General features: G+C 34.5%; 1 pseudogene; it reads right to left on the bottom strand.

Moving 5' to 3' along the window:
* Positions 1-35,056: 35,056 nt before the first annotated feature.
* Positions 35,057-35,761, bottom strand: LOC109457262 (lipopolysaccharide-induced tumor necrosis factor-alpha factor homolog pseudogene; annotated as a pseudogene).
* Between the last annotated feature and the right edge of the window lie 252,597 nt (positions 35,762-288,358).

The raw sequence follows: 288,358 nt of genomic DNA, 5'->3' as shown, positions 1-288,358 counted from the left end.
TTTTCCAGGGTGGCTGTATCATTTTACGTTTTCAGTAGCAACGTATTTGTAATGCATTTCCCCACATCCTTGCCAGCATTTGGTTTTGTCATTACTTTTTACTTTAGCCTTTATGATAAGTGTATAGCGATATTTTATGAAAACATTTTGGCCATCTGTATATCCTCTTTGGTGAAATATTTCTTCATGTTGTTTTGCCTGTTTACTAATTGGATTATTGTGTTTTTATTGTTGAATTTTGAGAGTTCTTTATATAATCTAGATGTTAATTGTGATCTGCAAATGTTTCTCACTCTGTAGCTTGTGTTTTCATCTTTTGAACATGGTCTTTCAGAGTAAAAACTATTTATTTTGGAGAAGTGTAGTTTATCATTATCTTCTTTTATGGATCATACTTTTGATGCCATGTTTATGAACTTAGCCTAGTTCTTGAAGATTTTTAAATATGTTTTTCTATAGGTTTATTTTTTTCCCCCCTGAATGTCCAATTGCCCAATTGCTCTAGCACCATTGTTTAAAGGGCTCCATTGAATTGCTCAAACTCAGTTGGGCCTATTTATGTGAGTTGATTTATGGTTACTGCCTCTGCATTCCATTGGTCTTCGTGTCTATCTTTCAGCAATTTTTTTCTTGTATTTCGATAGAAGTTTGTCAATTTTACTTGTATTTTCAAAGAACCAGTTCTTTGTCCCATTGATTTTTTTCTCTATTATTCTGTTTTCAATTGCCTTAATGTCTACTGCATTATTTCCTTCCTTCTACTTGCTTTGGGTTTATTTTGCTCTTCTTTTTCTAGATTCTTGAGGTGGGATGTGAGATTACTGAGTCAAGAGTTTTTTTGTTTTTTTTTTCCTTTTGATGTGTACATATAATGTTATAAATTTCCTCCGTGTACTGCTTTAACTCTATCACACATTATGATATGTTGTATTTTTATTTTCATTCAGTTTAACAGATTTTTGAATTTCCCTTAAGACTTCCTCTTCTACCCATTGATTTTTAAAAGTGTTATTTAATTGTCAAGTGTTAAGAAATAGTCCTGCTTTCTGTTTTTGTTTCTAGTTTGATTCCACTGTGGTCAGGGAAGGTACTGTATATGATCTCAGATCTTGTACAATTTTGAGATTTGCTTTATGGCCCGGGATATGTTCTATATTTGTATATGTTCTGTGGCTACTTGAAAAGAATGTGTATTCTGTTGTTGTTTGGGTGGAGTATTCTACAAATGTTGAATGGTTCCTAATATTTTAAGGGATTATTGGGTTCTTCTATATTCTGCTGCTTATGTGTGTAGTTGTTCTATCAATTCTTGAGAGCAGGGTGTGTGTTGAGCTCTCCAAACTATAATTGTGGATTTGTCTATTTCTTTTTTCAGTTCTATCAGTTATTGCTTCACACATTTTGCAGCTGTGGATTTGGTACATACACATTTAGGATTGCTTTGTCTTCTGTGTGAATTAAAACATTTATGTTTTTCTATTATGGAATGAAAATCTGGATCTTATTTAAACCTTTTATTATTTTTAGATTAATACTTTATTTTTAGATTTACATAAAACTTGAACAGAAAACACAGAGTTCCCATATAACCTCTTTACCCCCTACTCAGTTTCTATTGTTAAAATCTTACATAAAATTTGTTACCAATTAATGAGTCAATATTAATGTATTATTATTAACTAAAGTTCATAGTGTACATTAAGATTCACTCTTTTTGTTATACATTCTATGGATCTGACAAATATATAATAAATTTATCCACCATGACAGTATCAGTAGAATATTTTCACTGCCCTAAGAGTTCCCTATGCTGCATATTCTGCTCTCTTCCTCCCAGTCTTGAAACCCTGATAGCCACTGATCTTTTTACTATCTCCATAGTTTTGCTTTTTCCGAACGTCATATAGTTGAAATCACACAGTATGTAAACTTTTAAGATTAGCTATTTTTTTTTCACTTAGCAATATGCGTTTAAGTTTCTCCATGTCTTTTTGTGGCTTGATAATTAATTTCTTTCTTTATTTTATTTTATTTTTTAAATATTAAATTTATTGGGGTGACATTGATTAGTAAAATTATATAGGTTTCAAGTGTACATTTCTATAAAACATTATCTACATATTATATTGTGTGCTCACCACCCAGAGAGTTAGTTCTTCCATCACCATATATTTGACCCCCTTTGCCTTCTTTTACCACCTCCCCTCCCCTCTTACCCTCTGGTGACCACTAAACTGTTTTCTGTATCTATGAGTTTTTGTTTATTTGTTTGTCTTGTTCCTTTGTTGCCTTCAGTTTTATATCCCACATTTGAGTGAAGTCATGGTTCTTGACTTTCTCTGTCTGACCAACTTCACTTAGCATAATGATCTCACGATCTATTCATGTTGTCTTAAATGGCATTATTTCATCCTTTCTTATGGCTGAATAGTGTTCCACTGTGTTTATGTACCACATCTTCTTTATCCAATCACATATTGAAGGACACTTCAGTTGCTTTCATGACTTGGCCACCGTGAATAATGGTGCAGTGAACATAGAGGTACATGTATCTGTAGATAAATGTTTTCAGATTTTTTTGAGTATGTACCCAGCAGAGGGATTGCTGGGTCATATGGTAACTCTATTCTTAATTTTTTGAGGAAACTCCGTACTGTTTTCCATAGCGGCTGCACCAGTTGCATTCCCACCAGCAGTGTATGAGGGTTCCTTTTTCTCTGCCTCCTCTCCAAAGTGTTATTACTTGTCTCGTTGATAACAACCATTCTAACAGGTGTGAGGTGATATCTCATTGTGGTTTTGATTTACATTTCCCTAATAGCTAGTGAAGTTGAGCATTTTTTCATGTGTCTTTTGCCTGTTTGTGTGTTTTCTTGGGAGAAGTCTGTGTGTCTGTTCAGGTCCTCGGTCCATTTTTTAATTGGCTTTTTTTGTTGTTGAATTATATGAGTTCTTTGTATATTTTTGATATTGTTTTCAAATATCTCCTCTAGTTCAAAAGTTCATTTCTTTTTGTTGCTGAATAATATTCCATTCAGATCAATTATCTGGGTCCACAGTCTGTTTATCCATTCTCCTATTGAAGGACATCTTGGTTGCTTTCAAGTTTTGGCAATTACGAATAAAGTTGCTATAAACATTTATGTACAGAATGTTGTGTAGACATAAGTTTTCAGTTCATGCAGGCAAATACCATGGAGTGCAATTTCTGGATTACATGTTAAGAGTATGTTTAGTTTTGTAAACTATCTTCCAACATGGCTGTGCCATTTTTCATTCACATCAATAATGAATGAGCATTCCTGTTCCTTCCCATCCTCACCAGCATTTGTTGTTGTCAGTGTTTTTGATGTAGGCGTTCTAATAGCTGTATAGTAGTAGCTCAGTTTTTTAATTTGCAATTCCCTAATGACATATGATGTTGGGCATCTTTTCATATGATGATTTGCCATTTGGATCTCATCTTTGGTGAGATCTATTCAGATTTTTTGACCATTTTTAGTTGCATCTTTTTCTTTATTGGTGAGTTTTAAGAGTTCTTTTATATTTTGGATATTATTTTTTTTTATAAGATATGGGTTTTGCAAAGATTTTCTCACAATATGTGGCTTGTCTTTTCATTTTCTTGACTATATCTTTTGTATAATAGGGTTTTTCATCTCAATGAAGTCAATCTTATCAATTGCTTCTTTCATGGTTTATGCCTTTGGTTTTGGTATCTACAAAAGTCAGCACCAAACCCAAGGTCATCCAGGTTTTCTCCTATTTTATCTCCAAGGAGATTTATGTTGTTGTTGTTTTAGCATTTTACATTTAGGTCTGTAATCCATTTTGAGTTAATTTTTGCAGAGTTAAGGGCTGTGTCTAGATTCTCTTTTTTTTTTTTTTTTTGCGTGTGGATATCCAGTTGTCCTGCATCATTTGTTAAAAAACTGTCTTTGCTCCATTGTATTGCCGTTCCTTATTTGTCAAAGAACAATTCACTATTTGGGTGGGTCTATTTCTGAGCTCTTTATTCTGTTCCATTGATCCTTGTCTATTCTTTCACCAGTACCACACTGTCTCAATTACTGAAGCTTTGTAGTAAATCTTGAAGTTATATAGTGTCAGTCTGATTTTTTTCTTCTTCAATATTGTTTTGGCTCTTCTAGGTGTTGTGCCTTCCATGTATACATTAGAATTAGTTTGTCAATATCCATAAAATTACTAAACCTTCTGTTTTAGCTCATTTTCTCTGATACCATCTGCCACCTTTTTACTAGCTTGTGAACGTAGAAGTCCAAGCTTGTCCCTAGGGCTTTGTTGGCACCTGCACATTGGTCTCTTTGTTACTGCTATTTGTAGGTGAGACTTTTGCTCCCTGTTTGGTCTCCACTGGTACTACAGTGGTGTGTGGCCTTGTTATTGCTGAGTGATGGTGAAAACCTTGACTTTCAGCTTAGCCTCCTCTGACGTCATCTTGCAGACATGTAGATGAATCTTATTACAGTCTCATGAATTTGAAAGGCTAAGCTTCCTACTCACCATGTTGCTGATATGGGAGAGGGTGGAGCCACAATTTTGTTTTCTGTGGTGTTTTGTTGGGATACTGCAGTTATTTTCTAAGTATTTTCTTCCTTGGTAGGTTGACCATTTCAAATAGGGTTTTCTTGGGGATTTCCCCCTCCCCCCTTATGACTGTAGGTGTTTTCACATTTCTGGTTTCTACAGCTCTAAATCTGGTCTATATGAGACAATAAGAAATCCAGGAATCTCACCACTATGCGTATGTTTTTCCTTGAATTTCATCTATCAAATTAGATTCTAATATGAGGCATTTGCTATTATTATATAATTTATATAGCAATGTATTAAAATACTTGACACATAGAAATAACTTATAAGTATTGATTCTCTATTGACCTTAAGTTTGTACTAAAAACAATGTCACATTCAAAATTTGTGCTGTGCTTTTATGTTTTCTTTGATGCAGTTCCTTTTTTCTTTTTTTTTTCTGGCCATTGATTATATTTGCAAACATAAAGGCAAGGATGAAAAATTTATTGACTGTTCTTGGCCCATGAATGCTCATTATGTGACAATCCCAAACTATGTAGTTTAACAGTATCCATATTAAATACTTTATTTAAAAATTAGTTGAAACTAATCTACACAGTGTGCAAATATTTTTGCCAATTTTGTTCAAATGTTATGTCATTAGCATATGACACAGCAAAATTTTGCTTAAGGCTGATATTGGTTAGTAACTCGAAAGAATTTTGTACAAAGGAGAGCAGAGAAATGGGGTTGCTGGAGGAGGTGGGATCAAGGAAAGCTTTTATGAGACGGAGAGTATTTGCATCGTCTTTATTAACTCTAACTTGTCACCTCTCGTTCTCCCTTCAGTCCAGTAAATCAGGTTTTTGTCCTGTGGTAGATACTGTTTGTGCTCACCAATGTTCATGTTCTCTCCTACATGTCCCAACGTCCCTTGCCATGAAATTGGACTTTGGCTAATATGCATGGAAGTTATATAAGCAATTTCCAAGCCAGATCCTTAAAAATATACCATGCCATCTCTCACTCTCCTCCTCTACTGGGACACACTTGCAAGCCATTTGTTTAAAATGACATTATGTAAGATGAATGAGAGCTGCCAAACTGGAAAAAAGTTCAATTGATGATTGATCTCTAGACATTGCATGTTTAACAAATCAGCCTTTGTTGGGAAAAGCCTCTGATATTTAAGGGTTTATTTGTTACCATACCAAGCCCTAACCATCCTTCGCTAATATATAGCCTCATGGACCCACTGATATAGCTCTTGTTAATATCACCAATATCTGCCATCTTGCTTGTGTCCTCATCTTTCTTGACCTCTCAGTATTCAACAGTTATCTACTTCCTCCTCCTCGAACCGTTTTTCTCGACTTTCATGATACCAGTGTCCTTAGTGTTTCTCCTCTCTCACTGATATTCCTTCTCGGCTGTCTTTGCTCTCTCCTTCTTTTGTGGTAGACCTGTAAGTTGTGGAGTATCCCTGGGCGTGGTCCTGTTATCTCTCCTTATATCATTATCCAGTCCCGTGGCTTTAAATAGCAGCTATATATGTCTATGATTTTCACATTTATAGCTCTAATTTATATCTTTCTTTGAGCTCCAGACTGATCTAGCCAACTTCTTGTTTGAGATTTCTAATAGACATCTTGGGTATCTAATAGACATCTCAAAGTTAATATTGAAGAGGAAATCTCTGATTCCTGTTTCCAACACAATCTATTTCTTCTTAGTTTTTCCATCTCTGGCAGTGGCTTCACCACCCGCCCATGTACTCAAACCAAAATCTTAGGAGTCATTTATTGATTGAGTTTTTTTCTTCTCCACATCATCTCCCAGACCGTATTCAGGTTTCCATGAATTCCCACACTTCGGACCAGGTCTACTGCTATCATTCTGTTATAACCACCATCATTTCTCAAGCTGGGTTGGTATGGTTCCTCCCAACTGCTCTCATTGTTTCTTTTAATTGTCTATAGCCCATTTTTCATTCTCTAGCTATTTCTTGAGAATCTACTACTACTTTTTAAAGTATAAATCAAATCATACCATTCTCCTACTGATGATTCTAAGGGTTCTGTTTTCTTATCCATTCAGTGATTCTGTCTTTTGATTGGAGCATTTAATCCATTGACATTGAAAGTAATTGTTGATAGATATGTAGTTCTTGCCATTATTTGTTCATATTACTGATCATTTTTTTCTTTTTCCTCAAGAAGTTGCTTTAACATTTCTTATAATACGGGTTTGGTGGTGATGAACCCCTTTTTCTTGTCTAGGATTTCTATCTCTTTTCTTATTTTTTCATAGTCTTCATAAGACTTATAACTGTGTGACATTATCTTGTTCACTTAGTTATCAATACATTTATATTATGTATTTCATTTTTCTTCTCCAAGAATATGTAAGCTGTACTGAGGGCAAGAAGCTTGCCAGCACTAGATAGAGCTGGACACATATTTAGTACTCAGTAAACTGATAAATAAATTAATGAAAGAGCGAAGGAATGAATAAAGGAAATTATCCTTTGCAGAGAGGGGTTAGCACATTATCCTGTATAGTTCTGTGGCCTATATTTAGAGGCTTCAATTTTTTGAAACATCCATCATTGCTCACTCATACATGTAGTATTCATTGTTGTGGCAAGACCACTTCTCAAGTTCTCAATAGCCTGCTCTCCTACGGACAAAAATAAGTACTTTCCTTCTTTACACTATCTTCTTTAGTTTTAGGGCTGTGACACCACAGGTTTTCTGACATTAGAAATCTCAGGGAATCTTATTTCTTCGTTTCTTCCTGGCAGGGGCCATTTGTCAATACACCCCAAAGGGAGCTGCTCTCTAATGGCCCTAAGAGCCTGGCATTCTCCTTTGGAGACTAATTCTCCAATTGTGCATGGAAGTGTTAAATCCCCGCAAACAAAGGAACACTGTACCTAAGAATCTGTTTGATCACCATTAAAACTTCTCTTTCTAAGGCTTATCCTTCTATCTGATTTTTATTTAATATTTACTGAAAAATAAAAACAGTTCTTGGAAAATGAAAACAAGAAATCTGAATGGTTTTCCCTTTTTCATAAAAAATAGATCTTAATCATTCTGCCATTTCTTTGCAGGAGCTTTTTTTACTTTGAAAATGAAATGCTCAAAGATGAAAAAGCTTAATCGAAATTGGGAAAAGGAAGTAAAACATTTTCTGCGATGAGTGACTTTATTGCTTTAATACATAATAATTTTTAGAAGAATTTGTATATTCTTTTCCTCTGGACAGGGAAAGTGCAATGCTGTGACTCATGCATATTTTTTCTAATCTCTGTCTCTAACAAATGGCTTTGTTTGTTTGTTTGATGACCTTTGCTGAGAGCCTTTGATAATAAAGTTGAGAATTAAGATTTCACCAGACAGTGGTGCACAGATGGGCTTCAGCTGATATTTTTAAAAATAACATCTTTATCCTCCAGTTATTTCCCTATAAATCCAGCCATGTTACTGTTTCACAAAATAACTACTTTTTAATGCTACTGCTACTTTTTGCCATGATTAAAAATTGTCCTACTATTTCTGTCCTCTAAGTAATTGTGTACATAAAAAGCAGAAAGTAGAAGCAACTGAAATCTCATAAGAAGGCAACACTTTGTCCAGATCAGGCATGCTGACTTTTTTGAGCGTCACTTTATGTTTCTGGAATGCTTCTTTATGTTATACCGCCACAGGTCTGAAAATGAATTAGTAGCTCCATTGAGTCACCTCAAAAAATTAAGTTTCTGTGCTTGTGCTATCTCTGGGATTTGAGAAATTGGTTTCATTTTAGTTAGAAGGAAACTATACTACTAGAAATAAGGTTCTCCTTGTCATTTTTTTTTTCCAGAGCTGTTTCAGGTAATCAAAAATAGCTAATAAACCAGGAAAGAAAATAAAACTACCTCCATTGCTTAAGGCTGTAAATAAATTAGGGAAAATTTTGAAAAATTGGTCAGTGGGACTGAAAACAAATGTTTGAACTCCATCCACTCTCAATTTTGTATATGTGCGGATGTGGATGTGTGTATGCGAGTGTGTTTGTATGTATGTGTGTACTATTAAAGAAGCAATATGAATACTTCTATCCTACACGTAAATCTGGTCTACCAAATGGCAGAATAAACAATGATCACTGTGATTTAAGGTTAGAATTTGGAGGGAAGACCCTCCGGTCCTTTTCCCAATCTCTTCTACCTACCTATTGCCTGAGTCCTGACACCTTTTTCACATGTGGCAAGGCTTTTAATTCTGCTCTTAGATGTTTGAATTAAAATGAAAAACCATATTAACATAAGTCCAGGTATGGGCATAAAATAGTGTATATTAATATTAAAAGAGATGCAAAGGGTAATGGATTTCACATGTTTAGTGACAACTATATGATAGACTCATTAATATTCATTATCTCCCTTAAGATATAGAATAACCCTGTAATTCTAATAAAATAATGCTAGTAAATAAATAAAATAATACTAATAAATAAATAAAATAATACGAATCTAATTAAATTAGGATTAGTTTATTTTTCTCTGAGAATATTAAGATGAAAGGTTAACTAACTTTTCTAAGATTATAGAGAGTCAGAATTGGTGGAACAGGATATCAAAATTGGGTCCATCTGACTATAACAGCTCTGGGCCTATTACTCCATTAAGCATGGTTAGAAAATCTGGAATAGCTATTGGAGGGGAAAGAGAATTTAATTAAAGGTAAGCTTGGTATACTTCATAATTTTAAATGTTTATATTTACTGAAGCTATATTTTTATACTGTAGGCAAATGTGGGAGTATTTTAGAGCCTCAGAAGCAATGGGTATGTGTTCCATTGAGAGATAAAGTTTATAAATGATCATTCATCCCTCAGATTTTAGTGCAACTAGTTACACAAAAGTTGGTTTCAAACATATTAACTTTGTATTTTCAGAAGGGTCAAGTTCATGGTCTTGTAAATGCTCAATAATTCACTTTTTTTTTTTTTTTGACACCAACTGCAACCCTCACACACACATACATTTGTATATATTATTTTAATAATTTAATGATGTTTATATACATATAGTTATATATTTGCATCCTATAAGATATCAAAGTAGACCATTATAACATGTTTTCCACTGGGATGTGTATTTCTGATCTCACAGACAGGTTATACCCTTTTGCTCATGTTTCCATACTTACTTGAGTGACCCTCATCACAGTTGTCATTAGTGGTTTAACATCTGTCCTCTCTGCAAAAATGTCATTTCCATGAAAGGAAAGCCATGACTATCTTGTTCACTCTCATAGTCATATCATCAGCTCCTAAAAAAATGAATAGTATATAATAAGAACTCAATAAGTATTTAAGTATTTAGTGAATTGAATTTAAATTTAAATTTAGTTTTCCTGTTTTAAAAGGCAACTGTCCCTGAGATGGATGACACATGAAGCCATGTTAAATTAACAGTATATATTTTCAAGCAATATCCTAGAAGCCAATGTGGAAGAAGAAAATTATGTCTAAATGGTATAAAGATGCTTCAAAAAAACAATTTGCTGAAACCAACTTTTGCTTAGGACTATCTCATATTTGTAATACTATCTATTCTCTTGGAAAATATTTTTGGTAGGATTCTAAGAGAGTGAAAGCTTGAAAGATAAATAAGATAGACTAGTTAAGGAAATGGACCCTTCGGTGACAGACTCTTAGTTAAGGGAAAATGCATGGTACTTAGACCAAAGGTATTCAAATCTTTGCTATATATTCCCAAGGAATATTTGAAAACAGTATGGGTCCCTTTACATTTTAAAATTAGTATCAAATATTTCATTATATGTTTAAAAAGAAGTAAAGTGTGTAATTTCTGACATTTTAAATATTGTAATAAAAATATAAAAAATACATAAGTCTTTTACATTTTAGATTTCGGTAGAATCTAAATACCATTGCACTTTAATATCCACAACCAGTTATTTAATAATTACATTAGCAAACTTTTCTTTAATCCTTAGAAATTATATATCATGTATTTTATTCTCTAACCTCATTTGTGTTTCATTTGTACTAGAGAATTTTATTCTAAAGTAATATATCTGTAGACTCATATCTCTTCTACTTAAGACTCATATCTCTTTATACTTCTCTATAAGAAAACAATTGTTATAAATTAAAAATTTATTTATATTGTTTTTTTTTTGACTCTAAGATTCTAAATATTAAATTTCTTCTCCTGGACAGAATTATATTTGTAATTACCATAATGCACAATTGACTAAAGCAACAGAATTATATAAAACATTTGACAAATAATTGCTAAATATATAAAGAAAAGTCTTGTAAATGCTTCTATTAGGACTATATTTTTCACACAATTCATAGGTCCAAAAATGATTCTTTGATATTGATATAATAACAGCATTTAAAATCAATTCTATTCCCATTTTTCATTGACATTAACATTGAGAAATATTTTCTGCATTTTAAGAATATTATTACGAATATATCACACATTTTCTTGGACTTCTAAATTTTAAGCTAAAGATCATCGTGCTTTGTCATCATTAAATATCATGCTTTATCAGCTGATGATTGTATCATGTCTTCCATATCTGGTGAAAACAAAGACTATTATACTATCTGACTTTCAGATGACACCCTGTAATTAGAATCATTCACTTCCTCAGTTTCTGGAAAGTTTATCAAAAGACTTCACCAAAGGGCCAGCCCAGTGGCTCAGGCAGTTAGAGCTCCATGCTCCTAACTCTGAAGGCTGCCAGTTTCATTCCCACATGGGCCAGTGGGCTCTCATCCACAAGGTTGCTGGTTCAACTCCTCGAGTCCCGCAAGGGATGGTGGGCTCCGCCCCCTGCAACTAAGATTGAACACGGCACCTTGAGATGAGCTGCCGCTGAGCTCCTGGATGGCTTGGTTGGTTGGAGCACGTCCTCTCAACCACAAGGTTGCCGGTTGGACTCCTGCAAGGGATGGTGGGCTGTACCTCCTGCAACTAGAAAACGGCAACTGGACCTGGAGCTGAGCTGTGCCCTCCACAGCTAAGGCTGAAAGGACAACAACTTTACTTGGAAAAAAAGGCCTGGAAGTACACACTGTTCCCCCATAAAGTCCTGTTCCCCTTCCCCAATAAAATCTTAAAAAAAAAAAAAAAAAAAAAAAGTAATTGCTAAAGAATAACAAAAAAAAAAAAAAAAAAAAAGGACTTCACCTAAAATTGTTAGGACCTCAATTTACATTTTACCCCGTAACCTAGAGGCACATTGTTTAACCTAATTGACTCAGAAAAGATTGGAAAAAATCCAAAATTGTTAATTTCAATAACAATAAATATTGTTAATCATAACTTTGTTAATATAATATTTTTAGTATATGTGCTGCCGAAGTGAGCACACTAATATAATATTTTTGATGAAACTATATTATCTTATAACTTTTTGAATAAATTATTTCCAAAACCTTGAAACTGCTGATTTAATTAATTCAATTTATGGAAAATATCCATCATAAATCCTAATGGAAAAAGCTAGTCCTCATTGTCAAACTAATCAGTCAAATTAGAATTATTTCTTATAAGAAAGAGTCTGACTTTATTTTTCAATTCAGATGAACATATTAATATGCTTTCTTGTGACCTTTCTTGTGACAGCTATCTTGCTTCTGAATTCTAATTCTAAGATGAATGGATGGATATGGCCCAAACTCGATCTTGCATAGGTTATATCCCCAATGATATAAGGCCCCTTGGACTTAACACTTTTTACCAGAGCTCCTTTTGTTTTTCATATACAAGAAGCTCTCTCAGGAGAAAATGCATATAAAAGGTTAGAAAGGAGAAATTGAATGGCATCCTGATTTTAGTGTTTTCTCAGGCAGATCAATTTGAGAAAACAGAACATGAACTGGAGACCTGAAGATTAATTATCCTTTCATTGCTGTAACCTTTTTACTCCTTGGAGAGTTTTTATGTAATCTTGTATGCACACTTCTAGGTTAAGTGACTTGCATAAAGTCACACAATTTAAGTGAATGAGTTGAAATTAGAACCCAAGTCTAACCCAAAAGTTCTAGAACTTAACTATTCTGCTCTATTGATATTCTGTGACATCATAGAAGGAAATGAAGGTGTATCTGTAGAAAAATTTTGGATATAAGATTAAGAGGTAATCCATTCTCTCATTCTGTCTCTCCCTCCCTGACCCCTCTTTCTACCTTTTTTTTTTTGTGAAGTGGAGGAAGGACCATTATATAGAAGAGTTAAAAAGTAAAAATGGCGTGAAGCTGAGCTTGGAAGTCTTTTTCAGACGTAGTAGTTTCAGCATCTGAATTGGAATTACTTAAAATGATCCGTGCCTACGTACAGGTATTCATGGATTCCAGGGCTGGGCATAACCTAGGTTGAACATCATTGACCTCAGAGAAGAAATACTGCCTGAGACAAGCAAGATGTCAGCCACAGTCTTTTCTCTTTAGTCTGTTAAGACAAAATTGGTTCTAAGAGTAGCCTGTCATCACGTTGCAGAGACTGATTTTGAAGGATGGTGGGTAAATTTTGATAGAAGGAGAAGTGGTAGTTGGGAGACTCATGGTTATTACGCCACCAGGTCATGGTGATTGGGCATATGGGGGTGGGGGGATGGCACAGTCTGAGAGAGGAAGGATGAAGTGTATTCCACAGTGGGACCTTGGACACCAATACAGACATACTGAACCAGAAAAATTTATGCCATAACCTACTCTACAATATATGTATAACTACAGACCCCAAGTTTTCCAGCCTACACAATGCCCAGTGAAGTATCTCTTACATTTTAATTGTAATCTAACAGTATTCATGAAAAAAAAAAAGATGAAAGAAAATGCAACTAAGAAAAAGTAAAAACACAAAACTTTGTCTTTATTAATTTTAAAATTTTATTTTGATCATCTTTCTGCTCTTAAAATTGGCTGATTTGCCTCCTGCCTGCCCCATGCACATGGTATTCCTTCCAGGGCTGATTATCTGCTGTGCTTATAAAGTATCTACACTGTGCTATGTGCAGGCTACTATGCGTAATGCTGTTCAGTCTCTAACTTCAATCATTGCAAAACAGAAAATAATACCTTCGTATTTTTCAGTATGTGACTGGACCAACATGGTCATTCTGACTTTTTATTACATAAAACCTTCGCTTTTCCAGAAGCAACAAGTAGAGATGCCGACCATATGTCACTGATCAGTCATATCACAGAAACTTTTCTCCCACATCTTTTTCCAGAGCTGACCCTTTTCTGAATCCCATGCACATGAAAAAAACAACAAGTAAAAGAGAAATTTTGTTATCTTCATTTATGTGCTTTAACATTGATGTGATTATGATAAATGGATAAATGAAAAGACAGGAGTGGTGGTCTCATGAAAAGCTCCTGCTTATGCCCAGAGAATATGTGACTTTGTCGGGGACTCATTTTACTTACAGATTTCTGAGCAGGAATGTCTTCTATTTCAGGGCTTGCAACTGGGATAGCTAGAGAGGCAGCTAACAAAAGACTCGGTCAGAACATGATTCTCAGTTTCACTTATTCAGAATTAAAGGTAACTTGGGCAGTAGATTAGGAAAACAGCCCATAATGGGATCAGTGACCCCCAGGAGACCCTGTCATTAAAACTTTAGTGTTGAGCCTGCAAGCCTCTATTCCTCTGATTAGGCAATTTACTTTATTTCCACTCTCTGTCTGCCAAAACATTCCAGTTGCAAAATGCTTTCTAATTCTCTAGACTCATAAAATGTTCTGAGGAAAAGAAAAGGAGAATGGATTATCTTATTTAGCTGTCCATCATGATGCAATCAGAAAACGAGGGATTTATAGATAATATTATAAACTGGCGAAGGCAGCAGATTGGGCCGAAGGGTGCAGACCCCTGTCCGAAGCCTGAGGTACATGTCTTTGCTCCTTAATGTGTGTGGATCAGTGATTACTGACATCAGTTAGCAACATGGCAGAGGGGACAAACTGGGGCTGCATTTTCACTAAGTTGATTATTGCGGCACTTCACAAAGTATTGTGCAGTGCCTCAGTTTCAACATCTTTGTGGTATGGAGAATAATTCTTTCCATTGCAAGTTTGGTTTGATGTAGTAATTGATGGGGAAGTGTTTTGAAAAGTTTTATATAAATAAAAGGATGTTATCTAACTTTTATAAATTCTGACTTTGCTTTTTAATTCAGATATAGCTATGCTGAGGGATTATTATTAAATATGGTCATTGTGCATTTATTATACTTACATCTTGTTTAAGGATAATACTAATTAAAGAATGTCAGGGCAATATTTTGTGGACTCATTAAAGTATTTTTGTTCATATCTTTCAAAAAAATTCCAAGAGACTACATCCCACTCCCATTAGGGATGATTGGAGACACCAGAAAAGACTTTGCTTTTCTTCTCATCTTATTTTCTAAACTAATATGGGAAGTCCCAAATGGAAACACCAAAATTTGATGGGCTATAGAATCTCTCAGAAGTGTTTCCTTCTCATCTGATTCAGATGACCTATAGCCAGGGTACTAACCAGAAATTTGCTCATAACTAGATCCCTAAGAGTAATAGATTTTTCAATTATTTGTCTTAATAATGTGAGGAAAACCCAGTGATGTCACCCTTGTTCATCTGATTAGCTACTAAACATCAGCTCCTCAGAGATGTCCCACTGCTTGTGACAAGTGAGTAGTAGTGAAGGAGACAAGGCCAGCTTGTAGAACATACAAAACATAAATAATGGTCAAGGGAGAAACACAGTTCAGAGAGATGACAAAGATATTACTGTGTGAAACATGTTTTCCTTTCCCCAGACTAATGGCCTTCTGAACTGTTTTATACAGACCGTAACCTTTTCTGTAAAGGTATGTATAAAAGTGCTTCTGTGACCCTCATTCGTGACGATTCTATAAATCAAGACAATATCTTCAACAAGGGAAATGTCACATCTGCTTATGAACAATGTTTAATGGAGTTAGTTCTTCATGCTTTTTAAATCAAAGAATTTGCTCCTCTCTGACCTGGCGTTGGATACTGTGAATACAACATTGCATTGTGAAATGTTTGGGAGGTTATCAACAAATGTGTTATTTTTAAAAGTACAATGAAATATTTAATGTTTTGTGACTGGCTCCTTCTGGTGAAATTTTAACACAAAATAAATGCAAACATATACTGCATTTTAAAACTAAAGGGCATTTTAAGAGTGTAATTTGTTTGGTTTTAGCAAAGTTATAAATTGGCCTGCCTGCCAGTTGCTTAAAAGCAACAAGGAACAACGGGGATCTGAAGACATAGGTGTATACTTAATAGTTTACCTGATGTGCTCTTGGATTCTAAGTAAAAGTAGTATTTCCTTCTTGAGCCATATTTTCTGTCTCCAAGGGGGAAAGTACACCTATAAACTTTCTCTTTTGTTACATTATATATCCTGTGGAAGAAATGGTTAAGACGTGAATGTACACACTGTAATGCTGACTTCCCTAATTGAGCCTACTTACACCTTCACATACACCTTCACATACACCTTAACATACACCGGTTGTTGGCGAGAAGACAATTTTGAAGGAAATCGAAGAAGAGTATAAAATACGATGGGCATGTTGGTGTGGCAGCATTAGAATATGTGCAGATACACAGACAAAAGAAACAACAGAGCATTTTGGATAATATACATCAGCCATGGTATAGATTTGGCACTCCTTCCCACCAAAAACAAAAAAAACAAAACAAAGCAAGCAAACAAACAAACAAACAAACAAACAGGACTAGGCTAACAAAACTTAACAAAATATATTCAATATCTACAAAAAAATATAATTTCAAGAACCCAAAATATATCACCCAACTCACCAGGAGCAATCAGTCCCATTCAGTATTAACAGCTGTATAGGAGTTAGCAGGGAAAACACAAGTGACTTCTTATGATCTTTATAGCAGGAAAACCTATGTATTTAATCAACAATGTGGAATGCAGCCCAGAATCCCAGTTAACATGGGAAGTTAGTTCAGCGGGCCAAATTCAGGAAAGTAGCCTAAACTTTTGAGAGGGTGGTTCCAAGGTTTCACTTCAAGAATGAGTATAGGAGGAACTCCAGAAAGGTTAGTTGTTAAGTGTCAGACTGGCCAAGTAAATGCTCATAGTAATCAGCTGATGCTTTTTCCCAGTGCCAAGCCCCACAATATGAAATACTACTGAGACTGGAATTTGACCTGTGAAGGATAGGAACAAAGGAAAGAAAACATCCAAAAGGATGGGACGAGGGAGCAAAGGAGGCAGATCTCAAAAATGCTGAAGATCATTTTTATGAACCTTTTACTATATTAATAGGAGAGTTCAAAATCATAAATGCTGGGAAACTGTTTTGGCTCACGTTCCTCTATAATTAGTGCAGGAAACCTATCTTGCTAAAAACAACATAAAAGGATTATAGTAATATCCCATTGAGAATTAAAAGAAAAAGATAATGATCAGAATAAGAGTTTTACAAATAATGCAATAGTCTTTCAGTATGAAATAAAATAATATAAGACAATGGAAACTGTAAAAGAATGAATCAGTCAGTCAGATTTAGATAAACAGACAAAGATAAAAGATGTTTAAGGAAAGGAAAATTTCTGAAGTTATTTGACATAACTCATGAAATATTAAAAAATACAACATAAAATCATTTAGGAAAGTAGATCTACACTAGAATTCATAAAAGAGCAAAAAAGTACATTGGATGATGCCCTAAGATAAATACAAACTGGAATAAGCAAAAATTTTAAAAGAATTGGAGAAAGCGTATTGATGAGTAAGTGATAAATATAGAAGATTGGAAAGAATGTACAATATATATAAAATTACTCCTTCTATAAGAACTCCAGCAGTGGGGCAAATGAATCCTAAAACTTGTAATTCAAGAAGAAATTCCTGCAATAAAAAATAGTGAACCTACATATTGAAAGGATACACAATGCATGTGGGGAAAGCAGTAACAACCAAATTTGAGATATAACCTAGTAATTAAAAAAAATACATTGGCAATGAAGTAAAAAGTCCCAAGTCATTTATACGAGAAAGAGAAGCATTTGTCAGACTTTTTAATATCATGTTGTGATCGAAGAAAATTGCAAACCATTTTTTAATAATAGGAAGAAAAATGGAAGCTAGTGATTTTAAATCTTAACATTTTTTTTTGTGGTTTTGTACATAAATCTGGCCATTATGTACAAAACAAGCAAGCTGCTAAAATCATTCACTAAAGAAGGTTGATTTTATAAGACCTACCTTTAAAATCTACTAGACAATGAACTTCAGACAACCAAAAGTGAGTGGAAAGCATCTGTGTAAATTCTGATAGTGACTATTGCGTATACATTAATCTGTGGAACTTAGATTAACTTATGGAAATGAGGGAGACAATATAGGAAAAAATGTACATGCAAATATAAAATAAATTTATAAATGTTTAAAAATAAAACCATAGTACAACGATTAAAAATTGAGAGGAGATACAGGCAGTATTTGGAAAGTAGAATAGGCTCCCTTATCACCTTACAGGAATTAACAGAGGCTAAAAGGATATCAATACAGATTAGATGACTGAAAGAGAGAAGATCACTAGTTAATATTTGTATTGTGTAGAGTTGGGAACTAATAGAGAATATCTAAAATAGAAGGGAGTAACAGTATTGTATTAAGTCATGGATATAAACATAAAACTAGAAGAAAATACATACCTTTTTAATAAGAAAAAATATATATCCTCATAAAAAAACAGCAAATAAAACAAGTTACATAAAGAAATCTAATAGGACAGAATGTGGTCAAATATATCAACAAACATGATAAAGTCAAATAGATATACCATACAAACAGTAAGCACAAAGAAACTGTTATGTATATTAACTATACTATTATCAGATGAAGTGTGCTTCAAAACAAGGCATATGGCCAAACATAAGGAGGAACATTACCCGATGATAAAGGAGTCAGTTTATCAGAGATACCAATCCTAAATGTTTGTGCACAAATAACAGATGCAAATACATGGGGGAAATAAAAAACAACTCAAAAGAGAAGTAGACAAATCCATGATTTCCATAATTATTAGACATTTTAAGACTCATCTTCCAGTAATTGATAAAAACAAGCAGACAGAAGTTTAGAAAGACTAGAAGACTTGAACACATTATTGACCAAATTGACTCAGTTCTCCACTAGAACTGATAAAACAGTCAATCAAAAAGAGGACAGGAAAAGAGAGAAAAAAAGGAATAAAGGACAGATGTGATAAATAAAACAAACAACAATCTGGCTGAGTCAAAACCAACCATATCAATAATATATCAAATGAAGACAGTCTAAACACAACATTTAAATGTTCAAGATTTAAAGACTAGTTATAAAGCAAGCTTCAACCGTATGATGTCTACATGAAAAACATATATAGAAAATATATAATTTGAAACAAAAGTGTGAGAAATATATATAATGCAAACACTAACCATAGGGAAGCTTGCGTGGCTATATATTAATTCCAGACAATATAGAATTTAAGACAAACAGTATTACAGGAGATATAGATAGCTATTACAAATTGATAAAAACGAATGTCAGGTCAACTTGTTGATTTGTTGATGGTGGTTTTGTTTTTAATGTCTTCAAGTATTCTGAAAAATATGTATATTTTTCTTTTGAATATGTATGCAAATTATACTCACACACACCCATAGAGAATATATAAATAACTTACAATTCAATAGAGACAAACACCCAAATAAAAATGTGCAAGATTAGAATAGACACTGCACATAAGAAGATAAAGAAATGGCCAGTAATTATATGAAAAGATGCTCAGTATCATTAGTCATCAGAGAAATGCAAATTGAAATCATTTGTTTGCATTTCACACTCTCTAGAATAACTAAAATTTAAAGACTGATAGTGCCATGTGCATGTGAGAAAGCAGTGACTGGAAATCTCATACATGGCTGTTGGTGGTGTAAAACGGTGAAATCACTGTGGAAAAAAAGTTTGTTTGCTCTTGGCAAGTTACAAATATGCTTATTTTATGATTCAGTGATTCCTAGTTATTTTCTCAAGGGAACTGAACACAAATATCCATAAAAAGGCATGCACTTGATTGTTCATAGCAAAGCAGTAAAATTATACAGAACAGTCTCCAACTGGAATTATCAAAGTGTCCATCAGCCAGTGATTGAATGTATAAATTGCTTTACATTCATACAATAGAATATATCTCTATAACAAAACGAAATGAACTATGATATGCTCAACAAATTGTATACATCTCATAGACATTCAGACACAAAAGATTACACACTTTGTGATTTCATTTAAATGAAATTCTTAAACTGGCAAAACAAACTATGGTGTATTTTGTCATAAGAACTCAAGTGCCAATATGTAGACGCTCTCTGTTAGCTGAAAATGGGCATCAAGGGTAATAACTGCCATTGGTCGGAAACACATCAAGTATATTTACATACAAGCACTTACGATGATTCCAAAAAAATTAACTTGTTCATAGTATGGGGAATGCTAAGGAACAAACTTGTGAATGCTTGTGAGCAAAAGGGAATCGAGCATTTATTCTGCCTTTTCTATACCATCTGCCCTGAATAGTTGATAAGTTCCTTCTTACAGAAATATTCCAGGTAAAGCATTTTTTAAAAAAGTGATCGAATTAACCAATCACCATTTTGCACCCTTGCAGAAATAATGGAGCATTGAGCATCAATGACTGCTAATATCACACACATGCAAACAGAAGATGTTACTTGCATCGTGGTGGATGTGTACATAGCTATATGTGAAGTATCCTTAACAAAAAGTAATACATCTGGATCTGTGCTACCTCTATATCTGAGTATCAATTTTCAGAAAACACAGGCAACAGAGGAGCATGTTAGATAACACCATAAGAATGCTATCAGCGGAATTCAGACTGTGGGCTACTACAGCAAAACAGACTCAGTTTCTTCCACACATAATTGTAAGGATCAAGCAAAAGTAGGGAGAATCTATAAAGAAAAAGAGACTTAAGAGACTTTTCTATTAATTACAATATATGAATTTTATTTTGATTCTGATTTGAACAAATACTTTATTATAATTTTATGACACTATCAGAAACAGGAAATCAGGAAATATGAATACTGGATATTTACTCATATTAAGAGATCTTGTCAATTTTTTAATTATCCTAATGGTATTGTGGTTATATTTTTAAAAAAATTCTTATTTTTATAGGAAAAAATACATACTTAAATCTATTATGTTTGGGATTTGCCTCACATTAATCTGGTTGGTGTGATATTGGACCTAGCTGAAATAAGATTGGCCATCGTCTGCTGATTATTGAAGTTTTGTTAATGGACACTTTGGGGTACTTCATACAACTTTCTCTCCTTTTGGATGTGATTGAGATGTTCCACAGTAAATATATCCATAAAGAAAAACAAAGTGTCTAGTATGGTTTCTGCATCCCAATTAAAACTGGTAATTTTATAGAAATTAGATGACATTTAACTCAGATGCCTATGTATGGTCTTCAGTGGGAAATAGTTGTGCGTGTATTTTTAATAAAAGATTACAGAGAAAAAATAAAAATGAAAAACAAAGTGTCTTTCTAGCCTCCAAATCAGGCATGAATTTTAGTCAGTGAGTCACTGAGTGCCATCAAAGCAAAATGGTGGCTGGCAATAGATTACACTATTACATGTGGCATCTAAGTGAACTGTTCAACAGATACTTGAGTTTATTCACTGCATTCCCTTGACTTTTGGGCACTAGCACGTTTTCTGTCCCTCAGTTTCTGTCTTCAATTTATCATCCACAGAGATCTGATCTTAATATTTTAAAAATTTGTCTTCTGCCCTTGCTTTTATTTTAGAGATCACAAAGGGCATCACAGAAGCCAAACTTACTTCTTTGCAGTAATCAGTCTAGTCAATTCTGAACATCCCTTTCTTCTAAAAGAATCTCCTGTCCCTTGTAGTAAGAAACTCTGTTCATTCTAACAGAATAGCTCTTCTTCTTTATCAAACCTTGAAATATAAGCGTTAGCTAAGAGTTTACATAGGCAATCCCATTGACTAAGCACTGCAAAACAATGGAGGCCAAATGAAGAAATAGTTTCAAAAAGGGTTGTTGTAAAAATTCAAGATGGCAGACATGCTGTATTTGGTTATTTATCTTTAGACAGGGAGGAGGGTGGTTTTGGGGAGTCTAGTGAGTTGTCATTACTGAGACTCAACAATTTTCAGACGTTCAATAAATAATTGTAGAATGATAGAATGAAAATACAGAATAATTAATAGTACTATATGTTGAAGAAAGAGTGACTATAAGTAGAAATAGCTATTGGACTGTTTTGTTTGGATGATTTTCAAGCGTTTCAATAGACACATATTGGAATGAACTGAACTGCTGAGATCACCGTGAGTAGGACAGTGAGAGTAGAGAGCTCAGCACATTAGATGGAGGAATGATCAGGAGTTAAGAAGAGGCATTCAAAATAGACAACATCATCTAATGGGTCAATTTCTCAACCAAGAAGTATAGTCTCTATAGATAGTTATTAAACTTATGTATAAATACCTAGCCCCAAGTGCATTTTCATTGTGTAACTTATTTTAATTCCCTCAGTCAGAACAGATTTTTTCCTTTGCTCCATCAAAAATAATTGCTTGTTGTAATCGAGCCTCATTCCACTCTGCCTTATAATATGCTATTTGCTATCTCCCTAGTGGAGATTCATTCTTTTGTATGTTTGATTTATTCATTTAACGTGTACTAAATGTCTGAGGAAATAAATTTAATTGAAGAAATTTCATATCTACTAAAAGTTCTCTTGATTTTAAGGCTTCCAGAAAGGAAATGCTATAGATCCCCTTAAAGTAAATGAAATATCTAATGCTTTTCTTTATCTACTTTTCTTGTGGACAACAACGCTCAATAACAATTGGTGACTTTAGTTTAAGAGCCAGTGAAACAGGCATCTAGTTGCCTACTAACTACTCATTCTATCTTCCTTCAGTCACAGAACCTCGAGTGTTTTGGTTGTTGTTTTGAGGGGGATGGCAATGTACCCAGTGAATAACAACTCTTGATTTCTCGTCCATAAAGAGTTTGCACCAGATATATTAAAAGTGATGGCTTCCAGTTATACACTAAATACATTTTGGGGGTATAATGCACAGCATGGTGACTACAGTTAGCAGTACTGCACTGTTTATTAGAAAGTTGCTAAGAGTAGATCTTAAATGGTCTTGTCACAAGAAAAATATAATTGTAACTGAGGGTATGGGTTTGTTAACTAAACATTGTGGTGATCATTTCACAATATATACATATATCAAATCATTATGTTGTATACCTAAACTACTGTATTATCATGTATCAATTATGTCTCAATAGAGCTAGAAAACAAATGTGTGATGGACCGTCTAAGAAAACTCATTTTGTTTTTCCTCTTCAGTTGAATGTAAGTCATGGCGAATACACCCACCATATATTTAAAGACATTCTAAATCAATTATATTTTTCTTAGAATGATAAGATTTAGTTTTTAAACCTTACCTTTATGATTAATTTACTGACTGTCACCATTTCTAAGGCTGTTCTCAGAAACTATCCAAATTTCCCATTTTGAGGATTTCTAAATAGAGACAAAAAAATATCAGGAGTTTCTAAAATAGGAAAAGACCCTTAAAGATGAGAGAAAAATTAATAAAACATTTTAAAGGTAATGGCATCAAAAGTAACTGCAATACTACTACACATATATTGAATCTTGGAGACTGAATGAAAGCAACACGATTTTGGCCCATGGTTTCATATCTCCTGTTATTTCCTTTTAGTTGAGGAGACCACAATTGAGCCAGACGTTCCTAAATATCTCTCTTCACTGTGCATACAGAAAGATTTTTGCATGTGTAGATTTTGTTGTTGAGTTTAAAGTTAGATTTTTTCCTGCACTGAAAAATAATGAAACTGCGTTCTGAAAATACATAACTCAGGTTTTTTTTCATGAATTCAGGCTAGCCCGCTCGTGGATTAATTGGCACATCAGATGTTTTCTGGAAAACAACAACAACAAAACAACAACAGAAAAACAACAAGCAAACAAACAAAAAAACAAATCTATTGTAAAGTATGACAGAAAATGAAATGTAGAGTTGGGACATAGGGAAAGAAAAAAATTTCCATGCACTTGAGGTAATAAAAATACATTCAGAAAAGAGTCAGTTTTATCAGTGGTAATGCCTCTTCAAAATTAGATTTGCTTCTTTAGATTCAATCTACTTTTAGAGGGTTATTGAGGAGTCTGCTAATGATTTTCGTGTTTTTAACAAGAGTGACATGGTTTTATTTCTATTAGTAGTCATGCTTTTGGATTTATATATTAAACATATTTTAATATCCCATTTGATGGAGGTCAGTTAGGCTTCATTCTTTCAATTTGCAAGACAGTTCTTAGACTAAACCTTTGGTAACTGCCTCAGCAAGTAATTTTCTGAGAACTTTCTTTGTTCTCTGGTGGGCAGCATTGGTGATTTCAGCATTCTAGTGGAATGCTGAATGTTTTAATTTTCCTGAAATTGTAGGTTTAACTTCTTTGGAAGGGCGTTGAAGAGTACATAAAATGAGAGTTGAGTTTGACAGCTGGGGAAATTGGGGGAATAAAGCTGCATACAAACCATAAGGACGGTTCTTCCTAGAGAACTCATATGGATAGATTCACGTATGTGGTCTTGCAACTTTTTGGTTTTATTTTCAGTATTCAAAGTGGGAAAAGTTTTGTGGTTTTTTCATTTGTAAAGAACTGGCCTACAAAACTGAAGAATTATAGGTTAAAGTACATCGTTGTAGTGTTTAGTTTTACTTTTAATTGTTTGTGTTTTACAACACTGATTACTCCAAACTCGTGTCCTCAAGTTTCCTCAAGTATTGTATCATGACTTGAACATTTACCAGGAGGATGGGCATGTAGCTGAAATTGTCTCAGCCCAGCTTTCATGCCACAATTTTCAAACAGCTGTTATCAGCAGTGTGACTTGTCAAAGGCGCATTTGAGTTTACAATTTGGAGACGACTCAGAAAGAATTTTGAAATGTTTATCCTGAAGATAATGTGTTAGTTATATATAAATAGAGTAGCTAAGGTTGAAAATAATTACTAAACATAAAATAATCTCAAGAATCTGACATACATATTCCATCCAATAAACACACATCATTTTTGTCTATCTCTTTTATCAACCAGTGGGAGAGCAATGAGGAACTCTATAGATTTGGAGCTCGGGGACCTGGATTTAAGTTCCAACTCTGCAGTTTACCATCTTCATAACCTTTGGAAAGCTATTTAAATCCTTTGTTCAAAGTTTTCATCTGTTAAGAATCATGGATATAATAACTACATCATTGAGTTGTTGGGAGACTAACTATGTAATTATTATAATTTATTACATTTATTGAGTGCTTTTTATGTGTCAGGCATAGTGATAACTGCTTCACATGGAGTATCTCAATTAATCTCCCAACAGCCCTTCGAAGTAGACACTGTAATGTAATAATTTCCACTGAAAGTGAAAACTGTAACTATTAAAATTTAGGTGACTTTCCCAGAGTTACAAAGATTTCAAGTGCTGTAGTGGAATGTGTCCCTGGGAATTTGTCTAATCTGTCTCCAGAACTCATGTTTTTAACTTTTATGTCTCAAAATAATTTGTAAAAATATAAAGTCTATAGAAATGTAAAAGGGTAGCATATGCATCATAAAATCTTGAACTGTGTAATTTAGTCAGTCATCAGGACTGCTTGTTATAGGCAGGAAGGAGTTCTATTGGGAGAGCTTTTGGCTGTCAACCACTGTTTCTATTCCTCACTTAGGAAGCTTGAGGCAAAAAAGATTGGACTAGCTTCTCTTTGATCTATTGATGATTCCACCCTGAAACTTGCTCTTATTCTTGAAAGTATCAAGTGGAATGTAAATATATATATATATATATATATATATATATATATATATATATATGTTAGTTTCAGGTTTACAAAACAATGCATTGACATTTACACCCCTCACAAAGTGATAACCCCCATCATGCACCGTTGGTGGGATTACAGATTGGTACAGCCATTGTGGAAATCAGTAAAAATATATTTTTTTTTTCTTTTTTTTTTTTTTTTTAGTAAAAAAATATTTTTGACGAAGGTGTTTGATCAAAGCGTGTGGGATATAACTTTTTCTCAGCATAATTCCTAATTGCAAGGGAAAGATAACACACTTTCTATATTCTCATTGCTCAAGTATTTTATTTGAGTATTTTGTTTGCATATTGCTATTAAGGATATTAAGTTTTGTGTAATATTAACCTTAAAACTTCAAATTGTTCTGAGTTAAACCTTAAGCCTTGGCTGCAGACGCATTACAGTGATCTAATGTCTATGTGCTAATTCTCTCATTAATTAGTAAGCCCTTGGCATCTGGCACCATATGCTACAATGTTCCAAAAAAATCACCATAACGTTATTACTACAAATCATAACATTGTTGATGCATGATTTAGTAAGCACAGTGATATTTGACAGAACCTTCGAACAATTATTACGGCATACTTAGTATGCGCTTCATCAAAGCCTTGTGCATAGCATCAGTGATGGCAATAAATGTAATGCAAAAAGAACATGAAAGCAACAACAATTGTGATCAATAATTTTAGTGAATAACTACTCTCCATGCAATTTTTAAAATATCTTTATCAATTATTTCATATTGCCTTGTTAAAATGAGTCCCTCTGAAATATAAAATCACTTAATAACAGAAATTGTATATATTTCTAAACCCATTTAATTCCAGCTTCAATTTAATTCTATATCCTTCAATTCTTTAATATGTATTTAAACACATTACTTAAAAACACGTTTGGATATTAATTTATTTTCCTCTAGTACTTGTTAGATTTTTACCCCCTACACATATGTACTTCCATATGCCTTTAACAGATTACCACCTTTTTTATTAAATTTATTGGGGTAACATTTGTTAGTAAAATTATATGGATTTTAAGTGTACAAGTCTGTATTGCATCATTTATATATCACATTGTGTGTTCAACACCCAGAGTCAGTTCTCCTTCCATCCCATATATTTGACTCTCTTTACCCTCATCTACAATCCTTCCCCCCCTTAGCCTCTGGTAACCAGTAAACTGTTGTCTGTGTCTATGAGTTTTTGTTTCTTTGTCATGTTCCCTTGTTGCTTTCAGTTTTATATCCCACATATGAATGAAGTAATATGGTTCTTGACTTTTATCCTTGCTTTTCAGATATGGATGTCTTCAGTTGAGATTAATAGGATGTAATGGTTATTTATTGAGGTATAATAATTGACATATATATTATATTATTATCGTTGCAGATGAATGACATAATGATTCAGTATTTGTGTATATTTTGTAATAAGCACAATAAGTGTAGTTAATATCTGTCCCCATACACAGTTACAAATACTTTTTTTTCTTGTGATGAGAACTTTTAAGATCTACTCTTTTGGCAACTTTCAAATATTTAATATACTATTACTAACTATAGTCACTATGCTGTACATTACATCCTTATTTATGTTATGACTTATTTATTTTATAACTGTAAGTTTGTACTTTTTGACTCCCTTCATCCATTTCTGCCACCCCAAGTCTCTTGCCTCTGGCAACAACCCGTCTGTTTCCATATCTAAGAGCTCATTTTTTTTGTTTTTGTTTTTAGATTATACACATAAGTGAGGTCCTATGGTACTTGTCTTTATCTGTCTGACTTATTTCACTTAGCATAATGCCCTTAAGGTATATCTATGCTGTCGCAAATGACAAGGTTTCATTCTTTTATATGGCTGAATAATAGTCCATCCATTCATCCATTGATGGACACTTGTTTCCATATCTTGGCTATTGTAAATAATGCTTCAATGAACATGGGGGTACATACATATATCTTTCCAAGTTAGTGTTTTTGTTTAGTTAGTTTCTTTGTTTTCTTCAGACAAATACACAGAATTGCAATTTCTGAATAATATGGTAGTTCTATTTTTAATTATTTGAGAAAACTCTGTACTGTTTTCCATAATGGCTGCACCAATTTACATTCCCATAACAGTGCACAAGGGTTCCCTTTTCTCCACACCCTTACCAACCAACACTTGTTATTTCTTGTCTTTTTGATAATAGTTATTCTAACAGGTGTGCAGTAATATATTATTGTGGTTTTAATTTGCATTTCCCTGATGATTAGTGATGCTGAGCACATTTTTATGTACCTGTTGTCTATCTGTATGTCTTCTTTGTATAAATGCCTATTCAGATCTTCTGCACATTTTTAATTGGATTGTTGTTTTTTATTTTTTGCTATTGAGTTGTATGAGTTCTTTGTACGTTTTATATGTTAATCCTTCATGAGATACGATTTGAGAATATTTTCTCCTATTCAGTAGGTTGTCTTCATTTTGTTGATGGTTTCCTTTGCTGTGCAGCACTTTTTAGTTTGATGTAGTTCCACCTATTTATTTTTGCTAATTGGATGTAGTTTCTAATTAGCAAGATAAGAAGTTGTGAAGAGGCAAGAGTAAATGACGGCATTAGATCACTACCACCAGCCACTGTGTTTTGAAATGGTAAATTGTTTTGGTGTTTCTGTGACCTGAGCCTGCTCCTCAAATGAAGTCACTTACCTCCTGAATGTCTATATGTTGTAGTTTACTCTCCTTTTTATTTTTTGATAGAATTGGAACATCGTTCTTTTGTGTGTTTCTGTTTCCTAAGGAGAAGTGGAACTCCTTATTCAGCAACTTTGAAATACAAAGTCTTCAAAAGAAAGCCAACAATTCATTTAAAAGAATAGAATTTTACAGAAACAAATGCTTTTAGGAAATAGGGAATTGACCTTGTTAGTTTTACAGTTAAGAGAAATGAAAGCCAGTGAGATTCAATAAACTGTCAAGTTATACACCTTAGATGACAAATTTGGGACCAGGATTTGGTTCTGGTGCATTTGATAGTGCTCTTTGGACTATGTTTAAGTTTTATTGTTCATTAAAGATGGGTGGGGAACAGATCAAGGTGAAGGGCATAAATATTTATTTTTCACCAGAGTAAAGGAATCAAAGGGCCTGAGGTGATATCTCTTTTTTTGATGCTTATTGTCTGTCATTGGAACTCATCCTTTAAATAAGTTGTAGGAATGGCAATGTATACTCTTTAAAATTTTCTGGCTCTTTTAAAATAAATTCCGGTATAATCACCTGCCTTTCCTGATACACACGTGTTTGGTGGGAAAACATAAAGGTTCAGCGTGATATCAACTAAAATTCTATCAGGTAAAACTTTACCCATTGGCTAAATTTTTATTAAAATTTGAAAAGAATAGCTAGGACCATCCTAAAATAGAAGAAATTTGAATATCAATATTTATTTTCAAGCTAAATGCAAAATTGGTACAACAATAAACAGTTTAATAGAGTCCAGGAACAGATATAGACCCACACAGTGACTCTTGATTTATGATAAAGATGTAACTGAAAAATATTGAGGAAAGGATGGTTTACCTCAATGAATCATGCTAGGCCAAGTGTGTATACCCAAAGTGGACAAATTCTCAATCACTGCTTGACACAACAGAGAAAATTCAATTCCAGGTAGATTATATGTCTAAATATGAATGGTAAACAGTAAAGCTTCTTGAAGGTAATAATAAATAATTTTTAATGAAAGGATATAAACATCATCACTAAAATAAATTATTAGTAATATTTTGTTAAAATTAAGAAATTATATTGATCAAGTGACACTAAGACAGTGAAAAGTCAAGCCACTGAGTAGATGATTATATTTACAACATATATAATAGTCAAATGTTTTATGTCCATATATAAACATCTCCTACAAATAAGTAAAAATGAGATGGTCCAACAGAAAATTACATGCGAGGATTGAGCAAGCTCTTCACACAAAGTGATACCCAAATGGCCGATAAATATATTAGAAGATGCTCACCCTCATTATCCATCAGGGAAGTGTAACCTCAAAGTATCCCACACATCAGTCATAATGGCTTAATTATAAAATACTGATAATATCAGGATCTTACAATGATGTGTACCCACCCCATTTCTGATGGAACTATACATTGTTAAATCATTTTGGAAAACTACTTAGTAGTGTGCTCTAAAGTTTAACACATGTATACCTTATAACCTAAGAATTCCATCCTGAAATATTCCCAACAGACATGTGTGCATCTGTTCATCAAAGGACATGTATAAAAGTGTTCAGAGCAGCATTGTTTTTAATAGCTCCAAAGTGAAAAGCTACCAAATGCCCATCAGTAGTAGAATGGATAAAGTGTGATGTATTCATATCTTGAAGTACTATATAACAATAAATGTGAAATAATTACCGTTGACAATAGTATAGATTAGTTCTACAAACATATGTGGAGTAAAAGAAACCAGCCCAAAAATATATATTGTATGCTTCCATTTATTTGAAGTTAAATTACAGGAAAATTAATCAAGACGATTAGAATTCAGGGTGATGGTTATATTTGGGGAGGAAGGAAGGGTAGTGATTGTAAAGTGGCATGAAGGGAGCATTAATGGTATTTTTCTTGACTTTGGTGGCAATCACAACTGTATGTTTATTTTGTGATAGCCCTTTGAACTCTGCACATGTGATTTGAATATAATTCTGTGATATGCTACTTTTTATTGAAAAATTTATTAAAAATCAGTCTTATCAAGAAAATAAGACTTGGATACGATTTTCATTGGTTGTTCATAAAGTCTTAGGCTTAAGATATTTTCTTGTTTTATACAATTTTCAACTTAGTTAAACTGATTTCTCTTTACATTTTGTATAATCACACCTTATATAAAATCAACCCTGTTGCTAATAGTTACTACTATCAATCAATTCATGGCATCTCGGATATTTGTAGTACACAGAAAAAAGTAGGTTTTCAAGCATTCCTAGGAAAATTTTTGTTCAGCTTCATTTATGTTGCTTGGAGAGGAATATCATTTCTTTACTAAATCATATGCATGAGAGAATTGAGCACCTAGAATGCAATTAAACCAGCTTGCTAGATATTTTAGTCACAGGAATCAAATATATTTGGAGAATTGAGAGTGAGTGAGAGCCTTATTTTAGCCTTATTTCTAAAATGTTTATTAATTGTGAGGTTCATTCTTGTGGAGTTGGCTGACTAGTTGGTATTGGGAAATGGGCTGAAGTATAGGGCTTTTTTCACTTCTGATCCATCTATCTCTAAAATTGAATTAATGTCTTTTAGTATATTGTATGTCTCCAGGCATCTGGAAATGATTTCTCTGAAACAGCACCCAGGCAAAAATCAAATAAATTGTTTTTCTTTAATTTTTCCTTCTCAAATAAACAATCCAAATGCATACAACTTTATTGAGGGAGCCTAAAGATAATATTTAAGTCATCAATTAATATATGGATGCATTTTGAACACGAAGCAACTATTTCTAGGCAAAATAAGATATCTTGGTAAACATTTCTAATACTATGGATGGAGATTTCTAATTTTACTTTGATGAGTTCAGGGCAAGTGATACTTCACATCTGCTTCTGAGGCTGAGTACGATTTTATATTTGCTATATGTGTGGCAAGTATCAGACATAATTATTATTATTTTTTAATTTTATTTTATTAAATTTATTGGGGTGACAATTGTTAGTAAAATTACATAGCTTTCAGGTGTACAATTCTGTATTACATCATCTATAAATCCCATTGTGTGTTCATCACCCAGAGTCAGTTCTCCTTCCATCACCATATATTTGATCCCCCTTACCCTCATCTCCCACCCCCCACCCCCCACCCCCCTCACCCTCTGGTAACCACTAAACTATTGTCTGTGTCTATGAGTTATCAGACATAATTATTAATTTACTTTGTGTAGCTTACTTCTTATTTTATATTTCGCCCTTTAGCTTATGCCACTTGCTAATGCCTACTTTGTACTTTTCTTCTCTTTTTATGTTCCTTATTACAGAAAATAGTATTTTTGAACAGATAAATATAATGGCACCCAATTAAGCTAGTATATGACAATCTATTTTGTTGCTGTATTAGAAACACATCTTTTTGTAGAAGTGGGGAACAATGTAATAGTCTTAATAAAAAAATAAAACCTGTCTTGATATGTGTACCTGTAAATGTCCATCTGAGGAGATAGATTAAGAAATTTTTGAATATTGCATATGGAGGTTTATTAAATGATTCCTTAGAATTGGTATGTGATACACATTGAAATTAAATATACATAAATTATTGTGGAAATGATTTTTGATGAGGTCTTAGGAATGTGAATGCACTTAATGATGTTACATTTCATCACTTTCCTGGAATAATGGACTTTTCTTGTTTAGTCATTTATCTGACATATTGTCAAGTGTAGACTACATATGGGGCAATGAGTAAGGAAGAGTAAGATGTTTGTTATTGACAAATTCAATCAGACTCTTGCTGCTGCAATACTAATAATATAGCCTTAGTCTAGTGTTTGAATTTCTCATCAAGAATCTGGGTAGGTTCTGTGTCTTTAAGTTATTACTTATATTATTTAGAGGGATCTTATTTATTGCAAAGTTTAAAGCATAACTTTAAAAATGTGAAGTCATGACTCTCAGGCAAAAAGTAAACATATGTCAAAGATTATATTTAACTCATTAATTAGTGAAAGGATCAGTATGATATTATGGCTGGTTCAAAGAGCACTTAAGAACATAGGGTATTTGTAGGCAATTTATCAATCAATCAATCAATCAATCAATCAAAAAATTAAGATAAGATTGGATATGACATTAGGATGAGTTGAATATAATTCTCTTTAATGCCCAAAGATCATAAATCTTTGGAGTTACCTACTCTAGGAGACAGAAATTATTTACATCTTTACTAGAGAGAACCTATAAATTAACAAGAAAGTTTATTAAATCTGGGGACTAAAATTAATAATAAAAATGAAATGAACTAAGCATGTTATGCTAGACAATCCTTGGGTAGCATTTTTCAGTTCATAATATTGAAAGGATGTGTGTTCCAAATTATTTGCCTTATTTCTAAGTTTTGGACAATTGTTCTGATACAAAATAGATATGCAAATTATCTTCATATAATATGGAATTTGACAAATCAAATTTTTCCCACTTAAAATCATATTGTAGAAGGGGTAAAATTATCCCCTAATTCAAGTGCCAGGCTATAGGTTATTAAATACCAAGAAGGAAGAAATGTGCTTTCAAGAGGTGCATAGAACTGTGGGTGTTTATACGTCCAATAATGCGATGAAAATGACTGTAACTAATAGAGTGTGAAATAGCCTCCCAAGGAACATAATGAAGTCCTAAAGAAAATAGTTTAAAACAGGAGTGGATGGAGGTCTTGAAAATACAAGCAAGAAAAATCACTACTGTGTTCCAAGGTGATTGTTAAGTTGTTACAAAGTGTTGCCTCTAATTTTGTTATTTTCATGCCTGGCTGGCCATGTATCATCTCAGTGTTGATTTACCTAATTTATATATATGTGTAATATATATATATATATATATATATATATATATATATATATATATATATATATATATGTCAGAAAACAAAATAGAATAAGAGAATCCAGTGCTTATTACTGTAAATATCAATAAGGTACAGCAAATATTTACTATTTAGATAGTGCTGTCTGGAGGCATGCATTATGGGTGAGTTGCTAAGCTGGTTTCCCTAACAGATCACAACACCCATTTTTGCACCATTGATATTCTAGTCATGTGCCTTGTTAAACATACTGAATGGCATAATGGTTTTCTGGTGTGGGCTTACTCCTGAGGCTCTTCTCTAAGAGTCTGAACAACTTCAGGAACCAAGAGAGTTAACTACAAAGGCGTTTCTGTTATAAAGCAAATATGCTACATTAATGAAAATAGATAAACTCAGTGCATTTTAATAAATATAGTTATAATACATAGGAAGACATACCTAGTGATTTAAATGAAATGGAAAATTTTGTATTTGGAGGTAGACTTTATATTTATTATCAACACTTCACTAATATACTTTTTTTTTTGATAAATAGTTCACTGAGTGAACCAAAGACTCTTTTTTAAAAGCAGATAAACACCGAAGTATGATGAAATATCCATATTTGCTGCAAAAATAATTAGTGGAATTTTCAAAAACATCAAATGAATAAGCAGAATCAATGGTTATGACTATAATTTTCAGTCAATATACAGATTTTTTTCAAGGTCTAGGCATGCTTTTTACATAATATTATTCACATGTATTCCCTGTGCTTATTTATTACCAAAATGGGGCCTGTTGGTCCGCCTTTGCATTCTTTCAAAGATGTCACAGCTGCCAACCGAGAACTCGCTTGCGTCTTAAGTCCTAGAAATCATGTCTTCTGATGTTATACAACAAATTATATTTCTGAAAAATAAAATCAGACTTTAGATTCCTTTGAAGTAGTTCAGGTCCCCAAGCTTCTCAGCACGGTGGTATGTGATGTGTTCACATAAACTTTTGTCTTTCCAAACACACTACCAGGAACTCGAAAGGGGCCCCACTTTCAGAGTTCCATTATAGAAGTTTTTAAGAACAACACTAAACCCAAGTAAAGGCAATGGATGCAATTATCCATTACTTTTTCTGTTAAGGAAAAAATGAATATGTGAGTCCCTTGGCAAATGGGAAAATGACAACAATTGTATAGTTACAGAAAATGGTTCTATAAATCCCTCCTTTCAAAATTACGTTCAAAGGTGTTTAAGACCAAATGGAGGTCATAAAAACTGTTAGTACAAGCAATGCCTCTACAAGAAGAAAGCTCCTCATGGAAAATGGCCGAGGATTTGGTACATCTGGTACATACTACCGAGGGAAGGCAGATCAATGATAAGATCCAGCTCTCTATTTCTAGCATGCATTCATGATCTCATGGATACGTGTCTGGTGGGTGTGAATAGCCCCTCGCTTACTTAAACAAAAGTTGAGAAGTTAAAGTGAATTTGTATGCTAATAAAAAGCCTGCAGTAACAGAATCTGAGAGCCAAGGCCTTAGTTTGTAAGGCAAGATTTTTGTCACCAGAAGTGGAAACAGATGGACACCATAATGGTAGGCACTAAAGGCTGGTTCAGCCATATTTGGGCCAGAAGCGTCTCAAAAAGAAGGCAACCTGTGGCTTTTGAGTTGGAGCTACCACCGAAAAGGCCCACTGAGGCAAGGAAAGAAGCTGGCAAGGCAAATCACCAGAAGTTATTCAGACACCGCAACAATCAGTTAGATGGGATGACTTGGGGTCACAAGCAGGCGGGAAACCCTTGACCCAGCACTCAAGGTCACTGTCTTTGCATGTCCTGTGCACGACTCCAGGCAGCAATTGCTGGGGTTTGGAAGTGTTACTTTTGCGATACCTGCCCCCCACACACACACCCAAAGAAGATAGGAAGGAGAGCCCCTGGAGAGATGAGACCCCCCCAAGCTGAAACCTCCACCAGGGGTGGGGCTGGGTGAGAGAAAGGACTTTGCTGCCACACATGGCTCCCTCCAGGTCTGGCTGAGTCCTCCAAACACTTGTGGAAGCCGAGGAGAGCTCTGCAGTTGGGACAGTAAGGATCCACATCCCGCAGAGCATCCACACAGCAAGGGATGAAGCAGCAGCCTGCTATGCGCCGGAGCAGGCACAGGCTCCCACAGGAGAGCTAGGAGAGGGCACCGGCGTTAGAGGACAGCAGCGTCCCAATCATTTTGCTGCAGGAAGGACAACACATCTGGACTGGGCGGTCAAAAAAGGAGACTGGCTGCTGCACATAGACCGTCTGCACGGCAGTTGCACTGGTGTTGGGGACGTGCGTTGGCTGGGTGTAGCACGCAGGAGGGTTCATGCTCTTTCCATCCTGGCCAGTCGCAAGCCCCGTGGCTGGCCCAGGCATGGGTGCCACTGTCTCTTCGTAGGATGGGGGTGTGGTGGGCACCGTCAAAGGCCCAGCGGCCGCCTGGTTGGATCCTGGAGCATTTTTCTGCCACCTTGCCACCACCAGTTGAACCGGGAGGTCTCCACAGTTTACTAATATACTTTTAAAAGAATGATTTCTGTCATACATCAATGTCTTTTAAAAAAATAAGTACTACCATCAAACTATTTCTTCATCCTAAAATCTAAGGACTCCTTGTCAGAATATTGGTTTATCTCCCAAACATGAGTTTGATGGATATTAGCTACGATTTTTCTTATTTAGCACTATTTTAAACACGAAAAGTTGAATGCAAACAAACACACATCAGTATTTATAAGTCAATAAATTTCCTGCATTTAATTCTATTTGACCACTTAGATTGCAAGTTTGTAGTAATTTTAAGAAAGTTGATTTTTATTATTTAATTGTTTTGTTTTCCAGGTTTGATTTATGTAATTAAAACTATATTAGGCTGATAGTAACATAAATGTGTAGTCATTCATATTTAAATGACATTTAAAACCTCATTTTAAAGGAATCTTTAATCTTATACACGGAACACTTTTGCTAGCACCCCTATACATATTTTATTAATATTAACTAACCAAGGCATTAGAGAAACATTCTTTAGAAATGTTTTACTGTGTGTAGGAAAAAGTAGCCATCATAAAAATATTTTTTTGTTCCTAAAAATAATTGTCATGTCAAGATAATTACTAAAAACTTACCTTATTGTAACTTAAAAATTTTGTGTTCCACAATTATAAGTTGATGCAGATACATTTTATTTGTCTATACAAACATAGACATTCTGTTTAATTTTATTTTTATTTTGTTTTATTTGTTAAAGTATGAAACCCAGTGTTTTAAGATCATCAAATACATAGGTGTTTTATTAATATTTAAAAGTTTTTTCTATTTTCAACATACTTATAACTTATTATAGTTAATTAATCACAGAAATTTAGCTAAGCAATTTCTAAAATTTGTAATTATCGCTAGATGAAACATGACTAATTTGAGATGACTCACCAAAGAGATGAATAAATTGAGTCTGTCATGATGTTATGTATCTATTAAAAATGTTTTGGAAAAATGGCTGCATACACATTTTAACCAGTTTTCAATTATAATAATAAGCATGAAAACTTTAATACTTAAATCCTCACAGAACCTCATGCCATTATAAACAAATTCTCTGTGAAAGTTTATCTTAAAAAAAGAATGGAATGTAAGAGCTTTCTGAATTGTAATACTTTAAATAAGCCATTGGAATAACCAATTGTTTCCATATCTATTTGGAATTAAGACTGATAGTATAAAACATTTATAGAATAGTTTTCAGACAGATTTTGAAGGTTGGGGAGAATCTTAAAACTAGAGAAATACATAAAGCAAACATACAACATAAGGTGGAAATTACATTTTCTTGATTATTTTTTCCCTTGAAAATAGCATATGCTGTGTTTCACTGCAGTGAAATAGTCCAGGGTGATTAGGGTCTATTGTTTATGAATAATTTTGTAGGTAGAGTTTGGGATGGGGATTTACACAACACAATCATTCCATAAGCATTTACCCAGCACCTAGTGTGTGTACTGTAACACATAAACTTCAAAGAGAATAGAAAATTCTACCTTTCTATTAAATGTATTTGGCATGTAGGTAAATGAAACAGTTAAAAGTTCTGTAACAACAAATGAAAGAATAAGTAGATTCAAAATGTTACTACAGTTTGAGAATAAACAAAGCTATATTTAAGCATATTTACTTATATATGTTTTAAAGATGTAATAATCTTTAAAATATCTTGCTATTATCTACAGTACACAGATATTTATATTAAAAAGGGGTAAAGGAGCTATTATTAGTGTAGAAGTCATATTGATGCATTAAATCTCAGGATCCTAAAGAATTAATTCTGAGGAGTATTACCCCCAGAGGATGTGCCTGAAAGTGTTTGTTTTTCCTTGACCCAAGAGAAGCACAGTTCCTTTTAACTACGAAAAAATTGCTGATGCTTCACCAGTAGGTTTCATGATATAAAGGGGAGAAGCAAAGATCTGTAATAAAGAGAGAGCAACTTAAAATTGCCCCAGACCTTTTTACTTCCTTTATTAGGTTTTATTGGTTACCTTTATGTGCATAATACCCAGCTAGATTAGTTCTGCACCAAGTACTGTAGCAACATCTCTGACCTTTGGAAGCTTTGAACTACTTGCCGAACTAAGAAAGAGGTCCAGAGTCTAATTTCTTTTCTATCCACTTGGGTGGTTTAATCACAGGGAGCACTGTTTAACTTCAGGAATTTGGGGATATGTACCAATAAGAGATATAGAAATTGTGCCAATTAGTTCAGCGAGTAGTTCTCTTACCATTGAACTTGGGAAAACTGTCTCTTGATTCCTGGCGTTCTTCTCTTGGGGATGGATGTGATTCTGATGGCTTTCTGTGAACTACGGCTTGCCTGCACAGGCACTTTCTTTTCCTATTCCCAGGAAAGTGGGGTTAGAGCAGAGGAGCAGGGTTGTATCAGGATGGAGCACTAACAGGAAGAGATGTAATACTTACCAGCGGTGGTCCCCAAGCTTACACCTATCATATGGCCCTGATTTGGTGCTGGAACTGCCTCATTCCAGCTCGTATTGATTTGTGCTATTAGTCATATTTTCAGGAATTTTTTGAGATGGCTGATAAATACAGCCATTATTAAATATAAATTAAAGTTATAATTACACATATTAAAAGCTAAGTCAATAAATACTCAAATTTCACCACATCCTAATTCTTTTCTCTCTGCATTTTACCATTATCTGTGTGCTGGAGGTTATGTTTATTGTATCTGTAGAGTGGAAATACTGCATATTTGTATGTTCTATATTCAGTGACACAATATTAATATCAGGAAATTGTTCATGGTAGGAGTGTTTACACATAAATTAGCAAACACTATACATTAGGAGATTTATCATTTTGTTGATTTTACGGACTTGAAGTGATGGAGAAAAAGTTAATAATGATTAAATTGAAATTGTGTTATATCTGTAGCTATATGTGAATATCTTAATTTTTTGAAAAACTAAGCTGATTCATCAGAGGTGGCTTATGTCATTGATGAATGGGTGAAGTTTTGACATGCATTTGTGTTGTTTCATTTCATTTTAATTGATCACATAAATGAAAAAACCAGCCAGCATTCATGTCAGAATGCTCTAACCAACTGAGCTAATAGTTCATCAGTTGCAATCATGGATTGGATACAGGTATAAGAATCAATTGGTTATGTAGGATTTATAATAAACAGTATTATATATTTATTATTTGTAAATTGTTTTCAACACATCCTTTACATCAGTAAAATGTTATAATGAATGTTTTACCTATGTGCTTTTTTCCCAGAGAGCGTTTGTTAAACATTTACTATTTTAACATGCCACTGGCCTTTATTTTTGTCTATCAGAGAAAAAGCTGATTCTTATTGTTCCCTCTCTCTTAAGCTCCTACTTTGGCTAGGAGGGGGTCATTTCTGGCTTCTTGCTACTAAACTCACCGATGGTCTCTGTTAATTTCCATAGCTTTCTAACTTATTTTCCTCCTGCTTACTTTCATTTCCATTCTCCCCACAGCAGCCAGAGTGATCTTTCTAAAACATAAAGCATGCCAGGTAACTTCTCTAACTGAAATCTTTTAAGGGCTTCTTATTGCACCAAGCAAATGTCCAGAAGCATCTCCCACGGCCTCCCAAAGTCTGCATGATCTCTTCCCAGTCAGACTTCGGTAACATTCTCCCTCTCGCTCACTATGCTCCAGGCGCAAGGGCCACCTGCCCTTTGTGGACTACACAAGCCCTTTCCATGCTCAGTGTCTTTCCTGCTCCTTCAGCCTCTAATGCACTGTTTATAGCTTTCCAGAGTGCCTCTTCCTTATTCTTCAGACACATCTCAAATATCATTTGTTCAAAGAGGCCTTTTCCGATCACCCCAAGTGAAGTTGAACTCCACCAGTTACGATCTATCAACTGATCATACTGTCTTTATTTCTCTCATAGAACTTTTCTCCTCCCATAGTTATATCACTGATACGTAGTATATCTATTTACTTGCTTATTGCCTATATCCACAGTAGGATATAAGTTCCATGAGCACAGAATGTTGTCTCTCTTTTTTATTTCTGTAATCCCATCCCACTGACTGTAGAAAACTCAATGCTGTTTGTTGTAGAAAAGGAAGGGCACAAAAGGAAGGAAAGTAGGTAGGTCCAGGCAGAAGAAAATAACTGCTACAGAGGTGGCTGGTGAGCTCAGCTGGTTAGAGTGTGGTGCTGATAGCACCATGGTTGCCGGTTACATCCCCCCATGGGCCACTGTGAGTGGCAGCCTCCTTAAAAATAATAAATAAATAAATAAATAAATAAATAAATAAATAAATAAATAAATAAATAAATGACTGCTACTACTCTTAGCGCTGCTATTTTTCTTACAGGTCAAGTTCAATAAATCAGATCATTTCTTTTTCTGGCTCAGACTCAACATTGTTTAATATATTTTTTTTTATTTAGTGGTATATTGAGCCAACATATTCCTCCATTCTAAATGTTAATATTTTGAAAATTAATAATTTACCTTTATTTACTGAGGGCAAATAATTATCCATAGAGGAAAAATCTGAGAACAGAGCCTGAATTCACTTTTTAATGTGAATCCACAAATTTAAATAATCACAAATAGAGCTTTGAGAAATCCCTTTTACAGACATACAGAATGTGTGACTATTAAAGTAAGTGGTACAGGGTTAATAGAAGTGGAGGTTAGCATTCCCAGAAAGAGCTAAGGTGTGCATTGGGGATGCAGTGGGTGGGCCCAGGACTCCTTGGCAGTGGTAATTAAATGAACAATGAACCCCAGAAACTTAGTAACTATCATTCTCCATTAAAGAGATTGAACCAAATCATTTTTTTTATTCTCTACTCTGCTAATATAACATCGTTATTTTTAAAATATGTAATATTGACAGAACCGTCTGACAAAGTGGAATGTATGTTAGCTCTCTCCCCACTAGTATTTTTCCAACCAGAACCTTTTTCTCTAAATGTGGATTTATGTCCAGAGTTGAATGTAGCCATAAGCACCCTTATCTATTTATTTGCTTTCTAGGGTCCTATATGCAGGAAGCAAAGCCCTTCAGGAACTGGTATCTCAGATCACATCCTCTTTCTACATTGAGTGCCTTGCATCTGTGAGGGAGACCATGGCTGGTGTAATCATTCCTAAGACATCTAAACATAACTTTAAATACAAACAAACAAGCAAACAAAAAAACAACCTCTTTGCAGGCCTATATTTACTTCATGCATAGAAAATGAAACACACCTTATATTACTTGGATGAGAAGTAATTTTTCAAGAAAATTTTATCTAAATATTATACTAGACTTTGGTAATCTAATTTATTTAATCAAAATTATAGAGTTGTCATCTCTTCCTGTGCCCTTATATAGATCTCTATATTACCCTGATTAAATAGTGACTCAGTAAAACCCAAAAGTACTTTTCATCTTTATTAAGTATTAAAATATTTGATACAACATAGCGAACTTCTTAGAAAAATATTCAATATGTAGAAAAGATAGAAAGGACAGAGAGCAGTGGGTCTCTACTTTTTAAGAACTTACCCACTTTTTGTCTAGAATAAAGCTATCTGGTCCTATTTGAAGAAATCTACTGGTTGTACACACCGTCTAAACTTCTAAAGCAAAGCCATCCATGGGAAGAATATTAGAAGCAATGTGATTTCATGATTGGAGTGCTTTTAATATATCTAAGTCCTAGAGTCTTGTTCTAATCACAAGAAATCATGAATTATTTGGCATAATTTGGCTATCTAGTTGCATAGGAAGGTAGCACAATGTCACAGTATTTTAATTAGCATGTTTCAACTTGCTATCCAAAGAGTTAATTAATATTATTTTTCAATCTGTTACATAGTCATAATTAGGTGAAGTTATCAGAGCACCGATTAGGAAGCAAAAGTTCCAATTCTAGAACATACTGGCTGTGTTATTTTAATCTGCCTCAGTTTTTTAATCTGCAAAAATACCAGACTTGGATTTGATGACCTTGGAAGTGATTTCCATTCAGCTTTAAAAATGTAATATTTTATTCATCTCTTTGCTACTGTCATGGAATAGCCTTTAACGCATGATGTATATATATATATATATATATATATATATATATATATATATATGTTTCAGCATATATATATATATATATGCTGAAACATTTGGGTAAGGTATCGTGATGTTAGCAATTAATTGAAATGATTCAGGAAAAAGTGCGTGTGTGTGTGTGTGTGTGTGTGTATCTATCATCTATCTGTGTATCTATCTGTTACCCCTCTAAATCTACCTTCATCCATCCATCCACCGATTCATCTAAAGACAGGGATAGAGATGTGATAGACAGAAAAGAGAGACAGAGAACATAGTTAAAAACAAATGAGGCAAAAATAATAACAGTTGGTGAATATAAATGGAAAGTATGATATTCTTGAAACTTTTTTTAAAAAATCGAAAATTTCATGAGAAAAAATATGAGAAAGAATAAATAATCCTGTTAGAAACACAAGAAGCAATGGCAAAATGGCATAAAAGTGAAAACATTTTGTTTGGGAATTAGTGACAAATATTCCTTAAAGTATGATTCTGATAAAATTTGGAAGGATGTGCATCTCTCTGCCTATGATAATATGGGGGCAAAACAACATTTTTCCTCCCATCTTCTAAGATCTTCTAGCTGGGCTAATAACCAGATTACTAGGAGAATATGTACAAAGTTTATTATTGATGAACATGCCAGGGGTGTCATAAAGTAAGTCCCCCAAACGCACTGGGCAATTGAGGTTTGTATACCCCTTTGGGAAAAGGAGAAAGGGGACAGGGATCTGAGATTTCCAAGGAAACAAGCAATTTACAGCTAGCTTAGGAAGAATGGAACAAAAATGGCAGACCAATTCTTGCTAGGCAACTTAGAAACAATGGGATGCAGTGGTGTGGGGGAGTGGCGAGAGGGGAATCTAGTTATCAGGCCCCTTCCTGGAACCCTCCTATCTAATGCTGAGGTGAATATATTAAAGTTCCCTTCCTGGAGCAGGCTTTCTGTCTGAATCTGCTAGGCAGGAAAGGGGGAAGGAGGGTCAAAGGTTCTTTCTGACTCTTTTGCTTTCTAGTAATCAGGTTAAAAATCAATACCCCAAAAGGCACAGCTTTGGGGTGACAAAACGGGTCCCCTTCAAGATCAAACCCATACGATGAGTCTTACTACCCTCTGGCTATTTATATATGTGGTAAGGAAGAAAGAGGGCTAAGCCTGATGACAGCCTGCTGGTGGCATATCCTGCCCTGTCCACTGGCCATATGTTGGCAGAAGGAATAGAGAGGCTCAGAGCATATGTGCTTTTTCTTTTAAATAAACCATGGCTCCAATGGTAAACACAGCCCAATTAATGTTCTACAATCAAATTAGCAATATCGTCTCTTGGGGAGGTGTGAAGAAAGAGATAGGCATAAGGGAGCGGAGGCTACCTGCTCATACATAGAGTCAGCGTGGGCAAACACTCAGCTTATTATATGAGTACCATAGCAAGTATAGTGTACTCTGATGGCTATGCAGTGTATGTGAATGCAACTAGAGCATTACTTAACTTAAAAAAAAAATCTTCTGGAACTGTATGCTTTCTACCTCAGCCTTTTAGTTTATACTTTCAATGTAAAATCAACCTTAAGTTTGTCTTTTCAACGCAAGCTACTCTAATAAGTTTGATTCCCATATCAGGTGACCCCTTTGTCTTTTATAATCACCTCTAGCTTCTTAATATGTCTAATTAGAATTTCTTTCTAAACTACATTTCTCAGACATTCTGAAGATTTCTGTTTTTCTGCCTTTATGAAATTTTGGAGAAAGACTGTTTTCCCCTCTGGCTTAATTTGGTTTGGAAAAAAGTCACTAGAGACTACTTGAACAGCATATATTTTATGAAGTCTCTTTGAAAATATGTTGTAACTGAGATGGATAGACCCCTTATAGATTACAAATGCTTGATGGCAAAAGTTCTGTATTTCTAAAACTAAATAATTTACAGATCAAATATATAACTAAAGGAAATTTCTGCAGCAGTTTGTTATCTTTTTATGAAAGTGAGCAATTTTATTTATTTACTTATTTATTTTTATCAAGTTTATTGAGGTGACATGGGTTAGTGACATTATATAGATTTCAAGTGTACAACTCTATAATTCTTAACAATATATTGCATCATGTGCTCACCACCTGGAGTCAGTTCTCCTTTCATCACCAGGTATGAGATTTGACTCCCTTTACCCCCTTTACCACACCTCCCCCCTTACAGTTTGGTAACCACTAAACTGTTGTCTGTGTTATGAGTTTTCTGTTTTTGTTTTTTTTTAATCTTTGTTTGTTGCTTTCAGCTTTATATCCCACATATGAGTGAAGTCATGTGGTTTTCGACTTTTCCTGGCTGGCTTGTTTCACTTAGCATGTAATATCAAGATTCTCATACATATATGTTGTTGACAAATGGCAGTATTTCATATTTTCTTGTGGCCGAGGAGTGTTCCACTGTATATATGTACCACATCGTCCTTATCCAATCACCTATCAAAAGACATTTCAATTGTTTCCATGTCTTGGCCACTGTAAATAATGCTGCAGTGAACAACGGGGTATATATACCACCCTGAACTCGGTCGATCTTGTCTGTTACCTTATTATAATGAAATCACTAGTATTTTGACTTCTCAATTCTTTGAAAAGTATTTAATTTGGCCCTAGAGAAAGATATGTATCCTAAGATACAGGAAAGTATGATAAGCTCTGGGTATGTGTCGGAGCCTGCCGACCAGATGAACGGTTCCTGAAGTGGGGAGTGAGGATTGAGAAAAAAAACAGACAAGAGACAAAGATGGGATCGGGAGGGCGAGCAGTTCTAATTAGACTGCAGCGCCTGCTTTATTTTCCAGCTTTCTTTTATACACACAGAAACAAGAAGGTTACATAGAGCAGCTGAGGCAGGAAGTACAGATTAGTTATATTTTTTCAAAGTTTGGCCCTGACTGTCTTTATCTCTTTGATAATTCCTCATCCCCAGAACAGCTGGTGTCTGTTTGTTCTTTATGCTTATCGGAGTTCTCCTTAGCGATCCTCCCAAACTCTGCTTGAAGTTACATTTTCTTAACCCTTAATGCTCCAGCTCCCTACAGGTATGGTTAGCTGAGAGGTACTTAACACGTTGGTCTTTCTGCAGTGAAGTTTTTTATTTACATAGGTACCCTTAAGTTATTATATCAAAAACTGAAATAGAGGAAGTAAATTATACTAGGTCATATACTAGGTCAAATATGAATTATTTGTACTTAATGTGTTAAGAAGATTATTGTCAGTCAAAGTCTAAAAAGGGCACTGGAGTAAAAATGATGATGTTGTTTTGAAGAGCTGGAGCACAATTCAGACAGTGAGGGATTCTACAGTAGGGAAAAAGTGTAAGAATAAGCAGGGATATCAATGTCTAAAGTTTTTGTTAAAACCAGTCTGCGTCAAGAGGGACAATTGCACAATCAAAAGACTACGTTGTTATAGTTATGAGTGTAGGTTGGGAATGAGCAACATGGATGCAAATTTTCATGAGTAGGGAGAGATCACTAAAGTTTCTTATAGCCTCTTCAGAGGTGGCAGGGATGGAGAAGGCCTGGAGCTGGCTTCCTTACTTAGTCTTAGATTCATGACCAATCTAGTATAGTCTCTAAAATACCTGAAGAATGGGAGGTCATGATGACCAAGGGACATAATGGTTCAGGTGGACAGTATCTTATAATACTTCATCTTGTTTGACTGTACACTCAACCAGTAACACTTGGAAGCAAGTTTTATTCATATAGTTTTACATAAAAGACATTCAGACTCAAAAAAGAGACTTATCAAATTAATTTAATAAGACAGTGTTGGGCCTAAATCTCAGAATTACAGCTTCTAAGTCTAAGTTTGGTGCTCTTTCTGCTACCCTCAGGAGGGAGCATTCCCTCCCATGCCCGATATTTCACAGCACACGTGTTTCAGTTTTCAATTGGCCAAATACTAAATTATCTAGAATACTTCATTCCTTCAGAATGCTCTTTAGTAATGATATTTTTTCTTGGTAACTATTCAACTTTCATTTGAAGGGCATCTTATTAAGATATTATCTTTGAATATACTGAATCTATAACAGTGTTATGGAAGTGTTCCCCAAGGCCAGCCATCTGAGGTACTGCCTACCATATGTGGAGAAAAAAACAAAAACAAAATCTTAAGAGTGGGTGGCGAAGTAATTCAGTTGCATTTAGGAGGCAATTCTGTAACCTCTGAAACCCCTTTCCCTCTTATTCCTATTCCCAGTACATTAATTCTGGTCTAGTTTTTAGTTTAAACCGTCATATGGGGACCTCTTCTACATCAGTCCCAATCCTCTTAGATTAGTCACTACTGTGGAGCCTAGTTTCTTGAGGGTCTTCCTCTACCTCACACAGCGACAATTTGACAGAGTCTTCCTTGCGCAAAGGCTTCCTCTAGCTCCCTGCTCCAAACCTTTTTGAGGACACAGCTTGGCACTCTTGGAGGGATCTTACGGACACTCGTGGATGGACAACTGGGGCAGGGGTGTCAGTGTTTATGAGTCTACCCTTGATCAATAGGGAGAGAGTTAATGAGTAAATACTCTCCCTACTGTTCTCTGAAATAGTGCACTAGACATGTGCATTGAATATTGAATTCTGACATGTATTTTTATAAACTTTTTCAGCATGTCCTACATGATCAAATATTGGCATCCCCCAGTGTAGTTAGTAATGAAACAATGCATCTCTGAATTTGCTTTTCTTATTTTGCTGTTAAACCCTCCTTCCCCTCAACTTCATGGGATCACGTTAGTTGCCTTGCCAGTCTTTGTTTATGGTTCTACCTTAGAGGGAACTCAGGCTAACACAGCAAACACACAGAGAAGTAGCTTACCAGTCTCCAAATCTAGTGCACTATTTCAGTGGTACTGAATCGAAACCCAAACAACCAGGAGACTGTTGCTGGTAATGAACCTTTAATGAGCCCTGGCATTCATTAGACATGGATTCCCGAGAACTGGCTGAAGTTTCTGCCCAATAGTATCACAAGGTGGCCTGTTTTCTGACCCAGCATTAATATCCAGAGGGGACTAGAATGAGGATCAGGGTTTTGCACCCCTTCCAGTCCCCCAGGCACCTGCTCCCTCCCTTGCCCCAAGCCTCCTAAGATTGAATTGTCTGACAGGAGTTTAATGGAAAACGCTGCTCTTGGAACTACATCTCAGAGCCAAAAGCAGAGCTAGTAATGAGCCCCAGGTGGTCTGTCCATTTACTGTGCTGCTTCACAAGTTAGCTGTGGCCAAATCGTTTTATCTTGTACTCTCGTACATTTTTTAAAACATGGATTTACTTTATAGTTAAATTATAAATATGTTTTTTTCTACATATGCTTCCTATGGCATAGTTAAATGTGAAATTGTTTATTTTTCCTATAAAGAATCCTAATGTAGTTCCAAACATCGACTCTAATGACCAAAATAATGTTCAATTTCATTATAAACAGCAACTATAGTATGTGCAATAGGGATTATATTCAATTCATTGTGCAGACTCACTTTAATTTTTACCTTTAAAGAGTGTAATTACCTTCATCAGAGATATGATTGTTTCCTGTGTTCAGATTGCTAGTAAAATAACAAATAGCACATATTTTACATGGTATTTTTAAAAAATGTCATTTCTTCTTTTTTTCTTCTTCAGATTTGTACTGGTATTGAGTATAAAATTTGGATCATTAAGAAAAAATATTGTATACAGTTAGCTGCAAAGTGAGAAGTGCATTACTAAAATATTGTCATTTTAATGGGTTAAAATATTTTAATATTAAAATCTTTTTTTTTTCCCCTTTCAGATGGACCTATGTAATGTAGTTAAGGCTTATTGCAAAGTGAAATTGCTGGTGACTCTATTTTTCACTTTTTTTGAGCACAAAAGTATCCTGAAGGGAGACTCTTTGATATATATGCCATATCTAGTTGAAAGCTGTGTTTTATAAGCTGGCCTTCAAAGCAGAGAAGATAAATTTGCTAATTAATTTATTGGTAGTTTAATTGCATTTTCAATGTCATAAGCCTTAAAAATAAGTATTTTTCTGAAAAATGTATGCAGACTTAAGTTGCATATGGCTTTGCTTAGTGTCAGTAAGGAAAAACAGCAAATTGAAATATTTTAATATCTAAGATTATATTTTACATATCAAAGACTTTGGGGGTCATACTACATTTTTGTAGCCTGTCCTTAAGCTAAATCAACACTTTATTATCTTATCACTTGTTGATTCAGAGTCTTGCTTAACCTAAAAATATTTTTGACTTTCAAAACAAATAAAATAGTCTTTGAATTTTATTTATGAATTTACTTATAGTGCTTCTTCAATGTCCACGTTAACTATCTTTTGATCATTTTCTCTTAAGATCCATATACATAAAATAGATTTGAAGCTTGAGGGCTGCATGATATTAAACTATACAATATTTAAATTCTTACAGAAATGCCTCTGTATTATGTTCAGTTCATTTGGTCAATTTTACTGAACACAACACAACTAGCCCTAGATTCCATACTTACATCCCTAGTATAATTTCAATCGCATTAGAGCACAGAGCTGTGAAACTAACATTCGGTTGCTAGAGAGGGCTCTTCACATAGAGAAAAGCTCTAATCCCAAACTACCACAAGTACATCAGCCTTGAAAGTGTCGAAAACACACTATTGCTTATACAGCATATTGCTGAAAGGACAAAGATGGCGCTACGTAATCTCTTTAATTTACTAAGAAATATAGGAAGAAATGCTGAAATCGAGGCAGTATGGTTATTAGCTATTTTATTTGTTCCTTTGTATTTCCCAGCCCCTGAAATTAGGCAAGATGCTGTCAGTAGTATGGTCAGTGGACTATGAACAAAAGTGAAGAGAGTCATACACAATTCTGTATAGTGCAATCAAATGCTGAGCCCTGTGCTGGCCCGAGTGGACTTCCGGAGGACTGCAGAGTTGCTTGGAGATACACTGAACTCTGTGAGAGGGGGAAATAAACTCTTGTTGTTATAAGACACTAAGATTGGGGGTTGTTACTGCAGAATAATTGAACCCATATGGATAAATACTGATATTGGAACCAAAATTGGAGAGCTTCCACAACAAAAACCTAAAATGGGGGCAGCATGAAACTGATATCAAAGCCCAAAAAAGATGATCTTTACACTAGTAAAATATTTAGCAAATGCACAGCTGCGATGTTTCAGGATGCAGATCATACACCTAAAAACAAAACAAAATAAAAATACTACCACCAAAAACAACAACCATAATATGTGGCTTTCAGGAAAGAGGTTGAAAATTTTAGAATTTTGAGTAGTTTTAAATGATTGCATTTGGCAAGATATTATAAGGAGGTGATGAGTTCAGGTAATGGCTAATTTTTAAGTAAATATGGAGGAGACTAGACAAAATCTGGGTCTCTCAGGATTATGAAAGTCCACTGTTTCTGGACTCCTATCAGTAAAAAATAATAGGAAAATGTTGAGAAATAAAAATTAAAAAAACTATTTTAAACTGATTTAATTGCCTCAGCATGAATAAAATCAAACTAAGGGTATAGAGTCAGTAAATACTTTCAACTGAATAAAAAGACTTAGGGGAAAAATGTGATTGGGATGCAGAAAAGCACACAGCCTCAAAATATTCCCCATTAAATTTCACAGTGATGTATTGGGGGCAAGAAAGCACAAATTACAGTGAATCTGAAACTACTCTTGGAAAGACTAACATTGAACATGTGAACTAATTGGAATAAAATCGAAGCTTAGTTTTTGGGGGAAGTATTACATCTTAGAGCAAAAAGCTCGAGAATATCTGAGACTCAAAATCAATTTTAGGTTCCCAGCATTTCAGATTAAGGAACCGAGGTAAGATACCTCCTTAGCCACAAAGAGCACCTACTCCCCAAAAGTTCACCTGAGATGTGGACAAGGAGGATAAAGACAGACACAAGGTCTACAGAGAACATGGATGACACTCACTACTTCCATAGAGCATGGCCAAAGAAGAATTCTGGAACATTTTCTACTCTTGTGGGATGGGGTTCCTTATAGTGACTTCCCAGTGGGGTTGCAGAATGGATATATGGCAGACATCCTCGTATGTATGGAAATGTAAAGGAACAAATGGAATAGTTAGTGAGCATTACTATCTCTCACATTATTATGTTCTCAATTTCTCAATAACTCAAATAGACTACATCACTGTCTCACCCACTCTTCCTTCTTGGGTAGCGATTTTAACAGTTATTCAGTGGAAGCTTTATTATTGCATTGGAATGTGGAAGGGAGTTGACTTGTATTTGTAATTCAGAAGTCTCCAAACCGAGCAAAGCCATACTGTGACCGGATATAGACAGTACTACATATCACTCAGAGATGAGCTTTTGAACTAGACGCGTTGATGGGGTGGATCTTTGGGCTATCTCTCTTGAGGAGTCATTCCACATGAAAGGGATATTTGGAGGACAAACTAAGACAGAGATATAAATGGCCATCGAATAAACCATTTCTTTCTCTCATTACCCATTGCAGTTAAGCAGAGCCATAGGAATAACGTTACTAATGAGCTGACAGCAGAAGTGATCTGTATCATTGAGAAACTCATCTCATAGGCAGGTGTGATCCTTTATTTTCTCTTCCTCTGACTAACGAGCTTTATGTCCAGATTCTCCATCAGCCAACATCACTAAGTGGCCACATGGAAGGTGGTTGCTGTCAGATCCACATAGGACAGTAGGGGACAAGAAATAAAAGGGAACAATTTTTACTGGAGCATTACCAGGCTTTTCTTGACTGAAACATGAATGATTGATTAGTTACCCCAAACAAATATAAGAATGGCAAGAAGAAATCTTTTTTATTGCATTGTATAATAATCTATCTCCCCCCCCCGCCCAAGATTTTTACATTTTAAAGGCATGGAGTGCCTTTTGGAGATGCATTTATTGCTACACTTATTTACTCTAAATAACCTAATTCACATAAGCATTTTAATTATTCACACGTACACTAACATTATAATGTGAAAACGAATTCTTTTTCAGTGAACCAAAATATCGCTCAGTAATAAAAGCTGCAAGTATGTGTATAGTATTTAGCATTCCATGAATATTTTCAAGCAAGTTTACATGTAACTATTTAGTTTTTAAAACTGTATAAGTATATATAAATATATTTATTGTATAGGTGAGAAATTGAATGTATAGAGGATTTGGATAACTTTCTCAAGCTCACACAGCTAGAGAGTGGTGGACTTGGGACATGAAACCAGCCAGTTGTAGTCCAGAATCCCTGTTTTAACCACTCTGCACTGTTGCCTCAAGTTAATATTCAGGCTCAGCTAATTGGACTGGGTTCATAAAGCTCTTAAACTCTTGATATACAGGTTAGTGCCTCTTTGAAAAGCAGTTATTCACAGATATATTTTAACAAACAAACCAAGTGATTATTTTTTTATATATATTACAAAACATATTTTTAAAGAGAAAGATTCTCTTGGGTCATTTAAAATGTGATTCCATTTATAGAAAATCCATGCCTGAGTTCAGAAAGCCTCGTCTACCTGCAACACCTATGTGGAAAATAGAGATATAACTTGTTACAGGGGATCAGTGGTCTGTGATCAATAGGGGAAAAAATCAATAGTAGCATCACTGGACAGCTCATCTTACTTTTTATTATGCCAGGAATAGAAGTATAATTTGGTATATTTATATGCAAGGATAATAATTTATTTTTAATTATTGTTTCACTTTTCATTTTTACCTATAAATTATTCAACTGCTTTTTGTGCTCAACCTTGTGTTTAAAAATTGCATTTTGAGGATATTAATTCACCATGTTAATTCATATAGTTATTTATATTTATTTTATGCTCTAAGTTCTTTTTATGTTTTTGACACATGTACCCAAGAAAAATTAGAGAAAACATAACTTGAAAAAAGCATTCTAAGAATGATTTAAGGTATAAAATTCTTAGAGATAATAATTCCCTGAGTAAACTTTGTGTTTCAAACACAAATATTAATAAAGTGTTGATCATTAATAGTAATCTTAAAAAGTACTGTCAAACAAAGATTGTGCCAAAGTTAAACAGGCAAGGAAGACTTTATTCAAGGCTATTGCAGTAGATTAGAGAGGGCAGAGCTCAGTTTAACTTTAACTGGAGTTTTTAGGAGCTGGTGGTGTTAGTGTTGGTGGTGGTGGTCATGGTGGTGGTGGTGGTGTTGTTGTTGTTGTTGTTGGTGGTGTTGGTGTTGATGTTGGTGGTGGTGGTGGCAGTTGTAGTGGCGGTGGTGGTGGTCTGATGGTTGCAGGCATCAGAGACCTTCTGTGTTTGCTAATAGGCTTCTGAGTTAGAGAATTATCTGTATTTTTAAAAACAGGATCTGCACAGATCACTGACTTAATGATTGTTACCTTTTAAGAGATTCTTGTGGGGGAAGGAAAAATATTATAGAAGATGTGTGGGTAGAGAGAAAGAAGAGTAAGACTATTTAAGACAGATGTGTTTCTATATTTTTTTCCCAGAGAAAATGCAAAGTCTAAACCATTATATATTCTTCTATATTCCTGCTGTGTATCAAAAAAGAAATAGTGTTTGCTTTGGACTCTAGCATACTATAGTATAAGAAAGATCTTTAGGGAAGATGGGGAATGTAGATATTGGATATAGAATGTTGGCATTTGTGTGATAGAGTTTTTATGATATTGATGTTTAAATGTTCCTCTTTCTACTCACTAAACAGAATTGACTAATATGCATAAAGCCTCCAAAGTATTTGAACTATTATATGCCTTACAATGTAAATTTTATATAAAAATTCTACCATCACTCTAGGAAGCCATCCTACTTTGTTAAAATAGTCCCAACTGATTGTTTGGGAAATTATTATTATAGATTGGCTTTACCTCAGAGTATCTGCAGTGTTAAAACGTACTCCCCAGTGTCAAATGAATGCTATAGCTTCTTTACTTGACTTGCGAATCTTTTCTACAATGTATAGAGAAAGATGGATACCTTCGCCCTTAGAGCAGGACAGGACAAAGATGTCCACTATTGCCACTTCTATTCATGTGGTACTAGATGTTCTAACTGGAACCATTAAAAAAAAAATAATGATGATGATGCTGATGATGATTATGGTGATGGTGATGATGAAGAAGAAGAAGGAGGAGGAGGAGGAAGAGGAGGAGGAGGAGGAAGAGGAGGAGGAGGAGGAAGAGGAGGAGGGGGAGGAGGAGGGGGAGGAGGAGGAGGAGGAGGAGGAGGAGGAAGAGGAGGAGGGGGAGGAGGAGGAGGAAGAGGAGGAGGAGGAGGAGGAGGAAGAGGAGGAGGGGGAGGAGGAGGAGGAAGAGGAGGAGGAGGAGGAGGAGGAGGAGGAGGAAAAATAACAAGCATCCAGATTGAAAAGTAAAAGTATCTCTATTTACAAATGACATGATCTTGAATACAGAAAATCCTAAGGAATCCACAACTCCCAAAATATTATTAGAAATAATAAATGAGTTAAGTAAATTTGACAGATACAAAATCAATATAAAAAATCAATTTTCTATTGTATTTCTATACAGTCACAATAAACAATCAGAATGTGAAATTAAGAAAACAATTCTCTTTATAAAAACATAAAAAAATAAAATACCTGGGGAAAATGTAGCAAAAGTAGTGGAAAACTTACATTGAAAACTAGAACGTGTTGTTGAAAGAAATTAAAAAGTTCTAAATAGAAAGACTTCCCATGTTCGTAGATCAGAAGCCTTAATATTGTCAAGATGGTAATTCTCTCTGATTTTATCTACTGATTGAACATATTCCCTATCAAAATTGTAGCTAACGTCTTTGCAGAAATTGACAAGTTGATCATCGAAGTTGTATGGAAATGCAAGTGATCCAGAATAGCCAAAACAAACTTGAAAAAGAACAAAATTGGTGGAATGACACATCCTACTTTCAAAACTCAGTACAGGCATAATCTCAGTTTATTGTGCATCACTTTACTGTGCTTTGTGTATGTTACATTCTTTACAAATTAAAGGTTTATGGCAACCGTCTGTCGAGCAAGCTTGTTGGCACCATTTTTCTAAAGGCATTTGCTCACTTCATTGTCTCTATGTCACATTTTGGTAATTCATGCAATATTCCAAACTTTTTCATTTTTATTATATTTGTTATCGTGATCTGTGATCAGTGATATTTGATATTATTTTCATTGTTTGGGGGCACCACGAACCACACCCACATAAGATGGCAAACTAAATAAATATGTCTGTTCTGAACGCTCCACTAACTGGCCATTCCCGTATCTCTCTCTCCCATTCCTGGAGCCTTTCTATTCCGAGACACAATGATATTAAAATTAGGACAATTAATGCTACAATGCCCTCTAAGTGTTCGAGTGAAAGGAAGTGTTGCACATCTCTCACTTTAAATCAAAAGCTAGAAATGATCAAGCTTAGTACGGAAGATGTGTTCAAAGCCGAGGTAGGCCAAAAGCTAGGCCTCTTGCACCAAACATTTAGCCAGGTTGTGAATGCAAAGTAAAAGTACTACAAGGAAATGAAAAGCGCTATTCCAGTGAACACTCAAATGATAAAAGGAAACAGCCTTATTGCTGATATGGAGAAAGTTTTAGTATTCTGGATAGAAGCCACAACATTCCTTTAAACCAAAGCCTAATCCAGAGCAAGGCACTAACTCTCTTCAATTTTGTGAAGGCTGAGAGGTGAGGAGGCTGCAGAAGAAAAGTTTGAAGCTAGCGGAGGTTGGTTCATGGCGTTTAAGGAAAGAAGCCGTCTCCATGACGTAAAAATGCAAGGTGAAGCAGCAAGTGCTGATGGAGAAGCTGCAGCAAGTTATCCAGAAGCTCTAGCTAAGAAAATTAATGAAGGTGGCTACAGTAAACAATAGATTATGTGAATGAAACAGCTTTCTGCTGGAAGAAGATGCCATCTAGGACTTTCTTAGCTAGAGAGAAGTCAATGCCTTGTTTCAAAGCTTCAAAGGACAGGCTGACCCTCTTTTTTAGGGGCTATTGCAGCTGTTCACTTTAAGTTGAAGCCAAAATGGTTTATGGAATACTTTAGGGTTCAAGACTTTAGTGGAGGAAGTAACTGCAGAAATGGTGGAAATAGCAAGAGAAATAGAAATAGAAGTGGAGCCTAAAGATGTGACTGAATTGCTGCAATCTCATGATAAAACGTTAACTGCTAAGGAGTTGCACCTCATAAATGAGCAAAGAAAGTGGTTTCTTGAAAGGAGTCTACTCCTGGTGAAGATGCTATGAAGATTCTTGAAATGACAACAGAGATTTAGAATATTATGTGAACTTAGTTGATCATTCAATGCTAGTGTTTGAGAAGATTGACTTCAATTTTGAAAGAAGTTGTGTGGGTAGAATGCTGTTAAACAGTATTGCATGCTACAGAGAAATCATTCATGAAAGGAAAAGTCAATCAATGTGGCAAACTTCACTGTTGTCTTATTTTCATAAATTGCCACAGCCACCCCACCTGGCAGCAACCTCCACCCTGATCAGTCAGCAGCTAAGAACATTGAGGCAAGATGCTCTACAGCAAACAGATTATGAATTGCTAAAGGCTCAGATGATGGTTAGTATTTTTTAAACAATAAAATATTTTAAAGTATGTACATTGATTTTTAGATATAATACTATTGCATACTTAATAGACTAAAGTTTAATATAACCATATCTTTAACATGCACTGGGAAACCAAAAAATTGTGTGACTTGCTTTGTGATATTTGCTTTGTTATGATGGTCTGGAACCAAACCTGCAGTATCTCTGAGGTATGCCTTTACGAAATTATCTAATCAAGGAAGTTAGCTAATCAAGGAAGTGTGATCCTGGTATAAGTATAGACATACATCAATAGAATAGAATTGAGAACCTAAAAATAAACCCTCATATTAATGTTCAATTGATTTTCTTTTTTTTAAATCACTTTTTTTATTTATTTTTTAAATTTATTGGGGTGACAATTGTTAGTAAAATTACATAGATTTCAGGTGTACAATTCTGTATTACATCACCTATAAATCCCATTGTGTGTTCACCGCCCAGAGTCAGTTCTCCTTCCATCACCATATATTTGATCCCCCTTACCCTCATCTCCCACCCCCTCACCCCCCTTACCCTCTGGTAACCACTAAACTATTGTCTGTGTCTATGAGTTTCTGTTTCTCATTTGTTTGTCTTGTTCTTTTGTTGTTTTTGGTTTATATACCACATATTAGTGAAATCACATGGTTCTCTGCTTTTTCTGTCTGACTTATTTCGCTCAGCATTACACTCTCAAGATCCATCCATGTTGTCACAAATGTTCCTATATCATCTTTTCTTAGCGCCGAATAGTATTCCATTGTGTATATATACCACAACTTCTTTATCCATTCATCTGTCAAAGGACATTTTGGTTGTTTCCATGTCTTGGCCACTGTAAACAAAGCTGCAATGAACATTGGAGCACACGTGTCTTTATGGATAAATGTTTTCAGATTTTTGGGGTAGATACCCAGGGGAGGGTTTGCTGGGTCATATGGTAATTCTATTCTTAATTTTTTGAGGAACCTCCACACTGCCTTCCATAGCGGCTGCACCAGTCTGCATTCCCACTAACAGTGTATGAGGGTTCCTTTTTCTCCACAGCCTCTCCAACACTTGTTACTATTTGTCTTGTTGATGATAGCCATTCTGACTGGGGTGAGGTGATATCTCATTGTGGTTTTGATTTGCATTTCTCTGATGATTAATGATGTTGAGCATTTTTTCATATGCCTATTTGCCATTTGTATGTCCTCTTTGGAGAAATGTCTCTCCAGGTCCTCTGCCCATTTTTCAATTGGGTTGTTTGTTTTTTTGTTGTTAAGTTTCATGAGTTCCTTGTATATTTTGTATATTAGCCCCTTATCAGAGGCACTGTTTGCAAAAATCTCCCATTCAGTTGGTTGCCTCTTTATTTTGTCGATGGTTTCTTTTGCTGTGTAGAAGTTGTACAGAAGCTTTTAAGTTTCATATAGTCCCATTCGTTTATTTTAGCTTTTATCAATTGATTTTCAACAAAGGCACCAAGACAATTCAATCAGGGGAAAGAATAATTTTTTCACTAAATGCTGATAATACAACTAGGTATCCACATGCAAAAGAATAAAGTTGGACTCCTACCTCATGTCATAAATAAAAATTAATTAAATTTATTATATACTTAAATGTAAAAGATAAAACTATAAAACTCTTAGAAGAAAACATAAGAGTAATCTTTAAGACTTTGGATTAGGCAATGGTTTCTTAGGTACAGCACCATAAACCAAAGTGATAAAAGAAAAAAAAAAGTTCATAAATTGGACTTGATTGAAATGATAAAATTTATGCTTCAAAAGATACCACTAACTGAAAAGACAATACAGAAACTAGGAGAGTATATTTGTAATTCATATATCTGATGAGGGACCTGTGTACAGAATATATAACCAAATAATAAAAAGGCAAATAACCCAATTAAAAGATGAGCATAGCAGTTTGATAGACATTTCTCTAAAAAAGGTCTACAAATAGCCACAAAGCAATAAAGTATTCAACATCATTGATCATTATGGAAATTCACACTGAAACTACAATGAAATACCACTTTTCACCTACTGGGCCAGTTATAAAACAAAGTAAATAAACAACATATTGGCACCGATGTGGAGAAATGAGAATCCTCATTCATGGCTCATGGGAATGCAAAATGGTTTAGCTGCTTTGGAATATAGTTTGGTAGTTTCTCAAATATGAAATGTAGAGTTCTCATATGATCTAGCAGTGGCACTACCAGATAAAAACTCAAGAGAAATGAAAATATATATCCATATAAAAACTTATACACGACTATTCAGAGCAGCATTATTCATAACAGCCCAAAATTGGAAACAATACTAAAGGTCCATCAAATGGTGAATGGATAAACAAAATGTGATCTATTCTCACAATGGAACATTATTCAGCCATAAAAAGGGATGGAGTATTAAAACATGCTCTGATATAGATACACATTGAAAACATTATGCTAAGTGAGAGAATTCAGCTGCAAAACCCACATATTTTACGATTTCATTTAAGTAAAATGTTCATAATAGGCAGGATACAAACTGACTGTTAATGGATATATAATTTTTGGGGGGGATGATGAAAATGTTCTAAAGTTAGATTGTTGTGATCATCGCAAAACTTTGTGAATATACTAAAACCACTAAACTGTATACTTTTAGTGGTGAATTTTATGATGCGTTAATTATGTCTCAATAAAGCTTTTTTTTTTAAAATAAGATGCTATCTTATGTTAACCAGTTATTAGGAGTTTTGATGTTTAGCACTTTTGAATGACTCAACCAACTAAGTTATTTAAACATGATTTTTTTTAAGACATATTAAGTATGTGCTTTACTAGGAATGTAACTGTAAGAAATAAAATTGAACCAATTATGGTTAATACTAAGATATTCAGTAGCAATAATGAAAAATAACTTTTTAATCCTTCATTTTATTGTGGAGAACGTTGAAGTTGTGGCCTATGGAAAGTGTGCCTTCTTTATTAATTATTTTTTCTTTTTGCAAATGAATTGTTATTGTGTATTTAATTTAATGTTCATTTTCTTATAAAATGCCATCTCTACAAATATTCTTTTAATTTCACTGTCCATTTTATTCCTTATGCCCGGAGGTGACCAAAGCTGGGGGATTTTGCAGATATCAGCTAGGAATGTAAAGTTCGTGAAAAAGCATAGAATATTTTAACAGATGAAAATAAAACACAAGTGTTTTTTGTCTCATTAATATGTCATTAGTTAACTGTCTTTGTGGATAGTAACACATCCTAATAGTTAACTGCATGAAAAGATAAGGATATGGAAGAGCTCTACCTAACAAATATTTATTTAGTTCATTCTGTGTGCAAACTGTTGAGCTAGTAAATGTAAGAGCAAGAAAGGGCACAATTGTTGTTTTCAAGGAAATACTATTTAATCTGGGGAGAAAGAGGGCCCACACATAAATAAGAGGAAAATTTGACAACTGTCAAGTATACAATGAGACTGACAGTTAAGAGAGAGATTATTAGAAGCAGAGATAATTTGTAAAATCTTTGAAGGGATAAATGTTTGAGTAAAATCTCGAAAAATGCTATTGCTCATCTATGAATATTAAAGCTGAAGCTCAGAGGTTTAAATGACTCACCTAAAACTCTGTAACAAATGATAAATCTGCAATACGAACAAAAGTTTCCAAATTCCAAGTCTGGCATAATCCTCTCTGATTTCCTCCTGGCTGGAGCTTTTGACCAGTAATTTATTAACGCGTATTTATACACAATAAAACCCTCACTGACAGCATTTAAGGTTACTAGCTGGTGCAGGACTACATTGTATTTGAAAGGATAGTCACTACTGCAGGGAGCTCACACTTAAGGAAGGTGCGCCCCTTAGAGTGGAAGGCAGAACCCCAGCTACAATCACACTGCCATCCCAAAGGCCGAGAAGAAATTATTTGGCATAGTCCTGCAGCTCCCTGCCTAGAGGTTATTCATTCCTGGAACTCTGTCTCTATTTCCTACAGATGACTGAAATGCTGAACTGATACAAATACCTCCTAAACACACCATGGCAGGAACTATAGGTGAGGGCTATCTGTGGGACTCTAGGTGGGGCCTTGTCACTCTCAGCCTTGTCAATTATTTGGAAATGTTCACTGGGAGACAATGGCAGCGGGTGGCAGAGGGGATGCTAAGTAGATACGTAACTATAACATTTTACTGAAGGTCACAAGGAAAAATGGACTAAAGAAACATTACGTCTTTCTTGGAGTAAGACATTGTAAAGATATAATTTAATTTCCACCACTTTAATTTGTGAGTTAAAGTCAATTGCAAATAAAATCTCTTTGGCTTTTTTATTTTTTATTTTTTAATTGGGCGAAAAAATTCTTCAAATTTCTGTGGGAGAAAAAAAAAAAGAGTAAAAATAACCAGAAGCGTTTGGAGAAAGGAAAATAATGAGTTCTTGCCTACCAGATATTAAAATATACATTAACACCATAATAGTCAAAATGAGTGTAATACTGCTCTCAAACTGAGAATAGCCCACAGCATATTGTTTGAATGAAAAAAATAAATTACAAAGTAGTACGTCTCTGTGTCTGTGTAGCATAGTGGCAGATTTTAAAGGGTGAAAACCGATCTGTTATTTCTGATATCCTCTGGATATTCAAGTTTCAAATCAAAGTGGTTTTTACCCCCCTCTCTTCTTTATACTTTTCTGTAATTTGTGAAGTATTACAATAAACATGTATTACTTTCATAGTAAAATATAAATTTATTTTCATTATACTCTAGAGAAGCAATTAAAAATATTAAAGGAGAATATAAACAAATATGTAAAATTTGTAGTGGGAAAAGTCTTGGTGTGACTATTATTCAAACAAGTAAAAATATAATAGGGATGAGTACTGCAGTAAAAAAGCTTTTATTGTAAACCAAATTAAAAGGTACACATGACAAATTAGAAATTATTTTAAACATATATCACAAAGCGTCATTAACACACAAAGAATCCTTTTATGAACAGGCATACCTCATGTTATTGCACTTTGCTTTATTGAGCTTTGCAGATAGTGTGTTTTTTTCAAGACCCTCCACCAGCAAAAAGATGATGACTCGCTGAAGGCTCAGGTCATGGTTACATTTTTTTTTAGCAATAAAGTATTTTTTAATTAAGGTATTCCATTGTTTTCATTAGACATAATGCTATTGCACACTTAATAGACTACAGTACAGTGTAAACATAACTTTCAGATGTACTGGGAAACCAAAGTATTTGTGTCACTCATTTTCTTATGATACTCATGTTATTGTGGTGGATTGGAACTGAACGTCAATATTTCTGAGGTATGCCTGTAATTTAAAATCAGAAAAAACAATAAAAATGGGCAGAAACGTGTACAGGAAGTTCAAAAAAAGGAGAAATAGAAATGGCCAATACAGATATAAAACGATTTTTTTAACTTCAGTGAATTAAAAAATTGCAAGCTAAACAACAATGAACTATCTTTTTGCCTCTCATACCCACTTGGATTAAAAGGAATGAAGATATCTAGTAAGAAAGGGAATGGATACTCCATTGCTTATGTGAGTTTAATTAAAATAAACTCTGGATCACTGTTTGACAATAAATATCAAAACCTAAAATTATGTGTATCCTTCAGTCAAGTAATTCCATTTCTAAAATATATAATTGGTTGCTAAGCAAAGTTGTATTTACAAAAATATGCACCCCAATATTATTTAATATGCTTAGAATTTAGGGACAACCTAATGTACAACTACATGAAATTATCTAATATTACACTCATCCGCACAAAGAATATTATGCAGCAAATAAAAATGATCCTATAAATCAGAGATACTTATTATTCTCGTTTCCCTAGGAGTCTGTGGATGGGCTTCAAACAATTTGGTAATTCAATGATAGTTTATTTCAAGGTTGAGTGTATGTAAAAGTCCTAGTGCATTTTGGGATGCATAGTGACACAGGATCTGTAGCCTCTTTTTGATTCTCAAACAGTACTGTGGCTCAGAGTTCAAGGAGCACTTTTGTAGTGTTCACAATTTATTGTCAATTAAAAGCAGCAGTTTATCATTATGTCACAGTTTCGTGTATGATATATGTTTATCCACATTTATCCATTAAATGTTGGTTAGTGAATTATGTTTTTCATTTTGCTTATCTCTACTGCTTAGTTGTACCCCAAAATACTATATTACATACCTCATAAATACTATACTATAAGCTTTCACAGAAAAATGAGCTTAGGCCTACAAGATGACTAAGTATGTTTTAATGTGGAGATAGGTCCTTTCCCCCAAATATTTGCTTGTCTATTGCATTAATATACAAAGTTGAAAAAAATTGCATGTGGTATGTCATACAGACTAGGCTAGAATTTGGTCATATCAAAGAGGCTTCTAAGTGTCCTCAAACTGTTCTTTTCCCAGGCTCCGTTTGTAACTGAAATTCTACTAAAACAGTATTTTGATTAGTGAGTTATTTCAGAAATCCCTTATTAAAATACACATTATAGGAAGAAAGCAAGAGTTTTTACCATAATATTTGCATGAATCAGAGCCTTCGACAAACTAGAAAATTTTAAGAATTAGAAAGTCCTCCAGTGCCTGTGATAAGTGAAAATATTCCTGGAGCTCAGAAGAAGTTCCACACTATGAAAATGTTTCATTATTAGTATAGATCTAACAGGGACCCTGCAGAGACCAGAGGCCAAAGATCTGGACGACTCTGAAAGAAAAGGCACCGAGTGACAGCTAAGACTCTAAAGTGACATTGAACATGTGGCTGTGGATACAGCCATCAACCTTTTGAAGGTCCTTTTAGTTGCATGATTCAAAGTTTGAGACTCATTCACTTTTAAAAATTCTACTTATATTTGTGAGGATATTCATATTAATTCTTTCCTATTAAAACAACATATATCTTTGCCTTTAAATAACAAACCTTAGACAAATTGTTCCATGAAAGAGCTATGTCATTTTATATATTAAGTCCCTGTATTGATTGCCTCACAATTTATATACTCTGAACTTATATTAAGATTTATTGGCCAAGTGTTTTTTAAAAAAAGATGTGTTACCATCTGAAATGGATATTAATTTTACTGTTAGTTAAGTCCCTAATAATCCATAGGAACAAAAATCTATTGTTATGATGTCTCCTTGCAAGAAAATAAAATTGTTCACCTTTTCTATTTAGTGAGCAAAAGTGGAATTTATTTAAAGTTGATTTTGATCTTTCCACTTTTCCCTGTTTTCATTTATTATTTTATGCTGTCGTAAATACAGAATTATCATCTGGTATTGATATGTTTCTCCTTCACGATCTATTAACAGCAGAAAGGCCAGACTTGTGAAAGTTCTGCACTGAACGGTGAGATAAAACAAACAATACTTCACCTCTTATGTACTTTATATTTTCAAATGTTTTTCAATGTTAATATTATTAAGGATACATTTGTTTATGGTGCTTCAGATTATTTTTGCTTTAAGAGAGCTCTACATCCAGCAGCTGTAAAAAACAGCATTAAAAGTGTATTACGTAAAAGTGTATTAAAAGTAACAAAGAAATAACGACAAACCAAAACTTTCTGCTAACAACATAGTAGAGTCAACAGACCTGAGTACTAGTAATAATTCTGGTATTGACTTCCCAGGAGCCTTAGGGACTCAGCTGTAATATGAGAAGGTGGAGAACTCAGGAGTTAACATTTCTCCTTTACTCTTGTCTTTTCTTTCTTCCTTTTTGTTTTGGCAAAGATCCCTTTGAGGATCTTATAAAAGCTGTATGTCGTTAAATACATGATGAATTTCACCTACAAATAACCAGCTGGGCTTCATGGCATGTGACCTACAGAGTCCTGCAGGGCCCATACACTTGCTTTACTGTTGTGTATGAAAGCGTGTGACTAACATACTTATGGTTTCAGATTTTCTACTGTCACTGTCTTGAAATCTTAATTTTAAACAAGTGGCTCCATATTTTCATTGTTTACTGGATCAAATCATGTAGGTGATCCTGCCTGAAGCTCTTGAATCTGATTGTGTAGCTTTGGTGTAGATGGAAAAAAGAAGAAAAAAATATATATATGCTTAACATTTTGATCTACTCTTAATGTATGCGTACCATAAATCTTTATTGATGTTCGTGGTTGCTCTTGAACTAGCGAAGGATTTGCTTTAACCCTATCCCTGAAAATTGGCCCGGTGTGTCAGAAAGCATTTGGTCTCTGGCTTAAAGAAGGGGATTACTCGTATAATGAGGGCTGGCTTCATTTTAGACAATTTTATTCAGCATGATAATATTCCTTCATATATTTTTATTGCTTTTGAATCAGAATCGCTCACTTAGAATGCTGTACTTCATAAGAATTTATTTATATAGCTGGTATTAAAATTGAAGACATTTTTTTCAAAGAGCAAATTTAGATGACGAACTATGCCTAAAATCATGTCATTTATTATCTCTAAGAATCAAATCCCAAGAATGAATGTTTGAAAAAACCCCTTGGGCTTTTATGATTAAATGAACAATTTCTTTTTAAAACATTTTTTTCCTACTTATTTCCAACCATATGTCTCAACCACAGAAAACTTGAAAAAGGTACAAAGTGTGATATGAAAGTAACTCTTTATTCTGAAATTTGCTACATGATTGCAAATGGAAGATCAAAGCAAACTTTCTTTAAATTCTGCAAGAGCATGTACAAAAAGTGTGTGACTAATATACTTATGGTTTCAGCTTTATTTTAATTTTTTGAGTAGTCCTAAACCCCAGGTGAATTAGTAATAAAATATAGAATTACATACATTCTATAAAATATAGAATACATAAGGAAATGGATAGCAGGGATCCAGTTGATTATTAAAATCTTTTGGACATAGCTGGAAAAAAGACAATCGTTGACAAGTTTAGGAAGAGATCAAAGGGATATGCTGCTGTCCATCACTCTGTGCACTATGGAGGCATTTAAATGAGCTTTAAGGATGTCTTATGTTCATAGTTTGATATCTAAACTGGAGTGGTCATATTACTGGGGCTTGCTACTGTGGTGTGGAGAGTGGTCTGACTACTAGTTTTGGGGAATAAAGGAATATTTGAGTTTTTACCTACTCTTCAGTAATGAGAGTTTCCTTGAGACTTTTAATATTTTGGAATTGAGTTTATGATGATGACATGGGATTATTTTTTTAATAGAGGAGTTATCCAAACTCCACAGTCTTCATTTTTTTTCTGTATTCCACCTTTTAATATTTTGTAACCTTTCATATTTGTACTTTCCCAAGGAACCCTCCTGTTCTAATAAATGACTCTTGCCAAATTTAGAAAGGTTTTTCTGAAAGACATCCAGATAAACTTATCAAGTTATGTTGCCATGTAGTTAATTTATGTGAAATCAAAACCAGAACACATTTGAGCTGGTTGTCCAGTTTATGGAGAAAACATTAGTGAGAACAGCTATTTAACCGAAATAAGGATAGTTTAAGTAAATTTGCCAGACAAAATAATCATCAGAGTAGCCTTCATTAAAAAGTCCTAACCTCACTGTATTGTTGGCTTTGTAAGAAGTCAAGTTACCATCAAATTTTATTTCTTATGAGCTTCATACTAGAAAAGGGAGAGACTTGAGTATACCCTTGAGATGTGTCCATATTTTCACATATGAATAGTTATTTCAATACATAACTTTTTGTGACTGACCATTTGACTAGAAGTGAGGTCATTTTGATAAAAATTCAGATTTTTCTATTAAAACAGTTCTATGAACTCCCCTCCCCTGAGGCAGAATTAATAGATTTGTAGTACTGTAATTCAGAAACACTAATGCTCACCACTTAGAGGGTTAGCTCATCTTATAATAGAAACCCATTATAGCAAATGCTTCTAACAACCTTCAATTGTCACTCTTTTGTTTAAGCAAAAGGATATAATTAAATGCAATATTTGAACATGTAAATATGCTGTGATGAGAGTACTCATTGTTCTCTCTTTTTATAAAGTAAAAAGACAAATGGTAGAAAGTATTCTCACTTTTTGAAGCATTGACATTTTGTAGTTAATATGTTTAGAGACAATGTGACTCTAATATCTAACCCAGTTCTCAGAAAAATTAAAGAGGCGAAACACTAGAAATACAGCTTTATGTAGAAGCAGAAGTTAATATATTGGCATATATATTATTGGATTAGACACAGCGGATAAAAGGGAGCTAAAATAAAGAATGTTAAACTTATGAAGGATACTTGTTCTCTGTTTAACAAATAATGGTAATTCAGGGATGTATAGTGTTTACTTCCATCACCAAATTACATTAATCTTCCTACTGATTATACCTAAGCATCATATATTTTGAATATTCACTTCAAGTCTATACTGGGGGTTCTAAATGAAATTTTATCTAATCTAATAGCAAGCAGGTAATGAACGGGTCCAATTAAAAAAATGGGCTGAAATTCACATTTCTTTTTTCCCCGGCTTGTGGTACTGCCATAGAGATAGGCATATATCAGTGAAATAGAAGTTTGATTCCAGAAATAAATCCATGTGACTTTGGTTAATTTTTTTTTCACCAAGTGTGCCAAGAACATTCAAGAAATGAGTAGTCTTTTCAACAAATGGTGCCGGGACAATAGCTATTCACATGCAAAAATTGTAGTTGAACTCCTACCTCACACCGTATAAAAATTAACTCAAAATGGATCATAGATCTAAATTTAATAATGAAAACAATAAAATTCTTAGAGGAAAACATAATGTAAATCTTCATGACATTGTGTTAGGCAATGGTTTCTGACATATATCACCAAACAACAAAAAATAGATAAGTTAGACTTGATTATAATTAGAAAATTTTGTGCTTCAAAAGCACTACAAAAAAGTGAAACGACAATCTACAGATGGGGAAATATTTGCAATAATATATTTGGCAAGGCACTTGTACACAGAATATATAAAGTACTCTTAAAACTCAGCAATAATTTTTCAGCATATAGGTCGTTCACATCCTTGGTTAAGTTTATTCCTTGGTATTTTATTCTTTTTGCTGCAATTGCAAAAGGAATTGTTTTTTGTATTTCTTTTTCCAAGATTTCATTGTTAGTATATAGGAAAGCAATGGACTTTTGTATGTTGATTTTGTAGCCAGCAACTTTACTGTATTTGTTGATTGTTTCTAATAGCTTTTTGGTGGAGTCTTTAGGATTTTCTATATATAGCATCATGTCATCTGCAAAGAGTGATAATTTAACTTCTTCATTCCCAATTTGGATGCCTTTTATTTCTTTCTCTTGCCTGATTGCTCTGGCAAGGACTTCCAACACTATGTTGAAAAGCAGAGGCGATAGGGGACAGCCCTGTTGTGTTCCTGAATGTAGAGCAAAGGGCTTCAGTTTTTCACCATTAATTATGAGATTAGCAAGGGCTTGTCATATATGGCCTTTATTATGTTAAGATATTTTCCTTCTATACCTATTTTATTAAGTGTTTTAATCATAAATGGATGTTGTATCTTGTCAAATGCTTTTTCTGCATCAATTGATATAATCATATGATTTTTGTTTATGTGATGTATCACATTGATGGATTTGTGGATGTTGAACCATCCTTGTGCCCCTGGGATGAACCTCACTTGGTCGTGATGAATAATCTTTTTAATGCATGGTTGTATTCGATTTGCTAGAATTTTATTTAGGATTTTTGCATCTGTATTCATCAGAAATATTGGTCTGTAGTTTTCTTTTTTTGTGCTGTCCTTACCAGGTTTTGGTATCAGGGTAATGTTGGCCTCATAAAATGAGTTAGGGAGTACTATCTCTTCTTCAATTTTTTGGAAGAGTTTGAGCAGGATTGGTATTAGATCCTCTTTGAAGGTTTGGTAGAATTCACTAGTGAAGCCATCTGGTCCCGGACTTTTGCTTTTGGGAAGGTTTTAGATGACTGATTCAATTTCGTTACTGGTGATCGGTCTGTTTAGATTTTCCAGTTCTTCATGGTTCAGCCTTGGAAGGCTATATGTTTCTAAGAACTTGTCTATTTCTTCTAGGTTATTGAATTTGGTGGCATATAGTCCTTCATAGTATTCTTGGCAGAGGACCTGGAGAGACATTTCTCCAAAGAGGACATACAAATGGCAAATAGACATATGAAAAAATGCTCAACATCACTAATCATCAGAGAAAGGCAAATAAAAACCACAATGAGATATCACCTCACCCCAGTCAGAATGGCTATCATCAACAAGACAAATAGTAACAAGTGTTGGAGAGGCTGTGGAGAAAAAGGAACCCTCATACACTGTTGGTGGCAATGCAGACTGGTGCAGCCATTATGGAAGGCAGTGTGGAGGTTCCTCAAAAAATTACGAATAGAATTACCATATGACCCAGCAATCCCTCTCCTGGGTATCTACCCAAAAAATCTGAAAAGATTTATACATAAAGACACGTGTGCTCCAATGTTCATTGCAGCTTTGTTTACGGTGGCCAAGACATGGAAACAACCAAAATGTCCTTCGATAGATGAATGGATAAAAAAGTTGTGGTATATATACACAATGGAATACTATTCGGCGCTAAGAAAAGATGATATAGGAACATTTGTGACAACATGGATGGATCTTGAGAGTGTAATACTGAGCGAAATAAATCAGACAGAAAAAGCAGAGAACCATGTGATTTCACTAATATGTGGTATATAAACCTAAAACAACAAAAGAACAAGACAAACAAATGAGAAACAGAAACTCACAGACACAGACAATAGTTTAGTGGTTACCAGAGGGTAAGGGGGTTGGGGGGTTGGAGATGAGGGTAAGAGGGATCAAATATATGGTGATGGAAGGAGAACTGACTCTGGGTGGTGAACATACAATAGGATTTATAGATGATGTAATATAGAATTGTACACCTGAAGTCTATGTAATTTTACTAACAATTGTCACCCCAATAAATTAAAAAATACCAAAAAAAAAATCAACCAAGCAAAAAAACTCAGCAATAAGTAAACAAATAGCCCATTAAAAACTGGGCAAGGGATTTGCATAAATATTTTTTCAAATAAAATATCTAAATAGCCAACAAACACATGAAAGTATATTCAACATTATTAGTCATTAGGGAAATGCAAATTAAAACCACAGTGTGATATCACTTAAGCACTAGGCTGGCTATAATAAAAAAAAAAAAAAGATATACAATAGCTAGTATTCACAAAGTTGTGAAAACTTAGAACAGTCATACTTTGCTGGTGGAAAAGTAAAATGGTGCAGCTACTTTGGAAAATAGTTGAATAGTTCTTCAAAATGTTAAACAGAGTTAATGATATAACCTAAGAATTACACTTCTAGGTATACACCCAAGAGAAATCAAAATATGTTCATTCAGAAACTTATACACAAATGTTCATAGCAGCATTATTCATAGTAGTCAAAAGTAGAAACAATACTAATATATATCTCTTCACTATTGGTGGGCATTTACATATAAAATATATATATATATATATATATATATATATATATATATATATATATATATATATACACACACACATACAGATATACTTTAAAAAGGTGAATTTTATGGTATGTGGATTTTATCAATAAATATGTTATATATGTGTACACACACATATATACATCTCAAAGAAGGTGTGTGTGTGTGTGTGTGTGTGTGTGTGTGTGTGTGTGTGTATGTGTGTGTTGCCATGGAAGATGATAGGGGAAAGAATAAAGAGGCTGAAGGAAGTAGGCATTCTGAATTGATATATTGTGTTCAGTCAAATGACCCAGTGACCCACAGAAGACTATGAGAGCTTCCAGAGGCCACACCATTCACCAAGGTCATCATAAACATAGTTGTTAGAAGGAGACCAATATAACTAAGAAGTCCAGTGGTAACTGTCCTCTCTAAGCTGGCTAGGAAGGAGGGCAGAGAGGTAGTAATAAACCTGGTTTTATTTACATCACTGAGAAGAAACAGTAACAGAGGCTAACTGGTGGGTGCCTATTGCATCCCATGGAACAAAAAAAGGAAGCACACCACGTGGTAGGCCATTTTGGGTTCAGAAGGCAACCCATTCCACACAGGAATATTGCTCCTGTCAATTTATTGACTGGCATGGAAAGCCATCAGCTTTGAGTGGTGACCACTCAAAGTTTGCTGCATCAGATCCAGGTCATGATGCAAGCTGCCCCACCACTTGGGTCTTACCACCTGGCAGACATATGGAGGTGTCAGTGGTGGGAAAAGATAAAATTGAAGTATATGGCCAGCTGAAGTAGAAGAATGACAAATAGGCTCTTTGGATTCTGTAGCAAAGCCTCACCATCTGCAGTAGATAATTATGCATCCTTTCTGAAATAGCTTTTGGTGTGCTGTTGGGTCCTGGTAGAGATGGCAAAATTGATCATGGGACACCAACTCATTATACCGATTATGAGATAGGTTCTGTCAGGCATTTCGAGTCATAATATTGTACAGGCCTTGCAACCGTCCATTGTAAGATGGAAATGGTGCATCAACAAACAAGCCCAAGAAGGACCAGAGGGTATGAATAAGACTTCAAGCAGATAGTTCAAGCCATCACGTCTTTCACAACTCTTGCATCAGTCCTCTTATCTGCCTGTATCTATTTCTGTACAAGGTTTTGTAGACTAGTTGAAAGAGGAGGAAAATGCCTGAGCCAGGTTTATGGATGGCTTTTGGTATAGATGCAAGCCAAAAATGGATGGCAGTTGCATTACTAACACTTTCAGGATTGACCCTGAAAGATAATGAAGAGGGAAATATTCTTTCCTGGATATTGGCCAGTGTCCTGGCTCTGTATTCAGGGGCCTAGAAGAGAAAGGACTACAAAATTGGAGACAATGAATTCTGCAGTAGAGACATGTGATGTGGATGGAAATACACAGATAGGCCTAAATTGGGAAGAGTTGGTATCACATATTAAGCCCGTCAGGGAGCATTCACCATGGAAGAGGCAATGAACAACCAAATAGACAAGATGACTCAGCCTTCATCATTAGCCATTTCAGGCATAGCTCAATGGGCACATGAGTGAAGTGGCCAGGGTGGCAGAAATGGAAGCCATCTAAGAAACTGACAGTATGGTCTTCCATGTACTAACGATGATCTAGCTATTTCTGCCTTTGAACATACAATTCACAGTAAGAGAGTCCAACGGTAATTCCCCAATAGAATATATTCCCTTTGTGAGACTAATCCCTTGGTGACATAATCTGCATTTTATCCTTGAAGGATTGATACCAATTCTAGGTACGTGTTCACCTTTCCTTCCACACATCAGTACTGTTATCTAGGGTCTTATGATACACCAGAATGGGATCTTATAAAATCATAATATCTAAACAGGGGAGCCATTATGCAACAAAGGAGGTGTGGGAATGAGTCTAACTATTGACCTTTGAGTTATTTCAAATACTCAGAACAACCCTTTCTGGTAGTAATTCTTTTCTTGTTTTATAGATGAGTCCAGAGAGTTTCTGAGGTCATTAAACTAGTTAAATTGGATTTTAACCAAAATTTATGTCATGCTAAAGTTCATGAGTTTTATACGATACCGTATATGAAGTTCTCTCAGTTATCTCGAAACATACTCATGTTAATAAATTCTAATGGACACATTTTTAAGCAGGTTAAAATATTCTGGAGCTTCAGGTTAAAAAATACATAAATGACGTAGTTGAAGCTCTGATTTTCACTTTCACAGGCACTGCTAGTCCTACTTCCTGTTTTGTTGAGACATTCTTATTTGTCTAATTTCCAAATACAGGTATACCTAGCTTTCTGAAAATCCCTGTTATTCCACTAAAGACCTACATTAGTACTTGTTTTTGCTAGCTGAAAGAAATCCAAAAGGAGTTTCACTTTTAAGAAAAAAACTGTTATTGTGCTAATGTAGGTCTTTCATAAAAGTGAAGTGACATAACGTGAACTTTCAGAAAATGAGGGATACTCTTCACTTTGTACCATTTCGGCTTATGAAAGATTTCATAGGAACCCTCTACTTTCAGATAGCAGGGGAAACCTATAATCTATAAAGTTTTCTCTGAAACAGTTCTTGGCTAGTTCTCCAAATCTTGAGTGTTTTCTGGGTGAAAAATAGTGTATAGTATTGCCTTATAATGAATGGCATGTGTAGGCAGTGAGTAATCATAGCACTCAACTGCTGTGCAGACTGAGAAAAATAAGTGGGAGAAATTAAGACTTACAGGGCTCCACAGTTAGGAGTAAAACATACAGAACATTTGACGTTGCATAAAATTTTCTAGTACGTGGTGGTTATGGAGTGTATATGAACAGTTATATAGCAAATGTATAAATAAATGTCTTGCTAAGTAGAAGCTGCCATAGGAGAGAATTTATCAAAATGAAAATCAGAGGCATTGCAAACAAATTAAATGATTTAAAGTCTTTTATATTTGTCTATGGACTGTGTTATTATAATTACAATGAGGTCTCATGTTCTGGAATACTCTTCAAGTACAAGTAGGACATTACATTAGTTATCTGGAGGTTACAACCTGCCAACGTTATCAGGAACATACTGTTTGGCATGACAAATTCAATTTGATTGGCTATAAGCAGGGTAAACATTCTCTCATTTGCTGTAGTTCACCGGAACTGCCAGTGTACTAAGTGGGGCATGTTTCATTCATTCTGTAGAGGAGGGGAAAATTACCCCTTCCCACCTTGGTTTTATGGCTTGTCAAGTAATTAAGATGACATAAGGCGGATTAACAGTAGAAAATGAAGTTTTAATATGTACGCACAGCTAATTTACATAAGCATGAAGAATTCTAATGACAGTAAAGCAAAATGAGGTGTATGGGTCATTCTGGACTAAGGTGAAAGAGGTAGAGGTCTGTGGCTTAAAAGGGAAGTAAGACCACCCACAGGGAGATGAAAAGAATTAATGTTTAGTAAGCAAATGTTTTCTGGGCCATCTAGAAACAGTAGGACACAGAGAGGACTTTGATCAAACTGGCCTTGCTAGGTTCCTCCCTGTCTACCACACTTAGTTCAGACTAAACTATAGTTATCTGTGGTGATACCTCCTTCCTGGAACAGGTCTTCTCTCTTCAATTCTTTTAGACAGTTAAGGGGAAGGTCACAGCTTCTTTTTGAGCTTTCTGGACCTTAATAATAATTAGCTTAAAATAACTAATATCCCAAAGAAGCACACTTTGGGGTGGCATAATCAGCTCCCCTTCAGATCATTAATATTCTGTAGCTGGTCCATGAATTCATTTGAGTTTGCTTAGTTTTCAATGTAATATGTTGAAGAGGAAGAAACTTTACCCTTGAAGTTTCTTTCAGCTGGTCTAATAATTAAGTCTATGAGAGACAGATTAACAAGAGACAATAACCAAATTTAATCACATACATGTATATATATATATATATATATATATATGGGAACCCCACATACATGAGCAGTTCAGGGACAAAAAGGGAAAATGACTTCTATGTGACCTACTGAGCTAAGAATGTGATAAGGTACTTCGGGGCTTCAGAGGGGAGGAAGGTCATTGCCAGGACCACAAGAAGAGCAGATGTTCAAGAATTAGAAGTCCCCCCCTTCACTATAGATGGGGTATAAAAAGTTATTCCTGGTGATAACTCTTATGATGGGCAAGACCCCTAGTTTAAAGTCCTTAAGGGAGAGGTAAAAGTTTCCCATGAGCCCATGGGGCCTCAGTTGCCTTCAGCTCAAAATAATTCACATGCCAAAGTGGCAGGTCTTAGGGAGGCCTGTTCTGAACCTGTTCAGATGTATTTTGGTTTCTCTGATTTCTTTTCTTGTACAGAAATAAACATATTCCATTAGACTAATGAATAACATTAGCAGAGTTCTCCCCTCTCTTTTAATTTGTAGTAATAAGAGAGCAGAATTTGCCACCCCAAAACGTGTCTCTTTAGCACATTGCTTATTTTAATCTGGTCATTTTTAAGCAACAGCAGACACAGGAGAAGCTCTGAAAGGAGGATTGCAAGTCTCTAGAAATTTATTAGTGGAGAAGACGAGGACTTCAATCTGCATACCTTCCCCATAGCCTTGTTTACTGGGCTTTCCCTGACAACCTCCCTTAACTGACTCCCACCGCCCAATGTCTTCTTTGGTCTTTAGCTAAAGATGGTATTTAACATGATGGCTTCTGCCATTTTGGAGAATTACTCAGTTTTCCTGGGTGTCTACCATGTAGACTGGGGGTATATGTGTTATTAAACTTTGTTTTTTTCCTGTTAATCTGTCTTATATCAATTTAATGACTAAACCAGTTAAAGAACCTACAAGGGAAGAAAGGAAAAGAAAATTCTCATCTACTTTGTCTCTTCAGTTAACACATCTTTGAACTGAAGAAAACAATTACACTGACTGTTTAATACTCTCACAGCATGTCTATAAAGAGTTCGGTAGATCCATTTAATGATATGCTTTTGAATCCATGTATATGGAAAATTTATAGAAAATAATGTTAAGCAGAAGAAAAAGCAGAATAGAAAATTGTAGATTTAATTCGTTTTTCAGAAAATATAAACAAAATTACTAGTAGGAAATACATTAAAATGTCAACAATGTTTAAATTATTATTTTAGTATTTCTACATTTTCCTTATTATCTTTTGAGACCATGTAGAGTTAATAAAGATCATTTTGCATTAAAAAAATGCAAAAATGTTTATCAACAAAATAATTCTTTAAAATAATATTTCAAAGAGAATATAGCAGTTAAATTTCCAGTTAATTAAATAGAATAGAAATAAGCCATAACATGTATAGTTTTCCTATAGTTGCTCCACTTGCAAATAGTAAAGACTGTTTATGCCCATTCTGGGGAAGAGATAAACTATTAAGCAGTGACTATTTCTCACTTGTATAGAGCATGGCTTTGTAGAACATTCCTTTTCCAGTGGCACCATTACTTCTGATTCTACACCGTATCTCATGAGGGGAAGGGCAGGTAGACTGTAGGCAACAGATAGTTTTTCTGTGATATTGCCGGGGAGGAAAAATCATTTTCCCTCTACCCCTCTAGGTTCTTGGCTGATACACCCCCATAATAAAAAAGATTAATAGGAAAAAAACAAGCAGAAGTTTAATAGTGTATACTTTCTGTTTACATGGAGATCCCCAGGAAAACTGAGTAATTCCTTGAAATGGCCCAAGCCAGGACCTTAAATACCATTTCCAGCCAAAGACAAAAGATGCTGAATGTGGAGGTAATGGGGGAGAGATACTTATCAGTAGTTGTGAGGAAAAGCTCTGTAAACAAGGTTATGAGGTTGTTATGCAAATTTAAGTTTTTGCCTTTTCCGTTACTAAGAGTCTCTAGAGATGTAGAGTCATCCTTTTACTCCCGCTACAGAGAGGGGTACAAACACCCTTATTAAAGGATGTTTCCCTTATAAATGTAAATGTCCTTTACAAAAGGGGAACTTTTACTTGGTTTTCAGAGCTTCTCCTGTGTCTCCTAAAAATAACAAGTATGCTAAAGAATCGTATTTTGGCTGGCATGTTTTTGCTCCCCTTCAATCTCATTCTAAAATTGTTGGCATTTAAAATATTCTTCAATGTTCTAATATTCCTCTTTTATGAGGGGCATACAATAGATAATGACTTATTAAGTCAAATAGAAATTGATATGATACAGAAATGATACAATTATTAACATTTCCATTGAGCATATATAGGTATTTTATAAAACAAGTAGAATCCTTATTTTTTTCAGTTATTGATATCTTTCCATTTATATCTAGTTTGACATGCAAATAGAAGACAATTACTATGATGACCAAAATAAATTAAAACTGACCCTGAACAACACAGGTTTGAATTGTGTGGGTCCACTTACATATACATGGATTTTTTTCCATACATACTGTAAATCTCATCCTGATGATTTTCTTAATAACATTTTGTTTCCCATAGCTTACTTTATTGTGAGAATGTGGTATATTTTATATATATATATATATATATATATATATATATATATATATATATATATATATATATATATATATCATACAAAATAAACGTTAATTGACACTTTATGTTATTGGTAAGGCATCTGGTCATTAGTAGCCTGTAAATCAAAATTTATTTTAGACTGTAATAAAGAATAAAAAGCATTTATTTGAGCAAAAGGATCTGCAGCCCAGGAGACACAGATTCAGGTAGCAATCTAAATTGTGTTTCATTGAGACAAAAAGAAGTCACTTTTTATATGGAAATTTCCTGCCCAGTTTCTCAATTAGGTCCGTTTTATGTAAATGAAGTATCCAAATTCATATACTTCTGATTGGTCTGAATCAAACTGTCCTCATTGGTCAACGTTATGCATCATGATAGGTTTTTATGGAGCAGTTATGATTGGATAAGGCAGATCTTAGTCTATTCGTAGGAAGACAAAACCAGGGACTCTCTTATAGTTGACTCAGACAGCAAAAATGAGCAGGGCATATGAGGAAAGCTGAGAGTTCAGTCTGAGGTTCTTACCAGTATACAGAGTATGTGAGAAACTTGTCAGCCAATGGCTGTTAGGCTCTTATTATTTACAAATTTGGACCCTCTGTTGACCATGGGGATTCCATCTTAGCAGATAAATTCTTTCTTGGGTTTCGCATCAAATGAATATTTCTCCTCAGCTTCCAAAAGCCTATTAGTAGTAGTTTTTGGGGAGTCAAAGTTATAACATATTTTCAACTGCATAGAGGGTCAGCACCCGTAACCCCTGCGTTGTTCAAAGATCGGCTGCACAACTTTTACTCCTTAATGTATGAATGTGAATGAAACATATACATATCTGTGACACAATGTGTAAGAGAAATGATATACTTCATCCAACAGAAATAAAGTGAACCAAAATATTCCTAATTAAATACTTTTGTTTTCTCAGCCATTAGTGAAAATAATTAGTGAGCAGGGAAATATACCACCCTTCTCCTTGGGTTGCCTTTCACATCCTCATGAAAAGATTGAAGTCTCCCCAGGGTGATCAGCCTCACAGTTTGAGAAACTCTGTCCTAGTTAGCTAGAAAATCAGATAATTGCAAAAACAATTTGCAATCTCCAGGTAATTTAGAAAACAGAAGTAGACTGCAAGCTATATTATTATGTAAAGTGACAAAATATAATTAATGCATAGGAAGTCTTTGTTTTTTGAAGCTGCAATTTTTATAAATACTAGAGTGAAGTGAATCACTCTGAATTTGTTTTCTATCTCTGCTTCGATGCTGGGTTTAACCTCTGTGATCAGACTGAAGTGAAAAATAATTGTTCCTCATTATAATCTAAAAGAGGAGTCACCTCAAGATAAAACAAAAAAAAATGACACATTGTGGTAGTAAATTTGTGGGAAATTTATATTCCATACTGGCAGGAGCATTTTGTATGTTGCTAGTAATTTTGATGAAAAAAACATGGTCATAAAAGTAAAATGATCACAGGAATTAAAAAAAATACTTCTTGGTTATTCAATAACACATCTGCAATTATAATGTTGAATATTCTGACTCCAAGTTTTACTTTTATTTATTTATTTTTGATAATAGATCATTTTTTGTATTACATTGTGTGTTCAGCACCTAGTCAGTTCTACCATCACCGTATATTTGACCCTCTGTTTCCTCTTCTACCATCTCCCGTCCTCCCTTACTCTCTGGTAACCACTAAACTGTTGTCTGTGTCTATGAGTTTTTGTTTCTTTGTTTGTCTTGTTCATTTGTTGCTTTCAGTTTTATATCCCACATATGAGTGATGTGATATGGTTCTCAACTTTTTCTGTCTGACTTCTTTCACTTAGCACGATAATCTCAAGATCCATCTATGTTATTGCAAATGGTAGTATTTCATCTTTTCTCATGGCTGAGTAATATTTCCTGTGTATATATGCCACATCTTCCTTATTCAATAATCTATCAAAGGACACTTTGGTTGTTTCCATGTATTGGCCACCGTGAACAATGTTGCAGTGAACAGAGTGGTACATATATCTTTATGGATAAATGTCTTCAGATTTTTTGGGTAGGTACCCAGAAGAAGAATTGATGGGTCGTATGATGATTGGTTTTTAGAGGAACCTCCTTACTGTTTTCTATAGCAGCTGTACCAGCTTGCATTCCTACCAGCAGTGTATGAGGTTTCCTATTTCTCCACAGCCTTTCCAATACCTGTTATTACTTGTCTTGTTGATAATAGACATTCTAATATGTGTGAGGTGTTATCTCATTTCTGATTTGATTTGCGTTTCCCTAATAGCTAGTGAAGTTGAACTTTTTTTTTATATATATGTCTGTTGGCTATTTGTATGTCTTCTTGGGAAAAGTGTCTGTTCAGGTCCTCTGCTCATTTTTCTTTTACAATGGATTGTTTTTTGTTGTTGTTGAGTTGTTTATATATTTTGGATATTAGCCCCTTATCAGAGATGTTGTTTGTAAGTATCTTCTCCCATTCAGTTGGTTGCCTCTTTGTTTTGCTGATGGTTTCTTTTGCTGGGCAGAAGCTTTTTAGTTTGATATAGTCCCATTCATTTGTTTTTGCTTTTACTTCCCTTGCCTTTGAGGTAAAATTCTTTAAATCCTCTCTGAACCCAAGGTCCATGTGTTTAGTACCTATGCTTTCTTCTATGCAATTTATTATTTAAGGTTTTATGTTTAGGTCTGTGATCCATTTTGAGTTAATTTGGGTGTATGGTGACAGCAGTCTAGTTTCATGCTTTTGCACGTGACTTTCCAATTTTCCCAGCACCATTTATTGAAGCAGTTTTTTTCCTCTGTTGTATGTTTTTGGCTCCTTTTTCGAAAATTGTCTGCCCATATAAATGTGTGTTTATTTCTGGGTTCTCAATTCTTTTCCATTGGTCTGTTTTTCTTCCAATATTATGCTGTTTTATTTATTGTCGCTTTGTAGTATAAATTGAAGTCAGGGAATGTGATAACTTTAGCATTGTTCTTTTTTCTTAGCATTGCCCTGGGAATTCGGGGTCTTTTGTGATTCCATACAAATCTACTAATTTTTTGGTCTATTTCCCGAAAAAATGCCATGGGGATTCTTATGGTGATTGCATTAAATCTTATATTTCTTTGGTTAATATTATCATTTTAACTATGTTGATTCTTCCAATCCAGTTATATAAAAATACTTATACTGCTATTTCTTGATTTTTTAAAGTATAGACAATATACAGTTTTAATTGGAAGATGGGGGCTTCTCTCTGTATCTCTACCTCCTCACACACTCTCTCTTCCCTGTCTCCCAATATAGTTATATTACAATTATTTGTCAAACAAGTGTCTCCTGCTTGTGTTACTATGACTTTGTAGATATTGTTCACATAAATTCTGTAATACATTCTGATTATTTTTTCTTTCTTATATAATTTTCTGCTTTTCTTGGTGTTAATAACGATTTTCCCCCCTTTCCCTATATGCCTATTTGTCTCTAAGAGTCTTTAGAGAGATGCCTTCCTTAGATGTTTGGTGATATTTGCTGTCCATTCATATTCAAGAGTGGGACACTAAAATGTTAATTGGAAGCCTTGTACAGAGCTCGGTTTTACTGATTGCTGAGCTTTACTTAAGTCCATCAGATGTATTCCCAGATATTTGATTGGGCATTTGTACTGTATACAGCATGGCTAGATTTTCTGATAACTCCATCTTAAAATGTGTAGAGGCTCAAACACAATGGGATTTTTAGATTCTCTTGTCTGGTTAATGAGTGAGTTTTTCTCTCTGGAGTGATTCAGAAACACAGACTCTCTCTATTTTGGAATCCTACTCGTCCCTGAGTTTAGTAGTACCCATGTGGCCAAAAGAGAAAGAGAACTTTAGAGACAGCATATTGCTATTCAAATCCCTAGCCTGGAAGTGACACAGGTCATATCGTCTCAGAGTAGAGTGGCTGGAACTAGTTCTGCGCAGAGTGGGCTGGGAAATGTAGTCTCTGGCTCGTCTCTGGCTCAGGTCCAGCTTCCACTGACAGCTCTGGGCTGGCTGAGGGGGTACTGGTTTTGATGGCAGCTAGCTATCTCTGACACAGCAAACATCAGCATCTGTAGATCTTTGATGTGGGGCTTGCTTGATGAATATAAACAGTATTGCCACACTCTTTTAATTAAACCACAAGTCATTGATTCATAAAATTAATATGCATAAATACATAGTAAAACACAGAATCTGATTCCATTGGTTTAGTACAGAATCTCAGTGTCTTACCTTCTAACAAGATTTCAGGTGATAAAAATCCTGCTAGTGCGTGGGCAGGCTTTGGACAATGAAGACCTTAGTGACAACATTCTGCCTCCATCCAACCCATTCATTTCTTAGCCCGGAGCCTTTTTGATGAACCTTCTGCAGTGAATAAGCATCCTCTCTATTGCTGGTGTGTTTGAGAATAATTTCCTGGTGGAAAGAGGTGGGGGGGTCGGGCGCCCTTGTTATATATTTGCTTTTATAGAACTTTTCATAATAGATTTAATATCACTAAAAATTAAAAAAGAGGTAGTTTTGAGGAATGTGACACAGATATCAAATCTGCAAGGAAAGTGAAAAAGTGACAAGAATCATTTAAACTGAAGGCCTTTAGAAGGGAAGAGAAGAGGCTGTGTTGGAAACAGCAGCTCAAACAAGAAGAGTATCTACCACATCTCCGGGTCCAGGGGTAGAAGAGGTGAGGAGACAAACACCACCTCAATGTAGCTGTGTGGGAAGCGGGTTAGACAAGAAAGTGGCGGGAAGATTCAGAGAAGAATTTGAAGATATAGTGAGTTCTAGAGACCAAAGCAGGAAAGTTTCAGGAGTTGTGGAAGGGGAAAGGTGGATAGGAAAAGAAATCACAGAGCATGTGGGAACTGAAATCTGGGGCATGAGGAACAACCTGGAGACCTGAGCTTCCTGGAGTGACTGACATACAAAGAGATAAAGGTTACAATTAGTTTAGTTGGATGAATCCACACAGATAGTGGTGAAAAAACAGGATGAGTTTAGATGTGGGGTCATATCAGCAGGAAGTTTTTGGTCTCTTGACTGATGCCCTTTTGTGCAGGTCTACAGAGGGAAGGTGTAAGTCAGAGTGTGTCAAAGAAGTTTACCAAGGAAAATGAAATAATGTGCTTGGCAGGGCAAGGAGAGTATAGATAGGTGTACAATGCAGAAACCCCTCATACTGTACTCTTATTGTATAAATTACATATCTTTTGGTTTCTGTTTGACATATTTTCTGCACAAAGGTGGATATTATCACAACATAGTCTTTTATTCATATTTTCTAAATGTGACTGATTGTTTTACCTAATATTTGTGAATGATTTTGAAAATAATATGTTATTTCTAAGGGATATGTAATCCTGCAAAAATATAAGCTTGAAAATCTCCTGAAACTTAAATCATAGCTGATCCATCAGTGTGTGCTGCATGAGTTGGTTATTTAAAAATAAATAAATCATAAATTCTGTGAGCCAAGTTAATAACAAACATAAAAGCTGTGGCAGGAGCCAGACCAGCCTCTTTTCTTCCGATTAACTAAAAGGGATTGATTTAAAATTTATGCTATCAAACAAAAGGCAATTTCTGTATTATCCTCAGGCAGTTACACATTGGAGAGAAACACAGGCATGAACCAAGTCTCTCCATTATACATGCTTAGCTTCAAATTGTTAGTTTATTTCATCATCAGTCACCCACTCTTTCATTCAGGAAACATAAACTAGTGGAACAATTTTTTTAAGGCACAGTATTTTCATGCTTGGCAATATGTGAAACTAAATTCTTCATGTTGTTACGTCCAGCCTTATTTAGTGCACAGGACTGTAGACATGTGGGGACAGACACAAAAGGGCTGAACATAGAAATTGCTCTTTAGAATCTTCTCTAAGCGCAAAGCTCTGAAATGATGATTTTTAACTCACTGTCTTTTTGTTTTCTCCTAATGTAAAGGAGGCTAAGTCCAGTTTCCTTTAGCACTTAGGACACTGAAGTTGAGATATTGCAAAAGAAACAACCTCTTGTTTCCTCTTTAACATTTGTAATGACTTCTGTATTCAGTTTTGCAACAGGGATTTCCAAAGCACACAGATAATAAATAAAATGAGTTTATGCAAATTCTGGAACACTGAATATCCTGAGTAAAGGTAGAATATTTTAATTATGTAAATAGTTCCTATCATTTAGAGGCTCAATTTCTTCTGGGCAGCTTCTTTATCAAATGACCTTAACTTTGAAAACATTCCAAATAGTTTGTATAGTTGTAAATTCAATCACCCGTTTGACAAAATTTGAAAAGGAGTACATTGAAGTGAAACTTGGATGTGTGTGTGTGTGTGTGTGTGTGTGTGTGTGTGTGTGTGTATGTGGGGGGGGGGGGTGTGTCTAAATAACCAAGTAGGGAATGTTTTTCTTTTTAACAATTGTCTTATATTGAAGTTCTTTCCTGTATTGCATTTTCTTTTCTTTGCACTGCTGATCTAATTGTCTGCTGACATATCCATTATATTTTATAGTCATTTTAGATAGCAAAAGGATTAGTTGCATATGAATTTTACCACTTCTCTTGTACTTGCAACTAGTTCTGCCTGATTGCTTCATTTTAATAGCCTACATAATACAATTAAAAGGCTCTAACTTCACGTTGGGTATAAGATGGCTGTGACCACTACATAGGCAAGTTAAAGACCTTGAAAACCATACTGTGTATACAAAGAAAACTACTTTCCTTGAGGGAACAAACAAAACCACAATGTCTGAAATATAGGAAGGCATTGTAGGGAGAAAAAAATTGAGATTTTTTTTACTAAGAAATATCCAGTTATTACAGAACTTCTGAAGTTCCTTTGTCAGCCACATAAATGAGATTATCAAACATGTTTCCAAAGGAAGGGAATGTTTTTATTGGCATATCTTTCTATTTCAATAGAACGTGATCTCAGCAGTCACACCTTCCAAGATTTTAATTTGTAAGCTCTAGAGACACTTCTCAAAATACTCACTTTTACATACTCCTACATCCCTTTTTTTTTAAAATAGATCAACCTCAGTGAAATATGTCTTTATGAAACCAAATGTTTTTTATTTTTTTAAGACTGAAAAGAAATAAGGCTGTTTGATGTGCAGACATTTGTAGATTACTGTTGTCACTTTAATGTTTTCACTTGTCTTCCCTCCCTCCCTCCCTCCCTCCCTCCCTCCCTCCCTCCCTCCCTCCCTCCCTCCCTCCCTCCCTCCCTCCTTTCCTTTCTCCCTCCCTTCTACCTTCTTTTTCAAAGAAAAGCATCATCTAATTCAGTCTTGGGAATGAATTAAAGCAATCCTTCTCTTGGTGAGATGTTAAATCTTCTGAGTAATAAAGTGTCATATACTTTTTTCCTTAAAGGGCTTGGATGATGTGTAGGGCGCAAAAGAATACATTAGCTTTCTATGTATGCAAAATGACTTAAAACTGGTTTATGCCTACTGGAAATCAGAGGATATATCCAATAGTGAAAGGTATGTGTGATAGTTAATTTTATCTGTCAACTTGACTGGGCCATGAGTTTCCCAGGTTAGCGGTATTTCTTGGTGTGTGGGTGAAGGTGTTCTAGATGACGTTAGTATTTGAATCTGTGGACTCAATACATTGTCCTCTCCAGTGGGGATGGGCATTATCTAATCCTTCAAGGTCCTGCTTAGAACAAAAAGTGGAGGAAGGGAGAATTTTCCCCCTTTTGACCTGCCTGTCTGAGCTGGGACATTGTCTTTCCCTGTCCCTGGACTGTGATTTACACCATTGGTTTTCCTGATTATCAGGCCTTTGAGCACCTGTTAGAATTATATCACCTGCTTTCCTGCATCTCCAGCTCACAGATGGCAGAGCGGGACCTTCCCCATTCACACGAGCTCATTCTTCATGATAAATACCTCTCTCTCTCTTTTAAGATTTTTATTAATAATATAGGTAACATCCAATTATATTAGCTTCAGGTGTACACCATAGTTATTCAGCATTTATATACCTAAAGAAGTGATCACCATAGTAAGTCCAGCAACCATCTGACACCGAACCATGCTATCACAATATTATTGCTATATTCCCTGTGCTGTACGTACCATCCCCATGACTTATTTGTTTTATACCTGAAAATCTGAACTTCTTTCCCTCCCGTTTTCAATTACAGTTGACATTCAATATTATTTTGTAGTGATTTCAGATATGCAGCATAGAGGAGGTTAGATATTTATATAGTTTAAGAAGTAATCCCCCTGACGAGTACCCCCCTGGCACTATGCATAGTTATTACCATGTTTTGACTATATTCCCTATGCTTTACTTTGTATCCCATTGACTATTTTATAACTACCAATTTATACTTCTTAATTCCTTCGCCTTTTTCAGCATGCTCCCAAGCCCCTCCCATCTATTGTCCCAATAAATCTAGTACCCATCTGACACCATACATAGTTATTACAATATTATTGACTATATTCTTTGTGCTATACCATACATCCCCATGACTACTGTGTAACAACCGATTTGTATTTCTTAATCCCTTCCCCTTCTCACTTACCCCCAACCCCCCTACCATCTGGCAACCATCAAAATGTTCTCTGTGTTTATGTGTTTATTTCTGTTGTTTGTTTATTTAATTTGATTTGATTCCACATATAAGTGAAATCACATTGCATCTGTCTTTCTCTGTCTGACATACGCTACTCAGCACAATACCCTCCAGTTCCATCCATGCAATTACAGATGACAAGAACCCATTCCCTTCCATGGCCGAGCAATATTCCATTGTATCTATGTACCACCTCCTCTGTATCCATTCATCCATTGAAGGACACCTAGGCTGTCTCCACATCTTGGCCATTGTAAACAATGCTGCAATGAACATATGGATGGACATGTCCCCTCGAAGTAATGTTTTGGGTTTCTTTGGATAAATACCCATAAGTGGGATTTCTGGGTCCTTCTTTGTCTCTTGTTATAACTTTTGTTTTAAAGTCTATTTTGCCTGATGTAAGTATTGCTACCCCAGCTTTTTTTTTCCTTTTTGTTTCCATTTTCATGAAATATCTTTTCCCATCCCTTTACTTTCAGTCTGTGTATGTCTTTCCATCTGAAGTAAGTCTCTTGTACGCAGCATATGTGAGGGTCTTGTTTTCTTATGCATTCAGCCATCCTATGTCTCTTGATTAGAATATTTAATGCATTTATATTTAAAGTAATTGTTAATAGATATGTAGTTATTGCCATTTTGTTGTTCATATTTTTATCTTTTTTTTTTTTTTTTTTTTTTTTTGTCTTAAAGATGTCCCTCTAACATTCCTTTTAAAATGTTTGGTAGTGATGAACTCCTTTAGATTTTTTTGTCTGGGAAGCTCTTTATCTGTCCTTCGATTTTAAATGATAGCCTTGCTGGGTAGAGTAATCTTGGTTGTAGGTCCTTGCTTTTCATCACTTTGAATATTCCATGCCAGTGCCTTCTGGCTTGCAAAGTTTCAGTTGAGAAATCAGCTGCCAGTTTTATGGGAGCTCCCTTATAAGTTATTAATTGCTTTTCTTTTGCTGCTTTTAGGATTCTCTCCTTGTACTTAACCTTTGCCATTCTAATTATAATGTTTTTCGGTGTGGGCCTATTTGGATTCATCTACTTTGGGACTGTCTGTGTTTCCTGAACTTGTATGTCTATTTCCTTCATGAGGATAGGGAAGTTGTCCGTCGTTATTTCTTCAAATAGGTTCTGAACCCCTTGCTTTCTCTCTTTTCCTTCTGGTACTCTTATGACATAAATGTTGTTACACTTGATGTTGTCCCAGAGCTCTCTTAAACTGTCCTTGTTTTTGGGGGATTCCCTTTTTCTTTTTGCTGTTAGGTTGCAGTGGTATAAATCCTCCCTGAAATACATATAATACATTCCAAAAGAGTGTCAATGAACTTTCTTATCTTTACTAATATGAGGTAAACTTAGATTTGGAGTAGTTGGTGGCTTCAGCACAGAAAGTTATCCTGGAAATCTCTTTTCTGATTTATACATAGTTTGTACCTTAATGATGAGTAATGATAGTATGGCATCTGCTGTTTTCAGTAGTGTACTGCATTGGTTTCATGACTAGCAGTCAATATTTCACAATGTTATATGTTTATACACATGAAATCAAACCCCGATTCTTAATTTTTAATGTTTTACAAAGTAACTGTTTAGAATACCTCTGTTTTCTTAATTTACTTCCATCCTGGTGAGTTTGCCTAAAAGATTCAGTTAAGCAAATGAAGGGAGGGAAAAGACAAGGCCCTCTCTAGAGATTTTGAAGACTTAACACAGTGATTGTCAAAATGTACTGTGCAGCCAGTCAACTGGGGACGCTTGTTATAAATGACCCTTCCCATATTCTCAAAGTGGGATGAGACGCCTGCATGTTCCCATGCATCCATCAGGGTGTTGTGATGCAGGAGAGTCATGGGTAATACTGAAAACATGATGGCATCAAGGGTGGTGTGAGCTCGGGAGTCCCGGTGATATGTACAGTGTGCTGTCAACCAAGAACAGAAAACAGTCATAGAGGCCTCAGACTATGAGAGGACCTCAACTGTCTGAGCTGGGAAGGACAAAAAGAGCCAGTACCCACTGAACGAGAAGATAGAAACTAAGAACAGGGCCAGAAACTAGCAGAAGATAATGTAGGAACACGTTGCAAAAGAGGAGAGCAGGTTGAAATGGCTACTGTGAGAAACTTTAGCTGGAAAGATAGGGTTTAAAAGTGACAGGATAGCACTGAACCAACATTCTAGCATTTTCCTTTTGGCGATTTTTAGACTGGCTGGTAAACTTTGACATCTAATACCCATTGTCCCCTACAAAGTAAAGTTATTTGTAAGATAGAGTTGATTGTAAAATATAGTTGATTTGTCAATAAATTCAAGCTGAATAAATCAGGCTATTTATTACTAGTAAATTATTCTAACTCAGAACAAGAACTTGTCTTTACTTTCATTTTTTTTCTCCTTTTTTCCTTTGTCTTTTAATTCTCCTCCCTGTGGACAATTTTTTCTAGTATCCTTTCCCAATCAGCTGCTATTAGAACAGTCTTCAGTCACCTCCTTTGTTGGTGAAATTTAAAGGAGTCATTTTAAGCCCAGTCTTCTGCCCAGTTTCCCTCTCGCTGGAGACTGCATTGTGGCCCAATTGGCATCACAGTACCAGTGATGGACTGAGCCCCACCTGGGCTGCTGTAATGTCTGAATGTCTCTGTTCTCAGGGCCTCGTGAGTCTCTGGCTGGCCCTTATTAGAATGCCAAGTTAGTTCTTGTTCCAGTTCATGGAGTGAATGTTGGCCCAGTGCTAGTTCCCTGGCCAGTGAATACCACCTATGACACCGTGTGCCTGATGATCATATCTGAATAAGTTGAAAATGACATTTCCTTTAGAAATACCTGACTTTCACACCAGCGATTTGTTCTTAAGTCTAGTCTTGGTTGCAGTCTCTGAAACAGTGGTTGCCAAGTACATGCTTTTCCTTTGAGTTCTTCTGAAGGATCCCATTCAGATATCTGAAAACAATGAAATCACGTTTTAAAATGCATCCTAGAGTGGAATTCAGAGTAAGTCAGATCTATCTAGTCTGTCACAAAAATAATGTAACTACTGAAATACCACAATAATCTCATGTGTTTCTCCTGTGTTGATGTCCCCAAAACAGATCTCTCAGGGCACTGCTGTGGCACATGTTTGCTGGTCACAGTGACTGTGAGAGAGCCTGATTTTTGTATTTGTGATTTGTGTGAATTGATATGAATCCAGAATCTAAGCAAAGTGAGACACAAAACCACAATGAGGTCAATAAATAAATAAATAGCAATTGTTCTCGGTGTGAGGAGAGTTTTTCTGTTTTTTTAATCTTTGCTGAGTAACTACATACTTAAATCCCTTTATGAGACATTAGCAGTGAAAATACACAACTAAACTACATAAATTGCAAATTGATTTCAATGAACCAGGCCCAGCTTTGATGTCCAGTACACATGAAGTGCTGAAGATGTGACGACCCATGCACAGATACAGCAGAGGAGTTTAACAAAATTGGCATTGGCTTTTATGAGATCTCACCTGGTCAAGTACCATTTATCTGATGTAACAAATGGACTCTGTGAATTATCAAACAAACAGATGTTTCTTTTTTTTTTTAATGTAGTAAATCTGTTTGGATTTATAATAGCTCATTGGAGAACATCGCAGCCTCTAAAATTTTGCTGCAAGGTGAGAACATATCAGGCAGACAAGTTATTAACCAGAGAGAATACATCACTTTGAACTCTGAACACTCATTCTTAACACATGATGCCTCTTACAGCAACAAATAAGATGACAGATGTATATGATTTATAAAACATTTTCTTGTTTATAAAAACAAAGTGATAAAATTGAGGTGATGGATACAGTAGCTGTGAGACAATCATTCTGTGTCTATGTAAGGTGTATATAATAAAAGCTCTACAATAATGTCTTCTATTTCTTAACTCAGATACTGGAGCTATTTATATTGTTCAGTCATCTTCAAGTAAATCTTCTCTCAGTACTCTGAAAATCTAAATCATTAGTGTTGATATTCAGGAAATTGAGAAGTATGATTGCTAACTCAAAGAGAGGTTTCAATTGTACTTTTTTTTTGAGTGTGAACAAAAGGGATGCTGTGGTAGGTAGAACAGTGGCTCTCCAAAGATGTCCACATCCTAATCCCTGCAGCCTGTGAATGCGTTACCTTACCTGGCAAAAGGAACTTCGCAGATGTGATGAAGTCAAGTGTCTTGAGATGGGGAGATTATCCTCGGCTATCTGGGTGGGCCTGACGTAATCACACAGGTCCTTATAAAGGGATTCAGGAGAGGCAGTCAGAGAAGGAGATGTGAGAAGAGGAGCAGAAGTCAGAGTGATGCAATTACTGGCTTTTATCAAAAATGGAAGGGAGCCAGGAGCCAAGGAACACAGGCAGCCTCCGGAAGCTTGAAAAGGCAGGGAAACTGTTTCCCTCGTAGAGCCTCCAGAAGGAATTCAGCCCTACTAACACCTTGAGTTTAGCCCCAGAAAACCCATTTCAGACTTCTAATCTGTAAAATAATCTTTTTGCACTGTTTTAAGCCGTGAAGTTGGTGGTAATTTGTTACAACTGCAATAGGAAACTAACATGTCTGTTGCCTTAGGGCCATTGTTGGATATTGTCTAGAGAATGTCTCTTAGCTTTGTTGTCACTTTCCTGAAGTGCATTTAAATGTGTGGACATTACACATTATGTGTACTTGAATTTTCTATTTTTAAAATTTTTTTATTAAATGTATCGGGGTGATGTTATTAGTAAAATTATATAGGTTTCAAGTGTATATTTCTACAATCTATCGTCTATATTTTGCATCGCGTTTTTGACGTTTTAAATTTACACTTAGGCAATGTTACCTGTCCTACTCCAACTCTTCCAAAAAATTGAAGAAGAGACAATACTCCCTAACTCATTTTATGAGGCCAACATTACCCTGATACCAAAACCTGGTAAGGATAACACACACACACGCAAAATTACAGACTTATATCTCTGATGAACACAGAGGAAAACTCCTACACAAAATTTTAGCAAATCGAATGTAACAATGCATTAAAAAGATTATACATCACGACCAAGTGGGGTTCATCCCAGGGGCACAAGAATGGTTCAACATACCATTCTTGGTTCAGCAAATTGATCGATGTGATACACCACATGAACAAAATAAAGGACAAAAATCATAATAAAATAAAATAAACAGGCAATGTTTGTAGGTCATAACAAGATGTTCAGTGAATGCTCAGTACTACCAGAAGAAGCTTATATTCTTGGTTGTTGGATATTTTTACTTCAACAGGTGAAAGACGTCCTTTGTGGTCAACAATTGGCCTTATGGATATACCGACAACCTTCCCCAAATTTGACAATATAGAAAACAAATAAAATCAGTTTCAGATAGATTCATGTTCTCTGGGAAATAAACCAGTAGTCATTTACTATTTATATATATATATATATATAAGTATCAACTTGAAGGAATTTTAAAAAACACAACAGAGTAAAGCTGTAAATACGTATTCTTTTGTGGATGAGCTGGAGTAGATTGCAATTAATGAGTAGGAATACAAATTTGTTTTTCTAAATGGCTTTCTAAGCTTTACAACACTTTACAACAAAAATGAGATACTTTTAGAAATAATCAGATGAATGCGTCCCAAAGTGTGTTCAGAGAAGCTCACTTTGAAATTAAAGGGGGTGGGGCGTCATATTTGGTGTCAGTGCATACTGGCTTCACCTTCTTCAGCTTTTACAGTGGTGTGTTATGAAAGCCTGCCATAAAGAATCATAGTCACATTTAACTAAGCTTTTCCTCAATTATTTAAATATGGAACGTTTACTTATTAACTGTAGAGAAAATGTTGAGCCAAATGAAGATCAAATCTATTTTATGAAACCAGTGGTAAATAATATAATATACTGATCAAGTTTGAATTCAGGCAGACACTCCTAAAATTATTGTGATGAAGCAAAATACTTTCTATTAGTTTTATACTTGACATAATCTCTTTATCCCCATTTTACAGGTGTAAAACCGAGGCTAGGCAAGTTATATTACCTGTCCCTGATTATCTGAAATTTAAGTGGCGAAAATACAATCAGTAGGAATAGAACCAGTCTATGCTTTGTGTTCTGTGATAGCTTGCTTTTCTGGCATTTTGAAACCTTTACTGTCTGTCCTCCTACATTTTTTTGGCTTATCTGAATAAGAGACTTTCATTTTTACCTTAAAGCAAACAAAGTTTCAGGGAGACCTGAGAAAAACGTATTGTGCACCTGGTGGATTTTTTGCCCCTATTTTCCCCCAAAATAGTACTTCCCATACTATAAATTAGAATCTGTGACAGATTTGTGGTGACACTGAATAATAAATGAATAGCGTATTGAATAGTGTATTGAGCAATAATAATTCATAGACTCTAAAAGAATTGATAATCTGATGATAACATCTTCTCTGTGTATATTGAAGAACTTAATTATCTGTCAATAACAATTTCAATGTTTTCTAATTCAGCCCTGTAGAATCATTCTTTAGATTCCATTAAATTTAATACTTAAATGCTCAAGAAAGATAGTAAGATTCCAATGCTATATGGCCCCAAAATAAAAAAGTAATTTTTATATAAATAATTTGCAGTTTTCCTTTGGTTTAAGGCAATCAGTGCTCTACCCTGCTTGCAAAAGGCAAGTATGGACTACAGCTTTGATTCTGTCTCCTATCGGGTCCATTAAGTCTAGAAATGGTTATGACAGTTAAGATTGCTTGGCAGCAGGTGACTTTATTATTCTTATGAACATAAAGCTTAAACAGTGTGCCATATTTATAGAGCACCGAGAAATGTGCCACGCACGCGTATGGTCGTACTTGTTAATCATAAGTGACCATTTATATGGGATCCTATTCTCATGGTTATGGTCTATAAACAAATACAAAATATACTTTACACAATCCGTTTTTTATAAGACTTGTGGTGCCACAAACGACATTGCTGTCTGTGGAGGCTCACTTTGTGTTGCTTGTATAGTAGCTAGCTGTGACCAAAGATTCCCTTCCTACAGCACTGGGGCTTCTGCCCCTAACAAGGGGAGTCCGCGAGATCTAAGATCTCCAGGTATTGAAACACTAGTATTTCTAGAAGAACTTTATAAATAGATGGCCCCCAAATCAGCAGTATATTTTTTCAAAGACAAAGCTGTTTTCTCATGCTTGTCGTATTAAGAGGAGTCTCACAGTGGGGAGGGCTCCATGCTTCTGCACACTTTTCTGGAAAGGTGGGAGGATCAGGGGCTTTTCAAAAATCACTTGTTGACGACGTTGGCCCTATGTAGGTTTTCTCAAAAAAGTGTATTCCTAACCCATGTCAAGCATTATGAAATTCATCTTGAATCCTGGTGCACAGCAGGTAAAGACCAAGAAGGGATATTATTTGCATAGCAAGACTCTTTATGATGTTTCAAAACACACTTAAATTATAGTTCCTAGATTGAAAAATAATTATGCACTAACTTTTATATAAAAAGAAATCAATGAGAGTTTTAGCATGAGGAAAAATGAGACAGTTCAGTGAATACCAAGATCTAACAATAGCATTTTATTCAGGGAAAAGAAACATAAAATGAAATATTATGACAACTGTAGATTCACGCAATTCACAAAATTTTATAATATGCTTCACTTTTATTGAATAAAAGCATCCAATATTTCATTTTTCAATATGTGATTTATAATCATAGTTTTATAGCGTATAAAATCCTCTTCAATGCTTCATGTAAATTATTCTAAACCTTTTAGATTATAATGCTGACTACACATTTTACAAAATTAAGGTTTTGACTGCTGTGAATGCCACCATACTGTATATAAATGATCAAGTATGATGTGATGTTTGATATGGTAGAGTGCACATTCTGTTTTTTTCTGGGACATTTCTGATTTCTGTCTATTGTCCTGGCATCCATCTAGTTTAGCATTTTTTTTTAAATTTTTTGGGGTGACAATGGTTAGTAAAATTACATAGGGTTCAAGTGTACAATTCTGTAATACATCATCTATATATCACATTATGTGCTCACCACCCAGAGTCAATTCTGTTTCCATCACCATATATGTGATCCCCTTTACCCTCATCTACCACCCGCCTCCCCCCTTACCCTCTGGTAACCACTAAACTATTGTCTGTGTCTATGAGTTTTTATTTCTTTGTTTGTTTGTCTTGTTCCTTTGTTGCTTTCAGTTTTATAGCCCACATATCAGTTTAGCAGTTGTCCCAGGTTTTTCATTTGTTAATAAAGTATTTTTTAAAAAATAGTTTAATTTATAAACAGTACGGGTGTCATGAAACAAAATAGTTTATTTTCAGTTTTTATCGTAGTCTCATAATCTACCTCAATATTTTGGTATGAGAAGATGACAGTACTACAGAGGGTGCATTCGTGTATTTATGTCTTTCTGTAAAGCACAACTTTTCATATAAATCAAACGACTCTTCTATATTAATTGACTTGATGTCTGAATTCTAGTTTTCTTATACACCATGAAGAATGGAGTGATAGATCTTAATATCTTGCCTTTGTTTGTAGAAGAAGTACTTCAAAATGGTTTAATTTTTCCAGGTGTTTTTTTTTAATTAATGCCATGAAATGTTTATTTTTGTTATCTATTAATTGAGAGGAAATATAGCTCTAGAACTATATTTTGTTAAAAATGAAACATCTAACATGCTATTGGAATTTCAGTTAAAATTCAACATGAATGATACAACTATTTTAACCAATTTTGGTAGAGCAAAGCTTTATGACAAAAACAATTTTCACACTAAATTAAGAAAACTAGAGTGCAGAAATGTAGTTGGGATTGGTTTGGGAGCACACGTAAATCTTAATTATACCCAAATGAGGTGGCTATTCTACAGATGGAAATAGAAGCATGAAGTCAAAGTTTATAATTTTTGACCATACACATCTGGATAAATTAACTAAAAATGTTATGGCAAAACCAACGTTGAATACACACACACAAACAAAAGCTCAGTTTCTTTTTTTTCTATTTTCTATAATACTTTGCATTTCAAAAATGTTTGAGATATAAATACTTTGTAAGTCAATCTAAATGCCCTAAAATATTACTGAGTTTTTGTAAATATCTACTAAGTTTGTGTTGCTTTATGTTAGAAATAAATTATACTTTAACCAAAAGAATGAGCTGCTGGAAAATAACAGATTCCAAGATTTTAGCAAATTGCAACAGATGAAAACAAACTTATAAACAGGAAGACACTAAAGTTTATTTCTCTAAGCAAGAAAGGAATGGAATAAATCAACTTGCACTTCAAGTGATTTACAATACTTAATTTAGAAATTCTATAATTGTACTTTGGAATATCTCAAATTGTGGATACAATCTTTAGTTATTTCTACTTTTAATTGGGTGAATTGATAGTCTGTGCCTTCTTACTTTATCTTTAGCCTACCTTTAATTATACTTTTTAAGTTGACATTTTTGAATATTCAAAATAATCTTAGATAAGAACAACTAATTTCCTGAGTTTTGTTTGTGAAAATATCTATTAAAGAAATAAACTCTGATTGGGGACAAAAAGACAGTAACTGAAAATATCTTGTGTTTAGTAGAGTTTGTTTTGATCTCACAAGGGACTTCAGGGTTTAGAGTATTTTTACAATAAAAATATATGTGGAGAATCTTCAGTAGAATTTGTTAACAATTTAAAATTTATTGATTAAAAATATGATTTTAAGAACAATTTAGGCAACTTTATAAAAAATTAAAAACAATAAGACCATATTTATAAAAAGACACATTATATAGAAGTTTATTGGCATAATTTTAAAAACAGATACAACTAAGAAACTGATTAAAGCATGTAAACATATGCCAAGACTAATGTGTTTTATTATTTTTAATGTTTCAGAAGATTAATGACAAGAATTTAAAAAATTTGCTTTAATGTATATGGATATTATACATATATATATATAATATATATACAATATATACATATATATTTCTTAATTTTGTAGAAATAATACTAATTTTAAAAATCATTTTTAATCTAACTCTTACACAGGTCTACCAATATAATGAAACAAATAGATGGTCAATAAAATGTTTTATGAAATTGCATTTTAAAAATTTTAGTCATCCCCTTTACTGTCAAAAAATTCCCAGTTTGGAGCAATAAATTATATGATCACCCATGTTGTGAATTCTTACAATTCTTTGCAATTACCCTCACCCAAGATTTGTTCATTTGGTTTCAGAGCATATCACTACATTTGCTTTTTCCCACTGATTTCAATTTCCTTTTTATTGAGGTATATTTCTAATTCTTCCATTAAGTATGTGTAAGTAATAAACATTTCCACTATTTGAAAAAATGTCTTTATGTCATACATAACCTTGAATGATAATTGAATTGGGTACAGATTTCTTAGGTACGTTTATTTTCTCTTACTTTTTAAGATAAGGTTCCATTGTCATTGATCCTCTATTGTTCCTATGAAAACTGTTTACTAACAATTGTCACCCCAATAAACTTTAATTAAAAAAAAAACAAACTGAAAAGAAAACTGTCAGTCAGTCTAATTGTTTCTTTCTATGTAACTCTTCTTTATGGTTGCGATTAACACCTTTTCTTTGCTTTTTGTGAGGTGCAATTTTTTAATTAGATGTGAATTTCTTCTTATTTATTTCACTTGGGAAAATAAGTAGCCTATTTCAATTTGATAATTCATGTCTTTACTAAATCCTGGATGATCTCAGCCATTATTTTCTGAAACATTGCCTCAGCGACATTCTCTCTCTTCTCTCCTGTTGGAACTCCTCTTAATAAAGGTGACTAACTCTACTGTTTGGCCATACCACACTGTTCCCAGACTCCTTCCTCTGACACACTTTCATTGAAAAGATCACACCTGCTAAATACTCACTCTCCAAGTCTCTTGAAATTAGGACTTGCCAAGGGGCAGATTTAACCAATGAGATGTTAAATGGAATTGTGTTGTTGGCATTTCCAGGGAAAATCTTTTATGATGAAAAGGGAGACCCAGTTAGTGTTTCTCTTTTCCCCTTCTTTCTTCTTACCATAAATCAAAATGCAACAAGAGGAGTTTCAATGACCTTTATTTGGACCTAAGTAAAAATCTGAGATAGTATCAGAGGTGGCATCTGTGACATACCTGAGGCACAAATCTATTGTTTATTAGCTGCCTCCCTCCAAATTTCTAATTATACAACAAAATAACATTAGTTTCTTTAAACAGAGTCTGTGGAAAGGATTTAGATGCTGAGGATTTAGGTGCTTTACTTAAGAGCACTACACTCAGGGTGAGGGTGAGGGAAACATGAAAGTAAGGCAAGGAAAGATGTCAAGCAAATTATTGAAATGCATTACTACCTGGGTACCAGTTCACCAATAGAGACCAAAATATACAACAGGTTCTCAATAAATTTATTCACTAGACACATAAAATGTTTTTAAAACATTGAAAGGAGGAACTTTAGAGTACTTCACTGGAGAGATAATAGAGGGCTTCCTGCATCCAATGAGAACACATGACAGAAACAAATGGTGTACTTCCACATCTTGTGTACTTCTACGTCGCGGTGTCCTTTTGACTAAGCTATACCGCACACCTAGTTGTATGGTATTTCATCCAAGTTTAAAACAGAGGAGCTCTTGAAAGGTGTGGTGTGGACCAGGCGAGGAAAGGAAATATTTAGTAGCATCTAGGAAAACACAGAACTTCTTTACAATTCTAAAACTTATCCTGAGGGATCTCATACATCTTCCTTTCTTTATTGTCTATGATAGGTAATACCATGGTGATCTGTGTATATTATTTGTTTAACTATTATCTTTCACCTTCTAGTAGTTTATAAGCTATTAATTTATTGGTACATAATAGGTGAACAAATTGTAGAATTATAGCCACGATGCCTTGCCCTACTGCCTTGGATAATATTTGTTTGAACAACGCTCATCATTCAGTGATTTGGACAGCTTAGACTCATCTCTGTTGGATTTTCCCCACATGGCAGTTAACGAGGATGATTTTACCTGGTATTCTAGTGGTTCAGAGCATTCATTCTGGAGTCAGATTACCTGGATTTAAATTCTAGCTCTGCTACTTATAATTGCGTGACCTTGTGAAAAATATTTAAACCCCTTTAAGATTAGTTTTCCTCCTTTGCCAAATTATACTACTAATAATATCCATATCTTATGGTCATTGTAAGGAATATCTACACTATCATATGTAAAGAATTTTCATGTTACCTGGCACCCCATAAGCCCTTGGTGGTGTTTTTATCCTCAGGGTCAAACCAGAAAAACAGAAAACACTCGCAATAGTTGAAATAGAGGGGAGTTAATATACATAACTTGTTACATGGGGAACAGAAAAGCTGAGAAAACGAACTGGAACCTGGTAAGACAATCCACCAATGAGCAATAGCAGGGGTTACTACCATTTTGGGACAAAGGGATAAGAGAATGTTATGAGGACTCAAGGGCCAGAATCATGTGACCGGAAGCTGATGCCTTGAAGGAAATGCAGCCACTGCCTGATGGTCAGAGATGAGATGATGCCCAAGACCAAAATAAACAACAAACAGTCTTCTTCCTCTCTTCATTTGCCCTTCCATTCTCCCAGTTGTGGAGCCCAGCTGGAAGCCAACTGATAAGGCATCCTTGAAAACACATTTTATGGGATCAGATCACCACTTTTACAGAGCACAGTGGAGAAGTGCAAGAAATAGATTGGAGGGCAAACAGCCCAGGTTCTGCTCCATCTTATCTCTCATTATTAGAATCATCGTTGCAGATATTCCAGCCTTTCCCAGCTCTGTTCAATGTTTTTGAAAGGTTTTTCTTATTTCTTTAGGATTACTTACAAATTGCTTTCTGCACTATTGCATTTTAGAGCAGAAACCATACTTATGGTTATACAGAATCCCTTGTTCATGGAAAATACTCAGGCATTCAAGGAATAAATGAGATTGATTCTACAAATCCATATGACTTTATAATCAAACTTTGACCCGTTCACCTATCTAACAGTTCACCTATGAGAATATACATCTAATCTCGTTTTCTGCTTCCCTGTTAGAATAAATCACAATTTTTATGCAAAGCAAAATTCCATTGTCAGCTCTCTATACCACAGAAATAGTATGATCAAAGGTTATTGTCATGATAGTTTCCAACAATGTTTTCCTTATGCTCTTTATTGGTTATTATCAATGAATGATTCATTACATGTAGACATTATTCTTTGTGTGTTTTCAAAAGCCAGTTAGTTTTAGCATTACTGAGTCATAGTTTCTTAACTGCATTTGAAATACTATCTATGAATCTAAATTCTGCCCATTTAATAGGAAGTTTTAAGAGTACTCCTCTTCAAGGGTTGTTTAATTCATGAAATTTCATATTGCTTTTATGAAAAGAATATCTTATTTTCTAACTTCGGAATCTTTTTCATGAGAATTTCATTAAACTGATGTATGTTCAAATGCAATGTCACTTGTATATAGGCCATCCCAACATAAATCCTCTACTTTCCCAGCTGTAAATACCAATCAGAACTAGTTTGATACTTTTATTATCTTAATCTACTCTATTTCTAAAATTATTCTGCTTTGCACAATGAACACTCCTATGTGTTTAAAAGTTTTAAGATTAAAATCTATGTAATACTGTTTTCTTCAAGATAGTACACGTTCCCTCTGGCATTGAGACATTCTTTACCATACTCATTGCACAAATGCAGTGGTTAGAACTGTGACACTTTTCTGTTATGTGTAAGATACAGAATTTCAAGGTTAAAGAAGTAGACACAAAAGCCCCAATTTCTCATATTAAATTGAATTTAATAGGACTACTATTTTGTGAGAACAGCTACAATTCCTATTCATGCATTTATTATAAATGAATCTCCCTCTAAAGCACTTTGTAGTCCCCATATGATATCTGTGTCTTCCTTTCTACTGAGATATTTATAGACCCTGATATGTTTTGAATATTTCCTAAAAATTGTCCCATGTTTCAAACATTACTGGTAATTAGCGGTTTATAGTGCAATATATTTCATCATCCTTTACCACTTCAATTGCTATAGCTATGTCCATAGGGTAAAGAATCTGAAAATTGTCTAGGCCCAAAGCTAGGGCTGAGTGGGCCTGGAACTACAGCTAATAAAGCCATGGAGAAAGGAATTGAGTCCAAATTTAAGTCAAGGCAAGGTCATGGATAGAAGCGAGATTTAGGGTTTATTTCCCTCCTCCTCCAACCCCTCACTTCCCAAAGACAGTGAAATATAAGATAAAATTGAGAAAGCAAAGGCATATGCATAGTTTACAATCAAGAACACATTCAGGAGTCAGAAGAACATAACTTATTGGAAGAGAATGTTGTAGGTTCAACTGTGACCGGGATTTTTTTTTTTCAGCCTTCTTAAAATTCTCCCTGAATCATTTATAGATGAACCTAAGTCTGCAGAATGATGGTAATAGTAGATATCTAACTGATATAATGAAAGTTTTGTTAAATTGTAAGTATTTGGAATAAGTTTTTATGCAGATCTTGCCAATAATAAGATTTAGATCTAGTTTATTTTGTTGCACATTGAGGAGACTCAATCTAAATGCTAAGGAACCAATTGTTTTGTTTAATTTTTGTTCTTGATGAGTCATGATGTGCTTTAAAGTGCTATAGAAATATAAAGTGCAATAGGAATATAATGTGAGCAACACATTTAATTCTAATGTTTCCATAGGATCTGTTTAAACATTTTATTTTATTTTATTTTTTTATTGGGGAATATTGGGGAACAGTGTTTTTCTCCAGAGTCCATCAGCTCCAAGTCAGCTCCAAGTCATTGTTCTCTAATTTAGTTATGGAGGGCGCCGTTCAGCTCCAAGTGCAGTCACGGTTTTCAATCTTTAGTTGCAGGAGATGCAGCGCACTATTCCATGCAGGAATCAAACTGGCAACCCCGCTGTCCAGAGGTCGTGCTCTAACCAACTGAGCCATTTGACCACACTGTTCAAATATTTTTAAAAAAATAAAGCTGTGTTGTTTGCATTCTTATTGCCTATTTTGTCATATAGATATATTGCAAATATTTTTCTCTGTTCTTTCACTTGCTGTTTCATTTTCTTAATGATGTCCTTTCAACAGAAAAAGTTTTAAAATTCAATACATCACAGTACGTAATTTTGAAAGATCTGTATTTTTTTGCCTCGCTCCCCAAATTTTACAAAATTTTCTTCTATAATTTTCTTCTAGAAGTTTTATGGTTGTTAATTTATTTTTGTTCTTTAATTTGTGTTATTTATTTATTTATTGTAGAGGTAAGGTCAATATTTTTCCAGTACCATTGTTTGAAAAAAATCTTTCTTTTCCTATTGAATTGTTTTGGTACCTTGTAGAAAATCAACAAACTTTTTATGGGTGGGTTCACTTTGGCTGTCTTTCATTTAACAAATACTAGCTTTATGTTAAGTCTACATTTAACTACATTTTTTCATCTACATTTATCTACATTTAACTACATTTATCTACATTTAACAAATACTAGCTTTATGTTAAGTCTTGAAATCATGCATTGTTCTTCTACTAGATATTGTAATTCATTTACCCTTTCATCCATTGATGGACATATGGGTTGCTTTCAGCTCTAGGTTATGCTGCTATAAACAGTTGTGTACAAGTTTCTGCAGGGACATATGTTTTCTTTCTCAAATGGATTAAGACCATATACCTAGGAGTGGAGTTGCTGGGTCACACAGTAACTCTGTATTTAACTTTTTGAGAAACAAAGTGTTTTCCATGCTGGCTGCATAATTTTACATTCTCACCAGTAATGGGAAAGATTTCCAATTGATTCACATCCTGAATAACACTGGTTATTTTTTGGATTTTTGATTGGTTTTGATAATATTCATCCTAATAGGTGGGAAGTGTTATTTCATTGTGGTTTTGATTTGCATTTTCTTAATGACCAATGGTGGTGAACTTCCTCTCATGTGCTTATTATATTAATCATTTGTCTATCTTCATTGGTGAAATGTCTGTTTAGATCCTTTGCCCATTTTTAAATTAAGGTGTTTGTCTTTTTGTTGTTGAGTTGTAAGTGTTGTTTATATATTCTAGATACTAAGCTCCGATCTGATCTATGATTTTAAAATATTTTCTTCCATTTTACATGTGGCCTTTTTACTTCCTTAATAATATCTTTTGAGGCACAAAAGTTTTTAATTTTGACCAAGTCCAATTTATATAGATGGGTTTCTTTGTTGCTTGTGCTTTTGGTGTCAAATGTAAGAATTCATTGTGAAATCTGAGGTCATGAATTAACTCTGTGTTTTCTTCTAAGAGTTTTATGGTTTTAGCTCTCATATTTAAGTCATTGATCTATTTGCATATGTTATAAGGTAAGGGTTCAATTTCATTCTTATGTAGGCAGTTATCTAATTCTCCAGTACTATTTGTTGAAGAACTATTATTTCCCCATCCGATGGTCTTGACACCTTTGTCAAAAATTGATTGGCCATGGATGTATGGGTTATTTCTGGATTCTCTATTCTATCCCATTGGGTTATATGTCTATCCATACGCCTGTGAACACATATTTTTATTTCCCTTGGGTAAGTATCTAGGAGTGTAATTGCTGGATTAAATAATCTATGCATTTTAACTTTTTAAGAACCTCGATTGTCTTTTCTTCATCATGATTAATATCTTGTAGCTACCGTGTTTCCCTGAAAATAAGACTGGGTCTTATATTAATTTTTGCTCCAGAAGACACATTAGGGCTTATGTTCAGGGGATGTCATCCTGAAAAATCATACTAGGGCTTATTTTCCAGTTAGGTCTTATTTTTGGGGAAACACGGTAGACCTACTGCCCCTCTTTACGAAATTTGGATTTCTGTTGGGAAGGAAGAAATGAGGAGTGTTTAGTGTTTAGCCAGTAAAGTTCATCTGTCCTTGTCCCAGTGTATTTTACCAGATGCTGATACAGTCTAAATGATGAACTTTGAACTATCATGGAGAATTATTTTGTACCCTTAGACAATATAGGATAAATATATGTTAATTTGCCAGACTCTCATTCTCTCATTTTTCAGTTTGTGATCAACAGAGGCTCCTTTAAAAGCAAAACAAACAAAACAAAACATGATAGATGTACCCAACTGAAACATTATATTACAGTTTATTGAACATTTTAGAATGGTGTTCATTGATGACTCTGAGTGTGTGTGTGTGTGTGTGTGTGTGTGTGTGTGTGTGTGTGTGTGTTTTCAATATTAGGTTAATGATGACACATTTTCATTTGTTTCACTTCTAGTTCTGAAAGTAGTATTTTCTAACTTTGTGAAAGCATGGGCTCTTTCAGGTTACTATAATGTTCTGTATTATATACAGATGATTTGCAATCCCATAGGTTAGAAAATCTACTGTATGATTATGCCCATGTGATAGGGAACGGTCCTTGAGCTCCCAATTCCATAGTAACAAGCTCTACTATCGTGTTTCCCCGAAAACAAGACCTAGACGGACCATCAGCTCTAATGCATCCTTTGGAGTAAAAATTAATAGAAGATCTGGTCTTATTTTACTATAATATTTATTATATTTTACTATAATATAAGACCTGGTCTTATATAATAATATAATATAATATAACATAATATAATATAATACCAGGTCTTATATTAATTTTTTGCTCCAAAAGATGCATTAAAACTGATTGTCCGGCTAGGTCTCATTTTTGGAGAAACAGGGTATATACTACTATGTATTAATATTAACATTGCCCTTAGAGCTGATCCATAGGAAAAAAGTAGAGTGAGTGAAATCTGTTTTCATTCTATATTTACTTTATTCCTTGAGTTGTATTTTCATTCTTCCTCTCATGAAAATCTTTCCTGGAGAAATACACTGGGGAGTTTATCAGCACTACTAATTGCTTTACTTATTATTCTGCTAAGGGGAATTTGCATTTAACAAAGGTTAAAGGGATAAAGCACTAGTAACAGTAAAATTTGAGCACTTGAAAATTGGTTGGAGAGGGCTCTTTGGGGAAAAGGTATGCAAAGAAAGGAGAGAGGGTGATGCTCTTAGAATCATGTCCTTTAGGAAATTTCCCCCATTCTGACTAAGCCAAATAAAAATGACCCCTATACAGGGCCACTCATCTTAAATCTGTTCTTGACTTAAAACAAAAAAACAACAAAAAGCTCAAAAACTGATATGTGCAAAATTAAATGTAGTAAACAGCTATAGGCTATTTTTATTTATCTATAAAGGGTCTTGAGTCAACATTATTTGGTTACAGTATTTCAGTCAGCATTTGCATCTAAGACAGATGGTTAGCTCTTTCTGGAATCAGGGCAACAGGGAGTTGGCTCTGCATTAGAGCAGACTTATGAAGACCAGAATACAAAATAGAGTTTAAATAATAATGTACTGCTTTAGTAAAATTAAATTATACATCCCCTTTACCCAAGAAGAGCTTGATAAATATCAACTGATTGTTTTGCATTCTTTAAAAAATCATTTGGATATATCAGTATTGAAGATTCTGACATTGGAAGGCAAGGCAAAAAAGTCAGTATTAGAAACCAATCCTTTATATTATGTTTACTAGAATACTGAGGAACTATCAATTTATTAACACTTGAGTTTCAAATTACCAGAATGTGAGAATTTATAAAGCACCTGGAATATATGTTACCCAGGTGAAAAAAAATAACTTGTCTGGTTACCAAATATAGAGAAAAATAAAAATTTAACTGAAAATATAAGGTTGTTTAAAATTTTTTTTTTTCATTTTATTTTTTAAATTAAATTTATTGGAGTAACGTTGGTTAATAACATTATATAAGTTTCAAGAGTACAATTATATAATGCATCATCTATATATTGCATTGTGTGCTCACCACCAAAGTTTAGTCTCCTTCCATCACCATATATTTCACCCCCTTTACCCTCTTCAACCTCCGCCAACCTCCATTACACCTCTGGTAGCCACCATACTGTGTTTGTGTTGAGTTCTTTTTGTTTGGTTTATTTGTTTGTTGCTTTCTGTTTTATATCCACACATGAGTGAAATCATATGGTTCTTTTCCTTTTCCGTCTGACTTATTTTGCTTAATATGATACTCTCAAGATCCATCCATAATGTTGCAAGCGGCAGTATTTCATCTTTTCTTATGGCTGAGTAACAGTCCATTGTATATATGCACATCTTTTTTATCCAATCAAATGTAAGGTTTTCATATTTCATTCTTATTTCCTTTAAAAATGATAATGTTAATTGGGGATCCGTATAATTTATTTCAAAGTACGTTTTGATGGCTCCTGAATAGAAAAAACAATGACTCAGTTATGCAATATTCAGACAACATCCTGTTGTTGGTGGTTCAGATTGCAAACTACTTCAACAAAAGTGAAATACACACACACACACACACACACACACACACACATATATATATACATATATATAATAGTATGAATAATATGTGTATGACAATATACATGTTGTTGTGTATAAAATGGTTAACCAAAGAATAAAGTGTTACTGAGTAAGCATTTTTCTGTTTTGTGTGTCAGTATCCAAAATTGTATAATATTTTACTGATGGCAGAGAAAGTACCAGTACCATGGAATTTTAAGGATAATTAATCTATAGTACATATGCATTATTTATTCTTTCTTGACTAGTTATTCCTATAAAGGTGTTAACCTCTTTAAATCCAATAGAGAAATGCACCTAAGCACATTAGTATTTACATGGGGTGAAAGGATAGAAGTTAAATGATATCATACTGAATCTTTTGTGATGAATCTTTAAAAAGACAATGGTTTTCACTGATGCCCAATAAAAATTAAATATATATACACATATGTGTATATATTAATGTAAAGGAGTTGATACTGCTCAGACCTGACTTTTAGCAATTTTGGGGGATTGATTTTAGTACTGACACAACATGTATGCATAGTAAAGGAAATGACCAAAGGACATGGGCCCTGTCAATGACCAAAGTCCTTACAGGGCCATTGTCCACATCACTGACATAATAATCATGTTCAATTTGTGATGCAGTCTTTTTGTGCCAAGATGGGGAGCTGGGAAGACGCGTACCTATAAAATGTCCACTTAGGGACAACAATTTTTCAACAACTCCTAAAACAAAAAACAAAGAGTAGTAGAAGAACACTGACTTTTGAGGGGGTGGGGAAAGAAAGGCTCATCCTTGTTCTTTTCATTTAACTGGATCAGATTATCTTGGCAAATAAAGAATAGTAGTCAGGAAAGAAAAAGCATGCAGATACCGTGTTTCCCCCAAAATAAGACTTAACCGGACCAGCGCGAAAGCGTCTTTTGGAGCAAAAATTCGTATAAGACTCGGTCATTAATATAATATAATATAATATAATATAATATAATATAATATAATATAATATAATATAATAATATAATACCCAGTCTTATTTTACTATAATATAAGACCCAATATAATATAATATAATATAATGTAATGTAATATAATATAATACTGAGTCTTATATTAATTTTTGCTCCAAAAGACGCTTTAGAGCTGATGGTCAGGCTAGGTCTTATTTTCGGGGAAACACGGTAGCAGAATTAGGTTAAGTATCCAAATACATTCTCAATGGGAACTTTCTCAGCTCAGCTAATTCTGCATTTTGGCTGTCTGCACAGAGGAAACATTTGAGGTGTAAACTGTAAAGTTGCCCCAACTAGTTATAATTTACATGAAACTTGGTTATATTTTGCTAACATTATAATTCATGGCACACAGGATTACCACATACCTAAAAATAATCTCTAAGCTGGTATTTAGAGATCATAGTTTTGAATTCATTATCTGATATTTGTCAAGCACCATGGTGTAAAACCATCAGAAGTCTTGAGCGGTAGTACTGATTCTTGAATTTACCAGCAGTCCAACTTGGAAAATCTCTATGTCTTAGTGTCTCAGTTCCCTCAGCTGTTATAGGTAGATAACTTATATTTCCTTTCCTGAAGAGAAAATGTGATAATAGAGGAAACAATGACTTTTACATTGTAAAGTGACATATGAATATGAGGTCTTATCGTCATCATCACCATCACCATCATCATCATCATCCAGCTGGCATGAGCATTTAGTTTAAGCCCCAGAGTGGCTGAAAAGAACAATTGCCTTTACCCTTATGTTGCTGACAAAACTCTCATGTCTGTTTGGGTACATTGAGGGCTGTCACATGTCAGGCATGGAGTTGAGACAAATTCCACAAGGTGACATGGCATGGTCTAAGGGATAAGCTTTATGGTCAGAGTTAACCAGCCACACAGTGCCCAGTTTCCCATTATCCTATGGAGTGTAAGATCCTTCCTTCCATCTGTGAGTCTCCTCATATAGAGAAAGTTTGAAGAAGGGATCTACTTAGTGGAGAATAAGAAAGCTGTTTGGCATAGGCAGTCCTTACGAGATGGTGCCTCTTGCTTATCTGGGAAAGCCAGGTGCCCTGCACCTGTTGACCAGGGGACAGATGGGAAGCTGAGCCCATGGATGTTACATGTCAGACAGTGGGAGCCACTAATTGTGTTGAAGACTGAGCTTGGTCCCTCGTTTAGCGGCACAATAAGGAGTGTCCCGAAACCCAGCTGGCTCATTCAATTTTGTGGATGGATACACCACTAACCTTTCTAATGTCAAAAAAATAAATAAATAGAATATCTATTTTAGAAATCTTTAAAAAAAATATGAAGAAGACAAAAAGAGAATATAAGTGACCAATAATGACTCCATCCAGAGATAATTATCATAGACATGTTGGTAAATGTGAAGGCACAGGCATGTCAATATATGAAGTTGGGGTCATGGAACTGTACTCCCTCTTTAGCTCTCCTCTTTTCCTATAAATATAAAAGTCTTCTCTATTGCTCTTTCAGAAAATCTATGTGCTATCTGTAGTTTGATATATCTTGAATATCTTTGGTGAAATGTTTTTGTTTCAAAGATAAAGCTTTTAAAAAAAAAAATATTGGGGAACAGTGTGTTTCTCCAGGGCCCATCAGCTCCAAGTCGTTGTCCTTTAATCTAGTTGTGGAGGGCAAGTCCAGTTGCCGTTTTCAATCTTTAGTTGCAGGGGGCGCAACCCACCATCCCATGCGGGAATTGAACCAGCAACCTTGTTGTTGAGAGCTCACACTCTAACCAATTGAGCCATCCAGCCACCCCTCAAAGACAAAGCTTTTAAAATGGTCGTTATTTATACTAGCATATCCACTTATTAGATTTGTAAGAGCTCTCCAGAGATTGTTGAAAACATGCCATGATATTAATTTAAGCATCTACTCTTTTTCCACACATGTCAAAATAAATTATGTCAGGGAAAATAAAGCACATGTCTTACCTGATTATAATTTCCAGTGTTGTACATCATTGTCAGTGACTACTAATTGCTACTAACTGGCATTTATTGAATGGTAAAAAGGTAGATTTGTTCTGTTTCACTAATTGATTCCAGTTGGATTTTGTCCAAGTCTTATTACCTAAATGTCCAATAATGAGGGAATGATTGAATCTTAGCACATCCACGTGTGCTAAGAATAGTGTAAAGTCATTAAAATGGTGTTTCAGAAGAATGCTTAGTAAAATTGGGAAATACTTATAATAAGTTTACTATCAGTACATGGAGAATAAAATCTAGATTCATCATCCTGGTCTTACGTAATTGGGTTCCACCATAACTATTTTTTCCGTCTTGAGTACTTGTTTCCCTCAGTCATCACACTTCACACTCGTCTTTATTTCTGTGACATTCTGAGACCTTTTCACTGTCAGGACTTTGCATTAGCTGTTCTTGCTGCCTGGAAGGCCCTTCCTTAAAGCCTTCCCTGCCCACTCACTCACTGGTTAGTACAGTATTCCCCACTTATCTCTGGTTTCACTTTACACAGTTTCACTTACGTGTGGTCAGCAATGGTCCAAAAGTATCATGTAGAAAATTCCAGAAATAGACAATTTATAAGTTTTAAATTGTGCACCATTCTGAGTAGTGGGGTGAAATTTTAAGCCATCTACTCCCTCCTGCTGTGACCAGTAATCTTTTTTATGTCAAAAGTAAAAAACAAAAAACAAAAACAAAACAAAACAAAAAACCAAAACAACTTATTTTAGAAATCTTTTAAAAATGTAAAGAGGAAAAAAAGAGAATATAAACTACCGATAATGACTCAATCCAGAGATAATTATCATAGACACGTTGATATATGTTAAGGCACAGACACGTAAATATATTAAGTTGGGATCATTGAACTGCACTCCCTCTTTGGTTCTCCTCTTCCTTACATTTTTCTCTCTTCTCCCTCTGAGAAACAAAATAAATTTCTGCCATAGACTTCTGTATAAGAGTGTAGTGATCATTTCGTTTTCTGGGAATCACTCAGCATAGCTTATCAATGTGTTTCTTTGCCCCCAAAGTAGTACTCCCCCAAAGAGGAATTTTGGTACTTACATTTTTCCACACTTTCAAAATGTGGTATAGAGCACAGTGATGGAGTAGGCTGAGTGCTACAGGACAGAGAAGAGACACCACCGTCTTTTTCTTTGTGGTGGGTCAGAGAACACCTTCAGGAAGAAGTGATTTCTCAGCTGAGACCTGAAATGTGTCCAAATCAGGCATGGTAAATTTGTAAGCCTGGAGACCCGGAGGGTGGGAAAGGCAGAGAATCCTAAACAGAGGAAGCATTGTATGCACAAAGGCTCTGGGATAAGAGAACACTGACCTTTAGGAGAAATCGAAGTTATTCCATGTTACGAGTACATATGTTTGATGGGATTTCTGATGCTGGGATGTAGGTAGAAGCCAGATAGGGAGGACCCTGTGTTAAGCAGTTTATATTGAGAGCAATAAGAAGTCTTATAAGTGATTTCAGCATAAAATATCTTGAGTTTTATATTTTACAAAGATCATCGTAACTGCTCATGATATAATATGGAAAGAGAAAAAAATTGTATAATAATTTGCATGGCTAAGCAAACATATAATGAATATTTTTTTCATATGTTAGAAGGAGAAAGCTTACATGTGTTTTGGACTCATTTCAACCTTCCAGGCATCATCCACAGAAAATAAAGGGACATAAGGACAAAGTGTCTTGATGGCTGGTTCTAGTGAGAGTCTTATTATCTGTGTCAAAAATTATCTTTACTTGTTATTATGTCATCACCAAGTTAGGTGCGAGGAGTCACCGTGCTTTACCTGGCATGGCGACTGTCATACAGGGCCAATAATTCTGTCTTTCCTCATGTATGACAAAGCCATATGCAGGTTCCTTCATTAGATGGTCTTTACGTAGTCAGGAAGTACCAGCAGCATCTCCATCAGCAACCCCACTCTACTGTGCTCCAAAGTTACAAGATATCAGTGCTCTCTCTGGTTCCACGTGCTGACCAGACATTCTTCCTGCATATAAGACCAATAAGAGATTAGCTGGTCTTACACTCCACTGGCTGTTCTCAGTGCTATGACTTTCAACATTTCCTTGGTATCTCTGGCATGTGGATGGTGCCCTTCTCTCTTTTGTGTCACTTATTGGCATCTCCCTCCATTTTTACAAATATTCCTTTAGTCTTGTCAAAGATCATGTTGGTAGAAGCAAGGTTTTAAAAGGAATAGGGTAGGAAAATTAATGTGAATACACAAGTCAGCATCATATCGTAGAAATGTATGTAGTCTTTTTCACAGTGTAAAGTGGGATGGCATATTATTTAGGGGACATTTGTGGCCTTTTGTAATCCACCAAATATTTATTGAGCTATATACGTGTGTGTGTGTGTGTGTGTGTGTGTGTGTGTGTGTGTGTAATTAACGGGTTCAAACATAAGAAAAAAATCCCTCTTAATCTGTTTCCCATTCCCTCACAAGCTACTTAACATTTCACTCTTTTCCGTCTTTTCTTTTTTTGTACTAGTTTTCTATTGCAGCTATAACAAATTACTAAGAACTTAGTGTCTTAAAAGAACACAAATTTATTATGTTATGGTTCTAGAGGTCCGATATGTGAAATGGTTCTTATGGGCCAGAATCAAATTGTCATCAACAGAGCTGCATTCCTTCTAGAGACTCTAGGGAATAATCCATCCCTTTACCTTTCTAGCTTCTAGGGGCTGCCCATATTTCTTGGTTTGTGGTTGTATTTCTCTGACCTCTGCTTCAGTGATCACATCTCCTTATGTGACTCTGACTCTCCCATCTCCCTCTTATAAGGACTCATGATTACACTGAGCTTACCTAGAAAATCCAAGAAAATATCTCCATCTCAAGACCCTTAAACTTAATCACAAATGCAAAGTCTCTTTTAAGATGAGAGGTGATATATTCACATGTTCTGGGGACTAGGTCACGAGCATCTTTCGGGAGGGGATGTTATTCTGCCTACCAGATTCCTGCATCAGCAGTCTAGATCAATTGTACTTGGTCTTTATTTCTTCTCATTTATCTTTATGCTTTCATTTTCTCATCTGTAAAAAGTAATAAAAGTAGTACATACATAGGGTTGCTGTGAAGAGTAAATGCTTAGAGGAGCCTGCACATATCCCACACTTAAGAAGCTATTATTACTATAGGGAATAATGTAGTTTTACAATCACTGTCATGAGGCTAAAAATTCCACCATCCACATATACTGATAATAAGTGGTAGGACTTATGAGGCGATAGATGAGAATTTAATAAGATGTAATACTTTTGTGATGATTCTAGGAACACACGTGCTCACATTATGAACAATATCATCTTTGAATAATCCTTGAAGAATCATCAATGTTTTAGCAACTCTAGCTGAAAAATTATGAACAGATTATTTGCAGCTCTGGCTTCCTTTCCCATCTGTGACAAGGTAAAAGCATCTACATTTGATCATTTTCAGTGTTCCTCCTGAGATATTCAGGAAGATTTTTTATTTTTTCATTGAGACTCTCTACCCCACCCACATCTAGTGAATAGTATCCCCTTTGTGTCATCTGTTTCTTTAGGTTTTTATGATGCTGTTTTAAGACACCAAACAGAGGTTCCCCCAAACAGAACATAATGAATTTAGGAGAAAGATACGTATGTGTAAATTGAGTATCACTGCAAAGGGCTTTGTCTACGCAAGACAGACAGGAAGAATAGTGGCTTAAAGAAAAATAAATAGGGGTTCAGAGTTATAGTGGGGAGGGAGATTTTGAGGAAATCAGTTGTAATTAAAGGATAGGATATTAATAATGAGAAAAATGAAAACATTTTAAAGAATTCCAGAGCAATGAATATGTGTTTCTCACCCTTTGACTTTGTTTGAGAGATGCCAGTAAATAGTTTCTTTTCATTACTTCCAGTTGCTAGATTCTATTTCTTTCAATCCAACTCCAAGCTTTGACTGGTCATATGATGGGGGTTTGGTTTTTGTTTGAATTATACATCATTTCGTGTATATGTGACATTCCCTTCAGATTTCTTAAACCTTACATGTCAATCATACTGATCAAATCATTTATAGTCCGTCTGTCTTCTACAATCTTTATCACTCCTTACCCGTCTTTCCTCAGACAAAGAACTGACCCTTCTTCAGTTCAAGTTCACCTTTTCCACCTGTTCTAACAATATCATTCTTACCTTCAATTTACAAATATGTTTTTAAAGCATACTATCACACACACACACACACACACACACACACACACACACACTGTCAATGCTTCATGCTTGCAAGTAGATGCTTATTTTCTCCCTTCTACAAACATTTTTAAATAGTTTACAGAAATACTAGTTTTTTCATGTTCAGTTTTCTACTAAACTCACTTTGATCTGATTTTTTTATTTTAATAAGATAAAAAATGCACTTGTGATCATCAAACCCAGTGACTGCCTTCTATTTAATTTGACTACTCTATGGCATAATATTGATCATGATTTTCTCCCTTCACTGTAATACATTATATTTATTTCCTCTTTCAGCTCACTAATTATTCTCTTTCTGGCATTCCTCCTGCTCTATTCCTAACTATCGGTAAATCTCATGTTTCTATCTCTGACCCTTAACCCATTAGGCATACTTTTGTGTGTGATATTATCCACCTCTACAAATTTTATTAATACCAATGGACATTCCCAACTAAGCAAAGTTTAAAAGATCAAATTAAATTCATCTCTGAGTGCCCATATTTTTTTTCTTTAAATGAAATCAGTGGCATTATTATTAATGGAAATGTCTGAACTTGAAGACTCAAATATTGTTGAAATTCCTTCAATGCCATATCATTTAGCTACCAAGTCATTCACTGATTCTGCCCATGTTAACTATAAAATCTCTCCCCTCTCCTCCATAGCTCTATCAGTTAAGACTTCCCAATTTTTTATTATTTCAAGTCATCAAGCCTTCTTGTAATATCTTTTACTCTTTGATTCATCTTTTACACAGACTTGAGCATGGAACTGCTTACGTTAACACTTGTTTTAAATCTTGGCCAGGAGAGGATAATAGACAAGTACTTTACAATGTGACCACCAATTCCTTTCATTCAGTGACCAAGCCACATCTCATTTTTAATTATATTAACTCAGTCTTAACATGGTGTGCAGAGCTGAGTTATCACTATCAGAGCATCAAGAAGAAACTCTCTAAAGGCACATAGCACAGCTTCAGGCAGAGTTCCAGAGCTGTAAAGGCTGGGAAGAAGCTCTAATGGACAAAGCCCTTGAGCACAAACAGTAAAAAGAGGCCAGTTGAATCTGCAACACTCCAGAGGGGTGGTCATAAACATTTGACAAGTGCTGATGGTGGCTCATAAAGGGCTAACCACTGGCAACACTATGGAAAAAAAGAGATTAGCTACCTGGCAACTTTATAGCTGCCATTACCGTTTCTGAAAACTTCTTTCTCTGTTCACTTTCCCTCTTCTCTTCTCTCTCCCCCAACAAATATGCATAGTATCTTTCAACCCAGGAGCTTAAGACCGGCCCAGGGACCCTTTCTATGAATCGCTAACCTAGACATTTCCGGATTCTGAATTTTTGCCCAAACTCATCTTCCCTACATTTCATTCACATAGGGTAAGCATAATGATTTCTGTGACCAAATACCCAACAGGATTTTCTCTCTCTTTTATTTTGTTTGTGGTGGATGGTATTTTCCAAAGATGGCTACATGATATCTCTAATCTCATGGCTTTTCCAGAACCTTGCCATTGCCATATCAAAGGATAGGGGCTTAATTTCCATCCCCCTAATTCTGAGTAGACTTGTGACTTTCATGTATCCAGGAGAGTATGGCAAAAATCATGCTCTGTTCATTTAAAGCTGGCCTTAAGAGGATACGGCACCCATTTTGTTAGCTGAGATCTCCACATTTTGAGTCCCAGGGTTTTTGTTGTTTGTATTTTAGTTTCAGCTGTACAAAACAATTTAATAGTTAGACATTTACACCTCTCACAAAGTGATAACCCCCCTCCCCCAATGTATTATCCCTCTGACATCGTACATAGCTGTTACAATTCCATTGACTCTATTCCTTGTGCTGTACTCCACATCCTGTGACTACCATATACATATATATAAAATTATAGTTGACATTCATTATTATTCAGCTTCAGCTTCAAGTGTACAACGCAGTGGTCAGGCATCTATACCATCCCGGAAGTGGTCTCCCTAATAAGACAAGTGTCCATCTGACACCCTACAAAATCTTTCCAACATTATTGATTATATTCCCCAAACTGCCTCTCATATCTTTGTGGCAATCTTGTGTTACCAATTTGTGCTTTCTAATCCCCTCACCTTCTCCCTCATCCCTACCCCCTCCCATCTAGCAACCCTCAATTTTTTCTCTATATTTCTGAGACTGTTTCTGATTAGTTTGCTCATTTATTCTGTTCTTTAGATTCCATATAAGTGAGATCATATGGTACTTGTCTTTCTCCATCTGACTTACTTCACTTAACATAATGTTCTCTAGGTCCATCCATATCATTGCTAATGGAAAGATTTCATTCTTCTTTATGGCTGAGTAATACTCCATTGCATAAATATACCACAGTCTCTTGATCCAGTTTTCTACCAATGGGCATTTCAATTGTTTCCATGTCTTGGCTATTGTGAATAACGCTGCAATAAACATAGGGGTGCACATATTTTTCAGAATTAGTGTTTTGGATTTATCTGGATAGATATCTAAGAGTGAATTGCTGGGTCTTAAGGTAGTTCCATTTCCAGTTTTTTGACATACCTCCACACTGATTTCCATAGTAGCTGTACCAATCTGCAATCCCAGCAACAGTGCACGAGGGTTCCCTTTTCTCCACATCCTCGCCAGCACTTGTTGTTTGTTGATTTATTGATGATAGCCATTCTGATTGGAGTGAAGTGGTATCTCAGTTTGGTTTTTATTTGCATTCCTCTAATGATTAGTGAGATTGAGCATTTTTTTCATGTCTGTTGGCCATCTGTATGTCCTCTTTGGAGAAATGTGTCTTCATGTCCTGGAGCCCCAGGCTTTGATGTGAGTGTTCTAGCTGTTAGGCTGCCCTGCTGTGAGGGAGCCCAAAGTGGTCCACGGAGAGAAACCACAGAGAGAGGCCCTGCAGTTACATGCAAAGAGAGAGACTGATGCCTTTTTAGCTACCAGAGAACTTAGTCATTTGCTGTTCTCATTTTTTAATCCCTATCTGACTATAATCACGTGATATATTCTGAGCCAGAAGTATCTAGCTGACCGCAAATTCCTAACCCACTGTAAGTATGACAAGTTTTTTTAAAAAAAAAAGTGATGTCTTTTAACAAGTACATTTTTGGTATGACTTGTTATATATCTGTAGTAACTGGAACACTGCCCAAAAACAGATTTTGTTCACGTCTCCATCCCTCTACTCCATATTTGGAGTAAATTCTGTTCTGTCTAAGTTAAAGTGTTCCCATTCTCCAGCTTGGTTTAAGAATAAGCATCGTTTAGGAGGGACTTGGTTATGGCCAATGAGGCATGTGGCCATATTTGCTGGGGGCTCTGGGAAAAGACTAACATATGTAACGAACGTGCGTTTTCTTCCATCAGATATCTTCTCTAGAAATGGTGCTAATCTATAAAAATCACACTGAGGATGACAGAATGAAAAGAGAAGGAACCTGGGTCCTTGACGTTGTTGATCAACTGAATTAGTCAAACCTGGAAATGCTGTACGTGATTATCTCTTGTGTACGAAGGAGTATATTCTGATTTAGTTAAGAAATCTGACTTGAGTTTTCTGTTATTTGCTGCTTACATAATCATAACTTTTTAAATAGCTCCATCCAAATGCATGCGATAGTCAAAGATTAGCACTGTATGCCTTGCTTTCGGATTTAGGGATACAGATGCTCAGAATAACCAAGGTAAGAAAAACAGTGAGACGTTGGCAAAATCATCCAAGCCAGGACAGAGAATTGGTCATAAAAATTTACCAGGCTGCAAACTGACTAGACATATAATAGGCTAGTACCAGGATGTCTGAAGGAACACAGTGTTGTTTAATTAGGAAACCCTCCAAGAATCACCCAAGTGATGAGTCCCCAGGGCCATGGCCTTTCCGAGTGTCTGGGGTCCTAGGGAGACTAATTAATAAAATATAAAGCACAAACAAAGGTAGCATGCTCATTCTCTGGAGTAACCTAAAACAGAGGCACAGTTGTGGTTAGTGAATTGAAGAAAGCTAACTCAAGACATTCACTATGCAGTGGGCTTGAAAGAATGATAAGACTGCTCACGTGATTACGTGAGTGACAGTAATAACCAATCCTAACGTAGTGCTTATTTGGTACTAGGCATTATTCTAAGGACTTTCCATTTACCAATTCATTTAATTCGCAGCAAAGCCCTATGAAGCATATATGTTAATTCCTTCGTAATTTTCAGATCAGGAAACACACAGAGAGGCTGAATAACTTGGTCATGGTCTTAGAGCCAGTAAGTGCAATTCTGAGGCTTGAACCCTACACATTCCAGCCCCAGAGCTTATGTTTTAACCTCTGTGCTATATTTTGAGGAAGATTTTCATGGTTAAGTTTGCAAGAATTGTATCCTAATTCTGTGAGGTTTACTCAGGGGCTGGGAGAGATTAACCCGTCAGGCAGTGAATATCATTGATCAAACAATGGGGTGATAAGAACTCTCCTGCAATGGAAATAAAGAGCATCCCTGGGGACTTTTCTTGTTTTACACAAAGCCATTTCAACTATAGAGTGCTTTATCAAAAAGAATAACTATGTTGTAATAGGAATTTAGACATTGACATGTCTGAAGTACGATAAATAAAAAATCCCTGGCAGAAATATTATATTGATGTATGAAGTATTTGGGGGCAGAGTCATTTCTTCAGCTTCTGGAAACTTCACAGTGATGGTCTGCTCTGACTAAGGTTAGCTTTGGGTAGTCTTGACCAAAGTACTTTCAGGTACAGTTAATGTGAAGTTTTAAGCTCCTCTCAGAGAAATAGATAATATTGTTTACAGCAGCATCCTCAAATACCTCAATGTGTGTAGGAGGGATTGAAAATGAGATTTTATATATATATATATATATATATATATATATATATATATATATATATATAGAACTTGACTTCAGAAATTTATGCTGTATAGAAGATTCTTATGTATGTCTATTGAAAGAAAGAACAGAGAATGAGCATGGACAAAAAAAGAGCTATATATGGTGGAAACTATTAGAAGCCATAAAGATACTTGTCCAAACAGAATCAAATAGCATGAAAAGCCAAGAAAAAGTGACCTGGGAAACAGAAAATTTAAACATTTGGAACTAGGAAGCAGGAAAGCAGAGTTATAGTACCTGAAAAAGGTATTTCCTTACATTAAAGACTATTTTTCCCTCACACTCACAAACATACTCCGAATAGGACATCTATTCAATGATTTCAACAATAGACTACCAAATCGTATATCAAGGTTGAAGGATAAAATGCAGAAATTCAATCTGAGTCATCACTCTTGGAAAAATCATTCTGAAACAAAATTCCATTTTTCCCTTTAATTCTTTTTTAAAAAAGAACTCTAGAGTTAGAAATTGACCTTTAATTGCATAGTGTCGTTTTACATACAGAATTACATTATTTGAGTAATCTGACTCAATTATATGAACCATCAGTGATGTTATAAGAAGTTTGCTCTTAAATGGCCCCAGGCCTTGGCATAAACCAGGATCTTCTTTGGTTTGGACAACATAACATCCCATAGGGCATTTCTCTGGAGTTCAATTATTATTGCAAGGAAATGTTCCCATTTTTTTATGGTGAGAGAGAATCAGACAGGCAATTCCTGCCAGAAAAACGTATTGCTGCATCCAATGTATGAGTAAAGGGAGGGGGAGTAACACTTTTATTCTGACATTGCCTCTGTTGCAAGAACTTCCTGAGTTTGTGGTCTATGTTTGGGTGTTCAGAATCATCTAACAAAGGCAAAGGAAGCCTTAATTGATGATAGAAGTAGGCCACCTAGTCTATTTCTATGAAGGAGAGAAATGCATGCCCTTAGCTTTTAGAAAATACTTATCTGTAAAGATTATAAAATCATTTGGTTATCATAGCAGCACTTTGTCTAGTAACCTATCAGGAGATAAGAAAGAAGAAAATCACTTTCAAAAGATTAGCATGTTCTCCAAATGGTAGCCAGCAAAGTCAGAGCTTTAAGAAGCAGAGTTGAACTTTTTCTCTAGCTTAGAGGCATGAATCATCAGGGATGTACCCAGTTAGTGAGCTATTTACTGGCAGCTATGAATTCTGTTTAAAATTAAAGGGAAAGGAAGCGGGGGAGGAAGATCCATCACCACAACCAGGAGAAGCTAAAGGCCATGCACATAAAGCCAAGCTGTAGACAGCAATTAGTTTGCCATATCATTACAATACAAATAAGTCAACTTCGATACACGCATATGAGATGTACAAATAATTTCTTCTCTTATATGGTGTTTTATAGACACAGGAAGTTATAGCTTAGACAATTGTCAGGGACCCTGAATCACTTATTTCAACAATGCTAACTAACATCAGTGAATTTGGTCAATAAATTACAAGTACCTGGTTTAGTAACTCAAACCAATTTTTTACCATTTAATGGCCAATCTTAAATATTTAGTTTTGAGCTGCGAGCTCTAAAAGTCTCTTCTTTTCTTTGTCATGCGCCGGACTGTGCTGTTGGATAAGACACTAATTTAGAATTTCATCTTTTGGAAAATAGAAATAATACCTTGTTTTATATTTGTATATTAATGATGTGTAGCAACTTACAAAAATTTGTAAACTAAAAATGGCACACGCATTGTAGGTTTATAATTATATCATGTGTTCTATTTGAATTCATTGTGAGGAAAACCAGACTACATTTATTGGATATTTTTGGATGAAAAAATCAAGGTCCTTGTTGAAGAGGGTCCAAGTTTATATTACAAATGTTAAGTCAACTGATCCCTCATAGTCACTTGGCAATTAATCAAGTTGTCCTTATCTCCCTCTCACTGAATTATCCCTTTTGTATAATGCCATCTATCCACCATTGCAATCATACAGAATAGTTTTATTGCCCTAAAAATCCTTTGTGCGCTACCTCTTCACCCCTCCACTCCCACTAACCCCTGGTAACCACTGATATGTTTGGTGTCTCTATTGTTTTGCCTTCTCCAGAATGTTACATAGTGGGAATCATATAGTACACAAACTTTTCAAACTGGCTTTTTACACTTAAAAATATGCATTTAAAGCTCCTCCATGTATTTTTCTGTATAGTTCATTTCTTTTTATCATTGAATAATATTCCATTATATGGATGTGCCAGTTTGTTTATACATTCCCCTATTAATATATAAATAACCACATTTTGGTTGCTTCCGAATTTTTGGAAATAATAATGGAAAGCTGCTATAAACATCTGTGTGCCAGTTTTTGTATAGAGATATGTTTTCAACTCATGTGTGTAAGGACTTAGGAGTGAGATTGTTATATCATATGGTAAGATTATGTTTCGCTTTATAAGAAACTACCAAAGTGTCTTCCAAAGGCTCTCTACCTTTATGGGTTCCCACCATCAATGTATGACCGTTATTGTTGCTCCACATCCTCACTAGAATTTGGTTTTGTCAGAGTTTTAGATTTTAGCTATTCTATAGGTGTATAAATGGTATCTCATTGTTTTAATTTGCAATTCCTTTAGTGACATATAACATTGAATATCTTTCAATATGGTTATTTGCCATTTGTATATCTTCTTTGTTTAGTTGCCTATAGAGATCCTTTGTTCATTTTTTAATTGGGTTGTTTGTTTAATTGGGTGGGTTGTTGCTTATTGTTGAGAATTAGAAATTATTTGTATATTTTAGATACAAGACCTTTTTTCAGATATATGTTTCACAAGTATCTTCTCCCAGTCTGTGGCTTGTTTTTTCATTCTTTTGTGGGATTATTTGCAAAGCAGAAGTTTTACATATTAATAAAGTTCTACTTACCAATTTTTTAAATTTATAGATAATGATTTTGGTGTTACTTCTTACCTTTTTGTTAACAATTCAAAATACTGTCATTGATAGCAACTATTGATTTTCTACTATGGACCGGACACTTATAGAGTAAGACTTCCCAGTCATCAAGCTCCATTATAAAAACATAACAGCTCTACTTCAGATATTATAGAACAAGTTTTTAAAGTATTTTTCATTAAAAAAGAGGGCACTTCCTGTTTGAGTTTCAACATGAAAAGAACTTAGGTGTCATTACTCCTGTGCTTACAACAAGAAAAAGTTTGAAAAACGGAAAATTAATTACGTTTCCTAGACATGTCAGAGAATTGAGGTTGCAGAACAAACCAGAATCCCAAAATCTACAGAGGCAGGTCTCTCTAGAGAGTCACAGTTGAGATCTGCTTGTCTGGACTGATGCTGCTGAAGCATAAAATGATACTAGAATCTTATACAACATGATTGGCTTTTAACAAAATGTCACCAGGCATGCAAGAAAATCTGTAAAATCAATGAAAGCAAATGGGTTTTGGAATGGATAAATACAATTAATAAACCTGTAGCTAGACTAATCAAGAAAAAATGAAGATACCAACTTCCAGTATCAGGAATGAAAGAGGGGTCATCAATACTTATCTCACAGATATTAAAAGGATAAAAAGTAATACTACCAACAATTCTGTACCCACAAGTATGAGAGTTTAGTGAAAGGGGCTAATTCCCTGAGAGACAATCTATCAAAACTGACATGGGGAGAAATAGATAACTTAAATAGCTCTATTAAAAAATTGAATCAATAGTTAATAATGTCCCCAAAAAGAATGCACCAGGCCCAGAGAATTTCATTGTTGAATTATACCCAAGATTTAAGAGGGAAATAATGCCACATTTTCATAATTTCTTCCAGAAAATTATAGCAAAAGAAGCAGTTCCTAACACATTCGATAAGGCCACCATTCCCATAGTAGACATTACAAGAAACAAAAATTACTGAGTAATCTCTCTCATGAACATAGACAATATCTCATATAAATATTGACAAATGTTAGCAAATCAATTTTGATAATGCATTAAAAGAATTATACCAGATATTCAAGGCTGATTCAACATTCAAAGATATACATATCACATTAATGAGCTAAAGAAGAAAATTTGTATGATCATATCAATTGATGCAGAAAAAGCATTTAACATCCAACACTTATTCATGATAAAATATATCAACAAACTAGAAATAGAGGGGAATTATTCAACATGATAACAGATATACAAAAGATCTACATCTAATACCATACTTAATTGTGAGAAAGTAAACACTTTTTTACTAAGACCAAAAGGAAGGCTGCCCTCTCTCACTACTGCTATTCAACATCATCCTAAACGTTCTAGTTAGTGCAATAAGAACACCTATAAAAGCGAACAAACAAAAACTCAGACACAGATAATAGTTTAGTGGTTACCAGAGGATATCAGGGGGAGACAGAAGAGGGTAAAGAGGGTCAAATATATGGTAAGGGAAGGAGAACTGCCTTTGGATAGTGAACACACAATGCAATATACAGATGATATATTAGAGAAATGCACACTTGAAACCTATATAATTTCATTAACCATTGTCATCCCAATAAATTTAATAAAAATTCAAAAATAATAAAAGATAGATAGATCCATAGAATAGAAAAGTGAACTCAGAAATAGAACTACACATGCACTGTCATCTGTTTAGGACAAAGGCGCCACTCCAATTCAGTGGGATAGAGATTATCTGAATGGAAAAGAAAATAAATCTTGATCCATAATTCATTAAACAACACAAAATTAATTTGACTTGGATCATAGATCTAAGTATAAAAGCTTCTGAAACAGTAAATCTTCTAGAAAAAAGCTATTAAAGACATATAAATTAGAAAATGAGAAACACAACCATCTTTAGATATTTGCAGATAGCATGATTAGCTACGTGTAAAGTTCCAAAGAATTCACACAAAAAAAGGAAAAAAAAGAAAAAGAATCCTTGGAGTAATAAGTGAGTACATCAAGGTTGCAGGATGCAAGGTTAACACTCAAAAGTCAATTGCTTTCCTATATACCAGCAATGAACAATTGGAATTGTTGTGTCATTGGAACTAACCCTTGGTCATTCGCAAAAGGTGAAGAAATTCATGGACTCAGCCTGAAATGAGGAGAGCAAGGAAGTTTATTGAAGAAGAAAGACATCATCATAGAAGTTGCTGGGTCAGAAAACTGCGCCTAATTTTAGGTTAGCTCTTTCTTATATAGAAAAGGGTAGGTAAATTTCCTTACAGCAGGAGATATGATGTACAGACTGAGGTAATTTGATTGACATGTGTTGGTTATAGAACTAGTTTCTTTCTGTGCATGCTCTTACCCATAATGCATATAGAAAAACCCATGGGAGAGGGGCAAGCCTTAATGTTCATTTTATTTAATTGTATTATAATGAGGCTAGAGTTCAAGTAATGGACAGGTTTTAATAGTTTGCTCATGTGTGAGGAATCAGTTAATACCAGTTGGGTCTTATCTCCTCTTTTTAGGAGTGTTTGGACACTTTGATTTATTTCTAGGGGATGAGCATGGGCGATTCCTGGGGAGAGGACACAGGCCTGGGCAGTCCCCCTTCAGGCTCACTTTTTTTAACCCTTTTTGCCTCATCAGGAATTTGAAGTTAAATATAATTTATAATAATACAAAAAGGAAATACTTAGATATAAATGTAAGAAAATATGTTCAGGATCTATATGGCAAAAATTAAAATAATAATTCTGATGAAAGAGATTATAGATCTAAATAAGTGGAGTAAGATAGTCTGTTCACAGATTGGAAGACTCAATATTGTTAAGATATCTGTTCTTCCTAACTTGCTCTATAGAATCAATGCATTGTCAATCAAAATACCAGCAAGCTGTTTATCAGATATCAACAAACTGATTCTATAGTTTGGAAAGGCAGTAGATTTGGAATAGCCATCAAAATACTGAAAAAGAAAGATGGAGAACACACACTATGCAATTTCAAGACTTAATATAAGGCCACAGCAATTGTATAATATTGTTTTGGTAAATGATTAGACACATAGGTCAATTGAATTGAGACCAGAAACACAGCTTTAGTCAACTGATCTTTGACAAAGGAGCAGAGGTGTCCAATGGAGAAAACATTTATCTTCAATTGCTGGAGCAATTGAGAATCCATACGCAAAAAGTGAACCTAGACAAAGAACTTACACATTTTACAAAAATTAGCTCAAACTGGATCATGAACCGAAATGTAAAACATAAAACTATAAAACTTCTAAAAAAAGAAACAGGATACAATTTAGATAACCTTGGGTTCAGTGATAAGTTCTTAGAGTATCCAAAGCATGATCTATGGAAGAAAAAAGATTGTAAGTTGAATTTAATTAAAAATTATACTCTGAAAAAGATATTTTAAGAAAGTGAAAAGATAAACTACAGATTGGATAAAATATTTACAAAAATATATATTTGATAAACAATTTATATCTAAAATGTACAAAGAACTCTTAAAACTCAAGACTAAGAAAGTGAACAACCCAGTTTAACAAAAGGGCAAATGATCTAAAGAGACACCTTATCAGAGAAGATACACAGATAGCTAATAGGCATGTGAAAAAATGCTCAACATCATGTGTCATGGGGAAGTTACAAATTTTAAAAAAAGATACTATTATATACCTATTAGAGTAGCTAAAAACCTGACAATACTAATTCCTGGTGAGGATGTGAAACAACAGCTCTCATATATTAAGGCTGAAAATGAAAAATAGTACAACCATTTGGAAGACAGTTTGGGAGTATATTACAAAGCTCAACAGAATCTTACCATATGACCCATATGGTGTTACCATAACACCCCTAGCGTTAGAAAGGATTCTCATATTTTCTAATTAATATTACTTCCCTTTCATTTTAAATGCAGACATTTTGTCACCAGCTTTTGCACCAGCAAGGGAGATTTTAGTCTTGGCAGTAGCCTCAAGTCTGATTTTAACATTGCCCAAATGGTGGTGATTTCAACCTTCTCAGCAAATGTAATTTTCATCTGTCTTTAAGGAGATTGACCGAATATTTATCTCTCAGCTTGCTTCATGAAAAAGGACCTCCAGAGAGGCAGAATGAATTATTTTCACACTACCATAGTGAGATGTAATGGCGTTTTTAATAAATAATAGTATCCTATTCACATGTAATAAAGTCTTACCATTTATAGGCCTTCCGGTTTACATTTACAAAAATGTCCTCAATCGGAGGAGAATCGTGATTGATAATTGTTCTATATTATTCCTGAAACTGTTTATGGTAGGAAAGGTTAGTGACTGCTGCTGGCACTGTGGTAGCAGGAAGTTAATGATTCTGTCTTTTTGCGGAGTTAGCTGTGGTTCATGAGCAGAAAAATACCTCAAGGCTGTGCTTTAAATGCTTAGCTCATTTATCTCTCATCAGTTAGGTAAATGAGATACAGAAGTGGTTCCTAGTTTCTAAATAACTTTTTATACACTATCGAAAGCCTTAAAGGGTCCTAAAATGCTTTTTCTTGTTAATGAAATTTCACTCATATAATCTGTTCCTTAATCTAGAAGACTCATTTTTAAAGTCTCCAGGCAGGCTGCTGCATTCACACGCAGTATGCCAGTGTTTATTATAAGCTCCGTTGTACTAGGTATTTACTTGTGTATGGGGATAATTTGAAAATAGATGTACATAGTTACATAAAATGTTAACCTTAGGGATAGAGAAGTGAAGGGTTTATAGAACTCTGTGCTATCTTCTCAGTTCTTCGGTAAGTCTGAAATTATTTAAAAAGAATTTTTTTTTTAATATCACACATTTAAATATTCCTTTTACTCCCCAAAGACATGACAGTATACGTCTGCTTAGCATAAATTTTGAAATGTATATTCAAGGAGCAATTGCCACAAAATAGAATGCTTAATAAGCAAGTGGTTATTCTTTCTCACAAATCACTGTCAATACCGTGGTAGCCGAAGACAGAAAATGAATAACATTGTGTAGAAAGTCTCTATACTCTATAGTCTGTACTGTGATTGTCATTAGCTGGTTTTATTGTGCTGGATACAGAGTTCATTCACAGAAAGACAGAAGGCAAATTCTTTGTTGTGTATTATTGCTTGTTCTCAACCCTTTAGTATTTCTTATGCCATTGAAAATACTCTTAGGCAGAGTAGAATTATTTTTCTGTCCTTCACTTAGGTAAGTTCTTAGGGACAGAAGAACTAGTTATGATTTTTTTTTTGGATAGATCAATGACTGAGTAAAAATGATTGGGTTATATGATTAAGTTATACTTTCAGAAAAAAATAAGATACAATTCCAAATTTAGGACCACCCCTGTAAAGAGGTGATTACTATTTAGGATTGCTCTTGATGTTGAATGTCTCTTTCCTGGAAGATATTAAGGAATATCCCAGTACTGAACTCTTTATTTTCTCGTTATAATATTTTCTTATTTAACTAAGAATCCCATTAATTAGATGAAAATAACATTACACTTTTTTTTAAATATGATACTTAAATATATTTGAATTGTTATGGGCCTGAGATTGTACTGGACTTTCAACCAAAGGTGTATTCCAATTTGGTGTTTCTTATGGTTCCTTTGGGAATGTGTTATGCTTTTGATGCATGCAGTTAAATAGTGAAACTTACTCATAATCTGTGGTCAAAAGTTACATGACCCTTCCATTTTTCAATTAATTATAAATTACTTTATAACTATTCCTCATCTTTTGCCCTTTCTCTTACTCTGCCCATGGTTTTTCTCTGACACAGCTATAATTAATGAGTTTCCCAAGTTTATCCCTTGACTCTGTAAATCTAGGTGGACAATCTTGCTGATTTCCATATTCGATTTTGGTACTCTGGAATTGCTTGTGTAGGTTATGGTGTTCCCACATCAGTCATCCTGTTCCCTGCATGGGATTCTGAAGCTATCATGTCTACAATGTATTCTCTTTTGTTTCATCATTTTGTTAATAGCAGGTAATGACTAAATCAGCCTGACTTTTCTTATCTCCTTGTTTGAACACCATTCTCAGGAATAAGAATGACTCTGACATGAGCTAAAGCCCAGAAGCCTGAGTTAGTGTGAGTAGGGTAGATGTTCCCGTACCTGTAGAACTTGAAGTAAAGAGAATCTACTGGCAGAAAGGCAACTATGGGCCCTTGGACCAAGTGGACTTTCAGAAGTGATCAAACCAAATCAAAGTTAGAGTCACAGGTGAAAATTCAAAAGCTGACTTTGATACAGCTACAAAGGATGGACAATGATGTTTAGTGAGATTGATCAGAAAGGCTCAGGAGTGCATATAAAGCTGATTAATTGAGATTCTCTGACCAAGGAAACCTCTTGCAGGATACTTGGGCTCTTATCTATGCACCATGGGAGAAGAAGTAAGGTTGGCTTTGAAAATAATTCTGTTAAACACTGACCCTTTTAAAGTCATGCTAGCTTCATTATGTAGCTATTAAAAAGCAATTTTTTGTTCATATTACTTTGACCATATCACCTTAGGCCTTGTAGGGCCTTTCTTCCTGCCAAGAAACAAATTAAGCATTTATTAGAGGGTCACTAAGGCATCATTACAGGAGCAATAGCTCACTACAGGTTTTTGTCATTAGTTCATCAGTTACCCTCTCTGTCTCTTATAAGCTTTATAGAATCATGGATTTTTAATAAGTCTTGCTCTCTGTGGTGATCTCAGGTTTGTTACTGTTCATAGAATTGGTTTCCCTTTTGATTCTGACAGCTTGTTGTTTACAAAATGATAAGTTCTTCCTACAAGAAATTCTATAAAATGTGTCTATGAGTTTTTGTTTATTCATTTTTTTGTCTCGTTCCTTTGTTATTTTCAGTTGTCACCCCAATAAACTTTAATAATAAAAGAAATAAATCCTGTAAAATGAGTTGAAAGATGCTATAAAAGAGATAATTTAATGCAGAATATACATTAATAATAATACTGGCTCTTCATCATTTGTGATTAAATTAGTTTCTTTCCTTTCTTTATCATTTTATATTTTCCAATGTTAGGTATATCATGTAGTTCAATAGTTAAACCCCAATGAAACCTAAAAACAGTGTCATTGAGAGGCTCATGCTATAAAGCTTCTTTACTGTGTTTCCCCAAAAATAAGACCTAGCTGGACCATCAGCTCTAATGCATCTTTTGGAGCAAAAATTAATATAAGACCCGGTCTTATTTTACTATAGGACCCGGTCTTTATAATATAATATAATATAATATAATATAATATAATATAATATAATATAATATAATATAATATAAATAATAAAAACCGGGTCTTATATTAATTTTTGCTTCAAAAGATGCATTAGAGCTGATGGTCCGGCTAGGTCTTATTTTTTGGGAAACATGGTAGGTACTTATAATAGTACCCCAGCATGGACACTGTCTAAAATGGAGCTCTCCATTCTATTCCTCAATAACAAAGGCCTTGCCATGGTGGTTCAGACAAGGCCTGGGACACTACAGTATGGGCCCTGAAATAGAAGCTACAAAATACCAATGTCCTAAATGCCCCCTGTTTCCTTTTCCTGAAAAGGAATCTCATTGCCTGTGTTTTCACATAAAAGGCTGTTATACAACTAATTTTTATATGAGAGTAATCTCCTTATGAGATAGTCAAGAATCTTTTCATACAAATATAATCAGAAGAGGCAAAACTGTAGTTTACACTCTCATTTTCTAAGGCATTAACAATATTGTGCGATAAACCATGCCATTCTATATAAATATTATAATGCATAAAAATTACGTTTTAATGACTTCCTCTAAAATTCTTGGTATATAGGACTAGCTGTAATGTAAAAGGAATTCAAGTGTGAATAGAAAAATGAATTTATCATTAAAATTCTGTGTCTTTCAGTGCAAGGAAACTCTTTGTTGCTGTGCTCTGTATTTCAGAACATGACACACTGGAATTCTGCAATACCGGTTGTAAACAGTTATAAATTATACCTAAAGATTCTCTTACATTGTCTGCTCTTCATTTTCAATTAGAAAACTAAACATGCCTCTATCACTACTTTGATTCAAATAATGTAAGTAGTCAATTTTGTTCATCAGTGATGCCTGGTTCTCATTCTCCACCATCTTACAACTTGGAATGGCTGTATGGACTGCTCTGGACATGCAATGTAAACAGAAGTGACTTGTGTCATTTCTGGAGTGAAACATTTCTGGACTAAGCCAGCATCTGGTCCACTACACATTATTTTCTGTTTACCACAGTGACCAGCAATATTCTAGGAAATGGCTCCTTTGGCAGCCAAGGTACCAGAATGAGGATTACTCAGAGAAGAAAGGCCAGCTGACCTGCAAAGGTCATATAGTGTAAATAAAAAATAAACTTTTATTATTTTATGCCACAAAGTAGTTTGAAGTAGTAGTATCCTGATTGATACAAAAATGAATGCTACCATAAAGGAAAAACACTTAAATATGTAGCATTTGTTCGGGATCTTGCTGGTAGGTAGCAAATAAATGATTGCTGAATATTGGAAAGCATGACATCTATCTACGTAGTGGTAAAACCATGGTAAAAGCAGTTGTTGCTGAGATAAGTTGGAACACTGGACAACACCTAACCAATTTGGAGCTCTAAGGAAGAGATTGGAACATACAGTATTAGGAGCAAGTGTCAGTTGCTATTTGCTACATTTGGTAACATACAAGAAAGAGCTGAGATAAGAAAATAATTGACCAGTTTATTTTATTTTATTTATTTATTTATTTATTTATTTATTTATTTATTTTTAATTTATTGTGGTGACAATTGTTAGTAAAATTACATAGATTTCAGGTGTACAATTCTGTATTACATCATCTATAAATCCCCTTGTGTGTTCACCACCCAGAGTCAGTTCTCCTTCTATCAGCATATATTTGATCCCCCTTACCCTCATCTCCCACCCCCCACCCCCCACCCCCCTTACCCTCTGGTAACCACTAAACTATTGTCTGTGTCTATGAGTGTTTGTTTCTCATTTGTTTGTCTTGTTCTTTTGTTGTTTTTGGTTTATATACCACATAGCAGTGAAATCATATGGTTCTCTGCTTTTTCTGTCTGACTTCTTTCGCTTAGCCTCATTCTCTCAAGGTCCATCCATGTTGTCACAAATGTTCCTATATCATCTTTTCTTACCGCTGAATAGGATTCCGTTGTGTATATATACCACAACTTCTTTATCCATTCATCTATCGAAGGACATTTTGGTTGTTTCCATGTTTTGGCCACCGTAAACAACGCTGCAATGAACTTTGTACCACACATGCCTTTATGAATAAATGTTTTCAGATTTTTTGGGTAGATACCCAGGAGAGGGATTGCTGGGTCATATGGTAATTCTATTCGTAATTTTTTGAGGAACCTCCACACTGCCTTCCATAACGGTTGCACCAGTCTGCATTCCCACCAACAGTGTCTGAGGGTTCCTTTTTCTCCACAGCCTCTCCAACACTTGTTACTATTTGTCTTACTGATGATAGCCATTCTGACTGGGGTGAGGTGATATCTTATTGTGGTTTTTATTTGCATGTCTCTGATGATTAGTGATGTTGAGCATTTTTTCATGTCTATTTGCCATTTGCATGTCCTCTTTGGAGAAATGTCTTTTCAGGTCCTCTGCCCATTTTTCAATTGGGTTGTTTGTTTTTTTGTTGTTAACTTTCATGAGTTCCTTGTATATTTTGGATATTAGCCCCTTATCGGAGGCACTGCTTGCAAAAATCTTCTCCCATTCAATTGGTTGACTCTTTATTTTCTCGATGGTATCTTTTGCTGTGCAGAAGCTTCCAAGTTTCATATAGTCCCATTCGTTTATTTTAGCTTTTACTTCCATTGCCTTTGGAGTCAAATTCATAAAATGCTCTTTGAACCCAAGGTCCATAAGTTTAGTACCTATGTTTTCTTCTATGCAGTTTATTGTGTCAGATCTTATGCTTACGTCTTTGATCCATTTTGAATTAATTTTGGTACATGGTGACAGATAGCAGTCCAGTTTCGTTCTTTTGCACGTGGCTATCCAATTCTCCCAGCACCATTTATTGAAGAGGCTGTCTTTCCTCCATTGTGTGTTTTCAGCTTTTTTGTCAAAAATTATCTGTCCATATTTATGTGGTTTTATTTTGGGGTTGTGAATTCTATTCCATTGGTCTACATGTCTGTTTTTCTGCCAATATCATGCTGTTTTTATTATTGTAGCCCTGTAGTACAAGCTAAAGTCAGGGAGTGTGATAACTCCAGTATTGTTCTTTTTTCTTAAGATTGCTTTGGCTATTCGGGGTCTTTTGTGGTTCCAAATAAATCTGATGATTTTTTGTTCTATTTCTTTAAAAAATGCCATTGGGATTTTGATGGGGATTGCATTAAATATGTATGTTGCTTTAGGTAATATGGCCATTTTAACTATGTTGATTCTTCCAATCCATGAGCATGGAATGTCTTTCCATTTTTTTGTGTCTTCATCAATTTCTTTCAAAAATGTCTTATAGTTTTCAGCATATAGGTCCTTCACATCCTTGTTTAAGTTTATTCCTAGGTATTTTATTCTTTTTGCTGCAATTGCAAAAGGAATTGTTTTTTGTATTTCTTTTTCTGAGATTTAATTGTTAGTGTATAGGAATGCAACGGACTTTTGTACGTTGACTTTGTAGCCGGCAATTTTACTGTATTCGTTGATTGTTTCTAATAGATTTTTGGTGGAGTCTTCATGTCATCTGCAAAGATTGATAATTTAACTTCTTCATTCCCAATTTGGATGCCTTTTATTTCTTTCTCTTGCCTGACTGCTCTGGCAAGGACTTCCAACACTATGTTGAAGCATAGGTGACAGGGGATAGCCCTGCCGTGTTCCTCAACGTAGAGCAAAGGGCTTCAGTTTTTCACCATTAATTATGAGATTAGCTGAGGGCTTGTCATATGGCCTTTATTATGTTAAGGTATTTTCCTTCTATACCCATTTTATTAAGTGTTTTAATCATAAATGGATGTTGTATCTTGTCAAATGCTTTTTCTGCATCAATTGATATAATCATATGATTTTATATGTTTCTAAGAACTTGTCCTTTCTTCTAGGTTATTGAATTTGGTGGCATATAGTCCTTCATAGTATTCTTGGATGATCCTTTGTATTTCTGTGGTGTCCGTGATAACTTCCCCTTTTTCATTTCTGATTTTGTAATTACTGTCTTCTCTTTTTTTATCTTACTGAGTCTAGCCAAGGGTTTGTCAATTTTGTTAATCTTTTCAAAGAACCAGCTCTTTGTCATATTTTTTCTATTGTCTTTTTGTTCTCTATTTCATTTAGTTCTGCTCTAATTTTTGTTATTTCCTTCCTTCTGCTGACCTTGGGTTTCACTTGTTCTTCTTTTTCTAGTTCTTTAAGTTGTAACATGCTGTTATTTATTTGGGATTTTTCTTGTTTATTGAGATAGGCCTGTAATTATATAAATTTCCCTCTTAAAACTGCTTTCGCTGCATCCCAAAAATTTTGGTAGGATGTATTTTCATTGTCATTTCTTTCTATGTATCTTTGGATCTCTCCTCTAATTTCTTCTTTGACCCAGTCATTCTTTAAAAGTATGTTGTTTAATCTCCATGCATTTGTGTTTTTTCCTGCTTTCTTTTTGCAGTTGATATCCAATTTCAAAGCCTTGTGATCAGAGAATATGCTTGGTATGATTTCAATCTTCTTAAATTTGCTGAGGCTGATTTTATGTCCCAATATACGGTCTATCCTTAAGAATGTTCCATGTACACTAGAAAAGAATGTATAGTCTGATGTTTTAGGATGAAGTGCTCTATAAATGTGAATTGTGTCCATTTCATCTAATGTGTCCTTTAGGGCTGCTATTTCGTTATTTATTTTCTGTTTGGATGATCTATCCATAGGTGTCAATGATGTATTTAAGTCCCCTAGTATAATTGTGTTTTGGTCGATTTCTCCCTTTAGTTCTGTTAGTAGTTGCTTGGTATATTTCAGTGCTCCCTGATTGGCGACATAAATATTGATGCTGTTTTGTCTTGTTGCTGTATAGTCCCCTTTACCGTTATTAAATGTCCATCTTTGTCTCTTGTTATCTTTTTCACCCTGAAGTCTGTTTCATCTGATATCATTATGGCTACACCTGATTTTCTCTGGGCACCATTTGCATGGAGTGTCAATTTCCACCCTTTCACTTTGAATCTATGCTTGTCCTTGTAGCTGAGATGTGTCTGTTGGAGACAGCATATGGTTAGGTTTAGTTTTTTGATCCAATCTGCTACTCTGTGCCTTTTTATTGGTGAGTTCAGTCCATTTACATTTAGGGTGATTAGTGATATGTGAGGATTTCCTGTCATTCTATCTTTAGTTTTCTGGTAAGGCTGTGTCTCCATTGTTTCTTTGCCTTTTGGTTGTTGTCTATTATTTCTGTGTGGTGGTATTCTACGATGTTTCCCTCTGTTTCTTCTTTTATTACAGTATATATTTCAGTTCTGGATTTTTTGTTTGAGTGGTTACCCTTAAGTTTATGTGAAAGAAAGTTTGATATTTAGAGTATTCCATTATCTTCAGCACGCTTACTTTCTCCATTCCCATATTCTTCAGCACTTACTTTCTCCATTCACATATTCTGGTTCAGGCCTTTACTCTCCCCCTTTTTATGTTTCGGTTGCCACAAATTATCCCTCTTGATGGTGGTCGAATAGCCTCCTTTAGTATTTCTTGTAGTGTAGGTCGTGTATTAGAAAATCCCCTCAGCTTCTGCATGTCTGGAAAGGTCTTTATTCCTCCTTCATATCTAAAGTGTATCTTTGCTGGATATATTATTTTTGGCTCATAATTTCTCTCTTTCAATAGTTTGAATATTTGGTTCCACTCCCTCCTGGCTTGTAGAGTTTCTGCTGAAAAATCTGATGCTAATCTGATGGGCTTTCCTTTGTAGGTTACCGTCTTCTTTTCCCTGGCTGCCTTGAGGATTCTTTCTTTGTCGTTGATTTTAGACAGCTTCAATACAATGTACCTTGGAGAAGGCCTATTGGGATTGAGGTAATTAGGTGTTCTATTTGCTTCTTGGATTCGAGGATCCAGTTCTGTCCACAGTTTGGGAAGTTCTCATCAACAATTAGTTGGAATATATTCTCTGTTCCCTTCTCTCTTTCTTCTCCTTCTGGTATGCCCATTATTCTTATATTGCTCTTTCCGATAGAGTCAGAAAGTTCTTGTAGAGTTCTTTCATTTCTTTTAAGTCTCAAGTCTCTTTCTTTTTCCATCTGTGTAATTTCCAGTTTTCTATCTTCGATGTCACTGATTCTTTCCTCCATCTGGTCAACTCTACTACCTAAGCTGGTTATTTCATTCTTAATTTCTTCTATTGAGTTCTTAATCTCCAGAAATTCTATTTGGTTCTTTTTTAAAATGTCAGTCTCTTTCGTAAAATGCTCATGTTGTTCTTTGATTGTGTTTCTGAGTTCATTAAACTGCCTTTCTGTGTTTTCTTGCATCTCATTGAGGTTTTTCTGAACCTTTAGGTGAATTCGGTAGTGGGCCTCTTTGTTTTGCCTGTCTGCTGTGCAGGGAGTCCTTTGTGGAGTTATTGTTGTTCGATTAGTTGTAAATTCCAGGGGAGCTTTACAGAAGCTCACCTCAGGCCGCCATTTTGATAACGTCTCACCAGTTTATAATAGTAACAAAAGGGAATAGAGTAAGCCCACAGAACTAGTCTTATAGGATCGGGACAGCCATGGGCTTCTCAACTATACAAACAACCAACAGATATACGAGGTCTGAACTTCGTATATCAGGTGTGAACTTGTTGCAATGATGTTGGTAAACTTTTTTGGTACCAGAGGGATTATTCATTTTGAATTTCTACCAAATGGGCAAATGGTTAACCAGGTTTACTATTTGGCAGTGCTGAAAAGGCTGTATGAAAAAGTTAGACAACTTTAACTGTTTACCAATAATGCATGTCTCTTGCCTCAAGACAGTGCACCATATCATCCGGCACTGTCTGTGAGAGAGTTTTTAGCCAGTAAACAAATAACTGTATTGGAACACCCTCCCTACCTGATCTGGCCCCCTGTGACTTTGTTCTTTACCCTAAGATAAAGGCAATACTGAAAGGAAGACATTTTGATGACATTCAGGACATGAAGGGTAATACAATAACAGCTCCAATGGCCATTCCAGAAAAAGAGTTCCAAAATTGCTTTGAGAGGGTGGACTAGGCACTGGTGTCAGTGCATAGCTTCCCGAGGGGAGTACTTTGAAGTTAACTGTAGTGATATTCATCAATGAGGTATGTAGCACTTTTTCTAGGATGAGTTCATGAAGTTAATTGTCCAACCTCGTATAAAAAATGCTCAATTTCACTAGCTATTAGGGAAATGCAAATAAAAACTACAATGAGATACTATCTCACACCTGTTAGAATGGCTATTATCAACAACAGAAGTAATAACAAGTGTTGGAGAGGTTGTTGTGGTGAAAAAGGAATCCTCACACATCGCTGGTGGGAATGGAAATTGGTGCAGCCACTATGGAAAGCAGTATGGACGTTCTTCAGTGAATTAAGAATAGAGTTACCATATGACCCAGCAATCCCTCTTCTTGGTATCTACCAAAAAAAATCTGAACACATTTATCTGTAAAGATATGTGTACCCCTGTGTTCATTACAGAATTATTCATGGTGGCCAAGACATGGAAGCCACCAAAGTGTCCTTCGATGGATGACTGGATAAAGAAGGTGTGGTACTTCTATCCAATTTATTGTTTGAGGTCTTATATCTTGATCTTTGATCCATTTTGAGTTAATATACACAATGGAATATTACTCAGCCATAAAAAAGATGGAATACTGCCATTTGCAACAACATGGATGGATCTTGAGATTATTATGCTAAGTGAAATAAGTAAACAGAAAAAAATAAAAAAAACATGTAACTTCACTCACGTGTGGCATGTAAAACTGAAAGCAACAAATAAGACAAAGAAACAAATAAAAACTCATAGACACAGGCAATAGTTTAGTGGTTACCAGACAGTAATGGGTAGGGAGGTAGAAGAGCGTAAAGTTGTCATATATATGGAAGAATTGATTTTGGATGGCGAACACACAATGCAGTATATAGATGATGTATTATAGAACTGTACACTTGAAACTTATATAATTTTACTAACCAATTTCACCCTAATAAATTTAACAAAAATAAAATAATGAAAACAATATGAGGAGTAAAAGCCACTTGAAACTAAGCCTTATTGCACAGATCAAATTAACATTATAAACACACACAAGGCTAATTAGCAGATGGGCCCCAACTAACTTCATGAGATATAAACAAGAATGAGCAGGAAATAAATTTCTGTGGTTTAATCCACTAAGACTTCTAGGATTTTTATTTTTTTTAAACTACAGCCTAACTTAGCCTATTGTAATTAATAGTGCATATCAGTGAAAAATCTCATTTTACTTTTCATGTGGGAAAATAAAAATAATTGACTTATCTTTAACCATCATCTTAAAAACCTACTTTACTGGATGCTAACTCAAGCTGATATGAAATCTGAGGATGAAGTAAAAAAATTTAGAATTTTTTATTTGCATAATTTATAAAATATATATTGTCATATATTTGAAATTATTCACTCAGATGCTTGTAGTTGTATTTATATAGTTTGCCTTTTTCTGATTCAGTTTTCTTAGTGAGTCTGAGGCATCACTCTTTGTGTTCATAACATTTGACAAATTTACATAAATAAATATATTTTGTTATGAATATTGACTACATGGAATTATTTTAGATGTATCCTGTTTTATCAAAAAGTTATTTTTAATATTTTTTCTGTTATGACACAAAACTTGGATTTCTGTTTTCTCAACTAAACTGATTTTTGTTTGTTTGTTTCAAATATACTTATAATTCCTGCTGCCTCACAATCATTTACATTTCCCTACACCTCTGATAGCTGGGAAGGAATCACATCTATTATCTCAACAATTTTTTCTTTGTTAAATACACTAATGAACTACTATAAGTTCAACTTTACTTTAAAATATGTGCTTTTAATCCCCATTTCCTCTGACTTCCAGCCACTGGCAACCACCATTCTACTCTCTGCTTCTCTGTATTTGACTATTTTAGATATCTCGTATGAGTGGAATAGTGCAGTATATGGGAGTTGCTATTCACTGGTATAAAGTTTCAATTATGCAAGATAATTAAGTTCTCTCTAGAGAACGTTGTGCTTATAGTTAGCAATACTCTATTGCACATGTGAAAATTTGTTAAGAGGGTAGATTTTGTGTTAACGATTCTTTGTACAATGAAAATGTGATTCAAATATTTAATTTGTTATTTGTGAAGCTAATATAATTTTGAGATTGATTTTAATAATACTATTTTGAGAAAAATCTTAGGTTTAAATAGAGGGAACAAGGTTTGTTATAAGAATATTCCTTATTCTATATTTTCTGAAATGTGTTCTTAAATATGATACACATAATTTAATGTTACTAATCACCATTGTTAGAGTATTACAATAGTTTATTATGAACTACTTTATTTCCAGTTTCTGACTGTAGTCACATAATAGCTAGTAATTCATAAGATTCTATAATCTGCCATGATAGATTTTAATGCTGTTTAAATTAACATTCCAGTCTTTGTTTGAAATACATAGTACTGTGTTTTGAAGACTTTCTTGAGGATAATAATAATAACAAAGCAAAAATGACACATATTTAATATTGAAACATATATGCCAAGTTCTTCTTATGCAGAAATAAAATAAAAGAAGAAAATCTAAATTGGTAGAAAGCCTGAATTTTGGAATAAAATGTAAATTTCTTGAATTAAATCTATAAATCCAATTTGACCAAATCAATATTGAAAGTTTGGAAACTAGCTTTAACATTCAGGTAGAAGGGTATAAGAATTTATGCTTATCACTTCAAGTGATGGAATATAAATGGATTTGAGATGTGCATAAAGATCATTTGTTTTCCTAAAACCATCAATTTTTTTTCTAAAGTTATTTTTTATTGGATGCAAATCATACATAGATGATCATTTTAAATGAATAAATTGTTGCCAACGTATTGAATCCAATACAGCCAGAAAACTATCATTTTTTTAAATACATTTCATTTTTTAAATAAAATTATATATATAAATTTAAGTTGTACAATATGGTGATTTGACATATGTATCCATACTGAAATGACCAGTAGAGTCAAGTTAAGTAACAAAGCTCCTCACGTGTTTTTTGGTTATCATTTTTTGGTGTGTGATAAGAGCATCTGAAATCTATTCTTTGAGTAAATAGCCAGTATTCAATACTGGATTATTAACTTTAGTCATCATGCTGCACATTAGATCTCTAGACTTATTCATCCTGCATACCTGCAATTTTGTACTCTTGGATTAACATTTTCCCATTTCCCCGCCACCCCCATCCTCCCACCCTTTGGTAAGCGCCATTCTACTCTGCGCTTCTGCTTGTATGTATTTCAGCAATCCCGCTTCTGGGTATATACACAAAGAACAAGAAATCAGTACCTTAAAGAGATATTTACACTACAATATTTATTGCAGCAGTATTCACAATAGCTGAGATATGGAAACAACTTAATATCCCTTAATAGATGAATGGATAAAGAAATTGTGATATATATATATATATATATATATATATATATATATATATATAGTAATTTAGTAACTGGGCTTATTTTAATAGTTTTATAAATTACTTTAGCCTGATTTTTATAGTCATTCAGGAACTGAACAGGACACTTAATTTTTTTAAAAACTGCTATCTTTTGTGGAAAAAATTAAATTACACATAAAACTGAAGACATTTAGTCTTTCTATATGGCAACTTTCATATAAGATATGGATATTGAACTATTTTTTCTCATTATGGTCAGAGATTGTATTATAAGGGTCCAATTCTTAGAAAAATCATGTTATGTAAAAATTGTTCTTACCTTATATATGAATTATGTTCAAAAGTTCTTTATAAGATATTTTTTGAGAATTCCAATTGTATGTTTCCTGAGAAAGAGCAGTATTTATGGAAGCTGGTGAGCAAAGGTCTCAGGACAGCTTTCTAGAACTTTTCCTTCAGGCCATTAGTGTTATTAATATAGGTATCCCAAAGGAAAGTAGAATTTCATGAGAAAATATATTGATTAATGCTGGACTTGAATAAATTTAGCAAGTTTTGTTACTGTAGAATTCATCAGTGTCTTTAATGTTAATGTACATTAATATGCATTGTAAGATACAACACAGCATATTTCCGAAATGTATTTCACTGTGAGACCCTAACACCTTTAGAAAGCTCACAGGACATGTAATTTTCTTTAAGGTAACAAATAGTGCTTATTAAGTCAGCACTGTTTGTACTACTACATATGTATTTACTTTTTAAAAGTTCTGTATGTAATCTGAAAAAAAGTGGAATTTTGCTTGCTGTTTCTAAATATGCATGTCTGTTTTAATATACAAATGATATTTTAAATAGATGCCACTCAATGAACATGTCTCATATTTATCCTGTGGCCTTTTGAATCTCCTGGCATGTAATTATATCACTTTGCAAAGCCCAGTTTGCAAAGCGTTCAAAACATCTCATTTGGTCTTTACTATACGAAGCTGAAGCTCAGAAAGACTGACTAACTCCAGGCTTGGAAGCCTGCAAAGGGAAAAGCTGGGATTTGAATTTGGATCTTGTGGACAGTGTTATAACAGATGCGTCCAATGTCTGTGGAGTGGTATCGTATAATATTCTCTTGGAAGTCTGCTTCTGCTTTCAAGTCTTTCATATTTTCATTTTTTTTTCTCCTTTGCTCTCTATCTTCTTTGTATTCAACCTTTATTCCCAATCTAAGAGTGTCTTCTTTCTTCTCCTTTTTCTCCATGGCGTTTTATCCTTCTGAACCTTCTACAGAAAATCAGTCTTAAAATATTTCTCCATTCTCTATTCACCAATAAAGACTACTAGTTGGCAGGTGTTTATTTTTCCTCAGAATTTTTTGTTGTTGTTGTTATAAAGAGAAATAATGTAAAAATCTCCCTCCTTTGGTTCTAGTATAGTTATCTCTTGCAATTAAACTCAAAAGTAATGAAAATTAATTAAAAAGTAGAGATTTTAATTGCATATGTAAACATATGAAGTAAATTTATATTTTACTCCATTTTTCAGGGAAAGTACCAGACTGAACATGCTAGTCATTTTATCAAAGTTGTATGTAGCATCCAAAATAAGCGTGTTGGGGCTTGTAATAGGGAAAGTGAGAATTACCTGCTCTGATCTCATCTCCCAGGACACATTCCAATCAGGACAGCAGAGATGCAGTAAAAGAGTAAAGGGAGTCAGGGAAGAGGATGGGTGGGATGGATGTGTCATGGTGGAGAGGCTGGGGGTGGGGAAGAATACAAGGGCCCAGCCTACAACAGTGGTAGGGGATCCTGGTGACTAAGAAGATGGCCAGGAGAGAAGTAAGGAACATCAGATGATGTGCTTTGGAAGGTAAAAATATCTATAGACACCATACCAAAGTAGATGTTTCCTGTGATTATCTGTAGAAATATTATTTTCTGTGATTTATCTATAAAGGTATCCAAAATAGAAGAGGTAAAAATATGACATGTAAAGTTGACCATACCTGAATTCAAGACTCAGACATGCCACTTACTAATGATATGACTTTAGCAAAATTTTTTTTAACTTAACATAAATCTCAGTTTACTCATCTGGAAGATGGAGGGTATAAGCTATTTGCACATAGGTTTTAAACTGTTAGTTAAATGTAATACTTCTTGTAAAATGTTTGGTACTAAAAGTTCTCAATAAACACTAGCTAAGATTATTGGTATTGGGATGCTGTATATATAAATCTGGGACTGCCTGAATATGTACTTTAAAATTTTCAAACCCATTTACAGTCGTGAAATCAGCTCTTTTCTGCTGGTGGAAATGCTTAGTTTATCAGTTAATTTCATAATTGCCCCGCCTGCTGTAAAAGTGTAGCTTCAGTAAATAATGACCAAAGAACAGATGTCAGGATATGCTCTAAATTTTCCAAACCAATTTCTTTGATTCAGTCAGCAACTGTTAATTAGACTATGTAAATAAATTCTAAAAATCCACTTTGAACACAATTGGGTACTATAGTACTTTCAGTTTGTATTTTTTGAAATCACAACTGTCCCCAAGCAATGATCAATTTGACTGCTTTTATCAACACCAAATGGGTAAATTCAGATATAAAACTATGTAATGAAAAAAAGGTAAAATAAAACAACCCATGAGATATCATTCTTCTACAGTGGCCCAGTGTAAAATGATATGTTATCAAAACCATTAGTAAATTCTTGATCAAATATTAATATGCCAGTAATTTGCTATTTCTCTACCTTGCTGTTATCCCTTTTGAAGCTTTTATTACAAATAACATTTAGGAGGGAATAATAGGAGTCCAATTAGAATTGTTAAACCAAAAGTTCGTATTTATTGAGTATCTACTATGTGTCTGGCAATGTATCAGTTTCCTTATATGTATAACTCATTGAATGTATGAGTCTATTCATATTATTTTATTCAGACACCAAGAATAGACTCATAAAGCCACCTGACTTAACCCAAAATCACACGGCTCTAAGCATGACAAGTCATGGAGCTAGAATTCCAACGCTGTCTGTGTTATTCAATTGCTGACTCCTTTGTCACTATCAAAACTAACTTTCTTAAATATTGAAAATATTCACTTTGCTATGTTATTAATACCTCAGAATCCAATCCCTGTCATATTATGTCAATATAAAAACCAGAGGATTGGCTATGATAGTAAAAGTAGCTAAAATTTACTGAGTAATTAATATGTGCCAGGTTCTGTACCATGTATTTCAATATGCACTATTTAATTTAATATTTATAACTACCATTTGAAGAAATAAATCATCATTTTTATCCCCATTTTACAGATGAATAAACTGAGCCTTGAGGAGGCGAATAGATCATTCACAACTAGCAAATAACAGAGATGTGATTCAAATCCAGGTATGTCTGATCTAAAGCTTATTCCCACTATATTGTTTCGTCCCTCAGTATCATGCATTTATATATAATTTGATAATTCTTATGATGAGAAAAACTTATTCCAAGAACCAAGAGAGGCATTTGCAAACCTGAAAAAATCTAAATGCCCTGACAGATAATTAGTAATAAATGGAAATTCCTCAAACCAAGATTCTATGGCTTCACATTTGTGTTAAAAGTCAAGATTCAGATTAAGGGGATTTGAAACTTTAAGATGGCTTTGGTAGGTGGCAGGGCCCAGTGGTTTGGAATTTTGCTCATCTATAAATGTACGTGTGAAAAATTACATATAGGTATATATCTGCATACTCGTCTCAATAATTGAACTATGATACCCACCTGAACAGCTGTGTCCTTTGCTTTCCTGCCTTCAGATAAGCTTCTTTCATCACCCAGAATACTCCTTGTCTTCTGCACTCGACAGTTTTTAATATACAGTGCCAAAAAGTTCTGACCCTAATGGCCGTCTCTAGGAGGCAGCTGAGTGTATGGAGCCCTTACGTAAGGTGATCCAGAGCCAGAATGCCTGGGTTTAGACCTCTTTCTAAGTAAATGATTTAAAGATTTTTTTAACCTATTTGTTCCCTCATCTGTAAAATTGGGCTAATCATAATATGTTTCACAGAGGGTTGTTATAAAAATTAAATGAGGAATATTTGAAAAATATGTAGAGTGACGTCTGGAACGAAGTCAGAGCTGCATAACTATTTGCTAATGAAAGGATTGGAAGTGCTCTATCCCATTTCCGGATGCACTTGACTGATTCTTTGGATGCTTAGCACACTGCCTTCTCTTATATATTATAACTTATTTGCATACCTTTTTACTAATAGCAGACTTTAAGCTTGAAAAGACAGACTATTTCTTCCATTGCCTCAGGCTATTGTTCAGTAAGACTCCTGCACAAGTGAATGAATGACTCTCTAGAAGCAGGTGTCCAGTGACTTTGTTCTATTTTCTTCCATCTGAGAGAAACTTGCTGATGGTTCTAACCCATTACACTATCTGTTGCAAGAAGAGGGCAGTTAACACTGTTGGAAATTGTTACCTTCTGATAGGATCATTTGGTGCCTTCTATCATTTCATGAGCGGAACATAAAACATGAATTGTTGGGAACAAAAATTTTAAAACAAGCACATTAAGTATTTTCTTCTTGGAAGTTGGTAGAAGTTTATATGAAAATTACTTTACCATGAGCAAGGCACTGTAAAGAAAAAAAAGATTTAAAAAATCAATAATACCCTAATTCCTTTTTAAAATGCAGATATCACAAAATTGTGCAGTGTTTATTTATCAACCCAGTCTTGGAAATGGGGAGTAAAACTTTTAAAATGTGCCCTCTCCTAAGCAATATTCGTTTTCACTGATGCCTCCTTCCTTTGCCCTTTCATCTCCTATTCTGGATTCTTCTTCCAACCAGAAGCAATTGTGTTTAGGGTAGTGGTGAAGGGAGAATAAACAGAAGGGTGATGAAGGGGATGATACCGTCAGTCTGATTTTAATGGAGTCTAAGGAAAGGCTGAACAGAAGCTTTAATAGCATCCCTGGCAATAACCACCCTTGTTCCCCTGTATTTTGCATCGAATTTAATTTGAATTAAATAGAAATAAAAACTCTTTACCATGGCACCCTAATGACTCTAATTTTCTCTCAAGCTGCTACTTACAGACACATTATGCTGTACCTTCAACAGAACATTTTTATCCTTTTTATTGGGCCTCAAGGCTAATATCTTTATTTTAAAAATGAACTTATATTTGAAGGATAAACTTTAATGCTGTGAATTATTATGACAAATGAGCCTTCTGGATTTTCCACCCTTAGATGTCTTCCTTGTGCTCTGATCGTTCTAGTCAGCCCAGTGATACCACCCAGTTAGTCATTTTCAGGGCTGGGATACTCCTGTCGGCAGCTCTGTGTGGAGCATTTAATTCCCCACGTAGCTGGAACCCTAACTGCCAGAGCCAAAATGTCTCCAATATGACTTTAAGTAGCTCAACTCCCTGGTGCCAGATGGCATGCAAATTGGTCCCTTTTCACAGATACAGATGTCACTGTGCACGGAGTTTGTTAGAGTATCTACATCTATTCCTGCTGGGAATATAATTTAGTAGAAAAACTCCTTGGCCTACCTGCCAATGACGTATAGAATATAGACTCATTCCCAGATGACAGCTTTAAAATACGTATCCTTCTATTAATCAGAATAACAAACAACCAAAATTTAAAACTGGGGATCAACATATAGTTTTGAAGCTGGATGGAAGGAGAATTTTGCTGAAAAACAAACAAAGAGAATGATTACTAAAAACAAATTTCACTGAGGAGAGATCTAAATTTTCATTACCTTCTTCTCTCATTGTAAACCCTGCCAAGGAGAATAACAAACTGTTCATCACAAATGAAGTAGGGGAACCTGCGTGCGTCCATCTATCGTTTCTTTGGTATCTAAAGGAAGGCTGAAGTAAATGGAAGTAATATCAGTGTTAATAAAAGTTACCTGAACTAGATAAAGTTTTTAGAGTAAGTACCTGAATCCGTACCCCATATTCTAAGATTTCCCTTTGTTAATATCTGACAATCATATCCAGTTTTAAAGACTTTTCTTTTGTTCTACTTCTACCCCATGGAGTGGTAGAGTAGGACTATTTTTCTGTTTTTATGCACCTTTATTTACTTTACATATATATATATATATATATATATATATATATATATATATATACACACACACACACATATATATATACATATATATTAATTTTTCAATTGCAGTTGACATACAGTATTATATTGGTTTCAAGTGTACAATGCAGAGATTGGACATTTATATAACTTATGAAGTGATCACCCCAATAAATCTAGTACCCACCTGTCACCATACATAGTTATTACAGTATTATTGACTATATTTCCTATGTTTTACTTTACATCCCCATGACTATTTTGTAACTACCAATTTGTACTTCTTAGTCCCTTCCCCTTTTTCATCCATTCCCCCCAATCCCCCTTCCATCTGGCAACCATCAAAATGTTCTCAGTATCTATGAGTTAGCTTCTGCTGCTAGTATCAGGCTTGGGGCTGCTTAGTCCGAGGTATGGGACACACCCAGGTCAGACTCTGCTTTTTGGGGGTTTGTGAACCTTTGAGAGATTTTAGGAAAGTTCACAGCATGAGACAGGTAAGCCATTTGAATAAAATCATGTAGTTTTTACTTTTTCTTTCTGACTAATTTCACTTAGCATAATAATCTCAGGATCCATCCATGTTGCAAATGACAGTATTTCATTGTTTCTTATGGCTGAGTAATTTTCCATTGCATATATGTACCACATCTTCTTTACCCAATCATCTATTGAAGAACACTTTGGTTCTTCACATGTCTTGGCCACCACGAATAATGCCGAGGTGAACATAGGGCAACACATATCTTTATGGATAAATCTTTTCACGTTTTCAAGGTAGATACCCAGAAGAGCAGTTGCTGGGTCATGTATTAATTCTATTCTTAATTTTTTGAGGAACCTCCATATTGTTTTCCATAATGGCTGTGCCAATTTACATTTCCACCAGCAATGTATGAGGGTTCCTTTTCTCCCATAGCCTCTCCAGCACTTGTTATTACTTGTCTTGTTGATAATAGCCATTCTAATAGGTGTGAGGTGTTATCTCATTGTGGTTTTGATTTGTATTTCCCTAAGAGCTTGTGAAGTTGAGCATTTTTTATATATCTCTTAGTCGTTTGTACCAGTATGTCTTCTTCAAAGAAGTGTCTGTTCAGGTCCTCTGCCCATTTTTTATTTGGTTTGTTTTTTGGTATTGTAGTTGTTGAGTTGTATGAATCCTTTACATATTTTGGGTAGTAGCCCCATACAGCAGATGTTGTCTGCAAATTTCTTCCCCCATTTGGTTGGTTGGCTGTTTGTTTTGTTGATGGTTTCTTTGCTGTGCAGAAGCTTTTTAGTTTGATATAGTTCCATTCTTTTGTTTTTGCTTTTACGTCCCTTGCCTTTGAGATCAAGTTCATAAAATCTTTTCTAAACCCAAGGTCTATAAGTTTAATGCCTATGCTTTTTTAATGAAATTTACTGTTTCAGGTATTATATTTAGGTCTTTGATCCATTTTGAGTTATTTTGGTGTATGGTGACAAGCAGTAGTCTAATTCATTCTTTCGATGTGGCTATCCAATTTTCCCAGCACCATTTATTGAAGAGGATTTCTTTTCTCCATTGTATTTTTTGGCTCTTTTGTTGAAAATTATTTGCCCATATACATGTGTGTTTATTTCTGGGTTCTCAATTCTATTCCATTGGTCTGTGTGTCTGTTTTTCTGCCAATACCATGCTATTTTTGATTATTGTCGCTTTATAGTATAATTTGAAGTCAGGGAGTGTGATACCTCTGGTCTTTTTCTTTAACTGAGGATGATACAAAGAAATAAGAAGCTATTTCAGCTCCATGGATCAGAAGAATCAACATAGTTAAAATAATCATATTGTCTAAAGTCATACACAGATTTAATGCAATCCCCATCAAAATCTCCATGGCATTTTTTGAAGAAATAGATAAAAAAATTATCAGATTTGTATGAAATCACAAAAGAACCCAAAGAGCCAAAGAATCCTGAGAAAAAAAAGAATGAATGATCATATATTTAAAAATTTGAAGAAATTTTACCCTAAGACACATATACTTGAGAAGATAAATCTACTTTAAAATATAATTATTTATTCCATAGCCAAATTAATAGATTTTAAGGTTGTGATTTAAAATTGCCATATCATTATCATTATTTTTAAAATGTATAAAATCTAAGAGTATTTTATATACTCAGGCATAATCTTTGAAATGAATTTAAGTTTACATAGAAGCCTACCATATATTTTCTGTGATTTTTTTTTTCTCCAGATGTGCTGGACTTCATTCTTCAGCATGGACAAATAAAAATATAGAGGTTTTTGCTTTGCGAGAGTTATGTACTTTGATAGTTTACCAAATTTTTTATATACCACCGAAATATTTTTAGAAATCATCCTAGAAAAAAACCCCAAGAACTATATCCTATGCCTAAACTAATAGATTGGTTTGTAGACCTCTTTTTGTAGAATGGATGTACTATTTCAACCTGAGGCAGAATATTTAGGGTTTATTAAAGAATAAAAAATTATTATTGCATGCAAACCTTAAATATAGAGTTATTATTGTAAAGAAAATGTCTAAGAAGAATTAATTAAAGGACATTATATTTAAAAATTGTATAAGCAAACAGTGTTATTTTAAGAGTTTAAAGCACTGTACTGTATCAGTGACACAAATGATCTACAATAAATAAAGTGCAATGTTTGAAACAACAAAACTGATTTAATATAATAAGCCACAGTTAAGCAAGAGTTTAAACAGTTAAAATATTTGCCCAAGGTCATTCTGCTGATGGGTGAGGTCGAAAAATTGAGATTGAAGACTGATTGCATCTGACTCAAGTCAAATTATTTGATTTGATAGTAAGGCTGTGGGAATTTTTGTAGCCCTAATTTACTGATTTATAAATTTTAGAGAATAGCTACCTGGAGAAGCTAATAGACATCAGTATAGTGTTTGACTCATGGTAGGCACTCAATTATTTCTAGCTATGATGATGTTGTTGAGTATCATAGATCTAATAATGCTACATCTATAATATTATCTTGTCCACTTGACTTTAATGCAGCATTCCTTGCATTTTAAAATGCCATGGTTTTAATGGTCTTATAAAATCTTCACTGATTTTTTTTCTTCAACTATGTGCCTATTTTGTTTGTTTGTTTGTTTGTTTTTGTTTTTCCCTTTTTCTGTCTCATTACCACACATTTGCTAACTGTGGATTCCCCTTGATAGTAAATGAATGTCCAGTTATTGCCTTTCTTATTATGACTTGGACAGCTCAGACTGCAGATACTTATACATTTATATTGTATCTTCACTTTCTATGTCTTCTTACTTTTCTTTCTCCTTTTAGTACCCTATATTTCAGTACAGTACAGTTTCAATGCATGGTCTCTTTATTGCTCCCTGATGAAAATGGATTTTTACTAAGTCCAGCCTTTAATTCTCATCAAGTTATCCTATAACTATGAGTTATAATCATTAATATAAAAGAGAAAATTATTTCTCATCTAAAGCACAATTAATCTTGTTATCAACAATTGCATAATAGAGGTTTATTGTTTTTTGTTTTCAGTGTGTCTAATATCTTGCAAAGGGCCATAATTAGTATAACACAAGTTCAGGGCAAGATGCTTGCTTTCAAGAAGTGGGACTAATTAGTGCAATTCTTTTGCCATATTCTCCCCAATTAGAGTTACAGTGTTATTTATTTTTAAACAGTATTACCATCGCCGTCATCAGAAACACTAGAATTTATTTAAAAAAACAACAACAACAATATGGAAAATAGTAATTCAGAAAAGACAAAAAAAGGATTTTTTTAAAAAAGGAATTAGTCAGTATGCTGTGCTTGTTATATAAACAGGACTGATCCCATTCAAAGTTGTAGATCTCATTTGGCATTTGATTGTAAGGCAATGATTTATAGGAAATGTTAATATGTGTAGAAGTCCCAGCCCCCTTTCTCCCATCCATCTTCTGCCTTCTCAGGAACTCCAACACTATCATGTTCTGTCAGAAAACAGAAAAGAGGATCTCTATTGTTTTTGCACCATTAGTTTATAATCATATAGAAGAATATCTGTATTCTGACTCTGTCCCTCTCCACCTTCTGTGTAATTGCTATTGTATTAAAAATTGAGGCTTATGTAGGCCACTATAAGAAATCTGTAGTGGTGATATATTTTTTGTACCTCTTAAAATCATGTGTGATTCAGAACCTCGCTAGTGCATGCATAGGAAAGATAGGTCCTGCACATCTATATTGGCATTTAAACAAATAAAAGTTTATGACTCTGTAAAGCAGGTTGGGAAGAAATTTAAACCAGTTAATATAGAGCTTATGGGAAAAATCTTTTTGGAATACAGTTAGTCCTGGAAAACAAGATTTACGCTGGAACTTTTTTTTTATTGCTCTAAAACAATAAATGCAAAACATTGGAATGGCGTGATTGTTTTACATTTGACTATTTCACTATTATTGTTTTATTTAGAGTTGCAGAAAACACTTAAAACCAGGGGCCTTTGTAGAGCACAATGAAGTCAAGTCCTTCACAGCCTGTCATTTTTATCTCAGCATCTTGTTTTAGAGTTCTGCTCCGGGAGACAATGATAGTACATAAGCAACAATTTACCAAAGTCTTAAGATAGCGTTTATGGGATAAAAGGAATGGCAGTGATGGTGAAAGATTAAGGGGGAAACATAATCAAATAAATTAAGACAAGAGTAAAATCTTGTAGTGAAGGTCATAAACTAAGGAATAAAATTTACTTAACTTCAAGCACATGAATTTCAAATGAATAAGAAAGTAAATATATGCCTTGAAGTGGGTGAATGTGGCACTTAAAAAACAAAACAAAACAAAACAAAAAAAAACAAAGAAAAACAGGCAGGACCCATAATACCAACATATGTAGTGGGACAATTACGTTCATGAACTCATCCTAGAAAAAGTGCTACGTACCTCATTGCTGAATATCACTATGGTCACCTTTGAAGTACTCCCCTTGGGAAGCTATGCTCTGATGCCAGCGCCTAGTCCACACTTCAAAGCCATTTTGGGACTCTTTTTCTGGAATGGCCATCAGAGCTGTCATCGTATTACACCTCATGTCCTGAATGTCATCAAAATGTCTTCATTTCAGTATTTCTTTTATATTTGGGTAAAGAAAGAAGTCATTGGGGGCCAGATCAGGTGAGTAGGGAGGGTGTTCCAATATAGTTATTTGTTCACTGGCTAAAAACTCCCTCAAAGACAGTGCCATGTGAGCTGGTGCATTGTTGTGATGCAAGAGCCATGAATTGTTGGCAAATAGTTCAGGTCGTCTAACTTTTTCATACAGCCTTTTCAGCACTTCTAAATAGTAAACTTGGTTAACTGTTTGTCCAGGTGGTACAAATTCATAATGAATAACCCCTCTGATATATAAAAGGTTACCAGCATCGTTGCAAGATGTCCGTAATCATAATTGTCAGGCATCGTATAGAGGGGGCAAACCACCTTCACATTATGGTCCAACCTCAACCAGGATTGTACAGGCATCTGATATACCAGGCTTCCCTCCAAAAATAGATTAGTGCTACATGCATGCCATCAAATTGAAATGTCAGCATTTTTTCTTGCTCAAAGTGTTTATTTCATGAGTGGTTTATATAATTTTTCATTTAAAAATATGTTATTCAATTTTATGTGGGGTTTCAACTATCAACACCTGTCAATAAAATGTTTTAAACATTGGACACCATTCATAATATTTGGCTTCAAAAATTACAAACAAAATATCAATTTTTGATACTTTAATAGAAATTCATAAATTACATGTCTACTTGTACCTATTTTGTTTTTATACTTTTAATGCTAAATTGATGTTTGAAATTTCCAGATTGACATCTTCTGGAATAGGTTACCCCTCAAACAATGAACATGATATTTTCAGAATGACTGGAGTAAAAGAAAAATTCCATGAACCCAGGAACGTGTTCATGAAGGCAAGAATGGCCTTCACTTTCTCTGAAGCCTGGGCACTTCATGGCAAGCCATGTGCTTTAGAAGACTTTTTGCTTGTTTTAAAATTTTGCAGAAACGTTGGAACGGTAGGAGGAGAGGGATCAGGGAATATATATCTACTTTGACTTTGGGTCTGCATCTATATTTAGAATTTGGTTTTGCCTTTTCTTTCGTTGCAGTGATGTTTTTACTATGATAACTATATTCTCTTACTGAGGGGCTATGTCTACATTTAGAATGAATTACATGGGTATGCTTCATTAACCATCACCTAGGAAAACTTCACAGAGTGAAGAGGAGGTCTGAAATCAGCTGGTAGAGGTTAAACAAAGAAGTGGTGTAACTCACCATGAGAATTTCCATAAATCCTTCTCGCGTAAGAAAATGTGGTTTAAAAAGAAAGAAATGAAAATACTGCTGCAGCCATTGCTATAATCACGATGCCCAATGACAAAGCAGAATCAGCAGCAAGCATCAGTGTGACCCCACTGACAGAACCAAAAGAAACTGGAGACAGAAGGATACAGTCCCATTGCTCATCACAGAGGTCTTCCAGGTTCAAGAGGACCAGTGGTTCCACCAGTGCTGAGTCTCCTGCCTTCTCTGTGGGGTAGAGGCCCAGTTTAGGGAGTCCTGGGTGCCAGATCTAGCCCATCTGGTCATAGTTGTGGTGGGGTCAATGCTGAACCACCTTTTCCTGGACCAGTCCATGGAGTTCCTTCCAGGGGAGACTTTTACAAAGAGCAGAGAAACCCTGGAAGGCTCAAAAGCTGGTCTCTTACCAAGAATACCTGGCCACCCAAGGATGGACCTCAGGTTATGGTACAGAAATCTGACTGCCCTGGCTGCTGACACTTTGCCAAAAAGGGCCATTGTTGATATGGAGACCTCTGCGCCTTTTACCACCCAGGCATTGATGGACTTCCACTGTGACACAGATTTTCCATCAGGCTGGATAGAGCCCTCTGTGACCTGGTCACCATAGATTTCCCTGTGGACCCATGATGACTACTGTGAGGCCGGTCCACCTACCACCTCAGTCAGTGATGTCCACCCTCACCCGCCCCTGCCCCCATTTGGGTTCAGAGTTGTGCTCTCACCACTGGTACATGGTGTGCATTCTTTCTTCTGATCCAGTTTTTAAAGCCTCACCCTCAGGACCCCAGATTTGCTCCCATCAGCTGCCTCCTGGATTCTCTTCCTCCTCTGCAAATGGCTGATGAACAGGAAACCTCTCTGGTGGTGTTTCCTGTACGTTTGTCCACCAAGCCCAGTACTGCTGTCAATCTCTGAGAGGCAGTACTGTTCCCTGGAATAGCTGACTATGGTTCCCTTTCTCTAGTTGCTTGTTTTAAGTCATATTTATGTGACCCCCCCACCCCCCAGTTTTGTCAGCTGCTCTGTGAAATTCACCCGGTGGTCTGACCTGGGGTCAAGTTTGGATGACGGGTACACGGTTGCTCCCTGAAGGGCCACAGTCCCTGCTTTTGGATTTCATAGTTTCTGTGGCAGTGGCATGACCCCACTGCTATGGTCTGTGATCACTGTGCTTATGAGACTGTGCATCCACTTGTAGCCTTTCTCAGTGGCTGTGGCATTTTTGTGACTTCCCAACCCTGGAGTAAGTTTTTCTGCCAAAATGGGTGAAGCTCTTGGTGCCTCATAGACTATCCCTGTTTCCCAACGTGGGAGAATTGTGAAACTTTCCACAAGACTGCCTCCCTGGTCCTCCCCATTTTTCTCCTGGGGTTGGTTATTCTGCCTTTGACACTGGCCCATGAGGTATCTTATAAAGCCTGAGGGGCCTACTCTAGCTCCTCTCCAGCTCATTTTAGTTCGACTCTGCTATTTTGAGGACACCAGCCTTTTTGTTTGAATTCTGTGACTCTCCACCTGGTCTACCTCTGAGTGGAATTGTAGCCTTTTTCTAACCCTCCTCCCTACTACTCTGGCACCGAATGTTTTCGGTGAAAACACCAGTGAACAGGTTCAGTTTTGAACTGGCCCTGAGGAAATGGGTCACAGGTTGTGTGGGCAGGAGGGAGGGATGAGAGCTACTATAGGACTGAGAATGAAGTTTTTTCCTTTTTAACATTTTAAACATTAGTAATAAATGTAGTGGGGGGAAAAAGGAAAAAAAAAAGAGGAATGTAGGACAAATGGAGGGAAGAAAGGAAAGAGGAAAAAAACAAATATAACCCAAAGCTGTACTTCCAAAGGTAAGGCATAAGCGGGGAGCTTTACTTTTAAGCTTTGAAAAAATACATATCTAGGTTACAACTATAAGAATGTCTAAAGCAGAATCATATAGCAATTGACTCTGCATTTGAGGTAAAGGCCACAATGTATATTCCATGTTTTTATTCAATTAGACAGACTATATTTGAAATTTTAACAAGCAATAATAATTAACTCGTTGCACATCTACCATGTGCTTGACAAACTTTAAATGTTCACATTTTTCACGTATGAGGTTAGAATTATTATCACTGTCATTTTTACAAAAAAGGAAACCAAGCACAGTGAAATTTAAAAACTTCCCAAAGTTCTCACTGACAGACATTTCTGAGGACTGTTAGAAGCTGGTTTCTAAATTATTCATCTAACTCTAGAACTCGTTCTCTTTACTGCTATGATATTGTTTTAGAAATTATACCTCTTTTGGCAGCTTCAACCGGGAGATCTCGTTATAGCAGGTGCACATACGAAACCTCTACATTTCTTCTCCTCAGTGACCTGACAACTCAGAATTTGATAAAAATCAAGTGTAACTACTTTTTTTTTCTAAATGATACTTATCCTAATAGTTAATGTGTTGACAACTGTGTTACCGATCAAAATTCTCCAAATATACTTGAATATAATGTCGTAGAAGATATTTAACCATTATAGCATTTGTTTCACTATTATCTGTTTGTTTCTAACAGAGCTTCCTGAATAGTAGATAATAGAAAATAATAAATACTGAATGACTGGATTTGAAAATTTTCCACCTGTGAAAGCTGTTTCTAGCTTTATATCCTGTTTTACCTACCCTCATAATATACTAATAATACTAACCTAAGGGAATATTTTCCTGGGATTATTTCATTCTGTATTTTATCTTTAGCAATCGAGACATGGTAGAAATTATGGAAGACATGGCAGTGACCCTGAGGGTCATCAGAACAGACTAGACATGTATCTATCATCTTTACCCGTTCCTCCAACATAGAATCAAAGACCCTGCTGTGCGATTTGGGTCTTCCATTTATTTTCGATATATTAGTTTCTCTCCTCTGAGACATCGTTACTCCTTACAGTCAAAAATCCAAGATTTGTTTAGTTTCTGTTTATTTATTTTCTTTGAGGAAAATAGCAAGAAGATGAATAGTTTATGAATATTTAAGCAAACTGAATTTCACTCTTTGAAATTCCGTCGTATGGTCAGAAACAGAATTATTTTTGTTATAATGGTAATGAAAGTTTATAATTTATAAAAATTTTAGTGGCTCTATTTCCTTTAGTACACCAAAAATAATAAAACTGTTGGTATCAGAAGTGCTTCCGCGGGGACATTCTTAAGGTCAGGAATCTGGAATTAATTCTGATCTAATTGGATTTAAGGGTATTAATGATCTCATTGCCACTGATAATTAGGACACAACGAAGACCAATATTAAATATATTTGGGGTCTTTGGGGTCCAGGGCTTAAATATTTAGGAATGCTGGAGTGGATTGTTTTGTATGTTGCCTATTTTCTCACCCCCTAACTAGGTCTCTTAGAGGATCTGGAGAACAACCCCTTTAGCACAGCTTTGAGAGATATATTATGAGTATTTTTAGCCCTAGGGCTGTAACAACAAATTACCGCAAATTTAGTGTTCTAAAACAACAGAAACATTCTTTCATAGTTCTTGAGCCTAGAAGTCTAAGATCAAGTTGTTGACATGCTCCCTCTGAAAGCATCAGGGGAGAATTCTTCCTTGTCTCTTCTAGCTTCTGATGGTTACCTCGTGGTCCCGTGAGGTGTGTCGTGTACTTACTCTAGGACCTGGAGTCATGAACTTCTCTGTTTCAATTTCTTTTGTGGTCTGTTGTGGACCAGTGACTAACCATCCAGCCTGCTGTGCTCCACTTAAACAATTGTTAATTTAACAAAATCATACGTCTTGATGGAAATTCGTATCAATAAATGTTTTCCTCTTCCTTTTCCCCTTGCATCATGCAGCATAGAGTATGTGATAAATATTCGATGGCATAAACTCTGGAAATTTTATATCAGTAAAATAACTTTCTATATTATATATAATCAAAGTTTATCGTGTCTTCAATATATTTATACAAAGGATTTTTAAAAAGAGAAACACCTTTTCATATTTCATTACCCCAATATAGAATATATCATGGATCAAATCATGCCCACTACAGTATAACCTGGGGGTCAAATTCAGTCACCTGCCTATTTTTTGTAAATAAAGTGTGTTGGATACAACCACACCCATTCTTTGCTGTGGCTGCTTTCATATTATAGTAGCAAGGTTGAATAGCTGCAATGGAGACCAGATGACCCATAAATCTGAAAACATTCACTATCTGGCTCTTTTCATAAAAATACATATTCTACTCCTGCATTAAAATATGAGTGGGTATAATAAAATATTTCATTATACATGGTCTTCATATAACATATGTGCTAGAATTTCACCATTATTAAAATCAAAACATTTCTCTATTGTGGTTTTCTTTTTCCATCTTCAAGAGATTGTAATTTGCCTTTGGAAATTATTTGTCATTGTCCCACAGTCTTCATCTAATTACTATAGTTCAGACAGTAGTTAGTGATAAATGTTTGTTGAATACTTATTCAGTTCATTTAGTCAGAAATTTGTCGGCTGTAATATATGGTTGAAATGTTAGTATTAATTATAATTGATATGTTAATTATAGGTTTGCAACTGTACCACTAGCACTAGCATAAGCATATTAATTGCAAAGATTCTTGATGAATCTGTTGACAGAAATGTGAGGGTAGAAGTTGTTAAGTCAAGATGAGTTTTGTTGATGCTACTGAAAGTAAAATCAAATATACTAGCTTCTTTACACACAGGTATTTAAGCCTGAGAACTAATATTTGGAAAGCAGAAGAAAGCACATTTTCAGACACTTGGAATCTATCCTTGAAACAGAAAAAAACAAACCATGACACAGAGCAATATATCCAAGGGATAAAACCAAGACGAATTTGGGTGAGATACTATAAATGAGAGAAGTTTTTAATGGAAAAGCTGAGGGAATGAAATTGAAAGTCAGGAACCATATGATTTCACTTATATGTGGGATATAAAACTGAAAGCAACAAACAAACAAACAAGGCAAAGAAACAGAAACTCATAGGCACAGATAACAGTATGGTGGGTTGGGCAGGTGGTAGAAGAGGGTAAAGGGGGTCAAGTCTATTTGTATGGTGATGGAAGGAGACTTGACTCTGGGTGGTGAACACAGTGCAATATACAGATGATGTATTATAGAACTGTACACATGAAACCTATATAGTTTTATTAACCAATGTCACTGCAATAAATTTAATAAAGTTAAAAAAAAAGGTCTAGATAAATATAAAGGAAAAATAGAGGCAAGATGAGGTGACCCTATTGTGCCAGCCTAGAACAAACAGGCTGAAAACATTAGAATTACATTTAATTGTCTGTTTTTTAATTTGTTTTTAAATACAGCCTTATTGATTCTATATCTTTGGAAGTCGGATTTGAGGTTTGTATTTTAAGAGACAATAGTCATTAATAACCAAGTTTGAGAGTCACTGAACTAAGGCAGAAATGAGTTAAAAACTTTGTCGCAAGTATTTGGGGTTTGGTACCATGCCTGAGTCTCACCTCCTCATGGCGATTCCTATTCTGACAACTCTCCTCTCATATTTTTCTCGGTTTGAATTCCTGTCTGAATAATCCATTGAATGCTCGGTCCATCTATGGATCCTGGCTTTGCTTTTGTCTTTTCTCCTCATACATTTTCTGATTTCTAGGTGCCAGTGTGTCAGCAGGGCCATTGTTGGCTGCAGGTAAACTTCTCTGGCACAGCCTGCTGGCATGGGTTTCTGAGCAACTTCTGTTCCTGGGATTTTTCCTGTTGTCAACCTGCTCCTTTTTTCTAGTCTTGTTTGCCATGCCCTCAGGTTCTGTTTTCTACAAATGGCTCATTCTCCCAAGAATCTCCACAAATAAGTCTATGTCCCTCACAGACTGAATTTATATTCTCCTTGGACAACTGCCAAATCCAGCTTTTTCTCTCCTTCTATAACTATTGATCCAAAACTTGTTAATATTCTACCTGGACTTCTAATTTCAATTGAAAAAAAAAAGATTCTTCAAATACCATTAATTAATGTCATTGTAATTGTATCATATATTTTGATAGAAGCATAAGCAAAGTAATGAAAGAGTATTTTTGCTTACCAACAGAAAGCCTCACAGAAAAAGTGACAATTGACCTGATTCTTAAAGTATGTCAACAACAACAGTAACAAAAGTTTGAGGAAGGATCCTTTAAAAGAGTGTTAGAAAGACCAAAATGAAGTAAATATAAAAGTCACAAAAGTCCTTGGCACATTTGTGAACAAGCCAACAAATAAGATACAAAGGTAGAGGTGAAAGAGAAAAGAGTAGATTGGAACCACATTAAAAGCCATGGAAATAAATGATATTAAAAGTTTTCAAAGCACAGTAGATAGCCACCAAGATACTTTGTTTTGGGAAGTGACATCATTATGTTTTCATTTTAGAACATGAAAAATTAAAGATAGTGTTTAATATCTTGTAGTTCAATTAGTTATCACCTATTCATCCTGGCTTATTCTGTTTTTGTTTCCTAGGTATTCAGCCCTTTTCCTTCACTTCACATAGGTGATAACTTGAAAGTTCTTTCCAATGACTGATCTCACACTGGTTTTCCAAAATGTCCTTGTTGATTTCTGGATTTTGCATTATGCACAGACATAGAGTTTTGAGAGCTATGTATCTGAAATTTCATATCCTAATTAGTTTTATATGTACTCTTCATCTGTCTGTTGATTGTTCTGTTGCTGGTTCCTTTCCAATCATCACATACCAGATGTCGAGATAACTCAATGAGAGCCAGATACTTGCTCAAGAATAATCTTGAAAAAGGACAAAAGAGTGTGGCCATGTGGGGAAGCTAGCTATTGCCCATCCAAAGTGGGGGTCTTTAATGTGTTTTCTCAACTCACGTATTCCCGTCATGACTCGTATTATTCCTTATATCACAAACCTCTATTTAGAGTTATCTCTTTTCTGCTGAACCTGATCAGTGGCAGAACCTTCTCCCCTTACCCATTTCTTTGTAGATGTTTCTGGTGCCTGTCATCAAGGTGAGTTTGGAGAGTTCTAGGGAAGTTTCCCACTTTTCCATGAGCTGCCCCAGCCTTGTCACTTCATTAGCTCCTGCATCTTTATATTTTTAAAAAACCTGTCACTTAGTCCTAAAAAAAAAAAAAAAAAAAAAAAAAAAAAATCTGAAAATTGGGAAGGATCCTAGAGAAGAATGTATGAAAACATGGCAATTTTCTCCAATTTAATAACAATTTCAGTGTGTTTGCAAAATGATCTTTATATTTTGTAGTTGTGGATAAAACCATTTACAAATGGTGATGATCAAGTTATTTTCCATTTTTGTATTCTTTTTGTGTTTCTATTATAGGTCTCAGAAAAAGGAAGAGCAAAACTTATTTTGTTCCAAAGTCTTTTCTTAGAGATGCTAAACTAGGTTTATTACAGCTCATTTTTATAAGCCAATCTCCATTTATTAGAATGGATATGATACTATACAAAGCACTGAAACTAATTGAAATTAAAATTTGCACTGGGGAACACTTCCTATGGTGTGGTAATATTCTTCAGTATATGCAAAGATGTTATTTTTATAGGAACAGTTAATTATGCTGTAAAATATGCTCAAGTCAAGCTTTCTGTTAAACAAACTCACTGCTAAAAGTACATAAAGTATTTGTAGGGGTAATATATATTACATAGAATTTTTAGAATTGTGAATCATACAATATACAATCTGATGTAAAACTTGAATAATGTGCAGTTATGCACTCTATGAGTGTAAGATTTCTGTATTAAAGGAAGAATTTATAAATGTGATTTTGGTCCTGGAGATTCTAACAAACAACTGGCTATTAGGAGAAATCTCCAAGTGTTCGTTTCATGTTCTACAAAAAATATGGACAAGGTGTCTGTCTGAAAACTGTTTTCTCAAGTGACTTTCTGAATGTATAACAATTCTTTCCCTTACATTTTGTTTTATGAATGTGACCACCATCTTTAAATTTAGTATATTATAATTCAAATCTTGAAGAACACATATTGAGAAAAAAATTCTTAGAAATGAAAATAAAGCAACTGCACAATAGTAGACATATAACACTGCCCAAAACTAACATCAGGTTTTATAATTACCCTATTGGTAATTTAACTGAAGTTATTTTTATGCTTTTCTCCCAAACTGTCAGATATCGGAAATTTCCTATTTTCAAGCTAATATTCCTAGAGAATTCCAAAGATTCCTTTGTCTCTGTAGCTCTTCCTTTCTTCCCTTCCTTCCTTCCTTCCTTCTTTCCTTCCTTCCTTCCTTCCTTCCTTCCTTCCTTCCTTCCTTCCTTCCTTCCTTCCTTCTTTCCTCTCTCTTTCTCTCATCCTCCCTCCCCCTCCCTTTCTTCCTTCTTTCTTTCCTTCCTTCCTTTCTTCCTCTCTTACTCCCTCCCTGCCTCCCTCCCTCTCTCTCTCTCTCCCTTCCTACATACTTATACACACACACATGCACACAGAGCATTACAAAAAATGGAAATATCTATAATCTAATCATGCAAATACATACTGTTATGTTAAAATGCATCTCCTTCTAGTTACACATTTCTATGTTTATTGTATCATGGACATTTTTCTATTTCATTTAATATTTTTCAAAACAGATAATTATTTGTATTTTATTTTCTAGAAAGCATTGTAACTTTGGCTTAATCTTAAATACACACTCACACACACACGCACACACACCACACACAGGGTGCCAAAAATGTATACACATCTTAAGAAAGGAAAAAACTGTATTAAAATTGTAATACTCAATATATACCAATAACAAAAGATGAAAACAAGTCACATTTGACTTCTGCAATTACAAGAGGAGCTCAAAGTCGTTACCATCAGCATAATTTTAATACAGTTTTTTTCCTTTTTAAAATGTGTATACATTATTTTGGCACCCTGTGTGTGTGTGTGCGTGTGTGTGTGTGTGTGTGTGAGTTTTGTCAATTTGAGTAAAGCAATTAGTGCAGTTATTTGTATTATCATTTGAAATAGTAATTTTATACATAATTTTGATAGGAAGAATAACTGACAGTTAAAAAATGTCTCCGGTACTATGTCCCTGCTGCTAAATACCATTTCTTCCTTCATAAAATATGTACGTGAAGGAAAGATTCTGCCATGTGCCTGTAACTGCACGAGGTTCATTTTATACTATTTCAGTCCTCATAGCACAGCATCCTATGGGGGAAACACTGAATTTTCAAATGAGGGAGGTGAGTCTTCCGGTATTTAGTAGCCTACTGGAATACTACAGGTTTTATGTGACAGAGCTGCAAATTGAACTGACTACAAAACAACACGTCTGCATCAATTTTGCTTTTAAAAATCCTTGTGCAACAGGACAGCTCAACTGACTGACGAAGCTTCTCTTCAAGAAGAGCATTTTTGTGGTCTTGGGTTGTAATGTGATCTCCAGACTCTACAGGAACTCTCCCCAATATCCCCTTATCCCTGCACTTTGGACACCCCACCATTCTGACATCGCTTCTATCCAAGGGGCACTAATTGTTGATACCTCCTCTTCTTTCATTCTGTCCTCATACACTGAGGAGGATACATCGGTGGATACATCTAGGAGAACTGCAGGCAAGGCAGATCCAAGGCAAAGAAGACAATCAGAAGAAAGAAAAAAGGTCAAGAGCTACGGAGTATGCACCACACCCTTATTGTGGCTTTGTGCCACGTTTGTGGCTTCATATGTGTTGACATGTTTCTACCTCTTAAATATTTCTTTAAATCTACAAACAGCTCATTGCTTTTAAAAAAGACATATAAGTTACCAAGTGTATTCTCATACAATTTTTTAAATTCATACAAAGAGTGCCAAAAAATGTACACACATTTTAAGAAAGGAAAAACTGTATTAAAACGATGCTGATAGTAACCACTTTGAGCACCTTTTGTAATTGCAGACATCAAATGTGACATATATATATATATATATATATATATATATATATATATATATATACTATCCACTAAATTAAATATCTAAAATCATACATGAATACCCTAGTGTGTGATTGGCTTCTCTTATACGTAAATAATGGAAATACAGTGGTTTGTAAAATGAATCATATATTAAGAGAATAATATATGCCTTAAGTAAAATCTATTTTACTTTTTTCTATAACTAGAATACAGTTTTGCTTTTTCCAAGACTAACATACAATTATGTATAAAGAACAGTATTTAGTAACCTTTATAAAAATACTAGTATGGTAATATTATCTTTAATACAAATTAATGACAATATTATTTTCATTAACAAATTTTTTATTCTTAAGGTGAAACAAGAAGGCAACATGTTTCCAGAGCACTAAGGACTAATAAAACATTATTTACTTCGAAATCACAGAGTTCCATAAGCTCAAATCTTTGAAATTAGGCAGATGTGAATTCAGTGACTTAGTCTATCTGTGTGAACTTGTAAATTAAAGTCCCTATTTCCTCAAATGTAGAGACCAATGTGTAAGGTTATTGCAAGGATTAAAGAAAGCAATGTTAATAAAATAAGCACAGATTTCAATTATCTGTATATAGTAGGAAAGCAGCAAAATTTGCTTCCTTCCTTCTTCACTATATTCTATTAGTTTCTCCCTTTATTCTATCCTTTGTGAATAGCATCTGCTCACTAGATGACACCCCGAAGTGTCTACATTTAGCTGTACCTTGACTTCTCTGGCTCTGCTCACCATTCACTACAGGCCCTCTCAACTGCACCTGATTTATAACTCAACTTCTTTCTTTCAGAATTACATAGGGCGAAGAGCGTCTGAGTTAATGACACCCACGGAGGAAATATTGGATTTGGATCTTATAATAACTTTTGATTATTTATCTTGATCTTTTATTTTTCTTTCTTTGGTATTACCTACATTCTAGTCACCACTTTCTCTCAACTTCTAAAAAACAATCATTGACTGATTTTTGCCTTAAGTTAATGTAATTGGTTCAAATATGAGCTATCAGAAGAGAAGAAGAATGCATATTTGGGTGAAGCTATCTATCGGGTACCTGATGTGATCTATTACTGACTGGGATCTTGGGGGCCAACAGTCCATGTAATGGTCTTGTGCTTGGTCTGCTTCTCCCTGCTTCATTCAACCAAATGCTTGCTGCAGGAAGGAAAATCTGATTATGGTAACTCCACACTTAAATCTATTGATAGCTTCATGCAAAGTGCACTAGAATGGAAACTTCACAAGGATAGGGAATTTTGTGTTTTGTTCACTGATGAAACTCCAGCATCTAGAAATATGCCTGGCATAGTTTAACTCTGCATATTTGTTGAATAAGGCAACTTCCTCGAAGATAACTCTGTCAACTCTCTCCCTGATACAGGGAGAGAGGTGACAGAGTTATCTTCGAGGAAGTTGCCATATATATATATATATATATATATATATATATATATATATATATATATATACACATATACAGTATGTATATATATATACATATACTGGGGGAATATTAAAGGCTGAATAATGTTACACACACAATAATATTTCATTATATATATACTTGGGGTGCCAAAACAATGTATACAAGTGGACTTTTTGGTCAACGTTGCTCAAGCAGTAATTTGCCATAATCAGAAGTGTCTGGACGCTGATGGTAACCACTTTGAGCACCTCTTGTAATTGCCGAAGTCAAATGTGACTTGTATTCATCTTTTGTTATTGGTATATGTTGAATATTACGATTTGAATAATTTTTCCTTCTTAAAATGTGTATACATTTTTTTCACACCATCAGTGTGTCTGTGTGTGTGTGTATACACACATGATATATATATATCCACAAACACACATGGTATATAGTTTCTGGCACATATTAAGTGTTGTATATGGGTTAACTGGTAAATGAAGAAAAACATATATTTTTTAAATATAGTTTTCATATTTTTTAAATACGAAAAATATATTTTTCCAGGGTTTATTAGGGTCTGAAACAGTGGGCATTCTTACATATTTTTGTGGGAGTGCTAATTAATACAAACTTTTTGAAGAGAAATTTTGCAAAATTGAAAACATGCAAATAACAACCAATCCTATACATATACTTGAATGTCTATGTATAGATGTATGTATGCAAGTGCTTTATATACCATCAATTGTAATAGCAAAATATACAAACAATAAATACGCATTATGGAGAGACAAGCTAAATAAATTATGATATATTTCTATAAGATCATATTATATAGATTTTAATCAAACTGAGATAACTTTATGTTTGCTACTATGTAAAAATACTCAAAGTGTATTTGAAACTGGAAAAATGCAAAATTATGCCTATAATTAATTACATTTGTCTATAAATAAAGCCATGTATATGCAGATATGTGTGTATATCCAGTAACTGAAATTTTCTTGAAGATAAATAAAATTTTGTTGACAGTAATCTCTAAGTGCAAATGGGATCTTGGATAAGAGGAGATTCATTCTCGTTTTCCATAACTTACTTTGTGAATATATATATATATATATATATATATATATATATATATATATATATGTATGTATAATTAAATAATTTCAGATTTTAAAATAGTACATACATAAATTTTAAAAACAGTAGGAGCCTCTCAGGTGAACATAATGAAATTTTCAATTTGTTTATATGTTTTTAAACATACATTTAAATCATTGATTGGCTCGTATTATAGAATCAAGACTATATTCAAGTGCAACTGTATTCAGTTGTTCTAAAAAGTGAGGTTTTATTATAGCTCATAAAATAACTTATGAGGTTAAATACTTATAACAGGCTACTGGAAATATACTTTGCCTATTGCCATTCAATATTTTCTCTCATAGGATTCTACCCTAACAGCAAGAACATACGAGTTTGAGTAGCATTAAACTAGCGATAAAGGCTTCAACAAAACAATACTTTATTTTTAAAGTAAGTATAGCCTATATTTTGTTTATGTGGTATATCATATGGATTGACTTACATATGTTGAACCATCTTGCATCCCTGGAATGAACCCCACTTGATTGTGAAGTATATATAATCTTTTCAGTGTCTTGTTTTATTCAATTTGCTAGTACTTTGTTTAGGATTTTTGTGTCTGTATTCATCAAAGATATTGGTATATAATTTTCTTTTTTGTGTGTATTCCTTACCAGATTTTGGTATCAGGGTAATGTTGACCTCATAAATGATTTAGGAAGTATTGCCTCTTCTTCACATTTTTGGAAGAGTTTGAGGAGAACAGGTATTAGATCCTATTTGAATGTTTGGTAGAATTCACTAGTAGAGCCATCTGGCTCTGGACTTTTGCTCTTGGGAAAGTTTTGGATAATTGTTTCAGTGTCCTTAGAGTTGATCCCTCTATTTACATTTTCCAGTTCTTTGTGATTCAGTCTAGGAAGGTCATATATTTCTAAGAACTTGTCCATTTCTTTGAGGTTATTGAATTTGGTGACGTATAGTCCTTCATAGTATTCTTGTATAATCTGCAGTATTTCCGTGGTATCCATGGTAACTTCTCTTCTTTCATTTATGACTTTGTTTATTTGTGTCTTTCCTCTTTTTTCTTTAGTCAAACCATAAGTTTGTCCATTTTATTGATCTTTTCAAAGCACTAGCTCTTTATGCATTATTTTTTTCTATTGTCATTTGTTTTCTATTTCATTTAACTTTGCTCTAATTTTTATTATCTCCTTTTTTCTGCTGATGTTGGGTTTCATTTGTTCTTCTTTTTCTAGTTCTTTAAGATGTAATGTTAGGTTGTTTATTTGGAAATTTCATGCTTCTTGAGATAGGCCTGTAATGATGTAAACTTCCTTCTTTTTAACACTTTTGCAGCATCCCAAAAGTTTTGATATGTTGAATTTTCATTCTCATTTATTTCTATGTATATTTTATCTCTTTTATTTCTTCTTTGACCCACTCATATTTTAGTAGCATGTTGTTTAAGCCCCATGTATTTGTGGTTTTTCCTATTTTTCTTTTTGCAATTGATCTCCATTTTCAAATCATGTGGTATCAGTATATGCAGAAATAGAATTTGACAAGATACAACATCCATTTACAATTAAAATGCCTAATAGAATGTGTATACAAGCAAAGCACCTTAACATAATAAAGGCCATATATGACAAACCCTCAGCTAATATCAAACATAATGGTGAAAAACTGAATGTTTTTCTTCTAAGATTAGTAACACTACAAAGATGCCCCATTTTACCTCTGTTATTAAAAATAGTATTGGAAGTCCTAGCCAGAGCAATCAGGTCAGAGAAAAAAATAAAAGGCATCTAAATCTAAATTCGGAATGAAGAAGCCAAATTTTTTACTTTCTGCAGACTGTGTGATTCTTTGTATTGAAAACCCTGAAGACTCCACCAAAAACAAAACAAAACAAAACAAAACAAAAAAACACACAGCTGTTATAAACAATAAACAAATACAGTAAAGTTAGTTGCAGGCTATGAAAACAATGTACAAAAAATCATTGTATTCTTATATACTGACAGTGAAATTTCAGACAAAGAAATGAAAACAAAAACAAAAAAACAAATACTTTTGCAATTGCAACAAAAAAATATCTAGGAATAAATAACAAAGGATGTGAAGGACCTACACACTGAAAACTACAAGATATTAGTAAAAGAAACTGAAGATGACACAATGATATGGAAAGATATTACATGTTCATGAATCGGAAGAATCATCATAGTTAAAATGGCCATATTACCCAAAGCAATATACAGATTTAATGCCATCCCCATCAAAATACCAGTGACATTTTTCTTATGGCAGAATAGTATTCCACTGTGTATATATAGCACATCTTCTTTGTCCAATCATCTATCGAGGGACACTTTGGATGTTTCCATGTCTTGGCCACTGTAAATAAGGCTGCAATGAACATCGGAGCACATATATCTTTATGGATAACTGTTTTCAGATTTTTTGGATAAATACCCAGGAGAGGGATTGCTGGGTCATATGATAATCCTTATCTTAATTTTTTGAGGAACCTCCACACTGCCTTCCATAGCAGCTACACTAATCTTCATTCCCACCAACAGTGTATGAGGGTTCCTTTTTCTCCACAACCTCTCCAACACTTGTTATTATTTGTCTTGTTGATGATCACCAATAAACTTTAATTACATATATATATATATATATATATATATATATATATATATATATATATAGCAAATTATACTACAAAGTGACAGTAATCAAAACAGCATGGTATTGGCAGAAAAATAGACACAGAGACCAATGGAACATAATTGAGGACCAAGAAATAAACCTATATATATATGGGCAGATAACTTTTGACAAAGGAGCCAAAAGCATACAATGGAGAAAAGAAAGCCTCTTCAGTAAATGGTGCTGGAAAAACTGGAAAGCCACATTCAAAAGAATGAAACTAGACTATTATATGTAACCATATACCCACATTAACTCAAAATGCACTGAAGACCTAAATATAAGACCTGCAATAATAAGTTGCAAGAAGAAAACATAGGTACTAAACTTATGGACCTTGGGTTCAGAGAGGATTTAAAGAATTTCACGTGGAGGGCAAGGGAACTAAAAGCAAAAATAAATGAATGGAACTATGTCAAACAAAAAGATACTGCACTGAAAAAAAAATCAACAAAACAAGGAGGCAACCAACTGAATAAGAGAAGATATTTGCAAACAACACCCCTATAAGGGGCTAATACCCAAAATATATAAAGAATTCATACAACTCAACAACAAAAAATACAGTCCAATAAAAATGGGCAGAGGACCTGAACAGACACTTCTCCCAAGAAGACACACACATGCCCAAAAGACACATGAAAAAATGCTCAACTTCACTATGCAAATGCAAATCCAAACCACAATGAGATGCCACCTCACACCTGTTAGAATGACTATCATCAACAAGACAAGTAATAACAAGTGTTGGAGAGGCTGTGGAGAAAAAGGAATCCTCATTCACTGCTGGTGGGAATGTAAACTGGTACAGCCACTATGGAAAACAATATGGAGTTTCCTCTAAAAATTAAGAATAGAACTATCATATGACCCAGCAATCTCTCTTCTGGATATCTACCCTAAAAACTTGAAAACATTTATCTGTAAAGATATATGTACCCCTGTGTTCATTGCAGCATTATTCACAGTGGCCAAGACATGGAAACCACCAAAGTGTCCTTTAATAGATGGTTGAATAAAGAAGATACGGTACATATATACAAAGGAATATCACTGGGCCATAAGATTAAATACTGCCATTTACAACAACATGGATACATCTTGAGATTATCATGCTAAGTGAAGTAGTCAAACAGAAAAAGTCAAGAACCATATGATTTTACTGTATGTGGGATATAATATTGAAAACTCAAAGGAACAGGACAATCAAACAAACAAAAACTCATAGCCACAGACAACAGTTTAGTGGTTACAGAGGGTAAGGTGTGGGGCGTGGTAGGTGAAGGGGGTCAAATATATGATGATAGGAGAACTGACTCTGGGTGTTGAACACACAATGTGATATACTGATGATGTATTATAGAATTGTACACTTGAAACCTATATAATTTTACTAACCAATGTCACTGCAATAAATTTAGTAAAAAAAAATCTTAATAACAAAAAAGAAATAAAAAGCTTGCATAGACCTACACAATCAATCAGCAAGTGAAATGTAACATGAATTTTTTATGTGGTACATAACAAACAAAATGTTATACAAACAAAACATTATAAGAAATTGAGAAACAATTTTGTCAAAAATTCTAGGAGTTATAATCATCTACAAACTTTTAGGGAAAAGAAAAACAATGTGTTTTATGAGACTTATAACCTGGATACCAAATGAGAAATGTACAATATGGGAAAAGAACATTACAGATAATTCTCACAAATTAGTAAATGAAAAACCTTAAAGAGAATTTTAGCTATCTCACTTTAGTAGTGCAATAAAGTATATAGTTGGCAAAGTGAGTTTGTCCTGTGAATTCAATAACATTTAAATATTAGAAATCTAGTAATCAAATACAGCACATTAATAGATTAAGGGAAAAAAGCAAATGATTAAAACTGTGCAAATATTGCATGAATTAAGTTTAATTTAAGTGATAAAAATCTTAAAACTTGAAATAGAAACTTCCTCATGAAACGTGAGATTCATGCTACAAAATAACTGACAGTACTCATTTAAAGCATCAAATCATGCAAGACAAGGAAAGACAGGAATTTTCAGTGATTAGAGGAGGCTAAGGAGATAACAGGAACTAAAGGTCGTGTTGATATTAGTGCAAAGCTGGTCAAATTCATGTAAGAAATATAGTTTACTTAATAGTATTGTAACGATGTCAATGTCCTTACTTTGTAATTGTACTATCCGTATGTAAGGTCTTACTCACCTGGGTAAAGGATATACAGAATGCACACTGGGTAAATGATATACAGAAACTCTCAGTCTATATTTACAACTGAAAATTAACCCATTGTCATTTATATTGTAAATATATTTTGTATCTTTTTACAATGCAAAAAAATTAACTTATGTATATTCTAGTTCCTATCTTTATTAAATTTTGTTATCAATATTTGTAAAAAGACTTTGAATGCTTTATTTTCGCTTTACTCTTTGGAATAAATTAAATTGCGTGGAAGTTATCTATTCCTTTTATGTTGGAAGTTTCACTCATGTCAAAGTTTAAAATGTATTTATGTTGTATTTAGTGAAATAGTTTCTTATGATCTTTTTTCTAATAGTCTCTGTAGATTTTTTTCCATTCTTCTTTGTTTCCTTTTGTATTTTTGCTGAATTAGCTTAGTTGGTGGCTTATTCATTTTATTGTTTTCCATTTGCATTTTCAAAGAATAATATCATTTATTTATTAGTTCTGATTTTCTCTTTTCTAGATCATTAATTTCACCTTTTAGTTTCTTCCTCCAACTTTCCCAGTTTTATTTTTGTTATATTTTTTGCACTTTTTCTAATTTGGGGGGATTTAATGGTCAATAAATTTGCAACTCTTTTATTTTGTATTTTAAGTATTTAAGGCTATAATTTTCCCTTTTCAGAGTTCACCAATTTATTCTAGTACATAATATTTTTACTATCAATATTTTCCAGAAATTCTGAAATTTTGTTTTTGATTTACTTTTTTATTTAAATATTTTAAAAAGCTATTTCTAAATTTTCTATTGTTTTGTTTCCATTTTATTATTAATTTCTAGTTTTACTACACTGTGATCAGAATATATAATTTTATTTTCTTAGAAAATATTTTGGTTTACTTTGTATTCAAGTGATTACTATTTTTTTTTACCTCTGAAAATAAATTCTGCTTTCTTTTGAATCTATAGTATAGATTCAACAAAATCAATTTGATTACTATTATATTTACCTACATTTTTCTATGCTTTTTATGTGCTGATGAAAATAAATTGCCTTCTAGTTAATCTTTGTTTCATTGTTTTTCCATGAATTTCCTGTAGTTTCTATTTGTGAATATTAAATCTCTGCTGTTTGAGTGTAAGTCATTATACAGTCTCCTCATTATAACTATCATGATTCCTACCTCAAATATTAGGTTTTTCTTAATTATTTCAAATAGTTTTAGTTAATATTAATATCAGGATACTTGGAAAAAAATAAATATGGTTGATTTTCTTTGTTTTTCAAGTGATCTTTTTTGTCTTGGGAAAAGTTTTTTTCCCCTTAAGTTTAAACTGTCAATATAAGATTGTGTTTCTTGTTTTCTTTTCACTTGTATTTTCTGAATATATCTTTGACCATTCTTTTCCTTTCAGATTTCTTGTGTTATATTTACCTATGTCTCATAGTTAACAAATATTTGGGTTTTTTTCCCTCCTTTTGAAACTGCTGATTACAAACGTGTATATGTGTGTGTGTGTGTGTGTGTGTGTGTGTGTGTGTGTGTATGTGTACGTATGTATATTCTTGGTCTGATTTACTTGGTCTTAATTGTATCATCTTGTCTTGTATTATGTTTTCACTAATTAATTATTTTCATCTTCCTTAAAAATCTTTGTTTTGCATTGTCTTTGTCTTGTTTTCTGTATATGTATTTCCCTTCTGACCATTGAGTGGGGGGGTGTCTTATTACTTAGTTTTTTCATGATTATATTTATTATTTTATATGTTATATAAACTTTTATATAATGCTACCTATGAATTGGTGTAGATGATAAGGGCACATAAAGAATGAACAGTTTCCATTTCCTGCTCTTTCTCATCCTGTCTCTAGTTTTGGTGGGCCGTATTGTATTTTTGTATTTCTTTTAGCACAATGTTTATGTGTGGCTTCACATTAGAATTTTCAAGGGCGGATTGTGGAGGGGAGGACCTTTTAAAACACAGTAGTGTCTGGATCTCACCCCCAGATTCAGATTGTCTGGGTTGGAGCCTGTGGATTACTTTTTATGAAATTCCTGGTGATGCTGATGTGTAGCTAATGTCAAAAACCACAGTCAGTGGATAATTTTCAGGCTTTAATTAAAATGCATCCTCACCAGCCTCTATTCTTGAATGTAGCTCTGCTGCTCCTTGCAAGTAGGCAATCTGTCTAGTTCACAACGAAGCCATGACAGCTGTGGCAGTTCATTCGTGCATGCGTATGTGCATGTAGCCTATTTTTTCTAGTATTATTTAGCTGCTATTGCCAGTCAGATGACAAAAATTGGCAGGTCCAGAGGACTTTACTCCTCAGCTTCTTCTTCACCTTGCCATCCCTGCAGCCTGCCTGTGGCAGAAGTAGTTGGTGCATGTGTGTCTCCAGAGAGCCCCAGCCAGCTCCTGTCTCTCATATTATTATACTAAACAAGTTTCAAGGAGGTTATCACAACAAGTTCCTGAGGCACAACCTTGGAATTTCAAGCATGGAATCCTTGGTTTTGCTTCTATTTGGGAGGCCTATTGGTCTATCTGACCTGAAAGACCTGTCATTCCATGTCCTCTGTGGTCGTCTATTTCACCAAGGACACTTGGCTGACCTTTTCACATAGTGTGCATAGGGTGCTAAGTATTTGTTAGTTCATTAAAAATAATTTCTCTCTGTTTCTCATTTACCTTTATTCCAGTTGGTTTCATAGCAGGGTGAAGAAAAGAAATCTCAGTCATCTGAAAGTATTTAATAATTATGAAAAGTGATTTTAAGCACCTCCTACCTATGTAATTAATGTATAGTATCGTCTCTCTCTCCCTTAGATCACTGTGTAGTATTCAGTAGCTGCTTCTTGACCTATAGCTGAGAGTTTCTGCCAGTGTTCATGTATGGGATATGAACACATTCAAAATCCTGTAAACATTTGTGTAGGTTTATTTGTATATTAATGCTTTGTAGCCCTCTATTTAGGAAATCATGAAAAAGAAGGCTGTTATTAGGTTTTGCTTGTTTGGTCTAATTCGCTAATGTTATTCCATAAGAGAGATTTCCCCTTAGATCTCCTCCATAGTAGCAATTTACTGCATAAAGAATAAGAGATATTGTACATATTAATATACTTTTTAATAAATGAAAATAACAGTCTTTGTAGATTATAATTTATTTAGAACATGTCAAGTACCATTGACTTTCATCTTTATGAGGGCAAGTATAACATTTCACATGTTCATATTTATAGAAAAAAAGAGTCATGGAGGTTATAATACTATGATATACAAAGCTGCAAGTAAGTAGTGATCATCTAATGTACGCTAAGGAATATGTTTATTTCCCCATGTTAGACTCTCTCAGTAAATAAGATAGTTGTGTTTTTTCATCTAACAAAATATTGTAAGTATTGTGCTGGGGAGGAAATTAGATTAAAGATAATAACAAGGATTTTAAGCAAGAGGATGGAATGAGCTTTCTTAGATTTGAAGCATATAATTCTGGCTACTAAATGACATCAGATGAGTTAAGAAACAGACCACAGAGAAGTTTAGCCAAGATAGAGAGAGAGATTTTTTCTTCCCCTAAAGACAATTAGCAACTTTTAAAAAGAGGGTTATGAGGAATAGATTGACATAAAACAAATTAAAGAAGAATATGGTTGCCACTGTGTAGGTAATACTTCTTGAGGGAGATGTGACTAGAAAAGGAGAGCTGGGTGATGCCGTTGCCATGTAGGTGAGGATGGTGGACTGCACTAGAATTAGGCAAAAAAGTGGAGAGAAATTAACCACACATATCTGGTTAGGAAAGAAGATGAAGATAAAGAGGCTTCTTGAGGTAATAACGTAAGCAATTTGGTGAGAATGGTGTTGCTTTTACTGAGAATTAGAGATATGGAAATATTATTTTCTAAGACACATAAAATACCTATGACTTTCAAGAGAAAATCTTAAGTAGCAAGTTTGCAGCTCTGAAGACTGAGCTTAACTAGAGATATTTATTTTGGAATTATCAAGTGGAGGGAGTATAGAGAGAGAAGAAAAGAGGCTTTTGAATTGATCCTGAATAACATAATTATTTTGTTGTAACCATTATTTACATTGTAGAAAATTATTTTCTTGGATTGTACATTTTGGTGTTTTTCCAAAAATCACAATTACCCTACTTTCAGATCACTTTGAAAATTAGATTCTGCTGTAGTCGTTTCAAAACTAGCTTGAATAAAGCTGCAATTACCAGCTTAATATAAAAAGTACAAATATGTATGCTTCTGGGGTTAAAATGAAGGGTTGGATTAGTAATGTGTGATAAAGACCTTCAACTGACCCCTCCTGGCCAAGTGCTTGAATTTTTTTGTTATTTATTTATTTATTCATTTCTTTTTTAGTTTCAGGTGTACAAAACAACGTAGTAGTTAGGCATTTACACTTCTCACAAAGTGATAACCCCCCCAAGTCTACTATCCATATGACACTGTAGATGGCTATTACTATACCATTAACTATATTCCCTATGCTATACTTTACATCCTGTGACTATATATATATATATATTTCTTTATCAATTGTACTTGACAATCAATATTATTTTATATTAGTTTCAGATGTACAGCACAGTGGGTAGGCATTTATATAATCTATGAAGTGATCCCCTGGTAAGTCTAGTACGCATCTGATACCATGCATGCACGGATTTTACAACATTATTGAACATATTCTCCATACTGTATTTCACATCCTCCTGACTATTTTGTGACTACCAATTTGTACTTCCTAATCCCTTCACCTTTTTCACCCATCCCCCAACCCTACTCCCATCTAGCAACCATCAGCTTGTTCTTTGTATCTTTGAACCTGTGTCTGTTTTGTTTGTTTATCCTTTCTTTAGATTCCACATATAAGTGAGATCATATGGCATCTGTCTTTTTCAGTCTAATTTCACTTAGCATAATATCCTCTAAATCCATTCATCTTGTTGCAAATAGTAAGATTTTATTCTATTTTTATGGCAGAGTAATGATCCATTGTATGAATGTACCACAATTTGTTTATCCAATCGTCTGTTGATGGGCATTTCAATTGTTTCCATATTTTGGCTATTGTGAATAATGCTGCAGTAAACATAGGGGTTCATATATATTTTTTGAATTAGTGTTTTGGATTTCTATGGATAAATACCCAGGAGTGGAATTGCTGGGTCATAAGGTAGTTCTATTTTTAATTTTTTGAGGAACCTCCATACTGTATTCCATAGTGGCTGCACCAATCTGCAATTCCACCAACAGTGCACAAGGGTTTCTTTTCTCTATATTCTCACCAACACTTGTTGTTTGTTGATTTGTGGATGATAGCCATTCTGAGAAGAGTGAGGTGGTATCTGATTGTGGTTTTTATTTGCATTTCTCTAATGATAGTGATGTTGAACATCTTTTCATGTGTCTATTGGCCATCTGTATGTCCTCTTTGGAGAAATGTCTATTCATGTCCTCTGCCCATTTTTAAAATTAGATTATTTGTTTCAAGTGCTTTGATTATTAAAGTTATATATAAACAAATATCGTAAGACCAACTCACTTCACCCTTATCTTTTTCTTTTTAATAATGTTATTCAACATGTGGCAATTGAAGCTACAATATGTTTTTGGATATTAGCAAGCACTTAACAAGTATTTCATGCTATCCTTGTAAGCAGAATTGAGACATATGGGCTGAGTGTTAGTATAATCTGGTGCCTTTCTAACTAACAGAATAAACATGCCAGAAATGTGTATAATTATCTATCAATATCAACAAGGAAGGAACATTTTAATAGAAATTCCATTGAACTCTGTTATGAAATTCATTAACTGTTTAACTGTTTCTCTTTTAATAAAAAGATGCAAATAAATCTGAAAAGTATTACATGAACTCGTATTTTCAATAATAATTTAATTATAGCCAGGGAAATTGTGAACTATCTAAACGTTTTTGCCCAATAAATACTAATAACTGTGTCTGTATCTTAATGTATATGCAGCTTTGAATGAGTTAATATTTCCATCTTAAAATTCACTACAAGTACAGCAAGAAGGATACTTACTAGGAGCTTGAATACGATTTTCTAAAGACAAAGATGTATATATATTTCTTTGGAAGTACTAAGGTAACATAAAGGGAGTCAAAGCACTGATCCAGACAGAAACAGACAGAAGGTGAGGAACAATGGTGAACCTGTAGGTAGACGATGCTGTGCAGGGCTGCAGAGTTTCCTTTGGTTTATCCATGAGCTGCCTGATGACACATGCGGTCGCCATTAAAATGCAGAAATCACCTCCACCTGGATGTCTCACAGCCATCTCAAATCATTATCTACAAAGTCCATCTCAACAGCCATTCTGTGTGATTCTCTCTTAATTCTATGTCATAAAGCCACCCCATAACCTGAGCAAGGAATACTGTTCATATAAACTATGATTCTATATCCTACAAACCTCTTGACTCTGTTTACTTCTATTTGTACCCATTTCCACTATCCCATATTGTGGTAATACTATATAACAGTTGCAAATAACCTCTTCACCATCATTTCTACTTGCAACCTTCAATTATCCAATGTGTATCCTCTATAACCCTCAGAGTATTTTGAAACTGCAAATCTGATCGCCTCTTTCCAATGTCTACTTATTGATTTTGAGGTAAAAGTTAATATTGCTCATTAGGAAGTTCATGATTAAGCAGGCTCTGCTTACCCTTCCAATTGCATTCATTTAATTTTTTTTTTGTTTTACCTTTGGGTGGTACCCATGAGCAAAACAAAGGATGTTTAGCTTCTCAAAAGTCTTTCAATTTTGAAACTTACAAGAATTTAGGGTTAGAACAAAAAAATAGAAATATTATAAACTGTGGGTCAGTAACTTAATTTGCAATTAATAACTATGAGCAACATCTGGGTCAATTAGTAAAAAATTAGAATTGATATTATTTGTCAGTTAGAGTTGTGTCAATTCTTGATTTAATACATTATTAACTGAATTTCTCAAGTGTATCGGGCTGATCACATTTGTGATTCATAAAAGTGAAGGAAGGTGAAGGATCTATTACTTAGATGACAAAAATAAATGTACCAGTTTGGAGCCGGGAGGGGGCTTTCTACCTCAATTGGGAAGTCGGAATAGAAAGATCTCATTAAAGCAAGACTAGACTGTCTTCCAGGAAGACAAGAAAGCAGAAAGAATAAACTAATGGTTGGCAATTTTTGATTGGATATAACATATTTTACCTTGTTGGATACTGAATGTTTTGAGCTCCTGTGTGAGGGATATAAATGATAAATGTCTATTACATTGTTTTGTTCACATGAAATTAATAAAAAATAAAATAAAAATTACTTCCTTTTTTATGTTAAAAGAAGACCAAGGTTTACCTAATATGGTGAAAATGAGATATAAATTAGAAAGAAAAAAGGATTAAATAAAACAAAATTGACCATATGGGCAAAGAAGAAATAGAAACAGAAGAAACCTTACAAAAAGAGAGAAACAAAATCTCTCAAAATTAGTTTCTAAAAGATACTCCATGACATTAGAATATTATTAAAAAAAGAATAAGAAGCAGCTTTTTAATTTAAAAATAATAACTACATATCTTTTTTAAAAGGAATTAATAGGATAGACAGATCAAGTTAAGGATATTCTGATCAATTAAAAACAAAATAAAAGTACAAAAAAACAGTGAGAGAAAAGATAAGATTCAGAGAAATACAGCCTTGGAGTCTCAGCATATGATCTACACAAACTCCATGAAGAGAACAGAGAAAATGAAGAGAAGTAAATAACCATACGTAATACTAAATGATCTTTCCAGTGATAATGGATTTTAACCACCAGTTTAAAAGTGTTCTTGACTTACAGCACAATAAATGAAATAAATGAGAAATTAATCAATCCTAAGCAAACACTATAGACTTTAAGAACATCAAGGATAAAGAGGAATGCTGATTGTTAAGCATAGAATGAAATGGTTGAAAATTTAGGGAGTCATCTTATTTCAATAAATAGAACATATTGTCCAAAATAATGAATTGATCAAACAACACAGGGAGTATTGTATTCAGTGACACATACTGTAGTTTACTACGAAAGTTGATAAACTGGAAGGACCAAAAGGTAAGACAGAAATATCCTAGATAGAAATATAATGTTTAGCCTGGAAAAGGTAGAAAAGAGTTGGGTGGGGTGTGTGTATGTAAATGAGTCAGTCTCTCTCTCTCTCTCTCTCTCTCTCTCTCTTCATATTATCTAACAAACATTCTGAAATCAGTATTATTTCATAGACAATGAATATGAAATTTAGAAATAGAAAAATCTTGCCCCAAAAGAAGAAATAAGGCAAGTGGAGCATCAAAGAAACAACTATATGAGTATATTATTTTTTGAAATGATAAAATTAAATCCAATTTTAACAAACACTACACCGTTTAATTATAGTAAAATTTCATTATACCTATAATAAATACAATGTCAGAAATCACATTCATAGCTGTGACACCTGATGACTAAATGTAGCTCAGACTATAGCTCCTAGGTAATGGATTAAAATGAAAATTGCTTGGATTTCAAGAAGAAAAGTAGTACTCATACATAACTTTCATTCTCTAAGCTCTAGAACTATTAGAGGGATCATTTTATTTTGTTAGGCTATTTGTGAATTTATTTACTTTTCAAATAGGTTGACAGATTTGGGAACTTTGGAGCGAGAATAAGATTGAGAGGTAATGGTATTTTTATAGGAAGTCAAGAAGTCAAGTCTAGAGTTCAGTTTACTTTTGCTTTTGTCTTACCAAAAATTCAAAACACCATATCATATAATCATAAGCCAACAAAGCACTGTTTGTAGAGTAAAATGCCACACTGAGACTGACAGAGAAATCGTGTTGTGCAGGATTTTGCTTTGAGTGGATTTCCTTAATACCTGATCAAGAAAGCCCTGTTATAATAGGGGTCCAATATGTAAAGTGTTTTTTTTTTTTTAATGATAATTCAGAGCGAAAACCTTTACTTGTACTGAAATATATTTGCTGTCTTTTAATTGATTAAGTATTCAGGGCAACAATTTTCAGTGATGTAACTTGTGTTATATGTAAACTACATGGAGATATGGTCATAATCCCCGTTCTGCCATCAACAGACTGTGACCCCGAGAAAGTCTCTGTATTCAATTACTCAGATTGCCTTTTTAAATAAAGCATGTTTCAACATTTGACACTTGAATGGGAGGTTGCTATAAAGGTATCATTTGAGATGTGTATACATTACAGTGATGGATCTTATGATCCATGTCAGAATCTGTAAACCCTTCATGTATATTCTTATCCTGGGCTGAAGAGTTTTCCATAACTATCAGTTACAAATACTACTAATATTATTAGTAGTAATCTTGAAGGTTTTTTTTTCATATTTCAATGTAATGTGGGTTAAAAATTGTATATCCCCATGATTATTTTCATTAAATCTTTATCCACAGACCCATATGCTCTGTTTTATCTTCACATGTTCATCCATATAACTAACTGAGGAATCACAGCCCAGGGCTTTCAATTCATTGCTCTTCCTTTTTATCATGTAGGCTGTTTTCCATATATAGTTAAACCATATATATATATATATATATATATATATATATATATATATATATGTATATATATATATGCATATATATATACATAGTTTAAATTTAAATGATAGTGTGAAATACCAGGGGTGCCAAAAAAATGTATACAAATGGAAACTTGGGTCAACATGGCTCAAGCAGTAGTTCACCATAATCAGAAGTGTCTGGACGCTGATGGCAACCACTTTGAGCACCTCTTGTAATTGCAGAAGTCACATGTGACTTGTATTCCTCTTTTGTTATCAGTATATAGTGAACATTACAATTAATACAGTTGTTTCCTTTCTTAAAATGTATATACATGTTTTTGGCACCCCCTGAATATATGTGTTTAAATAAATTAATTAAATAAATTACTGCTATGTTTTCCTACAGTGTGGTCATATGTATTTACCCTAATATTTACCTTTTCTGATAGTCTTTATTCTTTTCTGAATTTCCATTTTTTCTCTAGTATCATTTTCCTTTTGCCTAAAGAACTCATTTTAGTTTTTCTTTTAATAGTGGGGGTTACTAGGGACTGGGGGGTGGGGTGGGGAGTTGATAATAAAGAACATAAGGTTTCAGTTACGATGAGTAAGTTGCAGAGATGTGCTGTTCACCACTGCGCCTCAGGGCAGCAATACTGTATTTCACACTTAAAAATGTGCTAACATTGGTTGATTGGCCACAAATTATTGTATTTACTTTTTTTTACTTGGAAAATATTTTTTTTCTTCACTTTTGAAGGAAATTTTCTCTAGATCGAGAACTCTAGGTTGGCAATAGCTTACTTGCAGCATTTTAAAGATATCAGCTACTTGTTGAATTGCATACTTTGGAAGAAAGCATATGATTTTCCTGCCGTCAACTGCTTTTAAGATGTTTTTCTCTATGCGTCTCAGCAATAGTACTATAATGTTTTAGGTGTGTTTCTCTTCTTATGTATTTACTTGGGCTTTGTAAAATGTCTACAGAGGCTTGATGCCTTTTGTCTGTTTTGGAAAGTTCTTGACCATTAATTTTTTAAAAATATTTCTTCTTCCCCTTCCTCTCTCTACTCCAGTCCAGGACTGTAGTTACACTGTATTAAACATTCCAGTGCCTCTCTTAAGTTTCTCTCCAAAGATGATTTGCACCGTCACTGACCCTGCTCAGTGGAGCAGATCACAAGAAATCCAGTTAAAGACAGAACTGGCTGACGGCTAGTTTTGGAGCTCCTTTTCTTTCTCCCGCTCTCCTCCTCCTCCTCCCCCTCTCCCCCTCCTCCTCTTTCCTCATTCCTCCTCCTCTCTCTCTCTCTCTCTCTCTCTCTCTCTCTCTCTCTCTCTCTCTCTCTCTCTCTCTCTCTCCCCCTTCCTCCCTCCCTCCCTCCCTCCCCAATCTTTCTCTCCCTCCCTTCCCTCCTCTCTCATTTTTCACTGTTTCTTTCTTCTTGGATTTACCCTAACTCCTGGCCTGTAGCCCTCCATTAGTTGCACATGTGCATTCTGGAATGTGCATAGGACCTCTCCTATTTGTTGATTTCTGGGTCTTCATTTTTGTGTTCTCAATACAGCAAGTTATCCAAAATCTCTCCTCTTCATTACCCTTTCTCAGGGATCTAGTTTGTCAATTTCTGGATACCTTGGCTATCCCAAACTCAGTATTTGTCTCTGAATTTTTCAGAGATTGCTTCGAGTTCTGCTGGATTTTCCACCTATTAGCAAAAGTCTTTTGTAGCACTTCTCAGCCTTTTGCCTCATTCCAAGCCTTGGTAAGCATTGCGAGGGCAAAGTGGCATGCAGAAAGATGGAGTTACTACCTTGATGTGCTTCCCCGATTTCTAAGATTGGAGCCCTCAATTCCTGGCTGCATAAGTATCTATTCAGTGCCTTCCAACCAAAGGCTGGGCTGATTTTAATGGGTATTTAACACTGAGCCACAGACAAAGGAAGGGACAACACAAGTAGAGCCTCCTACTATGCAGAGTTTGGGTGTATACAGACTCTGTATACAAAATGTAAGGGTGAGGGGCAGCTGGTTAGCTAAGTGGTTAGAGCGTGGTGCTCTTAACAACAAGGTTGCTGGTTCGATCCCCATATGGGCCACTATGAGCTGCACCCTCCACAACTAGATTGAAGCAACTACCCGACTTAGAACTGGTGGGTCCTGGAAAAACACACTTAAAGTAAATAAAAGTTAAAAAAAAAAAAAAATGGAAAGGTGAAATATGTGTAGCATGTCTATAGAAAAAGGACGCTTTTGCCTTGACTGGAACATGATATGAAAAAGAGATAATGTCACATATCTAGACAGAGATGAGGCAGAACATGTAGGGAGTTTTGTGTCATTTTAAAGTACCAGCATGTCCCCCTAAGCCTTCTCCAGTCGATTATATAAATGTTAGCAACCTAGCATCTCCTTTGAGTATCTGCTCCCATATTGCTTCTATGGTACTCTCCCCACTCCCACCCTGCTCTGGGCTTCAGGTATCTGAGTCAAGTGCATTGAATTAGTGCAAAAAAATCAAGAAATAAACAAAGAAAAAAATAAAATAGCATTAGAGGGGAGTAGTTTATGATTTTTCCATTGCATTTTTTTTTTTTTTTTGGTGAAGTATAATTTTTACACAGAAAAATGCACCCATTTTAAATGTACATTTTGATGAGTTTAGACAAATGTATATACCCACATAACCATCACAACAATCAAGATATGGAAAATTCCTTGTCCCTTCTCCCAGACAATCCCTGCCAACCCCTCCCCAACCTCAGCACCCAGGCAGCCATTGACCCACTTTCTGATTAGATTTTATTCCACATTTGATTCTAGAAAAGAATTAGATTTGTCTTTTGTAGAGTTTCACAGAAACAAAATCAGCAATATGTACTTTAAAAAATATATTTTGTTCTAGCTTCTTTCACTCAACGTAATGGTTTTGAGAGTCTCCCTTATTGTTGGATATATCAGTAGTTTGTTCCCTATTACATATTACTTACTAGTATTCCATGGTATGAATGTAACACAAAAAGCAAATAAATGAAAAATTGTGTTACATTCATACCATGGAATCCATTGCATTTTGGCCACAGGCATTACATTTCAAAAACTTTGGTCATATTTTATGCTTGACTGTTCATTTCACTTGAAAATCTTTGCATAAATAGGTAGTTTGTCTACACACATAAGGCATATAAAGCAATACATATATGGTCTTCCCTAAATAATATTATCCTGGAAATGGGAACTCTACCTACTATCTACTTCTATTCAGTTAACAAACCAATTTGTTTTTCCCTGGAAGGATTTTTTAACTTTCCTCAGTTTAATTGTAAATGTTTAGCTGGCCTATGTTGTAAGTTTCTAAATTTAATAACACTGTCTTCCACTTAAACAATAACGTATAAACCATATAAACAATGTCTGGCGTTCATAAAATGGGTAACGGAGAAGTAATATTATGTTTTTAGCTTATAAACCCCTTAATTCTTCAGAAACAATCACAAATCCTAATCATGTTTCTCAATGTCAAGTTGTGTGCCGAGATCTCATCTGTAGCAGATGAAAGGGCTATGAGCTTACATGCTGTAGAATGCCTCCCTAGAGAACATGAAGCAGCAGATGCTAGAAAGCAAAGAATAAGCTGCCCAGATTTTGCATTGCATTCCATGAAAGTGGTCTCTGCAGACATCTCTCCCAAATATGTGGGTGTTTATGGGTTCATTATTTGATTTCCACTTTTGTTCACATTGCATAATTTCAGGTGCATTATATTTCGGAAGATATGTTTCCAGTGCTATAGTTTCAAAAGGGCATCATGGCAGCATTAGTAAGCTGCAGAGTGCCCCATAATCTTCTATAAGGTACATCACTACATTTGATTTCATGGGGACTCTCTTTCATGGTCTGTGGGCTATATAAGTACTAGCAAGTGGCTAGCTCTAACTAAGGAGTGCCATATTAAATCATGGTAAGTTGTATTTTATAATATTTACTTGAATACACTGAATTAAAAATCTATATGTGGTTTGAAGCTTAAAAGTATTTTTCCTAATTTTAAATCTAGGCAATATTTCTTAATGAAGAAATTTTGAATGAAGAATAAACGTACTTCTTTATCAAGTTATCTGACCCAAATAAAACTAAAGGCAATATTTGAATATTTTTTTATTTTGATTTGTGCTTATGTATTGAAATAATTTTCTTCTGTGTAGAACATATATATATATATATATATATATATATATATATATATATATATGTATATATATATTTTTTAATATAACCATCATACTGTAACTGACATTTTTATTGTGTGGTTTTACTTAATATTATAGTATTTGCATTCCTCCATACCATTAAAGCTGTATTTGTTAATGCCATCTTACAATTATATACTTTTCACCATAAATATTTACTATAAATTAGCTAATAATTTTCTGTTATTGGACATGTAGTTTTTCATATTTATTACATTATACAATTATGTAATGAGCATCGTCGTGTATTTAGCCTTTTATATATCTCTAGTCTCTTTATTATAAACTCCTAGATGTGCAATTGGTTTAAAATATATATATATATATATATATATATATTTTTTTTTTTTTTTAAAGATGTAATATACATAGCTAAACTGATTTACTGAAGTTTGTGTGAATTCAGTCAACTGCAAATGGTATATAAAAGAATACACTCCTTACTATCCTTTATTTAGCAGCGTTCAATCCTTTTCAGAAATACATGATTTAGTAAATACAGAAATACTTTTGTGGCATATTTCAACCCCATTTAGAAGAGTCACCTTTTATATTGACTTCATGTAAAGAAGGATGTGTCCAAAACTCCATGCTAAGTTATCTGGTCCTCAGCAATGGATAAAGCTTTCGGATTTGGGGATATCTGGTGCTTTACAGTCTGCGCTTCAGAGATTTCACAGAAGATGTAGGATAACCCAAACTTCAGAACAGAATGGCCCTGCTTTACTCAGTGTCTAGTAGGGTATTATCTCATGGGCATGAAAATCTTAATGGTATTCAGTATTTCACATGGTCCACCTGGGACTCCTTTAAATGAGCCTGATTTTTTATTAGTCTTGGAGATAAGGAGCTTTCCCATGCTATAGTCCGCAAAACATCAGAGCCAGCCTCAAGTTATAAAAGGTGCTAGCTACAAACTGGGGTGCACCCACTGGCCAGTCTTTTGGGCTGTATCACAAATAACGGTGCTAAGACCTGTGCAAGATTATCACCACCATTAAAGTGGAGGCCACATTGAGAATACAGTGAAAAAGGGAATGTTAAAGTCCATCTAGTGGAACATTTTAAGGGCATGGTGGTAGAAGAAGTTCAAGGGGGTCAAATATATGATGATGGAAGGAGAACTGACTCTGGGTGGTGAACACACAATGCACTATATAGATGATATATTATAGAATCATATACTTGAAACCTACATCATTTTAAAACCAAATGACACCCCAATAAATTTAATAAAATTTTTTAAAAAGCTTCCAAGGATTCTTCCTGATTTACTCAGCATTCAGTCTGAATATATTTTCTTATCATTCTTACTCCCAATCCGCCTTTAGCCTCTAAAACTAAATACTGGAGATGTTAAGGCCAAACTAAGGTCAAGCCTAGGAACCTAGGAGTGGAGGCCTGATGGGAAAGCCGAGGAGTAGGTGATGGTGACCCTCAGGACACACATTTTCAACTTTTGTTTTCACATCTTCACCCTTCAGGGCAGGACTGTGGCAAATTATACCCACAGATTTTCTGTTTACACAAGTATACTCCAAATGAGCACGATGGAGTCTAAGCATATCCATTAAATCATCTTACTTACTAGTCAGACTTTAATACTGCTTCAAATAATGATTACTGGCAAGTGCTTTTACTAAATCACTAGTAAGATTTTGGAAGGAACCCCTAAAAACTGTTTTACTAAACATAAATTAAAAGGTGTAGTATTATCGATTTGTTTTTTAGAACGCAGGGCATTTCTTTGGCAGGGCATATCATTCTCTTTGCCTAAAAAATGACTATGTCTTAATCATTTCCTTCTGAAGACAAGCAATAGACAATTCTATTGTTATTCTACGTGGATGTAGCTTGTTTCTTCTTCTCTCTACTTATTTTTATATTACTAAGATTGAACTGGAATAAAAATACCTATGGCATAAAATAATCATTGCAGAAAACACCACAATCATTTCACATTCCTCTCTACATCTCCTTATCACCACACAAACAGTACTCCACTATTTTAACTTTTGCCTCCCCTTTAGTCTGTAGGTTCCTTGACAACAGGAATTAGCCTTTATGTCTGTATTCTCGGTGCCAAAAACAATACTCCATAGGTATGAGTGGAACAAAAGAAGGGAAAGTAAAAGCAAGGACATTTTTATGATTGAAAGAAAATCATTTACATTGGCATTCCAAGAGCTAATATATTAACATCCTCATTGTTTAGAACTTATGCTTTTTGTTGCAAAATCCCGAATCTGTTCATTAAATTTAGAAAGTAGACATGGGTGCTTAAAAGTACAAGTATCTGTGAGTTGGGGAACTTTGGGTTCAGGTGCCATTCAAATACCTGAGCATATTTTCCACTTTTAAAAAGAATACTATTGTATAATTTTATATTTTGGTAATGAGAATAAAAATATCGGATGCTCTGTCTAAAACACAAAGATAATAAGGGTTTAAATTGGCTCACCAAGTGTTACTTGTACCTGGCAGTGTTGTCAATATATTATATGTATTATCTCGGTTAAGCCCCATCCCCATCCTATGATGTAGGTATTAGTCTTAATGACCTTTCACCATTAAGATCAGGATTTTAAGTAACTTAAGTAAGTCATGGAGGCAGGATTTAGATCTAAGCAGTCAGAATCTAGAAGCTACAGATTTAGATTCAATTGCTATGTTATATAAGTAAGAGCTAAGCCTTAAAATATTTAGAGCAGTAAAAAGTAAAGGAAAAAATAGCAAATTATCTTTTGGTTCAAAATGTAAGCATTGGGTTTTAAATTTAACATTTTGTGTATTTTCAGGTGTTATGATATGAAATTTCAAGAGTGAAGAGTATTTGTATAAAAACTAGTGTTTGTAGTATTCAGATAGGGGCATGAATATGAGAAACATTTCATTGATAATTTATTAACCTTTAATCACGTAAAATTTATCATCTACACAATTAGCTTTCTTTATTTAAAAAATAAATACAAAGTACTTTAATAGATGTTCTCATATCAGGCATTAGTTAACTTTTTATGATGAATATACAGAAAGGAAAGATATCTCTGTTGTTTCAAAGAGATTTTTGAAAAACTTTTGACTTCTTCCCACAGTGACAATTCACCTTTCAGTAGATCGTTTGTTTATCAGAGTACAGTCAGAAAAACTGGGTAAAATACTCAAAACCAACAAACAAAAGTCTATTTTTAGGTATTGGAGAAACAAGTTGAAGTAAGTCAGTCAGATATTTTCTGATTTCTAAACAGCAGAGTTGAAGATTGAGAGAAGCCAACATGCAGATCCAAAATAAAAACAAACAAACAAAAAAACAAACAAAAAAAACAAGAGAAGTTATACACAGTTCTCTGTGTGGTAGTCTTTGACAAATTACCTTAGATTTATTCATAACTATTTAATTTTGGTGAATGCCATTGCAATTGATATTTACAAATTTAAATGCCAGTAATAGAAAATATTTTTCACATATCAACTTTGTGTTCCATAATTTTGCTGAAGTCACTGATTTTTAATACTAATCTCTAGAAACGTTTATACTTTCTGTGTTGTCTGCATAAAAGAGAAAGTTTTATTTATTTCTTTGCAATCATTATACCTTTATTTCTTTCTATCCTCTTATTGCCTAAGTTACGACTTGTAGTTCAATGTTCAGTAGAAATGATCATAGTTGATATCCTTTTCTCCTTGAGGAAAAGGTTTTCGATGTTTTACCCTTATTTTACCATGAAATGTGATGTATGATGTAAATTTCTTTTTGTAGATACTCTGTATATAGGATTAGAGAAGTTTTCCTCTATTATTAATTCTCTATATATGAGGTCTCATGCTAGAAAAGGTGCTACATACCTCTTTGCTGAATATCACTATGGTCACCTTCAAAGTACTCCCCTTGGGAAGCTATGCACCAATGCCAGTGCCTAGTCCACCCTTCAAAGCAATTTCGGAACTTTTTCTAGAATGGCCATCAAATTATTGTCGTATTGCCCTTGATGTCCTGGATGTCATCAAAATGTCTTCCTTTCAATATTTCCTTTATTTTTGGGTAAAGAAAGAAGTCATTGGGGAGCCAGATCAAGTGAGTAGGGAGGGTGTTTCAATACAGTTATTTGTTTACTGGCTAAAATCTGCCTCACAGACAGTGCCATGTGAGCTGGTACATTGTCGTGATGCAAGATCCATGAATTATTGGTGAAAAGTTCAGGTCGTTTAACTTTTTCATACGGCCTTTTCAGCACTTCCAAATAGTAGACTTGGTTAACTGTTTGTCCATTAGGTACAAATTCATAATGAATAATCCCTCTGATATCAAAGAAAGGTTAGCAACATCATTGCAACAATTTTGTGAACTTAATTGTCAAACCTGGTATATTTATAAATAAAGGATGTTTATTTTATGAAATGCTAGGAGATTATATGATTTTTCTCCTTTATTCTGTCATGATTGTGAATTACATAGGTTAATTTTGATATACTAAACCTCAAGACATACATAAAATAAACACACCTTGGTCACAATATATTTCTATATTATACAATCCTGAATTTTAATTGTCAGTAATTTGTTTAGGGAAATATGCACTTCTGCTCTCAATAGGATTTAACTTTTCATTATCTTGCAATATATTTTTGTTTGGTGTTTGTATCAAAGTTAGGATGGCCTCCAATAATCAGTTGGAAAGTTTTCTCCATTTTTGATTCCCCTGGAGCAATGTATGTAAGATTTGTTTCATTTTTTCATGTTTTTTGATGAAATCACCAATAAAGCCACCTGATATGAAGATATCCTTGTTGGGAAGCTTCTAATTTGGATTTACTTTATTTAATAGATATAAGATTATTTAGCTTTTCTGAAATGTTTTGGGTCATTTTGTTACATTATGTTCTTCCTGTAATGTTACAGTTTCATCTCACTTCTTAATTTTTTGCATGTTTTTCATACTTTTCATTATCTTTTTAACGTCTGAAGGATCTATAGTGATACTTTCACACTTTTTATTCCTAAAATTGGTATTTTACTTTCCATTTTCCTCAGACTTTCTAGACCTGTACAAAATTTATTAGTTTTTTTTTAAAACAACTTTTAGCTTAGTTTATTTTCTCTATTGCAATTTGATTTTTTTATTTCATTAATTTCTGCTCTACCTCTAATATCCATTTGATCCTAGTTTCCTTTAGTTCCATTTGTTTTTCTTTTTCTAAGTTTTTGAGTTGGATACTCAGATTGTTAATTTAGTCTTCACTCATTTCTACTATATACATTTAAGGCTAAACATTTCCTTTTAAGCTGCATCTTGTAAATTTTGATATACCATACTTTAATTATTATTCAGTTAAAATACTAATTTCAATTGTAGTTTCTTTTTTAATCCATGGGTATTTAGAAATGCGTTGTTTAATTTCCAAATATTTGATGAGTTTTTAGATACCTTGTATTATTTATTTGGCTTTCTTTCTTTTTATTTTTTATTAAATTTATTGGGGTTACATTGTTTAGTAAAATTATATAGGTTTCAAGTGTACATTTCTACAATACAACATCTATATATTGCATTGTGTGTTCTCTACCCAGGGTCAGTTGACTGCTCTTATATGTGGTATATAAAACTGAAAGCAACAAAAGAACAAGACAAACAACCAAAGAAACAAAATCTCATAGACACAGACAACAGTTTACTGGTTACCAGAGGGTAAAGTGGGGGTGGGGGTGATGGTAGAAGAGGGAAAATGGGGTCAAATATATGGTGAAGGAGTACTTACGTTCAATCCTTTGAGATATGTTGAGGACAGTATTATGACTTGGTATATGGTAAACTTTGGTAATGTACCACATGAATTTGAGAACAGTCTCTATTCTTAGATTATTAAGTCGTTCTGTATTTTCCAATTGGATCATGTTTCTTAATCATTTTGTCCAGTTTTCTATAGCTTACAGATATTTCATCATCATGTTTTATTGAATACCTTGAGAGTTGTGTGTCTATGTTGTTTTGGGGTAGTTTTACTTCTCTTTTAAGTTCTGATAATTAATTATAGGATCTACAAATTTAGAATTGCTATATATTTATGGTAAGTGAACACTTGTTATTTTTAAATGACCTATATTACTTCTAATAATGCTTAATCGTCTTAGAGTCAATTGTGTCTGGTATTAGTATAAACAAAATTGATTAGTGTCTACATTATATATTTTCTCAACATTTAATTTTCAACTTTTTGTTTGTTTTTATGCTTGAGATATGTCACTTGTAAAAGGAATGAAAATCAAGTCTCCAAAACCACAGAGCACCATCCTTTTTTCATTTTTGTGCCTCTCAAGTTATAAATATCCTGCAATATACGGGTAAGAAAAAAGTAAAAGTTGTATATTTATAGGTAGAAGTTGTATGTAAAATATTTATTTATAGAAATTGCAAAGTATTATTTCTGAGAAACATTTGCAAATGGTATTATACCTCTCTGGGATTTGGAACATTTCCTTTCTAAAATACAATGCAACCTGAGTTCCTCTGCATAGTGGAGAAGTTGACATATTTCAAAGTAAAAATGCTGACCACAATCCCCAAAAGAAGCAAATGAGAATTCCACTTTTACAGGTCAGTGGGAACAGCCAACAAGACCACATTGTACTTTATAGCATGGCGACATATAAAGCCTCACTTCCTGTCTTCAGCACATTCCCACTGGGATTGAGCAGCAATCCCTCCTTGTACAAGAATGGGGTGATTTTAGGTTAATTCCAATTGTTTATAGGCATTGTTCAAGAGATTGCAGCTGTGGTTTCACTTGCATTTCTTTCTCCTTTCATATGTAAGTGTCTTAAAATTAACACTTTCTAAAAGGAAGCAAAGATTCTTAAGAGATGTCTTAGGTCCCAAATTAGCCAGAGATGTCCATACCGTCCTCACTGTCCCATTAAGAAGAGATCCATAGAGGACTGCCCCTCTGCTCTTGGCAGATGGTGATAGAAACTCAGCAGTTACTCTCAAGCTGCCTTGCCATAATCCTAGGGGAAAAATTTTTGTCGTCTACTGGTTAAATTTATAGCACTTAAATTATGATGCCTTTTAAGTAAAGGCCTGAATTATCATCAGGGAAAGATGGATTAGCTGTGTTATCCATTATGTAACCAAATGTCAACGGTGAATCATTGCATTTAGAATTTTAAATGAAATAAAGAACCTTAAGATTTAGGTTTCATTTCCCAAAATTATCCAATAAACTCATTAGCCTTTTGGGGGAGTGGAGGTAAAAGTATAAATAGAAAGACAGACTGGCAATAATTATAGCTTTATACGTATACTTAATTGGAATGCAACTCTTAAATCAGGCATCATAAAGTAGTATGATTTAAGAATTTAATTCCCATTAAATATATACTTTAGGTTTTCATCTTAAGTGTGAACACTAAAGCTCAGCTAAATGTTATGATTTAACATGGGAACGGAGAGGATAAAATGGAAAAATAGGCCAAGATTATGAGGAGAATGCACTCTCCTTGTTGGGACTTTGGTTTCTAAGGCAGATAGTTGGAAATACAACTTTCCTTAGTGAAAAGAAAAATCTGTACATGTGTTTTACTAAAACCTGTCAGAACATTTCCTATGAAAGGACTTATCTAGCTATCTCTACAAATATATTAGCCTGCATTTCCAATTTTGTGGTATCCACATTCCACAGTCTAGAACTAAGATGTGAATCAACAATTATTAAATATATACCCTATACCAGATACGTTCTATCTTCCTTTTGACGTTTTATTTCTACACTTTATCTAGTTCTGGTTATTATTTCTCCTTCCAACACATAAATGTAGTTTCATAAAGCTGAGTAGTCTCTGGCCACTCTCTTTGTATTCTCCCCTGGAAGAATTTTATGTAAGAAATTTAACTCTCCTATTTACAGAGATGATGTGAATTCTGCATGATATATCCAACAGGTATCCTACATCAATCAAACACATAATTTTGGCAAAGAGTTTGCTCTATCTAGCTTTCCCATTGCCATGAATGGCACTGCAATTCTATCAGGTTTGAAAGTTTGAGGAGGCTCAGATGTATTTACTTTTAAACATAGATCAATTAAACAAATAAAATATTCTTGAAACGTTTGAGGTTTAAATAGATACCATGGGGAAATGGGATAGCAGATGATTCATTGAGACTCAGAGAATCAAGTGAGGCTCTTTAGAGAATACATCATTTGACTTTGGGTTTTGAAAATTAAGTTTCAATAGGCAGGGGGCAATATTTCAGGTAAATAGTGTGATTTCAACCAAGTCTGGAAGAATCAAAGCATCAGGAATATACTGGCTAGAGCAAAGGATTATTGTGAGGCATTAACAGAAGAGGAGAAAGATAGATTGGGAGTAGAGCAGAAACAGCCTTAATTCCATCCTAAGAAAGTGAATTTGATTAAATAGTCATGAGGAACCAAGAAAAGGACAGATATGTTGTTACCTCTTTTATAATGATACCTTTTGTTAGCTGTTATGGAATGAATGCGTATCCCCTCACCCCCCACTAAATGTTGAAATCCTAATCACCAGTATCTATAAATGGGATCTTATTTGGAAATAGAATCTTTGTAGATGATCAACTTAAGATGAAGTCATTAGGGTAAACCCTAACCCAATATGACGGGTGTCCTTATAAAAAGGGGCAATTTAGACAGAAACAGAAACATACAACAGGGAAAATGATGTGAAGATAACAGAGAAAACACCATTTACAAGCCAAGAAAGCCTGAGTCTCCCAAAAACTAGGAGAGAGGCAGGGAAGAGATTCGGCCTCACAGCCCTCAGAAGGAAGCAACCCTGCTGACACATGGATTTTGTACTTCCAGCCTCCAGAACTGTGAGGATACTAATTTCTGTTGTTCAAGCCACACAATTTGTGACACTTTGTCTTGGCATCTGTAGGGAACTAATACAGCAATATGGATTAGGATTATGTATGTAAGGGTCTAAAACTGGAGGCAGGAAATACTGTGAAGTAATTGCAATTGTTTGGGAATAAGTGATGATGTCACAGGATGTAGGAATGGAAAAACTGGTACACATATGATAAAAAAATTGAAGAATATTAAGATCCTTAGTAAATTAATTGTAGAAGAGACAAAAGAGAGGAAGAATAAAAATGACTTATAGGTTTCTAATTTAATCCCTTCAGTTCAAAGTTGAAAGAGGTGACAGAGACACTCAGAAGAAATCACCTTGAAATGAAAAAATGGATGTTGTTTAAAAAATGCTTGAATTTTAAGTTACTCTGAAATATTCAGTTTGTTGGTTTAAAAGAAAACTTGAAAAAAGGTCTTGACTGGACATAGACATTGATTTCCATAAACATTTGAAGTAATGAGCTTACATACTGTGGAATGGAAGTGAAAACGGCTAAGGCTAGAACTCTAAGGAACAACAATACTTAAAGACCAGCTAGTAGAGAAGGAGTTTGTAAAAGAAACTCCGAAGTAATCAGGCAAATAGGACATCCACAATAGAGAAGCATTTGAAAAGCCAAAGAAGAAAATGAGTTTCAAGACACATAGAATGGAAAACATCTTAAATGCTACATGGAAATGAAGACAGAGAAGTATTCATTAAAGATTATTATCAGAAAAAAATAAACACATACTTCTGATATATTAGCATATTAATCTAAGCAATAATAAGGCGACTCTCTTGAAATAGCAAAGAATGTGGTGTAACAGACATAAATTTCAGAATTCTGAGAGCTAGTCTTTTTTAACATTTTAACATCTTGAAAATTGCCTTTTACAAACCAACCCATTTGATAAACACTGCTGGCCTAGATTAGATTTGAATTCTTCCAAGAAGGTAGGAGTTTGCTTCTGCCAGTCACAATGGGTCCGACCAACCTGAGACCAGTATAGATTACAATTTCTCCCTAAGGATTTTTTTTTTTGTACCACACTGATAGTTTGAATCAATTGTATGAGTAATGGCTTGTGATTCATTTTCTCAGGATATAATGCATTCTTTTCTTTTTTCCTAGACTTAGTTTCAGATTGCCAGACATCCTTATTGTCACTTTCTGGTTGGTGCATTTATAGCTCATTAAAACTTGTTCTCTGCGTGTAACTCTTTGGTGACACAATTATCCAACTGTGTGCCAGTATCTTCCATTTTGCAATGATTCCCATCTTGTAGCTTACCTCTTCTTCTCTTTAAAGGCTTTATTTTAGGTTCACAGTAAAATTAAGAAGGTACAGAGATTTCCCATATATTCTCCGCCCCCTGCACAGGCAGAGCCTCCCCCACTGTCAACGTCCCCTACCAGAGGGATACATTTGTTAGAACTGATGAACCCACATTGACACATCATAATCACCCAAAGTTCATAGTTTACAAAAGGATTTATTCTTTGTGTTATAATCCTATGGGTTTTGACAAAAGTATAATGGCATATACATATCAGTATGATAACAGTGTTTTGACTGCCCTAAAAATCCTATGTTCTGCCTATTCATTCTTCCCCTCCCCCCCCACAACCACAGATTTTACTTTTGCAAAATATCATAAAGTTAGAATCATATAGTATGTAGCCTTTTCCATCTGGCTTATTTCACTTAGTAATATGCATTTAAGGTTCCTCTGTGTCTTTTCATGGCTTGGTGGGTCATTTCCTTTTAGTGCTGAATAAGTTCCATTGTCTGGATGCACCACAGTTTACGTACCCATTCACCTACTGAAGGACATCTTGTTTGCTTCTAAATTTGGGCAATTATGAATCAAGCTTCTATGAACATCTGTGTGCAGGATTTTGTGTGGACCTAAGTTTCAACTCACGTGAATAAATACCAAAGAACACAATTGCTGGATCACATGGTAAGAGAAGGTTTAGTTTTGTCAGAAACTGCCAAACTGTCTTCCAAAGTGGCTGAATCACTTTGCATTCCCACCAGTAAAGGATGAGAGTTTGTGCTGTTCCACATCCTCACCAGCATTTGGTGTTGACGGTGTTTTGGATTTTAGCCATTCTAGTAGCTGTGTGATGGTGTCACATTGTTGTTTTAACTTGCGATTTCTTGATGACATATCAGGTGGAGCATCTTTCCATACCCTTATGTGCTATCTGTATATTTACTTTGGTGGAATTCAGCCATTTGTGTTTATGCAGAAACCTGCACACAAATGTTTATAGTAGCTTTTTTAATGATTGCCAACAATTAGAAGCAATAAATATGTCTCTCAATAAGTGAATGGGTAAACAATGTTTGGTATATCTATAAAATTTGATATTTTTCCACAATAAAAAGAAATTAGTTCTTGAGCCATGAAACGACATGGAAAGTCCTAAAATATATATTGATATGTAAAAGACACAATCTGAAAAAGGGTGCATACTGTATGATACCAACTATATGACATTCTGGAAAAGGCAAAACTTTAATCATTCAATATTTGTAAAATTGTTATCGAGAGTCGTTTTCAACATAGTGCTGGTAGAAAAATTCTCTTCTGGGGTATCTCAAATACCCAAAGAGAACATTTCAACTATAATTAATAAACAGCTAATGACAAAGAGGTCAGGAAACTCTTGGACTTTCTCCTGTTCTAGGGAGATGGCTTGTTTTTGAAAACAGCACCCATCTTAAGATGGATTACTTCATTTGGCTTTTCCTGTGGACTTCAAGGACAGCCGCAATGAAGGGCGTTACAAAACTCAACTGTCGCAATGTTTATTTAAAAAGTGAAGAATAGGGATGCCAAGATACCTCTTACTGAAAAACAGTAATTAACTAGGAATTAAATATGTGTTTGAGAAAATATTTGTGAAATGTTTCCTCTTCTCAGTTTAGTAAAAGTCATGGGGTGTATCTGGTATTTGTTGTTGTTTTTTTTAATATATTAAGAGAATGTACATAAACTATGTACGTCGAGAAAACCCTGGGTGCTTTTATTTTTTTCCCCTCAATTTGCTGGAAACCAATAGACATCACTGGGAGGGAGGGTGCATGCCTATGAAAACTTTAGGAATAGATTAATAATTGGACCCTAGACCTACCAAAACAAAATCTTTAGAGTATTTAAAACGACAACAAAAAAAGGCTAAAAAAAAAAAATCCCCAGCTTTCTTTCTGATGAATAACTCATGATAACAGCCATTATTGTTACTGACAACTTTATAGACCTTCAACAAGGTGAGGCCCAAATTAGCCAATCACAGAAAATAATACAGAAAGGAAGTAAAGAAAGAATAAATTATTTTGGAGAACTCTGAGGAAATAAATGAAGCCACCTTTGTGTGTTTGTAACTATAGGCTCGTCATTTATTTTAAAAACCAATATAATGCAGGTCTTTGAGTATAACTTTCAAATATCTATTCACTGAGTAGATAGGGAGACCAATTTATTCCTCTTCCCCCCACCCCCATAACTGAACAAGGTGCTAATTCCTTTCCATCCCACCCAGGTTTACTAACAAATTCTAACAATTATTTTCTCCTCCTCCACGCATTATAAAGTTACCAAATTATTGGTAAAACCTGACCAGTACTTGGCACATAAAAAGTGATCAATTTGTATTGTTGGTATTAGGTAGCTTGTAATTAGAGTAGTCTCAAAAAGGAAATGAACCAGGGAAAAAGAAAGATATGGTGACAAAAAGGATGCAATTCAGAGCAGTTAGAGAGAGAGTTTTAAATGGAAATGATAGGAGTATGTGTTGGATATATACGAGATGTTCAATAAATACTAATTAATTATTGAAATTATTATTATCAAATGTTTAACATATAGTGGTGTATTCATGTATAGTACCTTTGTATAGGGCAGAAAACTTGATATAACGTGGCCATATTCCAATTTGGAATAACTGGAAAACAACCGAGTCAGAATCCAGATTAGAACACAGCTGGTAATCCTCTTCTTCCAATGGATGTATTTACGTGAGGTCTGAGGAGTCAACTGGTATAATTTTATCTGTATCTAAGAGACCTGACAATTAAGTTCGTGAACTTGTTGCAACGATGTTGCTAAACTTTTTTTAATATCAGAGGGATTATTCATAATGAATTTGTACCAACTGGACAAATAGTTATCCAAGCTTACTATTTGGAAATGCTAAAATGGCTATGTAAAAAAGTTAGACGACCTGAACTTTTCACCAACAATTCATGGCTCTTGCATCATGACAGTGCATCAGCTCACACGGCACTTTCTGTGAGGGAGTTATTAGCCAGTAAACAAATAACTGTATTGGAACAGCCTCCCTACTCACCTATTCTGGCCCCCAATGACTTCTTTCTTTACCCAAAGATAAAGGAAATATTGAAAGGAAGACATTTTGATGACATTCAGGACATCAAGGGTAATATGACAATAGCTCTGATGGCCATTCCAGATAAAGAGTTCCAAAATTGCTTTGAAGGGTGGACTAGGCGCTGGTGTTGGTGCATAGCTTCCCTAGGGGAGGACTTCCAAGGTGACCGTAGTGATATTCAGCAATGAGGTGTGTAGCACTTTTTCTAGAAACTTCATTGTCCGACCTTGTATATTTATGATGTAGGCATATGCTGCCATGGCTGGTGGAGTGGTGGGACAGCAAGAGGGAGGTAATAGATGCCACCTTGAAGGGGGAGTTTGAGGTGTTCCTGGAGGGAATTCTTTGTCAGGTAGGAAGTTTTAAGTAGAATAAGCTGAATTCACTAACTGAGCTGGAGCATCACTCTTCTCAGAATGGGTTGGGAAATTCTATTTTTGTCTCTTCTAACATAGATATCTGTGTTTCCTGAGCAGAAACACACTGACCTGAAGAGTTGTTTCAGTTATCTCTGTAAGACTTTAGTGGTTCCAGAAATGATGTGGTTAAGACTGACCAAATTGGAGTGTAAGGAACATGGGACAGAGCTCATCTCCCCACTTGGAAAGAGGCTGCCACGTTCCTGGGACACAGGAATATCAAGTGCTCCCACAGTTGGGGTGCCGGAATCTGTATTTTGCAGAAGGGGGAACCTAGTGGAAGAAGGGAAGGTTGTGGAATATGGGAGCAATTAGTAGCAGAAGCTATTTTGTGTTTTTACTCTGAAAGTGTTGCAGAGGCAAGGGCTTTTGCGCGAGTTGGTGAGTGCGTAGAAACTGAAAACTTCCCGTGTAATAAATACCACTATGTATCATCCCATTATGCATCTACCAAATAAATACATGGATACCTTTTGTACCCACAGCCTAGGAAACTTCAGAGCACACACATAAGAAAATACACTTAAAGTAATCAATTTGAATTTCTGAGTCCACCTTTTTTCAGTCGTTAATCTCATGGCGCTTACGTTAAAAGTCTGTGTTTGAAGCCATACCTTCTTTCTTCCTTATGGTGGGAAGCAGAGAAGGACTTGCTCCACATCCAATCCACTGCTCTGGAGGACGGTAACTGAAATATTTCATCTCCCAGACTCTCTTAGAGCTACGATTCCGTGAGTAGGCTAGCCTCTTGAGTCAGATTTGGAGTCAGTAATAAGCCATTGAGATAGCAGCTGTGTGCACAGCACCAGATCCCGTGTCACCTATGATGACAGATGCATCTGACTTTTATATGGAAACGGTGCTGGAGTTTCTTGCTATTCAGTCCATAAAGTTGCAGAAGTTAAGCTCTAAGGAGTAGTAGTCTGCAGTATTTTTATGTTCTGCTCCATTTTTTAAGTATAAAGTTGCTGCAAACATAAAGCCTTATTAATTAAAAAGAAATACTTTCAAAACAATACCATAATCTGACCAATTCTCTCCTCCTTCACTGCTGCAGCCTCAGTCTTCTAGGCCGTCATCACTCTTCGTGTTGTTTGGTTCTGCTCCTGTAGAGGGCGTCCCAAGTGCAGAGACCAGAAGGAGCCACTGAAGAAACATGTCTCCCCTCTTTGCAAAAGCTTCCCATGGATTTTAACTTCGAGTTGGAGAGCCTCAAGTCATCACAGCAACCTACTTACTGTGTATGATTTCACACCACACGAGATTATACACCCCTTTAACTTTGACATATTAGCTAACACTCGTAATTAACCCAGCTCACTCAGCTCTAGCTTCATTCATTTTCTTTCTTTTTGTTGAACACATCTACCGTCCTCTAACTTCAAAGATTTTCGTACTGTTTCCTCTTCTTGCAATGGTCGTTTGCCAGATCGCCTAATAACACTCCTTCCTTGTCTCCTCAGGTCTCCTTAATTATTACCTTTTAATAAGGAAAGACCTCCTTGATCACCCTGTGTAAGATAGCAAGGCCTCCTCCCACCACTGTCAACTCTTTTTCTCTGCTATATTTGTCCTTCCTTCTCATCATAAGATGTGCCATCTATGTCAGCTATCTACACAGAGTGTATAGGGAGAGATAGAGGAAGTGAGGGAAGGAAGGGAAAGAGAGATGAAAGAAAAGTGAGAACACCAAATCTTAGAGGACACTTGACTTGCTGAAGTTACTGCATCAAATAAGTGCAGAACCAAGACTTACCCCCAATCCAGTGACATATAACTAACTCAGGATTCGTGTATGACATTTTATATACAGTTTTGATACTTATTTTGTTCCTACCTAATTTGTTTTTCATGACAGCATCTCAGAACATATTTATTTGGTTGCATTCATGTTATTCTATGAAGGAAACTATGTGAATTTGAGAAGACTGTTACATTTCAGTAGGGATAGAATTTATATATATATATATATATATATATATATATATATATATATATATATATATATATATATCTGTGTGTGTGTATGTGTGTGTGTGTGTGTATATATATATATATACACATACATATATGACAGGAGTTTGCTTAATACTGATTCTCAACCAGAGTTGGATTAAATGGACAGATAGCACTTTATTTTATCATGATTGACGACCCTCCAAAACAACAAAACTCTTTGTATTTATTTGTCAGGGTTATTTTTAAATGGGTCTATCCAAAAAGCACATTTCAACAATAGATTGATCCTCATGGCATTTTAAATCTTGGGGTGAGCTGCTTCAGGTTAGAAATTAAAATATCCCATTATGTATCTACCAAATGGAGTTCAGTGCTTCAGGCATTCGAGCTTGTCTAAAAGTCCTGCAAAGAGTGCTTGTTTTGTAAATGTCTTTTGTTGTAAAGCATGAAGGGGTGAGTTTCAATGTTAAGACAAAAGAAAGAAAGGCATGTGGAGAACAATGTAGCCATAAATTTAAGGTCACAACAAATTTCATCTTAGCAAAGTGACAAACCTGGATTTGAAAGATCAAGAAACATAATTTAATTTAGGATTATGTTACTCTACATTTTGGGTTTAGAACTAAAACATTTGTGTGCAATTTAGGAAGGTCAGTTTCTTCAGACCATCATACTGCAATGTTGGATTTTTGTTGTGCAATATTTAATTTCTTTTTTTGGATGGACACATTATCTTTGTGTCCCCTGCAGCCAACTGGAATGATTTCCACTGACTGCCATCATGAGTGCAGAGCTGATTAATGTTAGGCCTTTCTCCCACTAAAATCAGCAACCAGTGACCCAGCCATACATAGAAACACACACACACATACACAAAACAAGGATATTCTTGTTAAACAAATGAGAATACTCTTGTCTTTCCTTCCAGCAAAGGGAAAAAAAAAATCCACGAAACCACCAACAGGGCAGTTGCCAGTTGGACAGAGGACCATGTCACTTGCAGTCTTCCCTCAGCACACCAAGGGCATTTGCATATACTTGGCTCCCTTTTTGTTTGGAAGAACAGCTGCACTGGTGGTTCTGATCTCAATCGGGAATTACAGGCACTGCCAAGGACAGCTTCCTTTAACCTGTATTAAACAAAGAGTTAAACTATTAATAGAATATAGAACTCTTTTAAGGAAAAAAAATGTTATAATGTAGATGGGTAAAAGCCAACATAGGTCTTATTTTACCCATATACCTAAAATGCATACCTTTTTACTTAATAGTCTTTGACCATTAGACATTTACCTTGTTTTATAGATGGAAGAATTATGTCCAACACATACTGTATTGTGAAGAAGAGGCCACTCTTCTCCAGATGTTTATGTTGGTCTTTGCAGAAGAACAAAGAAACTTTTACAGAGACATTTTTACTCAGAATTTACCTTTATGCCTCTACTGGAAACTGCATGTCAGTTTATTTTACAGATCTGTACTTCTAAGCTTCCGTGAGTAGTTTGGACTATCATGTACCTTGCACTTCTCTTGGTATTAAGGAGGCAACGAAGAAGTAAAAGGAACACATCCTACTTTAACACGTTGCATACAGTGGGGTTTAAATCCCTCATACCCCTCTGTTCCGGCAGGTTTTTAAAAGAAACTACTTTAAAATGCACTCTTCTCTTTAAAGCGTAAATGCTTCTATGTCATTTATTATTTTTCTATAAATAATAGATTCTACAAATAAATTATTCTATAAATAATTATTCTACAAATAATTCAATAAAATATGCAAAGTAAAAAGAGTCAACAGTAAAAACGAGAATTCTCGTTATCCGTCCTTAACGCATGGCTCAGAAAAAAACGAAGATTCTCGTGATCCGTACGCAACGTGTTAAGGAAGTTTCCACACTAGTTGCTGAGCAAAAGATACCTACAATTATGCTTTTGTTATGTTGGGTACCTAGAGGATCTTTCACATACTTCTTTAGAACCTTTATCACACTTCACAGTAGTTACCCGTAACCATCTCTCAAGTTAAGGAGGACCTTCTAGGGGCTGTATCTCATCCATATTTTTAATCCCCAATCAGTGATACAAATTCTAACTTATAGTAGATATTTAATGATATTTTTATATGAGCAGAATATTTGAATTCTATCACGAGAGGTTTGATTTATTTCATGCTAGATATGTATTTAATGTGCAATATTTATATACTCTTCTTATCTAACCATTTGAGCCCATTTTAGTTAAAAGGCCAACCAAAGAACTAAAGACTCATCTTTTATTATTTATTCTCTTTCTTTCAGCCATATATCCAATCCATTATTAGTTCTGACAGACCCAGCAACATGTGTATAAAATCTATTCACTTCTGTTTTTCTCCACTGCTGTGATCAAATCCACAGCGCCCTTATCTGTTACCAAGACTTCTGCGATTCTCTTATTAATGGGTCACCCTGTTTTCACTTTTGCTTCTCCATTCTCCACATGAGGAACCAGTGTGATTTCTTTCAAACATGAATCTAAGGGATGTCACTCCCTAGATTAGAACACTTTAATGGCTCCCATACTTTTAGAGTAAAGTCAAACACCTCATCCTGACTAACAAAGCCCAGGACAATGAGATCCTGCTCTATCTCTAAGGGCCTCTTCATTTACACTCATCCTTCCCATCAAGCCCTAGACACCCTGTGTTCTTTTTCAGAAGACTCATTCCAGCCGTATATTTCTTTGGACCAGCCATTTTCACCGTCTGGAATGTACTTTTTTCTAACTTAGTTATAGCTTGGCTCTTCTTTGTCATTAGCACCTCAACTTAAATGCTACTTTTGTATCTGTTAAAATGTTTGCACTGCAATAAATGAAAGGTGCACCTAAGAGTCACTTTATAATGAATTTAATTATTTCACTTACATGGATTCTGACTGGACTATTACAGTGCTAGTTAATGAATTCCAGGTGTGTCAAGGCACTGGTGTGGTTTCTCTGCTCATTCTCTTCACTTTCTTTTCAAGGTTACGATGCCTTCCAAGCATTATATCCAAGAGTGAATAGATGAATGCAATCAATACTTTTCCAGGAAAGAAATGTCAGGGGAATGACTTAGATTAGGAACCAAGGATTTTTGTCATACTTCCTCAGAGTGATAATCTCTGACGATTCACTCTATAGGTGCCACTAAGCTATTTTTTTTTTTAACATACCATCTTTTATTTTATTTTTTAAAATTTTCTGGATAACACATGATTGTATGGTATTTTTTTGTTTGTTTTTCTATTTGTTGTTTTAATCATTATCAGTCTTCCTTTATTACAATATAAACTGTGAGTTTTCTATTTTGTTCATACTGTGTTTCCCCGAAAATAAGACCTAATCAGAAAATAAGCCCTGGCATGATTTTCCAGGATGACATCCCTTGACAATAATCCCTAATGCATCTTTTGGAACAAAAATTAATATAAGACTTGGTCTTATTTTAGGGGAAACATGGTAGTTGTATTTCCAGAATCTAGGATCGTGCCTGGTGTATAGTAGGTTCTCAATAAATAATTATACAGTAAACGGGAATGACTAGCATAATAAGCAGGGAATGATACTCATAAATATGGATAAAAAGATTTCAAATGTTATATAACTAGTTTAATTTTCAAACTACTATGCTTGAAAACGTCTTTGAAGAGTGAAAAAAAGTTTAATCTTTCAAAAATTATAATATCAAAAACAAAAAAACACAAACAACAACAAAAAAGATTGGAGATCAACCCAGTAGGATATTTGTTTATCAAAAAAAGTATCTTATGTGTAGTGTTACAGAGTAGTCAATCTGATTTTCTTACTATATCAGATGTCAAATACATCCAGAAAATTGAGATACACAATTTCTCTTTCAGGTTTGTTTCAATAACTTGATAAAATATGAATGCTCTTTTCAAGCCTATATTTGATTTTCAGCTAAGGTTTTTTGCTAGTGGGAATTGCATGTTTTAAAGAGAAGAGGTATAATACAATAGGATGTAGCAAAAAATGTACATATGAAGAGATCAACATGAGAGCCATGTGGGATCCTCTGGCACTCGCTTACTGTTATGTACCTTTAAAAAAATAGTCATGGTTTCTGCCATCAGACAATGTTGGCACATGGATTTGGTGGCAAATGCTTAATATTTTATATTGAAATTATAATAGAAAAGTTACAAGTGTTCATTCCCACTAGATGCTTTCTCTAAGTATATGTGCATACTCCAGTAGTTATTTCTTTATAATTTTGTAGGGTGTTGACATGACAACACACATTCCTGTAGCCTCGCTGCAAAGTCATTGCTTATGTAGACTGTACTAACACCTTCCCACACATTATTTAGCTTGTATGAGATAAAAGGGCAAAATCTAAACATGTGAATTAAAAATTATCTCTGACATTAAAAGTCGGTTCAATATCTAAAATGTAGCAATTATTACAGCCATATTGAGCCATGGCGTGACCTTTGGATTTGATTTCAAAATCAGTTAACGCATATGACCCAGTGAGCAGCCATACTGCATTCGCTGCCATCAGACAATGGAGATCTGTTACACCTGGACTTCTGGTAATCTCCCCGCCCCCCCCCCCCAGGCTCTTATTTAATACTTATTTAAGGCTCATTTTTAAAAATAGGGATTATATTCCATCAGGCTTCTTATGTGTAGTTTATTTCTTTCATAGGAAAAGTGTAGCAGATTCAGTAAAAAGAAACTACTGTGTTTCTCTGAAAATAAGACTGAGCCGGACGATCAGCTAGTCTAATGCGTCTTTTGGAGCAAAACTAAATATAAGACCCAGTATTATATTATTATATTATGTTATGTTATGTTATGCTATGCTATGCTATGCTATGCTATGCTATGCTATGTTATGTTATATTATGTTATGTTATATTACACTATATTATATTAATTATATTATAGTGGGTCTTATAGTAAAATAAGCCCGGTCTTATACTAATTTTTGCTCCAAAAGACTCATTAGAGCTGATTGTCCAGCTAGGTCTTATTTTTGGGGAACATGGTAACAACATAAAATAAAAGCTATAGCAACATCGTTCTTACTCATATTGGGCTCAACTGTCTCTTTAAAGGAGTGAATCACAAGGAATGAAGAAGATTCTTCCTCGTTAAAAAAATAACGCATGGTAGAAAATAATTGGAGGAGGAGAAAAGTATTTACCTAAAATGAATACAGAAAGTAAATTATTGTTGAAAGACAAAAACGATGGTTGCTTTTTTTAAAGTATTGTTTAAGAGAGCAAATGCAGAGAAGCAGTGTAGCATACAGGATAATAATAAGGTTGAAATGATCACTGTCTGGTGGTGTGACCTAAGACATGTAAAATCTGCCAAATAAGCTTGAGTCAAATAATCCTGTCTCATTGGTATTTTGAGGATTTACTGTACAAATTCATGTAAAAATGCTTCAAAGAGATTGGACATGCGGTAAATGCTTATTAAATGTCAGCTATTAGTATTTCTTAAAATGCCCGAGTGCTTAATTTTAGAGCAGTGGAAATGGTGATCAAAATGAGTATTGACTCTAGGTTATATATTTTCTAAGATATAAACAGTCTTCACTTAAATGAGTGCATACGAAATGGTGTGTTAAGGAAACCCCTTAACAGGGTGTGTTAAGGAAAATCCTTAACAGGCTTCAGGAATTCTAGAAATAAGGCTGGGAACATGGAGGCAGGGGTGGGGCAGTGGGTGCTGGATAATGATGTGAGAAAGAGGCCACAGTGTGCAGATTTGTGTAGGCAGCGGAGGTGTTGAGTTCTGGGTTGACAACAAAGACACTCAGATCCCTGTGGTGATGATTTTGCAGAAACTTGTTCTTTAAGCACTGACCAAGGAAAACAGGCATTTCAATCAGAATAGTCCATTTCCTCTGGCATCTTCTTTTGAAGAATAGTGGCCATCTGAGGCCATGAAGAAAGTTGCCTTGGTTAGAAGTGGAGCCAAATATTTTCCCTGATCCACAATTATTCGTCACAGAGATGGACCCTATGCCAGCTGAAGGCAGGGAGCAAATAAGCCCGAGGGCTTGTGGTCTCAGTTGGAGACCAATCATCCCAACCACATAAAGTCTGTACTCAATGTCTGGTGAGCACTCTGCTTACTAGCGCTGCAACTTTCTAAGTCTCAGGGTCTCCATTTGGAGAGGCGTTGGATAATAATATCATCTTCACAGCATTTGGGAATGATCAAATAAGTTAAAGTACGGAAGGCACTTAAACAATGCTGGAATATTATAAGCTGTCAACAAATAAAGCATGTTCCAATTTTATTTTCTTTCCTTTCGAAAAAAATAAGATCAGTGTAAAAATCTATGAAATCAGATACCACCAGAAAACGACAACTTTATAATATATAAACTTCTGTGCTTACTTTCACTGTGCTTACTTTCAAAAGACTTCTGTCTTAATTCTGCCTCCACTTCTAAATGTATGGTCTTGAGTGAGCCTCCTCACCTATGAAATATAAATGATCATACAGGCCTTTCCACTTTCTAAAGGATCGTCAGGGTACAAGAGACTTACAAACTGTAAAGTTGTATTTAGTAAATATAATTGAGTAAATACAATGTTATTATTATAGATTATTAAATAGAAATACTTAATTTTTCTTATCTCCCTCTGGGCAGTGGAAATGGTAAACATGGACAGATTAATAAGTGGTTAGATTAAATACTGGTTAGATTAATAAATAATAACTGATTGAACTGTATAAGTAAAAATTACTAAAGTAATAAAATTTCCTTTTAATTGTACTTACATATGATATGTATTTATATATGTTATATAATATATTTATATATTATTTTTACGTGGTGCTTTATAATTTTATTTCTACCGAAATTTCATTGCTTTTCTATGTGTTCAAACATTTAGGACTTCTATTGTTGTCAATGAAGGATACCCAAAGAACACACTATTTAAAGGGAAAAGATGAAGGATAAATAACACTCTTATCTATTTATAATCCTGTTTGGAGCTTCTTGCAGAGTTTTTGTAGCTAATGTCTTACACTACCTGTGAATAACAGTGGTGGTGCTTAAAAGAGTACAACTTTTACTTAATTCAGTTTTTACTTAATTCGTCCTCTACATTCCATAGGAAAGAGGAATAGAAAATATCCAGGTAACTGTAGGATAAAGGAAATTTTCTCTTTAAACAGCACCTCTGTACTGAGTATCTGTCTTTTTCATGGGAAATGCCAGAAATCTCAGCCAGAAGTGGATGTTAATATATGCATTTGAAGGAAATTATTTGGATTTTTTTTAAAGCTGGTTTCAATGTAAGTCTTAACTTTAGAAACTGATTCTGAGAAAAGGAAGAAAGAACAAGAACAGAAAAGGAGTAGCCTCAGCTAATCACACGAGGTATTTTGGTGTAGTCGTGGTAGCACGCTAACTAAGCTCATACATCACCTTCATGCCATTGCGAAAATGTAGAGGAAGGAAAAACTGTCTTCACACAGGTGAGTTGCAAAAAATGGAGGAAAAATCACGAGCTATAAGAGTAGTGTTAACGTTAATCTTAAAACCCATATCTGAGAGACAAAACTACCTCTGTGGCTTATTGGACTTCCTCACAGGTTCCCACCCTGCCGAGGAGTAAAGCAACTTCCATTTTTCCAAATCTCTTCCTTTTCTATTGTAAATGGTTTCATTTTGCTTTCCATATTCAGTGAACTCTAAAATTAACTACACAGAGATATTTAACACGAGATCGTGATGACGTCTTCATTCTAACTGAAAGCTCAGCACAGATAGAGATGGGATCGTGGTGTATGAAGAGTGAGTCTTCCTAGGTTCTTATCGTGGTGGGGGGAGGGGTGACTTGAACCAACTGATGTCATTGTGATCTTCATAGGCCTCTACCATGATGGTGTATCTCACCTGCCTGATCATTGATCATTGCTTATCCTGTTGGCAACTATTGCTAGAACCTGTAACTGATGACTTTATGGGGTCCTTTCTCTCTTGCCTGTATGTTTACCCCTTGAACTTGTTAGCATAATTATTTTAAAATTTGGTTCTGGGAAGTCTAATATTTGGGAGTGCCTATGGGTAGAGTAGTCCAATAAAATACAGAATGCCCAATTAAATTGGAATTTCAGATAAACATCGTATAGAATTTTAGGTCAACAATGAATAATGTTTTAGTATATTTACCAAATATTGCATGGAATATTCAATACTTATCTGAAATTCAAGTTTAACAGGATATCTTCTATTATATTTGCTATATGTGACAACATTACTCATGAATTTATATTACTGTCTATTCATTCTCTTGTATTGTATTGTCTTCTCCCTTCAGGTATATTGTTTTTTTTCTCTCTTTCTTTCTCTTTCTTTCTTTTTTGTTTGTTTAACGTTGTGTGCTCCATAATGTATTAGCAAAATTGTTTGCCGAAATAGTGCAGTCTTCCTCTCTCAAAATAATTAAGTTATCCTCTCTCAAAATAATACCTATTTGTTTCTGCCTGACACTTTGAGATGGTAGCATTCCAGGATCAATTTAACCAGATTTTAAGAATTGAGTAGATTTAAATCTAAGCCTCAGTTCTTGTAAGTTCTTTCTATTTATTGATCATACTGATCTCAAACCAAGATGGGTTCACCAAGTTACCATTTCTGAACTCCGATTTCCTCCTCTAGCACAGCAGGAATGTTAAGAGCAGGTTTTTTTTAGCTTCTCAGCTTCTTTGGTGCTTTCTTTAGAGTCAGAACATACTTAGAAGAAGCCCTAAACTTGCCTCTTTAGGTTTCCCTCCCCCCATAGATCCAGGCTGGTTATTCTTTGCGATCTGATTATATCTTTTATATCTCCAAGTATAAAAGATGTCTCCATTTTCTAATTGTTCTCAGCAGGAGGTTTCCGTGTCAATTAGTCCTTTACTGAAACAAAGAATCGGATTATTTTTAATAAGTGCTTCTTAAGGATGAGAGGCAAAATGGCAGGAACTGTAAAGGAGAATATAAACAAAAGTGGTGCTGCTGTCTTGACTATCCTAAAATGCATCATGTAGGAGAGTGCATCTGATACAATGCTACATGTTCTCCTCTCATCCAGTCTCAAACAGTGAAGTATGGCAAGCAAATCCCATTCCTGTCCAGGTTTCAGAGGTACCCATTATAAAGACGTTCAAAATATTTTGTTTTTTAAAATCCCCTCATACTTCCTGAACCATTAATTTGGTGTATTTTAAATATCTCCAAACAGGCAGTGAATTTGTTAATCTTTCACCTGTGTTGTTAATGAAGAGGCAGTAGTTTATAAGGACTTTGTTTAATTCTCTTAAACCTGGTTGAATGAATTTTCTTTATTACAACAGTAATTGATTGAATCTGCTCTACAAAAGGGTGTTTCATGTGTCATGAATTACCAGTTTTACTTTCATAAATATGCTGTGAGCATAAGTTTTTGTTTTACATATGACTTTTTTTTTTTTTTTTTTTTTTAGTATTTTGTAATGGTTTTCTATGCAATCAGTCCTAATCTGAAATTTGAGGAGCATTGCAGGGGATAGAGCAACTTTTACATCCAAATCTTTACTTAAAGATAGGGAAAGTGCTGGAACAATTTAAGCATGTTTATACTCATCTTAAATATAAACCTGAAATTTAGAAATGCTTCTGTTCTTTAGGATAATTTATCCATGAATTGAAGCAAAGCTATGTGTCCATGTATCAAAATTAAGCAATGAAAAACAAATACAGCTATGCCTCATTAATCTGGCAAAAGCATTGTCAAGTATCTTTCATCAAAATTTAAAATATGTCCTCTCAAACTAATAATTTAATCGAAATTGTTTACTATATAAAACTTAGATCACCATCTTCAAAGAGAATAAAGTGTTAATGTTTGAGTTCTTCCAATAAAAATGTGAACAGATTATATTATCATTTGAAAACAGTATAATATTTGCATACAAAGGAAAAAGCACAGAGATTTGAATGCAAAATTCACATAGCTTCTAGCAAATGACAGGGATAGCAACCTCAAAGAAGAAGAAAATTCCAGAAATAAACACAATAAAAATAATAACAATCAAAATGCCTATCATACCCTAAGGCATTGGGATAAGAAATAATACCATTTATCTGTCTGGCAGAAGGTATGTTTCTGGTAATATATTTTAGATGCTGAAAGCAAGATGATTATTTATCAGAAAAGAAATTTGTTTTTCAAGCTCCATTGGTAGAAATGACTAAACTTTGAGTTGGAAAGATAGAAGAAATTATGTCTTGTAAGTTAAATAATCTTCAGACAGGCTCAAGTAAATAGGAGGAGCTCAATTGAAATCCAAATATCCCAGATGTTATCTTATCGCCACAGTAAATTTCCATTTTCTCTAATATCCTGTGTCAGGGTAGCAATTTTAAAAGTAAAGTTTTGCAGGCAGATTTCTTGAGTTGTAACAGTGATTCTACCTGTTACTAAATGTGTGTGCTTGGGCATGTTACTTGGGACCCCAGTTTTCTCACCTGTTAAATGGAGTGGCCTTGAGTATTGAAAGGAGCATTAATTATAAAGGGGGTCGAAAGCATGGCTGGTTTATAATTAGACTTAACTGCTAGACTTACTTAATCATAACTGTTATTAAATGAATATCTAAGACCCTGCCTATTAAATTAGTATGGGATTTGGTTTCATTCCAAATAAAATCCTGAGTGTCTTCAGGGTTATTTGTACTTAACATTGAACCAGTGCTTCCATGTTCACCTGAGATAGCCTGGAAATCAGATGTCCTGATTAGGCAAGACTCTGAAAGCAGTGACTGGCTGGTTTCATTCCCCTTCCTCATTCTGACCTCATTCTCAGCACACAGAAAGCAAGGCCAGCCCTTACCACTGCAAGCCTCCTGGTTCCCTCACGACGGCCACACCTATGTGCTTATTCAGGCAGATCAAGATGGCTTCTTTTGCTGTGAGGAATAATACTCTTTTTTAGTATAATGCTCAGTGAAGGTCACAGAGATGTCCCTTGTGGTCTAGCTTTTGATAATTAACCTTCCTCAAGTTCTCACGGTGACACTCATACTCAGAAGGGGATTTTTATTCTTTTTTACTGGAAGGGGGTGGAGGCTCATTCTTCATTAGCTGCATGTGGCGCACAGAATCAACATTTAATTTCTATATCCTAGGATCCAAAGATGAATTTGATTACCTGAGGAAACCCATTTTCCATATGGTGAGTTTCCCCTTGGGAACTACTATTATCCTTCATTCCTTTCAATATTTGACTGAGACTGTATCAGCCAAGTTAAAGAAGTAAGGGTTTGAATATCAATTCTTTTGCTCCACGTTTACTCTTCTACTGGCTGAGAAAACATACCCCTCCATGTAGTCTCCAAGAGCAGAATCCAGTGGTTGTATTTGGGAAGGGAGGGTACCTGACTGAGGGTGCCAGGCTCTTGACAAGCCAAACTGTCTTATTAGATTAAATTGTTAACTAAATAGTTAATTAATTCAGAGTATGCTGCATTTTATAGATTTCAGCATTAATGCATTTTAACATGGAAATTATTGCTTAAAATAATATTCATTAGGGAGTAACATATATTTTTTGAAATTTAAAAACAAACCCTCATCCTGACTTGTTTATGAATCTCATATATATATATATATCAGAAAAGAAATATATATTCTTTGTGATATATATATCACGAACATATATATATGTTAGGCAGATATATGGAGCATTTGTGGAGCTTTGTTTTTTGTTTGTGAGCACAGTTAGAAAGTTATTTTGATATTTTTATGCAATTTTACTACATTTCACAATACAATTAAAGCTTCATTTCAACTTTTGGTATTAAAGGCCACTCATTGGAAACATTATTCACAGAATCACAGTGGCTAAAGTTGTCAGTTAAATACTGTACAATGTGTAACTAGACATTATAGTTATTTTTGTAGTTATCAGTTTGGTGTCTTAAAATACCGATTACATCTTTTGATATAAGGAATTATTATCTAGGACGAAGAATTTAAACCAGACTTAAATGATTTTGCCAAGAGTGCATTTGGGTTTTGTGATAGAAATAAATTGAATCACTCCAGAAGGTGCTGTTCTATTATTAAACAAGAGTGTCACTGATGTCTGTAGCCATCTGGTGGTGGGAAGGATTTTGAAAGGTTCACATGGATTAATCAACATGCATTATTTTATTGAGAGCAGAGTGCAAATGCACTTAATATATGAATAAATTTGAATCAAACTTGGAAGAAATACTGATTTAAATACTAATTATATTTACTACAAAAACTTCTAATTTTTTTATTCCTTATGTGCTTTTATTTGCTAAATGTGGTGAGAAAGTGTCTCTTACATAGTGTATTTTTCAGATAATTATTATAGTTTTAACTAGCAGTGTATATATTTTATTTCCTTCTATTTTTCACAGTTGGAATACATTCAACATTAAAATGGGTGTTATGAATGTAAAAAAATGTATAATAGATAGCATGTGTTTTTAAAGACTCTCATTGTGTGTTACATGCCATGATGTCATCTCTGACTCCTGGAGACTCCCTGAATGAGTGACGTCCACCATGCCCCGTCCTCAGCAGCCCTGCTCGTCTTCTTTTATGGAGTCAATCTATCTCGTATTTGGTCCTCCTCTTTCCCTGCTGCCTTTTATGTTTCCCAGCATTGGTGTCTTTCCCAAAGACCCGGCCTTCCTGTGATGTGCCCCAAGTAGGACAGCTTCAGTGTTGTCATTTTTGCCTCCAGCAATGCTTCAGGCTTAATTTGCTCTAGGACACACTTGTTTATCTTTCTGAAAATCAAAATACCTGATCTTTTCAAGTACATAATATATGTATAAGTATGTGTGCATGTATGCAGATTGATTGGTAGATGAATAGATAAGCAGATAGATACTTTACTTTGAGACCTGGGCTCTGAAACTAAGAATTGTTCTTTCAGTCACCTCTAATGTTTACGCTGTAATCTACAGAAAGCAAAATTTTGCAAGATCCTATTGATCCTAAGCTAAACTTGTTGAATTCTTTTACAAAAATATTTATAATTTGTATTCATTCATGAATTCTTTCAAGGTAATTTATTGAGTGCCTACACAGTCTATTATCTATTACTACTACTAAAATAATAATAAAACATGCTCAGAAATTCAGAGTCATATATCTTATTGGGTGATCATCTGTCTATCTATCATCTATCTATCTATCTATCTATCTATCTATCTATCTATCTATCTATCTATCTATCTACCTACCTAGCTAGCTATAAATATAAGTGTCCAGGTAAAAATATGTGCAAAGAGCTATGGGAAAAAAAAACAAAAAACAAGAGTGCCATTAACTGAAGCGAGGGATTCAGAGAAAGATTAACACCACTTGTTATTTGGGCTGAGCTTTGAATTATGGAAAGGGCACTTTACATGCAAACATTGTGGTTTGATAATAGTTTTTGTTGCAGAAAAATGATATATATGCTATTTTTTTTGCAGTACCTTTAGTGAGACTAACTAAATCTAGGTATGTCATGAGAATGCCTCTATTTTTATTTTATTTTTTTTGTGTATTTTGCTCAAAAATGTTGAAGCCAATGACATCACTAAGCCAATCCAGGTATGTCATGAGTTAGAACTGATAATGTCAAGACTTCTGGGTTATAAGCAAGGCACCACAATTAATCATTTTTAATGCTCTCTGAAGATAGACTACAAAATAATCAATAGTGATATTTCCTCTGAAGAATGGAGGAAAGGGAAATTTTTTCATTTTCAATTAACCCAGGTAGCAAAACTTTTTTCTTATCTTATGTAAAGGTCCAACATGACATCTAAAAAATCAAACAATACAATTACCAATAGAGGAATTCATAAAACTATACAAATAGAATACTAACTACAAAGAAATCTGCTCTTGATGAGCCATAGTGACACATTGTATAATAGGACTGATTGCATCTGAGCTAGTAGGAAGTTCAGGCATTTTATCATTACTGTTTTATTTCAATAAGCTTATTACATAATCAGAAAAGAGTCAATATTGGTACATATATACAATGGAATATTACTCGGCCATAAGAAAAGATGAAATACTGCCATAGGCAATAACATGGATGGATCTTGAGATTATTATGCTAAGTGAAATAAGTCAGACAGAAAAAGTCGAGAACCATATAACTTCATTCATATGTGGGATATAAAGCTGAAAGCAACAAACGAACAAGACAAACAAAGAAACAAAAACTCATAGACCAGACAATAGTTTAGTGGTTACCAGAGCAGAAGGGGTGATAGAGAGGGGCACAGGGGGTCAAATATATGGTGATAGAAGGTGAACTGACTCTGGTGGTGAACACACAATGTGATATATAGATGATGTATTACAGAATTGTACACTTGAAACCTATGTAATTTTATAAACCAATGTCACCCCCAATAAATTTAATAAAAATTAAAAAAAAATCAATACTGACTTTACCAATAAGGTTCAGGAAGAATATCAATAATAATTATACCTACCAGTTCCTACACAGAATTGCTAAATATGATAAGATACAAAAATAAGTATTAGGCCTTTTAACAATAAAACATTAGGAATGGTAATAATAGATAAAATGAAGAGAGGGAGAGAATATGTAATGGTAGGTATTATACCATTCATTGATATAGGCGAGTAGAAGGGATCTTGAATGGATCCCCTCACTCCAGACTTGTTGCTATTACTAAGAACATTGGTATTATTTTAAGAATAAAGATGGAAATGAGAAGCAACTGAAATATGGATAGAAAATGATAAATGAACTTCTGGTTTGTGTTTGCTTATAGGCTACTGAGTATTGTGAAGAGAGTTTTGAGCTTAAAAGATGGATATACATTCCAGTAGTGACTGTCCAACCAAATGGATATATAACTCTGAGATTCAATTTTACCACAAACATAAGCCAGTAATTTTACTTGGTATGTCTATAAGCTATAATGTGAATATAGTTTTTCAAATATGAAGTTTTATGAAAATAAGTATCATTCATAATTGTTTCAGCCCATGCTCATTTCTTCATCAATGTACATTATAGTGCAATATTTTCAGGTTTTCTCCCCTCTTTTTGTTCCTGTGACTCTTTTATCTTCCCTCCCCCACCCTTTTCTTCCAAAATCATCAGGTGGTCAAAGTGCTTGTTTAAAATGGACCGTTGATAGGATGGACCTGAAGACCGCAGCTGAAGTTCCTATCTCAGTAATTTTCTGCTGAAATTCAGTAATAAGGAAAGAAAAGAAGGAAGGAAGGAAGGAAGGAAGGAAGGAAGGAAGGAAGGAAGGAAGGAAGGAAGGAAGGAAGGAAGGAAAACTATTTATGGTTGTGATCTTAAAGCCAGAGAATGTCAGAAAACAAGACCAAATCGTCCACTCCTCACTTGTGTCTGTGAATATTATTATTTGACGTACACCTGAGCAGGGTATCACATGCAATATGTTTATTTTACAAATAAGCAGTTTGTTTGGTGGAACCAATGTCGGGACATAGAACCTTTTCATCAGGCATTATTTAGACAAAAATAAGAATAAAATAACTTTTAAAAATCAAATTCCTTGGAGAAATTAGTAATTCAGGTAAACGGAGGTAACGTAAAATCAATCCCTCATTCTTTTTTAAGTGACTTCATTTGAGCAAGAATGAACAACCCTATTGAATATTTATCATATGTTCTCTTCCTAGTAGCTTTTCTTTGTCTTGAGCTTTTCACTATAACATCTCTTAATTATTATTAGTTGTTGTTGTTTTTTTGTAGAGGAGAGGAAGGAAGTAAGTTTATTTAAGAAGAAAGATGCTGGCATAGAAGTTGCTGGGGCAGACAACTGCCTAATTTTCATAACAGACTCCAGAAGCTGATACCGTGTTTCCCCAAAAATGAGACCAGGTCTTATATTAATTTTTGCTCCAAAGGATGCATTAGGGCTTATGTTCAGGGGATGTCATCCTGAAAAATCATGCTAGGGCTTATTTTCCGGTTAGGTCTTATTTTCGGGGAAACACGGTAGGAGATGATTGGCAGGGTCAGGATTCAAATGCTATGATCCAAGATAGTGATTCAGGAGACACGCACACATTCTGTATTTCCTGCCTCAACGTTTATAAAAAATTAAAGCAACGTACCCTGGAGCTGATGTAGGAAAATATTGAATGTAAATTATAATTAAATGTATATATATATGTATGGTCACGAGATGTAAAGTACAGCATAGGGAATAAAGCCAATAGAATGGTAACAGCTATGTATGATGTCAGAGGGGTACTAGATTGGGAGGGGGGGCTATCACTTTGTCAGGGGGTGTAAATGTATAATTCTTCTGTTGTTTTATATACCCGACACTAATTTTGAAGAAGCTTAAAAAATAGGAACAGAGACCATCTATAAAGACACTTTACAGTTTTAGCAGATCATGAAGTTACCTTAAAAACAAGTAGTGATAATTGGTTAATTAGAAGAAGATCGGCTAGGTATTAAGAGATTTCTGAGAAGAAAGCATGAACATAAAGGAATAAAATCTGAGCTATAAGGATAATTCTCCTTTAATGTCTCCAGTTCAAAAATTATAGGTGACCTTTTAAATTTTAGGATATAGTGCCATGTAGATAATAGACAAAGTAATTATAAGAGGATTATTACAGAGCAGCATGAATAGTATGCTTTATTCACTGATGATGCACCAATTTTAAAAGTGCTGAATAGGAAAGAGATTTAACTGTTGACATTCTCTATGCTGATATTATTAATAGCTCAAAATTCTGTTTATTCAAATACGTGCAGTCATTAGCATTAAGGGAATGAGCTGTTTCATGATATCGGAGGTTATCTGTAAAGAAAATGGATCTACTCATATATATTCTAAAATTGGTATTGCTCATGTTTAAAAAATTAATTTCTAACTTACATAGAGTAAAATAACTGTTTGATCTACACCACGGGCTTTGAGGAATGCATAGAGTCATGTTGCCTCCACCATAATCAAGACACAAAAGCGAACCATCATTCCAAAGAAACTCCTTCATATTGTCCCTTTTTAGCCAAACTCTCCCCCCTCCTCCCTTTAACCTTGTCAACCACTGAAATGTTCTCCATTCTTATGGTTTTCCCTTTGCCACATCCCACTGGACCAAGGGACACACTTTACAGAAAAGAAGATGTAGCAGTGGGGACGTGTCCATGAAATCAACTGGACCTATTCTGTATTGCACCACTCGGAGACTGCTAGGCTGGTTAGAATAACGAATGGCCTCATGAAGGTGCCAGGTTGGTGAAGAAACTGAATTGATAGGGTGTCATCCTCCATGATGAGTTCACACTCCGAATAAACAATGAGTGTTTTCTTTTGTTTATTCTACGTGGTCTGTGGACTTTGGCATAAACTACTTTGATATAAGCTCCTAAAGGAGTAAGTAGGAATGGCTCTCCTTACTATCACGCACCTAGAGACTCACTCCAATAATTTGTATTGTCCATACCCATAACGCTGGCCTCCAGGTTTAGAGGGCTTCAGGAGGGAAAATGCTTTCAATAAGAGACAGGAAAAGTTTCACTACATTTCAAGCGTTGTCTATCTAGTTACTTCAGTTGATCATTAACCCAAAGAATCACAAGCGAGAAAGATATCCATGGTCGCCAGGATATTTTAGGGCTGCTGGTAACCAACGGAGAAATGCCTGACTTTCTAAAACTGAATTAACAAAATTTTTGTTACATAATTATTAAGGTATAAGCCCATAAATGTTTATATAATAGTTGATGCATGTAACTGACTGTGTTGTTGTTGCATGTTGAAATTTTTAGACTTCTTTTCCATGACTCTTAGTTCAGCGATGTTTATTTCTTTGATTTTCAATTTTGATATATTGTTTGAGTTCAACCATTTGTTCTGGAGCTTTATATGCATGTTAATCCTGAGGAAATTACTTCACTCTCTAAAAACAGTTATCCACTTCTGAAAAATATGGATAACAATGGCACAGGTTCACAAATTTGGGGGAATTAATAAATAACTAGTTTTGAATCAAGATGTACACATATTAACTGAATATGCATTGACAAGTTATTTAAACTCTTTGAGACCCATATTTTTAACATGTATTCTGAAAATCTTAATAGTGGTTAAAATGAAATAATATTTGAAGTAAAATTCTTAGGTTAGTGCCTGATACAGTGTCCGTTGCAGTAATTTGTTGCTGTGGTTATTATTACTCTGCAAAAATCTATTTAGTTGAGCAAATCCAGACTCCCACTTTCTGTTGTAGTGAGCAAAATAGTCGTAATGGTAAACATAGCAATGTGGGAATTCATCGTTGTAAGTCAAATTTTCGAAATAGGTGTTCCCTCAAATGTGTATTGCAAACATTAAAGTTATAGTTAATTTAATTGGAATTCCAAAAATTCCAATAACCTGAATCTAATCATTGTCATGGACAGTCATTTATAATTCACCAGCTTTGGCTTAAAATGAGACTGATCTCTTCCCACTCAGCTGGCTATTTAAACCCATGTCCTCCAAAGGATGTGAAGAGCCAGTGTCTTAATTACAGGAAAATAATAGTGATAACAATAATAATGGTGATAAAACAAATGTCAATTCTCCCTAGGCTCAATTAGTTCTTATGAGACATTGCATAAAGAACATAATTAAATAACAGTTTAAATCCTATAAAAGTATAATTGGGCTTTAAGATAAAACCAAGTGTTCTCCAACATTGAATGCCCTATGTGTTTTTTAGAGCTTAATGTCCCCTTTAAATGAGACCACAGCTATGACATTTTACATCCTTTGAGCCAGAGGTATGCAACTAATGCAAATCAAATTTTGTTTGCATTTAATGTTAAACATTTTCTTCTCATTTGCCGTGACTTACCTTCTTTGTATCCTTAGGCTCTTCATGTTTCATTCAGAATGAGAACAATAAAAATATAGATTTGCATATATTCTTTTTTATTTTATAAGATCAATCATAATCCTAAAAACTGCCTCTGCTGTTAAAAAAAAAAAAAAAAAAAAAGACTAAAAGCCTTAGGTAATAATGTCAGAGAAGCTACTCAGAAAACTGCATGTGAAAATTACATTAGATAATATTTGCCTCAATTAAAGTTGGTAGATAAAACAAGAAAGACAAGCTCAAGGTCAAGTGGGAGAGATAAAACAAGTTCCATATTTTGTATGGTATTTGTATAAGGATGACAAAGGTGATTTATTAGTAAATTTACTGTGTTTTGTCAAGCATACCAAAATATAGTCCTAAGAGCAGTAAACTCGCATTCTGTCTCATCTCCATGGTTCTTAGTGCAGTGACCTTGAATGGTGTTGAGACAAGATATTTTGCTCTACTGGACTCTGGCTACAAAGGTATAAAGTATTCTTTGGGGTGTCACTAACCTTAAACTCTCATATTCTAATGTATGATGTAAAATATATGCCCAAAGTTCTGTAAAACACAATGTTTCAGAAATTATCATCTAACACCCTTTCCAATACTCAAATGTAAAAAAGAAAAAAAAAAAGGCAAAAAGCAATGCCTTGATTTCTTTATATAAGGGGAAAAATCTTAGCCCTTCTCATACCGAACTGCATTTCAGAAAAATTAAGCAACTTGCCCAGCCAAATCTAGCAACCACTGGACACCAAAACTGAAGGAGATTTTGAAACTTATGACTCTATACCAAAGTGCAGGTGTTCTACATACTATGTGTGCTACTTTTCTTGTTCACAAATTGAGTTTGAAATATTCTCTGATTGCTGCACTCCTTAGGAATCTTCCCTGATCAGAGGGCCGGTAGCATTTGCTTTCTGCCCCACTACCCTAACTCATGGATCTCTCTGTTCATTAAGATGAATAAGGGCCATTATCTCTTGAAACACAGAGAAAGAAAAGGAAATTTAAAGCCATAATAATATTCTTTTTTGTTTTACACAGATTACAAAATGGTTCAGGTATGCCGGTGAATAATTTGTTCTATTCCATATTGATTGGCAAATACTTCTCCTTCATGGAAAATATTTAGACAGATTGCTGTATGTATATATTTGGCTCTTAATGGCAAAGAGTTGGTTTATAGACATTTAGGTTGTTTCCAGTTTAGAGATGTTTGAATATTACTCTATGTACAGAGTACATATCTTTATTGAATGTAGGCATGTGTTTCTGTTGGGTATACAACTAGGGGTGGTTTTGCTGATTCAGAGGTATAAGAACATTAAACTATAGTTAGGTAAGGCCAAAAAGTTTTCCAAGTTGTTGTACCAATTTGTACTCCGTTCAGCAATGTTCAGGAATTCTTGCAGCTTCACATATCCTTTGTTGTTTTTTTTCTTTTCTCTTATTTTGAACTTCTGGATCTGTAGTGAGCATTTAATGCTACCTAATTGTTTTAATTTGAATGTTCCCAATGACGAAAAAAAAAAAAAAAAAAAAAAACCAAACAAACAAAAATACCTTTTCATTTGGAATATTCTTTGTTTTTCATATAATAGACCACAATATTTTTTCTAAAATAAAATCTTTCTATTCATATATTGTTTTAAAATGTAAAGGAAAAAGCATTTTAAATGGTTCTTACTATTGCTGTGGTTAGTTCATTCACACTATCTTTATTTTGTTTTAATTTAAGGGAAAGAGTTTCTATCTTCAAGTTGGTAATTTACATTTTTAGAACCTTAAAAGTCATCTTTCTTCCTCTTTCATGTTATGTGTAAGCTACACTCAATATTACGGCTATGAAATAAGAATATGTTATCAGATATCATTTTTACAAAAAATATATATATATACCCATATAAAATTTACCATTTCCATAGAAATTTAAATAAATATATTGCCTTACCACTACATTCTTTTTGATAAGGTTGTTAACTTTTCCTTCAACAAGTAAAATGACCTTTGAAAGTGGTGAGAAAATATATAGAAAACATATCTAAATGAAAAACAGGTTTTAGAAATCAGTCTATTCAGCAGTCTTTTCAGTTGGATAGATCTAGAAATTATCATTAGTTGGATGTCACTCATGCATACTATTTTATGTGGACTGAACTAATTAATCTATGACTTTTTATTAAGCCACTCTTCATAATCAGTACATATTTAGAATGATCTTTAATAAATATCACCTCCGAAGTGAACTAGATCATGGTTTTTGCCATTTAAATATTACAAGTCTAAGAAAGGACTAAACATTGAGTTACATTGCTTAGTTATATAAAATTCTATAGCCTATTGGCTATGCTAGGATTATATCGCTTGCATCTGACAGAGCTGTCAGATTTGAAATTTATATTAAATCTAAAAACAATTATCGTACACTTTTTTATTTAAAAAAAAAAAAGTTCATGTTCCACCATGTAACATAAATGTATGTCATTGTATGATTTCTGTCACCATTTTTGTTCATTTAATGTCTGGTGTGTCAAACTATTGCTATTTTTTTAAATTAGTATTGTATTGCTTTATGTATGATTCTGTGTTCCTTTTCACTTTATTCTTGGTCAGTATTCCCATTAAATTTTTGCAAATTATAATTTAGGTCTAGTTTATATATACTCAAAATTATGGACTTCTCTCTGCATTTAAACTAAAGGTATCTGTCAGGAATTTACAAGCAATACCTTTTCTGGAAGTTTGGCTATTACCTAAAGTTTAGAATATAAATTATCTGAAAAATGACAATTTGAAATTGTGAAACATATAGCCTTTTCTCTTGATGATGATTATTTTTATCATTTTTAATATTTTGGTCAAAAACTACATTTAAAAAATAATATTTTATTTCCTACAATTTTCTCTGTAATCAGAGTATGTCAGAATACTTTTAAGTTCTTAAGAAATCGATTTATCTCCACATAAATCTACTAATAGATATTAACACCCTATTTGCGATTCATAACATTTCTCAGTAAAAAATATGGTGGAAAGCAGAGGAAAATGTAAACTAGTTGTAAAGCTCAGGAAAATATTAAATTAGAACTTTGAAAGAATACCATTACTACTGTGCATTTTCCCCCCTTGGATAATTCTGACAATACACATTGAAATAGGAATGGCAAATAAAATTTTCCCTTTATCCATTGAACTATAAAAAGGAATGCAATTGCAATGTTAAAATATCATTTACTATTTCTATATAAGCTAAAAAAGGAAATATTGGCCAATATTGTCCCATAATCAGCAAGAAATGAGAACAGGATTACTGGAAATTAACAAATGAAGTCAATATTATTTTACATTCAGATTCCCTTTTCATTTTACTATCTTTGTTCTCATTTTCAGGAAATCTTGTCTGTGGAGAAAATCTGAGTGTATTTGCAACACGCAGCTGTTTATATTCTCTTTGCTTAGTGACTCTGGGAATAGAAGAAGGGGGGTGTGCAACAGCGATGAATATAAATAATTGAGCCATTTTTTGAGCGAAAAGAAACCATGCATACCCATTGGTATGGGAAGATTACCTTCAAAATTATCAGTCAACTTGTGCTTTAACAAATTTAAAATTCATTACCAAACTTTATGACAGAGGTATTCAAAAGGTACTTTGTAAAGAATAAATATTGTTAACTGGAAAATTATAGCTGAGGTGATCCAGAATTCCAGAATGACAACACAGAAAGAGCTCCTACAAAGATGCGCATGATTTTCACTCTATTTAAATTTTAAGATTTTTGAACATAGTAAGTAATCCACAAAGACATGCTCTTTGCAAATTTTCCTTAAGGTTAGAAGCATATGAAGTAAAAAATGGATAATGTCACTTCACCATGCCCCAAATCCAATGTCCTTCCCTTTCCTCAGCATGTTGTCTAGGTTTTTTGCTCTATGCACTAACATACAAATAAACATACCTATAATATGCATATATGCATGACAATGTTTGTTTTATGTTTGTAATGCATGCATATTACCTTTTATGTTTATTTCCATAAACATACACATGGTATATCAATTTATGCATGTACGTGTGTGTATCTATAAATACATATAAATGCACATACAATACTTATAAATACATATATATATATATATATGAATACATATCAATATATTTCTGAATACCATATCGTTAATTCTGTTACACTTTAAACTTTGCTTTCAATATTATGAACTATTAACTTAGGGATGCTTTTTAAAAGATGGTTTTGAAAATGAGTTTCCAACTTAAGCGACATCTGATTTACCAAAATTAAGTGTCACTTTCAATTGTGTCGTGTTATTATTTTAAAAGAACATTAAAATATGATTCCACTGCATTTGTAATTACATTTCTTAAATCATTCTAGGAGTCTCCTTTCCTAAGTACATGTTGGTTTGTAAGAAGGTATTTGAAGTACAGTCTTAGTACCCATAACTTTCTGTCTAAGCATTACCATACATAGACCATTAACAATACTGAAATGCAACCATTTCTGTTTAAACAGTGTGAGGTAGTGGACAGATCTTATTCTAGGTGTTAGTAAACCTGGGTTTCCAATTCTGCTCTCATAACCATAAAAGAGACTATTTTAAAATGTGTAGAGAGGTTAAATACACAGAACACACGGAAGTTACCCTGGTTAATAGATTACAATATTACTTGTTCTGTCAATAAGTCTTGTTAAAATTAAAAGGGTTTAAGAAAGGAAATAATTATAAGGAAATACAATAAGGTGAAATTTCAATATCCTAGTTATATAATGCTACAATAAAAGAAAATCTGTACAAATACACTCGAAGATTAAACTACTAAACACGTTCAAGTTCTTATTGTTAATTCTATAGTTATTCAGAGATTATCAATATCTAGATATACTGTGTAATATTTTGAAAACTTCAATTCTAATTGCAGCCTTTGATGTTGTTATAAACCAGGGTCAAGGAAAATTCATTTGACTATTTGTCCGAACAATTTGCTCTTCCATAGTCCCATGATATTTTCTTTGTTTCAAAGCTCCTTTTAAAAAATACAATGCAATATATAGATGATGTATTATAGAACTGTACACTTGGAACCTGTGTAATTTTACTAACCAATGTCACTCCAATAAATTTAATTAAAAAAAATAGTAGCCCTGCCTGAATTGCTTAGGCATTTGTCAAAATATACACCTGGGAAAAAGATAGACCTACTTTAGATACCTTAAAATCATATTATTATATCAGCATTGCAAGGCTGCTTTAAAAGCATTACTCCTAAGACCTTGTATTTTAAAATTAAGGGAAATTGATCTTTGAATGCATTGAAGTATCTATTTGCATAGAATTAGTCACTTACTTTCAGGTTTCCTTTAATAGTAATGAATTATTGTGGTATACAGGCTCATGTAGGTTCAATGAGAGAGTTCAAATCAATAGTGATTAATTTTAAAAAGATAGATAAAGAATACTACCTTCAAATATATAATAGTTTTTGTTGTTGTTTTTGTTGCTGTTGTTGAATACTTTCTTCCATGTCATTGGAGTATGAATCCAAATATAGAATGTTTTATCATATATAGCAATCAATATTAAGTTGATATAATTCTGGTCAAGCCACTGAGAACGATACTAGATACCATCCATGGGGTAATTCTAAATCCTGTTTTGTTTTTTTTAACACTTACATGCCTGAATGCAACAGGACATACCTGATCATATTTCTAGTTATGTTTATTGTACAAGTATTTATTTAATGTATAGTTATGTTTAGAAGTACATAGTAAAAATAAACCAAAAACCAAAATTTCTATTAAATTAGAGATCAACTATAACTCTTAAAAATACTGAACTTTAACAAAATGCTTTGGGGACATAAATAACATTTAACTCTAAATATCGGAGGATCATCTAAAGTGTTGCTATGGTATATTTTATAACCAGATTGCAACTACCTTTCATTTTCACTTGGCAATGATACAAAATCACAAGCTGGCATGAATATTCACAAATGAAAGAGTAGTAATAAAAATGTACATGTTATATACATCATTTTGAAATTTTCATTTATATTATTCATTCACTAGAGATGTAGCAAAAAAGGAGAATTTGAGATTCGCCATTAAACTTATGTTGCCCATATTCACGTGTGACTACCAGATATTTAAGCAGCATACATTGCTTTTTTTAAAAGAATATGAAAATGTACTGAATGTTAAAGATTGAATGAACGCTGCAATTTGTCGTAAAGCCTAAGAAATTCATTGACTGGAAGAAAATTATAAGAAGAAAAGTATTTGACATTTTGCAAAATTGAACAATTCCTGTTGCTTTGAAATTCATTTTTAGATGTGAAGTTGACCGTAATAAAAGATTAAATGATTATGCCATTTTCAATTTTGTAATTTTCAGATCATTATGAAAGAATCATATTTTCAAATAAGTCTGGCAGTTTTTCTAAGAGAGAAAATGGAAGAACTTGCTAATTAACACACGTCATCAAACCATATTGCTTATTCTGTATTAAATCAACTGAGTCAGAAATTATTATATTCTACCATGAAGGAGAAAATAAAATATGATCCTTGTCTGCAAGAAGCTACTATCGTACTGAGAAGATTTTGTAGTTATATTATCACACGTAACTCTGTGTCAGCTTCAGTTTCATAAACATTTAAAAAATTACTAATATTCATCAGTAATTTCAAGTTAGAATTTCAAAAAAAGAATAAACATGGCTCACAATTCCACTAAAAATAATCTTTATTAACATTAAAATATATATATGTGCATGATTTAAAAAATCCAAGGTAAGAAAAATTATACAATTATTAGCAAATCTCCCTTTTCTCAATCTCTATTTCCTTTGCTCAAATACAACTATTACTAAAAGTTATACTTGTAATTGAGAATTTTACATATATGGTAACATATGAGTATATATATATATATCTTGATATGTATATTTAATTTACACAAAATTAATTATGCTATACATATAGTTTTGTACCTATGCTTTTTCCATTTAACAATATAAATGGAAGATTGTTCTATATCAAACTCATAGTTTTCCTTTGTACTGGTTTACAAAAATATAATTCAGCAGTTTGTGTATTTTCCAGATTTGTTATGATAACTGTCTTTGAACGTGGATCTTGGCTAAATCTTACTAGTTATATTTTAGTGCAAATGTCACCTCAGCTCTGAAACACAGTCAAATTGATTTAAGCAAAAGGTGAATTTACTTCATAATGTAATTGAAAATTCTGAGTGTTTCTGAGTTTAAGCATCACTTCATTAGGTATTTAAATGTGCTATCAAGTAAGTTTTATCTCTATTTCTAGAACAATTTGTCCCCATGTTGAGACCATGATATGAGCTATAACTCAGTGGCTCATCTTACTAGATATTTCCTATTGGGAAGATAAATTATTCCCAAGTAATCCAAGCAGGAAAATCTCAGAGACGATTGTAGTTGTCCTTAATGTCATTTTTTGGCCCATTGTTGAACTGCTTCTAATCTCCAAGGTCATGAGCATAGGCCTTCATCACGTGCCTGAAGCTATATGCCACTGGTAGGTGGATGGGGTTTGGCCCATCTGAGCTGAAAAAGAGAAGTTTTGCTTCCCCAACAAGGAAAAAATATTTTAAAAAGGAAAACTCTACAAATATCTACCACAGCATAATACATTCATTTTAACTGCTATACTTTATCAAAACAAAGAGTTTCGTCCTTAAAAAAAAAAAAAGTCTGTATATCAATCATATCTAGTGTTAATTTCATGAGCCCAACTTTCTTTTAGTTAACATTTGTTTTTGTATATTGTAATTGGGAAATAACTGGTTCTAGCCTCAAATTTCCATCGAGGAAAGTTAAACTCCATTTTACTCATCAGGAAGGAAAAAGTATGAGAAGGAAACACCTCAACACATGGCTGGATATACAGGATTCACTGGTCCAATTGGTAAGATTGGTAGGAAAATAGTAAGCGTTCTAGTTACACAGCTCTGCCCTCTGTTTTTCACAGGGACCTCAACTTTGTAAGCTTAAATTCTCTATTTTCCATGTGGTAAGCTGGGTTCTTTAGTTTGGTCTTTTTCAGGTTCAATATAAGGGGAAGAGAATAGAAACCCGTCAGACTTCATATGGAGCTGCATCCTCAAATGCAAACTTTTATCAGTAATAATGCTCATATTTGATCGCCTTTGTCTGAAGCCTGGGTCTTATTTCTGAACTTGGGACAAGCCCTTAACATCCCAACATATATTTTATTTAGAAACTTTGAGCAATAATCACAAATACTTGTTTGAGCACTGAAATACTAGGAGGAAAGTTTGAGACTTTTGGCTAAGCCAAGTCCATACCCTTAGATTAAGAGGATTTTTATTGAAATAATTAAATTTCTGTGGTTGGTTATGTCAGTTCCACTAGATCATAGCCTAAATTGTCGTAGGTGAAGGAATCTCCAAAATATTCAGGCAACAGAATGATATGCATCTGGCTAAGACTGAGTGCAATAAAAAAATTGTAATATGATTTTTTGAATATTAATTTCTCTAGACTTAAAATGTTTAGCCTTTTATTTCATTATAATTTAATTTAAAGGAGCAAGCTATCTGATTTATGGCCTTTAATTCCAACTAGAATACGATAATGTGAGGGAATAAATATTGGTTCAAATTTAGCGTATTCTAATCATGCTGACATTTAAGTATTTGGAGTAATTTTCTATTGACATTTGCAGTTCTTGCATAAAACCCACGAGCCATCTCAGAACACATGACTAGATATATTTGCTATAAGAATTAGGCTAGGTGAATTAGACTAGAATTAGACCAGTGATTCATTTTTTTCTCAATGCCTTTCAGAGCCTTGAGGCTCAGAGATGGATGCTATTAGCAGTACTGGAGTATCGGCAACGGAACTAGGTAACTGGATGTAGGAGAGCAGCTTCATGAAGGTGAAAGTCTTCTTTCCTTATAGTATATTGTTGACCAGCCTCCCTTTGGTTGTCTGTAGGATCAACCGTTAAGCCCAGTGTGGAAAGAAAGTAAAGGGAAAGGGAGAGTTGGGGGAAGGAGCCCCTATACTCAATCACCAGAGAGGGAAAATATGGGAGGAACGTATCTGTCCTTGCCCCCTGCACCTCACCCTCCAGCCTTGATTCCCCCCTACAGAGAAGTAGTTCCTAAGGAAGGAGTGATCCACTGAACAGGGAAACTGAAACAGGGAGTTGAGCGATCGTGTCCAGCTCGCGTCATCTCATGTTGCTGCTTTTCTGAAACTACCCCAGCCTTTTCTCGTCACACGGTAAACCCACTGAGACAGCTTCCCTTCATCTGCTGTTTAAGCTTCTTTTAATTCAGAAAGTAAAAGAAGCGTCACTGATTGTAGATAGGATGTGTGTAAACATAAATTGTAAAACATTCCTAGGGGTGTTTTGTTGTTAGTCCTTGGCATCCACTAATATAACCAGACAACCCTGCAACAAAGAAATCATCTTGGCCTGGAACCCACAGAGCAGTGACAAACAAGCTGCTCTTCAGTTTGAGGCCGTTCGGGGCACCTTTTTGTCTCTGTTCCTATCTTCTGGCTTTAAACAGCTTAGATGCAAGCTTCTCGTTTTTTTATTTTGGTTTGGTTTGGTTTGTTTGTTTTTGTTTTGATGATTATATCAACATGTTTTTTGGTTATTGTTGTTTTTTTTCCCCTCCTGTGTTTGATCTATCTTATTTGTAAATTTCACCTTCCTCTCTGCTATGTGTTCCCAGAAATGTAAAGCCTTTTCTATTTCAACCTACCATAGGTTTCTTCTAAACCATTGTTCCCACACTTCCTGGGGGGCCAATGCCACCAGCTCCCTATAACTCTCCCTGAGTTTATCACAGACCATAATTAATACGAATAACATACATGTGATTTACATGTTTTGAATAAAACTCCCAGGCTTCACATTGGAACTTTCAGTTCCAAAAGGACTTACCAGGTAATCAGTTTTTCATTTAACAACGTAATTTTTTGAAATATTTCATTTCTCTGTCACTGTCTATCTCTCTAGCAATATATTTCCCAGTAGCATCAATATATTTCCTCAAAAATAACAGACTGTGCAAAAGTAACCAAAGATAAATGACTATTCCCGTGTCTCCAGAGGAATTCATAAACTTGAATGAGAAGAAAACATTACTGGAAAGGAATGAAATGTCAGAAATATAGTGTGCCAATTTTAAATGACCACATAGGAAGGATTGAGTCTATTCCATTGTCTGTACTATTTTTTTTTCTTTTTTAGAAAAAGACATAATGATATCATCATGAAGCCCAAGCAAAACAGCAGAAATCACAAGCACATGACCAGCTTTCAGCATTAATTTGAATTTCCCTTTGTTCTTTTGCTCAGCCTTTCCAAAAGCCAGGAAGAGTCACTATGGGCCCAACGCTGAGCACTTGTCTGTTTCTTACAAATCGTTTCCTTAAAAGACTGAAAATTATCAGACAGCTGCAGCAGTTCAGCTTACAGGGAAAACACAGAATGTCATTTTCAAGGTAAGTATGCAGCTGTCTTGCTGTCACTTAAGGTTTTTAAAGACAAATCTAATTAAATGTCTACCTAAAAAGCTGACAGAACAATTCTTAGCATATAATGGAATTTGTCCTAAGGCGACATAACCACAATTCTCTTTTCTCTATTTTTCCTCTGGCTGGTAAACCTGGAAGCCCTTCTTATTTGCACTGAAATAGATAACTGCCTCCTGGACTAAGATGCTTATAGTATATATTAAATTAAATTGTATTTTATTTTTTACCTGAGCTACTTTCTTCAATAGGAAGTAGAACATTGGTCAGGATGGGAAATGTTTAACGTTTCCCGAGTGAGAGAGAAAAGAATTTTAAAGGTATGTTTTTTATTTTCAATTATACTTGACATTCAATATTATTTTATGTTAGTTTCATGAGTACAATATAGTGGTTAGATATAAATATAGCTTACAAAGTGATTCCCTCCCATAAGTCTAGTACCGACCAGGCACTATACACAGTTATTACCATATTGTTGACTGTATCCCTTATGCTGTACTTTACATCCCCATGACTATTTTGTAACTACAAATTTATACTTCTTAATCCCTTCACCTTTTTCTCCCAGTCCCCCAATGCCCCTCCCATCTGTCCACCATCAGTTTGTTATTTATATCTATGAGTCTGTTTCTATTTTGTTTTTTCGTTTATTTTGTTCTTTAGATTCCACATGTAAGCAAAATCACATGGTGTTTGTCTTTATCTATCTGACTTATTTCACGTAGAATAATACCCTCTAGGTCTATCCATGTTGTTGCAAATGGTAAGAGTTCATTCTTTTTCATGGACAAGTAATATTCCATTGTGCATATGTATGACTACTTCCTTATCCAGTCACCTATTGATGAGCACTTAGGTTGCTTCTATAGTTTGGCTTTGGTAAAAAAACACTGAAGCGAACTCAGGGGTTTCATATAACTTTTTGGGTTAGTGTTTTGGATTTCTTCAGATGAATATCTAGAAGTGGAATTGCTGGGTCATAAGGTAGTTTAGATTTTGAATTTCTTGAGGAACCTCCATACTGTTTTCCATAGTGTCTGCAATGTTTTCCACTAACAACACAAGAGTTCCTTTTTTTCTGTATCTTTATCAACATTTGTTGTTTGTCGATTTATTGATGATGGCTATTCTGACAGGTGTGAGGTGATATCTCACTGTGGTTTTAGTTTGCATCTCTCTGATGATTAGTAATGCTGAGCATCTTTTCATATGTCCATCGACCATCTCTATGTCCTCTTTGGAGAAATTTCTATTCAGGTCCTCTGCCCATATTTTAATTGGATTGTTTGTTTTATTGGTGTTAGGTTATATGAGTTCTTTATAAATTTTGAATATTAACCCCTTATCAGATGTATCATTGGCAAATATCTTCTCCCTTTCAGTATGTTGTCTTTTATTTTGTTGATAGTTTCCTTTACTATACAAAAACTTTTTAATTTGATGTAGTTTCATTTGTTTATTTTTTCTTTTGGTTCCCTTGACCAAGGAGATATATCAGTAAAAATATTACTAAAAGCAATGTAAGAGTTTACTACCTATGTTTTCTTCTAGGAGTTTTATATTTTTGGATCTTAATTTATGGCTGTAATCCATTTTGAGTGTATTCTTGTATATGGAGTAAGAAGGTGGTTTAGTTTCGTTTTTTTGCATATATTTGTCCAGTTTTCCCAACACCATTTATTGAACAGACTGCCTTTACCCCATTGTATATTTTGCATCCTTTGTCATAGACAACTGACCACATAAGTGTGGGTTTGTTTCTGAGCTCTCTGTTCTGTTCTATTAAATCTATGTGTCTGTTTTTTTGCTAGTATTATGCTGTTTTTGGTTACTGTGGTCATGTAGCATAGTTTGATATCTGAAAGTGTAATACCGCCAACTTTGTTCTTCTTTCTCAAGATTGCTGTGGTTATTGGTGGTGTTTTGTGGGTTCATCAAATTTTGGAATTATTTGATCTACTTCTCTGAAAAATGCCATTGATATTTTGATAGAGATTGCATTAAAATGATAGATTGCTTTGGGTAGTATGGACATTTTAACAACACTAATTCTTCCTATCCATGAGCATGATATTTGCTTCCATTTATTTGTATCTTCATCAATTTCTTTCTTTAGTGTCTTATAATTTTGTGAGTACAGGTCTTTCACCTCCTTGTTTAAATTTATTCCTAGGTATTTTTTTATGCAATTGTAAATGGGATTATTTAAAATTTCTCTTTCTGATAGTTTTTTAATGGTGTATAAAAATGGAACTGATTTCTGAATATTAATGTTGGATCTTGCTACTTTACTGAATTCATTTATCAGTTCTAATAGTTTTTTTTTTGTTTGTTTGTTTGTTTTTTTGGTGAATCTTTAGAGTTCTGTCTATATAGTATCATGTCATCTGGAAATAATGACAGTTTTACTTTCTCCTTTTTAATTTGGATGCCATGTATTTCTTTTTCTTTTCTGATTACTGTGGCTAGGACTTCCAGTACTATACTGAATAAAAGTGGTGAAAGTAGGTATCTTTGTCCTCTTTCTGATCTTAAGGAGAATGCTTTTTTGCTTTTCCCCAAAGAGTATGATGTTAGCTGTGGGTTTGTCATATATGGTCTTTATTATGTTGAAATATATACCCTCTGTTCCCAGTTGCTGAGAGTTGTTATCATAAGTGGATGGTGGATTTTATTAAATGCTTTTTCTTCATATATTGATATGACCATATGGTTTTTATCTTTTATTTTACTTGTGTGGTGTATCACATTAATTGATTTGCTGATATTGAATCAACCTTGCATCCCAGGAATAAATCCCACTTGATGACGGTGTACAGTTTTTTTAAGGTATTACTGAATTTGGTTTACCAATATTTTGTTGAGGATTTTTACATCATTATTCATCAGGGATATTGACCTATAATTTTCTTTTTTTCTAACATCTTTGTCTGGCTTTGGAATCAGGGTTAATAGTGGTCCCATAAAATAAGCTTGGGAATCTTCTCTCCGCTTGAATATTTTGCATAGTTTGAGAAGGATAGGTGTTAATTCTTCTTTGAATGTTTAGTAAAATTCACCTGTGAAGCCATCTTCTCCAGGGCTTTTGTTTGTCGGGAATTTTTTGATTACTGATTTGGTTTTGTTAGTAGTAATCTGTCAGTTCAGATTTCCTGTGTCTTCTGATTCAGTCTTGTAAGACTATGTTTGTACAAATTTCTTCTTTCCTTCTAGATTGTTGAATTTGTTGCATATAATTGTTCAAAGTATTTTCTTATCATCCTTTGTATTTCTGTGCTGTCAGTACTCACTTCTCCTCTTTAATTTCTGATTTTATTTATTTGGGTCCTCTCTTTTTTTCTTGATAAATCTTGTTAAAGATTTATCGATTTTGTTTATCTTTTCAAAGAACTTAATGTTTTCATTGATATTTTGTATTGCTTTTTTAGCCTCTATTTCATTTTTTTTCTGCTCTGATCCTTATTATTTCCTTCCTTCTATTCACTTTGGACTTTGTTTGCTGTGTTTTTTTTTTCTAATTCTCTGTTAGTGTAAAGTTAGATTCTTTATTTGAGATTGTTCTTGTTTCTTGAAGTAGGACTGCATTCTTATAAAATTCCCTGTTAGAACTGCTTTCACAGTGTCCCATGGGTTTTGGGTCATTGTGTTTTCATTTTCATTTGTCTCAAGGTATCTTTTCATTTCTTCCATAATCTAATTGTTAACCCATTCATTGTTTAGTAGCATGTTATTTAGCCTCCATGTGTCTGTGTGTTTTTCAGGGTTTTTTTTCCATAATTTATTTCTAGTTTCATGCCTTAGTGGTTAGAGAAGATGCTTGGTATGGTTTCAATCTTCTTAAATTTATTGAGACTTGTTTAGTGGCCTAATATGTTACCTATCCTGGAAAATGTTCCATATGCACTTGAAAAGAATGTATATTATGCTGCTTTGGGGTGAAATGTTCTTAAAAGTTATTAAGTCCACCTGGTATTGTGTCATTTAAGGTCACTCATTTCTTGTTGATTTTATGTCTGGAAGATCTACCCATTGATGTGAATGGGGTGTAAAAATCCCCTACTACTGTATTACTGTCAATCTCTCCCTTTATGTCTGTAAATATTTGTTTTATATATTTCTGTGCTGTTATGTTGGATGCATAAATGTTTACAAGGGTTATATACTCTTGTTAGATTGATTCCTTTATTATTGTGAAATGTACTTCTTTGTCTAATTATAACCTTTGTTTTAAAGTTTATTTTGTCTGATATAAGTATTACTACTTCAGCTTTTTTTTCATTTCCATTTGCTTAAAATACCTTTTTCCATTTACTTTTGGTCTGTGTATGTCTTTCAAACTGAAGTGGGCCTCCTATAGACAGCATACGCATGGGTCTTGTTTTCTTATCCATTGAGCTACCCTATGTATTTTGTTAGAGTATTTAATCCTTTTACATTAAAGTGATTATTGATGGGTACATTATTATTGCCATTTTGTTATTCATATTTAAGTTCTCCCCCCACCCCTTCTTCTTAAAGAAGTTCCTTTAACGTTTTTTGTAATACTGATTTGGTGGTCATGAGTTCCTTCAGCTTTTTCTTGTCTGGGGAGCTCTTTATGTGTCTTTTAAATGATAGCCTTGCTGGGTAGAGTTGTCTTAGGTGTAGGTCCTTGCTTATCATCACTTGAATGTTCCATGCCAGTCTCTCCTTGCCTGAAACATTTCTGTTGAGAAATCAGCTGACATTCTGATGTCTCAACAGAGCTCCCTTGTAGGTAACCAACTGCCTTTCCCTTGCTGCTTTTAAGATTCTCTCCTTGTCTTTAATTATGATGTATCTTTGTGTGGGCTTTGGGTTCATTTTGTCTGGGACTCTCTGCACTTCTTGGACTTCTATGTCTATTTCCTTCTCCAGTTTACGGAAGTTTTAAGTTGTCGTGTCTTCAAATGAGTTCTCAATCCCTTGCTATCTCTTTTCTCCTCCTCGTTACCCTTAGATGTAAATGGTGTTACCCTTGATGTTTTCCAGAGGTCTTTTAACTGTTTCATTTCTGTTTTATTCTTTGTGCTGTTCTGATTGGTTGTTTTCTGCTAATTTGTCTTCCAAATCACTGATTCAACCCTCTGCTTCATCTGATCTGCTGTTGATTCCTTTATTTCAGTTGTTGATTCCTTCTTCATTTCAATTATTGTATTCTTCATTTCTGACTTAAAAAAAAAAAAGGTTTCTATGTCCTTTTATGCTTACTATCATATTGTTGAGGTTTCTTGAACATCCTTATAATCAATGTTGTATCTGGTAGATTGCTTTGCTCCCTTTCGTTTAGTTCTTTTTTTGGAGTTTTCTCTTATTCTTTCATTTGAGACATGTTTATTTGTCTCCTAATTTTAGCTGATTTTCTGTGTTTGTTTCTATGTATCAGGTTAGATCTGCAATGTCTCTCTTTGTTGCCAAGGTGGCCTTATGTATTAGATGTCCCATGGGGGCTGCAGCAGTACAGTCTGTCTGATCACCTGAGGCAGGTGCTCCAGGTGTGTCCCTTGTGTGGGTTGTGTGTGTCCTCCTGTTGTAGTTTATCCTTGATTACTGTTTGCTCATGAATGAGTGGGTTTGACCCTCAGGCTGACTGGCTGTAAGTATTGGCCATGACAACAGCTTATGAGCTGCTGTTTGGGGGATGCCTCATGGAGTACAATTCACCCCAGCATACCCTTTGGGTGTGACAATTATGGGGCTAATTGGGTGGTGCTCTGTTGTGTTGTCTGAAGCCAGCCACAGGTATATTGGTGCTGGGGCCCCTTCTGAAGGGCTCTGGTGCAGGCCAAGGTCTTCCACTGCCTGAGACTGGCCCGGGGCTACCTGGTAGGAGCTACAAAGTGATCCAAGGTTGGTAGCTCCCTTTGCTGGACTAGGGGTATGTGGGAGGTGCCATGTTGCAAACCAAGGCCAGCTGCCACCAATACCAGACATGAGGCAACTCATCAAAAGGCCTATGATACAGTGTACCAGTGGGAAGAATCAGCATATAGCACAGACACCCTATATTTGAAATACTGAGCTCCAATTAAAATGATGGCAGGGATAAGGAAAAAATGAGGTAAATGTACGATGTTTTTGAACTGACTTTTAAACATGATTTGGTACCTTATTGAATATGAAGAAAGAGCAATCAAATATAATGTAGATATTTGAAATTGAGACTGGTGTGAATGGTGGTGGTAATACTGATGAAAAGGAACTTGAAAGAGGAAAATATTTTGGGAGACAACATAATCAATTAATTTTTTATAAACTAGTCTGTGAAAGGAAGTTTTTTGGAAATTGAGAAAAGGAATTAAGTTACTGACCTAAGAATCTGGTGTTAAATCTAAGATTAGTATTATAGCTCTCTTTGCTGGACTAGAGGTGCGTGGGAGGTGCCATGCTGCAAACCAAGGCTGTCTGCCACCAGTACCAGGCATGGGGCTACTGAGCAAAAGGCACAGGGCACCCATAGGCTTACTGCTGCTTGCTGGCTGCCCATAAGCTTCAGCCACTGAAAGAGCCTGGGGAAGTATGACAGTTGGGTGAATCATGGTCTCAGGGAGTCACCAGAGTGGTGCAATTGGTGGTGTTCACCAGGTTAATTCAATTTTAGGTTTGGCACCAGTGCAAGCATTCAGCATGCAGTGCTAGGTACCTACTTGCCCAGGGAGAGTCCTTTATGAAAGTCATGCCAGATCTGGTTTGGCCCCTGTGAAAGAAAAATTTTTATCAGGTCTTGTAACAAACATGTTTCTTAACAACCTGATCTCTACATACTTTTTTTTTTTTCCGACTTGTAACATGAGAAAAGTATTCTGAAAATATATAAAGTAGAAACTGAACTCAAGCCTATCAACTTCATTAATTTTTCTCAGTTCTCAGGTGTATTTTTTTCTAATTTTAAGTTATATAGCTGGTAAAAGCTTCCCAAATCTAAGCTTTTTATATGGAATAAAGTTCTAACAAACTTCCTTTCTCATCAGTATTTGAGTTTGTATCCAGGATCTATATGTAATAATGTGATGACTAAATTTTTGCCAAGTTGCATTTTATTATCTATCAAACAGATGCCCCAACTGAATACCATTTATTTATGAGTTTGCTTTGTTTGTTTATTTACTTATATTCATATTCTTCACAATTCAAATGGAACTCTAAATTGTGTGGGGTTTTTTTTTGTGTGTTTTTTTTTTAAATATAGATTTGTATCTATGAAATGAGCTTTAAAATATGCACTAGATGAGGCACTGGCTAGTATCACCACAGTGGTTTCCTTATTTCAGGTTTACAGTCAATATTGATAATGTGTAGAGATTAGTACATTTAGCACTACATTAGTGCAGACCTATGTGTCAATTCCTATAAAAATTAGTTTAGCAGTTGGTTCACAATTTAAATATTTTGTAAGTACTGAGGAAAGGCTATAGTATTAAGGAGGCCAGTGCAGGTAGTCCAAGGTATACTTTCTTGTTGAATAATAGAGATGAGAAAAAGCTCTAGGGAAATATCATGTAATTTAAATGGGGAAGAGTTCATATTCACAATACCTCCTTATCATGTAGTTTGTTATTGTTGTTGTTGTTAATTTTTAACACTGGAAAGAAACTTCAAATATACCTGTGTGTCTGTGAGAAACAAACGGCAAGACCCAGGGCTTGTTGTATTTATTTGAGGTCTTGCAGTATCATTAGTGATGGAACCTGTGCTCCAACTCCTGCTAAAGAATGGTGTCTCCACACAGAGCTTTCATATATAAAATACATGCTTTCCAAAAATTCATATCCCTGTAGCTATGATGTTGCCTAGGAAAGAAAAAGTCAATAAATGTGAAAATATTCACTAATGAACTGACCAGTATAAAAATTCTGCTTAAAACTCGCTTTTTTTCCTTGCTAACCATGTCAACGTCATTGTCCACCTATTAATCCACCCACAATATAATGGAAATATATATTTAAAGCTTTATTTCAAAGTTGGGGGTCAGGACAAAGAGTATGTGAAGGTATCATAGTTTTAAATTGCCAAGATATGACCTGTTAGATAGTTAACACCTGCAAAAGAGAAAAATCTGTAAGGATGATGAAAGAACATGCTAAAGAGAATTAATTTCCAATTATTCTGAGAGCTTCATAGGAAAATTGATGAAGCACTTTATATTTTGGAAAGCTGTTTTAATCTTCAAATCAAATATGAGATTAAGTATACTATATTATAGCATTATATAATTTCATCAAAATATTATACAAAAGCAATACCTGATTAATTTTTACTAAGACTGTTTTATAATTAATCAAATACAAATACAACTCCCTACTTAATACAAAAATTATGATCTTTTAAAGAAAAAAATTCAATATTTTTCACTTACCATGAAACGTTCCACATTTAAGTGAGTTTATTATAAATCAATTTTATTGGAATATAAAATCATCCATTTTAAATATACCTAATGATGAGCTTTGACAAATGTATCCATCTGTGTAATCCCTATCATGATCAAGAGAAACAACATTCTATTTTATATCTATAAAAAAAGTTTCTCACTTGTTTTTGCAACTTATTTATTCCCTCTCTTATCCTGGGCCCTAGGCAATCACTGTGGATTTATTTTTTAATTTTTTTTAAATTTTAAAATTATTATAGATTCACAGGAAGAGCTTGTTAGTAGAGGTCATGGAGAGGATGTGACCACCAATTGACCTATGAGCTAGTCCTGGGCAATCAGAGGTTCCTTACACCCCACACCACCATCTTTGGAATGTATGCTCCACCCACTTTACTAGGAACTACTTCAAAGACCCAGCTTTGAGAGTAATGTTTTATTGAAACCATTTGGAGAGATCCATAACTGAACCCACTTAATGCCTTTATATAAACTCTTAAGACTTTGGCAGGTGGTGTGGAGATTTACCCGTCGTGCAGACGCTGAAGACAAGCCTCGTAAGTTCCCTTGTTCATTAAACCTGACACCTCCAAATGTGGAGTGGCCTACCTCTTTCTTGCATCTCCCTTGCTCTCCATTTTTTGGACCAGTTTTAAATTTCACCTTGGGAATTCAAGGTTGCAGGGTTTCAAACCAACAGCACACTCACACCACCTGGTAGCTGCTGGCTGGTAGTGGAATTTCAGATTCATGCTCAATTCTCAGTTTTCCTTTGATCTTTGGCTAGAGTAGGGTATGTTAAAAAGGTTACCTTCCAAGTCCCCCTTTTCCTGGCCTTAAGCTATAGTGAGCAGGCTTCTCCTGGGGTTCCTTTTGTCTGTACCTATAGGAATATAATTTTTTACATGAATCTTATACTGCAACCTGGATAAACTCACATTTTTTTGGTAGATTCCATCAGATTTTCAACATAAATGATCATGTTCTTTATGAATAAAGACAATTTTACTTGTTCTTTTTCAATTTTGGTATTTTGTTTCTTATCATTTGAACTGTCTAGAGCTCCAGAACAATGTTGGATATAAATTGTGACAGTGGGTTTCCTTGTCTTGCTCTTTCTGGGGGAAACGTTCAATTTTCACTATTAAGTATGAAGTTAGCTTTATATTTTTCTTAAATAAAATATAAATATAAATTTATTTAATAAATAAAAAATAAAATATAAATTTTCTTATTTTTTTAAATTTATTGGGGTGACAATTGTTAGCAAAATTACATAGATTTCAGGTGTACAATTCTGTATTACATCATCTACAAATCCCATTGTGTGTTCACCACCCAGAGTCAGTTCTCCTTCCTTCACCATATATTTGATCCCCCTTACCCTCATCTCCCACCCCCAACCCCCCTTACCCTCTGGTAACCACTAAACTATTGTCTGTGTCTATGAGTTTCTGTTTCTCATTTGTTTGTGTTGTTCTTTTGTTGTTTTTGGTTTATATACCACATATCATTGAAATCACATGGTTCTCTGCTTTTTGACTTATTTCACTCAGCATTACACTCTCAAGATCCATCCATGTTGTCACAAACGTTCCTATATCATCTTTTCTTACCGCTGAATAGTATTCCATTGTGTATATATACCACAACTTCTTTATCTTAAATTTTTCTTAAAGGCCCTTTATCAGGTTCAGGAAGTATCCTTGTGTTTCTTGTTTGCAGAAATTTATTGGTTTTGTTGTTTGTTTGTTTGTTTTAGGTCTTTTAAAACAAACATGAATTTTTTTCTATGTGCATTTGAGAGTATCATATGATTTTTTTCTTTTTTAAATTATTATATTGTGAATTAGATTTATTAACTTTCCAATATTAAACCAAACTTCCATTCATGGGATAAAGCCCAGAGTGTCATGAGGTATTATATATACTTTTGGATTTGATTTTGCCTCTGTGTTTATGAAGGAATTTATAGTTTTCTTACAATGTATACAGTAATTCTAGTATCTTTGAATGGATACTAGAAAATATTCCCTCCTCTTCAATTATCTGGAAGAGTTTACATAGGACTAGTGTTATTACTTTCCTAAATAATATTTGTGGAATTTATCATTAAAATCATATGTGCCTGGAGTTTTCTTTATGGGAAGATTTTTAACAATCTATTCAACTTTATTAATAGATATACAAATCTTCAAGTTATCTATTTCTTTTTGAGTGAACTTTTATTGCTGTGGTTGTTTCAGGCAGAAGGGTAAATGTTACTGTGATTTTATTCCTGTTAACTTTACCTTAGGATGTTGCAAAACCCTCTTTTCTTTCATTGTGCACCTCTAGAGGATTTTGCTTAAAGGCATAACTGTTCTATGCAGGGAAATACGATGTGTACAAAAGTGAAGGAGGAAACTTAGATTCTAAGGGGGAAAAGAAAATAACACAAATGATTAGATTAAAATATAGCCTATTCATTTTTAAATTAAATGATTAAAATTATAGCAAGAACAACATTCTGCTTTCTAATGTTATGATAGAATACCACCACTAAAATAAATGCTGTTTTGCATGTTTAGAAAAATAATTTATCTTTACCTCAAAAATATATTTAGGAATCAAGTCCTTAGGCATGAAAATAATAGATAAAAATTTCTTGACATCCATATGCATCTGGAAAATTATTCTGAACTTTAGAAACTGTGAGACGAAATATTTTACAATTTTTTATTGATTTTAATTTCCTAAAAAAATGAGAAGATGGCATCAAAAATTGTTTCTAGACTTTTAAATTATTTATAGCTCATAAATATACATCTAGAGAACAACAATATTGAACAATGTACGTCTAAAACCATGACAATGATTAATTCAGATGAGATGGAGAGAGAAGGAAAAAAATCATATCAGGGAGAGTTTAACAAGAAACATAGCTATGTTAGTGATGTTTTATTTAAAACATATGGATCTAATGTGATAAATTAAAATTTGCCAGAAATCCTATCTGTCTTATTATACTTCTTTTGAGATTGACATCAAACTTCAGGGAAGAGTAAATTATAAGTATATACATTGCTCTAAAATATTTTAAATTAATTTGATCTAAATATCTAAAAATAGCTGAGTTGGAATGCCAAATGTTCAGTTGATGGGTTTCTTTAAAACCCATAAAATAAAATAAAAATAAATAAAAAGAAAGTATATGAGTATGTTTATGTGCATTAAATTTTGCACATATAGAAAAAAAATCAAAATTATATATGCTTTTCTTTACAAATAGTCCATGCAGACTTTAAAAAGTGTTTTCAGAAACATATTTATCAGGATCCCATTTATTTCCTTTGGTTTAATAACTTTGTTTAAAATGTTTTAAAGTATAATAAATTTATGGTTAGGTCTACATTTGGAAAAAAAAAATTAAACAGCAGAACAGGCATGTTTAGTGAAAATTTTTAGCAAACATTTAATATTGTTTAAGTTCTCATTCTGGTGATTAAAATAAAAAAATGCAATTATATAAATACATACTGGCTATTTTGTTTTGTTTAAAAGAAAATTTCATCTATTTAATTACAATATACTTCAAATTCTTATTTGTGTTATAAAATTTAAAAATTACAAATAAATCATGAGGATCTTCCAATAATTGCCATTTTGATTATATGAAATGTGTATATTTCTTCCTTTGTATCTTTTTCATTATCTAGTATACTACCATAAATTTATTTCTGCTTAATTAAAATTTATTGATTTACTAATTAATCTATAAAATAAAGTGACAAGTGATCCAATCACTATTTTGTTTAATCCTATGATTACTACTTTGTATGTGTATCAGCACAAAACTTTTTCCCATTTTTAAAAGTTACACTAATTACACTAGTTTCTAATATGTAAATAGCGCCTATGTTTATCAAAATTTAATTTGCTATTCTTGGTCTCAAATAGATAAAGTATATGAATTTGTGTTTTTTATTTGAAACCCCAAAATCTAATTTCGAAACCCTAAATCTATGATATGGTGTTATTTCTGCTAAATTACCGTTTCTTGCGGTGCTAAGCATAATCAATTTGTGACTAGTTTCTATTTCCTTTGCATAAATTCAGTTGCTACTTATTACCATTCAACATACTCATATATGAATGCCAACTTCAAAAATTTAGAGATATTCCTGTTATATATATCTTATTTTAGACTTTAACAATATAAAATATCGGTTTCAAAAACTTTCCTGTGATTCAGAAATTACCTTTAATTCTTCAAAGCCATTTCTTTTTTTTGGGAAAAGTATTTGTCATCTAAATTTTGATGACATGTCACAAATTTGATTTTTAGATTTAACACATCCTGTGATTAATCAGTATGTCTGTCAGTGGCTAAATTTTATTGCATCATTCTGAAGAACACAAGATTTGTCACTCTTCTGAAAGACATTTAATATATGATCTAGTTCACATGAGAGAATTCTAAAATGATAAATCTCTGAGGAAGGTTGCAGATGACTGTGGATATCTTTTCTGGAACATGTGGTTTTATATAACAACCATACCGTCGTAATGGGTCTTCTATGATTCACAGCAAGCTATTAAATGATTTAATACACTTTTGGTTTTTATCTATAGTGCTATGAACTACTTCAGTAGTAAACATGCTGCCTCCTCAGGCGTTATCATTCATTCTATGGACACTGTCTCTTCTTACCTCACCGCCATGCCCATTTATCTTTGGAACAAGCAACCCTATCTCCATCTTCAATCCATTGGTCTTCATTAGTGCATTTCTTTTTCAGACATAAGCAATTGCCACTTTAACTTTCTGAGTCTTCAAAGTGTGCTGTATTTTGATTTTCTGTCTTAGGAACTTTGTTTTCCTACCCCTTCTTTTTATAGCTCAAATATATCTTTTCATTCTTTGCTGTCAGCTTGAGCTTATTGATCACTGTTTCTGAAACACTGTGTTATTTAAGGTATCCAAACATGATGTTTTTCAGAACTAGATGATATGTATTCTAATAAGTTCTTTTAAAATTAGCATATGCAAAATTTGAAACTTTAAAATGTTGATAAAAATTAAAATAGCATGTTTTTCTCTTTTAGTCTCTGAATATATATTTTTTCATGTATTCTCAATTTAGAAAAATGATTTCCATATAGATTCTTTATCAACTTCTTATTTCCTTGTAAACATTGCGAACTTTTTTAGAGAAAGAAATTTTATTAGGCAGATTTTCTATTAAATTTTATATTTCTATTCTTCTAATCAGTGTCATGTAGATTTTCACTAATAAAGAAACTTCATATTTCCTAAATAAACAACTGTTTGTATTGTTTGTTTCCTAAACTGAAAAAGAAAAATCCCATAACAATGATGGTAAATGTTTTCATTCTAATTGTGGCAAAAATGCATTTGGTAGAATAATGAGTCCATTTTCACAATTTAAGAGGCAACAGAATATATACAACTAAAAATATTTAATAAGTACTTAAATTAATCTATTGTGGAAAATGATAATGACCACATTTCAGATAAGCAAATACTGCTAGGAGGCATGACAATTAAATTCGCGAACTCATCCTAGAAAAATTGCTACAAACTTCACTGCTGAATATCACACAGTCACCTTCAAAGTACTTCTCTTGGGAAGGTATGCACCAATGCCAGCACCTAGTCCACCATTCAAAGCAATTTTGGAATTCATTTTCTGGAATGGCCATCAGAGCTGTCATTGTATTAACCTTGATGTCTGTAATGTCATCAAAATGTCTTACTTTCAATATTCCCCTTATCTTCGGGTAAAGAAAGAAGTAACTGGGGGCCAGATCAGGTGAATAGGGAGGGTGTTCCAATATAGTTATTTGTTCACTGGCTAAAAACTCCCTCACAGACAGTGCCATGTGAGCTGGTGCATTGTTATGATACAAGAACCATGAATTGTTGGCGAAAAGTTCAGGTCGTCTAACTTTTTCACGCAGCCTTTTCAGCACTTCCAAATAGTAAACTTGATTCACTATTTGTCCAGTTGGTACAAATTCATAATGAATAACCCCTCTGATATCAAAAAAGGTTAGCAACATTGTTGCAACAAGTTCACGAACTTACTTGTGATACACACACACACACACACACACACACACACACTGCTAATACATTTTTGCCTACAATAAAATTGAAAATCTTTTTCTCTGGAAATTTATAGGTTTAATACTTTTAGGTTTCTAATTAATTTCATTTTAACTTTTTTGTGCTAAGACTTGTTCATTCACTTTTTATATATGGATACCCAAATATTCCAGAAATATTTGTTGAAAAGACTATTGTTTCCTCAAGAACTTACCTTGACAATGTTGTGGAAAATCAATTTACCATATATGTATTGGTCTATGTTTCTGAACTTATCATTATTTTATTCATATATTTAATCTTATGCCTCTACTAAAGTGCCTTAATTACTATAACTTTATGAGATTTGAAAATTTTATCTGAAAAATGTTTGTATTTTTTCTCCAGAATATTGAATTCTAGGTTGATAGCTTATGTCTTCTTTTCCTCTGGCCATTTTTAAGTTTATTTTTATTTTTAATCAATTTGATGTATGTATGTACAGTTTTCTTTGTACTGACCTTCTTGAGGTTTAATAAATTTTTTAAGTCAGTTAATTTTTTACACTAGTTAGCATATTTTGGTCATTACTATTTTAAACATTTATTCTGTTCCTTGTAGCTCTCCTTATATTTTGTTATTCCAGTTTCATATATGTCAGAGTACTTAATATTTTCCCACAAGTACTTGAGGCTATTGTAAATTTTCAGTCATTTTTTTTCTTCTACTTTTTCAGAATAAATACTTTTTGTTCATCTGTCTTCAATATCACTAACCTTGTTTTCTTCCATATCTAATCTGCTGTTAAATAATACTAGTTTATTTCTAATTTCACATATTTACTACTGTAATCTGGGAATTCCTTTTCTTTTTTTTTTTTAGAGTCTCATTTTCTTCACCTGTTCATTCATTTAATTTTATGTCATTGAACATATTTCTAAATGCCTCTTTAAAAGTTCTTTTCTGCTATTTCCAAATGCTGAATCATGTTTGGGTCGATTTTTCCTGACTAATATTAGTCATGATTTGGGTCATATCTTTCTGTGACTACATTTTTAGTAATTATTCAGTTATTAACTTAGTAGTAATTTCGTATTTTGTTGTTGTTGCATACTAAGAATTTTCGGTGATACCTTGTGGAGAATTTGATGTCTATTATCTCTCCCAAATTCCCTGAAGAGTGATCTTTTCTTTTTTTCTATCAGGTACTTGATTACATTGGAAAAATTACCTGAACTAGAAGAGTGTTGGTTTAAAATTTGGTTACTGCAGATGTATCATATTTCCCCCTAATCTTGGGGTGAATTCATATTCCTGGTATACAATATTTACTTAGAAAGGATGAACCTGATGTGGTTTCAATGTAAAGTGCAAGTTTTCCACCAATCCCCTCTGTTAGTAGGAATCAAACACTAAACTAACTCTGTTCCTGGCTACGTACAGCAACTGAAACCTATGTCACTTTTTAGTCTTCTGTCCCATATACAGGCTGTTCATGGATCAGCCGAGAAGTGGAGGAGAGTTTATATATGTAGCTGGCAACACACTGCTCTGTGACTCCCTCCTATCTGCCGTTTCCTTCCTCGATTTACAACCATCCTGACGGCCTTAATCCCCAACCTCTATCACTTAATATTAATAAGGTCAACGCTTCTCACCAAGTGCTAGCCAGGCTCTTCCATGTGGTCTGCAGAGCTCTCAGAGGGTGGAAACATGTATCTCACCCTTATTTCACGGGTTTCATTCTTTCAATCATCAAATATCTGCCAGTCTCCGCCGACTTTGATCATGCTCCAACATTTGATTTTGTTTTTATTAAAAGCATATTTTAATCAGAGTTTATAATTATCTGTGAGACAGTTAATAAAAACTTTTCTGCAATTTCCAGGAATCTTTTTTGAAAAGAATTATATTTATCATTATATATGTATATTAGTTATCTATTGCTGCATAACACATTCCTCTAAAACTTAGTGGCTTAAAACAACAATGATTGATTATCTCACAGTTTCTGAGGAGTGGAAATTCAGGTACCTTTTAGCTGGGTCCTTTGGCTCATGGTCTCTCCCAAAGCTGCCATCAAGGGAAAGAGCAAGGCTGCCGTCATCTCGAGGCTCAGCCGAGGTACAGTCTGCTCCCAAGCTCGTTCCTATGGCTGCTGGCAGGATGCAGATGATAATTTCCAAGCTCACACACAGTGATGTGGGCAACCTGAAGTTCTCTGTGTGTATGACTGGGGATGTCAATGCCTTATCGCCTGTCCTCTCCTCAAGGCCACTCACAATATGGCAGCCTGCTTCCTCCAGCTCAGTGATTGCTGCAGGTGAGAGTGGGCAAGATGGAAGCCAGTCTCTCTGTGAACTATTCTCAGAATTGACGTTTAACTTTTACCATCATCAGTTTGGTAAAAGGAGTTGTCAGTAGGTTTAGCACATATTCAAGCATGAATACCAGGAGGCAGGGCTCACTGCAGGTCATTTTAGGAAAGACTCTCAGGGAAAGTACATGTAAACATTGCCATTCTTTCTTTCCTTTTTTTTTTAAATTAAAGTTTATTGGGGTGACAATGGTTAGTAAAGTTACATAGATTTCAAGTGTACAATTCTGTAATACATCATCTATACATCACATTGTGTGCTCACCACCCAGAGTCACTTCTTCCATCACCATATATTTGATCCTGTTTACCCTCATCTACCACACCCCTCTCCCTTACCGTCTGGTAACCACTAAAATATTGTCTGTGTCCTTTCTATTGTCATTTTTTTAAGATCCCTTCTTTCAGGGGTAGAATAGCTCCTGCCAGTCTCTGACTGCTTTGATCATTCTCTAAATTATGATATAAATAAATATCTATTTTCATATTTATATAAATGTATACATATTTTGATATAATTAAATGTAAAATTATGTATGTATATTTGGTCAGATTTCATAATTAATATCTGCAGGAACATAATTCATTAGAGGACTTTCCTGCCATTAACAGAAGTGGAACTTCTTTTGAGGCATATTTTGTTGAATGGAATTATATTCTCCATTACTTATGATTACTATTTTTTTCAATGACATAAAATGTATGGTTATTATTTTCCTTTAAGCTTCTATGTTAGTGGACTGTGATATATTCCATTGGTTATTCTGTTGAGAACAGTTTACAAAATCATTGACTAAATTATATATTGTTAGTACCTTGTTGAGTTTGTGTATATCTTAATATCTAAAGTCAATAAACTCATTAGATGGTGTTAACAGTTTTTAAAAATTTGCTTATTCTATTGTTCCTCCATTTTTCTATTGAAGGAGTCATCATGTTCATATTCATGGTATATAAATTGTTTAGTGAAGAAATGAGTAAATAATTGCAAAATTAATGACTTTATTACACTAATGTCTCATTTTAGGACCACGACTTATACAATTATTCATTTTGTATGTTCTTGTGTGTAATTTCTCCAATAGATTTTACCTATCACTGCACATCTTACACACTTACATACAATACTTGTGGTTTAATTCACTTTATTTTTGTATTTAAATTATTTCTACTTCCATTAATTAACCATGTTTATGCTGAGGTGTAATGAGCAACAATTAGCTTTGACAATCAGCTGAATATTTTACCATAATTGGGTGAGGAACAGAGGGCCCTGGGAAGACATAAGAGAGAGGATTTTGTGGGAGGATAACGTTATGTGGGGAAATAATAGCAACCCCAACTTGAAAAGGAAGAAAGTCTGATAGGTGTCTTAATTTCCCATTATTCCTCATGTCCAATTTCTACACTATATCTGATCAACAAAAGGGTTGTTAATTAACCAGAGGATATCTGAAATCTGTGCCTTTGTCTTAGCAGTCAAAATCAGCCACAAGATCTAGAATCACCCCCACCCTTAATATTTAAATACAGTGGTATACCACCAAGTGGGACCCCTGTCATTCATGCTTAGCTAGCTGCATAACCTTTCTTCTTCATTTATCTCACAAAATAAACAACTACACATCTTATATGACAATGTTTGGACATCAATTATGTTATTAGAGTCAGTTTTCACTGTAATTGTAGGTATGGGATACATAAATATATTAAAATCTATTATAGGAGGCCTAACATCAACTGAGTTGATATCACATATAGTCAGTTATATTTTGAGTTTTTTCAGTTTCATAGCATCACTCAGGAAGGCAACCATTTTATATAGTATTTTTCGTGTGATAAAATATATTGTAAGTGCCAAATCACCAATATATGAATGTCTATTGTGGAATACCTTTTAGTCTTAAGTAAAACCTGTTTAATAATAGGTCCAATCACACCTCCTTTCCCAAATACACAACTTCCATGATATGATATTTGGCCTAAATAATGCTCCCCTAATACTAGCAAAAAGTCAGCACCTGGTGTTTGGTCAAATCTTGGTAATCAAGATACATACATTTTTTTTAATTGGATTGTTTGTGTTTTTGTTGTTGAGTTGCATGAGTTCCTTATATATTTGGGATATTAGCTCCTTATGGGAGGTGTTGTTTGCAAAAATCTTCTCCCATTCGGTTGGTTGCCCTTTATTTTTGTTGATGGTTTCTTTTGCTGTGCAGAACCTTATGTGGTGATGAAAGGAGAACTGACTCTGGGAGGTGAACACACAATGTGATATATAGATGATATATTACAGAATTGTATACCTGAAACCTATGTTAACTTTACTAACAATTGTCACCCCAATAAACTTTAATTTAAAAAAAAAAAAAAAAAATATATATATATAGCTTGTATTATAGAACCTCTGTATTCAATCAGCTTTTTAAATATTAATAATGGCTTTTCACCAAAACATTAATTTTGAGATAGTCCATGGTTTTATTTTATTTTTTGGCATAAAGTGAAAAATAAAGGCAGAATAAATTGAAGGGAAGAGGCTAATATGATATGGTTCTTTTAGAAAACTTGACTAGTTGGCATTCATTGCTTATTTCTGTTCTTATTTTCTATTACCTAAACAGGGGATTCAGTCTTCATATCTTGCAACAGGGGATGGTGGGGATATTTTCTGGGCTCCTATGGCTGCTCGGGCTGCTGCAACTGCTGCCAGCTAATGGATCTTTCCAGCACTGTGGATACCCAATCTTGATCTGCAGAGCAATCATAGCATGGTCAGATGCGTCTCTAGCATTGTCTTATTCTTTCTTAGCCTCTATAAGACGATGTGGGAAGGGGATCGTAATTGCCCGGAGTACTTCTTTGCCAGTCAAAAACTCACCAGACTAGATTGGAGATGTCTAAGAGTCTTCATTACAGTGATAAGTAGATGCCAAGGGAGGAATACGAATTGAGAAGAGCTGAGAATTTAATTGAAGGGTCATGTCATTTTTGAGTCATTTTTGTGCCATACTAGGGGACAGCTAAACAGTCAGTGCTGCAAGAAGAGTGTTTCTCTAGCCCCTAATCCCTGTATGTTTTTCCTCATCCCTTCCTTATTAAACCCTCTTTCAGTCTAATATGAAGGCATTCCTTCAAAAGAAGCATTAATTTGTATCAGAGACAACAGAACCTAATTTCATATAAAGCCATGCTAACTAATTTCATATAAAGTAAAACTAAAGTTATAGTTTTATCCCAATAATTCAAAATAAATTTCAAAAATTATACTCCCTATGATTATCATGTGAAGAAACCTTTCCTTCTTTTTGTGCTTAGATATTTTTATAAATATACATTCAACTTTCTGTTCAAGGAAATATTAGAGTGTAGAACTCTGCTGGAACTCATCATGAACCCTGAAAATATCTACTAAAAGATTAATCAAAACATGGTTGAAAACACATCTGATGTATTTAATTAAAATAAATGTAATTTAGGGATGCATTTAACATTATAAAGAAAGCATCCAAAAGCATAATAATTCCAGTAGAAATTTGATGCATTATGAGCAATCATCACATTAGTTGCTAAACTAAGAACAAATTGTTACTGTCTGTTAATGAGTTGTTTGTCCACTGTCCTAACCTCAGGATTTCGTTCTATTTCTGGTTTATGGTGGGCACTAAATAGATCTGTTGTATAAATATTGAATGGACATCCATTTGTCACTGTGCCATCCTTCATAGTCCAAGTAGAGACAGCCTGGGTGACTAAGCCTCATGTGCTTTGTGATTATGTCGCCCTGGCTGGCTCTCCTCACTAACATTAGCATAATTCTCTTCATATCCAAACAACCCATAATGCCTTCATTGCTCAGTGACTCAATCTGTGATTCACATGCCTCAGAGCCAAGCCACATAGCTTCAAATTGAAATGATCAGCTTCTGTTGTTAGCACCTTCAGATCTCTTTCTCTCCTTTCTCAGAACGTCCTCTTGTTTCTCCATCAGATAAAGTCTGGTGTCTGTCTGTTTGAAAATAAAAGATTTCAGAGCAAGACCTGTCATTTCCAGCTCAGGTCTTTTTCATCAAGTCCTGGGTTTGATACACCATGTTCTCTATGCCACTTTCCTCCCATGTCCCTTTGGCATGATAAAAATAAATATTTGTGAAAAGCCTTAGAAATAAGAAGAAACAAAAAATCAAAGCCTTGTAATTTTTCAATTGCCCAAAACACATTCAGGTTTTTGAACAATAATATCCAGAAAAATGACAGTGTGACTGATTAGATCTTTCCCACTGCCTTTTCTCCATTATGAGTAGTCGCCAATGAGACTTAAAAGTACTCTGTAAAGTGAGGAGGGTGGGCAGCTCACAAAACGGTAGATTTAACATTCTATGTTTTCCAGTGGTTCTTATGTAGCTCTAAATGGAGGGCCTTCTACTAATTACATTTTTTTTTCTGATTCATAGTAACTAATTTTAATTTATACCTCTTATTCTTTTTTTGTCTTTTTCATTATTATTTTAATTAAAATTTATTGGGGTGACAATATTTAGTAAAATTACGTGTTTTAAGTGTACAATTCTGTGATACAGCATCTATAAATCACATTGTTTGTTCACCACCCAGAGTTAGTTCTCATTTCATCACCACATATACCTCTTATTCTTAATTAGTATAATAATCTGTATATCTATTACTCTAACTTCAGAAAATCAAGAGTTAAACACACACACATATGTATTTATGTATGTTTACACATAACACATATTTTTGTAAAATTTTGTTATTTGTATTAATATTAACACCAGCATATTAACAGGCACTGATATTATTAATGTATATCATATTACAGTAGCCTTTGATTTGGGGTGATGCTGAAGACCCTGATGGTTTTATTCCTAAGTATATAAACTCCCCCAAATCTTTGCTTATGGCCCCTGTGGCATATTTTTCATTTCTTAAACATGTTATGAGCAGCACCATAATTTAATGTTAATTTTTAGCTTCTTCCTCTTTCACTTTTCATTGAATTCACCAAATACTCAAAATTGTTTTTTCTCCTTGCCTTGGGAGTACCAAAAGCAAAAGATGCAAGCCACTTGCCCCTTTTCAGTAACCTGGATTATTTGAGAGGCTTCTGCAAGGTGAGTGAGGAGAGCAGTCTCTTTTAGAGGGTGGGACGTTGATGGCTATTAGAGAGCTATAGTAACTGAAGTGTTCCTTGGTGAGCTTCCTCATAAGGACCCAGGTAGGATATGTGACATCTCTAGGGATGCTGTAACCTAGGAACCAGGGACCTTTTCCATGAAATGTTTCCCAAGTCCCAGATTGCACAGAAACAGTGGAAAAGCTGGGTTTAGAAATGTCATAAAATCAGACGACCAACATCACTTTTGTGACTACAGTGAACTGGTAACTGGAGAGGCTTTCCCGAGTGTTCTGCTCAAGCCAAGATCTGGGCCTTCGCATCTCTGAGAAATGTGGCAGGAAGTCAGGATAATGGCAGAAATTGAATTTCTCATCATCTTACATGATTGGGATCATTTTTGATTTGCTTTAAAGGGAAAAATAAAAGTGATACTTCTCCATTTAAATGCAAAGCAGAAGGTTTTTATGCACATCACTTGTTCTTTTCTACCTCTAAGCTTGGCTCATTGTCTCTGTGGTTCCTATCTCTTCACCTAACTACTTTCTGATCTTTATTTAAATGTCGCTTTCTCAAGAAATACTTTTGTTACCCTTCTTTCCAGAATGGGTCAGTTTTCCCCATTATAATCTTTCTTGGCCATATGTCTTTTCCTTTGTGTCATTTATCACAATTTATGTAAATAACTAACACTGTTATTGGTAATTTAATTAATTTAATGCCTGCCTCACCCCTCACCCTGCAACAAGAATATAAGTTCCAGAGTGAGAGGACTTGGTCTGCATTGATTATTATTTTCTCTCCGAACACTTAGCATAGGTTGTATAATTGTTTAGAGCAGGCACTCAATGCATATTGATTGAATGAAAGAGTGAAGATAGAAGTAAATTACTTAAAGTAAATTTGACTTGGAGATAAAGTCATATCTGAGTGATATCATTTGGGGATAGTAAGAAGAAAATGCCTAAGGCAGATTTCAAAACAGAAAACACTGAGTTGCTCTGAACACCTTCCAATTTTCCACCAAGAATTCTTGAGGTGGGTATCTCTCTCGTAGACACTATATCCCTCAATCCTAAAAGACCGTGAACCCTCAAGCCCCATCTATCATACACACATATAACAACCCCCCCCCCCACCCTCCACCCCCACATACAATCTCTGCCACCACCATCTCAGGGGCAAAGAGTGATAGTCACAAAGAACAAAAAGGAGAGACTTACAATCAATAGGTGGTGTTTATATTACTGACTTGTGTGACCATTTTTAAATGTTTGTCTTTTCTATCTTATTGTAAACTAATGATGGGACTATGTAGGGACTATGAAATAACGTAGAGATTATTTGGTTCACTGTTGAATCTTCACTAGTTGGTACATAGATGACATCAATAAATAAATAAATAGAAACTAAATAATATGTGAGTAGATGAATGGATGTGCTAATACACAGGTTGGGTAAACTGATATCAGTAGGAAAAACAATTGGAAAACACAGTAAGCAACTTAAGAGAAAGACGCTTGAAAGACAAAACTAGCAGGGATAGCAAATTGATAAGTTGATATCAATTATACAAATATCATATTTTTTGGCTAAGTTGTTACCACTCTGAAACAAAAACACTTTCACATCAGTTTTGTATTCTCAACTTTTAGCATTATGTCTACTACATGGTAGAGAGTCAACTTTGCTGTTGAATCCATATACCAATCGATGGTATTATCCTAGTCATTTTAAGGGTCAGACTTGGAAAAAACTGTGAGGAAGCCACTTCCTTCTTATTACCCCACTGTAATCCTTTACAGTAAGCTTTCCTTTCTTTTCTGTCCTTGCCATTTTTTATTCTCCATTCTTTCCATTGCCCTCAGAGTTTCATAAGCTCACTCAGAGCCCTGCCATTGTTGCTGTAGCAACCCCTACACTGGGATCCAGCACTCAATCTTCCCTACTTTATTTCCCCCTCTCCAGAATGTACTTTTCTCTACCCTATATCACTGATACTCACATAAGCCCTAATCCAATTTTAAAGAGAAATAGAGTGCGTGAAAAGTACAATCGGTAAATTGGACTAACTCCAGTGAATCAGGAAAGTAAGACAATATAATTGAAATCTCTAACAATTTTAGATATTTTTTTCCCTCAACATTGTTTAGAAATTGTTCCAAAGTTTTTCTCTGTCAACTTTAGATAAACACTTTTATTTTCAGCATTAGAAAATGTGTATTTTAAAGAACCTGAGGGAATAGAGACACTACTAAACTTCAAACAGGAAGCAGGAAACTCAAGGTTGTTGCAAGGAGAGGACAAATCACTTGGGGAATGAGGAACACGGATCCTTCCCAGATTAAGCCCAACTCAGCTGCTGCCATCCCTCTAACAATTCCCTTCAGCGCTTGGGTATGTCTGAACAGCTGAGGTTGCCTGTTAACTTTTATAACTAAAACAAAAATGACAGAAATATCTCCTCATTGTCTGATGTTAGTCCTGACTGAATGATATCCTCTGGGAAAGCAGACTAGGTCTCTTATGTTTCATGAAACATTCCATCACTAATGGTGAAAATTAGATTAGAATCAGGCCTCTGCATACATGAAAGAAAGAAAATATTCTGGAAAGTACCCATCCCTTTGACCAAAACCCTCTCTCATAAAATACTAATGTTCTGACTAGTTGCTTGAGAATAGTGTTAGAAATCAAGAACTCTATGCTAGGTGTGTTCATTGTCATAGGGATATAGATGCTTGTAGGCTCCCTTAGCTGACAAAGAAAGTAGATCTTTGTGTATATACTAACACATGGATATACATAAATCTCCAAATATTTCTATATGTAGTCATCGTTGTTTTTATTAGGCCAAACATGAATTAATTTGATTCTCCAACTCTGATACATTACCGCCTGGGTCACTATAGACTTTCTTCTTTGCTTGTTTGTAACCTCCCTCTCAAACAGTGAGACACCTGGTACCCACCATCTACTGAACATTTACTTAGCTCAGTTCCACTGTACATGTATAACGGCATCAATTACTTATCCATACCCCCATTGGGAAGCAGCTTTATCGACTTGAGTATAGTGCTTACATATAGTTGTTTTTGTCTGTAGTCTTATATGAAAACTCCATTTATTTCCAAAATTACGTTGGTCAGCCTACCCTCTCAGTAAAGTCTTTTCATAGATTATAGTGCAGTTATATGTTTTTTTGTTACACTCTGCATTCTATCCTGGGATCCCCTCACCTCCTGAATGATTTTTTTAAATTTGCGTATATTAAGATTTATTCTCTGTGCAGTAAAGTTCTATGTATTTTGACACACATATTGTTATACATGCATCATTACATTTTCATACAGAATAGCCTCATCACCCTATACAATCTCTAATATTTCACTTTGTAAACTCTCTCCCCCTTCCCCTGATAAACTCTTGAAAACCACTGATCTTTTCATTATAACTTGAGTTTTACATTTTCTAGAATTACTTATAGCTGGAATCATACAGTATTCAGCCTTTATTTACAAACTGTTTTCTTTCACATACCAAACATTCATTTAAGATTCATCCTTGTATTTTCATAGCTTGATAGCTCGTTTCTTTTCTTTATTGAATAGTATTCCATTGTGTGGATGTACCACAGTGTGTTTATCCATTCAGGTATCGATGGCCATCTTAGTTACTTCTAGGTTTGGGCAGTTTTAAATAGAGTTGCTATAAACATTTGTTTGTAGTAGATACTGGTGGTGATACAAGATTTGAATAAAAGAGGAGCAAAGTAATGCGCACTCGAGGAACAAAATAAAAAGAAACATATGAAAGCCTAAGGAATGAGTCATAGACTGTTTAGAAGCTTCTGAGTTCTGGGGAATACAGATATTTAAGTTGAAGTTTTGTTGAATTAGAGGGTGTATTTTAACACATCGGGCCTTCAGCAAAATCCTAAGAAGATTCCATTTTAGGAATAAAAACCATACCCTAGGAAAAAAGAAATTTCCCAGAACTAAATGCAAAACCAAAATAAATGCCCCCTAGCAAAAAGTAAAATAAATCTCCACTCGATCAAAGTGAACACCAATAATTTAACTACCTGGATAGATGATATTCAATAATATTCAGAGGAAAATAAAAGAATTCAGAATCTCTATAAGGTAGTTTCGCAATATCTAGAACATAATAAAACAATTACTAGACACAAACAGGAAAGTAAAACCGTAATCAAAAGGAATATAAGGTAAGAAGAGAGGACAAACAAATGGCACTGATGTTGGAGTTGGCAGAGAAAAGCTGTAAAAATAGCTACATGTACTATGTTTCTACAGTTAAACATATATACAATGAGTTGTATACAAGAGTATGAAATATATTAGAGAGGTATAAAAACTCTAAAAGAATGAAATGGGAGCTGAGAAATGAAATATACAAAATTTGAAATAAAAAGAATTCACTTGAGCTTTGCAGGAGATCAGGCACAGCGGTCAAGTCTATAGAAATTATATAAACTGATGTCACAGAGACAATGAAAAAAAGGCCCTAAGCCTCAATTGAAATAAAATATTAAAATGTTATGATATTAAATTCATTTAAAATAGTAACATTATCTAAAGTGAATCATCAGAGAATAAAGATTAAAATAAAATAAACTTATTCGCAATGATTAATGGACTTATATTAAACAAAAGAGTAATTGGCGACCCAGAAGAAAGGAATTAGAGAAGGGGAAAGAAACATACATTTGAAAAATAATGGATAAACTTTTTTTCAAATATTATTAAAAACTAAACCAACAATATACTGATTAAAAATTCTAGTCAGGGTTGTATGTCCTTTTTTCAATATGTGTTTGTTTAAGAAGGGAAGAATAGTTCAGGACTAGTTCTAGAATAGTTCTAGAATAGTTCAAGAATAGTTCTATCACACACAAAAATGAAAGTCCAGATATATTTTTTATCCACACTTGTTTTTATTTGTTTCAAGCCTTCAACTGACTAACAGAATATAGGGGCAGATTTTTTTTATTATTATTATTATTTCATAAATTGCTAACTGTCATTGAGTCAAGTGAAATACATGTGCATGTGCTAAGCACCCATAGTTTACTTATAGTTAATTCTCAGTTTCCAAAGATCACACTATTCTTGATAGCTACAGAGAAAACTGAGGTATGAAGTCACACATGTAATTAATGGCAGGTCTCAGATGTGAATCCTGACCTGTCTGAGTCTAAGTCCATATGTTTCCAGGTCTATAAAGTGCAATAAATTGTCAGCACCTATTACTATTATTACAGTATCCTCTAATTGGGATAGCTTTGTCCATTAGACAGAACTCTTAATATTTCATTAGGTCAAATAATTGGTATCTTACAAATTAAATCAGAAAAACGACAGGGAAATGTTTGTGATCCCCTTAAAATCAATATACTTGCTTCAAGTAAGTCAGTGATCACAAAAATATTTTTAACCATAGTCATTCTCAAATAGCCATTTATAGAATATTCAGAATAACAGACTAAAAGACATCTATTACAAAGTTATTCTATAACAATAATTCACTCCAAATTACATTCCTTCTAGATCTTACAAAGACTTGTGCTTAGAGAGTAATGTCCAGTGTTAAGCATAATTGAACTATATAAATTCAATGTGGACCAAAACTTAAAATAAATTTGTTCTTCTAGTTGTAAATGCCAAGTATGAAATACAGTGTTGCAACAAATATCATAAAAACTTTCTACAATATAGTGGTGTTTTATTAAGTCAATACTAAAATTCCATTATTTTGAAAGCTACTTTTGTCTGTAAGGTTTAAGTTTTATAGTCTGGCTCACTGGTTGTTAAATTTCAATATTATCAAAGAGAAACTTTTAAAACTGAATTGTAGAAAGCAGATTCTAACATTTACAGCGTCACTTGTGTAACCAAAAGAGTGATGGGAGGACATAGGCAATAACCTCTTCCCCTCCCTGGGCATTCATTTGCCATAGAATTTTATAGTAAGGTCCTAGACAATCTTTATAAAGTGGGCAATGCATACAAATCTAAGATTTGGTAAATCATGTAGCATCTTCCCAATTTTGAAAGACAATGAAGAATTTTTAACAAAAATAGATCAATTTTATTCATACATAAAATTTGTCCTATAGGCCTGCAGGGATAGAGTTCATGGTAAAATATCAACCTAAAAATGAACTACAAATGCTTGGAAATCAAAAACATAGAGATTAGAAAATATGGCTGAGGGTGGTCCCCCAAACAGATCATACTTTAATCCTTGGAATCTGTAAACATTAGGCTACATAGCAACGTAGCTGCATGACAAAGGGGAATTAAGTTTACAGGTGGAAACTGGCTGCTAATTAACTGATCTGGAGATGAGATTATCCTGGATTATGTTAGTGGGCCCAATGTACACTCACGTTTCCTTACACCAGTACATGTGAGAGGGAGGTAGAAGAGTCAGAGTCAGAGAGAGATTTGAAGATGTTTTACATGCTGGCTTTGAAAATGGTGCAAGGGGCCACATGTCAAGGAATGCAGGTAGTCTCTAGAAGCTGAAAAAGACAAGGAAGCAGTTCTCCTTAGAACCTACAAATGATCCCAGCCCTGTGACACCTCGATTTTAGCCTAGCAAGACACATTCTGGACTTTTGACCTCCATAACTTTAAAATAACAAATTTGAGTTGTTTTAAACACTACATTTAAGGTAATTGATCACAACAGCAATTAAAAACTAATACAGTGGTTTGGCACATTGACCAAAATAAATCCAGTTAAAACAAATCCAAACTCTTAACAGTTTATTTTTTTCCAAACAATTAACTGAATTTTAGTAAGAGAATATTTCACAGAACGGAACATTTTATGGTGTTGGTTTATCTGAGATTATGAGCATTAATAAAGTTTAAATGGTGAACATGTATGAGGTTCTGAAGAAAACATTACTGCAAACATTTTTAATATATGGAAAGAGGTAAGAATCATGCCAAGGAATTCCATTCAGTTCCCATTATACATAGACTGCACACAACTATATAAATCACTAATCAAGTAAAAATGTGGAATCAACAGGTACTTTTATATTTTGTGCTTATTAGGTGAGGAATGTGTTGCAATTAACCGAGCTAAAGATTTCCATCTATAATTAAAATTTTTAAATGTTCTGCTACAACTAAATTGTGCTCATCAACTAATGTACCATCTGATGACTTGTCAAAACTCTGTGAAAATACTGTGCTAAACTCAAAGTTTTCACTTTAAAACTTTAACAGTTTAGATTTACTCAAAAAATATGTCAATTTATTTCTATTTTTAGCTAATTGAGGAATTTTCTTTAATCATTGAAACATATCTTTGGTATAGGATCTCCCATAAAATATCTAAAAAATGTTTAATTTTTGTAAGGTATCTTATTTTAATTAGACTAGGGTTTTGTCAGTATTAAAAAAAGAAGACAAATACTTAAACATGTAAAAGGTAGCTGATTATTACAGTATTTAGAGTAATATAGCTGAGCCTGAGACCTTATGTTTTTTTTTTCTTTCTAGTAACCTTGAACCAGTGCATCAGTATTTTCACTGCATTTTAAAATTTAATGAGTTATAAGATTAACTGAAAATTTTGAGGAATAATTACAGAAGTAAGGGACATTACACACTAAGCATCTAAGATTTCATTCCACAATTTTCATTTTGTTCTCCATCTCTTCTTTCTTTTTCACTATTTTGCATCATAGCTTTCTTTCCAGTTTTCAAACTTGATTGTTTATGCACTCATCTCACTCAGTAAATGTACCTGAGTTTCCATTCTCCTTAGAAAACAATACAGAATCGTAAATAAATATGTATTTCAACTTAATTTTTTTCCATTTCCTGTCACAATAGGATACTTTGTTGACATCTGTCAGCTTCGAATGCTATTTCATTGGGAAAAAAACATTCTTTCCTACCTACAGAGAATCAGTTAAATGTAAATCAAGAAGTAAGTAATGATTTTATATTTATATACTTATTTATATTTATTACAATATAGCATTATATAGCATATATATTCTACACCTATGCATATAATCATATATATATCATAATGTAGTATTATATAACATATTCTATACCTATGCATATATAAGCATATATATATATATATCATAGTGTAGTATTATATAACATATGCTATACCTATGCATATATAAGCATATATATATATATATATATATATATATATATATATATATATGTATATATATGTTGTGCTGTGTACTGAACTAAACTGGATATTGTTACCAACTCTGTTGCTAAAGGCTCTGTGACCTTTTGAAAGTCAGTTAACTACTCTGAGCCTCACATTTATCAGCTTTAAGATGAAAGAATTGACCTAGTTAGTATCGAGGGTCGTTTCCAGCCATAACGTTCTCTAATACTTGGAGTACATGGCCTAACCTCCGCCACTGCTACTTTCTCACTGGGGAAGCAAATGCAAAGTAGCACATGGTGAAGTGTGATGCCTAAAAGAGCAAAACTGGAAATATTATAGCAGACATTTTCAAAACAGGACTAAACCTTGTTTTGATTGATAAACTTGAAGAGGAAAATAAATTACTGGCAAAATAAGAGTGGAGTCTGGCGTAAGCATGCCATCTTGAAATAACTATGTTAAGGATAGCTTGGCTAAAGTACAGTTTATGGGGGGATGCTGTGAAAAATGGGTTTTAATTGGAATGGTAGGGCCTGACAGGCAAAATGAAAGATTAAGCAGAGAAATTTAGATTTACTTTCATGGGTGATAGGAAGCTACTGAAAGTTGTTTAGGAAAAACATGTTATAATGAAAACAGAAAAAAGCAAGTATGTTATGTAGTCACACAGGATCTAAATTTGGAGGAGAAAAAAAAAGCAAGGAAGGAAGTGGAAGTGAAAAGGACGGTTAACTTTTTTTTTGAGTATCTGTTGAAAATGAAGCATCGCGTTGTCTGCTGCAGGTGACAACAGCCTATAATACAGTGTACTGGTAGGAGGAATCGGCACATAGCACAGACACCCTACATTTGAAATACTGAGCCCCAATTAAAATGATGGCAGGGATAAGGAAAAAATGAGGTAAATGTATGATGGTTTTGAATTGACTTTTAAACACGATTTGGTACCTTATTGAATATGAAGAAAGAGCAATCAGATATAAGATAGATATATGAAATTGGGACTGGTGGGAATGGTGGTGGTAATAATGATGAAAAGGAACTTGAAAGAGGAAAATATTTTGGGAGACAAGAAAATGAATACATTTTTTATAAACTAGTCTATGAAAGGCAGTATTTTAGGAAAATAAGAAAAGGAATTAGATTACTGATCTAAGAATCTGGTGTTAAATATTTAATTTATATTTATTCATATTTTGTATACTAGGCCAGATTATTTCACTTCTAAACTTAGTTAATGCTCCCTAACAAGTTTTTCATAGAATTTACACAGACACACACACACACACACACACACACACACACACACAAAACTGGTTAATGCTAATATCCAAGTCATCAGAAGGACAATTACTTTTTGCATAAATTGCTAATTTTAAGTACTTGCTCAGCTGTTGCGTACCCAGGTCCACTACTAGAGCCAATAATTCCCATCAGCATAAATACAAGTTCTGAGAAGGATGTAGGTGGAGGAAAACAAAGATGGGAAGGTTAAGAAGAAATCTAACTCCTGTGTTTAATTCTCACTAATAGAGTCACCTTCAGTATTGTTCTCGCTTGACCTTGAAGCCTCCAATATTCAAATTCACATTTTATCAGCTCCAGTGGAACAGAACCAGCAATATTTTACGTGGAGATAGGAAGTTACCAAAGTATTTTATAACTAGAATTTCTACCCCGATTTCAGTCTCTTGCTTGCATGAAAAGCTGATGCTCAGGAAGGGCATTATGAAATTAAACAACATCCAATGCTCTTCTTTTTGTAACACCTAACACCATTCCACGTGTCTTCCATTTGCTACAACCAGGCAGCATCTTTAACTGTTATGATGTACTTGGGAATCTCTAACTCTCATAATTGTTGTTTGTATAGAGTCTGGCAACATAATGGGCAGGGACCTAGAATGTACCCAAGATGGGGAATATGCAGACAAGCTTAACACATGCATGGTTCCATGGAAAAAGTCAACATGAAAGAAGAGGCAATGAAAATATTGCCACAAGTGATGAGGAAAAAGTCTAGTAGGGAGGTTATTCACAGCTGAAGCTCCCAGGGAAAAGACTTAAAAATGACACCAGGATGGGGTTGACCTACTTCCTTCCCTCTTCACTTCCCCAAATAATGAAAATGCTTTCCGTTGTCCAGAGATAGCAGCCAGTGCAGGAAATCTGGTGGCAACTGGAGAGGCGATCCTGACAGTTACAGCAGAGAGTACAGAGTCCAGTGTTTCTGCACTTGCTTCAGCCGCCCATCAGCCAGAATACGGACGGTGGGAGGAGTTAGCTTTGGTCTCCGCAGTGGCCCCCAGGTGGTGACCTGGAGGATATCATCAAGATTCACGAAGAGATTAAGGGAACAGTAGGAGACAGCAGAATAAAGGAACCGCAGGAGAACTGCTGGAGTAAATGGTCTATGAAAACATAGCGTGCTTTTTGTATTTACAGAAAGTCCCAGCAAGAGACCTGACGTTCTGCCCTTGGAAATGGGTGACTATTGATTAAGTGTCTCTATGATCAATCTGTTGAAGTGACTTTACCGGTGTGGAAACTGAGCTAATGGTTCACCATTTTTGCTCCTTCTGCTTAAACACTTATAACCTATATTGCATACTTTATTCCCTCTGTCCGTATCCAGGAATCCAACTATCTATATTTCCATTCCCCAAAATACTCATGCACTCAGGTTGATAAAAACCTGTCTTTGCTTTTTATCAACAAGAATCACAGCACGTTGCAATTTGGTCAGAAGTTATAGTAGTGTGACTATAAAATAATTAAATTGGGTGTATTAAGTCACGTATGGACATTTATCTTATTCCTTTAGAGGTGTGGCATATAATTAGCAGACTTTTTCTGGGTTAGTGTGAAACTCACAATATCCTCCTGTTTTAATGTCAACCATAGTTCATATTTGTCTTCTCTGTACATTTTTATTTCACGAAGGTACTTTCTACCCAAACCGAAGTTCAGCTACAGGATTGTAAATTACAAATGCACGTTGGATTTACAGCTTTCATTTTGAATAAAAATGCTTAGCTTAAATAACTGAAACACTAATAGTTGAAATAAAATTTACATTAAATGACATGGTGTGAAATACAATCTTTAAGATACGTTTAAGGGATCTGGATTAGCTATTATTTGTATTAATTGCTTGTTCCTGCAAAACTGAATTTCTTCAATAATTGTAGCTCTGTGGTAGATGTAATTCATTATGTAAAGCTGAGTTTAGGCTATGTGACTGAGGTTGGGAGGAGGTAGCAAATAAATGATGAATTCCTATTATTTCTTATCCTATTTTTGAACTGCTTCCTTTCCTGAAAGCAAGAGATCACAACCAAATTTTATTTTCCTTTCTGTAACTGAGGTAGCAGATAAAAGTGTATCAAAAACAAAATAGAAATTCATGTGGTGAGGTGAAACAGACTCTTTCTACAAACACACACACAAACACACATGGACTTTTTGGACAACATATGGACAACTGCCTTAGTTACAGTCATTTTAATTGCAAGAAAGATCTCTCCAGCTAACTCCAACAAAAAGGAACGAGAAGTATATTTTCTTATAAAGATATAACATGCAATTGTATTCAAAGATGGAGTCACAGTCTTACTGGTACTAAAACAGGAGTAGGAGATCAAAGGTTCTCATGTCATTTCTTAGGAGCTACCTGGTCTCCCCAAATCTCTACATGTGTGCTCCTTGCTCTTGTCATGCTCATTCCTGATTTGTTATTTCTACTCTTTAATAGCCTAAGCTTCCGGGTGGCTTTAAGTTGCTAGGGCACCATCCTCATTCCTGACTTTGCTTCATAAATTTTCTGTTTTTTCCCCAGACTCGATCTTATAAACGATCTTTTTCAAAATCCCCAGAGAACTGACACTTGCTTCTGGTTTTTGAATTCAAGTCCCCAAGAATGCAAGCTAGTTGGCTCATCTTATATTTTAAAGCCAGACTACAGAAGATTCCTCTTGGGTCAGACATGTACATCTGAGGAAGGGTGCTAAAGTGGTATGGAGTCTTGTGACCTGACAACCGCTCAGCAGGGCTGGAGTGGAATTTCTCTGACAAAGCGTAACTGGCTTTTGCAAATATAACACAGAATAAAACTGCTAGAAGCTTCTGTGTTAGATCATTTTCCTAGCCACTGATGAAGGCAAGTTGATATATTATGAAAAGAACCTGGTTTAGAGACAGACACACACTCCTAATGCTTCTGGGGCTGAATTACTTATTTATAAATAGAAATAACAGTACCACCTAAGTGATATATAATATGTGAAAATCTTAACATGGTCTTGAATTTAATCAATAATGCAAAGTAATTTTCCTATTTTCCTTTATTGGCTGAAAACTAGATCTCTAAATTAGGGTAAATAACTTTGGCAACTCCCAATATTTTACTCCATAAAATAAGCAGTAGGTCAATTAAAAAATATGAGATTACTTTTTCTAGATTTTGGATTACATTTCAAATGTAATTACACTATGTGTATAGCTTTTAAAAAAATTCTCTCCTACAACCTTAGTATCTTAATATTTTCCATTTTCATACTAGTCTGTACAAATATTTTCATGAAATAATCACATAATTTTACAATGGCTTTTTGAAGAAAGCAGCATTATTATGTTAACATTAGCATTATTATCATGAGCAAATGAAAATTCAATTTAAATGTACCATCCAAAGCCTGCCTGCCTGCCTTCCTTCCTTCCTCCCTTCCTTGCTTCCTTCCTTCCTTCCTTCCTTCATTTTTCTAATGAACATTTATTGCGTATTTACTATGTTTCAGGCACTGTTCTAAAGTGCTTGAGATGTAGCAGTGAATAAAATAGAGAGGATTTGCCTTATTACAGTTTATATTTCAGTAAAAGGAGAAGGAAGAAAGAGAAAGAGAAGGAAAAAAGAAAGAAGAAAGAAGGGAGACAGGGAAGGAGGGAAAGCAAAGGAGAGAGCGAGCAATGAAAGAAAACAGTGATAAATAATATGCAGAGAATTTAAGAAAAGGTCTAATGAAGAGTATATGTTAACTTACTGTAGACTGAGTGGTCATGGAAGTTACTTAGAGGGGACTTCTAAGCTGATCCATGAAGGTTATGCAGATGTGTGGGGACACGGAAATTTAGGAAGAAACCACATAGAGCAAAAGCTCAAAGAACTAGCTGACAGTGTTTGAAAAACAGAAAGAAAGCCAGTGGCTGTGAAATTCAGGCTAAGGATAATATGAGATGAGGGTGGAAAGTTAGACTACTAGGAATTTGGAAGGAAAGCTACAAATTTTAGATTTCAAGTGTGATAGAAAACTGACCTGAATTTTAAGTACGGATGTAACAATATGTATCTAAATTACATGTTTTAAATTTTTACACTGACTACTTTGTGGTGTTGATTTTAGTGGGTCAGAAATGGAAGCCAGAAGGCCACCTAAAAGACTGTTGTGTCATGGCAAGGAGAGGTGGCAAATGGTAGGCTTGTATCGGGAGAGAAGATGATGTGTTTAGGATATATTTGAAGTAGCACTGAGAAAGCTGGGTGTGAGTGAGGGAAGTAGAGAAATCAAGAGCTCATGCTGGATTGCAACTCTAGAAACTGCCTATCATGACATTTGTTGACATGGGAAGGACAATTTGTCTTGCATAAGATTTCCACGCAGAAATTTATTCCCAGTGATTCTCAAGGAGTTTATGAACCCAAAATCCTAAGAAAAATCAGTTGAGAAATTGGGAACATGATAAAAAGTATTGTAATTCTCTTCAGAGAATTATAGCCTAACAGTCAACATAGTTCCTGCTTAGAAGGAAACCACTGATGTCAAGTTGAAAGCAAGAGCAGGAAATGCTGACATTCAGAGTCAAAAGTTAAGGCTGACATTTCTGAGAACCAGCACAGAAACCAGAGAGGATCAGTTACAACCTAATTAGACAGTCGTGCTCGTAGCTCGTAGCTTCTTCTGTGTTGTGTGTGTTTGTGGTAGGTAGTCCTGTCTCCTGACAAGGGTGAGTCATTCCTGCTAATAAAATAGAAATTAATAAGTTTATATGCATAATATACTTTATATAATTCCAAGGTGTTTCAAGAAGTAACACACTGTGGAAATAAAATAGTTATTTTGACTTTGATAGGAGATCCTAATGTTATTATTTGAAAAGTAGCCAATAATGTTTGCTGGTGTTTTCCAGTTTTTGAATATTTGCTATAGGCTAAAATTTTTGTAAATGTTTCTAAACCATATTTTCAAAATAGTAAGCATTTTGTTATTTATAATAAGAAGGTTGGAAGTAGCTTATGAATACACTATGATTTAGGGAATTCTCATTTCTTGTTCCCAAATCCCACAGATGTATATCTATTGGGAGTATAGAAATACTCACATGTACTCAAGTAACTCCTACCATCGCTTTCTTGCCTCAAGGTACCTTTTCTCCCATTTACACCAACAATATTCAATTGTTGATTTTCTGTCATGTCTGCCCTCACTTCTCATCCATAACTACTTTTCTATTTGCTGGTTGGTAGCTATTTTTATGATCACAAACACTGATATTGGTCCAGAAGACACTACAACTTTTTCCAGAGATAAGGAGAGAGGACCTCATTCTCTCCCAAGGATAAATTTGCTTACAGCACCTGTAGAAATTTGCAGTAATGAAACTATTGGAGAGGTCCCTGGAGCTGCCAAGACTGCACTTCTCTGTGCTATATAAACCACTGTCTTTGTGTCCCTGTCTGCGATTGGCTGTCACAGACACTGGGAGCTTGCTGTATCAATTAAATTTGTTCAGTCGTTTTCTCACTGGTAAGGTTCAAGAGCCTTTCATGTCAATAGGACCTCCCTTGTGGGGAATATCTGCTGTGTCGACATGTCCTAAAATGCCAGATTTCATAGCTTTCTGATGTCTGTGTCCTTTATGGAATCTCTCACTTATATTGGAAAAATGATGAACAATCTTTTTATAATAAGGCCAAATGTTTTAAAAATAAAAATATTTGCAAGTCACTTTTGTTTTATTTAAATTGAAAATATTATTGAATCTCTTGAGGAAAATAAAGCCTAATAATTGTTAGATAAATCTAACCATGTACAGAACAGAAGAATGACAGTGACAAACTTAGCACTCCTTTTAACCCATAAAATATTAAAATAACAATACAAACACAAGCATTCAGTCTCTTATGGTATGTTCAAGTCCAAAGAGTGTGTTCATGTGCGTTATCTCATTTTATCCTTAGGGGGAAAAAACCCGGAGGTAGTACTATTATAATTCCCAATTTTCAGATGTTGAAACTGAAACTCAGAGAGTTGAAACCACTTGTTCAAGTTCATAAAACAGATTACGAGCAGTGAAGGGGCTCAAGTAAATGTATTCAATGCAATCTAATATTTAATGAATGTAAGTGCATATCAGCATTTAACGGCACCACAGTAGACACTGGAAATGCATAAACGAGATAGACTCTGTAATCTCTTAATATCTTCACTCCTATTTTTCATGTTTTCATGTTGCTTTTCTGCTTGGGTTGAGTAGTAATGATCAAACCACATGATTTTGGAAAACACCAGTTGGGCCAGTTTGTCTGGACCAGTACGTGATGCTCAGGTGTGTCCTGGGTCCTGAAGGCCAGCCTAAAGCATGTGAGGGCTGCAACACTCAGCCACTCCTGGTGACCAAGAGGTCTTCATTGTGTAAGAAGAAATGTGCAAGGTCGATAATGGGTCTTAAATGTCTTTCTTCCAGAACTGATGTGTTTTCTCTGTTAGCTGTTTTATTATTGATGAATTGCTGATTTGTTTGTTTGTTTGTTTGTTTGTTTGTTTGTTTGACGTATGAGTGCATGTAGGCTGTGTTTGAACTGACGTATACCAAAGCCAAATCCAAAGCCATGGAGCTTTAATGAGGCTCATGGCCTAATGTTATTTATTATTGCCATGAATGTTGGTTATTTTACTGGGTAACTTCTTTAAATATAAAATCAACTGACATCCTTTTTCAAATCATCCACAGATTTATATTGTAGGGAAAAGATGTTTTCAATACACAAATATCTAGAATTTCACAATGAGTAGGTATGGCAGATGCTTGATGAACTCAGGCAAAACAACATCTAGCAATTAAATTATCCCATTAGAATGATAATATTACAGTGTTTTATATTCCTTCTTTTGTATTTTTGTCAGCTTTGTAAACCTTTGCAAGATAAAATGTAATATATAAAAGAATACTGCTCATTGTTTTCTGTGTGTGCATTTAAAATTTTCTTTTCTGTTTTTTTTTTGTTGTTGTTGTTGTTGTTGTTGTTGTTGAATTACTAAGTTCTACAGGCACAATCATGGTTGCAAATTAAAGGATAGCTTTCTCCCACAAGATTATGGAATACCTTATTTTCATTTTCCCCATATTACATTGCCCATAGGAAGGCACAAAATAAATATTTTTTAATTCAATTTTTTTTTAGAAGTAGCTTAATATGAGGGGTAATAAAAGGGGCAAAATATTATTTTTAGAAACTCTGAGTGTTTGGAATATGTGTAGACTTCTACAAGACATAAAATAATAGATAGGTTACACGTGAGAAAAGTGAAATTTTTATATTAGTATCAGTTTCAAGGAGTTTTATGTCTATCCTGGGAAGGCTAATCATCTAATAAATATATGTTGTTGTTGTTGTTGTTTAAATCACTGAAATACAGAAATACAGACTTGAAACTCCTCTTGAGCCCATTTCATGTATTAATGAACCCTTTAACGTGAGGTTGGCAGCTGTACATTAAATGGTTTTGACACAGAATTTACTCTGCCTGCAGAGCCTGTTTATTCTCATCATAAACTGAAGAGATGAACTGAGGATGCTAAAGTGAATTCTTCTAATGATTTTTGAAATTAAAAAATCCAACTATCAATATCCCTACAATGTATTCCTCAACTATTAGAGTCTTCCTTTTTTCTGTCTTGTATTTATCTCTTTTATTTCTAAGTTCATATGAATCTTCCTCAAAAAACACATTAAAAAACAAAAAATAAGATAAAGAAATAAGCAAAACTCATATCCCTGGTTACTCATCTCATGTTTAGATTCTGGATGATCAAACACATATGTTGTTAAGGTAAAAATAAAAATACCTTTGACTGGGAATTAGAAGACTGTTCATGGTCTCATCTCTTCAACCAATTATCTATGTGGCTTGGGCAGGATACTTCATATCGTGGGGTCTCATTTTCACCATAACCATGGTGAAAAAGGTATGAAACTCCTTTCCAGTTCTAACAGTCTATCATTCTGTAACTCAAGAAAACTCAGTTCTTTTGTGTCTCTATTTCCACAGAAACAAACTAGGAGTAGGAGCCTGTATCGTTCAGGAAATGATGGCTCTCTCAACAAAGACAATGGGACAGCTTAATGAAGGGACTGCCTATAATATGTGAGCAAAGGACACCAAAACCAGATAATGATGTGCCCTGAACTAATTCCCATTTAAACATTGCCTCACTTAGGCTTGACTTGGTAAAGAGAAGGAGGAGTTACCAGAACCTATGAAGAATGAAAGCTATAAGATGAGCTGCCCAACAAGAGTTATGGATTTCAGTAGAAGGATACAGATACTGCTAACAGAAGCCTAGCAGTGACAGAGTTGGGGAAGTACATCCCTGACCTCTCTCATCCTCTGAAATCACCTGCTAGTGCTTCCCAATGGTGAAACTTAATGAAATAAGGGATTCCAGTTGATGATGTCCATACACGTCAATTTTCTGAGGCACACAGCAGGGCGGAGAAGAGTGGAGGACAGATCTGGACTAACATGTGAAGGACATTCAGCTCAGGGTTATCCTACTGGAAGATGAACGGAGAGCTGGATACAGTGATGACTAAACAGTATTTTATGGCAAATCCTCCTATTCTGGATTTTAGCTGCCAAGCCCACCATGAGTATAACATTAGGAAGCTTTAGCAGGAGACTCATATGTGACCGAGAGAGGTTGTTGTTATAGAATGGAGGAGGTGGTGCAAAGGAGGGGGATTAGAAATTGTTTATTAAGTAAATCTTTCCATAACAATTCATTTTTATATATAATCCATCACTTCGCACTTAGAAAGAACAAATGCTCTGAAAATTACTATCATAACTGAAGTATTTGATGTTTCCCTGCATTCTCCCTTATAATGAAGTGGATGTAAAATGATTAGAACAGGATAATTTTGTAATGAAGAAAAAAATTCCATGGGGTATGCTTTCCCATCTGTAATTATTTTACAAATGTCTATTTTGCATGAAAAACAACACAGTTGTAGGGCATGCAAAGCTGTGTTAATGACCAGCTATATTTCCATAAAAACAGAAGCCAAGAAAGCACAGTAAGGAAGTAAAACCAAATTGAGCTTACAATGAACACCGAAACTGGACTGTTTACTTTTGAGACGAATAAGCAGATTGTGTAAAATAAATGAATAAATATGCACATAGTTAACCATAGCTTATACCAGACTGCTAATTCTCTAGAAATTTTTATTCTATTTCTACGTGTTTAAGTCTGCTGGCTTAACTAGAAAATGCTATCATTTTAAATATAGATGCCTCAGAGTATCTTTTATGATGAGGTTTGTAATATACTCAAAATTGAGTGTGCATTGTAATGCTGTTGAGTTGAGAGAAGATGCCTTAACTGTTAATTTTGGGAGAAGTAATATGTGGTTTCAAATCAGGTGGGTGAGCAAAATAAAGATTGGGAGACATTGATTACCTCTCACATTTCTTTATTTCCCAGGCAACAACATCCATTGCTTTGCTTTAGCTAGAACTCATATGATCTCAAAAACAACCTTCCTTTATGTCATTAAATAATCATAGATTGAAATTTGATTCACCCTCTGCTAAACCAGTGATTAGAAAGTACCCCAAGTAGCATTCGTGTGATACAAGAATTTTATTAAAGTACAGAAGATACATACACTCCATAATCAGTGGCAAACTCAATAAAGTTTATTGTACACTCAGCAACAATTTGAGTCATGTGATTGGCAGATGAAGTTCAGTTACTCTTCCTAATATACTCCCAATGATTCAATTAACTGGGTCATAGCAAATATGTTTACATATTATCACTCTCTACTTGTGCTGCACAAAAAATATATTTCTAATTTAAGTCACTGTTGAGTCCTTTTCACAGTATGCCATATGGTTATGTGACAACATCTTAATGTTTAATAGTAAAGAAGGGAGCAGTTCTCATAGTCATTTAGATGTAGCCTATCTTGTTCTTATATTTTCATCTATTTATTCAAGTGACAGAATTACTAACTCCAGTTCTTGCCATATAAAGTGGTATTTCTTTAAAACACTGGCTTGACCAAGCAATTGTATTTATAGATCTAGAAGACCTTACCTGAAAAGCAGTCTCTTGTTTTATGGCATCCTGCATTCTTTAATCTTGGTATTTTGTGTTCTCCTCAACTATTATGCATAGTGATCTTACTTCCAAAAGACATTGTGGTAGCTCTTTAAATGTTTTGAAACTTCTAGAAATTATATATATAAAATTTGTTTTCTATATCGATCACATATATTTTAATATGTCTTTCACCTGGCCTTTTCAACTGATAAAGATTTGATTCATTAATGACATTTTCCCCTGAATGCAATGTAACAATGCTGGTTTTTTATGGATTTGAATTCCTTCCTCTTTAAAACAGCTGACATCAAGCTCTAAGTTATGCATTTATTGACAGAAGAGTAAGAATTTTAAACATCTCAAGAATGTACTAAACTCTTTAAAATTTTCATCCGGAAGACCAAACCTGGCAATGATTCATTGTGATGATTCTCATTGTCTTGGACTATAATGACTGCAAAATAATGTAGAAGCACCTACTTTCCTCCTTTTTAAACTGTGCTATCCTGTGGGGGCTGTTAGATGCATATACTTAGGAATCGCTTCTCAGGGAAGGGAAAGGCATCTCACACAATGCTGTGAGGAGATTGAGAAAGGGTAATCCCTTGACATGTGTGAGTTCACTTCTCTTCATGACCATGCTGATTCCGTTATGTAGGAGTTCAGCACAGCCTCAGAGCACAAGCTTCTGGATTGGCAGTAAGTCGGAGCTAAACTCCGTGCATGAGGCTTACCTGCAGGAGAAGGTCCATTGTCGTGAGCATTCGTCATAGCGAATCAGCTCGCATTAGTCTCCCAAAGATATAAAATAGATTTCCGATTTGCCATTTTAGGCATTTAGGATACTTGGCTTGGAAAGAAGAAATAACTTCTCACATATAGCAGATGGCTCATAAGAACTCTGGTTAAAAATGGAGTTCAGTGAGTGCTGAGTTTGGTCACTGGGGGGCCCAGCCAAAATGTGAACACACTGGAAACTGGAAGGAGGTGAGGCAGTGATGACACCTAAACGCATTAGAAGTGGGATCCAAGCGGTCATCTTTTTGGATAGTGACCAACACGGGCAGGATGGAGCTCTGAAGAGTGATTCTAATAGCTGTGGTCTGATAGCTGCATTCAAATCATTTAGAAATTATTATGATAAAGATTCCCTGTTGTCAGTACCAGAGAGTTTTATTCACGATGTATGGAATAGGGAGAGATAATCTTCATTTTAATAAAGTTGTAATGACAGGTCTAGAGAGCTGGGAGGCATTTCTGCCAGGCATGTCATAGAGAAAAGAATAGGACTTTGATTGACAGGAATAACCCTTAACCATGTATACTGCCAAAGGGGTAAAGCATCTCCCTTTGTGTCCAAGTAAAATACAATTTTGGACATGAGCAGGAGTGGAGCATGTGGTGTTTTAACAGTTGATTTCATTTCATATGCATGTACTCAAGAAGTAATTTTTTTTAAATGATATAAAAATGAATAAATATTAATGTTGTGTGTTAGATTCATAACATGCCCAGACAGACACTCTCATCTGTTTTATTTTTAGCTTAAATTACTGTTAGATAAAACATTATTTTCTGTTTTCTCATTTAAATTATTAAATGTGAACAGACTGGTGATATAAAGGAATTGGGAGTCAGGATTTTGTTCACTTATGTCTTAGTGGCTTATATGAATCTGACAGACCATGGCATTTTTCGGTCTCATTGATTCTCTCTTTAAAGATTTCTCAGTTGCCCTAATTCCTAAGCACTATTGCTTTCTTCCTACAATGACATTTAAGTTTACAAGTGGGAAGTTTTTACTTTGTTATGAATGTTCCATTATTTTCCTGGCTATGTTGTAAGCATTATTAGTTAGGTTGTTTTATTAAACCTTAATTTTCATGAGGGAAATTTTTGAAACTATTAAAAATTCTGCTTCTCTCTGCTACCCCACCATTGCCTTTCCTTATTTTCTGCTTTATTTCCCTTCTTTCTCCATCCTTTCATTTCAGTTTTTCTACCCTTTCTCCTTCCGCATTTCCTCTTCATTGTTATTTACCACGTGCAACAACTTGCCTTTAGACTTGATATCCAAAGATGAGTGAAGATGTCCCCTAAGGCTTTTATTCTCAAGAGAGAATGATAAAATAATTGCGTAGATAATTATTATACAAAATAGTTTGTAATAAATGTGTAGTAGACTTACTTTAAGCCTAAGCTAGGATCTGTACATGGTTGAGCTCATGAAATAAAGATTTACTTGAGGGACGAAGAAGCCTCCTGAAACATAACTCATTCCAAGTGCAATGGAAGCAGACTCGATGGCTTCAACTTGACATTACTTAGGCTGGAAGACAGCAGTGCTGCTCAATACTACTGGGTATTTGTCATCTCAGTCTTCCCTAATAATGAGGTTTCAGGCTACAGTTGAGACCCAACTCTATAAATAAGTATGATTTATAGAGCTGATTTGGGACATTGGGGACAAATGGAGATAATATGGCAAGATGGAGGAGAAATAATCCATTGATTGCTTCCAGATTGCCTCATCCTCATGTTTAGAGAGGAAGGGAATATTTGACAAAAAGTAAGAGCGTTGAACATATGTGAAAAAGAGGTACAATCTTTTGCTTCCATGTCTTAAATTGTTTCCCATGCAAATTACATTTTCCCAGAATTCTTGTAAAAGGTATGGCCAGTGAGATGGGAGCTTTCAGGAAACCTTAGAAATTATGACTATAGAAACATGAAGTAGATTGGTGGGTCTTTAGGAGATTGTTCGCTATGGGCTGGCAACCAGAAAAAAAATCTAAGTAAAATGCAAGGATACATATATGTAATTTAGGTATCATTGATTTAATATTTTTCTTTCTGTGCAGTTCAACACAATTAGTCTCATACATCACTGCTTCTCTTTAGCAGAGGGCCTCTATCTGCAAGTTCTTTTTGAATCAAAGTACATTAGAGTGAGGTCAAGAGTTAGGATCAGACTCTTGTCCCCAAGTTGATCACTTCCTTAAGTTTGGGGAGTACTTTGATCCTGAAGTTCACTTGTACAGAATACGTACGTCTGTACGTCTGTGACTGTGGTTATGAGGCAGCATAGGGTAAAGACCAGCGATGTTCCCACTGAAGGGAGAATTGTAGGGTGAGAATATGTATAGAGTATTGTCATTATAGAATGGGATTCTATGGTAAATTTCATTGACTTGAAGGAAAAGTTGTTCCTGTAGGTTTCGGTAGATGATGCCTATTTGCCACTAGCTTCAGGGATATGAATGATAGGAACCCAAGTGTGAGGAACCCAAGTAACAGCTAAGGATGAAACACTATATCATAAATGTAAAGTCAACCTATTCAGAATGCTGGAATATTCAGAAAATCTGGCCCGGACATTATGTAGTTTCCTTAGAGTTCTTCACAGAATGGTGTCTACAGGGTCATAAGAGCTTTTTGGAAATGAGCCAATATGTGCTACCCTGGGTCACTGTCTCTTTCATCTATCAGACTTTCCAAATGAATATCATGGGTGAATATTTCACTGCATTGGTAGTGCTTCTGGAAATCCCGTTGTCATCTAGCAGTAGAATGTGTGTGAATGGGAGAGGCATGCACTTTCTTCTCCCCATTCCAGTAGAAACCTGGAAATTAGAGTCCCCTGGTACAATCGCATGTGTAGAAGAAGGAGGGCTTGTGCCTCAGAGTTTCTAGTATATGCTCCAAAGGATGAAACATCTGTGTTGTTGGCCATTGGTAAATGAGAATGCTGGGTTCTGAGATTCAATTATTTCTCCATTATCTGTACCCCACTGCTTACAGCTGGAGGTCCCCCTTGCATGGAAGAGGAAGAAGCTATCACTGTGATCTCCAGTCTTGGCCCTGTAGTGCCCCGTGGGCACTATTTTTGTCTAATGCAAGATTCAGAGTGGATTGCAAGCTTTCATAACAAGGTTCTGAACCCGAGTGAATGTTCAAGGAGCAGACATAGCTCTTGTATGTGACAAATGCACTACAAATTAGCAAGCTGAAGGAAACCCTTGAGGTTACATCTGTCATGATTCCAGTTTCAAGTTAGCAATACAAAGTATGCAGCTGAGGGAGCTGGGACCAAGATGCAGAAATCAAATGTGTAGCAATGGGAAAACAAATGCCAGGTAAAAACAACTATTAGAGTAGATCCTCAGGAAATGATATGAAGGACAGGAAGGGGATGGTACCTGAAAGACTTCCTTTCAAAGTGTTTGAAGGATATTTCATAATGAATGTATCCCAAAAGAGTACAGATATTGATGATTAAATTTTTTTAAACCCCATTTAATTAAGATTTCCAAATCTCTGCTTATATCGCCCATCTATTCTTGCATGCTAATTTACCCATTACAGCTCTTAGCATACTTATCGTAGTTATTTTGAATTCCCAGCCTGATAATTCCAACAACACTGCCATCTCTGGTTCTGATGCTTGCTCTATCTCTTTAAATTCTGTGTGTTTGCCTTTTGGTATGCCTTGTAATATTGTCTTGATAGCCAGAAAGAATGTAACAGGTAAAAGAAATTGCTGTAGATGGGCCTTAAAAATGTGGCAGTCAGGTGTAGAGGGAGGGGAAGCATTCTACACTCAGTCTTTTAGTGAGTCTGTGCCTCTGGACTACGAATTTCACAAATGTTTCTCAGGGTATGTTTTTTTCTTTTTCTTTTCTTTTTTTCTCTATCCCCTCCGGTGGGGCAGGATGGCTCAAGTGGACTCAAGTTGATTATTTCCCTTCTTCAGGTCACTTAGGCTCTGATAACACCCCAGCACATTAGGATCTGGTTAACTCGTTGCCCCTGGGGGCAGGCTTGTTAAAAACAGAGTACTCTGGGATATTTCAAAATGGTTCCTTTCCCTCTCCTTGCCAGAAGCAGAGGATAAGTGTCTGGTATTTACTGGGGGAAACTCATCCAGCTCCTGTGGGTAAAGCTCACAATATTGTGGTGGTTCCCCTTATGGCTGGATCCTCCGGGAGTTTTTAATTCTCAGAATTGTCCACACTGAGTCTCCAGCAATCCATCAACTACAGTTCAGGTTTTTTTTACTGAGATACTGGTTCCTGCAGCAGTTTCTGCTTATGGGGCTCTGCCCAGGTAAGTCGTGACTCCCTTTATGAATCTGTCTCTCTAATCTTGGGGCAGAGGTTTGCCTTCTCTTAGGGATCTAAAAAGAGATGTTGATTTTTCAGTCTCCAGCTTTTTACTTGTTGTTAAACCAGAGTAGCAATTTCCAAACCCTATGCATGTAGAAGTGGTGACCAGAAGTGCATATGTATATATTTTTAGTGGTTACATGGATGTGTGCAATCATCATGGTTTATCCAAATGAATACTTAAGATTTGTGCATTCTTTGTATTTAATAATACCTCAGATAAATACATACATAAACATGTATACACATATAAACATGTATATGCATGCAAAACAAAAGGTGTCATTACTTCCCTTAAATAAGATATGCTCCCTGATACATTCAGAAATAAGATATTTATCTGATGGGAATATCTGTAAAGAAATTTTGAGTTTGAACATACCATTAAAGATCATGTATTAGTTATTTATTTTCCTTTTTCCACCCCATATCCCCTCACACATCTCTTCCTCCATGTACCTCCCCTTGCATATCTCACATATAGGCACCTTTGTCCACAAGAGTGGGCAAGAAGCCTTCCCAGCCATCAACGGAGACCCTTCACATTGCCACACCCTGCCATTCCCATGCAGCAGAGCTATGAAGAGATGATTTGTAACATTTTTTCCTCCCTCCACAAGGAGTAGACGTGAGAAGATAAAGACAATCTACAAGCATTTCTTTTGTAAAATGACTGTTTCAGTAAGAAAGGCCAAATATTGTTTAAATCACTTTGGGCCTGCAAAGCGTGTAAATTGGCTCTGAAATTGCAAAAAGAGAGAGAAAGGGAGAGGGAGAGGAGGAGGGAGAGGAAGAGAGAGAGAGAGAGAGAGAGAGAGAGAGAGAGAGAGAGAGAGAGAGAGAGAGAGATCCTTTTGCATTTTCCTGAGTTAAAGCTCTGTCTTCATTTGTGTTCCACCCAGAGAGGCTCATCATTCCTCACCCATCAAAACCAGAAGCGCCCAGCTGTAGAAGGAGCATTCTTTAGTTGTCCTCTTTTCTTTAAACCTTGAGCTTCCATAAGTACAGTCAATTATTACAGTTTGTAGTCGTTATGTTCTATAAAGTCACCAGGAACATGGAATTGGTGAACACTGAGTCATTGTTTCTAGAAGACACATGGAGTTCATTTCCTGTGAGCCCCTGGTTACAATATTTTCTTTGAATATTTAGAACATAATCTTGTTGTATGTGTGTTTCTGTGTAAAGACATCCTATTTAATCTACATTTAACTATAACTTGTATTTGTATATTTGATTTATGAACATTGAGCTCATGGCCGATATCATGGATGCCTGAACAAAGCTTGTCTAACCCACACATTTTCTCTGGGAGGAACATCACGACCTTCTTGCACTTAGGGACCATTAGCACTTCAACACTATACGTGGGGACTATTTTAAACAGGGAAACCACATACACACACACACACACACACAAATGTGGCACTAAATAGACTGAAAAGTGTGCTTCTTTACATGATGAAACTCAAAGCGAGTGGGTGGTGTTCTCTTGTTCTACCTCAGCTAAGAGCTTGCACATTTGGTTCCTCAGAATGTTCTTGGTTCTGCGCCTGTGTATGTCCATGAATGACGAGGAAAACGTGGGGAGTGTTGATTTTGAAGTTACCCATAAATTTTAGTGAGCAGGCAGCCTTAGGAATCGGGAACTCATGGATAACGAGGCTCAGCTGAAGCTCTCATGGAAATAGACGGAGCACATAGGATTGTTTCTCTAATTTCTATGTTTGTGATTTAGAGTTTCTGTAGTTTCCCCAAGAAATGTGTACTATTTGTCAGAATTTACAATCTGCCTTCTCTGATCTTCCTTCCATTGTGGGAAAAGGTCTTTTCCACAATTAGTTTGTTTGTCCATTCAGTTTTCATTTTATCAAGTATCTACACTGTGCCAAATATTATTCAAAATGAAAAAACACAAAAGCAAATTATTGTCCTTACTTCAAGCATGTAAAAATTTAATTATAATGTAACATTTTATACATTTATGGAATTGGGTCAGGGACACAAAAGGAGGGCAGAGTCAAATATAAAGTTAGTAGAAAAGGCCAATAGAGAAAGCGATATTAAAGTTGAATCTTGATGAATAAACAGAAATTTGTCCAGTGAAGTGTCTAGAGCATTACACTAAGATAGGAATATAGTGATTTGCCTAGGTGGTTTTGATATTGTGATTTTAATCCAGTGGAGGTTTTTATTTCACTATATTTTTAATTAAACTAGTAATATCAGAATATTATTAAAAGTATTCACAAGGATATGTTTCATTTCAAGAAGAAAATTCTGAAGTTTTCTCTGGAAAAATTTCTATCATTTTTATGTACAAGACAGTTAAACATATCCATCTTTTCTGGTTTTATATTTACTTATGAGTTGGGCAGGATCATATGTGGTCATATAATAGAGATGGAATGATGGTGTCTAGACATGTTCCTAGAGCAAAGATATGGACACATAAAACTGAATGTCAGGTTTCAATAGAGTTAGGAGGCTATTTCCATAATACCTATGGGATTTGATAGCCTATGCAAAGGCAGCAGCAGCATTAATGGGGAGGAGAGGATTAATTAAGATTTGAGAATTAAGATTTATTCAGGTCATAATATTTTAGTGGATGTTGATGGAAAGACAGGGTATAACTTAGAGAGACTCTTAGAAATATGACATTCACATCATATGTGATAATATTAATAACAATAATAATAACAAAACTAGATCTAATCATTGACATTAATTCTTACAACTCCCTGAAGGCGTCACTATGTTTATCTTTATTCTTTGGATGAGGAAAATCAAATGCAAAAAGATTGGGCTACTTGTCCAGGGTCACAGAGCTAATAATTGGCAGACCTAGCATTTGAATAAGTTGTTTGAATGATTAATTTTCTGTGCTATGAAGCTTTTCAGTTACCCTATTACATATATATATACATATATATACATGTATATATATGTATGTATACATATATATGTATGTATATATGCATGTATACATATATATGTATGTATATATATATATGTATATATATATATGTAATAGGGTAGAAACAATGTTTTCTTTTGTTTTGTTTTGTAAACCCTGCTGTTATAAGAAGATTATGAACACAAAAGTTTGTTCTAGTATGTTCTGATATGTTCATATATTTTAAAATGACTATCAAGAAAACATTTTGGTTTTGGAAAAAGAGTTTTAAATATTTTTTTAGTGTTGTTTGAAAGCATGTGATCTCCTGTTTATAATAATTGGTCAGAAAATAAAAAGGAACTGTTTTTTTTTTAAACTCAACAGTTAAGAATAAGACTGAACAGCAATGTCTGAGAAAACATAGCTGATTTAATTTTTCATTCAGTGAGCTGACAGAATGATCTTTAATTAGATACTAAAATAAACTAATATATTTCCATATATTTTAATTAAACATGCACATATAAATGTAATCCAAAGGCAAAACCCACACTAACCTTTATATTATTAAAAGTCATGGGCAATATAAAAATTTTGTTCTAAACCTTTTAATTATGAAAGTACAGTGCAAAAACTAGTACTGCTAATAGAAAAAAAATAATTAACTACAATCCCAAGGAAATTGTAGTTGCTATTTCTAAAACCAACATTTTTTTATATAATACCTAAAACATTACTAATATACATTACAGTAACTAAATAGTAACAACATATATTTTCAGTTGCTTTCCTCAGTTTCCAAATGGAAATGTCTGAATTGCACCTAGTCATCTTATCAATTTTGATCATGAGCTCTACTTAGCAAAATGTTCTGGTTGGTTTAGGGCAATCCGTCATTTCTTATGGGAAATCAGCTTGAAACTCATCTTTTTCTAGATTTGGAGATGGGTGGGGCTGTGACTATACAAGAGGCTTGTTGTATAAGGACAGTGAGAAAACAATATTCTAGGTACTAGGAAGTAAATCAACAGTAATATTCAAAACTGAATTCACTATCTTCTCTTCTACTGTCCTTCTGCTTCAAACTCAATTTCCTTTAATGACATCACCATCTTCCTAGTCATTCTGGTCAAAGGCTCTCTATATGTTTGACATATTTCTCACATTTGTGGTCCACATCCAAGTAGTTGCCACATCCTGTTTATTCTGTCTTTGTGATATGTTTTAGTTGACCCATGCTGTTTATTAACAAGGTTTATAACTACATTCAGCTAAGTATCTCGTACTTAGACTATTGCAGTATTGTCCCAACTGATCCTTCTGACATAGGAAATAGATTGTGTCATACTAATGTCTTCCCAAAGTCTTTAGAATAAATTCAAACCCCCTAATTTAGCATTCAACACTTTCCAAAATCTGATCAGAATGTAACTTTCTGGACACAGTTCCTACGCATCTCTCATGCACCCTAAAAACCAAAACAAAGTACAAATTCTTCCCTCACTGTGACTGACTAATTTTTTCTAACTCAATTTACTTAATCTAATCATTTCCACCCCTTCACTTAACATTCTCTCTCAACTCTACATGTTAACACCCTGTGTTTTCTTTAAGATCCAACCTGTATGCCGTGTCATTATTGTGGATTGTATCAGCTGAAAATAATCTACTCTAACCTTAAATTCACAAACTGCTTTGTTTTTCTCTTAAGGTATTTTGACCATGATCTATGTCTTATGGATTTTACATCATTGTTGTCCATCACAGAGGATTTTGCTTATTGAAGTACTCAATAAATACAAGGAATAGATTTTTGTATTTCAATAGAAAAGCTCATGGGAGAAAGGGGAAAATGTCATAATATAAGCAATGGATAATCAATGACTTAGTCCAGACAACTGAAAGTACTGCAGTGTGCCTGAGGCAATAAAGGGTGGTTACACTTGTTGAACTTTAGCTTCTTCATGTGTTGCTATGTATAGTATTTTCCAGATCTCCTTCACACAGCACCATGACAATTTGGTAAACACAGTAATGAGACTTGTTGAAATTTAATTTACAGTAGAGTATGACTTATAAAAGAGTAGTAAGTCAATAAGTCAGTCAACTTGAGATTCGTGATATCCAATAACAAATAACATTATCTGACCTCTTCATACATTTTGTGAAGCATTGAAACTAAATTCTGCTCTTCCAATTTTATCAAAGTATTAATGTCAGTGACTTGCACATAATAAGTGTCCTGATTTAAAAATCTCTCACCCTCCTACAACGGCCTGAAATAAATAAGATGTAAACTGCTGTACATGCCATCCTACTATAGTCTTCTATAAAATAAGCAGTAAAGGTTAAATTTGCTCATTATTGACCATTTATCTAGTCTAAGCAATTTACAAGTAGCCTAAGTAACAGTTGTAACTAATTCTAACTCAACGATAAAAATTCTAATTCTGTTTATGGATTTCCCAAATTATAAAGGTGTGGAAGTATAAATATAATGCAGTGTGTTTTTTTTTTAAGTAAAACATGTACGAAGAAGGAAAACAACATAAACGTTCATTTAGTGCTGTGATTAGGTGATTCCATTCAGATGTATCACTAAATACGATACAGCCTCTTGTCCGGGGACTCAATTTTAAAATTAGCCATTGGTTCCATCATGGAGGAGAAACACCGTTAGTCTGTTACTTTGAATTGCCCCCTCTCTTACTCCTTACCTTTAGTCAACTGTTGCCTTTTACTCTCTTCCTCCCAGCTTCTTGTGCCAACTGTTAAAATATTCAGTCAAAAGAAATTGGAGATTTTTTTTTTCACAGTGAAGTAAACTTTTTGTTATTTAATTTGTATCCCAAATCCTGAGGTATTTGTTTTTTTAGCCATGTTTCTCATTTGCAGAATTATAAAATTGAAAGCTGTATTTCTTTGTTTTCCTTCTTTTGATATGTAACATTCCCCAAAATATGTTATTAATTTTGAAACAATATAAAATTTATAGAAAATGTGCAAATACAAGTCAAAGAGTTATTTTACCTGAACCATCTGAGAGTAATTTTCCTATGTGATGCCCTATCACACTCAAACACATTAGTGCGCATTCTGTACACACAAGGGCATTCTCTTACATAACCACAATGCAACGTATGAAAAGAAGAAAACTAAGAGTGATGCATCTCTACCACCTGGAGCATGATACTCACACCCCAGTGAAGTTTTGTCAGGTTCTCCAGTAATGTTCTTTATAAGGAGAAGGATCTAGTGCAGAATCATGTGTTGCCTTTAGTTGCTATGCGTCTTCCGACTCCTTCTCTCTTGACTAGATATTCAGTGTGTCTTTGATTGACAACTTTGATACTTTTGAAGATTATAGGCCTGATGTTTTATGGAATGTCCATCAGTTTGGGTTTATCTGATGTTTCTCATAATTGGGTTCACAGTATGCCTCCTTGGCAGGAATATTACAGAAAGGCTACTGTGTGATTCTTACTGATTCTGATCAGGTGGAACATAATTTTGACTTGTTCCATTATTGGTGATGTTCATTTTGATCATTTGGTTAAGATGTTAATTACCATGCTCTCCCCTGGTTGAAAGTGTGTTCCATTTAGTGGAAAACAATATTTGCAGTCCAATATCAGCATATTAGATGTAACAGCTCCCAGGCCCTCTCAATGGACAGAGCTAGAGACTATATTTATGTTTATGCATCACACACACACACACATACACACACACACCTATCCTTTACATCTATATTTATAGCTATATCTATATTTATCAATCAATCAATGGATAGAAAGACAACCATGAGTTTGCATCAACATTTCAACAACCAATATTTCATTTTTGTTTTCTCTATCTCATTGATTATAACTCTCTTCTCTGACAATGAGAATCTTGCCTCCTATTTGTCTTAATATAACTATATATTTGAATATTTCTTTATATAACCAGTCTTCTATCACTGTTATCAACTCCACCCCATGAGATTGCTCTCCTAGACACATGGGCTCCAACACCAGGTGCTGGGCTGCCTCTCCTGTATGGACAACCTCCTTACCCTAACGAAGCTCTTCCACCCCATGTCAGGTCCTTCTGCAGTGTGGTTGCTCTCCTCACCCTCTTGGGCTTTGATATCATTGCCTGGCTTTGCCTTCACACAGACATATTCCTTGGGTGTTTCATAGAAGGTCATGGATACCATTCTAGGAAAATCACTACACATGTGGACGTAGGAGCACTGGTGACATATGGCTTTATTTGGGTTTGGGGAAGACCTGAATCAATGAAAATCTGGAAACAGGTAGTCAATCCATCTATCTCTCCCATTTTATCTCCTAGAATATTTTAATAGAAACCTTTCATTCTCTCTAGGACCCTCTTCTTGAAACACAAATGACATTCCTGTTGCGCTTTCCCTCATCCTTTTACAATATTCATGTCATTCCTTTCTGCCTATTCAAGGCAACTCTGCTTCAAGAACTACTCATCTACCTTGGCTCTTACACTTATGCTAGGCCAGCTCCTCCCGTGTGGATGTTCTTCTCACTCTGCTTGGCCCCTTATTAACTAAAACTTTAATTTAAATTACCCAGTCATTTAATGACCTCTCCCTGTGAACTCCTAAATCACTTATTAGTAGAATCACTTATTGGGCATTTGCATACTCTGCCTGTCTTTCTGGCTATTGCATAAGCTCTTTGTGAACACAAATCCTGTATGACAATTACTTATATACCCATAGCTTAAAGTATAATGCTTTATATTCCTGAGGTCCTTGTAATACTTGTAAGTGAAAAATATCCATTATCATAATTATTTTAGTCATAAAAGAAGTCCCTGAGAGTCAGAGTGAGTCTCATTCAATTGTTGTTGGAGCACATTTAAAAATTAAGATTGAACAAGAGGATATTTTAGCAAATATGAAACAGCATGAGTTTCTGCTTTTTTGTATGTAGGAGAGTACTTGGCTTGGAAACATGTTGGAAATGTGGTAACATTTGGAGCTAGTATCCAAAAAGGCAAAGGCCACTGTTTGATGATACACCAAAGGTTATATTAAGGAAAATCAATGCTCCTTAAATTTTTGGAAGAGCTGATTTTATCTAAAAAAAAAATCCATATACCATATTAAATTCCATGCAGCAATCAGCCTATCACAGCATCCCCAATTTAGCTATAAGCTAATTTTTTCTAAAACAATGAAAAGGATTACGAAATAGGAAGTTCAAATTTTCAATTTATATTATATTTTATTAACCTAAAGATTATTTTTAAAAAAATGAGGGCAGCCAGCTAAAGAGAGCTACTGGTATATTGCTCTTTTGGCAAATCTGTAGACTCATAGTGCTCACTTAATAACTTTTGACAAATAATTACATAGATGAGATTAAGAAAAAGAATAGAATTAAAAGACCCTGTCATCAAAATCTTTCTGGAGCAGTGTTCTATAACCCAATGGAATGTGGTCCAGCTTGTCATTCTTCCTCAATGTCATTCAAACTTACACCCAAACTCCAGACAGAAGCTAAGGAAATAAAATTGAAGAATTCTAAAATAAACTATAAGACTTTATTGAATCTCATCCAAAAATCATGTGCTGTTTTTAAGAGAGGATTCAGAGTTAAAGTGGGGAAAATGTTTATTGAGAGAATGTAGTGGGAGAGAAAGGAATTGGAAAGGCTCAATGCAGTCATTGAGTTTTGCTCAGCTTGACCTTGCACACAATATATTTAAACATTAAGGAATACATTTGGAGCTTTCTAGACCGGCTCCTTACAAACCAAATTGATTGCATTATTGAATGAAAATTTGGGAACCGATGTTCTCTCTGGTATGACAGACATGTGGTGAAATGGTAATGTACATTCAAATTATTGCTTCCCTAGGATTTCATTTGAGCTGTGTAGTTATCACTTTATCCTCTCACACCTTATCTATGTATGATCACAAAAAGAGGTGCAAATGAAAATTAGCAAATGAGTTTGATATATAGCTGAAACGTCAGGGAGAAGAACAGCAAGTGTACTGTGGCAACAATTGAGTGTGAATTTACTGATGTTGAAAAAAATAGCATTGTAAGGAAAACATGATAGAAATTGTTGCAGAGATTTGCAGATGAAGCGTTACAGCACCTAGAAAATAGGAGAGAGCTCAGAGGAAAATGCTGTTGATGAATTAAGGCAATGAAGAAGGGGGATCTAGCCCAGGTAGGGAGCAAAGGACCAAAAGTGCTAAAATGTAAGCAAAGATTTGTATCAAATGTAGAGAACAGAGGGAGAGTTATAGTAGCCCTTCACATATGAACTGAGGTTATAATACAACAGCATTGATTTCATAAGATGGATACAGTTCATTCAAACACAGTTGTGGAATGTGCCAAACTGTAGTGTTAGCTCTGAATATATTTCATTCAAAAAATGTTGCCCTAATGGAGGTTATGCACTAGTGTTCCAGTAGGAGGCAGGAAAACAGTAAATAAACAAACAAACAAATAAACAACCATTAAATTAACCCAGTGATGGAAGAGCTGTGGAAAAAGATAAAGCAAAGAAAAGGGACACTGAATGAGGGGATGGGGAAGATATGCAGAAATGTTGGCTTTGGTAGTCAGGGAAGACAATCACCAGCGATAACAGTAAAAGACCAAGATGAGGTACGTGGTGAAGAGAATTCCAAGAACATGGCCAGCAAGTTTAAGAGCTCCAATGAAGCACGTCTGCTGCGTTCAGGAAATATCACAGAGTCCAGTGGTCAGTAGTCCAATGTTACTGAGCTGAGTGAGCTGTATATATTATATGCATGTTGTATATCTGGGTGTGAAATAATCATATCCAGAAAACAAAATATACTTATTTAGCACCAGTTCTGTACAAGGGAGAATTCTCTTTAAGATAATTGAAAACAAAATGTAATGAGTGATGAACTCATTCCTTTCTCTGTCTCTCTGTACACAGGTACTCATACATACACGTGCAGGAAATCATTAATTTCATATGTGTCTCTAAAGCAGAGAAAGTTAGAACGACTTTTGCAGATAAATCATAATCCTTAAAGATTATATTAAGGGAAGTCAATGCTCCTTAAATTTTTGGAAGAGCTGAATTGCTGATTTTATCTAAGGGAATCCATATACCATACTAAATTCCGTGCAGTAATCAGCTTATCACAGCAACCCTAATTTAGCTTTAAGCTAATTTTTTCTACAACAATAAAAAGGATTATGAAATAGGAAGTTCAAATTTTCAATTTATACTATACTTTGTTAACCTAAATTAAAAAAAAAAAAAAAATGAGGGCAGCCAGCTAAATAGATCAAAGAACCATGAGGTGGACGTGGGCACTGCATTTAATCATTTGTCCTGTGTCTGGAATTTACCTTGTTCTGTCTGTCTTATGTCAGAAGTATTTACCAAATACACCTTGTTTAGCTAGGGTATAATCAATAGCAATTTTATTGCCTCTGATCCTGTGACTATAGCTCTTGATTGTATTCCAAATTTAGGGATTATTCAGTCAATAATTACACAATCAGCAGTGTTTATTCTGCTGATTTATTTTTTGTGAGAAAGCACCCTAATCTCACACTTTTCTGAAACATTGAGGAAATAACTCAATTTTAAGATGACTTAATCATTGCTGGTAAAGTCCCAGACACTTAAAAAAACTTCCTTTCTTGTGCTGTGTGATGGTATATATTAGAGAAACTCTCTGAAAAATGTAAAGTCAGTTGTTAGAGGTTTCATATAAAAATGTTTGCACTGTCCTATTCTGTTTTACTGGCTTAATATTGAAATTTTATTGTGTTATATCTTCAAAGTTACAGATTGTATTAATTTATCTATGATCTGTTTTGCCTCCAGATTGTTTTGACAAAAAGTCTTTGTTTTGAGATGAAATAGAGAGGTATCAATAACCCCAATTTGAATATTTTTTAAGACCTAAACAAGCACAGCTAATAATTTATTCTGTAGTTGAAAACTGCCACTGATACAGGGATGACAAGCTCTACTCATGTTGTATTTTTACAAGTGAAAATTGACATTAAGAACCAAGAATATTATGCACTTAGAACTACGTATATAATAGAAATAATTTTGTCTTATCTTTAATAAATGTTTTATTGTCACACTGATGTCTACTTCTTCTTGGAAGACTATCATATACCTACATAATGCAGTTTTTAGCCAGTCATCAAATACTTATTGTGCACAGACTATTAGACATTTTGCTTAATATTGGATACACAGTGGCAAGACAGAAAATGTTCTTAGCCTTATGGATCTTATAGTTCTGTAGTTATGGATGGATGGGTGGATGGATGGATGGATGGATGGATGGGTGGATGGATGGATGGATGGATGACTGGATGAATGAATCAAACAACAGAAACATAGTGGTGTAAAAGATGAGGAAGAAAAGGGGCTGAAAGGAGAGTTCTGTTCTCCTTGAACTCATTAGCAATTTCAGTCAATGCTATTGAACTACTGCTTGTGACTATTGCAAAACGTTGTTTTCTTATTCTAGAAGCTTTGGTCACACAATTATTTAGAGTGAAAATCATATCTTTATACTTTAGTTTCCATCATCCATATGTCATATTTCTATAATTCTCACACATGTGTATCTATTTTCAAGTTCCCAAATGGAACCTGTGAGTTACATTCCATAATTTTTCTTTTATTTGCTCACATACAATGGATGTATGTGGTTGTATAATTAGGTACTTCTTAAATTCTTTATTTCAATCTCCAAATTTCTTGGAGACAAAATTTCTCATGGTATGATTTTTATTTTTCTCCTTGCTCGTAGTAGGTGCCAAGCAAATGGAGCGTCTCTGCAAGAAATATCTCTGATGGGTGAACGATCAGGCAACTTTAATCAATTTTTAAATATACTCACAGTCTATAATCCCAGATGACACATAAGTTCACCTATAATATCCTTTTACTTAGTAATACCGTGTTTCCCCGAAAATAAGACCTAGCCGGACAATCAGCTCTAATGCGTCTTTTGGAGCAAAAATTAATATAAGACCTGGTATTATTTTACTATAGTATAAGACTGGGTCTTATATAAGACCTGGTATAATATAATAATAATAATATAATACAATATAATATACCTGGTCTAATCTGAGCTAATATAATACTGTGTCTTATATTAATTTTTGCTCCAAAAGACACATTAGAGCTGATGGTATGGCTAGGTCTTATTTTGGGGGAAATAGGGTAATGACAAACCTTTCTAACATCTCTTTCTCTAGGCTTATGAGTGGACTGCTTTCAAATGTAGATTTTTGTCTGATGAGATTTAAAAATGAGTCATGGAAATTGAAATCTGTAACTGCTCAGGGAAGATAAGTTAATCCAGTCTAGAGCTTACATCATGGTCAACATGGCTGGTGGGGGCAGGTCATGGCTGAAATGTCATATCCTTTTACTGCTCTTACCAAACTTTAGTAGATTTTCTTAAGTAAATGTTTCCATTTACTGTATGCCCATATGGCAATTTTCAGAGACTTCAAATGTTTGGGTATTTTTATATTTTTCACCAGTTATGGTTGTTTCACTGGGGAGAGGGTTTAAGATGCTAACACCACCGTTCCAGAAATGAGATCCTGGGTGTGCAGTTTTGGGAACAGATTGTGAATGCTTGTCATCTGTTATAAAGCTGAGTTCTGGAAGCAGGAGCACATTTCACGTTCTGTGGGAAACATAGGGAGGGCTCCATTTGGTGGAGCAGAAAGATATCAAAGATTCTGGGGGAAAACTCTGGAATCAAAAGTCAAAACCTGAGTGATCTATAAGAGTCTAATGAAGAATCTGGCAGGGCCCTTTCACATTCAGTGCTCTTATTGTTTTAAGGAGAAATGAAGAGGTCAACATCTGTGGTTCAGTACCACAGGCTTGAGTGAATTACATTGAAAAGTTCTGTTTCATAACAGAGAAAGACCAAGCCATACGCTGCCCCTACTGAGCCTATATCATTTCTGTAGTAACGTCTCTTTTAAAAATATCTTCTACTGGCTTTCTGCTAAGAGTAAGTGATCATCTACCTCTTTGTGTGTGAGAAATAACCTGTCATATACTCTTGAAATTCCACCTGCAGTAAAGAACAGAAAATTAATGTTAAATACATCCCTATTACATTGTGTTAAATAAAGAACATTAAAAATGCTTTCCTGACATTTTTTAATAATAGGAAAACATGTAGCTAAGCACGCAAAAAGTATTCTTGTCCATTACTTATGAAAACCATAGCCTCTATTCTGTTTTGCCTATCAAAAATCTGGAATTTGTTATAATTGATATAATTTAGTCATTTACTCTTGTTTCTTTTCAAACAGAAAAGCCTCTGTTTACACTTTTCCTATTAAGAACCTAACTATTCAACTGCTGAATAGAAATCATTAGAACAACTGAAGTAACAAAAACTAAGAAAAGGTTTTGGCAAGTTAATAGTCACTCAAAAATCAATGACTACAAAGGAAACCTGATTACCTTTCTTCACTTGATTTTTCTTGATTTGTTTACTTGATAGTGTGCTACAGTCTTTGCTTCTGCTCCCAAATACACCATCTTTGTACTAAATTAAGATGCTGATACTAGTTTCCGAATTAGTTATTTGGCCCTTAGGAATTTGAATACTTTCACAAATTATGGCATTTCTCATCATAAATATGTGTTGTTAAATTGCATATTTAATAAAGGTCATGCCAGTAACCAGAAAACGGCTGAATTCAGTTCCTGAAGTGCCTAATTGCCTGCGGAAGATTTCTTTAGTCACTCTCTACTTTGAACTTAATTTTAAAAATTAATTTTTATTCTTTAATTTAAATAAATACCATTAGAACATAACCAGTACCCACATAAAGAAATAGAATATTATCTGCTTCCCAAAAGCCCACCTCTTGCCTTCTTTTAGTCATAACCCACCCCCACGAGTAATTCATTTTTAACACTAGAGATCAGTTGAGTTTAGTTTCTGTTTAACATTTTTTATAAATGCAGATATACAGGATTATCTTTATAAATATGTTTTATTCAAAAATTTTAGTGAGATTACTCTATTTTTATGTGGTTGTTCATTCTCATTCCTTCACAGTATTGCTGGTCAATACATATTTTGTAGAGAGATAGAATAGTGCCAGTATTAATGCACTTGGAAGAAAGATTTTGGGAAAAAAAATGACGTCTACCAGTCCAGTTCTTATATTCACTAGGAATGCATGCATTCAAGGAGGCAGTACCTAGAGCAGTATCACAAAACATCAGTGCAATCAGGAACTTGCTATTCACTCAGGGTGTGGGGCTCCCAGCCTGGTATCCAGGCACCTGAGAAGCGACAAGTCAGCTCTCCTCATGGTGGAAGGCTGATCAAATAGGGTGCCTGTGGGTATACCGGGGGTGCCAAAAAAATGTATACAACTGGACACTTTGGTCAACGTTGCTCAAGCAGTAGTTTGCCGTAATCAGAAGTGTCTGAACGCTGATGGTAACCACTTTGAGCACCTGTTGTAATTGCACAAGTCAAACGTAACTTGTATTCATCTTCTGTTACCAGTATATATTGAATATTGCAATTTTAATACAGTGTTTTCCTTTCCTAAAATGTGTGTGTATATATATATATATATATATATATATATATATATATATATATGCACCTTCTGTATTTGCTGTCATAAACTTTCACAAGCAGGAGGAAGAATGGAAAATGTAAGATAATTATTAAAAAATAAGAAAAAATATGACACGGCCTTCCTTAAAAATGTGGTCCTAGAATTCTAAGGGTATCTCTCTACTGTTTTTACCTAAGGAAAGGGGTTCACTTATAAAACAGTTTTCAGAATTGCCTTTCTTCAGAAAATGCTGACAGTTGGGTAGGAGTTATCAGGTTGATGAGTGACATTTGTTGCGTCATGATTGGCTCCTCAGTATTACTAGAGTTGAGAGTGAGGCAATTTCAGTTATTGACAATGAACTCGCAAAGAATAAAATGAAGCAATTTGAGAAGGGTCATGAGTGACTCTCTTGTGGAAAAACAGGCAAACACTGCTAATCTGCCAAACATTATGTTTTACTTTCACTAGAGAAAATAAACTTCAATTTAAATATATTATTTAAAAGTCTGCCAGATGCTAAGAATAAAGGTGTATTGCTTTACGCTATTAATGTCGGCATGACTTATGGAATATTGGCAGAAAAACTAATTTACTTACTCTTTTAGGTCATGTTTATAATCAACAAATTAAGTGTTAATGTACTATCTTAATACTGTGATATAATTGCTTTAAAAAAACAATTACAAAACAAGATACAAAAACATGAAGAATTAATCAACATTAAAAGTAAGAATAATATTATAGCATTGATCTTAAAGGGCTCTGTCACTGTATGTTTAGGTACTTGAAACAGAATACTAAATGTAATTCTAAATTTAGTTTTTCTCAAGATAAATTTTTGGTTGTGTGTGTGTGTATATCTGTATGCGTTCACATGTGTGTACATGTACTTCTAAAGAAATAAAGGCTGTTCCAATGATGAGAGTGTAGACAAGTTTTTGCTGAGGCATCCAACCGATCCCAAAGCTTTTATTCTTTACCTTTAATAATGTCTGTATTCTTGCCACGGATTTCTTGGACATTCCTTTCCTTTTGTTACCGGAGGGTGGGCCCTCCTGGGCATGGTGTCCAGGTTCTTGGCGTCTTGAGCAAAGAATTGAACAAGATACCGAGCTAAAGTAGTGAAAAAGCAGTTTATTAGAAGGGAATGGCTCAAGGGCCCACAGTGGCATTATTAGGAAAAAAAGTATACTCCAAAGAGTTTGGAGGGGGTCGAGCAAAAGAAGAGGCTCAAAAGGCTCAAAGGCCCACAAGGCCAAGAGCCCAGGCTCAACAAAGGGCCTGACTGGTGAGGACTTGGAGTTTTCATCTTTTTTTTCCCCTAGGATGGGCTGTTCCTTTCTGGGCGTGGGACCACTTGATTGACACCTGTGATTGACAAGAGGCTATATTACCTCATGGATTTAATCTAGTTGTTGGGTATCTTGTACGCATTTGTTTACAATGAAAAGGGGAAGTTTTGGACAGAGCAGGGAGGTCTTTTGGGCAGTAATGCAGAGACCCAACGTCTATCTCTAACTTCCTGCTTTGTATTCCTCTTGAGAGACATGATCCCCATAAAATCTTTATGGGAAGTTGAGGGAAAGAAAGTCTGTTTTTCTGTCTCTGCTTTCTGTTGGGCAGAGGTGTAGAGCTGTCCCTACGTATTGGGGGATTCACAGAACTCTCGCCCTATCTGATCTCAGATGGGTGGAAGGGATCTCGAGATCCACCTGGACGACCCTGCTGGCTTCTTTGGTTGCCACTGGCAATCTTGCTGGGGTATCCTCTGTATCCCAAGGCCCCTAAATGAGGAAAAACAGATTTTAATTAATAAATCCATTAGCTCTATTGAGCCTGTGGCCATTCAATCAGTCATTTAGGGGGCGTCAATTGTC

Source organism: Rhinolophus sinicus, chromosome 8, assembly GCF_057876585.1.
Source record: "Rhinolophus sinicus isolate RSI-liver-muscle chromosome 8, RSI-T2T, whole genome shotgun sequence".
Taxonomy (NCBI): domain Eukaryota; kingdom Metazoa; phylum Chordata; class Mammalia; order Chiroptera; family Rhinolophidae; genus Rhinolophus; species Rhinolophus sinicus.
This window is presented reverse-complemented; position numbering and strand designations above follow the sequence as displayed.